This window comes from Oncorhynchus mykiss, chromosome 23, assembly GCF_057628025.1.
Source record: "Oncorhynchus mykiss isolate SJ-2025 chromosome 23, ASM5762802v1, whole genome shotgun sequence".
Lineage (NCBI taxonomy): Eukaryota > Metazoa > Chordata > Actinopteri > Salmoniformes > Salmonidae > Oncorhynchus > Oncorhynchus mykiss.
In genome coordinates, this window is record NC_143044.1 from 50,518,098 (window position 1) to 50,806,455 (window position 288,358).

General features: G+C 45.8%; 1 protein-coding gene across 7 annotated transcripts; it reads left to right on the forward strand.

Annotated features, from left to right (window-relative positions):
* Positions 1–83,620: 83,620 nt before the first annotated feature.
* Positions 83,621–238,252, forward strand: LOC110503016 (thrombospondin-2). 7 transcript variants are annotated; one of them, XM_090217581.1, is made up of 23 exons: positions 83,621–83,644; positions 86,371–86,439; positions 87,497–88,056; positions 88,285–88,369; positions 213,029–213,237; positions 215,553–215,693; positions 215,945–216,038; positions 216,899–217,069; positions 218,188–218,364; positions 218,931–219,104; positions 219,880–220,007; positions 220,698–220,850; positions 224,984–225,202; positions 225,503–225,610; positions 227,967–228,126; positions 228,964–229,082; positions 230,684–230,918; positions 232,535–232,762; positions 234,629–234,900; positions 235,103–235,200; positions 235,512–235,651; positions 235,807–235,840; positions 236,368–238,252. In XM_090217581.1, exons 2-23 carry the CDS (start codon positions 86,376–86,378, stop codon positions 236,369–236,371), a joined length of 3,573 nt encoding a protein of 1,190 aa, XP_090073707.1. In that variant the 5' UTR covers positions 83,621–83,644; positions 86,371–86,375; the 3' UTR covers positions 236,372–238,252. The 7 variants fall into 7 exon arrangements, with proteins under 7 accessions (XP_090073707.1, XP_036816794.2, XP_090073708.1 ...); XM_036960899.2 differs by lacking the exon at positions 83,621–83,644 and adding an exon at positions 85,329–85,470; XM_036960898.2 differs by lacking the exon at positions 83,621–83,644 and adding an exon at positions 85,338–85,821.
* The last annotated feature ends 50,106 nt before the right edge of the window (positions 238,253–288,358 follow it).

A 288,358-nucleotide genomic window follows, 5' to 3' on the forward strand; every position in this document is an offset into this window, starting at 1 on the left:
GACAGACAGACAGACAGACAGACAGACAGACAGACAGACAGACAGACAGACAGACAGACAGACAGACAGACAGACAGACAGACAGACAGACAGACAGACAGAGCCACAGTTATGGCGGTGAGTTGTATCTCCAGTGGTGCTTTAACATGTTGTATTTGTCTTAAACATGAGTTGGTTGAAAAGAGCTGGTTAAAAAAGGAGGGGGACTTGGGTCACCAGTCACTGGTACATTACTGCCTGTGTGTGTAAGTACAGTTCCTTCAGAAGGTATTATAACCCTTGACTTATCCAACATTTTGTTGTGGGGGATGAAGCTGTTAAAGAGCCTTTGGGTTCTAGACTTGGTGCTCCGGTATCGCTTGCCGTGTGGTAGCAGAGACAACAGTCTATCACTTGGGTGACTGGAGTCTTTGACAACTTTTTTTTTGATGTTACCTGTTGAATCCACTTCAGTCAGTGTAGATGGAGGGGAGGAGACGGGTTAAAGAAGGATTTTGAAGCCTTGAAACAATTGAGACATGGATTGTGTATGTGTGCCATTCACAGGGTTAATGGGCAAGACAAAAGATTTAAGTGACATTGAAACTGAAATCCGTGGAACGCTTTCAACACCTTGTCCCGACGAATTGATGCTGATCTGAGGACATAAGGGGGTGCAGGTGTTCATTTGTAAGTTCAACTTATAGAAAGGAGATTTATCCAACTTTAGGCCCAAGATATAGGCCATTTCCTGCACTTGAACCTAATGGGAAGAAGTCAAGCAGGTACCCTGCTGTGTATCAGTCCATGTCAATTACAGATGTTTTGTGATGTTAGCATCAAGAGGAATCACAAGGCATCCATGTCAGTGACCAGATGGTATGTTCTCCATGTGATGGGCTTGAACATTTACAAGCTTTCAGCATCCAATGAAACCTAGAACACAGCTGTGAATAAGCAGAAACCCACCTGTCCCTTTTCTTTGATTGAGTGTCAACTGAAAATAAGGATCATAGAAGTTTGCAGATCATAGTTAAATTCATGGAGGGGAAGAAACAAATGAAATGCTCTGTGTGAATGACTCATGGGTCTCTCATGTAGAGTCTGACTTCCATATCCTGAAAGTCTGTGTATCCTGAAAATGTATATGTATCCTTTTCAAACAACCCCACCATGACGCACCATCATTGAGATCCTATAGGTCGTAATCAATAAAACGTCACAATAAGGTGCAGAGCATTTGATTTCCCTGCTGTGGGGCAAGGAGACCCTCAGCCCCGCTAAAACCGTGTGCCGTTTTCAAGGGATTGTTAAATACATTTGAACGATTCGGTTGTAATATCATCACCTCTTGAAGAGCATTTTCAAAACTACAAACATCTACACACATTTAGCTCCATCATCAGAGTTATACAGCAAGGAACTGCATGCTTTTCATGTAAACATCAATGTAAACATCAATGCCTTCATTACTCACACCTGCTCCCCATCGTTATGCACACCTGGACTTCATCAGTACCTTGATTGCTTCCCCTTTATTTAGCCCTCAGTAGCCTCAGTCTTCAGGCAGTATTGGTTTTGTTTTTCATGCCAAGTACTCTTCTCTTGTTTAATATACCTGCATGTTTTTCATTATTAATCTCACCAACTGCACTTGCTTCCTGACTCCCTGCGTCTACGTTACAGAATAGTGCCTCAACAAATAGAAGCAGCAGAAAATCCAGACATCTCCCGGAGGGTTGGCTAACAGGGACACCTAATCCCCCAACACCATGTGCAATTGGGTACGGCTATGGATGAGGTCCTCCGTGTTCTCCAACATCATCCGAGAGGCATCACCTCTAACTATCGGAGGACCCTCTACCACGAGTCGTCCCTGCCAGCCAGTCACCCAGCCCATCCAGCAGTCAGCGATGCCCGATTGTCCCTCCCGTACAAAGATAACGGGACTCCATCTAAATGCCATGGTTTCCTACTCCAGTGCTCCCTCTATTTCGCCCATCAGACGAGAGCCCCTACCACTGAGAGGTTCAAGGTTGCCACAGTAATTTCCCTGCTATCAGACGGGCGTTGGAGTGGGCCACGGCCGTCTGGGAGAGAGGAAAGGAGGAGCTAGGTTCCCATGAGAGGTTCATGGCTCAGTTCAGGGTGGTCTTCAATCATCCACCAATGGCAGAACGGGAGGTGAGCGCTGTAGTATCTGTGATCTACATCTGTTTATATTAGTTACTATGTTGTTACTAAGCAGTAATGTATTACGGCAGTGTTATGTTACTACACCTAATAGGAAATGCACATGCGCACTATGGTGCCGGGGGCTGTAGAGGACGAGGGGTTTTGACTAAACGAAAACTAACTGTTCTCCCGTCTCCTGCCTGGTCATTTCTCCACAACACAAATATCACAGTGGCGACGAGGTGATTAAGAATCTTAAGCGGACATTGCTTGAAGGGAAGAATATTGCGTGAGTAATGAAACTCTAAATAATTATGTAAATCATCAGTTATTTATTTATTTATTTATTTTTGCAAGTAGAAAAAGCTAAGCACTGCTAGTAGTTACAGTGTTCAGGAGCTGCCAAGCAGCAAGCCTATTGGAGTCCAGAATAGCGACATTGCCCTCTGGTGGTTAAATAAAAATACTCATTGAACCCATTGAAATTAGGTGATCTCAGTGGAGAAATATTGTTAAAAAAAAATTTAAAAACACAAAACGTAACACAGTGAGTACATTAGTACAAATGAGTGCAGTGAATGAAGTAATTGCAGAAACTTCTGAAATTAAGAAAGTGAAAAATTTGATGAAAATTCTGAAAATTAAGGAATACAAGGAATAAGGAAACAATTAACTGTGAAAATGGCAACCATTGGCAACCATTGTTGTGGAGCAACGAACCGCCCTTGCTGTCTCTGCCTGGCCGGTTCCCCTCTCTCCACTGGGATTCTTTGCCTCTAACCCTATTACAGGGGCTGAGTCACTGGCTTAATGGTGCTCTTCCATGGCGTCCCTAGGAGGGGTGCGTCACTTGAGTGGGTTGAGTCACTTACGTGATCTTCCTGTCTGGGTTGGCGACCCCCTTGGGTTGTGCCCTGGCGGAGATCTTTGTGGGCTATATTCGGCCTTGTCTTAGGATGGTAAGTTGGTGGTTGAAGATATTTGTCTAGTGGTGTGGGGCTGTGCTTTGGCAAAGTGGGTGGGGTTATATCCTGCCTGTTTGGCCCTGCACAGGGGGTATTATCGGATGGGGCCACAGTGTCTCCTGAACCCTCCTGTCTCAGCCTCCAGTATTTATGCTGCAGTAGTTTGTGTCGGGGAGCTAAGGTCAGTCTGTTATATTTGGGTTACTTCTCCTGTCTTATCCAGTGTCCTGTGTGAATTTAAGTATGCTCTCTCTCATTCTCTCTCTCTCTTTCTTTCTCTCTCTCTAGGACCTGAGCCCTAGGACCATGCCTCAGGAATACCTGGTATGATGACTCCTTGCTGTCCCCAGTACACCTGGCTGTGCTGCTGCTCCAGTTTCAACTGTTCTGCCTGCGGCTATAGAACCCTGACCTGTTCACCGGACGTGCTACCTGTCCCAGACCTGCTGTTTTCAACTCTCTAGAGACAGCAGGAGCGGTAGAGATACTCTTAATGATCGGCTATGAAAAGCCAACTGACATTTACTCCTGAGGTGCTGACTTGTTGCACCCTCTACTGTGATTATTATTATTTGACCATGCTTGTCATTTATGAACATTTGAACATCTTGGCCATGTTCTGTTATAATCTCCACCCGGCACAGCCAGAAGAGGACTGACCACCCCTCATAGCCTGGTTCCTCTCTAGGTTTTTCCCAGCCACCGTGCTTCTACACCTGCATTGCTTGCTGTTTGGGGTTTTAGGCTGGGTTTCTGTACAGCACTCTGCGATATCAGCGGATGTAAGAAGGGCTATATAAATACATTTGATTTGATTCAGTGCTGCACATGGTGAAAAAGGCTCACAGAAGTCACACTTTTCTGAGTCCCGTCCTTAAGGTTATACAAGAATAAAGCAGCCCACATCACAAAGATCTAAGCCAAGTTGCTACAGATGTGGGGGAGATAATCATCAGCACAGTGAATGTCGATTCCAAAATGAAAAGTGCCACAATTGTGGAAAGGTTGAACATTTACAGAGAGTGTGTAAAGCTCCAAAACGCACGGCAAGAGTGCACAAAGTGTCAGACACAGCACAAGAAGAGGAAGGTACAACTGAAACAGTATTGGAACTGTTCACAGTGTACACAGCTCAACAACAAAAGATGGAATCTATCTTAGCATGGAGTTAGCGGAATACCAGTGAAAATGCAGCTGGACACCGGAGCGTCTGTATCTCCTGTTCCAGAAAGACTACAAAGAAAAACTGAAAGAGTGCCCTCTTCAGCCCGCGTCCATCCGCCTTTCTTCATACACTGGTGACACTATTCCTGTGTTAGGGCAGATCCAGGTACCAGTCCGGTATGAGGGAAAGGAGTGGACGCTACCGCTTGTCATTGTTAAAGGAGAAGAATCAGCCTTTGCTAGGCAGAAACTGGCTACAAGAGATCAAGTTGAACTGGGGAGAAATCTTCAGTCTGAGAAATGACAAACCAGTGAGTCAGGCTACACTCGCTAACATGCTGGAGAAGCACAAATAACTTTTCAAAGATGGCTACTGCGAAATACAAGACTTCACATTAAAAGTCAGAGTGCAAGAAGGAACCAAGTCTATCTTTCACAAACCACGTCCTACAGAAGAATAACATCATCACGAAAGTAGCGAGGAGCGACTGGGCCACTCCAATCGTTGTAGTCCCAAAGAAAGACAAGACCGTCAGAATGTGCGGAGACTACAAGGTCACAGTAAATTGCTGCATACTACCAGAGGAATATCCACTACCAAACGCTGAAGATCTGTTTGCCACTCTAGCTGGGGGGAAGGTTTTCAGTAAGCTGGATCTGTCATTCACTTATCAGCAACTGAAGCTGGATCCAGAGTCAGAACAGTATCTGACCATAAATACACACAAGGGGCTATTCAGATTCAATCGCTTGGCCTATGGAATCTCGACAGCCCCAGCGATATTCCAACACACAATGGATCAGATATTTGACAGTTTAGACAATGTTGTGTGCTTCATGGACCCCATTATCGTGATAGCACCAACCATTGGAGAGCACCTTGTAGTGCTGGATGCACAAGGCCTGCACCCAACCAACAGCAAGGTGGAAGCAATCGCAAATGCACCAGAACCCACAAATATCCCACAAATATCTTTGTATCATTATATCTTTGTGGGTGCTGGTGCATTTGCGATTGCTCCTGAACTATTACGGAAAGTTTGTGGCAAACTTGTCCACATTGTTGCATCCGCTTCACCAACTACTGCAGGCCGATACAAAGTGGAATTGGTCCCCACAATGCGAAGAAGCATTCAAGTCTTGCAAACAGCGTCTGCTAAAGAGCAAGTGGCTTGCCCACTACGACACAGAGACGAAGCTGAGACTCGCGTGTGATGCATCTCTATACGGAGTAGGAGCCGTCATCTCACATGTTCTACCGTCAGGTGAAGAACACCCTTTTGCATTTGCATCACGGACTCTGTCACCAAGTGGAAGCCCTGAGCATAATATTCGGAGTGAAGAAGTTTCACCAATAACTCTACAGAAGGAAGTTCCAACTGCTGACTGGCCACAAGCCTCTGTTGGCCGTCCTTGGACCAAAATCAGACATATCAACTGTTGCTGCACTTCGAATGCAACGTTGGGCTCTGATATTGCTAGCCTACGACTACGAGATTGAGTACAGACGTTCCAGTGATCATGCAGATGTACTATCAAGACTGCCATGCAATAGTGACTCCGACTGTGAAGATGATAGAGCAGTCTTCCAGATCTCTCTCATTGACGAACTTCCCATATCTGCTTCAGACATAGCTGAGGAAACGAGGAAAGACCCAGTTCTTTCCAAAGTTTTGGACTAAACATTAGGCGGTTGGCCAACCTTTGTAAATGACGATGACCTTTGTCCATTCATTGACAAGAAAGATCAATTGTCTACTGATCAAAGATGTGTTCTGCTGGGATCAAGTGTGGTGGTACCTCACAAATTCAGAGGAGACTGCTATCTGATCTGCATGAGGGACATCCATGGATCACTCGAATGAAAGCACTCGCCCGCAGTTATCTGTGGTGGCCTGGACTGGATCAGGACATTCAATAGCATGTAGGCCACTGCTCACCTTGTGAAGCTGTTTGCATCAAGCCTGCTGCTGCACCTCTTCATGTGTATATTATTCATGTGTATATTAACGACCTCCTGATCTACTCATCCACCTTGGAGGAGCACATCGCCCACATCCGGGTAGTCCTGGGACGAACCCTGGAGAACCACCTGTACGTCAAAGTGGAGAAGGGCCAGTTCCATCAGTCTCCTTCCTAATCACGCCAGTTTGGCTCATTAACAAGCTAACTTTAAGGAGGTAAACAAGATGGCCAACGTAATATCCAAATATTGTTTGATTTGCTTCTCATCTGTAGTGGTTGTGATAGTAACATTAGTCCAACTGACAACTTTACCAGGACAAGGACTTGTCAAAGTCAAACTCTTTCCAAAAGCCCAATCTCTGATGAAGCAAGCTAAATTACAGATGTTGTTTGATTAGCTAGCTAGCTAACTGATCATGAAAAGCATGCGGTTACTTGCTGTATAACTCTGATAGAGCTAAATGTGGAATAATTGGAAATGCATTACTTGCTTTTACTTATGCAGGAAAATAAAAGTAAGGCAATGTGATGTATCAGAAATGGTGTAATGGAATTATAGTCAAACAAAAATATTGTCACATATATTTAAAAATAGAGTTTATATAGGTTTTATACCAATTTTCTGTATAAATAGCCTCGAAAAACATATGTAACCATAAATGTCTGCGATTTTGTTTTATTGTAAAGCTGTGAGTGCTATTATATGATGCATTATCAGTACTTGTTGTATTTACAGCTTGTCTAAGTCCTATCATCTGATTTCAGCCAGTGTATGGCTGTGAATTGACTTCATTGTGTGAATGGAATGTTGGAATTTTGGCAAAATCTATTTAGAAAAATGTATGGAATCATTCCTCTAAAACTGTCTAGCTAGCTAGCTAAAACATAAAATGCAGATAAATTCTTCACATTCATTGTTTTACACAACATCCTATTACAGCACTGGCAAACCATGGTTGACCAACTCCCTGACCAACATGGCTGACAATTGGACCATCATAAGAAGCTTAATGTCCATTCTAGTATTCTAATTCCTTATTCTATGCACACCACCACCACAACACAATATTGACTCCCAGATGCACACAGTCTGTTTTGTCCATAGAATTAGAATACTAGCATGTGCATTAACCTTCTATGATGGTCCAGTTTATGATGGGATTAAGGTCAGCCATTCTCACGTAGGTGTTCCTCTTGTCCAGGTGGGAGAGGGAGGTGCGGGGTGCAACAGAGATGACATTATCTGTGGATCTGTTTGGGTGGAATGCGAATTGGAGTTGGTCCAGGGTGTTTAGGGTGATGGTGTTGATGTGAGCCATGAGCAGCCTTTCAAAGAATTTCATGACTACAGGTGTGAGTGCTACAGGGTGATAATAATTTAGACAGGTTACCTAGGTGTTCTTGGGCAAAGGAACTATGGTGGTCTGCTTGAAACATGTAGTTATTACAAACTGGGTCAGGGAGAGGTTGAAAATGAGGTTGAAAAAGACACTTGACAACTGGTCAATGCAATGCCCTGGTAATCCCCCTGCGGCCTTGTTTATGTAAACATGTTTAAAGGTCTTACTCACATCGGCTACGGTGAGTGAGATCACACTGTCGTCTGGAACAGCTGTTGCTCTCATGCATTGTTCAGAGTTGCTTGCCTCAACGTGAGCATAGAATGTATTTAGTTCATCTGGTCGGCTTGCATCACTGGGCAGCTCACAGCTGGGTTTCCCTTTATAATCTGTGATCGTTTGCAAGCCCTGAAACATCCGACGAGCGTCAGAGCCGGTGTAGTAGGATTCAATCTTAGTCCTGTATTGTAGGTTTGGGAATATGCTGTGTATACAGTATTACTGGGGTATTTTGAAAAACTGACTTTTTAAAATTCATTTTGGGGGGGGGGGGTTGGAGGCACCCCTGCCTCGTGGGGGCTGTGGGAGCTCATGCTACACCACTGCTTATAACTAAGTTAAATATAAATATACAAATTCTAAGATGTGTCAAATAAATTATATCCAGCTCAGGGCTCCAGCTATGCATTTGGTTTGTTAACTTGCTAGCTAAGTGGCTAAATGTCAAGATCAATCTCCTTGGTTACAGCCGATACATTCAATCTCGACCTGGATCACAATCCATGTTGCCTAAATTGTTTTGTGTGTCCCCTGTGACTGTTTGATGGCTCGTCAGAGGTCATAGAGGGATTTCTTATGTGTCCCGCTCCTTGAAAGCAGCTGCTCTAGCCTTTAGGTCATTGCGGATGTTGCCTGTTATCAATGGCTTCTGGTTGGGATATGTACGTACGGTCACTGTGGGTACAACATGGAGGAAGTGATGAGGATATTTGAGAAAGGAGACACAGAAAGGGAGGGAGAGAGAGGTAGATGGGATATCCAGAGACCGCTGTCAGTGTTAGTGGGAGAGTGTGACTGCTCTCTGACACCAGCTGTCTCTGCTGTGGAGGGGGAAACTATCTCTAACTCTCTACCTGACTGACATCCAGATAGGGCAAAAGGAATGGGGAATGAATCACCCAAATGGCTCTGTAGGTTTACCTCAGTGTCCATGTGTTACTCTTTGTGTGTGTGCCTCTCTATTTATGTGTGTGTGTGTGTGTGTATGTGTGTGTGTGTGTGTGTGTATGTGTGTGTGTGTGTGTGTGTGTGTGTGTGTGTGTGTGTGTGTGTGTGTGTGTGTGTGTGTGTGTGTGTGTGTGTGTGTGTGTGTGTGTGTGTGTGTGTGTGTGTGTGTGTGTGTAAGACTACACCTTGTGGAACAGCGCGGACTGTGAAGAGAGAGACACAGCTTTTGCAAACACATGCTGACACATGCACTCTACACACACACACACGCACACGCACACACACACACACACAGACACACACACACACACACACACACACACACACACACGCTACATTACCAAAAGTATGTGGACACCTGCTTGTCGAATGTCTCATTCAAAAATCATGGTCATTAATATGGAGTTGATTCCCCCTTTGCTGCTGTAACAGCCTCCACTCTTCTGGGAAGGCTTTCCACTAGATGTTGGAGCATTGTTGCGGGGACTTGCTTCCATTCAGACACAAAAGCATTAGTGAGGTCGGGCACTGATGTTGGGCTCGCAGTCGGTGTTCCAATTCATCCCAAAGATGTTGTTGAGGTCAGGGCTCTGTGCAGGACAGTTAAGTTATTCCACACCGATCAACAAACTATTTTAATGTGGACCACACTTTGTGCATGGGGGCATTGTCATGCTGAAACAGGAAAGGGCCTTCCCAAAACTATTGCCACAAAGTTGGAAGCACTGAATCATCTAGAATTTAATTGTATGCTGTAGCGTTAAGATTTCCCTTCACTGGAATCAAGGGACCTAACCCAACCCATGAAAACAGCCCCAGACCATTATTCCTCCTCCACCAAATGTTATAGTTGGCACTATGCATTGGGGCAGGTAGCCTTCTCCTGGCATCCGCCAAACCCATATTCGTCCCTGGGACTGCCAGATTGTGAGGCGTGATTCATCACTCCAGAGAACACGTTTCCACTGCTCCAATGGTGGCGAGCTTTACACCACTCCAGCCGACGCTTGGCATTGTACATGGTGATCTTAGGCTTGTGTGCAGCTGGAAACCCATTTCATGCAGCTCCCGAAAGAACAGTTATTGTGCTGACCTTGCTTCCAGAGGCAGTTTGGAACTCGGTAGAGGGTGTTGCAACCAAGGGCAGACTATTTTTACTCGCTACTCGCTTCAGCACTCGGCGGCCCCGTTCTGTGAGCTTGTGTGGCCTATCACTTCGCGGCTGAGCCGTTGTTGCTCCTAGACATTTCCACTTCACAATAACAGCACTTACCGAGGCAGCTCTTGCAGGGCAAACATTTGACGACCTGACTTCTTGGTTGGAAAGGCGGCATCCTATGACAGTGCCACTTTGAAAGTCACTGAGCTCTTCAGTAAGACTATTCTACTGCTGTCACGCCTGCTCCACTCTCCGTTCTGGTGATCGATGGCGCCAGGCTACCCTTCATTACGCACACCTGTCACCATCATTATGCGCATCATTGCTCACTGGACTCACCTGGTCTCCTTCATTTTGTTGATTGCCTTCCCTATTTCTGTCAGTTTCTCCATTGGTTCCCTGTGTCAGCATTATTGATCTCCACCCGGCACAGCCAGAAGAGGACTGGCCATCCCACATATGCTCTCTCTTTCTTTCTCTCTCTCGGAGGACCTGAGCCCTAGGACCATGCCCCAGGAATACCTGACATGATGACTCCTTGCTGTCCCCAGTCCACCTGACTGTGCTGCTGCTCCAGTTTCAACTATTCTGCCTTATTATTATTCGACCATGCTGGTCATTTATGAACATTTGAACATCTTGACCATGTTTTGTTATAATCTCCACCCGGCACAGCCAGAAGAGGACTGGCCACCCCACATAGCCTGGTTCCTCTCTAGGTTTCTTCCTAGGTTTTGGCCTTTCTAGGGAGTTTTTCCTAGCCACCGTGCTTCTTCACCTGCATTGCTTGCTGTTTGGGGTTTTAGGCTGGGTTTCTGTACAGCACTTTCAGATATCAGCTGATGTACGAAGGGCTATATAAAATAAATTTGATTGATTGATTGATTGATGTTATTTTTTTCCCCTGTCCAGACGCTGTTCCTGTTCTGTTCCATGTCCATCGTTCATTAAATGTTCTCTCTGTAACTGCTTCTTGTCTACCACCGTCGATCCTTACAACTGCCAGTGTTTGTCTATGGAGATCGCATGGCTGTTTGCTCGATTTTGTGATTGGACCCCAGGAAGAGTAAAACATTTGAATAAATACAAGTGTAGTGTAGTGTGTGTGTGTGTGTGTGTGTGTGTGTGTGTGTGTGTGTGTGTGTGTGTGTGTGTACTAAAATATCCATCAAACCTCTATAATGTTCTATGTCCGGCAGATTTGAGAAGAAAGATGATGAGTTCAACGGGTTAAGTAGCCAGTAGATATTTCCCACATTTTTTCTCACATTTGTTTTCTCTGGCCTCCATTGATTTAGTCACCCTAAATCTGGCCATCCTACAAGGGTAAAAACTCCAATAGCTTTTGAATGAGTTATGATGACATGAGGTTTGGAGCATTGGTTAATTTAGAGGAATACCTACACATTTAATATCAAGAGTATTTTACCTATTGGTCCAAATATGCATTAAAAAATATATATATTATTGGACACCATGTTCTTTCTCAACTCTCTCTCTCTCTCTCTCTCTCTCTCTACCTCTCTCTCTCTCTCTCTCTCTCTCTCTCTCTCTCTCTCTCTCTCTCTCTCTCTCTCTCTACCTCTCTCTACCCCTACCTCTACCTCCCCTCAGACAGTAAACACAGTTCAGGGTTCCTCTGGCTGTTCCAGAATTTCACAGCAGAGTGTCATAATGGCTGATCTGAGAGAGGCTTCTCTAAAGACTCAAACATATACAAAAAACTGTCTTCATCATGACTGCTTACAGCATATTAAAGAAGATATGAGAGAGGGATTTAGTTGGCCGAACTACATCGTCAATTCAGTTGTTCTTTAAAAGGAATGTATTTGACTGACAGAATACCAATGCAAAGAACTGACGATGTGTAATTTGGGCAATGTTTAAGGTCAAGCTGGATTCCATATGTCTGTCTGTCTGAGGTGGGTAAGCAGAAAAGTGGCTTACTTGTCAAAATATCACTCTGTCCCTTTAACATTCCCACAAAGTACAACAACCAGAACCACAGACGGATCAACATTCCTCTTCAACACCGATGGTCTATCTTACCGCAGGACAGGACCCTGTCTGAGAGAGATCCAAATACACACGCTGACACTGACAGACAGAGATACGTAGCATACTGATGGCTGGCTGGTCTTATAATCGGGGTTAACTACTGATGGTTGGCTGGTCTTATAATAAGGGTTAACTACTGATGGTTGGCTGGTCTTATAATAGGGGTTAACTACTGATGGTTGGCTGGTCTTATAATAGGGGTTAACTACTGATGGTTGGCTGGTCTTATAATAGGGGTTAACTACTGATGGTTGGCTGGTCTTATAATAGGGGTTAACTACTGATGGTTGGCTGGTCTTATAATAGGGGTTAACTACTGATGGTTGGCTGGTCTTATAATAGGGGTTAACTACTGATGGTTGGCTGGTCTTATAATAAGGGTTAACTACTGATGGTTGGCTGGTCTTATAATAGGGGTTAACTACTGATGGCTGGCTGGTCTTATAATAGGGGTTAACTACTGATGGTTGGCTGGTCTTATAATAGGGGTTAACTACTGATGGTTGGCTGGTCTTATAATAGGGGTTAACTACTGATGGTTGGCTGGTCTTATAATAGGGGTTAACTACTGATGGTTGGCTGGTCTTATAATAAGGGTTAACTACTGATGGTTGGCTGGTCTTATAATAGGGGTTAACTACTGATGGCTGGCTGGTCTTATAATAGGGGTTAACTACTGATGGTTGGCTGGTCTTATAATAGGGGTTAACTACTGATGGTTGGCTGGTCTTATAATAGGGGTTAACTACTGATGGTTGGCTGGTCTTATAATAGGGGTTAACTACTGATGGTTGGCTGGTCTTATAATAAGGGTTAACTACTGATGGTTGGCTGGTCTTATAATAAGGGTTAACTACTGATGGTTGGCTGGTCTTATAATAGGGGTTAACTACTGATGGTTGGCTGGTCTTATAATAGGGGTTAACTACTGATGGTTGGCTGGTCTTATAATAGGGGTTAACTACTGATGGTTGGCTGGTCTTGTAATAAGGGTCCTTCCAGACTCCTTCTGCCTACCCAAGGACGCCAGAGGACAAAAATCAGTTAACCACCTAACTGAGGAACTCAACTTAACCTTGCGCAATACCCTAGATGCAGTTGCACCCCTAAAAACTAAAAACATTTCTCATAAGAAACTAGCTCCCTGGTACACAGAAAATACCCGAGCTCTGAAGCAAGCTTCCAGAAAATTGGAACGGAAATGGCGCCACACCAAACTGGAAGTCTTCCGACTAGCTTGGAAAGACAGTACTGTGCAGTACCGAAGAGCCCTTACTGCTGCTCGATCATCCTATTTTTCTAACTTAATTGAGGAAAATAAGAACAATCCGAAATTCCTTTTTGATACTGTCGCAAAGCTAACTAAAAAGCAGCATTCCCCAAGAGAGGATGACTTTCACTTTAGCAGTGATAAATTCATGAACTTCTTTGAGGAAAAGATTATGATTATTAGAAAGCAAATTACGGACTCTTCCTTAAATCTGCATATTCCTTCAAAGCTCAGTTGTCCTGAGTCTGCACAACTCTGCCAGGACCTAGGATCAAGAGAGACACTCAAGTGTTTTAGTACTATATCTCTTGACACAATGATGAAAATAATCATGGCCTCTAAACCTTCAAGCTGCATACTGGACCCTATTCCAACTAAACTACTGAAAGAGCTGCTTCCTGTGCTTGGCCCTACTATGTTGAACATAATAAACGGCTCTCTATCCACCGGATGTGTACCAAACTCATTAAAAGTGGCAGTAATAAAGCCTCTCTTGAAAAAGCCAAACCTTGACCCAGAAAATATAAAAAACTATCGGCCTATATCGAATCTTCCATTCCTCTCAAAAATTTTAGAAAAGGCTGTTGCGCAACAACTCACTGCCTTCCTGAAGACAAACAATGTATACGAAATGCTTCAGTCTGGTTTTATACCCCATCATAGCACTGAGACGGCACTTGTGAAGGTGGTAAATGACATTTTAATAGCATCGGACCGAGGCTCTGCATCTGTCCTCGTGCTCCTAGACCTTAGTGCTGCTTTTGATACCATCGATCACCACATTCTTTTGGAGAGATTGGAAACCCAAATTGGTCTACACGGACAAGTTCTGGCCTGGTTTAGATCTTATCTGTCGGAAAGATATCAGTTTGTCTCTGTGAATGGTCTGTCCTCTGACAAATCAACTGTAAATTTCGGTGTTCCTCAAGGTTCCGTTTTAGGACCACTTTTGTTTTCACTATATATTTTACCTCTTGGGGATGTTATTCGAAAACATAATGTTAACTTTCACTGCTATGCAGATGACACACAGCTGTACATTTCAATTAAACATGGTGAAGCCCCAAAATTGCCCTTGCTAGAAGAATGTGTTTCAGACATAAGGAAGTGGATGGCTGCAAACTTTCTACTTTTAAACTCGGACAAAACAGAGATGCTTGTTCTAGGTCCCAAGAAACAAAGAGATCTTCTGTTGAATCTGACAATTAATCTTAATGGTTGTACAGTCGTCTCAAATAAAACTGTGAAGGACCTCGGCGTTACTCTGGACCCTGATCTCTCTTTTGAAGAACATATCAAGACCATTTCAAGGACAGCTTTTTTCCATCTACGAAACATTGCAAAAATCAGGAACTTTCTGTCCAAAAATGATGCAGAAAAATTAATCCATGCTTTTGTCACTTCCAGGTTAGACTACTGCAATGCTCTACTTTCCGGCTACCCGGATAAAGCACTAAATAAACTTCAGTTAGTGCTAAATACGGCTGCTAGAATCCTGACTAGAACCAAAAAATTTGATCATATTACTCCAGTGCTAGCCTCTCTACACTGGCTTCCTGTCAAAGCAAGGGCTGATTTCAAGGTTTTACTGCTAACCTACAAAGCATTACATGGGCTTGCTCCTATCTATCTCTCTGATTTGGTCCTGCCGTACATACCTACACGTACGCTACGGTCACAAGACGCAGGCCTCCTAATTGTCCCTAGAATTTTTAAGCAAACAGCTGGAGGCAGGGCTTTCTCCTATAGAGCTCCATTTTTATGGAACGGTCTGCCTACCCATGTCAGAGACGCAAACTCGGTCTCAACCTTTAAGTCTCTACTGAAGACTCATCTCTTCAGTGGGTCATATGATTGAGTGTAGTCTGGCCCAGGAGTGGGAGGGTGAACGGAAAGGCTCTGGAGCAACGAACCACCCTTGCTGTCTCTGCCTGGCCGGTTCCCCTCTTTCCACTGGGATTCTCTGCCTCTAACCCTATTACAGGGGCTGAGTCACTGGCTTTACTGGGGCTCTCTCATGCCGTCCCTGGAGGAGGTGCGTCACCTGAGTGGGTTGAGTCACTGATGTGGTCATCCTGTCTGGGTTGGCGCCCCCCCCCCCCCCCTTAAGTTGTGCCGTGGCGGAGGTCTTTGTGGGCTATACTCAGCCTTGTCTCAGGATGGTAAGTTGGTGGTTGAAGATATCCCTCTAGTGGTGTGGGGGCTGTGCTTTGGCAAAGTGGGTGGGGTTATATCCTTCCTGTTTGGCCCTGTCTGGGGGTGTCCTCGGAGTGGGCCACAGTGTCTCCTGACCCCTCCTGTCTCAGCCTCCAGTATTTATGCTGCAGTAGTTTATGTGTCGGGGGGCTAGGGTCAGTTTGTTATATCTGGAGTACTTCTCCTGTCCTATTCGGTGTCCTGTGTGAATCTAAGTGTGCGTTCTCTAATTCTCTCCTTCTCTCTTTCTCTCTCTCGGAGGACCTGAGCCCTAGGACCATGCCCCAGGACTACCTGACATGATGACTCCTTGCTGTCCCCAGTCCACCTGGCTGTGCTGCTGCTCCAGTTTCAACTGTTCTGCCTTATTATTATTCGACCATGCTGATCATTTATGAACATTTGAACATCTTGGCCATGTTCTGTTATAATCTCCACCCGGCACAGCCAGAAGAGGACTGGCCATCCCACATATGCTCTCTCTAATTCTCTCTTTCTTTCTCTCTCTCGGAGGACCTGAGCCCTAGGACCATGCCCCAGGAATACCTGACATGATGACTCCTTGCTGTCCCCAGTCCACCTGACTGTGCTGCTGCTCCAGTTTCAACTATTCTGCCTTATTATTATTCGACCATGCTGGTCATTTATGAACATCTGAACATCTTGACCATGTTTTGTTATAATCTCCACCCGGCACAGCCAGAAGAGGACTGGCCACCCCACATAGCCTGGTTCCTCTCTAGGTTTCTTCCTAGGTTTTGGCCTTTCTAGGGAGTTTTTCCTAGCCACCGTGCTTCTTCACCTGCATTGCTTGCTGTTTGGGGTTTTAGGCTGGGTTTCTGTACAGCACTTTGAGATATCAGCTGATGTACGAAGGGCTATATAAAATAAATTTGATTTGATTTGATTTGAACTACTGATGGTTGGCTGGTCTTATAATAGGGGTTAACTACTGATGGTCTTATAATAGGGGTTAACTACTGATGGCTGTGGCTATTAGCAGAACAGAATATAACTTATTACAATATCAAATTGACAATTGAGTTGTCTCGTTGAGTAGTAATGACAATACTCTTTATATTGATTCCTGAAAATATCTGACGTGAGACAATGGAAATACAGTACTTATGTATTTTGACAGGAATTAATAGGTTTTGACCTCTAGGATATCCAGTACTATTTCCTCTGTATCCTTACATCATTCACAGCATTATGACTCCATAAAGATCCTCCAGGATCACAAAAGCTTTTCAAGTCAAACTTTTTGCACCCCCCCTCTCCTCTGTTCCCCCTCTCCAGTCTTCCCCTCGCCAGTCATCCCCTCGTCAGTCTTCCCCTCTCCTCTGTTCCCCCTCTCCAGTCTTCCCCTCTCCTCTGTTCCCCCTCTCCAGTCTTCCCCTCTCCTCTGTTCCCCCTCTCCAGTCTTCCCCTCTCCTCTGTTCCCCCTCTCCAGTCTTCCCCTCTCCAGTCTTCACCTCTCCTCTGTTCCCCCTCTCCAGTCTTCCCCTCTCCAGTCTTCACCTCTCCTCTGTTCCCCCTCTCCAGTCTTCCCCTCTCCAGTCTTCACCTCTCCTCTGTTCCCCCTCTCCAGTCTTCCCCTCTTCAATCTTCACCTCTCCTCTGTTCCCCCTCTCCAGTCTTCCCCTCTCCAGTCTTCACCTCTCCTCTGTTCCCCCTCTCCAGTCTTCACCTCTCCTCTGTTCCCCCTCTCCAGTCTTCCCCTCTCCAGTCTTCACCTCTCCTCTGTTCCCCCTCTCCAGTCTTCCCCTCTCCAGTCTTCACCTCTCCTCTGTTCCCCCTCTCCAGTCTTCACCTCTCCTCTGTTCCCCCTCTCCAGTCTTCCCCTCTCCTCTGTTCCCCCTCTCCAGTCTTCCCCTCTCCAGTCTTCCCCTCTCCTCTGTTCCCCCTCTCCAGTCTTCCCCTCTCCTCTGTTCCCCCTCTCCAGTCTTCCCTCTCTCCTCTGTTCCCCCCTCTCTTCCCACTCCCATCTCATCTCCACCATTCCATACATATTACAGTATGGGACATCCCACAGTGATGTATATGTAAAAGCCTTGGGTTCATACATGTTAACATCAGAAGCCTCCTCCCTAAGTTTCCTTTATTCACTGCTTTAGCACACTCTGATGTCCTAGCCGTGTATGAATCCTGGCTTAGGAAGGCCACCAAAAATGCAGAAATTTCCATCCCCAATGACAACATTTTCCATTAAGACAGAACTGCTAAAGGGGGAGAAATTGCAATCTACTGTAGAAATAGCCTGCAGAGTTCTGTCATACTATTCAGGTCTATGCCCAAACAGTTAAAGCTTCTACTTTTAAAAATCCGTCTCTCCAGAAATAAGTCCCTCACTGTTGTCGCTTGTTATAGACCCCCCTCAGCTCCCAGCTATGCCCTGGACACCATATATGAACTGATTGCCCCCCCATCTATCATCAGAGTTCGTACTGCTAGGTGACCTAAATTGGGTCAACACCCCGGCCATCCTACAATCTAAGCTAGATGCCCTCAATCTCACACAAATTATCAAAGAACCTACCAGGTACAACCCCAAATCTGTAAACATGGGCACCCCCATAGATATCATCCTGACCAACTTGCCCTCTAAATACACCTCTGCTGTTTTCAACCAGGATCTCAGCGTTCACTGCTTCATTGCCTGCATCTGTTATGGGTCCGCAGTCAAACGACCACCCCTCATCACTGTCAAACGCTCCCTAAAACACTTCTGCGAGCAGGCCTTTCTAATCGACCTGGCACGGGTATCCTGGAAGGATAATGACCTCATCCCATCAGTAGAGGATGCCTGGTTATTCTTTAAAAGTGCTTTCCTCACCATCTTAAATAAGCATGCCCCTTTCAAAAAATGTAGAACTAAGGAAAGATATAGCCCTTGGTTCACTCCAGACTTGACTGCCCTTGACCAGCACAAAAACACCCTGTAGTGTACTGCACTAGCACATAATAGTCCCCACGAAATGCTACTTTTTAGGGAAATCAGGGACCAATATACACAGTCAGTTAGGAAAGCGAAGGCTAGATTTTCCAAACAGAAATTTGCATCCTGCAGCACTAATTCCAAAAAGTTTTGGGACACTGTAAAGTCCATGGAGAATAAGAGCACGTCCTCCCAGCTGACCACTGCAATGAGGCTAGAAAACACTGTCAACACCGATAAATCCACAATAATCGAGAATTTCAATAAGCATTTCTCTATGGCTGGCCATGCTTTCCACCTGGCTACCCCAACCCCGGCCAACAGCTCTGCACCCCCAGCAGCCACTGGCCCAAGCAACCCACCCGATTCTCCTTCACCCAAATCCAGATAGCTGATGTTCTGAAAGAGTTGCAAAATCTGGATCCCTACAAAACAGCTGGGCTAGACAATCTGGACCCTTTCTTCCTAAAACTATCCGCCGCCATTGTTGAAACCCCTACTACTAGTCTGTTCAACCTCTTTCGTATCGTCTGAGATTCCTAAAGATTGGAAAGCGGTCGAGGTCATCCCCCTCTTCAAAGAGGGAGACATTCTAGACCCAAACTATTACAGACCTATATCTATCCTACCCTGCCTTTCTAAAGTCTTTGAAAGCCAAGTGAACAAACAAATCACCGGTCATTTCGAATCCCACCATATCTTCTCCGCTATGCAATCTGGTTTCCAAGCTGGTCACGGGTGCACCTCAACCATGCTCAAGGTCCTAAACGATATCATAACCGCCATCGATAAAAGATAGTACCGTGCAGCCGTCTTCATCGAGCTGGCCAAGGCTTTCGACTCTGTCAATCACCGTATTCTTATCGGCAGACTCAACAGCCTTGGTTTCTCTAATGACTGCCTCGCCTGGTTTACTATTTCTCAGATAGAGTTCAGTGTGTCAAATCGGAGGGCCTGTTGTCTGGACCTCTGGCAGTCTCTAGGGGGTGCCACAGGGTTTAATTCTCGGGCCGACTCTTTTCTCTGTACATATCGATGATGTCGCTCTTGCTGCAGGTGATTATTTGATCCACCTCTACGCAAACGACACCATTCTGTACACATCCGGCCCTTCTTTGGACACTGCGTTAACAAACCTCCTAACGAGCTTTAACGCCATACAACACTCCTTCCTTGGCCTCCAACTGCTCTTAAATGCTAGTAAAATGAAATGCATGCTCTTCAACCGATCGCTGCCTGCACCTGCCCGCCCTCTAGCATCACTACTCTGGACGGTTTTGACTTAGAATATTTGGACAACTATAAATACCTAGGTGTCTGGCTAGACTGTAAACTCTTCTTCCAGACTCACATCTCCAATCCAAAATTCAATCTAGAATCGGCTTCCTATTTTGCAACAAATCCCACTTCACTCATGCTGCAAATCTTACTCTCGTAAACTGACTATCCTACCGATCCTTGACTTCGGCGATGTAATTTACAAATAAGCCTCCAACACTCTACTCAGCAAATTGGATGCAGTCTATCACAGTGCCATATACTACCCACCACTGCAACCTGTATGCTCTCGTTGGCTGGTTCTTGCTACATATTCGTCGCCAAACCCACTGGCTCCAGGTAATCTACAAGTCTTTGCTAGGTATAGCTCCGCCTTTTCTCTGCTCACTGGTCACCATAGCAAGACCCACCTGTAGCACACCCTCCAACAGATATATTTCACTGGTCACCCCCAAAGCCAACACCTACTTTGGCCGCCTTTCCTTCCAGTTCTCTGCTTCCAATGACAGACTGGAACGAATTGCAAAAATCACTGAAGTTGGAGACATATCTCACTCACTAACTTTAAGCGTCAGCTGTCAGAGCAGCTTACCGATTGCTGCAGCTGTACACAGCCCATCTGAAAATAGCCCATCCAACCAACTACCTACCTACCTCATCCTCATATTTGTTTTGTTTTTCTGCTCTTTTGCACACCAGTATTTCTACTTGCACATCCTCATCTGCACATATATCACTCCAGTGTAAATTGCTAAATTGTATTTACTTTGCCACTATTGACCTATTTATTGCCTTACCTCCTTACTTCATTTGCACACACTGTATACAGATTTTTCTATTGTGTTATTGACTGTACGTTTGTTTATTCCATGTGTAACTCTGTGTCGTTGTTTTCGTCGCACTACTTTGCTTTATCTTTGCCAGGTTGCAGTTGTAAATGAGAACTTGTTCTCAACTGGCCTACCTGGTTAAATAAAGTTTAAGTAAATAAATGAAATGCCGTCTGGAATCCTAGATCTAAGGGAGGGAAGCGTCTGCTCTGTAAGTCTGATAAATGTTGTCATTAGGGAAGTTAAGATTCTTGTCTGGCTTGGTTATTATTGTAAAAGAGAATGGACAAATCTCAATCTACCTGATGAAAAGGTTAAAAAAATATATCAAATTGGTGGAAGTCTTTTAGTTACCCTTCTTGTAGATATTTTCTCTCATCCATAACACTGATTAACACTGATTATCCATAACACTGATTAACACTGATTATCCATAACACTGATTATTCATCCCAGTCATCTAACACTGATTATTCATCCCAGTCCTCTAACACCGAGTTGCACTCGTATTGTATCATAATCACTTACTTATAGAAGCGTGTATCGATTGACATGTTCTTTCAGTAACAACATTAGTTATTCAGGTATGCTTGTGTTATTGATTGATTGGTTTTTCCATAGGCAGTGAAAATGTAACCCTACATAGCTAACTGAATCATGTCTCCCTCATTCTTGCTTTGAACTGTGGATTTGTACCTCTTTCTTCCATCGCATTGAGCCAGTTAGCTAAACCTAGCAATAACTCACATCTCACACACACACACACACACACACACACACACACACTCATACAATAACTCACATTATGTAACTGAAGTTAAGAATAGCATAGTTTTTCAGATTCACTGTTCAGAAGCTTTACAAAGTATTTGTTGGGTTGAGCCACAAGATCCACCTACCAGATCCAGTTAGTTTAAAGATGGTGAAGAATGATGAAGAAGAGACATCTAAACACATGGGAGGCCCTACTGTACATGAAATACTTCCATGTTGGTTCACATCATTTGTCTGAAGAAGCAGAAAAAAATGGATCATGCTGTTAAAAGCAAAACAATACTTAATGTCCTACGATCAGTAGATGACGTTGATAGCACATAATGTTTAATTATATTGAATATTTGAAGGATAGCATTGCAACATCAAAGCCATAAACGAAATAACCAAAGCTTGAAGCAGTTATATGAAAGTTTTATGCGTCCTTGGCCTGCAGTGAGTAGTCAACACATTACTCCAGCTTCTCTTTCTCAGAACTCCTCTGATGTAAGGAGGGGAACTGTACAACCTAAGAGTAGGGGGGAAAGAACTGGTATGCCGACTTGAAAGGTCTGTGTGTGTGTGTGTGTGTGTGTGTGTGTGTGTGTGTGTGTGTGTGTGTATGCCAACTCTGAACTTAGCATGCCTGGTGTCTGTAGTGTGTTGTCTCTCACAACCTTGGACCCTGAAGGTCATCCATACATAATAACCAATTATTACCGGCCGAGGTTCTGTCCTGATTCTCCAGTATGATGCGATTTTGAGTGTAATTTTCCTTTAATGTTTGCTGGGTGCTATTAGGATCTGAGGAAGTACAGATGTAGGATTTTAATTTGAGCCAGTTTGCTACAGCAGGAAAATAATCTTGCAGCAACAGGAAATGTGAATTTATGAATTTTTCGTAAGAGAAAATCATGTCTGAAATTTCAAAGTGGAAATTACAAACTTCAGATGCCTTTTAAACCCCGCATTAACCTTTTAAACCCCGCATGCGGGAGCGTAATCATCGACTGACACTAATTAGCGTAACGCAACGGACATTAATATTCCTAGAAAATATTCCTATTCATGAAAATCACAAATGAAATATATTGAGACACAGCTTAGCCTTTTGTTAATCACCCTGTCATCTCAGATTTTCAAAATATGCTTTACAGCCAAAGCTAGACAAGCATTTGTGTAAGTTTATCGATAGCCTAGCATAGCATTTTGTCCAGCTAGCAGCAGGTAACTTGGTCACTGAAATAAAAAAAGCAATCAAATTAAATCGTTTACCTTTGATGAGCTTCGGATGTATTCACTCACGAGACTCCCAGTTAGATAGAAAATGTTCCTTTTTTCCAAAAATATTATTTTTGTAGGTGAAATAGCTCCGTTTGTTCTTCAAGTTTGGCTGAGAAATCGCCCGGAAATTGCAGTCACGAAAACGCCTAAAAATATTCCAAATTAGCTCCATAATATCGACAGAAACATGGCAAACGTTGTTTATAATTAATCCTCAAGGTGTTTTTCAAATATCTATTCGATAATATATCCACCGGGACAATTCGTTTTTCAGTAGGACCGATTGGAATAATGGCTACCTTTGTATTTTACACGAGAGTCACTCTGGGAGCCATCAGGTGACCACTTGTGCAATGTAGCCGCTTACGGGTATTCAAATCAAATCAAATCAAATCAAATTTTATTTGTCACATACACATGGTTAGCAGATGTTAATGCGAGTGTAGCGAAATGCTTGTGCTTCTAGTTCCGACAATGCAGTAATAACAAGTAATCTAACTAACAATTCCAAAACTACTGTCTTGTACACAGTGTAAGGGGATAAAGAATATGTACATAAGGATATATGAATGAGTGATGGTACAGAGCAGCATAGGCAAGATACAGTAGATGGTATCGAGTACAGTATATACATAAGAGATGAGTATGTAAACAAAGTGGCATAGTTAAAGTGGCTAGTGATACATGTATTACATAAGGATACAGTCGATGATATAGAGTACAGTGTATATACGTATGCATATGAGATGAATAATGTAGGGTAAGTAACATCATATAAGGTAGCATTGTTTAAAGTGGCTAGTGATATATTTACATCATTTCCCATCAATTCCCATTATTAAAGTGGCTGGAGTTGAGTCAGTGTCAGTGTGTTGGCAGCAGCCACTCAGTGTTAGTGGTGGCTGTTTAACAGACTGATGGCCTTGAGATAGAAGCTGTTTTTCAGTCTCTCGGTCCCAGCTTTGATGCACCTGTACTGACCTCGCCTTCTGGATGATAGCGGGGTGAACAGGCAGTGGCTCGGGTGGTTGATGTCCTTGATGATCTTTTTGGCCTTCCTGTGACATCGGGTGGTGTAGGTGTCCTGGAGGGCAGGTAGTTTGCCCCCGGTGATGCGTTGTGCAGACCTCACTACCCTCTGGAGAGCCTTACGGTTGAGGGCGGAGCAGTTGCCGTACCAGGCGGTGATACAGCCCGCCAGGATGCTCTCAATTGTGCATCTGTAGAAGTTTGTGAGTGCTTTTGGTGACAAGCCAAATTTCTTCAGCCTCCTGAGGTTGAAGAGGCGCTGCTGCGCCTTCTTCACGATGCTGTCTGTGTGAGTGGACCAATTCAGTTTGTCTGTGATGTGTATGCCGAGGAACTTAAAACTTACTACCCTCTCCACTACTGTTCCATCGATGTGGATAGGGGGGTGTTCCCTCTGCTGTTTCCTGTTTCTTCAACATAAATGCGTAAAACTACGTCACAATGCTGTAGACACCTTCGGGAATACGGAGAAAGAGTAATTGATAGCCCATTCACTACTCAAAAGGGACGCATTGGAACGCAGTGCTTTCAAAACATGAGGCACTTCCCGATTGGATGTTTCTCAGGCTTTCACCTGCAACATCAGTTCTGTTATACTCACAGACAATATTTTTACAGTTTTGGAAACTTTAGAGTGTTTTCTATCCTAAGCTGTCAATTATATGCATATTCTAGCATCTTGTCCTGACAAAATATCCCGTTTACTACGGGAACGTTATTTTTCCAAAAATGACATTACTGCCCCCTAGTCACAAAAGGTTTTAAAACCTCAAATACACTACAAGTTTCTCCTGCAACATGATCAAATTAAGATGCCACACCTGTAGAGGTTATCCATTTTTCACTTTCACACATAAAAATGGACTGCAGACTGCAGGTGGGGTGACTGACCTCCTGCAGAGCTTGAGTGTATGAGAGAGAGAGAGACAGCAAGGTAGCGTGTGTGTGTGTCAGTGAACTGTCATGTCCTAGCGTTCCTCACACAGCTGGGTATTGTCCCTGGTTCTCCAGTCAGGAGGGTCTGCTACAGCATCAACATCCAAACCAGGATAGATTAAATAAATGTGTGTGCATGCCCACATGTGTGGGTGTGTGAGCGATTTAAATAAATAAACCCTGATATATATATATATATAAGACTAGCCAGCCCTACTAGTGTTTGACTCATTTTCAAATCCAAACACTTCTGACTCATTCGCATCGGGGCATATTCACTCATCAATCCTCAGAAAGGTCAGCTGAAGCCCTGGTCACTTTTTATAAATAAGTCCTGATACAGAGTTAGGGCTAGGCAGCAAACTAGTGTTTGACTCATCTTCAGGCCAAACACTTCTGACTCTTTCCCATCATTTCAGGATGTTTACTGGTATACTATCAAATCAAATCAAATGTATTCATATAGCCCTTCGTACATCAGCTGATATCTCAAAGTGCTGTACAGAAACCTAGCCTAAAACCCCAAACAGCAAGCAATGCAGATGTAGAAGCACGGTGGCTAGGAAAAACTCCCTAGAAAGGCCAAAACCTAGGAATAAACCTATAGAGAGGAACCAGGCTATGTGGGGTGGCCAGTCCTCTTCTGGCTGTGCCGGGTGGAGATTATAACAGAACATGGCCAAGATGTTCAAATGTTCATAAATGACCAGCATGGTCCAATAATAATAAGGCAGAACAGTTGAAACTGGAGCAGCAGCACGGCCAGGTGGACTGGGGACAGCAAGGAGTCATCATGTCAGGTAGTCCTGAGGCATGGTCCTAGGGCTCAGGTCCTCCGAGAGAGAGAAAGAAAGAGAGAATTAGAGAGAGCACACTTAAATTCACACAGGACACCGAATAGGACAGGAGAAGTACTCCAGATGTAACAAACTGACCCTAGCCCCCCGACACATAAACTACTGCAGCATAAATACTGGAGGCTGAGACAGGAGGGGTCAGGAGACACTGTGGCCCCATCCGAGGACACCCCCGGACAGGGCCAAACAGGAAGGATATACTATAGGCCTTATTCACATATCAGGATGTTTACTGGTGTACTATAGGCCTATTATTCACATATCAGGATGTTTACTGGTATACTATAGGCCTATTATTCACATATCAGGATCTTTACTGGTGTACTATAGGCCTTATTCACATATCAGGATGTTTACTGGTATACTATAGGCCTATTATTCACATATCAGGATGTTTACTGGTATACTATAGGCCTTATTCACATATCAGGATGTTTACTGGTATACTATAGGCCTTTTATTCACATTATATTACGATGTCTACTTGCACAAATTAACATTCAATTATCTGGCAACAGCTCTGGTGGACATTCCTGCAGTCAGCATGCCAATTGTGCGCTCCCACAAAACTTGACACATCTCTGGCATTGTGTTGTATGACAAAACTGCACATTTTACAGTGGCCTTTAATTGCCCCCAACACAAGGTGCCGTTTAATCAGTTTCTTGAGAAACGCTCACTAACAGGAACATTTCGGGGATCTTTTATTTCAGCTCATGAAACACACCAACAGAACACTTTACATGTTGCATTTCTATTTTTGTTCAGTGTAGGGGGGTGTTCCCTCTGCTGCTTGCCCCTGATCATAGATCTAGGGTTGTACCCAATCCTAATGCTAACTCTATCTTCCTCTCTCTCTTTGTCTCTCTCTCCCCCACACCGCTCACACACAGGCACACAATTAAGTTTTTACATTAGTGTTGTCATGAGGCTCTTATTTGGTTACTTTTTTCAGTTCTGTTCTTAAATTCTTGGTAATGTTGTTACCACTTTGAATACATTTATTTTTATGTACAAATATATTGTTTTTCTTACATTTATATTTCAGGGAGAATTTCCTGCCACAATAGTTGCCAGGTTTATGCTGTAATTTTGCTTTATAGCAGAGATTATGCAATAGTATTTTACTTACTGTTAAACATTACATTATCTCTGTACATGTATAGCAGAAATGCTGTAATATATTTGAGTCCTATTTTCCTTACTGTAAATACATATTACAGCATCTCTGCTGTAATGCAAAATTACAGTATTAAACTGGCAACTTTGGTGCCAATATAATTCTGTAAATGGACAGGGAAAAGTTTTACAGCATAGCTAAGATTGCCAGCCAGCTATGTTTGCAAGCCAGCTATGTTAGCTAGCCAGCTATGTTAGCTAGTTGAGTCTATTTTGCTGAGCTCCCCAACAACTCCATTCAGATTGACCTAACGGTCGTTGCTCATTACAGCCTACTACTTCTCATTTTGCTAACTTAATTCTGTGTTTGTAATTTCATTATGCACTGATTAGAGATCTCCCACTTCACGTTGCTACACATGGAGCCTCTGACTGTAGTGCGCACCACTTTTGTTGGCCGACAATAACAATAAACTACATGCATGAAACTGTAACGATCGTCTGTGGTGGAAGAAGGTGAGGACCAAAGCGCAGCGTGGTAAGTGTTCATGTTATTTAATAAAGTAATGAACACTGAACAAAACAATAAACGACAAACAAACAGTCCTGTAAGGTGAATGGAAAAAACACTAAACAGGAAATAATCACCCACAAATCACAGGTGGGAAAAGGCTACCTAAGTAACGAACGACACCTGCCTCTGATAGAGAACCATACCAGGCCAAACACAAAACCACAACATAGAGAAAAGAACATAGACTACCCACCCCAACTCACACCCTGACCAAACTAAACAAAGACATAAAAAAGGAACTAAGGTCAGAACGAGTCAGTACCCCCCCCCCCCCCCCCCCAAAGGTGCGGGCTCCGGCAACAAAACCTGAACCTATAGGGGAGGGTCTGGGTGGGCGTCTGTCCGCGGTGGCGGCTCTGGCGCAGGACGTGGACCCCACTTCACCATAGTCTTTGTCCGCCTCTTAACCCGCCTCCGTGACCTCTTTAGAGCTGCGACCCTTGTCGTCAACCTCAGACTGGGGACCCTAGCAGCAGCCCCGAATGGACAGGAGATTCCGGCAGCAACGGACTGAAGGGAGACTCCGGCAGCGCCGGAGTGGAGGGCGATTCTGGCAGCACCGGAGTGAAGGGCGGCTCTCTCACTCTAGCCCTGGCCGATTTGAGGCGCTGCGATGTAGCGTACCGGGCTATGCCTGCGCAGTGGGGACACTGTGCGCCTCATGGCTTAACACGGTGCCCGGTCCACCTCTCTCCACGGTAAGCACGGGGAGTTGGCTCAGGTCTCCTACCTGACTTAGCCACACTTAGCCACACTACCTGTTATGTTTGACAAAAAAAATCTTGTGAAAGCCTAATTACACATGACGAACTATGGTTGTCAATTGATTCCTTTTAGATGGGGAAAACGACAGGTCTCGATGGCATTCTAATAGAGATACCATATATCATACTTATTATGAACTACTTCAAAATCCATTACTATCATGTTTTAATTGCTCATATATAAATGGCAAACTATCGGACACACATAAAGAGGGCCTGATCGCTCTCCTACTGGAGCAGAATCCAGGGGGTACTACAGAGACCCAGGCTCTTGAAAAGCGACTCAAAAATATTTGAAAAATGTATTGATAATAGAATAAAAAAAGGTACAAGCCTGTACATAAACAAATATTCCAAAACATGTATCCTGTTTGCAATGAGGCACTAAAGTAATATTGCAAAGAATGTGGCAAAGAAATTCCCTTTTTGTCCTAACTACAAAGCATTATCCAACAAAACACAGCACTGAGTACCACTCTTCATATTTTCATGCTTGGTGGTAGATGCATCATGTTATCTGTATGCTTGTTATCGGCAAGTGTTTTTTAGCGTAAAAAGAAAAGGATTAGAGCTAAGCACAGGCAAAGTCCTAGAGGAAAACCTGCTTCAGTTTGCTTTCCAACAGACACCGGGAGACAAATCCACTTTTCAGCAGGACAATAACTTAAAACGCAAGGCCAAATATACTTACCAAGACGACAGTGAATGTTCCTGAGTGGCAAGTTACAGTTTTGACTTAAATCGGCTTGAAAATCTATGACAAAAATTGAAACTGGCTGTATAGCAATGATCAACAACCAACTGAAGAGAACTGAAACATGTCACATGCCACATCGATCGGGAGCGTTGGAAAATAAATGTACACATACATGTTATTCAATTGTTTAATCGAAACTGATTGCGCGAGCCAACGAGCGTCTGTGTAGCCAGTCGCTAAAGTAGACCTTGGTTCTATTTTTCACGCTTGACGTGCTGCAAGTCCCACCTCTCCCATCTTTTCATTGGTTTTTAGAAGCATATTTCCACGTGGGTGATTGAAATATTAACTGAGGTCCACACTCTTGTACAGTTGGTGGTGGTAATGCACCTTGAAGTTGGTTGCCAACCACCATATAAAGTCCAAAGAAGAAGAAGAAGAAGAAGAAGACTGAACTAGGGGAGATTATTAGAAACGAACTCGGTTTACCGTTTTATCTGTGGATTCATTGTCAGAGTAGAGGACCTTGTGCATTTCAGGTAAAATAACAAACCAATGTTTATATCCCAGGACAAATGAGCTAGCCACAACAAGCTAGCTAGTTAAATTGCCATGAATGTTCCATGCGTTTCAACCTGTCCCCAAATGATATAGATTTAAATTTGATATTTCAACCTGCGTGTCCTGATCGTGTCTAGTCAGCATGTAAGGCAGTGGTATCAAACTAATCACTCTAAAGGCTGGTTTAAAGTTGTCGCAGTGACATCATGTACATTCTATTGTCATCCGACATCTAACTTGTCGTTGTTGTTATGAAAAAGTATAATGACAAAACGACAGCCTCTGCATGACATCAGCAGCCCGGTGCTCCAAATAGCATACTGCCTCTATTTGAACACCAATAAACTCATCTAAAATGAATTGAATAGATGACAACCTAGCAAGCCAGGCAACTAAAAACACGTTTAAAAAAAAAAATGCTTTGGTTCGCTAGCTAGCCAGTAATGACCATAGTACAGCTGACAATGTCTTAACTTTAGCTAGTTTTTATTCATTACTACAGGAAAATAAACCGCCCCAGAACAACACCATTATTCTAAGGTAAAATGTCTTACGGTTGTGAGAGTGAGGAAATTAAAGCAGGTCATTCTATCAGAGAATTGTAGAACTCCTGCACCGTCTTGTCACAGATGGATTTGGTCTTGTTGCTGTAGCAGCCCAGCAAGTGTTCTTGGCCGCTGAGAGGGAACCAAGATGGCGTCTCAGTTTCTCTCCAGACTTGAGCTTGCCCATTGCAATAGAAAAGTCCCAAAAGTGCAAACCCTGCCCACCTGGCACTGTAGGTAAGCTAACATTTGTTGAGACATTTGAAAGATTTCAAATTGTATTTGAACCCAGGTCTGCTCTGTTTCTAATCAAGAAGGAGAGCACACAAACTCTTGGCATGAGGCAGAGTTAGAGTCAGAGCTGACTCTTTAAATGACTCTTTAAATCTTCTGTTTACTCTTGAAACCGCTTTGTATTCAGTTTATGGTAAGACAATAACGTACCAGTGTCCATCTTCTGAGCTGGGTAGACTTTATAGACATCTGTAGTTCATAGTGAAGATGTTGTAATGAGATTACAAGTGATCATATCCATTCTTTTACTCAGATCAGATCTGTTCTTGATGCCCCATGCAAAGACATTCCAGGGTACAATAGTGCTTTGTTCATCTTAAATATCTTTAGAAGAATACTGTGATGATACTGCAGGGTCTGATCATCTTAAATATATATAGAAGAATACTGTGAAGATACTGCAGGGTCTCTGTTTTCTTTGTTCATCTTTATAAATGTGTTTTATAAGTATAGTATATAAGTAAGTACTGTAAGGTCAACAAGCATCCTGAAGTTGTTATATGGACTCTTTCTTGGGTAAATATTTTTTACAACATTTACTGGGAATTTACTGGGAAAGGTACATGGAAATGGAATGTTGTGGATATTGTTTTTTGTAAATAGCTTATGCCGTTGGAAATATATTTAAAAGTAAACAGTCTTAATCATTTTGCTTTCACTTTCAAACATGGAAAATAGCCAGTAAACATTATACTGTATGTAGCTGATGTTTTATTTATTCTGCCTTTTGGGGAGAGAATGTTCGTGGTAAATGTAAACAGTTTCTGCTTCAGCTAGAATGCAGTAACACATTTTATAATAGTGCTCTGAAATGAACAAGAGTACACAAAACAACATCCCTTTGGAGAGTATTTTGAGATAAATGACAGTTCTTACAGTTTATTTTTCTCTCAAATAAGGCACCCTATTTCTTAAATAGTACAATACTTTTGACGAGGGCCCATAGAGGCTTCAGGTTTCTGATTTTAGCAGGAGAAGAAAGCATTGACCCCTCATCTATCCCTCTTCCATCTTCTGCGTGCAGTGGTGTCAAATACTTAAGCAAAAATACTTTAAAGTACTACTTAAGTAGTTTTTGGGGGTATCTGTATATTACTTTATCATTTATATTTTTGACAACTTTTACTTCACTACATTCCTAAAGAAAATAATGTACTTTTTACTCCATACATTTTCCCTGACACCCTAAAGTACTCGTTACATTTTGAATGCTTACAGGACAGGAAAAAGGACAAATTCACGCACATCCCTGGTTATCCTCTGATCTGGTGGACTCATTAAACACAAATGCTCTATTTGTAAAGATGTCTGTGCCCCTGGCTTTCCGTAATTTATTGGTTTGCTTAAGCAATTTGAAATGATTTATACTTTAACTTTTGATACTTAAGTATATTTGAGCAATTACATTTACTTTTGATACTTTGGTATACAGATTTCAAACCAAATACTTTTAGACTTTCAAGTAATATTTTACTTGGTGACATTCACTTTTTCTATTAAGGTAGAAACAGTAGTAGAACAACAAATAGTATGACAATTGGGTACTTTTTCCACCTGTGTGTGTGTGTGTGTGTGTGTGTGTGTGGGGGTGGGTGGGTGGGTGGGTGGGTGGGTGGTAGTTGCACCATAGACCATAGAGATTACCTTGTCCAAGCGAGGATACTTCTGTGTTACCCTTGTGAGCGTTGGAAGTTCTGGAACACGTCATCAATTTCCTGTGTGTCAAGTTCATTGATCTAGTCATCTTTCTTCTCAATTTCCTGTGTGTCAAGTTCATTTATCTTGTCATCTTTCTTCTCAATTTCCTGTGTGTCAAGTTCATTTATCTAGTCATCTTTCTTCTCAATTTCCTGTGTGTCAAGTTCATTTATCTAGTCATCTTTCTTCTCAATTTCCTGTGTGTCAAGTTCATTTATCTAGTCATCTTTCTTCTCAATTTCCTGTGTGTCAAGTTCATTTATCTAGTCATCTTTCTTCTCAATTTCCTGTGTGTCAAGTTCATTTATCTAGTCATCTTTCTTCTCAATTTCCTGTGTGTCAAGTTCATTTATCTAGTCATCTTTCTCCTCAATTTCCTGTGTGTCAAGTTCATTTATCTAGTCATCTTTCTTCTCAATTTCCTGTGTGTCAAGTTCATTTATCTAGTCATCTTTCTTCTCAATTTCCTGTGTGTCAAGTTCATTTATCTAGTCATCTTTCTTCTCAATTTCCTGTGTGTCAAGTTAATTTATCTAGTCATCTTTCTCCTCAATTTCCTATGATGGAACACTTGATGGTCAAGTCTTTTAAGTGGACTAAATTGTATCAACTTTATTTATTAACTGATTCCATTATGTGTGATCACTGGTAGGCTTGGATAAAGTCAAATCTGTCAACCAACCAGTAAAGAGAACATATGTCTTGCATTCCAGGATTATCAAAACAACATCATGTCAGGGTTGTTTTTGAAAGAAAAACGTCTTGTTCATTCATGTCCAAATGTTTTTGTTTGTAGTTTTGTATATGTAGGATACAAATAAACCTTTTATGAATAAACTGGTCTTTGGATCTAAACACTGCTTAGAAAACCCCCAGAAGAGTAGATTATAGTACAATACTCTAGAAAGGCATTGGAATTATGGAATTGAATCATTGCTGTCTTTCTCACATGCACTCCCCCAACAAATCCATCCTCCAAGTGCAGTTGGAGCATCACGGACAACACAGAACCACGTCCACATCTCTGTAAAGAAAGAAGAAAAATGGGTTTCAGTTGCTACGTGTAACATTTATGGGGTCACTTAGCACTTTCCAAACTGTTCTCATCAAAGAGGAATGAGGTGAACACACACACACACACACATGAAACCATTTCAGGGTCGACCACCACACCCTCTCACCACAGGCTGCTGTAGAGCACGATTTAATCATTGTTGCGCTCTTTACTACTTGAGCACTTCTGGTGAACCTTCCTCCTGTAGAGACATCTGATCTGTGCCCAGGTTCATTCGCAGCTAGCACATTTGGTTCACTGGAAGTTGTGGGAACATATGTTTTTGGTTTCCCAAACAAATGCAAACGCATTTCTTTTCTATTGCGTCACGGCATCAGTGAGATTTGAAACTACTATCTTCTATTCTCTGTCCATGGAATTAGTCCACTGCTCCACCAGGATGGAACAAGTATGCCAATGTTTTTTTTTTTACTAATACAAAGCTGTTAATTTTAGTCTATTCAAACAGACCTAATTTCAAAGGAAACAAGCACTCATTAAGATTAGGCATGGCCAATTACTGGCGCAGCCAACACACCTGAACACACTTAGATAGTGTTGTTGTTTCTGCTAGGGGAAAAGAGAGGCCAATTCCATTTCCCTACTCTGACAGATTCTGTCACCTGTGTGTCACAACACTGAGACCTCTCAACCAAACCCATCTGATTTACAGTATGGCGGTACTGTCTGAAGTGCCTAGTGAACATTTTTGCGAGGTTCTTGTGTATTTTACACAATACCTGCTCGTTTTATCTACGATTCCATACATTGATTTGCAACAGATGGGCAGATTTTTACGTGGCAATGTAGGGAGGGAAGTTTAAAGGCCTTTCATAGCCTGAGACATAATACTGTTCATAAAAGATAGATACCCACACACTTTTCAATGCTCCTGCAGTTTTTACAGAGGACCTTTTGTACCCTGCACCTGACAGTAACTGGATGTTCTACACTATCTCTAAACTAACACAGTCTATCCCCCAGTCTCAGAGTCAACCTGACAGTAACTGGATGTTCTACACTATCTCTAAACTAACACAGTCTATCCCCCAGTCTCAGAGTCAACCTGACAGTAACTGGATGTTCTACACTATCTCTAAACTAACACAGTCTATCCCCCAGTCTCAGAGTCAACCTGACAGTAACTGAATGTGCTACACTATCTCTAAACTAACACAGTCTATCCCCCAGTCTCAGAGTCAACCTGACAGTAACTGAATGTGCTACACTATCTCTAAACTAACACAGTCTATCCCCCAGTCTCAGAGTCAACCTGACAGTAACTGGATGTTCTACACTATCTCTAAACTAACACAGTCTATCCCCCAGTCTCAGAGTCAACCTGACAGTTACTGGATGTTCTACACTACCTCTAAACTAACACAGTCTATCCCCTTTCCAGAATCAACCTGACAGTCCAGTCCACGTATACAGTTTAAGTTTTGAAGTGTTTCCCAAGAACCCTGTCCAGGCTCAGAGTCAACATGGCTGTGGTCTGACTGTATGTGGTCCACAGCCTCTACCAGACCTCTGTCCAGTGCAGGGACTCTCTCCAAGGCTTTCCCAGCAGCACTCCACCCTTCTGTTCTGATAGAAATCCCCAGGTGGAGAACCCTGGAGGGGGGCCAGGACAATGGACGGAACACCATTCGCTTCGTTAACATGCAAGGCAGCCAAAGGTGGCACGTGTGTGTGTGTGTGTGTGTGTGTGTGTGTGTGTGTGTGTGTGTGTGTGTGTGTGTGTGTGTGTGTGTGTGTGTGTGTGTGTGTGTGTGTGTGTGTGTGTGTGTGTGTGTGTGTGTGTGTGTGTGTGTGTGTGTGTGTGTGTGTGTGTGTGTGTGTGTGTGTGTGTGTGTGTGTATGTGTAACCGGTGTGGAACTGTCGATGTGTGCAAAGGGTCCCTGGTTCGAGCCCAGGTAGGGGCGAGGATAGGGACGGAAGCAATATTGTTACATATGGTTGTGTGTGTGTGCATGCGCGTGTGTACTAAACAATCCAAAGGAAGCAACACAAAACTGACAGACAGAAAGAAGATCTTGGACACCAGCATCTCTCTGTTATCTCATCCAATCGTGGCTAGCCAGAAAGGATCCTGTCTTTTTTCCTAACCACTGGGCACAGACATCAGTTCAACGTTTTGATTTACATTTGGTTGAGTGGTCAATTAACGTGAATTCAACGTGAAATAGACAAAAAATTGGATTTAGGTTGAAAGTTGGGTGGAAAAAAAGACTAAATGCCATTATGTTGATGACTTTTTTCAAATCCAATCAGGCACATAAAAGTACACATGTTCCAGAAGGCATTTCTGTAAATAAAATGTAAATAAAAACATCACTGTGACCCAGGAACTAGCATCATCCTCCCCCACTAGGTTGGCGTGTCACATTTTACCCAGAAAACACTCTGCATGTGAATGATTTATTTTAACTCTTTCCTTTAACATTTTTTATGTTTTATTATTCATATATTTTAGGGGAATGTTAGGTCAATGGGCCAGTGGTCTCTTCCATAAAATACAGCTGCTAAAAAGACAACTCTTCTGGGTTTGTTCAGGCTTGTGACCTTTTGACTAAAAGTGCATTTGCTGCTGCGTATATTATGCCATTGTATTGTCACCTTTTAAATGTTGTGTATAAAAATCTATCAAATGTCCTTTCAAAGGCTAGGTAATTTCTATCTGACAAGTTGTCTGTAAATTACCACATATTTAATATACCAAAGGACTGAAGGGCAGCCCAACATATTGAAACCATTTGGAATTATTAATGAATGAATGTACAGCATTACAAACACAGAGAAAGGTTTGTCTCCGTGGAAAAAGTTACGAGAAGGGAAAATACTACTTATAACTGGCACCACATCAATTATAAAACACTGTATAAAACACAATCTTTAATGATGAATGAAAATCCTAATTGTTTAGGCATGCTTCATACCTTCCTCTTGAAAGGGCACTGCATGTAGCCTGTCTCTATTGTTCATGTACTGTGATGGCATACCAGCTCTTCTTCAATACAAGCGAGACAGGTCAGGAATTACTTTGTTCAAGGTGCGAGGAATCGCCATGGGATATCCACACATCCAAGAGTGGAAGTTAAGCTGATGTTTTCATTGTTGTACTTAGGGCACCGTTGTAGAAATTATTTTTGTCTAAATGGAATTCCATTGAGTTACCAGTTTTAGTCCAAGGGTAGGGCTTAATCCATGTCAGTGAAAACAGCCTGTGGAGGAGAGACAGTATCCAGAAGGAGTCACCGCCAACACTTCTCACGCTAGGGACAGCAGAGCCAGACAATGATATCAAAGCCACAGTGTTTAGATCTGATCATTGGTCCTGCTTTCTGCTCTCAGCTGAGGGAGATGATGAATAAAACCCAGTAGACTGGTTTTAAACCATGTATAGGACCAGTTTCCTGGACCCCGATTGAGGGGACAGCCAGCCAGATAGACAGACAGTGATATTAAAGCCACAGTATGTAGTCCCACTGCCTGAGCTGCCCATCTGGGCCCGTATTCACAGTCTCAGAGCTGGAGCGCTGATATAGGATCAGCTGAGCCTTTAAGATCATAATTAAGCCGCATTGGTCCTCACCTGGAGGGTAACACTGAACTGTGGGTAACACTGACCTGGAGGGTAACACTGACCTGAAGGGTAACACTGACCTGAAGGGTAACACTGACCTGGAGGCTAACACTGACCTGGAGGGTAACACTGACCTGGAGGGTAACACTGACCTGGTGGATAACACTGACCTGGTGGGTAACACTGACCTGAAGGGTAACACTGACCTGGAGGGTAACACTGACCTGAAAGGTAACACTGACCTGGAGGCTAACACTGACCTAAAGGGTAACATTGACCTGGAGGGTAACACTGACCTGAAGGGTAACACTGACCTGGAGGGTAACACTGACCTGAAGGGTAACACTGACCTGGAGGGTAACACTGACCTGGAGGGTAACACTGACTTGGAGGCTAACACTGACCTGAAGGGTAACACTGAACTGTGGGTAACACTGAACTGAAGGGTAACACTGACCTGAAGGGTAACACTGAACTGAAGGGTAACACTGACCTGGAGGGTAACACTGAACTGTGGGTAACACTGACCTGAAGGGTAACACTGAACTGAAGGGTAACACTGACCTGGAGGGTAACACTGACTTGGAGGGTAACACTGAACTGTGGGTAACACTGACCTGAAGGGTAACACTGAACTGAAGGGTAACACTGACCTGGAGGGTAACACTGACCTGGAGGGTAACACTGACTTGAAGGGTAACACTGACTTGGAGGGTAACACTGACCTGAAGGGTAACACTGACCTGGTGGGTAACACTGACTTGGAGGGTAACACTGACCTGAAGGGTAACACTGACCTGGAGGGTAACACTGACCTGGAGGGTAACACTGACCTGAAGGGTAACACTGAACTGAAGGGTAACATTGACCTGAAGGGTAACACTGAACTGAAGGGTAACACTGACCTGAAGGGTAACACTGACCTGGAGGGTAACACTGAACTGTGGGTAACACTGACCTGAAGGGTAACACTGACCTGAAGGGTAACACTGACCTGGAGGGTAACATAGATCTGGTGGGTAACATAGACCTGAAGGGTAACACTGACCTGAAGGGTAACACTGACCTGAAGGGTAACACTGACCTGGAGGGTAACACTGACCTGGAGGGTAACATAGATCTGGTGGGTAACATAGACCTGAAGGGTAACACTGACCTGAAGGGTAACACTGACCTGAAGGGTAACACTGACCTGAAGGGTAACACTGACCTGGAGGGTAACACTGACCTGAAGGGTAACACTGACCTGAAGGGTAACACTGACCTGGAGGGTAACACTGAACTGGAGGGTAACATAGATCTGGTGGGTAACATAGACCTGAAGGGTAACACTGACCTGAAGGGTAACACTGACCTGAAGGGTAACACTGACCTGAAGGGTAACACTGACCCGAAGGGTAACATAGACCTGAAGGGTAACACTGACCTGGTGGGTAACACTGACCTGAAGGGTAACACTGACCTGGAGGCTAACACTGACCTGGAGGGTAACACTGAACTGAAGGGTAACACTGACCTGGAGGGTAACACTGACTTGGAGGGTAACACTGAACTGTGGGTAACACTGACCTGAAGGGTAACACTGAACTGAAGGGTAACACTGACCTGGTGGGTAACACTGACCTGGAGGGTAACACTGACCTGAAGGGTAACACTGACCTGGAGGGTAACACTGACTTGGAGGGTAACACTGAACTGTGGGTAACACTGACCTGAAGGGTAACACTGAACTGAAGGGTAACACTGAACTGGAGGGTAACACTGACCTGGAGGGTAACACTGACTTGAAGGGTAACACTGACTTGGAGGGTAACACTGACCTGAAGGGTAACACTGACCTGGTGGGTAACACTGACTTGGAGGGTAACACTGACCTGAAGGGTAACACTGACCTGGAGGGTAACACTGACCTGGAGGGTAACACTGACCTGAAGGGTAACACTGAACTGAAGGGTAACATTGACCTGAAGGGTAACACTGAACTGAAGGGTAACACTGACCTGAAGGGTAACACTGAACTGTGGGTAACACTGACCTGAAGGGTAACACTGACCTGAAGGGTAACACTGACCTGAAGGGTAACACTGACCTGGAGGGTAACATAGATCTGGTGGGTAACATAGACCTGAAGGGTAACACTGACCTGAAGGGTAACACTGACCTGAAGGGTAACACTGACCTGGAGGGTAACACTGACCTGGAGGGTAACATAGATCTGGTGGGTAACATAAACCTGAAGGGTAACACTGACCTGAAGGGTAACACTGACCTGAAGGGTAACACTGACCTGAAGGGTAACACTGACCTGGAGGGTAACACTGACCTGAAGGGTAACACTGACCTGAAGGGTAACACTGACCTGAAGGGTAACACTGACCTGGAGGGTAACATAGATCTGGTGGGTAACATAGACCTGAAGGGTAACACTGACCTGAAGGGTAACACTGACCTGAAGGGTAACACTGACCTGAAGGGTAACACTGACCCGAAGGGTAACATAGACCTGAAGGGTAACACTGACCTGGTCGGTAACACTGACCTGAAGGGTAACACTGACCTGGAGGCTAACACTGACCTGGAGGGTAACACTGACCTGGAGGGTAACACTGACCTGGTGGATAACACTGACCTGGTGGGTAACACTGACCTGAAGGGTAACACTGACCTGGAGGGTAACACTGACCTGAAGGGTAACACTGACCTGGAGGCTAACACTGACCTGAAGGGTAACACTGACCTGGAGGGTAACACTGACCTGAAGGGTAACACTGACCTGGAGGGTAACACTGACCTGAAGGGTAACACTGACCTGGAGGGTAACACTGACCTGAAAGGTAACACTGACCTGGAGGCTAACACTGACCTTAAGGGTAACATTGACCTGGAGGGTAACACTGACCTGAAGGGTAACACTGACCTGAAGGGTAACACTGACCTGGAGGGTAACACTGACCTGAAGGGTAACACTGACCTGGAGGGTAACACTGACCTGGAGGGTAACACTGACTTGGAGGCTAACACTGACCCGAAGGGTAACATAGACCTGAAGGGTAACACTGACCTGGTGGGTAACACTGACCTGGTGGGTAACACTGACCTGAAGGGTAACACTGACCTGGAGGGTAACACTGACCTGAAGGGTAACACTGACCTGGAGGCTAACACTGACCTGAAGGGTAACACTGACCTGGAGGCTAACACTGACCTGAAGGGTAACACTGACCTGGAGGGTAACACTGACCTGAAGGGTAACACTGACCTGGAGGGTAACACTGACCTGAAGGGTAACACTGACCTGGAGGGTAACACTGACCTGGAGGGTAACACTGACTTGGAGGCTAACACTGACCTGAAGGGTAACACTGACACTCAGATTAGGCTCAGACAGCCCATCTCAGTATGGAATGCAGTTCACGCATGATAAATCAACGCTCGGGATAGGCACAGACAGCCCATCTCAGTATGGAGAGCAGTTCACCATGCATGATGAATCTACCCTCAGGGTAGGCCCAGACAGCCCATCTCAGAATGGAGTGCAGTTCACCATGCATGATGAATCTACCCTCAGGGTAGGCCCAGACAGCCCATCTCAGTATGGAGAGCAGTTCACCATGCATGATAAATCGACACTCAGATTAGGCTCAGACAGCCCATCTCAGTATGGAGAGCAGTTCACCATGCATGATAAATCGACACTCAGATTAGGCTCAGACAGCCCATCTCAGTATGGAGTGCAGTTCACCATGCATGATAAATCAACGCTCGGGATACGCACAGACAGCCCATCTCAGTATGGAGAGCAGTTCACCATGCATGATGAATCTACCCTCAGGATAGGCTCAGACAGCCCATCTCAGTATGGAGAGCAGTTCACCATGTATGTAGACCTACATATCATCTCATCATGGGAACTTTTTTTCTTGTGACAGGTAGGCCTACATTTGCTGTGGCACAGCCTATAAAGACCGAATGCCCGTCTAATTTACCCATTTCCATCAGACTTTCGGGGGTCACCTTGTTTTTTAATTGTAAAGAGTATAAGTTCTTTAATTCCAGCGTAATGGTTTCTTAAACTGCACTGTAGAGCACTCTCTCACAGTCTCTCTCTCTCCATCAACTCCATTCAAATTGCATCCAAAATAGATCATCCTGTTCTAGATTGATATATAGCCCTGTACAGTGCATTCAGAAAGTATCCAGACCCCTTTATTTTTTTTCAAATTTTACAGCCTTATTCTAAAATTGATTAAATGGTTTTTTTTTCCCCCTCATCAATTATCACCCCATAATGACAAAGCAAAAACTGGTTTTAGACATTTTTACAAATGTACTAAAAATAAAAAACGGAAATGCTACATTTACATAAGTATTCAGACCCTTCATAAGTATTCAGACCCTTCAGACCCTCAGTATGTTGTTGAAGCACCTTTGGCAGCGACTACAGCCTTGAGTCTTCTTGCATATGACGCGACAAGCTTGGCACACCTGTATTTGGGGAGTTTCTCCCATTCTTCTCTGCAGATCCTCTCAAACTCTGTCAGATTGGATGGGGTGCGTCGCTGCACAGCTATTTTCAGGTCTCTCCAGAGAGGTTCGATTGGGTTCAGGTCCGGACTCTGGCTGGACCATTCAAGGACATTCAGAGACTTGTCCCGAAGTCACTCCTGCATTGTCTTGGCTGTGTGCTTAGGGCCGTTGTCCTGTTGGAAGGTGAACCTTTGCCCCAGTCTGAATCGCTGAGCTTTCTGGTGCAGGTTTCTATCAAGGATCTCTCTCTACTTCCTCATTAATCTTTCCCTTGATCCTGACTAGACTCCCAGTCCCTGCCGCTGAAAAATATCTCTAGGAGACGTGTCTCCTTCCTGAGCGCTATGATGGCTGCGTGGTCCCATAGTGTTTATACTTGCATACTATTGTTTGTGCAGATGAGCGTGGTACATTCAGGCATTTGGAAACTGCTCCCAAGGATGATCCAGACTTGTGGAGGTCTACAATTTTTTTTCTGAGGTCTTGGCTGATTTCTTCTGATTTTCCCATAATGTCAAGCAAAGAGGCACTGAGTTTGAAGGTAGGCCTTGAAATACATCCACAGGTACACCTCCAATTGACTCAAATTATGTCAATTAGCCTATCAGAAGCTTCTAAAGCCATGACATCATTTTCTGGAATTTTCCAAGCTGTCAACATAGTGTATGTTAACTTCTGAACCACTGGATATGTGATACACTGAATTATAAGTGAAATATTCGGTCTGTAAACAATTGTTGGAAATATTACTTGTGTCATGCGCAAAGTAGATGTCCTAACTTAGAAGGGACAGGAATAGGAATGGTGTGGTGTAGCACTGTACATTCAGAATCATATACTGTACCTTTTAAGAGGAGGGATGACCTTAATGTGTGTCAAATAGAGGCACTATGGGCTCAAGTACATCTGCCTCACCAGGCACCCATATTGGCAGGATGTGTGTATAAACCTCCTAGCTCTAAGGTGTCCTATCTGGATAACTTATGCACAAGGTTTTACCAGGCCACAGATAGTAACAGAGATGTAATTATCTTGGGTGATTTGAATATAAATTGGAAGGATCATAATAATTCATATATACAGTAACTAAGATATGCTGAGAGCTGTGGTTTGAAACAAATGGTTAATTATACTACTAGATCATCAACTAAGTTAGGTCACCGTTCGGACACATTGATCTGATCTTCTGTAATATACCATTGCAATGCTTTAAAGACAGATCAATGCCAGTGGCCAGGACAGACCATAACCACGAACACCAAGGTTTCAAAGAAACCCCCAAGGATTGTGGTCAAGAGAAATGTTAAAACATTTAATCATGAGCAATTTCAAAATGATTTGGCTGCTGTACCCTGGAAGCTGATTTATCTAGAGGATGATTTAAATCACGCTACAGAATGTTTTATTAATTCAATAAAACATTCTGTAGCGAGATTTAAATCATCCTGAGGTAATGGACAATCATGCCCATCTAGTGTGGAGGTTGATGGAGAACAATAAAAAAAAAACTGCTGATATTGACAATCATGTTGCTGATTTTTTTTACAAAGAAAATGTATTTACTGAGCGATAATGTAAACACCCAAATATTGAATTGGTCACTGGAAAAGGGGATGTTTGCAAATGTATGGAAGCATGCTATGCTGTGTCCAATTCCGAAAGACAGCAAAGAACACATTACTCCTGCTAATAGTCAACCAATTAGTCTACTCCCTTCACGCAGTAAGATATTGGAGGGTATTGTGAGTAGACAAATATGGGAGTACATGGAAAAGAAAGATCTAATCACAGCCAATCAGCATGCTTATTACAAAAACCATTCCACTATCTCTGCATTGGTTGACATGACTGACCAGTGGCTCAATGCTATGGATAATGGCAGGTTTGTGGGTGTACTATTTTTAGATTTTAGTGCAGCATTTGATTTAGTGGATCTTTTGACAAAATGATTGCATTATGTTTTTAAGGAGGTAGCATTGAATTGGGTACAGTCATATCTAACTGACAGGAAACAGTCCACCTACATCAATGGTTCGTTTTCTTCCCCTCATGCTTTAAGCCAGGGGTGGGGAAAGTTTCTGCCATTTGGATATTTATAAATTAATTTGGGGGCCATATTATAAATATTTGCTATTTTATGCTTTATTCGTGTTTTAATGTGACTTTAATCACTGACATTGGTTTTAAAGTTTAAATATGACTTATGATGTTTCTTGTGTCCTTGAGTATTTAGAAAAGTGCTATTCCTATTTAAATAAATATTAGTATTGTAAATAATGTTGTTGTTATTATGATTACTTGTTCAAACTCACCTCTAATGCGATGGCTGAAACTGCTTATCTTTGACGAGGCGTTTGATGTCAGCTGGCAGTGAAGATGACGCTACTCGCAGCTGGTTTTCCAGGTTTGTGTCAGTCAGTCTTGAGCGGAAACGACTCTTTGCAAGAGTCCGTTTGGAAAAGAACTGCTCACAGCAGTAGGTCGTCCTGAACACAGTGCATGTCTCCTCAGAACAGGGAAATGCTCAGCACTAACGTACATTTTGTAAAACTCAAGGAGAGGGAGGTTATTGTTCCTTGGCTTTGAGCTCGTCATTGTTTGCAGCTAAATGACGTCGTGTTGTAGGCCATCCGGCACATTTAAAAAAACATGCATTTTATTTATTTTATTTCACCTTTATTTAACCAGGTGGGCTAGTTCTCTAACAAGTTCTCATTTACAACTGCGACCTTTGCCAAGATAAAGCAAAGCAGTTCGACACATACAACAACACAGAGTTACACATGGAATAAACAAATATACAGTCAATAATACAGTATAAAAAGTCTATATACAGTTTCTGCAAATGAGGGAGGATAAGTTAATAGGCCATAGTGGCGAAGTAATTACAATATACCAATTAAACACTGGAGTGATTGATGTGTAGAAGATACATGTGCAAGTAGAGATACTGGGGTGCAAAGGAGCAAGATAAAAAAATAAATGCAGCAAGGGGATGAGGTAGTTGGAAGGGCTATTTACAGATGGGCCGGTGCTTAAAGCTAGTGAGGGAGATATGAGTCTCCAGCTTCAGTGATTTTTGCAGTTCATTCCTGTCATTGGCAACAGAGAACTGGAAGGAAAGGTGACCAAATGAGGAATTGGATTTGGGGGTGACCAGTGAGATATACCTGCTGGAGCGCTTGCTACGGGTGGGTGCTGCTATGGTGACCAGTGAGCTGTGGGAAGGCGGGGATTTACCTAGCAAAAACTTGTAGATGACCTGGAGCCAGTTGGTTTGGCAACGAGTATTTATTTTTATTTATTTTATTTTACCTTTATTTAACCAGGTAGGCAAGTTGAGAACAAGTTCTCATTTACAATTGCGACCTGGCCAAGATAAAGCAAAGCAGTTCGACAGATACAACAACACAGAGTTACACATGGAGTAAAAAAAAAATTAAGTCAAAAATAAAGTATAAACAAGTCTATATACAATGTGAGCAAATGAGGTGAGAAGGGAGGTAAAGGCAAAAAAGGCCTTGGTGGCAAGGTAAATACAATATAGCAAGTAAAACACTGGAATGGTAGTTTTGCAATGGAAGAATGTGCAAAGTAGAAATAAAAATAATGGGGTGCAAAGGAGCAAAATAAATAAATAAATTAAATACAGTTGGGAAAGAGGTAGTTGATAGGGCTAAATTATAGGTGGGCTATGTACAGGTGCAGTAATCTGTGAGCTGCTCTGACAGTTGGTGCTTAAAGCTAGTATGAAGTATGAAGCGAGGGCCAGCCAACGAGAGAGTACAGGTTGCAGTGGTGGGTAGTATATGGGGCTTTGGTGACAAAACAGATGGTACTGTGATAGACTGCATCCAATTGGTTGAGTAGAGTGTTGGAGGCTATTTTGTAAATGACATCGCCGAAGTCGAGGATCGGTAGGATGCTCAGTTTTACGAGGGTATGTTTGGCAGCATGAGTGAAGGAGGCTTTGTTGGGAAATAGGAAGCCGATTCTAGATTTAATTTTTGGATTGGAGATGCTTAATGTGAGTCTGGAAGGAGAGTTTACAGTCTAACCAGACACCTAGGTATTTGTAGTTGTCCACATATTCTAAGTCAGATGTAACGGCTTTCTTCGGTAGAAGGAGAGTCGGACCAAAATGCGGCGTGTAGATTGCGATTCATGTTTAATAAAACAACGTAAACACGAATCAATACAAAAACAATAAACGTAATGTGAAAACCAAAACAGCCTAAACTGGTGCAAACTAACACAGAGGACACTAAGGACAATCACCCACGAAACACCCAAAGAATATGGCTGCCTAAATATGGTTCCCAATCAGAGACAACGATTAACACCTGCCTCTGATTGAGAACCACTTCAGACAGCCATAGACTTCACTAGAACACCCCACTAAGCTACAAACCCAACACACCACATACAAAAACCCATGCCACACCCTGGCCTGACCAAATAAATGAAAATAAACACAAAATACTTCGACCAGGGCGTGACAGAACCCCCCCCCCCCAAGGTGCGGACTCCCGGACACACACCAAAAACCATAGGGGAGGGTCCGGGTGGGCGTCTGTCCATGGTGGCGGCTCCGGCGCGGGACGTGGACCCCACTCTATCGAAGTCTTAGTCCCTCCTCCTCGCGTCCCTGGATAGTCCACCCTCGCCGCCGACCATGGCCTAGTAGTCCTCACCCAGAACCCCACTGGACTGAGGGGCAGCTCGGGACTGAGGGACAGCTCGGGACTGAGGGGCAGCTCGGGACTGAGGGGCAGCTCGGGACTGAGGGGCAGCTCGGGACTGAAGGGCAGCTCGGGACTGAGGGGCAGCTCGGGACTGAGGGGCAGCTCGGGACTGAGGGGTAGCTCGGGACTGAGAGATGAAGCTCAGCACTGAGAGGAAGCTCAGCACTGAGAGGAAGCTCAGCACTGAGAGGAAGCTCAGCACTGAGAGGAAGCTCAGCACTGAGAGGAAGCTCAGGCAGGTAGTTGGATCCGGCAGATCCTGGCTGGCTGGTGGTTCTGGCAGATCCTGGCTGACTGGCGGATCTGGAAGAGTCTGGCTGACTGGCAGATCTGGAAGAGTCTGGCTGACTGGCAGATCTGGAAGAGTCTGGCTGACTGGCAGATCTGGAAGAGTCTGGCTGACTGGCAGATCTGGAAGAGTCTGGCTGACTGGCAGATCTGGAAGAGTCTGGCTGACTGGCACTTATGGCTGCTCCATGCTGACTGGCTGCTCTGGCTGCTCCATGCTGACTGGCTGCTCCATGCTGACTGGCAGCTCTGGCTGCTCCATGCTGACTGGCTGCTCTGACTGCTCCATGCTGACTGGCCGCTCCATGCTGACTGGCGACTCTGGCTGCTCCATGCTGACTGGCGGCTCTGGCTGCTCCATGCTGACTGGCGGCTCCGGCTGCTCCATGCTGACTGGCGGCTCTGGTGGCTCCCTGCAGACTGGCAGCTCTGGCGGCATCCTGCAGACCGGCGGCTCTGGTGGCTCCCTGCAGACTGGCAGCTCTGGCGGCATCCTGCAGACCGGCAGCTCTGGCGGCTCCTTGCAGACTGGCAGCTCCATGCAGACTGGTAGCTCTATGCAGACTGGCAGCTCCTTGCAGACTGGCAGCTCCTTGCAGACTGGCAGCTCCCTGCAGACTGGCAGCTCCTTGCAGGCTGGCAGCTCTATGCAGACTGGCAGCTGTATGCAGACTGGCAGCTCCTTGCAGACTGGCAGTTCTGAACAGGCGGGAGACTCCGGCAGCGCTGGAGAGGCGGAAGGCTCTGGCAGCGCTAAACAGGCGGGAGACTCCGGCAGCGCTGAAGAGGAGGAAGGTTCTGGCAGTGCTGGACAGGCGAGGCGCACTGTAGGCCTGATGCGTGGTGCTGGCACTGGTGGTACTGGGCCGAGGACACGCACAGGAAGCCTGGTGCGGGGAGCTGCTACCGGAGGGCTGGGGTGTGGAGGTGGTACTGGGTAGACCGGACCTTGCAGGCGCACTGGAGCTCTTGAGCACCGAGCCTGCCCATCCTTACCTGGTTGAATGCTCTTAGTCGCCCTGCCAGTGCAGCGAGGTGGAATAGCCCGCACTGGGCTATGCAGGCGAACCGGAGACACCGAGCGCAAGGCTGGTGCCATGTAAGCCGGCCCAAGGAGACGCACTGGGGACCAGATGCGTAGAGCCGGCTTCATGGCACTTGGCTCGATGCTCACTCTAGCCCGGCCGATACGCGGAGCTGGAATGTACCGCACCGGGCTATGCATCCGCACTGGAGACACCGTGCGCACCACATAACACGGTGCCTGCCCAATCTCTCTAGCCCCCCGGTAAGCACAGTGAGTTTGCGCAGGTCTCCTACCTGGCGCAGCCATACTCCCTGTTAGCCCCCCCCCCCAAGAAATTTTTGGGGCTGACTCTCGGGCTTCCATCCGCTCTGCCGTGCTAGCGCCTAATAATGCCGCCTCTCCGCTTTCGCCGCCTCCAGCTCCTCTTTGGGGCGGCAATATTCTCCTGGCTGAACCCAGGGTCCTCTTCCGTCTAATTCGTCCTCCCAAGTCAATTTCTCCAAGTAGTGCAGCCTCTCCCACTGCTGCTGCTGCTCCTGCTGCTGCTGCCTCTGTTCCTTCTCCTGCTGCTGCTTTTGCCGTTGCCCATTACCACGCCGCTTGGTCCTGTTGTGGTGGGTGATTCTGTAACGGCTTTCTTCGGTAGAAGGAGAGTCGGACCAAAATGTGGCGTGTAGATTGCGATTCATGTTTAATAAAACAACGTAAACACGAATCAATACAAAAACAATAAACGTAATGTGAAAACCAAAACAGCCTAAACTGGTGCAAACTAACACAAAGGACACTAAGGACAATCACCCACGAAACACCCAAAGAATATGGCTGCCTAAATATGGTTCCCAATCAGAGACAACGATAAACACCTGCCTCTGATTGAGAACCACTTCAGACAGCCATAGACTTCACTAGAACACCCCACTAAGCTACAAACCCAACACACCACATACAAAAACCCATGCCACACCCTGGCCTGACCAAATAAATGAAAATAAACACAAAATACTTTGACCAGGGCGTGACATCAGAACCATCCAGAGTAGTGATGCTGGATGGGCGGGCAGGTGCGTGCAGCGATCGCTTGAAGAGCATGCATTTAGTTTTACTTGCATTTAAGAGCAGTTGGAGGCCACGGAAGGAGAGTTGTATAACATTGAAGCTCGTCTGGAGGTTAGTTAACACAGTGTCCAAAGAAGGGCCAGAAGTATACAGAATGGTGTCGTCTGCGTAGAGGTGGATCAGAGAATCACCAGCAGCAAGAGCGACATCATTGATTCATACAGAGAAGAGAGTCGACCTGAGAATTGAACTCTGTGGCACCCCCAAATAGACTGCCAGAGGTCCGGACAACAGGCCCTCCAATTTGACACACTGAACTCTATCAGAGAAGTAGTTGGTGAAACAGGCGAGGCAGTCATTTCAGAAGACTGTTGAGTCTGCCGATAAGAATGTGGTGATGACCGAGTCGAAAGCCTCGGAATACGGCTGCACAGTAATGTCTCTTATCGATGGCGGTTATGATATAGTTTAGGACCTTGAGCGTGGCTGAGGTACACCCATGACCAGCTCGGAAACCAGATTGCATAGCGGAGAAGGTACGTTGGGATTCGAAATGCAGTGTAGGATAGATATAGGTCTGTAGCAGTTTGGGTTTAGAGTGTCTACCACTTAGAAGAGGGGGATGATCGCGGAAGATTTCCAATCTTTGGGGATCTCAGACGATACGAAAGAGAGTTTGAACAGGCTAGTAATAGGGGTTGCAACAATTTATGGTTCGCTGGTTCGCCAACATCCACTGGTTCGACGTTAAATGGAGTTGCAAATATGTTCAACTCCAGTTGTTTACTTCTCACATCCTTAAACCGCTCACAAAATGCCTTTGCGCGCTTTCCAGACTCACGTCTAGCGCTTTTTTTTATTTAAAAAATATATATTTATGAATTGGCTTAGGGGCCTGATCAAACGGTCTTGTAGGCCGTATATAGCCCGGAGGCCGGACGTCCCCCACCCCTGCTTTAAACTGTGGAATACGGCAGGGCAGCTGCCTTGGGCCACTTCTTTAATTAACATATACCAATTACTTCCTTATGCCTTATCTTATTTGCAGATGATACTCCAATTTATACAGCAAGACAATCGGTTCAAAAGGTACTGCAAGCTCTACAAGTAGATCTGGGAAATATCAGGGAGTGGGTTTGCCGGAACAAACTTATTTTGAACACCAAGAAGAACCAAGGTTATGTTGGTCTGTTCCACCAGAAAAAAGGCCAACACAGCATGGGATACAATTAAGTATGCGGCGGAGTACAAATTGAGGAAGTTGCAGAAACCATACTACTAGGGGTGCAGCTAGACAACTACTTACAGGTATCATAGTCGTCTCAAATAAAAAATCGTAATATTGCATGCATGATTAGAATGATAGAAAATATTTTCCAAGAAAGATTCTTTAGCAAACAACCCAAGCATTAATTGAGAGTCAGGTGAACTACTCTGTGGTCTGGGGAAATGAAATAGCACGTGAAATTAGGAGGCTGCAGATTGTACAGAACAAAGCAGCTGTAACGGCGTTCTTCGTTTGTAGAGAGAGAGGACCGAAATGCAGCGTGTGGTTTACGATCCATGTTTTAATGAACAAACGTAAAACACGAATCAATGCAAACACTACAAAAATAAAGAACGTGATGAACGTAACGAAAACCTAAAACAGCCTATCTGGTGAAAAACACATAGACAGGAACAATCACCCACCAACACACAGTGAACCCCAGGCTACCTAAATATGGTTCCCAATCAGAGACAATGACGAACACCTGCCTCTGACTGAGAACCATATCAGGCTGAACATAGAAATAGACAAACAAGACATGAAACATAGAATGCCCACTCAGATCACACCCTGACCAATCAAAACATAGAAAATACAAAGTAAACTATGGTCAGGGCGTGACAGTACCCCCCCCCCCAAGGTGCGGACTCCGGCCGCAAAACCTGAACCTATAGGGGAGGGTCTGGGTGGGCATCTGTCCGCGGTGGCGGCTCTGGCGCTGGACGTGGACCCCACTCCATGACAGTTTTAATCCCCCTCCTAAACGTCCCTAAATAGGTTACCCACCACAATGATAACATGGGACAGAGGGACAGCTTGGGACAGAGGTAACTCGGGACAGATGGGTAGCTCAGCCCTGAGAGGAAGCTCAGCACTGAGAAGAAGCTCAGCACTGAGAAGAAGCTCAGGCAGGTGGTTAGATCCGGCAGATCCTGGCTGGCTGGCGGTTCTGGAAGATCCTGGCTGACTGGCGGATCTGGGAGAATCTGGACGACTGGCAGATCTGGGAGAATCTGGCCGACTGGCAGATCTGGAAGAGTCTGGTCGACTGGCAGATCTGGAAGAGTCTGGTCGACTGGCAGATCTGGAAGAGTCTGGTCGACTGGCAGATCTGGAAGAGTCTGGTCGACTGGCAGATCTGGAAGAGTCTGGACGACTGGCAGATCTGGAAGAGTCTGGACGACTGGCAGATCTGGAAGAGTCTGGACGACGGGCAGATCTGGAAGAGTCTGGTCGACTGGCAGATCTGGAAGAGTCTGGACGACTGGCAGATCTGGAAGAGTCTGGACGACTGGCAGATCTGGAAGAGACTGGTCGACACAGACTGGCTGCTCTGGCTGCTCCATGCTGACTGACAGCTCTGGCTGCTCCATGCTGGCAGACTGCTCTGGCTGCTCCATGATGACTGGTAGCTCTGGCTGCTCCATGCTGACTGGCTGCTCCATGCTGACTGGCAGCTCTGGCTGCTCCATGCTGACTGGCTGCTCTGGCTGCTCCATGCTGACTGGCTGCTCCATGCTGACTGGCTGCTCCATGCTGACTGGCGGCCCTGGCTGCTCCATGCTGACTGGCGGCCCTGGCTGCTCCATGCTGACTGGCGGCCCTCGCTGCTCCATGCTAACTGGCAGCTCTTGCGGCTCCTTGCAGACTGGCAGCTCTGGCGGCTCCTTGCAGACTGGCAGCTTTGGCGGCATCCTGCAGACTGGCAGCTCTGGCGGCTCCTTGCAGACTGGCAGCTCCATGCAGACTGGCAGCTCTATGCAGACTGGCAGCTCCTTGCAGACTGGCAGCTCCTTGCTAACTGGCAGCTCTAAGCTAACTGGCAGCTCTATGCTAACTGGCAGCTCTATGCTAACTGGCAGCTCTATGCTAACTGGCAGCTCTATGCTAACTGGCAGCTCTATGCTAACTGGCAGTTCTGAACAGGCGGGAGACTCCGGCAGCGCTGTAGAGAAGGCAGGCTCTAACAGCGCTAAACAGGCAGGAGACTCCGACAGCGCTGAAGAGAAGGGAGGCTCTGGCAGCGCTGGACAGGCGAGGCGCACTGTAGGCCTGATGCGTGGTGCTGGCACTGGTGGTACTGGGCCGAGGACACGCACAGGAAGCCTGGTGCGGGGAGCTGCTACCGGAGGGCTGGGGTGTGGAGGTGGTACTGGAAAAACCGGACCGTGCAGGCGCACTGGAGCTCTTGAGCACCGAGCCTGCCCAACCTTACCTAGTTGAATGCTCACGGTCGCCCTGCCAGTGCGGCGAGGTGGAATAGCCCGCACTGGACTATGCAGGCGAACCGGAGAAACCGAGCGCAAGGCTGGTGCCATGTAAACCGGCCCAAGGAGACGCACTGGGGACCAGCTGCGTAGAGCCGGCTTCATGGCATTAGGCTCGACGCTCAATCTAGCCCGGCCGACACGCGGAGCTGGAATATACCGCACCGGGCTATGCACCCGCACTGGAGACACCGTGCGCACCACTGCATAACACGGTGCCTGTCCGGTCTCTCTAGCCCCCCGGTAAGCACAGGGAGTCTGCCCAGGTCTCCTACCTGGCGTAGCCATACTCCCTGTTAGCCCCCCCCCAAGAAATTTTTGGGGCTGCCTCTCGGGCTTCCTTGCCAGCCGTGTTCCCTCATATCGCCGGCTCCTCTCTCCGGCTGCCTCTGCTCTCCTAAGTGCCTCCACCTGTTCCCATGGGAGGCGATCTCTTCCAGCCAGTATCTCCTCCCAAGTGTAACAGCCCTTGCCATCCAAAACGTCCTCCCATGTCCATTCCTCTTTACGCTGCTGCTGCTGCCTGTTGACACGCTGCTTGGTCCGTTGGTGGTGGGTGATTCTGTAACGGCGTTCTTCGTTTGTAGAGAGAGAGGACCGAAATGCAGCGTGTGGTTTACGATCCATGTTTTAATGAACAAACGTAAAACACGAATCAATGCAAACACTACAAAAATAAAGAACGTGATGAACGTAACGAAAACCTAAAACAGCCTATCTGGTGAAAAACACATAGACAGGAACAATCACCCACCAACACACAGTGAACCCCAGGCTACCTAAATATGGTTCCCAATCAGAGACAATGACGAACACCTGCCTCTGACTGAGAACCATATCAGGCTGAACATAGAAATAGACAAACAAGACATGAAACATAGAATGCCCACTCAGATCACACCCTGACCAATCAAAACATAGAAAATACAAAGTAAACTATGGTCAGGGCGTGACAGCAGCAAGGATTGTTTTAAGGTTGAAATATGGTTCTTCTGTTGTAGTCATGCGCAATGCTTTTTGTTGGTCATCAATCAACAACATAATTGAAAAATACATGCTTATTTTATTTCACAATGTACACCGTTTAAAACGGCCAAACTGTGTTCACAACAGTATTCAGTTGGTTAGAGACAGACATTCAGTAAATACTAGGAATAGATTGTCCATGTTACGGTGAGTGAATGAGGACCCAAAAGCGAACTAACTTAAACAGAGCTTCTTTAATAACCAAACATAGGTAGGCTCAGATAGACCGGCAGATTCCGACAGGACAGGACAAGGTTACAGCAAACATGACGATAGTCTGGCTCAGGCATGAAACACAACAAACAAGAATCCGACAAGGACAGGAACAAAAACAGAGAGAGATATAGGGGACTAATCAGAGGGAAAAGGGGAACAGGTGGGAGAAGGGGTGACGAGGTAGTCAAGAGGAGACAAGGAACAGCTGGGGGAAAGCGGGGGAGAAAAGGTAACCTAATACGACCAGCAGAGGGAGACAGGGTGAAAGGAAAGGACAGAAAGACACAACATGACAATACATGACAGTACCCCCCCACTCACCGAGCGCCTCCTGGCGCACTCGAGGAGGAAACCTGGCGGCAACGGAGGAAATCCTCGATCAGCGCACGGTCCAGCACGTCCCGAGAGGGAACCCAACTCCTCTCCTCAGGACCGTACCCCTCCCAATCAACGAGGTACTGGTGACCACGGCCCCGAGGACACATGTCCAAAATCCTGCGGACCCTGTAGATGGGTGCGCCCTCGACAAGGATGGGGGGGGGGGGGGGGAAGACGAGCGGGGGCGCGAAGAACGGGCTTAATACAGGAGACATGGAAGACCGGGTGGACGCGACGAAGGTATCGCGGAAGAAGAAGTCGAACTGCGACAGGATTAATGACCCGAGAAATACGGAACGGACCAATGAACCGCGGGGTCAACTTGCGAGAAGCCGCCTTAAGGGGAAGGTTCTGAGTGGAGAGCCAAACTCTCTGACCGCGACAATATCTAGGACTCTTAGTTCTACGCTTATTAGCAGCCCTCACAGTCTGCGTCCTATAACGGCAAAGTGCAGACCTGACCCTCTTCCAGGTGCGCTCGCAACGTTGGACAAAAGCCTGAGCGGAGGGGACGCTGGACTCGGCGAACTGAGATGAGAACAGCGGAGGCTGGTACCCGAGGCTACTCTGAAAAGGAGATAGCCCGGTCGCAGACGAAGGAAGCGAGTTGTGGGCGTATTCTGCCCAGGGGAGCTGTTCTGACCAAGACGCACGAAAAGAAAGACTGCGTAAGATGCGACCAATAGTCTGATTGGCCCGTTCTGCTTGACCGTTAGACTGGGGGTGAAAGCCGGAAGAGAGACTGACGGAAGCCCCAATCAAACGGCAAAACTCCCTCCAAAATTGAGACGTGAATTGCGGACCTCTGTCCGAAACGACGTCTGACGGAAGGCCATGAATTCTGAAAACATTCTCGATGATGATTTGTGCCGTCTCTTTAGCAGAAGGAAGCTTAGCAAGGGGAATGAAATGAGCCGCCTTAGAGAACCTATCGACAACCGTAAGAATAACAGTCTTCCCCGCTGACGAAGGCAGTCCGGTGACAAAATCTAAGGCGATGTGAGACCACGGTCGAGAGGGAATGGGAAGCGGCCTGAGACGGCCGGCAGGAGGGGAGTTACCGGACTTAGTCTGCGCGCAGACCGAACAAGCAGCCACGAAACGACGCGTGTCATGCTCCCGGGTGGGCCACCAAAAACGCTGGCGAATGGAAGCAAGCGTACCCCGAACGCCAGGGTGGCCGGCTAACTTGGCAGAGTGAGCCCACTGAAGAATGGCCAGACGAGTAGGAACGGGAACGAAAAGAAGGTTCCTAGGACAAGCGCGCGGCGACGGAGTGTGAGTGAGCGCTTGCTTTACCTGCCTCTCAATTCCCCAGACAGTCAACCCGACAACACGCCCCTCAGGGAGAATCCCCTCGGGGTCAGTGGAGGCTACTGAAGAACTGAAGAGACGAGATAAAGCATCAGGCTTGGTGTTCTTAGAGCCCGGACGATAAGAAATCACGAACTCGAAACGTGCGAAAAACAGCGCCCAACGCGCCTGACGCGCATTAAGTCGTTTGGCAGAACGGATGTACTCAAGGTTCCTATGGTCAGTCCAAACGACAAAAGGAACGGTCGCCCCCTCCAACCACTGTCGCCATTCACCTAGGGCTAACCGGATGGCGAGCAGTTCGCGGTTTCCCACATCATAGTTACGTTCCGACGGCGACAGGCGATGAGAAAAATACGCGCATGGGTGGACCTTGTCGTCAGAGAGGGAGCGCTGAGAAAGAATGGCTCCCACGCCCACCTCTGACGCGTCAACCTCGACAACGAACTGTCTAGAGACGTCAGGTGTAACAAGGATAGGAGCGGATGTAAAACGATTCTTGAGGAGATCAAAAGCTCCCTGGGCGGAAACGGACCACTTAAAGCACGTCTTGACAGAAGTAAGGGCTGTGAGAGGAGCTGCCACCTGACCGAAATTACGGATGAAACGACGATAGAAGTTCGCGAAGCCGAGAAAGCGCTGCAGCTCGACGCGTGACTTAGGGGCGGGCCAATCAATGACAGCTTGGACCTTAGCGGGATCCATCTTAATGCCTTCAGCGGAAATAACAGAACCGAGAAATGTGACGGAGGAGGCATGAAAAGTGCACTTCTCAGCCTTCACAAAAAGACAATTCTCTAAAAGGCGCTGGAGGACACGTCGAACGTGCTGAAGATGAATCTGGAGTGACGGTGAAAAAATCAGGATATCGTCAAGGTAAACGAAAACAAAGATGTTCAGCATGTCTCTCAGGACATCATTGACTAATGCCTGAAAGACAGCTGGAGCGTTAGCGAGGCCGAAAGGAAGAACCCGGTATTCAAAGTGCCCTAACGGAGTGTTAAACGCCGTCTTCCACTCGTCCCCCTCCCTGATGCGCACGAGATGGTAAGCGTTACGAAGGTCCAACTTAGTGAAAAACCTGGCTCCCTGCAGGATCTCGAAGGCTGAAGACATAAGAGGAAGCGGATAACGATTCTTAACTGTTATGTCATTCAGCCCTCGATAATCTATGCAGGGGCGCAGAGACCCGTCCTTCTTCTTGACAAAAAAAAACCCCGCTCCGGCGGGAGAGGAGGAGGGGACTATGGTACCGGCGTCAAGAGCTACAGACAAATAATCCTCGAGAGCCTTACGTTCGGGAGCCGACAGAGAGTATAGTCTACCCCGGGGGGGAGTGGTTCCCGGAAGGAGATCAATACTACAATCATACGACCGGTGTGGAGGAAGAGAGGTGGCCCTGGACCGACTGAACACCGTGCGCAGATCGTGATATTCCTCCGGCACCCCTGTCAAATCACCAGGCTCCTCCTGTGAAGAAGAGACAGAGGAAACAGGAGGGATAGCAGACATTAAACATTTCACATGACAAGAGACGTTCCAGGAGAGGATAGAATTACTAGACCAATTAATGGAAGGATTATGACAAACTAGCCAGGGATGGCCCAAAACAACAGGTGTAAAAGGTGAACGAAAAATCAAAAAAGAAATGGTTTCGCTATGATTACCAGAAACAGTGAGGGTTAAAGGTAGCGTCTCACGCTGAATCCTGGGGAGAGGACTACCATCCAGGGCGAACAAGGCCGTGGACTCCCTTAACTGTCTGAGAGGAATGTCATGTTCCCGAGCCCAGGTCTCGTCCATAAAACAGCTCTCCGCCCCAGAGTCTATTAAGGCACTGCAGGAAGCTGACGAACCGGTCCAGCGTAGATGGACCGACAAGGTAGTGCAGGATCTTGAAGGAGAGACAGGAGTAGTAGCGCTCACCAGTAGCCCTCCCCTTACTGATGAGCTCTGGCTTTTACTGGACATGAAGTGACAAAATGACCAGCAGAACCGCAATAGAGACAGAGGCGGTTGGTGATTCTCCATTCCCTCTCCTTAGTCGAGATGCGGATACCTCCCAGCTGCATAGGCTCAGCTCCCGAGCCGGCAGAGGAAGATGGTAGTGATGCGGAGAGGGGGGCAACGGAGAACGCGAGCTCCTTTCCACGAGCTCGGTGACGAAGATCAACCCGTCGCTCAATGCGAATAGCGAGTTCAATCAGGGAATCCACGCTGGAAGGGACCTCCCGGGAGAGAATCTCATCCTTTACCTCTGCGCGGAGACCCTCCAGAAAACGAGCGAGCAAAGCCGGCTCGTTCCAGCCACTGGAGGCAGCAAGAGTGCGAAACTCAATAGAGTAGTCTGTTATGGATCGATTACCTTGACATAGGGAAGACAGGGCCCTGGAAGCCTCCTCCCCAAAAACAGATCGATCAAAAACCCGTATCATCTCCTCCTTAAAGTCCTGATACTGGTTAGTACACTCAGCCCTTGCCTCCCAGATTGCCGTGCCCCACTCACGAGCCCGTCCAATAAGGAGAGATATGACGTAGGCGACACGAGCAGTGCTCCTGGAGTAAGTGTTGGGCTGGAGAGAAAACACAATATCACACTGGGTGAGGAACGAGCGGCATTCAGTGGGCTCCCCAGAGTAACACGGCGGGTTATTGATTCTGGGCTCCGGAGATTCGAAAGCCCTGGAAGTGGCCGGTGGATCGAGGCGGAGATGGTGAACCTGTTCTGTGAGGTTGGAGACTTGGGTGGCCAGGGTCTCAACGGCATGTCGAGCAGCAGACAATTCCTGCTCGTGTCTGCCTAGCATCGCTCCCTGGATCTCGACGGCTGAGTGGAGAGGATCCGAAGTCGCTGGGTCCATTCTTGGTCGGATTCTTCTGTTACGGTGAGTGAATGAGGACCCAAAAGCGAACTAACTTAAACAGAGCTTCTTTAATAACCAAACATAGGTAGGCTCAGATAGACCGGCAGATTCCGACAGGACAGGACAAGGTTACAGCAAACATGACGATAGTCTGGCTCAGGCATGAAACACAACAAACAAGAATCCGACAAGGACAGGAACAAAAACAGAGAGAGATATAGGGGACTAATCAGAGGGAAAAGGGGAACAGGTGGGAGAAGGGGTGACGAGGTAGTCAAGAGGAGACAAGGAACAGCTGGGGGAAAGCGGGGGAGAAAAGGTAACCTAATACGACCAGCAGAGGGAGACAGGGTGAAAGGAAAGGACAGAAAGACACAACATGACAATACATGACAGTCCATGTGTTATCCAGGCAGAAAAGAGAAATAGGCAAAATAATATTTCAATTTAGAGCAATAAAGAAATTGAATAGTTTATCTGAGCAAACCAGAAACCTTTCAATATTTAAATTAAAACAATACTTTAGAACCATTTAAATACAATAAATTGGAAGGTTGTGTGGAACTCCGGTAGATGAAGGAATCAATACATCTTTGCAGACTGTTAAGAGTATTTATCTGGTCAATGTGTCAGTGTATTATGTCTGTTTGTAAAAGTGTGTAATATGTGAAAGTGTTATCGTATTATACATTTTATTTGAATGTTTAAGCACTCTTGGAGGATTAGTCCAAACGAGAACTATAAGATCCTAATAAAATAAATTATTAAATGTCTTTAATGTAGGGCTCATAAAATGTATTTAATATAAGGCTCATCAAGCTCAGGTAGCATCAGGTTTGAATTTTCATTCTGATCAAATATCTAATCAAATCCAGACATGTGTATATACTTTATAATGCTTTTGTATGACACTTCTGGTTTTGGCGGGAAATACCGGGTTACCCGACTAAAAAGTGGTTTATTCTCGGGATGGAACATTTGTAAAATCCTGGGAAAATATTAAACTCTACAACAAACCTGGCGGGTAACACGGTGCAAAGCTGAAACTGAAGTTGTGTCTGAAATAGTCCTCTATTCCAGACCTGGGACAACTATACTTTTAACTATACTTCTCTATTCCAGAACTGGGACAACTATACTTTTAACTGTACTTCTCTATTCCAGACCTGGGACAACTATATTTCTCTATTCCAGAACTGGGACAACTATACTTTTAACTATACTTCTCTATTCCAGAACTGGGACAACTATATTTCTCTATTCCAGACCTGGGACAACTATACTTTTAACTGTACTTCTCTATTCCAGACCTGGGACAACTATATTTCTCTATTCCAGAACTGGGACAACTATACTTTTAACTATACTTCTCTATTCCAGAACTGGGACAACTATACTTTTAACCATGCTTCTCTATTCCAGAACTGGGACAACTATACTTTTAACTATACTTCTCTATTCCAGAACTGGGACAACTATACTTTTAACTATACTTCTCTATTCCAGACCTGGGACAACTATACTTTTAACTATACTTCTCTATTCCAGACCTGGGACAACTATACTTTTAACTATACTTCTCTATTCCAGAACTGGGACAACTATACTTTTAACTATACTTCTCTATTCCAGAACTGGGACAACTATACTTTTAACTATACTTCTCTATTCCAGAACTGGGACAACTATACTTTTAACTATACTTCTCTATTCCAGAACTGGGACAACTATACTTTTAACTATACTTCTCTATTCCAGACCTGGGATAACTATACTTTTAACTATACTTCTCTATTCAAGACCTGCGATAACTATAGTTTTAACTATACTTCTCTATTCTTGACCTGGGACAACTATACTTCTCTATTCAAGACCTGTGACCAGACCCACGACAACTACTTCTCTATTCCAGACCAGCGACAACTATAGTACAGTATATGTCACTATTCCAGACCTGGGACAACTGTACTTTTAAATATACTTCTCTATTCCAGACCTGGGACAACTAGAGTTTTAATTATACTTCTCTTTTCCAGACCTGGGACAACTATACTTTCAACTATACTTCTCTATTCCAGACCAGCGACAACTATAGTACAGTATATGTCACTATTCCAGACCTGGGACAACTATACTTTTAACTATACTTCTCTATTCCAGAACTGGGACAACTATAGTTTTAACTATACTTCTCTATTCCAGACCTGGGACAACTATACTTGTAACTATACTTCTCTATTCCAGACCTGGGACAACAATATTTCTCTATTCCAGACCTGGGCCAACTATATTTTTAACTATACTTCTCTATCCTAGACCTGGGACAACTATATTTCTCTATTCCAGACCTGGGACAACTATACTTTTAACTAAACTTCTCTATTCCAGACCTGGGACAACAATATTTCTCTATTCCAGACCTGGGACAACTATACTTTTAACTGTACTTCTCTATCCTAGACCTGGGACAACTATATTTTTAACTATACTTCTCTATCCTAGACCTGGGACAACTATATTTTTAACTATACTTCTCTATCCTAGACCTGGGACAACTATATTTCTCTATTCCAGACCTGGGACAACTATACTTTTAACTATACTTCTCTATCCTAGACCTGGGACAACTATATTTCTCTATTCCAGACCTGGGACAACTATACTTTTAACTATACTTCTCTATTCCAGAACTAGGACAACTATAGTTTTAAATATACTTCTCTCTTCCAGAACTGGGACAAGTATAGTTTTAACTATCCTTCATGAAAAATTCAAAAGGCACTCGCACATCTGAGCAATCTAATTTGCAGGTGCATGGCAACAATTGAACAAGATGAAGGAAAAAGGAAACCGCACACTGCTCTTGATAGTATCACTGATATTTAATAAGCTTACATATCGGCCTCACGGCCTTCGTCAGAGCTTTTAACTATACTTCATGGAAATTAGTTATTTGGAGGTGACAACAACTATTTGAACACAGATCATAAATTACAACTTTTTAACTATTTGAATAAAGATCTCAGAAAGTAACTACTTTTTAAAAATTATTTTAATACAGATCTGAAGAAGGCAACTCATTTTCAAAAACTATTTCTATACAGATCTCAGGAAGTGACTACTTTCCCAAAACTATTGGATTGGCTGCCTTCAATTAATAGCAGGGCTGAATCTGGAACTGCATGTTGAAGATAGAAAAATAGAATGAATAGAGGACAGACAATCTCCTATACTATTCCAATCTATCTGACAGTCATATTTAATCTACACAATGCATTTCTATCTTAACGTTCGGTAAATATCCATTCTGCTGAATGTCCATTGCCCCAGCTGTACGTAATCAACACAAACCAGTAAAGCAATCATAAACTAATGTATGACTCACTGGTGCCGAGCTCTCTGCCATCCAGGAGCTCTATACCAGGCGGTGTCAGAGAAAGGCCCAAAAAAGTGTCACCTTCAAAAAGACTCAACCCCTGCACATTGACTGTTATTTTTTACTCATCATTGTTATTCATTATTCACTGTGTATTTATTCCTTGTGTCACTATTTCTGTTTTATTTCATTTTAAAAAAAATCTTAAAAATCTTTAACGGCATTGTTGGAAAATGACCCGTAAGTAAGCATTTCACATTGAAAACCTGTTGACCAATCACACTAATGTATTCAATGAGCGATGGATGCCTGAGACACCGAGGTATCTCTCCCCCTTATAATTTGGGATCAAATATGCTCTGAAAGCAAACATGTTGACATGAGTACCCTGATATCGGGGAATTTGTGCCATTCTGAAAAAATTGTAATTGTAAACCTGTTGTTTACGAAGTATGTAACAAATACATTTATATTTGATGTAGTTGATTCAAGGGGGCAGTTTTTGTATATTTAGATTCCTTGCTACATTTAATAGCAATATGTTGTTAATGTTAGCATTCTCAGCAACTCTTAACATTCAAATGTTCTTGTACTCTAACTGTAATTACTTTTGGAGCAACATTTTATTAGTGTGTTGTTACATAATACGTTGCTTGTTGAATTTTAATTGCATAATGAGCTGAGTTTTTGTAAGTACTGTACACAAGAGGAATAGTACGTTTTTGTAAGTACTGTACACAAAAGGAATAGTATGTTTTTGTAAGTATTGTACACAAGAGGAATAGTGAGTTTTGTAAGTACTGTACACAAGAGGAATAGTGAGTTTTTGTAAGTACTGTACACAAGAGGAATAGTGAGTTTTGTAAGTACTGTACACAAGAGGAATAGTGAGTTTTGTAAGTACTGTACACAAGAGGAATAGTGAGTTTTTGTAAGTACTGTACACAAGAGGAATAGTGAGTTTTTGTAAGTACTGTACACAAGAGGAATAGTGAGTTTTTGTAAGTACTGTACACGAGGAATAGTGAGTTTTTGTAAGTACTGTACACAAGAGGAATAGTGAGTTTTTGTAAGTACTGTACACAAGAGGAATAGTGAGTTTTTGTAAGTACTGTACACAAGAGGAATAGTGAGTTTTTGTAAGTACTGTACACAAGAGGAATAGTGAGTTTTTGTAAGTACTGTACACGAGGAATAGTGAGTTTTTGTAAGTACTCTACACAAGAGGAATAGTGAGTTTTTGTAAGTACTGTACACAAGAGGAATAGTGAGTTTTTGTAAGTACTGTACACAAGAGGAATAGTGACTGTTCCTTGTTCCACTTATGTAACAACTCCATTATTATGTCATTATAAAGACATTTCCAAAGTCCTATGTAACAATGTTGCTATTGTAATAATCACAAAGTTACTACACATGTTCAAGAACATGTTCAAGGGTTAATATATTACCTTATGTATCACTCATTATGAAAATATATTTGTTAGTCCTTTTGAACCTGAAAAAGTGGTCTACTCTAATGTTAAGGTGACTCCATGTAATTAAGATTGACATCTGAGAGCCCTCCAAACAATGTGCTAATGATCATATTTTTAGACTAATTCGACTAACTTGTCATTTTTGTTTTTCCATCAAATATTTGGCAGCCTTCAAAGAAATTGTATTTTTCAAATAACAAGTTACTTTAAATAGGATTTGGTTTTCTGAGAGTTATTCAAAAATCTTTCAAATATGATTTGGTTTTCTGTGTTTGATTATCACAGAAAATAGTTGCCTTTTAGTTTAAACTCTATAAAACTATATTTGACTTCCTCTAGTATTTGGACTATTTTCAACTTTTGGCTGAAGACACCAACCTAAATCTCCACCTCACATCACCCACAGATGTAGACAGACAGAATGACAGCATCAATCTCAAACCATCAACATATTCCAAAATGTTTGTTTGAGATTTTTATGTTCTTTTTTGTTTCTATGTTTTTCTGTGGTGATGTTATTCGTAAACCAGCTGTTTTTCTGTGGTGATGTTATTCGTAAACCAGCTGTTTTTCTGTGGTGATGTTATTCGTAAACCAGCTAGCTGTTTTTCTGTGGTGATGTTATTCGTAAACCAGCTGTTTTTCTGTGGTGATGTTATTCGCAAACCAGCTGTTTTTCTGTGGTGATGTTATCAGTAATCCAGCTGTTTTCTGTGGTGATGTTATCAGTAATCCAGGTGTTTTCTGTGGTGATGTTATCAGTAATCCAGGTGTTTTCTGTGGTGATGTTATCAGTATTCCAGCTGTTTTTCTGTGGTGATGGTATCAGTTATCCAGCTGTTTTTCTGTGGTGATGTTATCAGTTATCCAGCTGTTTTTCTGTGGTGATGGTATCAGTTATCCAGCTGTTTTTCTGTGGTGATGTAATCAGTTATCCAGCTGTTTTTCTGTGGTGATATCAGTTATCCAGCTGTTTTTCTGTGGTGATGTAATCAGTTATCCAGCTGTTTTTCTGTGGTGATGTAATCAGTTATCCAGCTGTTTTTCTGTGGTGATGTAATCAGTAATCTAGCTGGGTCATTAAAAGTATTAAAGTATTATTCCATCTGGGCGGGTAAGGATCTAAGCTAAGTGAGATTGATGGGCTCAAGGGTTGTGAGTATGTGAGAATAAGACTAAATGATAGAGTGGAGGGAGATAGTGAGAGTATCTCTTTGTCGAGGTGTGCTGGGTTATAAATATAATTACGTTAATATGGACTCTGATGATACCCATCATGGTCATTCAAATACAAACCACATCTTAATAACATGGCAGTTGGAAATATGACATAAACTTGCTTTGCTTTAGTCCAACCAGATACACCAGTGGTTTCATTTAGTAGCATAACAAAACACTGGCCTTGGGCAACTCAGTTTCTTGAGGATTTGTGGCTGTTGTTGTTATTGTTTTTTTATTGTTGTTTCCTTGTTTTGACTAAACACTTGAGGAAGGCAACTGTTTCATATTTAGTTTGAGGTGAAACTTATGTAACTTTTATTTAACTAGGCAAGTCAGTTATTTACAATGACAGCCTACCCCGGCCAAACCCTAACCCGGACGACGCTGGGCCAATTGTGCGCCACCCTACGAGATTCTCAATCACAGCCGGATGTGATACAGCCTGGATATACAAATCAAATCTTCCGGGAAGAATTCATTCAAAATGACGATGATGATGAGTTGGTTTTGCTGGTACTGTATGTCTTTAGTTTCGCCGTGCATATGGTAATATAATAATAATATAATAATGTGGTAATATAATTATAATAATATAATTGTACTGGTACTGATGGATTCGGTAATGAGTACCCTTTCAAAAATATTTGGTGCATGATCGCTCTATTTGAGACACTCAAATGCTTCAAACATGGCACAGCACAGCAAGAGACTATGACAAACGACAGCATATTCCCACAGCATTTCTACAACCAATTCTACACTAATTTGCCAACATGGCATCGTAGATCAGACCTTTACCCTGAATGGCCGCTACAGCTGGAGCATATCTCAGATTTACATCGTCAGGCAGTGTACAGACAGACTTGATGTGCCAACCTTGAAACCTGGACCCAATAATGAGCAGAAAATTCTATTCTGGGATCTTAGGAATCCAAGAATCTGCAACCCCTGTGGCGTTCCAAATGGCACCCCATTCCCTACATAATTCACTACTTTTGACCAGAGCCAGGTAGGGAATAGGGTGCCATTTGGGAATCTTCATCCACTCCCGCTAAATCATAGTACAGACCGGAGCGCCAAGCGAGCGAGCGACCGACCAAACCTCAACCTGTCTTCAATGAATAGCTTCTTTTGTGTGTGTGGGAGTCGTGTGTGTATCTCAAATGGCTACCTATTCCCTATATAGTGTACTACTTTCTAACTAAAGGGGTACACTGTATAGGAAATAGGGTGCTATTTGACTCTGGTCGAAGCAGTGCACTACATAGAGATTAGGCCTATGGATGCATCCCAAATGCCACCTTATTGCCTATATAGCGCACTACTTTTGACCAGGGCTCATATAGTAGGGCTCTTGTCAGAAGTAGTGCTTTTATTTGGAGATATGATGCTCTCTGTCCACTACCTGTCAGAACCAAGTGATTTTCCAGAATAAATCAGCTAGTAAAGATCTATATGTGCTCAGCTCTTCCCCAGTTGGTTGGTTTATTATCATTTATCTTTCATTTAACTTGAAGAAAGTTTTGGTGAGGATTCTTCATAGATGGAGCACTACCCCTTCCAACCCTGTCAGCCTAGATTGCGAACGACCATGGCCATGGCTAAGATAAGACACGCACGGATCTTCACTTTATTGGACTGAAACTATGTTGTGTTTCCAGTCACAGTCGGTCTATTGGCCTCCCAGACAGAGAGATTAGCTGATGTTCTGGTGTGTCCAAGTGAATGAGCTCAGTCTGTCTCACTAATCCCAAAAAGCACACAAACGCACAAAAATACCCAAAAGGAAGACGGAATGAAAGAAAGTCACGTGTTCATCAAACTGATCTGACAGGAGGAGTAGGCCAGCCAGCCAATGACTGATTGTTTCACTGGAGAACAGTTTCACAATGTACTGAGTGGGTATTTCACAGCACCTAAAAACAATGAAAATAATATCAATAAGAAAAAATGACTTATTTGGAGCTTCTCACTAAATCACTAATCTTACTAAATGTAATTGTAGACACACTACAGAAATAAAGAACATCTTATGTTCCTAACACTTGTTTTTCCTTTAGAGTACTAATTATATAGCTTTACAGTACTGATAATATAGCTTTATAGTACTGATAATATAGCTTTATAGTACTGATAATATAGCTTTATAGTACTGATTATATAGCTTTAGAGTACTGATAATATAGCTTTATAGTACTGGTAATATAGCTTTATAGTGCTGATAATATAGCTTTATAGTGCTGATAATATAGCTTTAGAGTACTGATTATATAGCTTTAGAGTACTGATAATATAGCTTTATAGTACTGATTATATAGCTTTAGAGTACTGATAATATAGCTTTATAGTACTGATTATATAGCTTTAGAGTACTGATAATATAGCTTTATAGTACTGATTATATAGCTTTATAGTACTGATAATATAGCTTTATAGTACTGATAATATAGCTTTAGAGTACTGATAATATAGCTTTATAGTACTGATTATATAGCTTTATAGTACTGATAATATAGCTTTATAGTACTGATAATATAGCTTTAGAGTACTGAAAATATAGCTTTACAGTACTGATAATATAGCTTTATAGTACTGATAATATAGCTTTAGGGTACTGATAATATAGCTTTACAGTACTGATAATATAGCTTTATAGTACTGATAATATAGCTTTAGAGTACTGAAAATATAGCTTTACAGTACTGATAATATAGCTTTATAGTACGGATAATATAGCTTTAGAGTACTGATAATATAGCTTTAGAGTACTGATAATATAGCTTTAGAGTACTGATAATATAGCTTTACAGTACTGATAATATAGCTTTAGAGTACTGATAATATAGCTTTGCAGTACTGATAATATAGCTTTATAGTACTGATAATATAGGTTTTACTTACACTTAGTTGAACTGAATGATTGTACCTTGCTCGAGATAAGCATCTGCTAAAAGACTCAAATGAAGTCACAGCAGAGCGTTGCAGCAGTAGTTGAAGCCTGGGTTGTAGATATCCTGTAAGCTTTATAGTAGAGCAGTATTGGAGTTTTAAAGCTGTGATACAGCAGCAGTAGTTAAAGGGTTAAGTCTAGCCTGCGGGTGGTTTGAGAAAAAATATGTATTTGGGGGGAGGGGGACTAACTCAATATACTTTAAAATGAATAAAACCAAATGGAAACTGTAGAGATTGTCTACATTCATACAGATTCTTGACTGTGTCCAGCTCACTAATAATCACCCAAATGAAAGCTAGACAATCAGGGAGCATAGATTTTTTATTTTTACGATGGATAGAGGACTTTTTTATTTTTTATTTCAAGCTAGGAAATATAACACATTTTCAGTGCGGTCCCAAGGACCTCGTTGAAGACCGAATGCACCCCTGGGGCAAAATTTGTTTGATACCGTTGCTGTAGAGTTTAAACTGAATTGTAGAGCAGCAGGGAATTAAAGCAATGTTGTAGCAGCAGCAGAGTTTAAGCCTGGGTTAAGTATAGGGTGTAGATATCCTTTAGAGTTGAAACTGTGTTGTAGAGCAGTAGTAGAGCTTTAAAGCAGCGTTGCAGCAGCAGCAACACTGCACCTTCTGTGCCCAGGGACCCAAGGCCAGAGCTCCTCCCCCTACTCCTCATCTTCTTCTTAGCTGCACTGGACAGCTCTGAGAATGTAACGCTCTATTCATTCACTCGCTCTTTGTGTTTCTTTCCTTTTCCTTCTTTCCTTCTCTTTTTTCTGTTTCTCTGTCTCTTCCTCTCTCTCCTTCGCTCAGTCTGTTCATCTCTCCCGTTTTGTCTCGCTCGTTCGCTCTCTCTCAATTAAATTAAATTCAAAGGGCTTTATTGGCTTGGGAAACATATGCCAAATCAAGTGAAATAGATAATAAACAAAAGTGAAATAAAAAAATTAACAGTAAACATTACACTCACAACATGTGCGCAAGACAAAGGACTTGATCGTGGACTACAAGAAAAGGCGGGCCGAACAGGCCTCCATTAACATCGACGGGGCTGTAGTGGAGCGGGTCGAGAGTTTCAAGTTCCTTGGTGTCCACATCACCAACGAACTATCATGGTCCAAACATACCAAAACAGTCGTGAAGAGGGCACGACAAAACCTTTTCCCCCTCAGGAGACTGAAAAGATTTGGCATGGGTCCCCAGATCCTCAAAAGGTTCTACAGCTGCACCATTGAGAGTATCCTGACCGGTTGCATCACCGCCTGGTATGGAAACTGCTCGGCATCTGACCGTAGGGTGCTACAGAGGGTAGTGCGAACGTCCCAGTAAATCACTGGGGCCAAGCTTCCTGCCATCCAGGACCTATTTAATGCAAACGCTGTGTCAGATTTTTTTTTAAACGTTACGGAAAAAGCAAGCCATGCAATAATCTGAGTACGGTGCTCAGACAACAAATCAAGCCATACAGATATCCGCCATGTTGGAGTCAACAGAAGTCAGAAATAGCGTTATAAATATTCACTTACCTTTGATGATCTTCATCAGAATGCACTCCCAGGAATCCCAGTTCCACAATAAATGTTTGATTTGTTCGATAAAGTCCATCATTTATGTCCAAATACCTCCTTTTTGTTTGCGCGTTTAGCCCAGTAATCCAAATTCACGACGCGCAAGAAGACGAAAAGTCAAAAAGTTCCGTTACAGTCCGTAGAAACATGTCAAACGAAGTATAGAATAAATCTTTAGGATGATTTTATCATAAATCTTCAATAATGTTCCAACCGGAGAATTCCTTTATCTTCAGAAATGCAATGGAACTCAAGCTAACTCTCACGTGAACACACGTGGTCAAACGTTCCTGTCCTTCTGAATCCTTCTTTCCCATTGAACTTTGTGGGTGTGTGTGTGTGTGTGTGTGTGTGTGTGTGTGTTCTTCCCTCATCATAGTGGAACAATCAACTTACTCAAACTGTCCAAGCGTTTGAACTCAATGCATCATTTTGACAAGCAGCCTGGCCTGGTTGTGTAATCCAGTCATACCCATCGTCAAACATCTTACATCAGGCATGCAGAAGCTTAGACTGTGTGTGTGTGTGTGTGTGTGTGTGTGTGTGTGTGTGTGTGTGTGTGTGTGTGTGTGTGTGTGTGTGTGTGTGTGTGTGTGTGTGTGTGTGTGTTCCCGGGCATGTGGTGGGGCCCCACATACTCAAATAACACATCTAGATCTCACATCTATAGTCCCAAAGCTGTGAAGGGAACATGCAACTCAAATGTTTCTTTACATCAATAGTTTTTCTGTAACATGTTCTTTTCCACCTCTAATTCCAGAGTTGTTGAGTGAGTGAAGATGAAAAACATAAGATTGGATTGATCAGAAATCTATGTGGTATTTCCTGTGGTATTCACCTCGCATTCTCTCATCTCTTTCTCCATCATTCATTTCTGTCTGTCTGTCCTCCATCAATGGTCAAGATAAGCACTAAGCTGGCTTATGCTTTCTAGGGAGGGAGAAAGATGGACCTCAGTGTTCAGTACACAGAGTACAGACATACAGTACACAGGGTACACACAATACACACAGTGAACACAGTACATACAGTAAACACATACAGTACATACAGTACACACACACAGTACATGCAGTACACACACAGTACATGCAGTACACATGGTACATACAGTATATACACAAAGTATTATTATTTGTATTTTATTTAACCATTATTTTTACTAGGCAAGTCAGTTTACAATGACGGCCTACCCCTGCCAGACCCTAACCAGGACAATGCTGGGCCTATGGGACTCCCGATCACGGCCACACAGTACATAAGGTACACACAGTACACACAATACACACAGTACACTCAGTACATACAAGTAGTACACACAGTACATACACACAGTACACACAGTACATACCTTACATACAGTACCTAAACACAGTACATTCAGTACACACAGTACAAACAGCACAAAGAGTACACACAGTACATACAGTACACACAGTACATACACACAGTACATAGAAGGGTTAGGTTGAATGTGGAAGACACATTTCAGTTGAATGCATTCCGTTGTACAAATGATTAGGTATCCCCTTTCCCTTTTACACTACATACAGTACATACACACAGTACATACAGTACCTACAGAATATACATTACCTAAACACAGTACATACAGTACACACAGTACATACAGTACCTACAGAATATACATTACCTAAACACAGTACATACAGTACACACAGCACATGCACACTGTACAAACACTGCACACAGTACACACAGTACATACAGTAGCTTGTGAAAGTATTCCCCCCTTGGCATTTTTCCTATTTTGTTGCCTTACAACCTGGAATTAAAATAGATTTTTGGGGGGGGGTTGAATCATTTGATTTAAAACAACATGCCTACCTACCACTTTGAAGATGGAAAATATTTTTTAGCGTGAAACAAACAAGAGATAAGACAAAGATACAAAGGTTGATAACTATTCACCCCCACAAAGTCAATACTTTGTAGCGCCACCTTTTCCAGCAATTACAGCTGCAAGTCTCTTGGGGTATGTCTCTATAAGCTTGGCACATCTAGACTCTGGGATTTTAGCCCATTATTCAAGGAAAAACTGCTCCATCTCCTTCAAGTTGGATGGGTTCCGCTGGTGTACAGCAATCTTTAAGTCATACCACAGATTCTCAATTGGATTGAGGTCTGGGGTTTGACTAGGCCATTCCAAGACATTTAAATGTTTCCCCTTAAACCACTCAAGTATTGCTTTAGGGTATGCTTAGGGTCATTGTTCTGCTGGAAGGTGAACCTCCGTCCCAGTCTCAAATCTCTGGAAGACTGAAACCTTGTATTTATTTCCCTGTATTTAGCGCCCTCTATCATTCCATCAATTCTGACCAGTTTCCCAGTCCCTGCCGATGAAAACACATCCCCACAGCATGATGCTGCCTCCACCATGCTTCCCTGTGGGGATGGTGTTCTCGGGGTGATGTGAGGTGTTGGGTTTGCACTAGACATAGCATTTTCCTTGATGGCAAAAAGCTCAATTTTAGTCTCATCTGACCAGAGTACCTTCTTCTATATGTTTGGGGTGTCCCCCAGACGCCTTTTGGCGAACACCAAATGTGTTTGCTTATTTTTTTCTTACAGCAATGGCTTTTTCTGGCCATTCTTCCATAAAGCCCAGTTTTGTGGAGTGTACGGCTTAAAGTGTTCCTATGGACAGATACTCCAATTACCACTGTGGAGCTTTGCAGTTCCTTCAGTTTTGTCTTTGGTCTCTTTGTTTTCTCTGATTAACGCCCTCCTTGCCTGGTCTGTGAGTTTTGGTGGGCGGCCCTCTCTTGGCAGGTTTGTTGTGGTGCCATATTCTTTCCATTTTTTAATAATGAATTTAATGGCGCTCTGTTCAAAGTTTTAGAATTTTTTTTATAACCCAACACTGATCTGTACTTCTCCACAACTTTGTCCCTGACCTGTTTGGAGAGCTCTTTGGTCTTCATAGTGCCGCTTGCTTGGTGGTGCCCCTTACTTAGTGGTGTTGCAGACTCTTTGGCCTTTCAGAACAGGTGTATATATACTGAGATCAAGTGACAGAGTATGTGATACTTAGATTGCACACAGCTGGACTTTCTTTAACTAGTTATGGGACTTCTGAAGGTAATTGGTTGCCCCAGATCTTATTTAGGGGCTTCATAGCAAAGGGGGAGAGGTGAATAGATACTGTATGCACACACCACTTATCTGTTTTAAATTTTTTAGAATTGTTTGAAATTTAAAAATTTCACTTCACCAATTTGGACTATTTGGTGTATGTCCATTACATGAAATCCATTTAAATTACAGGTTGTAATGCAACAAAATAGGAAAATAATTTTGCAAGGCACTGTACACACAGTACACACAGTACATACAGTACATACACACAGTACACACACTACATACATTATATACAGTACCAGTCAAAAGTTTGGACACACCTACTAATTCAAGGGTTTTTCTTTATTTGTACTATTTTTATTTTGTACATTGTAGAATAATAGTGAAGAATACCAAAACTATGAAATAACACATATGGAATCATGTGGTAACCAACAAAGTGTTAAACAAATCAAAATATATTTTATATTTGAGATTCTTCAAAGTAGCCACCCTTTACCTTGATGACAGCTTTGCACATTCAGCTTTGTACGTACAGTACACACAGTACCATGATATATGGTCTGATATACCACGGCTTTCAGCCAATCAGCATTCAGGTCTCGAACCACCCGGTTTATAATAGCCATTATAAACTGGGTGGTTTATGCCCTGAATGCTGATTGGCTGACAGCCATGGTATATCAGAACGTATACCATGGGTATGACAAAACATTTATTTTTCCTGCTCTAAATACATTGGTAACCAGTTTATAATAGCAATAAGGCACTTCTGGGGTTTGTGCTATATGGCCAATATACCATGGATAAGGGCTGTGTCCAGGCACTCTGCATTGCGTTGTGCATAAGAACAGCCCTTAGCCGTGGTATATTGGCCATATACCACACCTCATGGCTTGGCACTGCTAACACTTGGCAACTGTTATCCATCACCAAAAGCTTTCCTGGGTACTTCAGACAGCTCAAGACTGCATTCATTTCGATGCTGCTGAGTGTCTTTACTGAACATTACCCAAAATGGTTAACTTTGCTAAATGTTTGTACAGTGTGTCCACATTTGTAGTTTATTAGTAAACCTACAACTATAGAAGGCTGCATCAACCACTTTCTGTGTAAATATGTCTTACACCTTTATCCTACTCATTGTACACCTTTATCCTACTCATTGTACACCAAAGTCCGTCTACATCTGTTTTTTTGCATGGGCACAATCCACCGCATCCATAGATATCGTCCTTCCACTTCTGCTGTGAAAGGTGGCAGAGCTAAAGCAGTGTTTGTCAGACCATAAGACATCTGTGGTGAAAGATGGCAGAGTTAGAGAGGTGTTTGTCAGACCATGAGACATCTGTGGTGAAAGGTGGCAGAGCCAGAGGGGTGTTTGTCAGACCATGAGACATCTGTGGTGAAAGGTGGCAGAGTTAGAGAGGTGTTTGTCAGACCATGAGACATCTGTGGTGAAAGGTGGCAGAGTTAGAGAGGTGTTTGTCAGACCATGAGACATCTGTGGTGAAAGGTGGCAGAGTTAGAGAGGTGTTTGTCAGACCATGAGACATCTGTGGTGAAAGGTGGCAGAGCCAGAGCGGTGTTCGTCAGACCATGAGACATTTCGAAAAACTATTTCAAAAAATATTTTTGCCGTCCAAACGATTTACTATTATGACCACTCGATTGAAAGCCTCACAAGACTTGTCTGAAGGTCCCCAGTACCAGTTAGAAAAATGGATGGAAGTATATATGGAGATAGTTTAGGCACTACAATAAGGCTATAAATACATGTCCAAAACAATATACAATGCTTTCAGAAAATATTCAGACCCCTTGACTTTTTCCACATGTTGTTACGTTACAGCCTTATTCTAAAATGGATTAAATAAAAACAGTTCCTCAGCAATCTACACACAATACCCCACAATGACAAAGCAAAAACTAGTTTTTATACATTTGTCCAATGTATTAAAAAAACGAACAGAAATACCTTATTTACTTAAGTATTCAGACTCATTGCTGTGAGACTCGAAATTGAGCTCAGGTGCATCCTGTTTCCATTGATCATCCTTGAGAATTTTCTACAACTTGATTGAAGTCCACACGGGAGATTCAATTGATTGGACATTATTTGGAAAGGTACACACCTGTCTATATAAGGTCCCACAGTTGACAGTGCATGTCAGTGCAAAAACCAAGCCATGAGGTTGAAGGAATTGTCCATAGAGCTCAGAGACAGCTCACGACTGTGTCAAGGCACAGATCTGGGGAAGGGTTTGCAGCATTGAAGGTCCCCAAGAACACAGTGGTCTCCATCATTTTTCAATGGAAGACGTTTGGAACCACCAAGACTCTTCCTTGACCTGGCCGCCCGGCCAAACTGAGTAATCGGGGGGAAAGGCCTTGGTCAGAGAGGTGACCAAGGACCTGATGGTCTCTCTGACAGAGCTCTAGATTTCATCTATGGAGATGGGAGAACCTTCCAGAAGGACAACCATCTCTGGTAGAGTGGACAGACAGAAGCTACTCCTCAGTTAAAGGCACAGCCCGCTTGGAGCTTGCCTAAAGGCACCTAAAGACTCCCAGACCATGAGAAACAAGATTCTCTTTGGCCTGAATGCCAAGTGTCACGTATGGAGGAAACCTGGCACCATCCCTACAGTGAAGCATGGTGGTGGCAGCATCATGCTGTGGGGATGTTTTTCAGTGACAGACACATTTTCTGATTATTTATTTTTTTATTATTTGTTGTTCCATGTAGTGAATCTGTTATTCAATGCGTTTCTATTGGCTAATAGCAGTAATGCCAAATTCAATGTTTCATCCAATAATTATATTATATATTTTTTTCAGACCTTAAGGGGTCTTAAAATTCTAAATCAAATAGCTAAAACAATTCCATATGTTATCTTAGAACCGCCCTCCCCCGGCTTCGACAGGGCTGAGACTCTAGAGGGTTAACAACTGTGTTGTTATGAAATGTAACCCACCAATAACATGTCTCTAAAATACAATCAAACATATAATTCCTCCTAGAAATATTCAGTTGTATATCAACAAATTCATGTCTAATCGAGCCAACTGTCTTACTGTACATAAAAACAACATTTCTGCAATATTGAACGACAAAGAACTCGGGATGACATTATCCACTGAAAAAAAGTCACTATTTTAACATGAAGGGAAAGAAACAACTCCTTGTATCGTAAGCTGGCTCCCATGGTGATGTCATTTTAATGGCATGCTCAGGTCACATTTTGTGGTTTGGGTAGAGTTCTGATCCCGACTCACTTACTCCCTCTTACAACACCCTGTCGACAACACACGGGACACTGCTCTCCAAGTTAATAAAGAGGGCTGTCCGGTGACCTACAGCTTGTGGTAAGTGACTGCCTACTAAAAAACTCTACATCACCCCAGAGGTGGGAAGGGGATAGGTCTCATCACCACAGAGAGGTGGGAAGGGGATAGGCCTCATCACCCCAGAGAGATGGGAAGGGGATAGGTCTCATCACCCCAGAGAGGTGGGAAGGGGATAGGCCTCATCACCCCAGAGAGGTGGGAATGGGATAGGCCTCATCACCCCAGAGAGGTGGGAAGGGGATAGGCCTCATCACCCCAGAGAGGTGGGAGAGGGATAGGCCTCATCACCCCAGAGTGGTGGCAAGGGGATAGGCCTCATCACCCCAGAGTGGTGGGAAGGGGATAGGCCTCATCGTCCCAGAGAGCTGGGAGAGGGAGACGCCTCATCACCCTAGAGAGATGGGAAGGGGATAGGCCTCATCACCCCAGAGAGGTGGGAATGGGATAGGCCTCATCACCCCAGAGAGATGGGAAGGGGATAGGCCTCGTCACCCCAGAGAGGTGGGAAGGGGATAGGCCTCATCACCCCAGAGAGATGGGAGAGGGATAGACCTCATCACCCAGAGAGATGGGAGAGGGATAGGCCTCATCACCCCAGAGAGATGGGAGAGGGAGAGAACTCATCACCCCAGAGAGATGGGAGAGGGATAGACCTCATCACCCCAGAGAGATGGGAGAGAGATAGACCTCCAGAGAGGTGGGAGAGGGATAGGCCTCCAGAGAGGTGGGAAGGGGATAGGCCTACGCCTCTCTGTTACAGCGATATCAGACCATGGTTACGTCCCAAATGGGTCAGGATGCTCTTGATGGTGTAGCTGTATAACTTTTTGAAGATGTATAACTTTGGAGAATGTAGAACTTTTTGAGGTTCTGGGGACCCATGCCAAAAGGTTTCAGTCTCCTGATGGGGAAAAGGTGTTGTCGTACCCTCTTCATGACTGTCTTGTTGTGTTTGGACCATGAGTTTGTTGGTGATGTGGACACCAAGGAACTTGAAACCCTCGATCCGATCCACTACAGCCCCGTTGATGTGAATTGGGGGGCGTGTTCGGCCCTCCTTTTGCTGAAGTCCACGATCATCTCTTTTGTCTTGCTCATGTTGAGGGAGACATTGTTGTCCTGGCACCACACTGCCAGGTCTCTGACCTCCTCCCTCCAGGCTGTCTCATCATTGTCGGTGATCAGGCCTACCACTGTTGTGTCGTCAGCACGTACCCCTAAGGGGCCCCCATGTTCTGGATCAGTGTGGCAGATGTGTTGTTGCCTGGCCTCACCACCTGTGGGAGGCAATGCACATACCCCTGAGGGGCCCCCATGTTCTGGATCAGCGTGGCAGATGTGTTGTTGCATGCCCTAACTACCTGGGGGGTGGCCCTGTCAGGAAGTCCAGGATGTGTTAAGTCCCACGGTCCTTAGCTTAGTGATGAACTTTATGGGCACTATGGTGTTGAATGCTGAGCTGTAGTCAATGAACAGCATTCTCAAATAGGTGTTCATTTTTTCCTGGTGGGAAAGGGCAGTGTGGAGTGCGAATGAGATTGCGTCACTTGTGGATCTGTTGGGGCGGTATGCGAATTGGAGGGAGTCTAGGGTTTCCGGGATGATGGTGTTTAATGTGTGCCATGACCAGCTTTCAAAGCACTTCATGGCTACCAATGTGAGTGCTATGGGGCGGTAGTCATTTAAGGAGGTTACCTTCGCTTCCTTGGGCCTACTAAAAAACTCTACATCACCCCAGAGGTGGGAAGGGGATAGGTCTCATCACCACAGAGAGGTGGGAAGGGGATAGGCCTCATCACCCCAGAGAGATGGGAAGGGGATAGGTCTCATCACCCCAGAGAGGTGGGAAGGGGATAGGCCTCATCACCCCAGAGAGGTGGGAATGGGATAGGCCTCATCACCCCAGAGAGGTGGGAAGGGGATAGGCCTCATCACCCCAGAGAGGTGGGAGAGGGATAGGCCTCATCACCCCAGAGTGGTGGCAAGGGGATAGGCCTCATCACCCCAGAGTGGTGGGAAGGGGATAGGCCTCATCGTCCCAGAGAGCTGGGAGAGGGAGACGCCTCATCACCCTAGAGAGATGGGAAGGGGATAGGCCTCATCACCCCAGAGAGGTGGGAATGGGATAGGCCTCATCACCCCAGAGAGATGGGAAGGGGATAGGCCTCGTCACCCCAGAGAGGTGGGAAGGGGATAGGCCTCATCACCCCAGAGAGATGGGAGAGGGATAGACCTCATCACCCAGAGAGATGGGAGAGGGATAGGCCTCATCACCCCAGAGATATGGGAGAGGAATAGACCTCATCACCCCAGAGAGATGGGAGAGGGATAGACCTCATCACCACAGAGAGATGGGAGAGGGATAGACCTCATCACCCCAGAGAGATGGGAGAGGGATAGACCTTGTCACCCAGAGAGATGGGAGAGGGATAAACCTCATCACCCCAGAGAGATGGGAGAGGGATAGACCTCATCACCCCAGAGAGGCGGGAAGGGGATAGGCCTCATCACCCCAGAGAGATGGGAAGGGGATAGGCCTCATCACCCCAGAGAGGTGGGAAGGGGATAGGTCTCATCACCCCAGAGAGGTGGGAAGGGGATAGGCCTCATCACCCCAGAGAGGTGGGAATGGGATAGGTCTCATCACCCCAGAGAGGTGGGAAGGGTAGGTCTCATCACCCCAGAGAGGTGGGAAGGGGATAGGCCTCATCACCCCAGAGAGGTGGGAAGGGGACAGGCCTCATCACCCCAGAGAGGTGGGAATGGGACTGGCCTCATCACCCCAGAGAGGTGGGAAGGGGATAGGCCTCATCACCCCAGAGTGGTGGCAAGGGGCTAGGCCTCATCACCCCAGAGTGGTGGGAAGGGGATAGGCCTCATCGCCCCAGAGAGGTGGGAGAGGGAGACGCCTCATCACCTTAGAGAGATGGGAAGGGGATAGGCCTCATCACCCCAGAGAGGTGGGAAGGGGATAGGCCTCATCACCCCAGAGAGATGGGAAGGGGATAGGCCTCATCACCCCAGAGAGGTGGGAAGGGGATAGGCCTCATCACCCCAGAGAGATGGGAAGGGGATAGGCCTCATCACCCCAGAGAGATGGGAGAGGAATAGACCTCATCACCCCAGAGAGATGGGAGTGGGATAGATCTCATCACCCCAGAGAGATGGGAGAGAGATAGACCTCATCACCCCAGAGAGATGGATAGGGATAGACCTTGTCACCCAGAGAGATGGGAGAGGGATAGACCTCATCACCCCAGAGAGATGGGAGAGGAATAGACCTCATCACCCAGAGAGATGGGAGAGGGATAGGCCTCATCACCCCACAGAGGTGGGAGAGGGATAGGCCTCATCACCCCAGAGAGATGGGAGAGGGATAGGCCTCATCACCCCAGAGAGATGGGAAGGGGATAGGCCTCATCACCCCAGAGAGATGGGAGAGGAATAGACCTCATCACCCCAGAGAGATGGGAGAGGGATAGACCTCATCCCCCCAGAGAGATGGGAGAGAGATAGACCTCATCACCCCAGAAAGATGGGAGAGGGATAGACCTTGTCACCCACAGAGATGGGAGAGGGATAGACCTCATCACCCCAGAGAGATGGGAGAGGAATAGACCTCATCACCCAGAGAGATGGGAGAGGGATAGACCTCATCACCCCAGAGATATGGGAGAGGGATAGACCTCATCACCCAGAGAGATGGGAGAGGGATAGACCTCATCACACCAGAGAAATAGGAGAGGGATAGACCTCATCACCCAGAGATATGGGAGAGGGATAGACCTCATCACCCCAGAGAGATGGGAGAGGGAGAGAACTCATCACCCCAGAGAGATGGGAGAGGGATAGACCTCATCACCCCAGAGAGATGGGAGAGGGATAGACCTCCAGAGAGGTGGGAGAGGGATAGGCCTCCAGAGAGGTGGGAAGGGGATAGGCCTACGCCTCTCTGTTACAGCGATATCAGACCATGGTTACGTCCCAAATGGGTCAGGATGCTCTTGATGGTGTAGCTGTATAACTTTTTGAAGATGTATAACTTTGGAGAATGTAGAACTTTTTGAGGTTCTGGGGACCCATGCCAAAAGGTTTCAGTCTCCTGATGGGGAAAAGGTGTTGTCGTACCCTCTTCATGACTGTCTTGTTGTGTTTGGACCATGAGTTTGTTGGTGATGTGGACACCAAGGAACTTGAAACCCTCGATCCGATCCACTACAGCCCCGTTGATGTGAATTGGGGGGCGTGTTCGGCCCTCCTTTTGCTGAAGTCCACGATCATCTCTTTTGTCTTGCTCATGTTGAGGGAGACATTGTTGTCCTGGCACCACACTGCCAGGTCTCTGACCTCCTCCCTCCAGGCTGTCTCATCATTGTCGGTGATCAGGCCTACCACTGTTGTGTCGTCAGCACGTACCCCTAAGGGGCCCCCATGTTCTGGATCAGTGTGGCAGATGTGTTGTTGCCTGGCCTCACCACCTGTGGGAGGCAATGCACATACCCCTGAGGGGCCCCCATGTTCTGGATCAGCGTGGCAGATGTGTTGTTGCATGCCCTAACTACCTGGGGGGTGGCCCTGTCAGGAAGTCCAGGATGTGTTAAGTCCCACGGTCCTTAGCTTAGTGATGAACTTTATGGGCACTATGGTGTTGAATGCTGAGCTGTAGTCAATGAACAGCATTCTCAAATAGGTGTTCATTTTTTCCTGGTGGGAAAGGGCAGTGTGGAGTGCGAATGAGATTGCGTCACTTGTGGATCTGTTGGGGCGGTATGCGAATTGGAGGGAGTCTAGGGTTTCCGGGATGATGGTGTTTAATGTGTGCCATGACCAGCTTTCAAAGCACTTCATGGCTACCAATGTGAGTGCTATGGGGCGGTAGTCATTTAAGGAGGTTACCTTCGCTTCCTTGGGCACAGGGACTATGGTGGTCTGCTTAAACATGTAGGTATTACAGACTCGACAGGGAGAGGATGAAAATGTAATTGAAGACACTTGCCAGTTGGTCCGCACATGCTCTGAGTACACGTCTTGGTAATCCGTCTGGCCCTGGGGTGTTGTGAATGTTGACCTGTTTAAAGGTCTTGCTCACATCGGCTATGGAGAGCATGATCACACAGAACATGATCACACGTCCAGAACAGCTGGTGTTCTCATGCACGCTTCAGTGTTTCTTGCCTCAAAGCAAGCATAAAAGGAATTTAGCTCGTCTGGTAGGCTCGTGTCACTGGACAGCTTGCGGCTGGGTTTCCCCTTGTAGTCTGTTTGTAAGCCCTGCCACATCTGATTAGCATCAGAGCCGGAGTAGTAGGATTCAATCTTAGTTGTGTATTCACGCTTTGCCTGTTTGATAGTTCATCTGAGGACATATCGGGATTTCTTACAATTGTCCAGATTAGTGTCCTGCTCCTTGAAAGCTCTAGCCTTTAGCTCAGTGCGGATGTTGCCTGTAATCCTTGGCTTCTGGTTGGGATATATATGGTCACTGTGGGGACATGACGTTGTCGATGCACTTATTGATGAAGCCGGTGACTGAAGTGGTATACTCGTCAATGCCATTGGATGAATCCTGGAACATATTCCAATCTTTGCTAGCAAAACAATCATGTAGCGTAGCATCCACGTCATCTGACCACTTCCATATTGAGCGAGTCACTGTTACTTCCTGCTTTAGTTTTTGCTTGTAAGCAGGAATCAGGGGGATAGAATTATGGTCATATTTGCGTGTGGAATAAAGGTGGTCTAGTTTTTTTCCTCAGGTTGCACATGTGACATGCTGGTAGAAATTAGGTAAAACGGATTTAAGTTTATCTGCATCAAAATCCCCTGCCACTAGGAGCGCCACTTCTTGGGGAGCATTTTTGTTGTTTGCTTATGGCCTTATACACCTCCTTGAGTGCGGTCTTAGTGCCAGCGTTGGTTTGTGGTGGTAAATAGACGGCTATGAAAATTATAGATGTTTCTATCTAGATAGTGTGGTCTACAGCTTCTTGGTAGATAGTGTGATCTACAGCTTATCATGAGATACTCTACCTCATGCGAGCAATACCTCGAGACGACCTTAATATTAGACACTGCGCACCAGCTGTTATTGACAAATAGACACACTGTCCTGCCGATGCACGGAAAACCCAGCCAACTGTATATTATCAGTGTTCAGCCACCACTCATTGTAACATAAGATATTACAGATTTGAATATCCCATTGGTAGGATAGTCTCACACGGCGCTCATCCAGTTTATTCTCCAGTGATTGCACGTTGGCCAATAGAACGGATGGTAGAGGCGGGTTACCCACTCACCAACAAATTCTCACAAGGCAACCTGATCTGCGCCCCCGGAATCTCCTTCTTTTCTTCATGCAAATGACGGGGATTTGGACCTTGTCCGGGAGCAACATTATATCCTTTGTGTAAGACTCCTTAAAGAAATCTTCATCCAGTTTCAGGTAAGTAATCGCTGTTCTGATATCAAGAAGCTATTTTCAGTCATAAGACAAAAATGAAGATATTTTGCAAAGCACAGCAGATCTTGCAAACTAAGCAATCGTGTACATCATTGCGACTCTTTGCCTCAGAATAATGATAAAACATTTTTGGGTTATAAAAGTGACATAAATGCCATCTTTCCAGCAGGGACTGTAAAATGGTTGAATGGTATGTTTTACAGCACTAGCCATCCTCGCCAAATGTAATTTACTGGTGTGACTGAATGGCTGGTGTAGTCTGGATTAAGGAGCAATTAATCAAATTTTATTGTATGGTTGTAGTCGTGCTTTTTGGGTTACTTCATATTTGATGACTATGAGTTGACCTAAAAAATTCCATGTCCATGTCTTCAGATGTCACTCATCCTCTCTAATAGCCTGGTTCAACCAAACTGAATGCTGCGCTCAATGTGGATTAAATGGTGAACTCAATTTTCTGTCTCATTTAACCAGACTACCTCTCCAATGATCTGAAGTGCAAAACCTCTACAGTAGGCAGTTTCTGTGAAAAACACACATGGTGTTACTGTTTGGAAGAAGACAACAAAGTGACAGCCATCATCGAAGCCTTGCCATGATGAGGGAGAGAGAGAGGGGGAGAGAGAGAATGGGGAGAAAGAGAGAGAAAGAGAGCAAGACAGACAAAGATAGAAAGAGGGAGAGAGAGAAAAACTGCTGATGTGATGTTTGCTCAGATCACAGTTTCTCCATGTTTCCCAACTTTAAAATGTGTATCTCTGCGGTGCACTAAAAAGACATGTGACTAGTGGACTCCAGCTGTTAACTGGCTGTACCAAAGCTAGTTGTTTCTAAAAAAGTAACTAGGGGAAAGATGAAAACCAAAGCCCAGCATGTCTATATGATCTGGGTCAGACAGACAATATCACCACCAGAAAACTGTTAAGATTCCAGACTCTCTCTCTCTTTCTCTTAAATTTAGTTATTCTCTTCATGACACCAGTATAATAGTAAACTCAGCAAAAAAAGAAACGTCCCTTTTTCAGGACCCTGTCTTTCAAAGATAATTCGTAAAAATCCAAATAACTTCACAGATCTTCATAGTACAGGGTTTAAACACTGTTTACCATGCTTGTTCAATGAACCATAAGCAATTAATGAACATGTACCTGTGGAACAGTCGTTAAGACATTAACAGCTTACAGATGGTAGCCAATTAAGGTCACAGTTATGAAAACTTAGGACACTAAGGAGGCCTTTCTACTGACTCTGAAAAACACCAAAATAAAGATGCCCAGGGACCCTGCTCATCTGTGTGAACATGCCTTAGGCATGCTGCAAGGAGGCATGAGGACTGCAGATGTGGCCAGGACAATAAATTGCAATGGCTGTACTGTGAGACGCCTAAGACAGCGCTACAGTGAGACAGGACGGACAGCTGATCGTCCTCGCAGTGGCAGATCACGTGTAACAACACCTGCGCAGGATCGGTACATCCGAACATCACACCTGCGGGACAGGTACAGGATGGCAACAACAACTGCCCAAGTTACACCAGGAACGCACAATCCCTCCATCAGTGCTCAGACTTTCCGCAATAGGCCGAGAGAGGCTGGACTGAGGGCTTGTAGGCCTGTTGTAAGGCAGATCCTCACCAGACATCACTGGCAACAATGTCACCTATGGGCACAAACCCACCGTCGCTGGACCAGACAGGACTGGCAAAAAAGTGCTCTTTGCTGACGAGTCGGGGTTTTATCTCACCAGGGGCGATGGTCAGATTTGCGTTTATCATCGAAGGAATGAGCGTTACACCGAGGCCTGTACTCTGGAGCGGGATCGATTTGGAGGTGGAGGGTCCGTCATGGTCTGGGGCGGTGTGTCACAGCATCATCGGACTGAGCTTGTTGTCATTGAAGGTAATCTCAATGCTGTGCATAACAGGGAAGACATCCTCCTCCCTCATGTGGTACCCTTCCTACAGGCTCATCCTGACATGACCCTCCAGCATGACAATGCCACCAGCAGTACTGCTCGTTCTGTGCATGATTTCCTGCAAGACAGGAATGTCAGTGTTCTGCCATGGCCAGCGAAGAGCCCGGATCTCAATCGCATTGAGCACGTCTGGGACCTGTTGGATCGGAGGGTGAGGGCTAGGGCCATTCCCCCCAGAAATGTCCGGGAACTTGCAGGTGCCTTGGTGGAAGAGTGGGGTAACATCTCATAGCAAGAACTGGCAAATCTGGTGCAGTCCATGGCAAAATGTGTAGAATTGCAGGAAATTAAAACGTACATTTTTTCTCTGCTGTCAAGAGGGGGCCACTAATAAGATTTGACCTGCTTGTTGGGGTCACCCCAACCAAGGGCCCCCCAAAGGGCTATGGGTAAGACTAAGGCTATGAGTAAGCTGCAACCTTTCTAGAGAGCACCTGGCAACTTAAGGGGCATCAATCAATTTGTATTTACTGGCATTCTTTGTGGAAACGGTGGCCAAAGACTGGCTGGATTCATATTTCCTTTGATTGGAATAATATGCTTATAACTGACTAGCGTACTAAAATGCTAGAAACATGCTAGAAACCAACTCCTCAAAAACATGACTAAGACTGACATACTTGGATACTCTTTCCTTATTAGAACATTCCTCAGTTATTTCTGCCCTATTGGCTATGTTGGTAAGCTACTGTCCGTTCTATTCCCTGCGTATTGTTCCTGTCAAAATAAGACAAGGAGGTCTCCAAATGACGCGCACTTCATCTATCTCCATTTATTGTTTGTTTCATGACCCCTCTCCATGAGCCGGGAACGAAGGAATGTCAGTGGAATATACGAGTCATTCCTATCTGACAACATAGAGGGGAGCAGAAGTAGAAGGTAACTACTTATTTCCAGACCAGATACAGTACTACTTGCCAGCAACGCGGGAGCATCCAAATTCCTAAAAACACACAACAGCCAGTGAGTCGGTCCGGTCGGTCGTTTTAACAGTCAGTGTTCTAAATTACACATCGCTAGAGGATCAGTATTCCCCCATCAGTAAGCAGCGCGTTCTGTCCCTTCCATGTACGGATCATAGTGGATCAGTGTGAATTGCTGACTTTATTTTGGTGCCTAAATGTGATATTTAACGAATGACAAATTATTAGGCTATAGGTTATAGATATTATCTAAATTTGACAAACTAATGTTACAGAAGCCACATTAATTCACTGTACACTTGAACAGGCATCGGTGAACTATAGCCTAATATAATGAATGCTGGTTTAGATCTGGTCTGATTAAAAAGTAGAACAAATCCTATACTGTAGTTTGAATAGGTAGGCTGCAGTTGATGTGCTTGCCTTAAGAATTGTTAAAATTCCGAGCTGTTAAATAAACTAACAGAAAAACGTGTGCGTAAAAGTTTTGGGAACGTTTTGAAAAATACTGCACTCCAAAGACTATATGTTATAGAGCGGATATATTTTTAATTTACAGCCATGACCAAGCTTTGCGCTCCCAGACAGAGGAGTGTCCATAACATGTTGAATGGGGTTCCGCTTTAAACAGATATAAGCAAATGACGCTATCCGAACGGAATTATGTAATTCTGCCTTAAAAATTGGATCCAAACATTGTTGCATGGGGTGGGAAAGGTGGGGCACAGACCAAGTTTAGGGGTGGCCAGAACATGTTTTACCTTAATCGATGCATGGTGGGTTTAAAAAATATATAATTATGATGGGTCAACGCATTAAATACTTCAGCTTAGGTTTGGTTAAAATAATTCATAAATCATTTCCCAAACGTCTTGTTACAGTGTTTGTATTAAAGGTCAGAATTTTAAACAAGGGTATTAGCATACAACAGTCAATTAAATTGAAAGTGCCATACAGAGTGTGAATTATACCGTGAATTGTATGTGTGTACGCACTTGCGCGTGCACAAATAGTTGTTATGGCTTTATAGTAGAGATATGACATTTAACACAAAATGTATTAACTTTTAATGTGTCATGAACACAACCAGTCATGATGTTTTCATCTGATCGTCAAACAAAGTCACTTCAAAATGTAGGTTAGTTAACTAGGTTACTTGGCATGTTCTTCTACTCTAAAATATATCCAGCATCCAAACAGTTCACTCGGCACCCGCCATTTGAATGGAAGGATACATCTATTACTAACAACATAAGTGTAATGACATTCAGCCTACAACGTTTCGTGTATTCATGGATGCCAAAAATGTTTAACCCCAAATATAAATAAACAAACGTATAAAATTATTTGTGATTTTCCTGAGTTACAGTTCATATAAGGATATCAGTCAAATTAAGTAAATTCATTAGGCCAAACAGCATAAGATACATGGGCTACACATTTGAAAACAGAGGACCGCTGTTTCGCTCACTCATATGCTTTCTCTGGTGAGATTGATTGAGATCGAGTCTTGCTGTCTGTACAATAAACTCGGGGGGGGGGGGGGGGGGGGGGGGGCACTGGGGTGGCCAATCAGAATTCAGGGGGGCCACCACCTGGGCACACCACTGCTCCCAGACCTAAAAGGCTACGCAAGCCTCACATCCGATCTCGCTATCGCGTTTTCTCCATCAAAAACTCCTCCTCGAAACCTGATTCCGTTGGAACTTCGGTAATGAAGTGGGCTTGATAGAGAGGTTGGATTGGGAAACGAGAGAGCGCGAGGGAGGGTCCCCGGGACCGGTAAATACCGCTTTAAACAGATATAAGCAAAATTACGCTATCAGAACGGAATTACGTAATTGTGCCTTAGAAATTGGTTCCAAACATTTCATACTTAAACTTGACTGACAGGGTCGTAGTGAGGAGTATATAGGAGGGAGGGAGACTGGTGCCCAAGCCACTTTCGCTCGAGTCCTCCCTACATTATGTAGATCTAGTGAAGTAAACCAAGCGGACATTACACTTTACGCAGTTATTCCGTTTTCATTACACTATTCATATTTATTTTAAAAATATATTTGTTATTACCTTCTTTTTTTATTATTGGATATCTAACGGATTTTTTTAAAAGGGAATTTGCACTTTCACCCGGTAAATTGTTGCATTCCAATGTGCATGGGGAATTTTTTAGCAATGTTGCCATAAGTTTCAAATTTACTGCTAGTCAGAATACTTTAGTTAAAGAATGTAGCACACTTATATTTTGTTATGTGATTGATTTGCAGAAGTGTTGTTTTAGAAGTAGTGTATCATTGTTTCCCAATAGCCCATAACAGACCACATATAGTATGTGCACGTTGTAAGGTGTAATGTATGTATTGTATCTTCCACCTGTGTTAGTTTTGGAGACAGTTGGGCTCCTTCATAGCGTTGCTACTGTTGAAGCAGATCTGTGGATTTGACATTAGGTGATGCACTTGTAACGGCATGGCATGACCGAGAACTTCACTATTCACAGTTGCAATGAACTTGGTGTCGCTTTGTGACAGCTGAGCAGAGGGCGAATAAAAAATAGATAGCCTACAAAGAATTTATAATTTTACTTATGAGATAGTCATTACAATCGTGATGAAGTTAACAACTTTAAGTTTGCGGTTTCCCTGGATGATAATCAGCGTTTGTGTCTCTTGTGTTTTGAAGGAGATATGATACTCAGAAGTCTCAACTTGCTGCCGATTTTATTACTTTGCTCCTCAGCGCTACCTCAAGGTAAATCTACTTATGCATAAAGTTTATACGACTTTTCATCATCATTATCATAACATCAATGCCATTTCATTTTTATTGTTAAATAATGATGTGATGTATGTTATATACTAATTTGATTTTTAAAAATGAATCATGAGTGAATATGATACTGTCATTTTTTCTTGTGACTGAAAGCATACCGAGTTAAGTTATAGCCAGGGCTCTCCAACCATGTTCCTGGAGATTTTAATACCAACACTGTTCCTGGAGATTTTAATACCAACCCTGTTCATGGAGAGCTACCTTTCTGTAGGTTTTAACTCCAACCCTGTCCTGGAGAGCTACCATCCTGTAGATTTTTTAGCTCCAAACCTAATCTAGCACACCTGATTCTAATAATTAGATGATTGATAAACCGAATCAAGTTAGTTACAACTGGGGTTGGAAGAAAAACCTACAGAAGAGTCGCTCTCCAGGACAGCCAGGTCACCCATGATACAAGTCAGTATTCAACGTGGTCCATCTATGTCTGAGGACGTTGGGAGACGATGTGGAAACTACCCACTAGGGGGCGTTGTTACCTTCAAATAGATTTCAGTTTTCCTAGGGTGTTGTGGAAGGGGATGGCAGATGGGTATAAGCATCTGTCGCTGATTCTAAAGGTTGCAAGTTTGAATCCAGCAATAGAAAGTTGCTTCTCATGTTTTTGTTTTAAGCCTATCCCAACCTTAACCCTTACCTTAACCATTTGGATTTTGGAGTTAATGCCCTAACCATAAACATTCCTAAACTTAATCCTAACCTTAAACATTCAGAGTTAATGCCTAATCATAGATTTTTGAAAATTTGACGTTTGCAACAACTTCGAAATTTGACTATTGAGAAACATGGATGAACGTGTAATTCTGATGTGAGACTTTGAGAGCTGGTTGCATCAGGAACAGGGTTGGAGAGCCCTGCTATAGACTTAGTTATAATCACTTGGTCAGATTTTCATAGAATGCTTTGCTGTTTCATAAAGCTAATTGGCTGTACACGTTCTCCTCTCCCTATCAATCACTTGTATGACTGATTGAAGATGGCGAGGTCACATCGGATGACGACACAACGTTTGACCTGTTTGATATTAGCGGTATCACACGCAAGACTCTGGGCGCCAAGCAATTCCGCGGCCAAGACACGGACAACCCTGCTTACCGCTTCATCCGCTTCGACCATTTGCCCTCAGTGAGCGCGCCCGTGCTCAAACAGATGCTTCAGCAAATCCAGAACAATGAGGGCTTCGTGTTCGTGGCCAGCATGCGCCAGGACCGCGGATCGCGGGGAACCCTCATCGCCATGGAAGGCGCCAACGGCCAGCGGCAGTTTGAAATAGTCTCCAACGGCCGCGCCAACACGCTGGACCTTGTCTACTGGGTGGACGGCTCCCAAAATGTTGTCTCCTTCGAGGATGTTGACCTGTCCGACTCGCAGTGGAAGAATATCACACTTCATGTTCATGGCGAAAACGCAAATCTGTTTGTGGGCTGCAGTCTCATCGACAGCTTCATCTTGGATGAGCCGTTCTACGAGTACCTGCAGGCGGAGGGGAGCCGAATGTTCGTCGCTAAGGGATCCATCCGTGAAAACCACTTCAGGGTAAGAATAACTTTTGTCCAGAAAAGTAGTGCACCAGATGTTGGGAATAGGACACCATTTCAGATCTTGCCCCTTAAGTAATTCTGCATCTAATGTTAGCCAATAAGAATAACTCATTCTGTATTTTTTTTACTTGACATACAAGCTCAAGGTAAGTTAATAGTAAAGAAGTTGTTCCTAGCTGCTAGTCCAATGTGACACATAACAGCCTATTTTCTTGTCACACAGGGGTTACTGCAGAACGTTCGCTTCATGTTCGACACATCCGTGGATGACGTTCTTAGGAACAAGGGCTGTGAAGTCACTAAGCCAGGTAAGAGACAGTTGGATTTTGGCTAACATTACTGTACTGGTTGTGTTCATTAGGCACCAAATGGAGAAAAAAAACAGTTTGAAACAAGGAAGGACTACCTGGACTTATCCATTGAGAGACACTTGTTTCTGTTAAAAAGGAACGGACTACCTGGACTTGTCCAATGAGAAAGGATCATTTTAGTTTTCCATTGCAAATTTTGTTTTGAATGTTTTCTGTTAACATGCCAAATAATATGCCCCTGTAGCTTAGATAGACTGAGACCTACCAATAGGGGGCAAAATGATATGTAGGCCTAAAGATATTTCAAGGACATAATCTCAAATCTCATGCTGTATTATGTTACAGCAACTGTCCTTTATGAACCTTTTCTCAAACCGTTGTGTGCTGTTAGCCAACTGTTATGGTCCTTGTCATCCCAAGTTTGGCAAAATAGAATGATCATAGAAATGGCCAAGACAGCACAAACAGATCTGGGACCAAGCTGGTCCTTTTTGGGGATCTGTGCTATTGTTTTCATGCTCTGAACATTCTGATGACGTGACCTCAATTCGTCATTCCCGACCTGCTTCAAACTCCCTTTTAAGCCCCATCCAACGCAGATGAACTGAACAATCCATCCTGCTGCCTTACTAGTGCATCCCAAATGGCACCCTATTTCCTATTTAGTGCACTTCTTTGGTCACAAGTAGTGCACTACATAGGGAATTAGCGGGAATAGGGTGTTGTTTGTGACGCAGTCACAGTCACATGCAACCTCTTACAGCTCTGTGGTTCTGCATTTCATTTAGATAAAACCATATCATATTTCCCCAACATACCAAACCTCTTACAGCTCTGTGGTTCTGCATTTCATTTAAATAAAACCATATGACATTTCCCCAACAGACCCAACCAATTAAAAATAGGGAGTTCTTCCTTATATCCATTGTGTCTGATTCTATCACTTTTTTCAGTCTTTCATTTTAGTGGGTCATAGAAATACTGCAGATGTGGAGATATCTGACAATATTATATCATGTTAACAGAAATCACTGTGTCATTGTGGTGGCGTGCGGTCAACCTGTGTGCGTGCGTGTGCTGCGGTTGACAAACAAAAGGAGATACAGACGCTAACATTTGTTTCCATTGAGAGTGGACTGGCTGGGTAATGATGGGTGAGAAAAACAGAAGGCTAATGTTTGGGGAGGAAAATAAAAGAGTAATGATGGGGGAGGATAACAGATTGGTAATGATGGGGGAGGATAACAGATTGGTAATGATGGGGGAGGATAACAGATTGGTAATGATGGGGGAGGATAACAGAAGGGTAATGATGGGGGAGGAAAATAAAAGAGTAATGATGGGGGAGGATAACAGATTGGTAATGATGGGGGAGGATAACAGAAGGGTAATGATGGGGGAGGATAACAGAAGGGTAATGATGGGGGAGGAAAATAAAAGAGTAATGATGGGGGAGGATAACAGATTGGTAATGATGGGGGAGGATAACAGAAGGCTAATGTTTGGGGAGGAAAATAAAAGAGTAATGATGGGGGAGGATAACAGATTGGTAATGATGGGGGAGGATAACAGATTGGTAATGATGGGGGAGGATAACAGATTGGTAATGATGGGGGAGGATAACAGAAGGGTAATGATGGGGGAGGAAAATAAAAGAGTAATGATGGGGGAGGATAACAGATTGGTAATGATGGGGGAGGATAACAGAAGGGTAATGATGGGGAGGATAACAGAAGGGTAATGATGGGGGAGGATAACAGAAGGGTAATGATGGGGGAGGAAAATAAAAGAGTAATGATGGGGGAGGATAACAGATTGGTAATGATGGGGGAGGATAACAGAAGGCTAATGTTTGGGGAGGAAAATAAAAGAGTAATGATGGGGGAGGATAACAGATTGGTAATGATGGGGGAGGATAACAGAAGGGTAATGATGGGGGAGGATAACAGAAGGGTAATGATGGGGGAGGAAAATAAAAGAGTAATGATGGGGGAGGATAACAGATTGGTAATGATGGGGGAGGATAACAGAAGGCTAATGTTTGGGGAGGAAAATAAAAGAGTAATGATGGGGGAGGATAACAGATTGGTAATGATGGGGGAGGATAACAGATTGGTAATGATGGGGGAGGATAACAGAAGGGTAATGATGGGGGAGGAAAATAAAAGAGTAATGATGGGGGAGGATAACAGATTGGTAATGATGGGGGAGGATAACAGAAGGGTAATGATGGGGGAGGATAACAGAAGGGTAATGATGGGGGAGGAAAATAAAAGAGTAATGATGGGGGAGGATAACAGATTGGTAATGATGGGGGAGGATAACAGAAGGCTAATGTTTGGGGAGGAAAATAAAAGAGTAATGATGGGGGAGGATAACAGATTGGTAATGATGGGGGAGGATAACAGATTGGTAATGATGGGGGAGGATAACAGATTGGTAATGATGGGGGAGGATAACAGAAGGGTAATGATGGGGGAGGAAAATAAAAGAGTAATGATGGGGGAGGATAACATATTGGTAATGATGGGGGAGGATAACAGAAGGGTAATGATGGGGGAGGATAACAGAAGGGTAATGATGGGGGAGGATAACAGAAGGGTAATGATGGGGGAGGAAAATAAAAGAGTAATGATGGGGGAGGATAACAGATTGGTAATGATGGGGGAGGATAACAGAAGGCTAATGTTTGGGGAGGAAAATAAAAGAGTAATGATGGGGGAGGATAACAGATTGGTAATGATGGGGGAGGATAACAGAAGGGTAATGATGGGGGAGGATAACAGAAGGGTAATGATGGGGGAGGAAAATAAAAGAGTAATGATGGGGGAGGATAACAGATTGGTAATGATGGGGGAGGATAACAGAAGGCTAATGTTTGGGGAGGAAAATAAAAGAGTAATGATGGGGGAGGATAACAGATTGGTAATGATGGGGGAGGATAACAGATTGGTAATGATGGGGGAGGATAACAGAAGGGTAATGATGGGGGAGGAAAATAAAAGAGTAATGATGGGGGAGGATAACAGATTGGTAATGATGGGGGAGGATAACAGAAGGGTAATGATGGGGAGGATAACAGAAGGGTAATGATGGGGGAGGAAAATAAAAGAGTAATGATGGGGGAGGATAACAGATTGGTAATGATGGGGGAGGATAACAGAAGGCTAATGTTTGGGGAGGAAAATAAAAGAGTAATGATGGGGGAGGATAACAGATTGGTAATGATGGGGGAGGATAACAGATTGGTAATGATGGGGGAGGATAACAGATTGGTAATGATGGGGGAGGATAACAGAAGGGTAATGATGGGGGAGGAAAATAAAAGAGTAATGATGGGGGAGGATAACAGATTGGTAATGATGGGGGAGGATAACAGAAGGGTAATGATGGGGGAGGATAACAGAAGGGTAATGATGGGGGAGGAAAATAAAAGAGTAATGATGGGGGAGGATAACAGATTGGTAATGATGGGGGAGGATAACAGAAGGCTAATGTTTGGGGAGGAAAATAAAAGAGTAATGATGGGGGAGGATAACAGATTGGTAATGATGGGGGAGGATAACAGAAGGGTAATGATTGGGGAGGATAACAGAAGGGTAATGATGGGGGAGGAAAATAAAAGAGTAATGATGGGGGAGGATAACAGATTGGTAATGATGGGGGAGGATAACAGAAGGCTAATGTTTGGGGAGGAAAATAAAAGAGTAATGATGGGGGAGGATAACAGATTGGTAATGATGGGGGAGGATAACAGATTGGTAATGATGGGGGAGGATAACAGAAGGGTAATGATGGGGGAGGAAAATAAAAGAGTAATGATGGGGGAGGATAACAGATTGGTAATGATGGGGGAGGATAACAGAAGGGTAATGATCGAGGAGGATAACAGAAGAGTAATGATGGGGGAGAATAACAGATTGGTAATGATGGGGTAGTATAACAGATTGGTAATGATGGGGGAGGAGAACAGATTGGTAATGATGGGGGAGGATAACAGATTGGTAATGATGGGGGAGGAAAATAAAAGAGTAATGATGGGGGAGGATAACAGATTGGTAATGATGGGGGAGGAAAACAGATGGGTAATGATGGGGGAGGATAACAGAAGGGTAATGATGGGGGAGGAAAATAAAAGAGTAATGATGGGGGAGGATAACAGATTGGTAATGATGGGGGAGGAGAACAGATTGGTAATGATGGGGGAGGATAACAGATTGGTAATGATGGGGGAGGAAAATAAAAGAGTAATGATGGGGGAGGATAACAGATTGGTAATGATGGGGGAGGAAAACAGATGGGTAATGATGATGGGTGAGGAAAATAAAAGATTAATGATGGGGGAGGAAAATAAAAGAGTAATGATGGGGAGTTAACGATAAGCATTTGAAATATCTTATGTTTCTTCCCCCCTATATTCAATCAAAAGAAAAGAGGAAATAGGAGAGGAAAGAGGAGAGGAAAGAGGAGAGGAAAGAGGAGAGGAAAGAAGAGAGGAAAGAGGAGAGGAAAGAGGGGAAAAGGAGAAGAAAGGAGTCATGAATCAAGGCATACACACACACACACATAGCAACAGCTGGAAACATATTTGGAAGAGTTGCATGAGTCCACCAGACTTTAGGGGGGGAAAGGAAGTAAAACATATTTGTCCAATTTGGCCACAGTGGGACATCTTGTGGTTAAACAGGGCCAGCTTGACTTGGACCTAGCCTGATTTACAGCCCCTAACCACCAATTAATCTCTGACCATTTACATGGCTGACCATGAGACAACAACTGCACATGTCTATGGGCACACACTGCACATGTGTAATGGCACACACACACATGCGGACACACACACACACACACACACACACACACACACACACACACACACACACATAGGAGTTGGCAAGACAGCACAGACAGACATGACCATAGGAGTTGGCATGACAGCACAGACAGATCTGGGACCAGGCTAGGTTTCTCCCCTTCACGTGTTGGGTGTTTTCCATCCCATTCTGACCTGGCCTGTGGTGGGTCTACTACCAACTGTACTAGAGGAGAAAAGGTGGCATTGAACCCAGCTCAGTGTCAGTGTGTTGGACATGACCAGGCTCAGTGTCAGTGTGCTGGACATGATGACCAGGATCAGTTTCAGTGTGTTGGACATGATGACCAGGATCAGTGTCACTGTGTTGGACATGATGACCAGGGTCAGTGTCAATGTGTTGGACATGATGACCAGGCTCTGTGTCAGTGTGTTGGACATGACCAGGCTCAGTGTCAGTTGGTTGGACATGACCAGGCTCAGTGTCAATATGCTGGACATGACCAGGCTCAGTGTCAGTGTGTTGGACATGATGACCAGGCTCAGTGTCAGTGTGTTGGACTTGATGACCTGGATCAGTGTTAGTGTGTTGGACATGACCAGGCTCAGTGTCAGTGTGTTGGAAATGACGGACATTCTCAGCGTCAGTGTGTTGGACATGATGACCATGCTCAGTGTCAGTGTATTGGACATGACCAGGCTATGTGTCAGTGTGTTGGACATGATGACCAGGCTCAGTGTCAGTGTGTTGGACATGACCAGGCTCAGTGTCAGTGTGTTGGACATGATGACCAGGCTCAGTGTCAGTGTGCAAGACATGATGACCAGGATCCGTGTCAGTGTGTTGGACATGAAAACCAGTATGTTGGACATGACCAGGCTCAGTGTCAGTGTGTTGGACATGATGACCAGGCTCAGTGTCAGTATGTTGGACATGACCAGGCTCAGTGTCAGTATGTTGGACATGACCAGGCTCAGTGTTAGTGTGTTGGACATGATGACCAGGCTCAGTGTCAGTGTGCAAGACATGATGACCAGGATCCGTGTCAGTGTGTTGGACATGAAAACCAGGATCAGTATCAGTGTGTTGGACATGATGACCAGTATCAGAATCAGTATGTAGGGCATGATGACCAGAATCAGTGTCGGTGTGTTGGAAATGACGGACAGCCTCGGTGTCTGTGTGTTGGACATGATGACCAGGCTCAGTGTCAGTGTGTTGGACATGACCAGGCTCTGTGTCAGTGTGTTGTACATGGCCAGACTCAGTGCCAGTGTGTTGGACATGATGACCAGGCTCAGTGTCAGTATGTTGGACATGACCAGGCTCAGTGTCAGTGTGTTGGACATGATGACCAGGCTCAGTGTCAGTATGTTGGACATGACCAGGCTCAGTGTCAGTATGTTGGACATGACCAGGCTCAGTGTTAGTGTGTTGGACATGACTAGGCTCAGTGTCAGTGTGCAAGACATGATGACCAGGATCCGTGTCAGTGTGTTGGACATGAAAACCAGGATCAGTATCAGTGTGTTGGACAGTATGATCAGTATCAGAATCAGTATGTAGGGCATGATGACCAGACTCAGTGCCAGTGTGTTGGACATGATGACCAGGCTCAGTGTCAGTATGTTGGACATGATGACCAGGATAAGTGTCAGTGTGTTGGACATGATGACCAGGCTCAGTGTCAGTGTGTTGGACATGATGATCAGGCCCAGTGTCAGTATGTTGGACATCATGACCAGGCTCAGTGTCAGTGTGTTGGACATGATGACCAGGCTCAGTGTCAGTGTGCAGGACATGATGACCAGGATCCGTGTCAGTGTGTTGGACATGATGACAAGGTTCAGTGTCAGTGTGTTGGACATAAAAACCAGGATCAGTATCAGTGTGTTGGAGATGATGATCAGTATCATTATCAGTATCAGTATGTAGGGCATTATGACCAGGCTCAGTGTCAGTATGTTGGACATGACCATGCTCTCTGTCAGTGTGATGGACATGACCAGGCTCTGTGTCAATGTGTTGTACATGGCCAGACTCAGTGTCAGTGTGTTGGACATGATGACCAAGCACAGTGTCAGTGTGTTGGACATGATTACCAGGATCAGTGTTAGTGTGTTGGACATGACCAGCCTCAGTGACAATGTGTTTGACATTATGACCAGGATCAGTGTCAGTGTGTTGGATATGATGACCAGGCTCAGTGTCAGTGTTTTGGACATGATGACCAGGCTCTGTGTCAGTGTGTTGGACATGATGACCAGGCTCTGTGTCAGTGTGTTGGACATGATGACCAGGATCAGTGTCAGTGTGTTGGACATGACCAGGCGCAGTGTCAGTGTGATGGACATGATGACCAGGATCAGTGTCAGTGTGTTGGACATGATAACCAGGCTCAGTGTCAGTGTATTGGACATGATGACCAGGCTCAGTGTCAGTATGTTGGATATGACCAGGCTCAGTGTCAGTGTGATGGACATGATGACCAGGATCAGGGTCAGTGTGTTGGACATGATGACCAGGCTCAGTGACGGTGTGTTGGACATGATGACCAGGCACAGTGTCAGTGTGTTGAACATGACCAGGCTCAGTGTCAGTATGTTGGACATGACCAGGCTCAGTGTCAGTGTGTTGGACATGATGACCAGGCTCAGTGTTTGTGTGTTGTACATGACCAGGTTCAGTGTCAGTGTCTAAGACATGATGACCAGGATCCGTGTCAGTGTGTTGGACATGATGACAAGGTTCAGTGTCAGTGTGTTGGACATGAAAACCAGGATCAGTATCAGTGTGTTGGACATGATGATCAGTATCAGTATCAGTATGTAGGGCATGATGAGCATGCTCAGTGTCAGTATGTTGGACATGACCAGGCTCTGTGTCAGTGTGTGGCCAGACTCAGTGTCAGTGTGTTGGACATGATGACCAGGCTCAGTGTCAGTATGTTGGACATGATGACCAGGATCAGTGTTAGTGTGTTGCACATGACCAGGCTCAGTGACAATGTGTTTGACATGATGACCAGGATCAGTGTCAGTGTGTTGGACATGATGACCAGGCTCAGTGTCAGTGTGTTGGACATGATGACCAGGCTCAGTGTCAGTGTGTTGGACATGATGACCAGGCTCAGTGTCAGTGTGTTGGACATGATGATATGGCCCAGTGTTAGTATGTTGGACATGATGACCAGGCTCAGTGTCAGTGTGTTGGACATGATGACCAGGCTCTGTGTCAGTATGTTGCAGATAACCAGGCTCAGTGTCTGCATGGTAGACTTGATGACCAGGCTCAGTGTCAGTGTGTTGGTCATGTCCAGATGCAGTGTCAGTGTGTTGGACATTACCAGGACTATTGTCAGTGTGTTGGACACAATGACCAGGCTCTGTGTCAGTGTGTTGGACATGACCAGGCTCAGTGTCAGTGTGTTGGACATGATGACCAGGCTCAGTGTCAGTGTGTTGGACATGATGACCAGGCTCAGTGTCAGTATGTTGGAGATGACCAGGCTCAGTGTCAGTATTTTGGTCGTGTCCAGACGAAGTGTCAGTGTGTTGTACATGACCAGGATTATTGTCAGTATGTTGGACATGACCAGGCTCAGTGTCAGTGTGTTGGACATGATGACCAGGCTCAGTGTCAGTGTGTTGGACATGATGACCAGGCTCAGTGTCAGTATGTTGGACATGACCAGGCTCAGTGTCAGTGTGATGGACATGATGACCAGGCTCAGTGTCAGTGTGTTGGACATGATGATCAGGCCCAGTGTCAGTATGTTGGACATGATGACCAGGCTCAGTGTCAGTGTGTTGGACATGACCAGGCTATGTGTCAGTGTGTTGGACATGATGACCAGGCTCAGTGTCAGTGTGTTGGACATGACCAGGCTCAGTGTCAGTGTGTTGGACATGATGACCAGGCTCAGTGTCAGTGTGCAAGACATGATCACCAGGATCCGTGTCAGTGTGTTGGACATGAAAACCAGTATGTTGGACATGACCAGGCTCAGTGTCAGTGTGTTGGACATGATGACCAGTATCAGAATCAGTATGTAGGACATGATGACCAGAATCAGTGTCGGTGTGTTGGACATGACCAGGCTCAGTGTCAGTGTGTTGGAAAAGACGGACAGCCTCGGTGTCTGTGTGTTGGACATGATGACCAGGCTCAGTGTCAGTGTGTTGGACATGACCAGGCTCTGTGTCAGTGTGTTGTACATGGCCAGACTCAATGCCAGTGTGTTGGACATGATGACCAGGCTCAGTGTCAGTGTGCAAGACATGATCACCAGGATCCGTGTCAGTGTGTTGGACATGAAAACCAGTATGTTGGACATGACCAGGCTCAGTGTCAGTGTGTTGGACATGATGACCAGGCTCAGTGTCAGTATGTTGGACATGACCAGGCTCAGTGTCAGTATGTTGGACATGACCAGGCTCAGTGTTAGTGTGTTGGACATGATGACCAGGCTCAGTGTCAGTGTGCAAGACATGATGACCAGGATCCGTGTCAGTGTGTTGGACATGACCAGGCTATGTGTCAGTGTGTTGGACATGATGACCAGTATCAGAATCAGTATGTAGGACATGATGACCAGAATCAGTGTCGGTGTGTTGGACATGACCAGGCTCAGTGTCAGTGTGTTGGAAAAGACGGACAGCCTCGGTGTCTGTGTGTTGGACATGATGACCAGGCTCAGTGTCAGTGTGTTGGACATGACCAGGCTCTGTGTCAGTGTGTTGTACATGGCCAGACTCAATGCCAGTGTGTTGGACATGATGACCAGGCTCAGTGTCAGTATGTTGGACATGATGACCAGGATTAGTGTTAGTGTGTTGGACATGACCAGGCTCAGTGTCAGTGTGTTGTACATGGCCAGACTCAGTGCCAGTGTGTTGGACATGATGACCAGGCTCAGTGTCAGTATGTTGGACATGATGACCAGGATTAGTGTTAGTGTGTTGGACATGACCAGGCTCAGTGACAATGTGTTTGACATTATGACCAGGATAAGTGTCAGTGTGTTGGACATGATGACCAGGCTCAGTGTCAGTGTGTTGGACATGATGATCAGGCCCAGTGTCAGTATGTTGGACATGATGACCAGGCTCAGTGTCAGTGTGTTGGACATGATGACAAGGGTCAGTGTCAGTATGTTGCAGATGACCAGGCTCAGTGTCAGCATGGTAGACTTGATGACCAGGCTCAGTGTCAGTGTGTTGGTCATGTCCAGATGCAGTGTCAGTGTGTTGGACATGACCAGGATTATTGTCAGTGTGTTGGACATGACAAGGCTCAGTGTCAGTATGTTGGACATGACCAGGCTCAGTGTCAGTGTGCAGGACATGATGACCAGGATCCGTGTCAGTGTGTTGGACATGATGACAAGGTTCAGTGTCAGTGTGTTGGACATAAAAACCAGGATCAGTATCAGTGTGTTGGAGATGATGATCAGTATCAGTATTAGTATCAGTATGTAGGGCATTATGACCAGGCTCAGTGTCAGTATGTTGGACATGACCAGGCTCTCTGTCAGTGTGATGGACATGACCAGGCTCTGTGTCAATGTGTTGTACATGGCCAGACTCAGTGTCAGTGTGTTGGACATGATGACCAAGCTCAGTGTCAGTGTGTTGGACATGATTACCAGGATCAGTGTTAGTGTGTTGGACATGACCAGCCTGAGTGACAATGTGTTTGACATTATGACCAGGATCAGTGTCAGTGTGTTGGATATGATGACCAGGCTCTGTGTCAGTGTGTTGGACATGATGACCAGGCTCTGTGTCAGTGTGTTGGACATGATGACCAGGATCAGTGTCAGTGTGTTGGACATGACCAGGCGCAGTGTCAGTGTGATGGACATTATGACCAGGATCAGTGTCAGTGTGTTGGACATGATAACCAGGCTCAGTGTCAGTGTATTGGACATGATGACCAGGCTCAGAGTCAGTATGTTGGACATGACCAGGCTCAGTGTCAGTGTGATGGACATGATGACCAGGATCAGTGTCAGTGTGTTGGACATGATGACCAGGCTCAGTGACGGTGTGTTGGACATGATGACCAGGCACAGTATCAGTGTGTTGAACATGACCAGGCTCAGTGTCAGTATGTTGGACATGACCAGGCTCAGTGTCAGTGAATTGGACATGATGACCAGGCTCAGTGTCAGTATGTTGGACATGACCAGGCTCAGTGTCAGTGTGATGGACATGATGACCAGGCTCAGTGTCAGTATGTTGGACATGATGACCAGGATTAGTGTTAGTGTGTTGGACATGACCAGGCTCAGTGTCAGTGTGTTGTACATGGCCAGACTCAGTGCCAGTGTGTTGGACATGATGACCAGGCTCAGTGTCAGTATGTTGGACATGATGACCAGGATTAGTGTTAGTGTGTTGGACATGACCAGGCTCAGTGACAATGTGTTTGACATTATGACCAGGATAAGTGTCAGTGTGTTGGACATGATGACCAGGCTCAGTGTCAGTGTGTTGGACATGATGATCAGGCCCAGTGTCAGTATGTTGGACCTGATGACCAGGCTCAGTGTCAGTGTGTTGGACATGATGACAAGGGTCAGTGTCAGTATGTTGCAGATGACCAGGCTCAGTGTCAGCATGGTAGACTTGATGACCAGGCTCAGTGTCAGTGTGTTGGTCATGTCCAGATGCAGTGTCAGTGTGTTGGACATGACCAGGATTATTGTCAGTGTGTTGGACATGACAAGGCTCAGTGTCAGTATGTTGGACATGACCAGGCTCAGTGTCAGTGTGCAGGACATGATGACCAGGATCCGTGTCAGTGTGTTGGACATGATGACAAGGTTCAGTGTCAGTGTGTTGGACATAAAAACCAGGATCAGTATCAGTGTGTTGGAGATGATGATCAGTATCAGTATCAGTATCAGTATGTAGGGCATTATGACCAGGCTCAGTGTCAGTATGTTGGACATGACCAGGCTCTCTGTCAGTGTGATGGACATGACCAGGCTCTGTGTCAATGTGTTGTACATGGCCAGACTCAGTGTCAGTGTGTTGGACATGATGACCAAGCTCAGTGTCAGTGTGTTGGACATGATTACCAGGATCAGTGTTAGTGTGTTGGACATGACCAGCCTGAGTGACAATGTGTTTGACATTATGACCAGGATCAGTGTCAGTGTGTTGGATATGATGACCAGGCTCTGTGTCAGTGTGTTGGACATGATGACCAGGCTCTGTGTCAGTGTGTTGGACATGATGACCAGGATCAGTGTCAGTGTGTTGGACATGACCAGGCGCAGTGTCAGTGTATTGGACATGATGACCAGGCTCAGAGTCAGTATGTTGGACATGACCAGGCTCAGTGTCAGTGTGATGGACATGATGACCAGGATCAGTGTCAGTGTGTTGGACATGATGACCAGGCTCAGTGACGGTGTGTTGGACATGATGACCAGGCACAGTATCAGTGTGTTGAACATGACCAGGCTCAGTGTCAGTATGTTGGACATGACCAGGCTCAGTGTCAGTGAATTGGACATGATGACCAGGCTCAGTGTCAGTATGTTGGACATGACCAGGCTCAGTGTCAGTGTGATGGACATGATGACCAGGCTCAGTGTTTGTGTGTTGTACATGACCAGGTTCAGTGTCAGTGTCTAAGACATGATGACCAGGATCCGTGTCAGTGTGTTGTACATGATGACAAGGTTCAGTGTCAGTGTGTTGGACATGAAAACCAGGATCAGTATCAGTGTGTTGGACATGATGATCAGTATCAGTATCAGTATGTAGGGCATGATGAGCATGCTCAGTGTCAGTATGTTGGACATGACCAGGCTCTGTGTCAGTGTGTTGGACATTATGACCAGGCTCAGTGTCAGTGTGTTGGACATGATGACCAGGCTCAGTGTCAGTGTGTTGGACATGATGACCAGGCTCAGTGTCAGTGTGTTGGACATGATGACCAGGCTCAGTGTCAGTATGTTGGAGATGACCAGGCTCAGTGTCTGCATGGTAGACTTGATGACCAGGCTCAGTGTCAGTATGTTGGTCGTGTCCAGACGAAGTGTCAGTGTGTTGTACATGATGACCAGGATCATTGTCAGTGTGTTGGATATGATGACCAGAATCAGTGTCAGTGTGTTGGACTTGATGACCGGGATCAGTGTCAGTGTGTTGGACATGACCAGGCTCAGTGTTAGTGTGTTGTACATGATGACCAGGCTCAGTGTCAGTATGTTGGACATGATCTGAATCAGTGTCAGTGTGTTGGACATGACCAGGCTCAGTGTTAGTATGTTGGACATGACCAGGCTCTGTGTCAGTGTGTTGGACATGATGACCAGGATCAGTGTCAGTGTGTTGGACATGATGACCAGGCTCTGTGTCAGTGTGTTGGACATGATGACCAGGCTCAGTGTCAATATGTTGGACATGATCTGAATCAGTGTCAGTGTGTTGGAAATGACCAGGCTCATTGTTAGTATGTTGGACATGACCAGGCTCTGTGTCAGTGTGTTGGACATGATGACCAGGATCAGTGTCAGTGTGTTGGACATGATGACCAGGCTCTGTGTCAGTGTGTTGGACATGATGACCAGGCTTAGTGTCAGTGTGTTTGACATGATGACCAGGCTCAGTGCCAGTGTGATGGACATGACCAGGCTCAGTTTCAGTGTGTTGGACATGATGACCAGGATCAGTGTCAGTGTGTTGGACATGATGATCAGGCTCAGTGTCAGTGTGTTTGACATGACCAGGATCAGTGTCCGTGTGTTGGACACTATGACCAGGATCAGTGTCAGTGTGTTGGACATGATGACCAGGCTCTGTGTCAGTGTGTTGGACATGATGACCAGGCTTAGTGTCAGTGTGTTTGACATGATGACCAGGCTCAGTGCCAGTGTGATGGACATGACCAGGCTCAGTTTCAGTGTGTTGGACATGATGACCAGGATCAGTGTCAGTGTGTTGGACATGATGATCAGGCTCAGTGTCAGTGTGTTTGACATGACCAGGATCAGTGTCCGTGTGTTGGACACTATGACCAGGATCAGTGTCAGTGTGTTGGACATGTCCAGAGTCAGTGTATCGGGCATGATGACCACGCTCAGTGTGAGTGTGTTGGATATGATGACCAGGCTCTGTGTCAGTATGTTGCAGATGACCATGCTCAGTGTCTGCATGGTAGACTTGATGACCAGGCTCAGTGTCAGTGTGTTGGTCATGTCCAGATGCAGTGTCAGTGTGTTGGACATGACCAGGATTATTGTCAGTGTGTAGGACACAATGACCAGGCTCTGTGTCGGTGTGTTGGACATGACCAGGCTCAGCGTCATTGTGTTGGACATGATGACCATGCTCAGTGGCAGTGTGTTGGACATGATGACCAGGCTCAGTGTCAGTGTGTTGTACATGGCCAGACTCAGTGTCAGTGTGTTGGACATGATGACCAGGCTCTGTGTCAGTGTGTTGGACATGATGACCAGGCTCAGTGTCAGTGTGTTGGACATGATGACCAGGCTCAGTGTCAGTGTGTTGGACATGATGACCAGGCTCAGTGTCACTGTGTTGGACATGATGACCAGGCTCAGTGTCAGTATGTTGGAGATGACCAGGCTCAGTGTCTGCATGGTAGACTTGATGACCAGGCTCAGTGTCAGTATGTTGGTCGTGTCCAGACGAAGTGTCAGTGTGTTGTACATGATGACCAGGATCATTGTCAGTGTGTTGGATATGATGACCAGAATCAGTGTCGGTGTGTTGGACATGACCAGGCTCAGTGTTAGTGTGTTGTACATGATGACCAGGCTCAGTGTCCGTATGTTGGACATGATCTGAATCAGTGTCAGTGTGTTGGACATGACCAGGCTCAGTGTTAGTATGTTGGACATGACCAGGCTCTGTGTCAGTGTGTTGGACATGATGACCAGGATCAGTGTCAGTGTGTTGGACATGATGACCAGGCTCTGTGTCAGTGTGTTGGACATGATGACCAGGCTCAGTGTCAATATGTTGGACATGATCTGAATCAGTGTCAGTGTGTTGGAAATGACCAGGCTCATTGTTAGTATGTTGGACATGACCAGGCTCTGTGTCAGTGTGTTGGACATGATGACCAGGATCAGTGTCAGTGTGTTGGACATGATGACCAGGCTCTGTGTCAGTGTGTTGGACATGATGACCAGGCTTAGTGTCAGTGTGTTTGACATGATGACCAGGCTCAGTGCCAGTGTGATGGACATGACCAGGCTCAGTTTCAGTGTGTTGGACATGATGACCAGGATCAGTGTCAGTGTGTTGGACATGATGATCAGGCTCAGTGTCAGTGTGTTTGACATGACCAGGATCAGTGTCAGTGTGTTGGACATGTCCTGAGTCAGTGTATCGGGCATGATGACCACGCTCAGTGTGAGTGTGTTGGATATGATGACCAGGACCAGTGTCAGTGTGTTAGACATTATGACAAAGATTAGTGTCAGTGTGTTGGACATGATGACCAGGATCATTATCAGTGTGTTGGATATGATGACCAGAATCAGTGTCAGTGTGTTGGACATGACCAGGCTCAGTGTTAGTGTGTTGTACATGATGACCAGGCTCAGTGTAAGTATGTTGGACATGATCTGAATCATTGTCAGTGTGTTGGACATTACTATGCTCAGTGTCAGTTTGTTGGACATGATGACCAGTCTCAGTGTCAGTGTGTTGGACATGATGACCAGAATCAGTGTCAGTGTGTTGGACATGACCAGAATCATTTGGTAGTGTTTTGGACATGATGACCAAAATCAGTGTCAGTGTGTTGGACATTATGACCATGATCAGTGTCAGTGTGTTGGACATGATGACCAGGATCAGTGTCAGTGTGTTGGACTTGATGACCAGGATCAGTGTCAGTGTGTTGGACATGATGACCAGGATCAGTGTCAGTGTGTTGGACTTGATGACCAGGATCAGTGTCAGTGTGTTGGACATGACCGTAATCATTTGGTAGTGTTTTGGACATGATGACCAAAATCAGTGTCAGTGTGTTGGACATTATGACCATGATCAGTGTCAGTGTGTTGGACATGATGACCAGGATCAGTGTCAGTGTGTTGGACTTGATGACCAGGATCAGTGTCGGTGTGTTGGACATGACCAGGATTATTGTCAGTGTGTTGGATATGATGACCAGAATCAGTGTCAGTGTGTTGGACTTGATGACCGGGATCAGTGTCAGTGTGTTGGACATGACCAGGCTCAGTGTTAGTGTTTTGTACATGATGACCAGGCTCAGTGTTAGTATGTTGGACATGACCAGGCTCTGTGTCAGTGTGTTGGACATGATGACCAGGATCAGTGTCAGTGTGTTGGACATGATGACCAGGCTCTGTGTCAGTGTGTTGGACATGATGACCAGGCTTAGTGTAAGTATGTTGGACATGATCTGAATCATTGTCAGTGTGTTGGACATTACTATGCTCAGTGTCAGTTTGTTGGACATGATGACCAGTCTCAGTGTCAGTGTGTATGACATTATGACCAGGCTCAGTGTCAGTGTGTTGGACATGATGACCAGAATCAGTGTCAGTGTGTTGGACATGAACATAATCATTTGGTAGTGTTTTGGACATGATGACCAAAATCAGTGTCAGTGTGTTGGACATTGTGACCATGATCAGTGTCAGTATGTTGGACATGACCAGGCTCTGTGTCAGTGTGTTGTACATGGCCAGACTCAGTGTCAGTGTGTTGGACATGATGACCAGGCTCTGTGTCAGTGTGTTGGACATGATGACCAGGCTCAGTGTCAGTGTGTTGGACATGATGACCAGGCTCAGTGTCAGTGTGTTGGACATGATGACCAGGCTCAGTGTCAGTATGTTGGAGATGACCGGGCTCAGTGTCTGCATGGTAGACTTGATGACCAGGCTCAGTGTCAGTATGTTGGTCGTGTCCAGACGAAGTGTCAGTGTGTTGTACATGATGACCAGGATCATTGTCAGTGTGTTGGATATGATGACCAGAATCAGTGTCAGTGTGTTGGACTTGATGACCGGGATCAGTGTCAGTGTGTTGGACATGACCAGGCTCAGTGTTAGTGTGTTGTACATGATGACCAGGCTCAGTGTCAGTATGTTGGACATGATCTGAATCAGTGTCAGTGTGTTGGACATGACCAGGCTCATTGTTAGTATGTTGGACATGACCAGGCTCTGTGTCAGTGTGTTGGACATGATGACCAGGATCAGTGTCAGTGTGTTGGACATGATGACCAGGCTCTGTGTCAGTGTGTTGGACATGATGACCAGGCTCAGTGTCAATATGTTGGACATGATCTGAATCAGTGTCAGTGTGTTGGAAATGACCAGGCTCATTGTTAGTATGTTGGACATGACCAGGCTCTGTGTCAGTGTGTTGGACATGATGACCAGGATCAGTGTCAGTGTGTTGGACATGATGACCAGGCTCTGTGTCAGTGTGTTGGACATGATGACCAGGCTTAGTGTCAGTGTGTTTGACATGATGACCAGGCTCAGTGCCAGTGTGATGGACATGACCAGGCTCAGTTTCAGTGTGTTGGACATGATGACCAGGATCAGTGTCAGTGTGTTGGACATGATGATCAGGCTCAGTGTCAGTGTGTTTGACATGACCAGGATCAGTGTCCGTGTGTTGGACACTATGACCAGGATCAGTGTCAGTGTGTTGGACATGTCCAGAGTCAGTGTATCGGGCATGATGACCACGCTCAGTGTGAGTGTGTTGGATATGATGACCAGGCTCTGTGTCAGTATGTTGCAGATGACCATGCTCAGTGTCTGCATGGTAGACTTGATGACCAGGCTCAGTGTCAGTGTGTTGGTCATGTCCAGATGCAGTGTCAGTGTGTTGGACATGACCAGGATTATTGTCAGTGTGTAGGACACAATGACCAGGCTCTGTGTCGGTGTGTTGGACATGACCAGGCTCAGTGTCAGTGTGTTGGACATGATGACCAGGCTCAGTGGCAGTGTGTTGGACATGATGACCAGGCTCTGTGTCAGTGTGTTGGACATGATGACCAGGCTTAGTGTCAGTGTGTTTGACATGATGACCAGGCTCAGTGCCAGTGTGATGGACATGACCAGGCTCAGTTTCAGTGTGTTGGACATGATGACCAGGCTCTGTGTCAGTGTGTTGGACATGATGACCAGGCTCTGTGTCAGTGTGTTGGACATGATGACCAGGCTCTGTGTCAGTGTGTTGGACATGATGACCAGGCTCAGTGTCAATATGTTGGACATGATCTGAATCAGTGTCAGTGCTTTGGAAATGACCAGGCTCATTGTTAGTATGTTGGACATGACCAGGCTCTGTGTCAGTGTGTTGGACTTGATGACCAGGCTCAGTGTCAGTGTGTTGGTCATGTCCAGATGCAGTGTCAGTGTGTTGGACATGACCAGGATTATTGTCAGTGTGTAGGACACAATGACCAGGCTCTGTGTCGGTGTGTTGGACATGACCAGGCTCAGCGTCAGTGTGTTGGACATGATGACCAGGCTCAGTGGCAGTGTGTTGGACATGATGACCAGGCTCAGTGTCAGTGTGTTGTACATGGCCAGACTCAGTGTCAGTGTGTTGGACATGATGACCAGGCTCTGTGTCAGTGTGTTGGACATGATGACCAGGCTCTGTGTCAGTGTGTTGGACATGATGACCAGGCTCAGTGTCAATATGTTGGACATGATCTGAATCAGTGTCAGTGTGTTGGAAATGACCAGGCTTATTGTTAGTATGTTGGACATGACCAGGCTCTGTGTCAGTGTGTTGGACATGATGACCAGGATCAGTGTCAGTGTGTTGGACATGATGACCAGGCTCTGTGTCAGTGTGTTGGACATGATGACCAGGCTTAGTGTCAGTGTGTTTGACATGATGACCAGGCTCAGTGCCAGTGTGATGGACATGACCAGGCTCAGTTTCAGTGTGTTGGACATGATGACCAGGATCAGTGTCAGTGTGTTGGACATGATGATCAGGCTCAGTGTCAGTGTGTTTGACATGACCAGGATCAGTGTCCGTGTGTTGGACACTATGACCAGGATCAGTGTCAGTGTGTTGGACATGTCCAGAGTCAGTGTATCGGGCATGATGACCACGCTCAGTGTGAGTGTGTTGGATATGATGACCAGGCTCTGTGTCAGTATGTTGCAGATGACCATGCTCAGTGTCTGCATGGTAGACTTGATGACCAGGCTCAGTGTCAGTGTGTTGGTCATGTCCAGATGCAGTGTCAGTGTGTTGGACATGACCAGGATTATTGTCAGTGTGTAGGACACAATGACCAGGCTCTGTGTCGGTGTGTTGGACATGACCAGGCTCAGTGTCAGTGTGTTGGACATGATGACCAGGCTCAGTGGCAGTGTTTTGGACATGATGACCAGGCTCTGTGTCAGTGTGTTGGACATGATGACCAGGCTTAGTGTCAGTGTGTTTGACATGATGACCAGGCTCAGTGCCAGTGTGATGGACATGACCAGGCTCAGTTTCAGTGTGTTGGACATGATGACCAGGCTCTGTGTCAGTGTGTTGGACATGATGACCAGGCTCTGTGTCAGTGTGTTGGACATGATGACCAGGCTCTGTGTCAGTGTGTTGGACATGATGACCAGGCTCAGTGTCAATATGTTGGACATGATCTGAATCAGTGTCAGTGTTTTGGAAATGACCAGGCTCATTGTTAGTATGTTGGACATGACCAGGCTCTGTGTCAGTGTGTTGGACTTGATGACCAGGCTCAGTGTCAGTGTGTTGGTCATGTCCAGATGCAGTGTCAGTGTGTTGGACATGACCAGGATTATTGTCAGTGTGTAGGACACAATGACCAGGCTCTGTGTCGGTGTGTTGGACATGACCAGGCTCAGCGTCAGTGTGTTGGACATGATGACCAGGCTCAGTGGCAGTGTGTTGGACATGATGACCAGGCTCAGTGTCAGTGTGTTGTACATGGCCAGACTCAGTGTCAGTGTGTTGGACATGATGACCAGGCTCTGTGTCAGTGTGTTGGACATGATGACCAGGCTCTGTGTCAGTGTGTTGGACATGATGACCAGGCTCAGTGTCAATATGTTGGACATGATCTGAATCAGTGTCAGTGTGTTGGAAATGACCAGGCTCATTGTTAGTATGTTGGACATGACCAGGCTCTGTGTCAGTGTGTTGGACATGATGACCAGGATCAGTGTCAGTGTGTTGGACATGATGACCAGGCTCTGTGTCAGTGTGTTGGACATGATGACCAGGCTTAGTGTCAGTGTGTTTGACATGATGACCAGGCTCAGTGCCAGTGTGATGGACATGACCAGGCTCAGTTTCAGTGTGTTGGACATGATGACCAGGATCAGTGTCAGTGTGTTGGACATGATGATCAGGCTCAGTGTCAGTGTGTTTGACATGACCAGGATCAGTGTCCGTGTGTTGGACACTATGACCAGGATCAGTGTCAGTGTGTTGGACATGTCCAGAGTCAGTGTATCGGGCATGATGACCACGCTCAGTGTGAGTGTGTTGGATATGATGACCAGGCTCTGTGTCAGTATGTTGCAGATGACCATGCTCAGTGTCTGCATGGTAGACTTGATGACCAGGCTCAGTGTCAGTGTGTTGGTCATGTCCAGATGCAGTGTCAGTGTGTTGGACATGACCAGGATTATTGTCAGTGTGTAGGACACAATGACCAGGCTCTGTGTCGGTGTGTTGGACATGACCAGGCTCAGCGTCAGTGTGTTGGACATGATGACCAGGCTCAGTGGCAGTGTGTTGGACATGATGACCAGGCTCAGTGTCAGTGTGTTGTACATGGCCAGACTCAGTGTCAGTGTGTTGGACATGATGACCAGGCTCTGTGTCAGTGTGTTGGACATGATGACCAGGCTCAGTGTCAGTGTGTTGGACATGATGACCGGGCTCAGTATCAGTGTGTTGGACATGATGACCAGGCTCAGTGTCAGTATGTTGGAGATGACCAGGCTCAGTGTCTGCATGGTAGACTTGATGACCAGGCTCAGTGTCAGTATGTTGGTCGTGTCCAGACGAAGTGTCAGTGTGTTGTACATGATGACCAGGATCATTGTCAGTGTGTTGGATATGATGACCAGAATCAGTGTTAGTGTGTTGGACTTGATGACCGGGATCAGTGTCAGTGTGTTGGACATGACCAGGCTCAGTGTTAGTGTGTTGTACATGATGACCAGGCTCAGTGTCAGTAAGTTGGACATGATCTGAATCAGTGTCAGTGTGTTGGACATGACCAGGCTCAGTGTTAGTATGTTGGACATGACCAGGCTCTGTGTCAGTGTGTTGGACATGATGACCAGGATCAGTGTCAGTGTGTTGGACATGATGACCAGGCTCTGTGTCAGTGTGTTGGACATGATGACCAGGCTCAGTGTCAATATGTTGGACATGATCTGAATCAGTGTCAGTGTGTTGGAAATGACCAGGCTCATTGTTAGTATGTTGGACATGACCAGGCTCTGTGTCAGTGTGTTGGACATGATGACCAGGATCAGTGTCAGTGTGTTGGACATGATGACCAGGCTTAGTGTCAGTGTGTTTGACATGATGACCAGGCTCAGTGCCAGTGTGATGGACATGACCAGGCTCAGTTTCAGTGTGTTGGACATGATGACCAGGATCAGTGTCAGTGTGTTGGACATGATGATCAGGCTCAGTGTCAGTGTGTTTGACATGACCAGGATCAGTGTCCGTGTGTTGGACACTATGACCAGGATCAGTGTCAGTGTGTTGGACATGTCCTGAGTCAGTGTATCGGGCATGATGACCACGCTCAGTGTGAGTGTGTTGGATATGATGACCAGGACCAGTGTCAGTGTGTTAGACATTATGACAAAGATTAGTGTCAGTGTGTTGGACATGATGACCAGGATCATTGTCAGTGTGTTGGATATGATGACCAGAATCAGTGTCAGTGTGTTGGACATGACCAGGCTCAGTGTTAGTGTGTTGTACATGATGACCAGGCTCAGTGTAAGTATGTTGGACATGATCTGAATCATTGTCAGTGTGTTGGACATTACTATGCTCCGTGTCAGTTTGTTGGACATGATGACCAGTCTCAGTGTCAGTGTGTATGACATTATGACCAGGCTCAGTGTCAGTGTGTTGGACATGATGACCAGAATCAGTGTCAGTGTGTTGGACATGAACATAATCCGTGTCATTGTGTTGGACATGATGACCAGGATCAGTGTCAGTGTGTTGGACATGACCAGAATCATTTGGTAGTGTTTTGGACATGATGACCAAAATCAGTGTCAGTGTGTTGGACATTATGACCATGATCAGTGTCATTGTGTTGGACATGATGACCAGGATCAGTGTCAGTGTGTTGGACTTGATGACCAGGATCAGTGTCGGTGTGTTGGACATGACAAGGATCATTGTCAATGTGTTGGACATGATGACCAGGCTCAGTGTCAGTGTGTTAGAAATTATGACCAAGATTAGTGTCAGTGTGTTGGACATGATGACCAGGATCATTCTCAGTGTGTTGCATATGATGACCAGAATCAGTGTCAGTGTGTTGGACTTGATGACCGGGATCAGTGTCAGTGTGTTGGACATGACCAGGCTCAGTTTCAGTGTGTTGGACATGATGACCAGGATCAGTGTCAGTGTGTTGGACATGATGATCAGGCTCAGTGTCAGTGTGTTTGACATGACCAGGATCAGTGTCCGTGTGTTGGACACTATGACCAGGATCAGTGTCAGTGTGTTGGACATGTCCTGAGTCAGTGTATCGGGCATGATGACCACGCTCAGTGTGAGTGTGTTGGATATGATGACCAGGACCAGTGTCAGTGTGTTAGACATTATGACAAAGATTAGTGTCAGTGTGTTGGACATGATGACCAGGATCATTGTCAGTGTGTTGGATATGATGACCAGAATCAGTGTCAGTGTGTTGGACATGACCAGGCTCAGTGTTAGTGTGTTGTACATGATGACCAGGCTCAGTGTAAGTATGTTGGACATGATCTGAATCATTGTCAGTGTGTTGGACATTACTATGCTCCGTGTCAGTTTGTTGGACATGATGACCAGTCTCAGTGTCAGTGTGTATGACATTATGACCAGGCTCAGTGTCAGTGTGTTGGACATGATGACCAGAATCAGTGTCAGTGTGTTGGACATGAACATAATCCGTGTCATTGTGTTGGACATGATGACCAGGATCAGTGTCAGTGTGTTGGACATGACCAGAATCATTTGGTAGTGTTTTGGACATGATGACCAAAATCAGTGTCAGTGTGTTGGACATTATGACCATGATCAGTGTCATTGTGTTGGACATGATGACCAGGATCAGTGTCAGTGTGTTGGACTTGATGACCAGGATCAGTGTCGGTGTGTTGGACATGACAAGGATCATTGTCAATGTGTTGGACATGATGACCAGGCTCAGTGTCAGTGTGTTAGAAATTATGACCAAGATTAGTGTCAGTGTGTTGGACATGATGACCAGGATCATTCTCAGTGTGTTGCATATGATGACCAGAATCAGTGTCAGTGTGTTGGACTTGATGACCGGGATCAGTGTCAGTGTGTTGGACATGACCAGGCTCAGTGTTAGTGTTTTGTACATGATGACCAGGCTCAGTGTCAGTATGTTGGACATGATCTGAATCAGTGTCAGTGTGCTGGACATGACCAGGCTCAGTGTTAGTATGTTGGACATGACCAGGCTCTGTGTCAGTGTGTTGGACATGATGACCAGGATCAGTGTCAGTGTGTTGGACATGATGACCAGGCTCTGTGTCAGTGTGTTGGACATGATGACCAGGCTCAGTGTAAGTATGTTGGACATGATCTGAATCATTGTCAGTGTGTTGGACATTACTATGCTCAGTGTCAGTTTGTTGGACATGATGACCAGTCTCAGTGTCAGTGTGTATGACATTATGACCAGGCTCAGTGTCAGTGTGTTGGACATGATGACCAGAATCTGTGTCAGTGTGTTGGACATGAACATAATCATTTGGTAGTGTTTTGGACATGATGACCAAAATCAGTGTCAGTGTGTTGGACATTATGACCATGATCAGTGTCAGTATGTTGGACATGACCAGGCTCTGTGTCAGTGTGTTGTACATGGCCAGACTCAGTGTCAGTGTGTTGGACATGATGACCAGGCTCTGTGTCAGTGTGTTGGACATGATGACCAGGCTCAGTGTCAGTGTGTTGGACATGATGACCAGGCTCAGTGTCAGTGTGTTGGACATGATGACCAGGCTCAGTGTCAGTATGTTGGAGATGACCGGGCTCAGTGTCTGCATGGTAGACTTGATGACCAGGCTCAGTGTCAGTATGTTGGTCGTGTCCAGACGAAGTGTCAGTGTGTTGTACATGATGACCAGGATCATTGTCAGTGTGTTGGATATGATGACCAGAATCAGTGTCAGTGTGTTGGACTTGATGACCGGGATCAGTGTCAGTGTGTTGGACATGACCAGGCTCAGTGTTAGTGTGTTGTACATGATGACCAGGCTCAGTGTCAGTATGTTGGACTTGATCTGAATCAGTGTCAGTGTGTTGGACATGACCAGGCTCAGTGTTAGTATGTTGGACATGACCAGGCTCTGTGTCAGTGTGTTGGACATGATGACCAGGATCAGTGTCAGTGTGTTGGACATGATGACCAGGCTCTGTGTCAGTGTGTTGGACATGATGAACAGGCTTAGTGTCAGTGTGTTTGACATGATGACCAGGCTCAGTGCCAGTGTGATGGACATGACCAGAATCAATTTCAGTGTGTTGGACATGATGACCAGGATCAGTGTCCGTGTGTTGGACACTATGACCAGGATCAGTGTCAGTGTGTTGGACATGTCCAGAGTCAGTGTGTCGGGCATGATGACCACGCTCAGTGTGAGTGTGTTGGATAGGATGACCAGGACCAGTGTCAGTGTGTTAGAAATTATGACCAAGATTAGTGTCAGTGTGTTGGATATGATGACCAGGATCATTGTCAGTGTGTTGGATATGATGACCAGAATCAGTGTCAGTCTGTTGGACTTGATGACCGGGATCAGTGTCAGTGTGTTGGACATGACCAGGCTCAGTGTTAGTGTGTTGTACATGATGACCAGGCTCAGTGTCAATATGTTGGACATGATCTGAATCAGTGTCAGTGTGTTGGAAATGACCAGGCTCATTGTTAGTATGTTGGACATGACCAGGCTCTGTGTCAGTGTGTTGGACATGATGACCAGGATCAGTGTCAGTGTGTTGGACATGATGACCAGGCTCTGTGTCAGTGTGTTGGACATGATGACCAGGCTTAGTGTCAGTGTGTTTGACATGATGACCAGGCTCAGTGCCAGTGTGATGGACATGACCAGGCTCAGTTTCAGTGTGTTGTACATGATGACCAGGCTCAGTGTCAGTATGTTGGACATGATCTGAATCAGTGTCAGTGTGTTGGACATGACCAGGCTCATTGTTAGTATGTTGGACATGACCAGGCTCTGTGTCAGTGTGTTGGACATGATGACCAGGATCAGTGTCAGTGTGTTGGACATGATGACCAGGCTCTGTGTCAGTGTGTTGGACATGATGACCAGGCTCAGTGTCAATATGTTGGACATGATCTGAATCAGTGTCAGTGTGTTGGAAATGACCAGGCTCATTGTTAGTATGTTGGACATGACCAGGCTCTGTGTCAGTGTGTTGGACATGATGACCAGGATCAGTGTCAGTGTGTTGGACATGATGACCAGGCTCTGTGTCAGTGTGTTGGACATGATGACCAGGCTTAGTGTCAGTGTGTTTGACATGATGACCAGGCTCAGTGCCAGTGTGATGGACATGACCAGGCTCAGTTTCAGTGTGTTGGACATGATGACCAGGATCAGTGTCAATGTGTTGGACATGATGACCAGGCTCAGTGTCAGTATGTTGGAGATGACCGGGCTCAGTGTCTGCATGGTAGACTTGATGACCAGGCTCAGTGTCAGTATGTTGGTCGTGTCCAGACGAAGTGTCAGTGTGTTGTACATGATGACCAGGATCATTGTCAGAGTGTTGGATATGATGACCAGAATCAGTGTCAGTGTGTTGGACTTGATGACCGGGATCAGTGTCAGTGTGTTGGACATGACCAGGCTCAGTGTTAGTGTGTTGTACATGATGACCAGGCTCAGTGTCAGTATGTTGGACATGATCTGAATCAGTGTCAGTGTGTTGGACATGACCAGGCTCATTGTTAGTATGTTGGACATGACCAGGCTCTGTGTCAGTGTGTTGGACATGATGACCAGGATCAGTGTCAGTGTGTTGGACATGATGACCAGGCTCTGTGTCAGTGTGTTGGACATGATGACCAGGCTCAGTGTCAATATGTTGGACATGATCTGAATCAGTGTCAGTGTGTTGGAAATTACCAGGCTCATTGTTAGTATGTTGGACATGACCAGGCTCTGTGTCAGTGTGTTGGACATGATGACCAGGATCAGTGTCAGTGTGTTGGACATGATGACCAGGCTCTGTGTCAGTGTGTTGGACATGATGACCAGGCTTAGTGTCAGTGTGTTTGACATGATGACCAGGCTCAGTGCCAGTGTGATGGACATGACCAGGCTCAGTTTCAGTGTGTTGGACATGATGACCAGGCTCTGTGTCAGTGTGTTGGACATGATGACCAGGCTCTGTGTCAGTGTGTTGGACATGATGACCAGGCTCTGTGTCAGTGTGTTGGACATGATGACCAGGCTCAGTGTCAATATGTTGGACATGATCTGAATCAGTGTCAGTGTGTTGGAAATGACCAGGCTCATTGTTAGTATGTTGGACATGACCAGGCTCTGTGTCAGTGTGTTGGACTTGATGACCAGGCTCAGTGTCAGTGTGTTGGTCATGTCCAGATGCAGTGTCAGTGTGTTGGACATGACCAGGATTATTGTCAGTGTGTAGGACACAATGACCAGGCTCTGTGTCGGTGTGTTGGACATGACCAGGCTCAGCGTCAGTGTGTTGGACATGATGACCAGGCTCAGTGGCAGTGTGTTGGACATGATGACCAGGCTCAGTGTCAGTGTGTTGTACATGGCCAGACTCAGTGTCAGTGTGTTGGACATGATGACCAGGCTCTGTGTCAGTGTGTTGGACATGATGACCAGGCTCTGTGTCAGTGTGTTGGACATGATGACCAGGCTCAGTGTCAATATGTTGGACATGATCTGAATCAGTGTCAGTGTGTTGGAAATGACCAGGCTCATTGTTAGTATGTTGGACATGACCAGGCTCTGTGTCAGTGTGTTGGACATGATGACCAGGATCAGTGTCAGTGTGTTGGACATGATGACCAGGCTCTGTGTCAGTGTGTTGGACATGATGACCAGGCTTAGTGTCAGTGTGTTTGACATGATGACCAGGCTCAGTGCCAGTGTGATGGACATGACCAGGCTCAGTTTCAGTGTGTTGGACATGATGACCAGGATCAGTGTCAGTGTGTTGGACATGATGATCAGGCTCAGTGTCAGTGTGTTTGACATGACCAGGATCAGTGTCCGTGTGTTGGACACTATGACCAGGATCAGTGTCAGTGTGTTGGACATGTCCAGAGTCAGTGTATCGGGCATGATGACCACGCTCAGTGTGAGTGTGTTGGATATGATGACCAGGCTCTGTGTCAGTATGTTGCAGATGACCATGCTCAGTGTCTGCATGGTAGACTTGATGACCAGGCTCAGTGTCAGTGTGTTGGTCATGTCCAGATGCAGTGTCAGTGTGTTGGACATGACCAGGATTATTGTCAGTGTGTAGGACACAATGACCAGGCTCTGTGTCGGTGTGTTGGACATGACCAGGCTCAGCGTCAGTGTGTTGGACATGATGACCAGGCTCAGTGGCAGTGTGTTGGACATGATGACCAGGCTCAGTGTCAGTGTGTTGTACATGGCCAGACTCAGTGTCAGTGTGTTGGACATGATGACCAGGCTCTGTGTCAGTGTGTTGGACATGATGACCAGGCTCAGTGTCAGTGTGTTGGACATGATGACCAGGCTCAGTATCAGTGTGTTGGACATGATGACCAGGCTCAGTGTCAGTATGTTGGAGATGACCAGGCTCAGTGTCTGCATGGTAGACTTGATGACCAGGCTCAGTGTCAGTATGTTGGTCGTGTCCAGACGAAGTGTCAGTGTGTTGTACATGATGACCAGGATCATTGTCAGTGTGTTGGATATGATGACCAGAATCAGTGTTAGTGTGTTGGACTTGATGACCGGGATCAGTGTCAGTGTGTTGGACATGACCAGGCTCAGTGTTAGTGTGTTGTACATGATGACCAGGCTCAGTGTCAGTAAGTTGGACATGATCTGAATCAGTGTCAGTGTGTTGGACATGACCAGGCTCAGTGTTAGTATGTTGGACATGACCAGGCTCTGTGTCAGTGTGTTGGACATGATGACCAGGATCAGTGTCAGTGTGTTGGACATGATGACCAGGCTCTGTGTCAGTGTGTTGGACATGATGACCAGGCTCAGTGTCAATATGTTGGACATGATCTGAATCAGTGTCAGTGTGTTGGAAATGACCAGGCTCATTGTTAGTATGTTGGACATGACCAGGCTCTGTGTCAGTGTGTTGGACATGATGACCAGGATCAGTGTCAGTGTGTTGGACATGATGACCAGGCTCTGTGTCAGTGTGTTGGACATGATGACCAGGCTTAGTGTCAGTGTGTTTGACATGATGACCAGGCTCAGTGCCAGTGTGATGGACATGACCAGGCTCAGTTTCAGTGTGTTGGACATGATGACCAGGATCAGTGTCAGTGTGTTGGACATGATGATCAGGCTCAGTGTCAGTGTGTTTGACATGACCAGGATCAGTGTCCGTGTGTTGGACACTATGACCAGGATCAGTGTCAGTGTGTTGGACATGTCCTGAGTCAGTGTATCGGGCATGATGACCACGCTCAGTGTGAGTGTGTTGGATATGATGACCAGGACCAGTGTCAGTGTGTTAGACATTATGACAAAGATTAGTGTCAGTGTGTTGGACATGATGACCAGGATCATTGTCAGTGTGTTGGATATGATGACCAGAATCAGTGTCAGTGTGTTGGACATGACCAGGCTCAGTGTTAGTGTGTTGTACATGATGACCAGGCTCAGTGTAAGTATGTTGGACATGATCTGAATCATTGTCAGTGTGTTGGACATTACTATGCTCCGTGTCAGTTTGTTGGACATGATGACCAGTCTCAGTGTCAGTGTGTATGACATTATGACCAGGCTCAGTGTCAGTGTGTTGGACATGATGACCAGAATCAGTGTCAGTGTGTTGGACATGAACATAATCCGTGTCATTGTGTTGGACATGATGACCAGGATCAGTGTCAGTGTGTTGGACATGACCAGAATCATTTGGTAGTGTTTTGGACATGATGACCAAAATCAGTGTCAGTGTGTTGGACATTATGACCATGATCAGTGTCATTGTGTTGGACATGATGACCAGGATCAGTGTCAGTGTGTTGGACTTGATGACCAGGATCAGTGTCGGTGTGTTGGACATGACAAGGATCATTGTCAATGTGTTGGACATGATGACCAGAATCAGTGTCAGTGTGTTAGAAATTATGACCAAGATTAGTGTCAGTGTGTTGGACATGATGACCAGGATCATTCTCAGTGTGTTGCATATGATGACCAGAATCAGTGTCAGTGTGTTGGACTTGATGACCGGGATCAGTGTCAGTGTGTTGGACATGACCAGGCTCAGTTTCAGTGTGTTGGACATGATGACCAGGATCAGTGTCAGTGTGTTGGACATGATGATCAGGCTCAGTGTCAGTGTGTTTGACATGACCAGGATCAGTGTCCGTGTGTTGGACACTATGACCAGGATCAGTGTCAGTGTGTTGGACATGTCCTGAGTCAGTGTATCGGGCATGATGACCACGCTCAGTGTGAGTGTGTTGGATATGATGACCAGGACCAGTGTCAGTGTGTTAGACATTATGACAAAGATTAGTGTCAGTGTGTTGGACATGATGACCAGGATCATTGTCAGTGTGTTGGATATGATGACCAGAATCAGTGTCAGTGTGTTGGACATGACCAGGCTCAGTGTTAGTGTGTTGTACATGATGACCAGGCTCAGTGTAAGTATGTTGGACATGATCTGAATCATTGTCAGTGTGTTGGACATTACTATGCTCCGTGTCAGTTTGTTGGACATGATGACCAGTCTCAGTGTCAGTGTGTATGACATTATGACCAGGCTCAGTGTCAGTGTGTTGGACATGATGACCAGAATCAGTGTCAGTGTGTTGGACATGAACATAATCCGTGTCATTGTGTTGGACATGATGACCAGGATCAGTGTCAGTGTGTTGGACATGACCAGAATCATTTGGTAGTGTTTTGGACATGATGACCAAAATCAGTGTCAGTGTGTTGGACATTATGACCATGATCAGTGTCATTGTGTTGGACATGATGACCAGGATCAGTGTCAGTGTGTTGGACTTGATGACCAGGATCAGTGTCGGTGTGTTGGACATGACAAGGATCATTGTCAATGTGTTGGACATGATGACCAGGCTCAGTGTCAGTGTGTTAGAAATTATGACCAAGATTAGTGTCAGTGTGTTGGACATGATGACCAGGATCATTCTCAGTGTGTTGCATATGATGACCAGAATCAGTGTCAGTGTGTTGGACTTGATGACCGGGATCAGTGTCAGTGTGTTGGACATGACCAGGCTCAGTGTTAGTGTTTTGTACATGATGACCAGGCTCAGTGTCAGTATGTTGGACATGATCTGAATCAGTGTCAGTGTGCTGGACATGACCAGGCTCAGTGTTAGTATGTTGGACATGACCAGGCTCTGTGTCAGTGTGTTGGACATGATGACCAGGATCAGTGTCAGTGTGTTGGACATGATGACCAGGCTCTGTGTCAGTGTGTTGGACATGATGACCAGGCTCAGTGTAAGTATGTTGGACATGATCTGAATCATTGTCAGTGTGTTGGACATTACTATGCTCAGTGTCAGTTTGTTGGACATGATGACCAGTCTCAGTGTCAGTGTGTATGACATTATGACCAGGCTCAGTGTCAGTGTGTTGGACATGATGACCAGAATCTGTGTCAGTGTGTTGGACATGAACATAATCATTTGGTAGTGTTTTGGACATGATGACCAAAATCAGTGTCAGTGTGTTGGACATTATGACCATGATCAGTGTCAGTATGTTGGACATGACCAGGCTCTGTGTCAGTGTGTTGTACATGGCCAGACTCAGTGTCAGTGTGTTGGACATGATGACCAGGCTCTGTGTCAGTGTGTTGGACATGATGACCAGGCTCAGTGTCAGTGTGTTGGACATGATGACCAGGCTCAGTGTCAGTGTGTTGGACATGATGACCAGGCTCAGTGTCAGTATGTTGGAGATGACCGGGCTCAGTGTCTGCATGGTAGACTTGATGACCAGGCTCAGTGTCAGTATGTTGGTCGTGTCCAGACGAAGTGTCAGTGTGTTGTACATGATGACCAGGATCATTGTCAGTGTGTTGGATATGATGACCAGAATCAGTGTCAGTGTGTTGGACTTGATGACCGGGATCAGTGTCAGTGTGTTGGACATGACCAGGCTCAGTGTTAGTGTGTTGTACATGATGACCAGGCTCAGTGTCAGTATGTTGGACTTGATCTGAATCAGTGTCAGTGTGTTGGAAATGACCAGGCTCATTGTTAGTATGTTGGACATGACCAGGCTCAGTGTCAGTGTGTTGGACTTGATGACCGGGATCAGTGTCAGTGTGTTGGACATGACCAGGCTCTGTGTCAGTGTGTTGGACATGATGACCAGGCTTAGTGTCAGTGTGTTTGACATGATGACCAGGCTCAGTGCCAGTGTGATGGACATGACCAGAATCAATTTCAGTGTGTTGGACATGATGACCAGGATCAGTGTCCGTGTGTTGGACACTATGACCAGGATCAGTGTCAGTGTGTTGGACATGTCCAGAGTCAGTGTGTCGGGCATGATGACCACGCTCAGTGTGAGTGTGTTGGATATGATGACCAGGACCAGTGTCAGTGTGTTAGAAATTATGACCAAGATTAGTGTCAGTGTGTTGGATATGATGACCAGGATCATTGTCAGTGTGTTGGATATGATGACCAGAATCAGTGTCAGTCTGTTGGACTTGATGACCGGGATCAGTGTCAGTGTGTTGGACATGACCAGGCTCAGTGTTAGTGTGTTGTACATGATGACCAGGCTCAGTGTCAATATGTTGGACATGATCTGAATCAGTGTCAGTGTGTTGGAAATGACCAGGCTCATTGTTAGTATGTTGGACATGACCAGGCTCTGTGTCAGTGTGTTGGACATGATGACCAGGATCAGTGTCAGTGTGTTGGACATGATGACCAGGCTCTGTGTCAGTGTGTTGGACATGATCTGAATCAGTGTCAGTGTGTTGGACATGACCAGGCTCAGTGTTAGTATGTTGGACATGACCAGGCTCTGTGTCAGTGTGTTGGACATGATGACCAGGATCAGTGTCAGTGTGTTGGACATGATGACCAGGCTCTGTGTCAGTGTGTTGGACATGATGACCAGGCTCAGTGTCAATATGTTGGACATGATCTGAATCAGTGTCAGTGTGTTGGAAATGACCAGGCTCATTGTTAGTATGTTGGACATGACCAGGCTCTGTGTCAGTGTGTTGGACATGATGACCAGGATCAGTGTCAGTGTGTTGGACATGATGACCAGGCTCTGTGTCAGTGTGTTGGACATGATGACCAGGCTTAGTGTCAGTGTGTTTGACATGATGACCAGGCTCAGTGCCAGTGTGATGGACATGACCAGGCTCAGTTTCAGTGTGTTGGACATGATGACCAGGATCAGTGTCAGTGTGTTGGACATGATGATCAGGCTCAGTGTCAGTGTGTTTGACATGACCAGGATCAGTGTCCGTGTGTTGGACACTATGACCAGGATCAGTGTCAGTGTGTTGGACATGTCCTGAGTCAGTGTATCGGGCATGATGACCACGCTCAGTGTGAGTGTGTTGGATATGATGACCAGGACCAGTGTCAGTGTGTTAGACATTATGACAAAGATTAGTGTCAGTGTGTTGGACATGATGACCAGGATCATTGTCAGTGTGTTGGATATGATGACCAGAATCAGTGTCAGTGTGTTGGACATGACCAGGCTCAGTGTTAGTGTGTTGTACATGATGACCAGGCTCAGTGTAAGTATGTTGGACATGATCTGAATCATTGTCAGTGTGTTGGACATTACTATGCTCCGTGTCAGTTTGTTGGACATGATGACCAGTCTCAGTGTCAGTGTGTATGACATTATGACCAGGCTCAGTGTCAGTGTGTTGGACATGATGACCAGAATCAGTGTCAGTGTGTTGGACATGAACATAATCCGTGTCATTGTGTTGGACATGATGACCAGGATCAGTGTCAGTGTGTTGGACATGACCAGAATCATTTGGTAGTGTTTTGGACATGATGACCAAAATCAGTGTCAGTGTGTTGGACATTATGACCATGATCAGTGTCATTGTGTTGGACATGATGACCAGGATCAGTGTCAGTGTGTTGGACTTGATGACCAGGATCAGTGTCGGTGTGTTGGACATGACAAGGATCATTGTCAATGTGTTGGACATGATGACCAGAATCAGTGTCAGTGTGTTAGAAATTATGACCAAGATTAGTGTCAGTGTGTTGGACATGATGACCAGGATCATTCTCAGTGTGTTGCATATGATGACCAGAATCAGTGTCAGTGTGTTGGACTTGATGACCGGGATCAGTGTCAGTGTGTTGGACATGACCAGGCTCAGTTTCAGTGTGTTGGACATGATGACCAGGATCAGTGTCAGTGTGTTGGACATGATGATCAGGCTCAGTGTCAGTGTGTTTGACATGACCAGGATCAGTGTCCGTGTGTTGGACACTATGACCAGGATCAGTGTCAGTGTGTTGGACATGTCCTGAGTCAGTGTATCGGGCATGATGACCACGCTCAGTGTGAGTGTGTTGGATATGATGACCAGGACCAGTGTCAGTGTGTTAGACATTATGACAAAGATTAGTGTCAGTGTGTTGGACATGATGACCAGGATCATTGTCAGTGTGTTGGATATGATGACCAGAATCAGTGTCAGTGTGTTGGACATGACCAGGCTCAGTGTTAGTGTGTTGTACATGATGACCAGGCTCAGTGTAAGTATGTTGGACATGATCTGAATCATTGTCAGTGTGTTGGACATTACTATGCTCCGTGTCAGTTTGTTGGACATGATGACCAGTCTCAGTGTCAGTGTGTATGACATTATGACCAGGCTCAGTGTCAGTGTGTTGGACATGATGACCAGAATCAGTGTCAGTGTGTTGGACATGAACATAATCCGTGTCATTGTGTTGGACATGATGACCAGGATCAGTGTCAGTGTGTTGGACATGACCAGAATCATTTGGTAGTGTTTTGGACATGATGACCAAAATCAGTGTCAGTGTGTTGGACATTATGACCATGATCAGTGTCATTGTGTTGGACATGATGACCAGGATCAGTGTCAGTGTGTTGGACTTGATGACCAGGATCAGTGTCGGTGTGTTGGACATGACAAGGATCATTGTCAATGTGTTGGACATGATGACCAGGCTCAGTGTCAGTGTGTTAGAAATTATGACCAAGATTAGTGTCAGTGTGTTGGACATGATGACCAGGATCATTCTCAGTGTGTTGCATATGATGACCAGAATCAGTGTCAGTGTGTTGGACTTGATGACCGGGATCAGTGTCAGTGTGTTGGACATGACCAGGCTCAGTGTTAGTGTTTTGTACATGATGACCAGGCTCAGTGTCAGTATGTTGGACATGATCTGAATCAGTGTCAGTGTGCTGGACATGACCAGGCTCAGTGTTAGTATGTTGGACATGACCAGGCTCTGTGTCAGTGTGTTGGACATGATGACCAGGATCAGTGTCAGTGTGTTGGACATGATGACCAGGCTCTGTGTCAGTGTGTTGGACATGATGACCAGGCTCAGTGTAAGTATGTTGGACATGATCTGAATCATTGTCAGTGTGTTGGACATTACTATGCTCAGTGTCAGTTTGTTGGACATGATGACCAGTCTCAGTGTCAGTGTGTATGACATTATGACCAGGCTCAGTGTCAGTGTGTTGGACATGATGACCAGAATCTGTGTCAGTGTGTTGGACATGAACATAATCATTTGGTAGTGTTTTGGACATGATGACCAAAATCAGTGTCAGTGTGTTGGACATTATGACCATGATCAGTGTCAGTATGTTGGACATGACCAGGCTCTGTGTCAGTGTGTTGTACATGGCCAGACTCAGTGTCAGTGTGTTGGACATGATGACCAGGCTCTGTGTCAGTGTGTTGGACATGATGACCAGGCTCAGTGTCAGTGTGTTGGACATGATGACCAGGCTCAGTGTCAGTGTGTTGGACATGATGACCAGGCTCAGTGTCAGTATGTTGGAGATGACCGGGCTCAGTGTCTGCATGGTAGACTTGATGACCAGGCTCAGTGTCAGTATGTTGGTCGTGTCCAGACGAAGTGTCAGTGTGTTGTACATGATGACCAGGATCATTGTCAGTGTGTTGGATATGATGACCAGAATCAGTGTCAGTGTGTTGGACTTGATGACCGGGATCAGTGTCAGTGTGTTGGACATGACCAGGCTCAGTGTTAGTGTGTTGTACATGATGACCAGGCTCAGTGTCAGTATGTTGGACTTGATCTGAATCAGTGTCAGTGTGTTGGACATGACCAGGCTCAGTGTTAGTATGTTGGACATGACCAGGCTCTGTGTCAGTGTGTTGGACATGATGACCAGGATCAGTGTCAGTGTGTTGGACATGATGACCAGGCTCTGTGTCAGTGTGTTGGACATGATGACCAGGCTTAGTGTCAGTGTGTTTGACATGATGACCAGGCTCAGTGCCAGTGTGATGGACATGACCAGAATCAATTTCAGTGTGTTGGACATGATGACCAGGATCAGTGTCCGTGTGTTGGACACTATGACCAGGATCAGTGTCAGTGTGTTGGACATGTCCAGAGTCAGTGTGTCGGGCATGATGACCACGCTCAGTGTGAGTGTGTTGGATATGATGACCAGGACCAGTGTCAGTGTGTTAGAAATTATGACCAAGATTAGTGTCAGTGTGTTGGATATGATGACCAGGATCATTGTCAGTGTGTTGGATATGATGACCAGAATCAGTGTCAGTCTGTTGGACTTGATGACCGGGATCAGTGTCAGTGTGTTGGACATGACCAGGCTCAGTGTTAGTGTGTTGTACATGATGACCAGGCTCAGTGTCAATATGTTGGACATGATCTGAATCAGTGTCAGTGTGTTGGAAATGACCAGGCTCATTGTTAGTATGTTGGACATGACCAGGCTCTGTGTCAGTGTGTTGGACATGATGACCAGGATCAGTGTCAGTGTGTTGGACATGATGACCAGGCTCTGTGTCAGTGTGTTGGACATGATGACCAGGCTTAGTGTCAGTGTGTTTGACATGATGACCAGGCTCAGTGCCAGTGTGATGGACATGACCAGGCTCAGTTTCAGTGTGTTGTACATGATGACCAGGCTCAGTGTCAGTATGTTGGACATGATCTGAATCAGTGTCAGTGTGTTGGACATGACCAGGCTCATTGTTAGTATGTTGGACATGACCAGGCTCTGTGTCAGTGTGTTGGACATGATGACCAGGATCAGTGTCAGTGTGTTGGACATGATGACCAGGCTCTGTGTCAGTGTGTTGGACATGATGACCAGGCTCAGTGTCAATATGTTGGACATGATCTGAATCAGTGTCAGTGTGTTGGAAATGACCAGGCTCATTGTTAGTATGTTGGACATGACCAGGCTCTGTGTCAGTGTGTTGGACATGATGACCAGGATCAGTGTCAGTGTGTTGGACATGATGACCAGGCTCTGTGTCAGTGTGTTGGACATGATGACCAGGCTTAGTGTCAGTGTGTTTGACATGATGACCAGGCTCAGTGCCAGTGTGATGGACATGACCAGGCTCAGTTTCAGTGTGTTGGACATGATGACCAGGATCAGTGTCAGTGTGTTGGACATAATGATCAGGCTCAGTGTCAGTGTGTTTGACATGACCAGGATCAGTGTCCGTGTGTTGGACACTATGACCAGGATCAGTGTCAGTGTGTTGGACATGTCCAGAGTCAGTGTATCGGGCATGATGACCACGCTCAGTGTGAGTGTGTTGGATATGATGACCAGGCTCTGTGTCAGTATGTTGCAGATGACCATGCTCAGTGTCTGCATGGTAGACTTGATGACCAGGCTCAGTGTCAGTGTGTTGGTCATGTCCAGATGCAGTGTCAGTGTGTTGGACATGACCAGGATTATTGTCAGTGTGTAGGACACAATGACCAGGCTCTGTGTCGGTGTGTTGGACATGACCAGGCTCAGCGTCAGTGTGTTGGACATGATGACCAGGCTCAGTGGCAGTGTGTTGGACATGATGACCAGGCTCAGTGTCAGTGTGTTGTACATGGCCAGACTCAGTGTCAGTGTGTTGGACATGATGACCAGGCTCTGTGTCAGTGTGTTGGACATGATGACCAGGCTCAGTGTCAGTGTGTTGGACATGATGACCAGGCTCAGTATCAGTGTGTTGGACATGATTACCAGGCTCAGTGTCAGTATGTTGGAGATGACCAGGCTCAGTGTCTGCATGGTAGACTTGATGACCAGGCTCAGTGTCAGTATGTTGGTCGTGTCCAGACGAAGTGTCAGTGTGTTGTACATGATGACCAGGATCATTGTCAGTGTGTTGGATATGATGACCAGAATCAGTGTTAGTGTGTTGGACTTGATGACCGGGATCAGTGTCAGTGTGTTGGACATGACCAGGCTCAGTGTTAGTGTGTTGTACATGATGACCAGGCTCAGTGTCAGTAAGTTGGACATGATCTGAATCAGTGTCAGTGTGTTGGACATGACCAGGCTCAGTGTTAGTATGTTGGACATGACCAGGCTCTGTGTCAGTGTGTTGGACATGATGACCAGGATCAGTGTCAGTGTGTTGGACATGATGACCAGGCTCTGTGTCAGTGTGTTGGACATGATGACCAGGCTCAGTGTCAATATGTTGAACATGATCTGAATCAGTGTCAGTGTGTTGGAAATGACCAGGCTCATTGTTAGTATGTTGGACATGACCAGGCTCTGTGTCAGTGTGTTGGACATGATGACCAGGATCAGTGTCAGTGTGTTGGACATGATGACCAGGCTCTGTGTCAGTGTGTTGGACATGATGACCAGGCTTAGTGTCAGTGTGTTTGACATGATGACCAGGCTCAGTGCCAGTGTGATGGACATGACCAGGCTCAGTTTCAGTGTGTTGGACATGATGACCAGGATCAGTGTCAGTGTGTTGGACATGATGATCAGGCTCAGTGTCAGTGTGTTTGACATGACCAGGATCAGTGTCCGTGTGTTGGACACTATGACCAGGATCAGTGTCAGTGTGTTGGACATGTCCTGAGTCAGTGTATCGGGCATGATGACCACGGTCAGTGTGAGTGTGTTGGATATGATGACCAGGACCAGTGTCAGTGTGTTAGACATTATGACAAAGATTAGTGTCAGTGTGTTGGACATGATGACCAGGATCATTGTCAGTGTGTTGGATATGATGACCAGAATCAGTGTCAGTGTGTTGGACATGACCAGGCTCAGTGTTAGTGTGTTGTACATGATGACCAGGCTCAGTGTAAGTATGTTGGACATGATCTGAATCATTGTCAGTGTGTTGGACATTACTATGCTCCGTGTCAGTTTGTTGGACATGATGACCAGTCTCAGTGTCAGTGTGTATGACATTATGACCATGCTCAGTGTCAGTGTGTTGGACATGATGACCAGAATCAGTGTCAGTGTGTTGGACATGAACATAATCCGTGTCATTGTGTTGGACATGATGACCAGGATCAGTGTCAGTGTGTTGGACATGACCAGAATCATTTGGTAGTGTTTTGGACATGATGACCAAAATCAGTGTCAGTGTGTTGGACATTATGACCATGATCAGTGTCATTGTGTTGGACATGATGACCAGGATCAGTGTCAGTGTGTTGGACTTGATGACCAGGATCAGTGTCGGTGTGTTGGACATGACAAGGATCATTGTCAATGTGTTGGACATGATGACCAGGCTCAGTGTCAGTGTGTTAGAAATTATGACCAAGATTAGTGTCAGTGTGTTGGACATGATGACCAGGATCATTCTCAGTGTGTTGCATATGATGACCAGAATCAGTGTCAGTGTGTTGGACTTGATGACCGGGATCAGTGTCAGTGTGTTGGACATGACCAGGCTCAGTGTTAGTGTTTTGTACATGATGACCAGGCTCAGTGTCAGTATGTTGGACATGATCTGAATCAGTGTCAGTGTGCTGGACATGACCAGGCTCAGTGTTAGTATGTTGGACATGACCAGGCTCTGTGTCAGTGTGTTGGACATGATGACCAGGATCAGTGTCAGTGTGTTGGACATGATGACCAGGCTCTGTGTCAGTGTGTTGGACATGATGACCAGGCTCAGTGTAAGTATGTTGGACATGATCTGAATCATTGTCAGTGTGTTGGACATTACTATGCTCAGTGTCAGTTTGTTGGACATGATGACCAGTCTCAGTGTCAGTGTGTATGACATTATGACCAGGCTCAGTGTCAGTGTGTTGGACATGATGACCAGAATCTGTGTCAGTGTGTTGGGACATGAACATAATCATTTGGTAGTGTTTTGGACATGATGACCAAAATCAGTGTCAGTGTGTTGGACATTATGACCATGATCAGTGTCAGTATGTTGGACATGACCAGGCTCTGTGTCAGTGTTGTACATGGCCAGACTCAGTGTCAGTGTGTTGGACATGATGACCAGGCTCTGTGTCAGTGTGTTGGACATGATGACCAGGCTCAGTGTCAGTGTGTTGGACATGATGACCAGGCTCAGTGTCAGTGTGTTGGACATGATGACCAGGCTCAGTGTCAGTATGTTGCAGATGACCATGCTCAGTGTCTGCATGGTAGACTTGATGACCAGGCTCAGTGTCAGTGTGTTGGTCATGTCCAGATGCAGTGTCAGTGTGTTGGACATGACCAGGATTATTGTCAGTGTGTAGGACACAATGACCAGGCTCTGTGTCGGTGTGTTGGACATGACCAGGCTCAGCGTCAGTGTGTTGGACATGATGACCAGGCTCAGTGGCAGTGTGTTGGACATGATGACCAGGCTCAGTGTCAGTGTGTTGTACATGGCCAGACTCAGTGTCAGTGTGTTGGACATGATGACCAGGCTCTGTGTCAGTGTGTTGGACATGATGACCAGGCTCAGTGTCAGTGTGTTGGACATGATGACCAGGCTCAGTATCAGTGTGTTGGACATGATTACCAGGCTCAGTGTCAGTATGTTGGAGATGACCAGGCTCAGTGTCTGCATGGTAGACTTGATGACCAGGCTCAGTGTCAGTATGTTGGTCGTGTCCAGACGAAGTGTCAGTGTGTTGTACATGATGACCAGGATCATTGTCAGTGTGTTGGATATGATGACCAGAATCAGTGTTAGTGTGTTGGACTTGATGACCGGGATCAGTGTCAGTGTGTTGGACATGACCAGGCTCAGTGTTAGTGTGTTGTACATGATGACCAGGCTCAGTGTCAGTAAGTTGGACATGATCTGAATCAGTGTCAGTGTGTTGGACATGACCAGGCTCAGTGTTAGTATGTTGGACATGACCAGGCTCTGTGTCAGTGTGTTGGACATGATGACCAGGATCAGTGTCAGTGTGTTGGACATGATGACCAGGCTCTGTGTCAGTGTGTTGGACATGATGACCAGGCTCAGTGTCAATATGTTGGACATGATCTGAATCAGTGTCAGTGTGTTGGAAATGACCAGGCTCATTGTTAGTATGTTGGACATGACCAGGCTCTGTGTCAGTGTGTTGGACATGATGACCAGGATCAGTGTCAGTGTGTTGGACATGATGACCAGGCTCTGTGTCAGTGTGTTGGACATGATGACCAGGCTTAGTGTCAGTGTGTTTGACATGATGACCAGGCTCAGTGCCAGTGTGATGGACATGACCAGGCTCAGTTTCAGTGTGTTGGACATGATGACCAGGATCAGTGTCAGTGTGTTGGACATGATGATCAGGCTCAGTGTCAGTGTGTTTGACATGACCAGGATCAGTGTCCGTGTGTTGGACACTATGACCAGGATCAGTGTCAGTGTGTTGGACATGTCCTGAGTCAGTGTATCGGGCATGATGACCACGGTCAGTGTGAGTGTGTTGGATATGATGACCAGGACCAGTGTCAGTGTGTTAGACATTATGACAAAGATTAGTGTCAGTGTGTTGGACATGATGACCAGGATCATTGTCAGTGTGTTGGATATGATGACCAGAATCAGTGTCAGTGTGTTGGACATGACCAGGCTCAGTGTTAGTGTGTTGTACATGATGACCAGGCTCAGTGTAAGTATGTTGGACATGATCTGAATCATTGTCAGTGTGTTGGACATTACTATGCTCCGTGTCAGTTTGTTGGACATGATGACCAGTCTCAGTGTCAGTGTGTATGACATTATGACCATGCTCAGTGTCAGTGTGTTGGACATGATGACCAGAATCAGTGTCAGTGTGTTGGACATGAACATAATCCGTGTCATTGTGTTGGACATGATGACCAGGATCAGTGTCAGTGTGTTGGACATGACCAGAATCATTTGGTAGTGTTTTGGACATGATGACCAAAATCAGTGTCAGTGTGTTGGACATTATGACCATGATCAGTGTCATTGTGTTGGACATGATGACCAGGATCAGTGTCAGTGTGTTGGACTTGATGACCAGGATCAGTGTCGGTGTGTTGGACATGACAAGGATCATTGTCAATGTGTTGGACATGATGACCAGGCTCAGTGTCAGTGTGTTAGAAATTATGACCAAGATTAGTGTCAGTGTGTTGGACATGATGACCAGGATCATTCTCAGTGTGTTGCATATGATGACCAGAATCAGTGTCAGTGTGTTGGACTTGATGACCGGGATCAGTGTCAGTGTGTTGGACATGACCAGGCTCAGTGTTAGTGTTTTGTACATGATGACCAGGCTCAGTGTCAGTATGTTGGACATGATCTGAATCAGTGTCAGTGTGCTGGACATGACCAGGCTCAGTGTTAGTATGTTGGACATGACCAGGCTCTGTGTCAGTGTGTTGGACATGATGACCAGGATCAGTGTCAGTGTGTTGGACATGATGACCAGGCTCTGTGTCAGTGTGTTGGACATGATGACCAGGCTCAGTGTAAGTATGTTGGACATGATCTGAATCATTGTCAGTGTGTTGGACATTACTATGCTCAGTGTCAGTTTGTTGGACATGATGACCAGTCTCAGTGTCAGTGTGTATGACATTATGACCAGGCTCAGTGTCAGTGTGTTGGACATGATGACCAGAATCTGTGTCAGTGTGTTGGACATGAACATAATCATTTGGTAGTGTTTTGGACATGATGACCAAAATCAGTGTCAGTGTGTTGGACATTATGACCATGATCAGTGTCAGTATGTTGGACATGACCAGGCTCTGTGTCAGTGTTGTACATGGCCAGACTCAGTGTCAGTGTGTTGGACATGATGACCAGGCTCTGTGTCAGTGTGTTGGACATGATGACCAGGCTCAGTGTCAGTGTGTTGGACATGATGACCAGGCTCAGTGTCAGTGTGTTGGACATGATGACCAGGCTCAGTGTCAGTATGTTGGAGATGACCGGGCTCAGTGTCTGCATGGTAGACTTGATGACCAGGCTCAGTGTCAGTATGTTGGTCGTGTCCAGACGAAGTGTCAGTGTGTTGTACATGATGACCAGGATCATTGTCAGTGTGTTGGATATGATGACCAGAATCAGTGTCAGTGTGTTGGACTTGATGACCGGGATCAGTGTCAGTGTGTTGGACATGACCAGGCTCAGTGTTAGTGTGTTGTACATGATGACCAGGCTCAGTGTCAGTATGTTGGACTTGATCTGAATCAGTGTCAGTGTGTTGGACATGACTAGGCTCAGTGTTAGTATGTTGGACATGACCAGGCTCTGTGTCAGTGTGTTGGACATGATGACCAGGATCAGTGTCAGTGTGTTGGACATGATGACCAGGCTCTGTGTCAGTGTGTTGGACATGATGACCAGGCTTAGTGTCAGTGTGTTTGACATGATGACCAGGCTCAGTGCCAGTGTGATGGACATGACCAGAATCAATTTCAGTATGTTGGACATGATCTGAATCATTGTCAGTGTGTTGGACATTACTATGCTCCGTGTCAGTTTGTTGGACATGATGACCAGTCTCAGTGTCAGTGTGTTAGAAATTATGACCAAGATTAGTGTCAGTGTGTTGGACATGATGACCAGGATCATTGTCAGTGTGTTGGATATGATGACCAGAATCAGTGTCAGTGTGTTGGACATGACCAGGCTCAGTGTTAGTGTGTTGTACATGATGACCAGGCTCAGTGTAAGTATGTTGGACATGATCTGAATCATTGTCAGTGTGTTGGACATTACTATGCTCCGTGTCAGTTTGTTGGACATGATGACCAGTCTCAGTGTCAGTGTGTATGACATTATGACCATGCTCAGTGTCAGTGTGTTGGACATGATGACCAGAATCAGTGTCAGTGTGTTGGACATGAACATAATCCGTGTCATTGTGTTGGACATGATGACCAGGATCAGTGTCAGTGTGTTGGACATGACCAGAATCATTTGGTAGTGTTTTGGACATGATGACCAAAATCAGTGTCAGTGTGTTGGACATTATGACCATGATCAGTGTCATTGTGTTGGACATGATGACCAGGATCAGTGTCAGTGTGTTGGACTTGATGACCAGGATCAGTGTCGGTGTGTTGGACATGACAAGGATCATTGTCAATGTGTTGGACATGATGACCAGGCTCAGTGTCAGTGTGTTAGAAATTATGACCAAGATTAGTGTCAGTGTGTTGGACATGATGACCAGGATCATTCTCAGTGTGTTGCATATGATGACCAGAATCAGTGTCAGTGTGTTGGACTTGATGACCGGGATCAGTGTCAGTGTGTTGGACATGACCAGGCTCAGTGTTAGTGTTTTGTACATGATGACCAGGCTCAGTGTCAGTATGTTGGACATGATCTGAATCAGTGTCAGTGTGCTGGACATGACCAGGCTCAGTGTTAGTATGTTGGACATGACCAGGCTCTGTGTCAGTGTGTTGGACATGATGACCAGGATCAGTGTCAGTGTGTTGGACATGATGACCAGGCTCTGTGTCAGTGTGTTGGACATGATGACCAGGCTCAGTGTAAGTATGTTGGACATGATCTGAATCATTGTCAGTGTGTTGGACATTACTATGCTCAGTGTCAGTTTGTTGGACATGATGACCAGTCTCAGTGTCAGTGTGTATGACATTATGACCAGGCTCAGTGTCAGTGTGTTGGACATGATGACCAGAATCTGTGTCAGTGTGTTGGACATGAACATAATCATTTGGTAGTGTTTTGGACATGATGACCAAAATCAGTGTCAGTGTGTTGGACATTATGACCATGATCAGTGTCAGTATGTTGGACATGACCAGGCTCTGTGTCAGTGTTGTACATGGCCAGACTCAGTGTCAGTGTGTTGGACATGATGACCAGGCTCTGTGTCAGTGTGTTGGACATGATGACCAGGCTCAGTGTCAGTGTGTTGGACATGATGACCAGGCTCAGTGTCAGTGTGTTGGACATGATGACCAGGCTCAGTGTCAGTATGTTGGAGATGACCGGGCTCAGTGTCTGCATGGTAGACTTGATGACCAGGCTCAGTGTCAGTATGTTGGTCGTGTCCAGACGAAGTGTCAGTGTGTTGTACATGATGACCAGGATCATTGTCAGTGTGTTGGATATGATGACCAGAATCAGTGTCAGTGTGTTGGACTTGATGACCGGGATCAGTGTCAGTGTGTTGGACATGACCAGGCTCAGTGTTAGTGTGTTGTACATGATGACCAGGCTCAGTGTCAGTATGTTGGACTTGATCTGAATCAGTGTCAGTGTGTTGGACATGACCAGGCTCAGTGTTAGTATGTTGGACATGACCAGGCTCTGTGTCAGTGTGTTGGACATGATGACCAGGATCAGTGTCAGTGTGTTGGACATGATGACCAGGCTCTGTGTCAGTGTGTTGGACATGATGACCAGGCTTAGTGTCAGTGTGTTTGACATGATGACCAGGCTCAGTGCCAGTGTGATGGACATGACCAGAATCAATTTCAGTATGTTGGACATGATCTGAATCATTGTCAGTGTGTTGGACATTACTATGCTCCGTGTCAGTTTGTTGGACATGATGACCAGTCTCAGTGTCAGTGTGTATGACATTATGACCAGGCTCAGTGTCAGTGTGTTGGACATGATGACCAGAATCAGTGTCAGTGTGTTGGACATGAACATAATCCGTGTCATTGTGTTGGACATGATGACCAGGATCAGTGTCAGTGTGTTGGACATGACCAGAATCATTTGGTAGTGTTTTGGACATGATGACCAAAATCAGTGTCAGTGTGTTGGACATTATGACCATGATCAGTGTCATTGTGTTGGACATGATGACCAGGATCAGTGTCAGTGTGTTGGACTTGATGACCAGGATCAGTGTCGGTGTGTTGGACATGACAAGGATCATTGTCAATGTGTTGGACATGATGACCAGGCTCAGTGTCAGTGTGTTAGAAATTATGACCAAGATTAGTGTCAGTGTGTTGGACATGATGACCAGGATCATTCTCAGTGTGTTGCATAAGATGACCAGAATCAGTGTCAGTGTGTTGGACTTGATGACCGGGATCAGTGTCAGTGTGTTGGACATGACCAGGCTCAGTGTTAGTGTTTTGTACATGATGACCAGGCTCAGTGTCAGTATGTTGGACATGATCTGAATCAGTGTCAGTGTGCTGGACATGACCAGGCTCAGTGTTAGTATGTTGGACATGACCAGGCTCTGTGTCAGTGTGTTGGACATGATGACCAGGATCAGTGTCAGTGTGTTGGACATGATGACCAGGCTCTGTGTCAGTGTGTTGGACATGATGACCAGGCTCAGTGTAAGTATGTTGGACATGATCTGAATCATTGTCAGTGTGTTGGACATTACTATGCTCAGTGTCAGTTTGTTGGACATGATGACCAGTCTCAGTGTCAGTGTGTATGACATTATGACCAGGCTCAGTGTCAGTGTGTTGGACATGATGACCAGAATCTGTGTCAGTGTGTTGGACATGAACATAATCATTTGGTAGTGTTTTGGACATGATGACCAAAATCAGTGTCAGTGTGTTGGACATTATGACCATGATCAGTGTCAGTATGTTGGACATGACCAGGCTCTGTGTCAGTGTGTTGTACATGGCCAGACTCAGTGTCAGTGTGTTGGACATGATGACCAGGCTCTGTGTCAGTGTGTTGGACATGATGACCAGGCTCAGTGTCAGTGTGTTGGACATGATGACCAGGCTCAGTGTCAGTGTGTTGGACATGATGACCAGGCTCAGTGTCAGTATGTTGGAGATGACCGGGCTCAGTGTCTGCATGGTAGACTTGATGACCAGGCTCAGTGTCAGTATGTTGGTCGTGTCCAGACGAAGTGTCAGTGTGTTGTACATGATGACCAGGATCATTGTCAGTGTGTTGGATATGATGACCAGAATCAGTGTCAGTGTGTTGGACTTGATGACCGGGATCAGTGTCAGTGTGTTGGACATGACCAGGCTCAGTGTTAGTGTGTTGTACATGATGACCAGGCTCAGTGTCAGTATGTTGGACTTGATCTGAATCAGTGTCAGTGTGTTGGACATGACCAGGCTCAGTGTTAGTATGTTGGACATGACCAGGCTCTGTGTCAGTGTGTTGGACATGATGACCAGGATCAGTGTCAGTGTGTTGGACATGATGACCAGGCTCTGTGTCAGTGTGTTGGACATGATGACCAGGCTTAGTGTCAGTGTGTTTGACATGATGACCAGGCTCAGTGCCAGTGTGATGGACATGACCAGAATCAATTTCAGTGTGTTGGACATGATGACCAGGATCAGTGTCCGTGTGTTGGACACTTTGACCAGGATCAGTGTCAGTGTGTTGGACATGTCCAGAGTCAGTGTGTCGGGCATGATGACCACGCTCAGTGTGAGTGTGTTGGATATGATGACCAGGACCAGTGTCAGTGTGTTAGAAATTATGACCAAGATTAGTGTCAGTGTGTTGGATATGATGACCAGGATCATTGTCAGTGTGTTGGATATGATGACCAGAATCAGTGTCAGTCTGTTGGACTTGATGACCGGGATCAGTGTCAGTGTGTTGGACATGACCAGGCTCAGTGTTAGTGTGTTGTACATGATGACCAGGCTCAGTGTCAATATGTTGGACATGATCTGAATCAGTGTCAGTGTGTTGGAAATGACCAGGCTCATTGTTAGTATGTTGGACATGACCAGGCTCTGTGTCAGTGTGTTGGACATGATGACCAGGATCAGTGTCAGTGTGTTGGACATGATGACCAGGCTCTGTGTCAGTGTGTTGGACATGATGACCAGGCTTAGTGTCAGTGTGTTTGACATGATGACCAGGCTCAGTGCCAGTGTGATGGACATGACCAGGCTCAGTTTCAGTGTGTTGGACATGATGACCAGGATCAGTGTCAGTGTGTTGGACATGATGATCAGGCTCAGTGTCAGTGTGTTTGACATGACCAGGATCAGTGTCCGTGTGTTGGACACTATGACCAGGATCAGTGTCAGTGTGTTGGACATGTCCAGAGTCAGTGTATCGGGCATGATGACCACGCTCAGTGTGAGTGTGTTGGATATGATGACCAGGACCAGTGTCAGTGTGTTAGACATTATGACAAAGATTAGTGTCAGTGTGTTGGACATGATGACCAGGCTCTGTGTCAGTGTGTTGGACATGATGACCAGGCTCAGTGTAAGTATGTTGGACATGATCTAAATCATTGTCAGTGTGTTGGACATTACTATGCTCAGTGTCAGTTTGTTGGACATGATGACCAGGATCAGTGTCAGTGTGTTGGACATGATGACCAGGCTCTGTGTCAGTGTGTTGGACATGATGACCAGGCTCAGTGTAAGTATGTTGGACATGATCTGAATCATTGTCAGTGTGTTGGACATTACTATGCTCAGTGTCAGTTTGTTGGACATGATGACCAGTCTCAGTGTCAGTGTGTATGACATTATGACCAGGCTCAGTGTCAGTGTGTTGGACATGATGACCAGAATCAGTGTCACTGTGTTGGACATGAACATAATCATTTGGTAGTGTTTTGGACATGATGACCAAAATCAGTGTCAGTGTGTTGGACATTGTGACCATGATCAGTGTCAGTATGTTGGACATGACCAGGCTCTGTGTCAGTGTGTTGTACATGGCCAGACTCAGTGTCAGTGTGTTGGACATGATGACCAGGCTCTGTGTCAGTGTGTTGGACATGATGACCAGGCTCAGTGTCAGTGTGTTGGACATGATGACCAGGCTCAGTGTCAGTGTTTTGGACATGATGACCAGGCTCAGTGTCAGTATGTTGGAGATGACCGGGCTCAGTGTCTGCATGGTAGACTTGATGACCAGGCTCAGTGTCAGTATGTTGGTCGTGTCCAGACGAAGTGTCATTGTGTTGTACATGATGACCAGGATCATTGTCAGTGTGTTGGATATGATGACCAGAATCAGTGTCAGTGTGTTGGACTTGATGACCGGGATCAGTGTCAGTGTGTTGGACATGACCAGGCTCAGTGTTAGTGTGTTGTACATGATGACCAGGCTCAGTGTCAGTATGTTGGACATGATCTGAATCAGTGTCAGTGTGTTGGACATGACCAGGCTCATTGTTAGTATGTTGGACATGACCAGGCTCTGTGTCAGTGTGTTGGACATGATGACCAGGATCAGTGTCAGTGTGTTGGACATGATGACCAGGCTCTGTGTCAGTGTGTTGGACATGATGACCAGGCTCAGTGTCAATATGTTGGACATGATCTGAATCAGTGTCAGTGTGTTGGAAATGACCAGGCTCATTGTTAGTATGTTGGACATGACCAGGCTCTGTGTCAGTGTGTTGGACATGATGACCAGGATCAGTGTCAGTGTGTTGGACATGATGACCAGGCTCTGTGTCAGTGTGTTGGACATGATGACCAGGCTTAGTGTCAGTGTGTTTGACATGATGACCAGGCTCAGTGCCAGTGTGATGGACATGACCAGGCTCAGTTTCAGTGTGTTGGACATGATGACCAGGATCAGTGTCAGTGTGTTGGACATGATGATCAGGCTCAGTGTCAGTTTGTTTGACATGACCAGGATCAGTGTCCGTGTGTTGGACACTATGACCAGGATCAGTGTCAGTGTGTTGGACATGATGACCAGGCTCTGTGTCAGTGTGTTGGACATGATGACCAGGCTCAGTGTAAGTATGTTGGACATGATCTGAATCATTGTCAGTGTGTTGGACATTACTATGCTCAGTGTCAGTTTGTTGGACATGATGACCAGTCTCAGTGTCAGTGTGTATGACATTATGACCAGGCTCAGTGTCAGTGTGTTGGACATGATGACCAGAATCAGTGTCAGTGTGTTGGACATGAACATAATCATTTGGTAGTGTTTTGGACATGATGACCAAAATCAGTGTCATGGTGTTGGACATTATGACCATGATCAGTGTCAGTGTGTTGGACATGATGACCAGGATCAGTGTCCGTGTGTTGGACACTATGACCAGGATCAGTGTCAGTGTGTTGGACATGTCCAGAGTCAGTGTATCGGGCATGATGACCACGCTCAGTGTGAGTGTGTTGGATATGATGACCAGGACCAGTGTCAGTGTGTTAGACATTATGACAAAGATTAGTGTCAGTGTGTTGGACATGATGACCAGGCTCTGTGTCAGTGTGTTGGACATGATGACCAGGCTCAGTGTAAGTATGTTGGACATGATCTAAATCATTGTCAGTGTGTTGGACATTACTATGCTCAGTGTCAGTTTGTTGGACATGATGACCAGGATCAGTGTCAGTGTGTTGGACATGATGACCAGGCTCTGTGTCAGTGTGTTGGACATGATGACCAGGCTCAGTGTAAGTATGTTGGACATGATCTGAATCATTGTCAGTGTGTTGGACATTACTATGCTCAGTGTCAGTTTGTTGGACATGATGACCAGTCTCAGTGTCAGTGTGTATGACATTATGACCAGGCTCAGTGTCAGTGTGTTGGACATGATGACCAGAATCAGTGTCACTGTGTTGGACATGAACATAATCATTTGGTAGTGTTTTGGACATGATGACCAAAATCAGTGTCAGTGTGTTGGACATTGTGACCATGATCAGTGTCAGTATGTTGGACATGACCAGGCTCTGTGTCAGTGTGTTGTACATGGCCAGACTCAGTGTCAGTGTGTTGGACATGATGACCAGGCTCTGTGTCAGTGTGTTGGACATGATGACCAGGCTCAGTGTCAGTGTGTTGGACATGATGACCAGGCTCAGTGTCAGTGTTTTGGACATGATGACCAGGCTCAGTGTCAGTATGTTGGAGATGACCGGGCTCAGTGTCTGCATGGTAGACTTGATGACCAGGCTCAGTGTCAGTATGTTGGTCGTGTCCAGACGAAGTGTCATTGTGTTGTACATGATGACCAGGATCATTGTCAGTGTGTTGGATATGATGACCAGAATCAGTGTCAGTGTGTTGGACTTGATGACCGGGATCAGTGTCAGTGTGTTGGACATGACCAGGCTCAGTGTTAGTGTGTTGTACATGATGACCAGGCTCAGTGTCAGTATGTTGGACATGATCTGAATCAGTGTCAGTGTGTTGGACATGACCAGGCTCATTGTTAGTATGTTGGACATGACCAGGCTCTGTGTCAGTGTGTTGGACATGATGACCAGGATCAGTGTCAGTGTGTTGGACATGATGACCAGGCTCTGTGTCAGTGTGTTGGACATGATGACCAGGCTCAGTGTCAATATGTTGGACATGATCTGAATCAGTGTCAGTGTGTTGGAAATGACCAGGCTCATTGTTAGTATGTTGGACATGACCAGGCTCTGTGTCAGTGTGTTGGACATGATGACCAGGATCAGTGTCAGTGTGTTGGACATGATGACCAGGCTCTGTGTCAGTGTGTTGGACATGATGACCAGGCTTAGTGTCAGTGTGTTTGACATGATGACCAGGCTCAGTGCCAGTGTGATGGACATGACCAGGCTCAGTTTCAGTGTGTTGGACATGATGACCAGGATCAGTGTCAGTGTGTTGGACATGATGATCAGGCTCAGTGTCAGTTTGTTTGACATGACCAGGATCAGTGTCCGTGTGTTGGACACTATGACCAGGATCAGTGTCAGTGTGTTGGACATGATGACCAGGCTCTGTGTCAGTGTGTTGGACATGATGACCAGGCTCAGTGTAAGTATGTTGGACATGATCTGAATCATTGTCAGTGTGTTGGACATTACTATGCTCAGTGTCAGTTTGTTGGACATGATGACCAGTCTCAGTGTCAGTGTGTATGACATTATGACCAGGCTCAGTGTCAGTGTGTTGGACATGATGACCAGAATCAGTGTCAGTGTGTTGGACATGAACATAATCATTTGGTAGTGTTTTGGACATGATGACCAAAATCAGTGTCAGTGTGTTGGACATTATGACCATGATCAGTGTCAGTGTGTTGGACATGATGACCAGGATCAGTGTCAGTGTGTTGGACTTGATGACCAGGATCAGTGTCGGTGTGTTGGACATGACAAGGATCATTGTCAATGTGTTGGACATGATGACCAGGCTCAGTGTCAGTGTGTTGGAAATTATGACCAAGATTAGTGTCAGTGTGTTGGACATGATGACCATGATCAGTGTCAGTGTGTTGGACATGATGACCAGGCTCTGTGTCAGTGTGTTGGACATGATGACCAGGATCATTGTCAGTGTGTTGGATATGATGACCAGAATCAGTGTCAGTGTGTTGGACTTGATGACCGGGATCAGTGTCAGTGTGTTGGACATGACCAGGCTCAGTGTTAGTGTGTTGGACATGATGACCAGGCTCAGTGTCAGTATGTTGGACATGATCTGAATCAGTGTCAGTGTGTTGGACATGACCAGGCTCAGTGTTAGTATGTTGGACATGACTAGGCTCTGTGTCAGTGTGTTGGACATGATGACCAGGATCAGTGTCAGTGTGTTGGACATGATGACCAGGCTCTGTGTCAGTGTGTTGGACATGATGACCAGGCTCAGTGTAAGTATGTTGGACATGATGACCAGTCTCAGTGTCAGTGTGTATGACATTATGACCAGGCTCAGTGTCAGTGTGTTGGACATGATGACCAGAATCAGTGTCAGTGTGTTGGACATGAACATAATCCGTGTCATTGTGTTGGACATGATGACCAGGATCAGTGTCAGTGTGTTGGACATGACCAGAATCATTTGGTAGTGTTTTGGACATGATGACCAAAATCAGTGTCAGTGTGTTGGACATTATGACCATGATCAGTGTCAGTGTGTTGGACATGATGACCAGGATCAGTGTCAGTGTGTTGGACTTGATGACCAGGATCAGTGTCGGTGTGTTGGACATGACAAGGATCATTGTCAATGTGTTGGACATGATGACCAGGCTCAGTGTCAGTGTGTTAGAAATTATGACCAAGATTAGTGTCAGTGTGTTGGACATGATGACCAGGATCAGTGTCAGTTTGTTGGACATGATGACCAGGCTCTGTGTCAGTGTGTTGGACATGATGACCAGGATCATTGTCAGTGTGTTGGATATGATGACCAGAATCAGTGTCAGTGTGTTGGACTTGATGACCGGGATCAGTGTCAGTGTGTTGGACATGACCAGGCTCAGTGTTAGTGTGTTGTACATGATGACCAGGCTCAGTGTCAGTATGTTGGACATGATCTGAATCAGTGTCAGTGTGTTGGACATGACCAGGCTCAGTGTTAGTATGTTGGACATGACCAGGCTCTGTGTCAGTGTGTTGGACATGATGACCAGGATCAGTGTCAGTGTGTTGGACATGATGACCAGGCTCTGTGTCAGTGTGTTGGACATGATGACCAGGCTCAGTGTAAGTATGTTGGACATGATCTGAATCAGTGTCAGTGTGTTGGACATTACTATGCTCAGTGTCAGTTTGTTGGACATGATGACAAGTCTCAGTGTCAGTGTGTATGACATTATGACCAGGCTCAGTGTCAGTGTGTTGGACATGATGACCAGAATCAGTGTCAGTGTGTTGGACATGAACATAATCCGTGTCATTGTGTTGGACATGATGACCAGGATCAGTGTCAGTGTGTTGGACATGACCAGAATCATTTGGTAGTGTTTTGGACATGATGACCAAAATCAGTGTCAGTGTGTTGGACATTATGACCATGATCAGTGTCAGTGTGTTGGACATGATGACCAGGATCAGTGTCAGTGTGTTGGACTTGATGACCAGGATCAGTGTCGGTGTGTTGGACATGACAAGGATCATTGTCAATGTGTTGGACATGATGACCAGGCTCAGTGTCAGTGTGTTAGAAATTATGACCAAGATTAGTGTCAGTGTGTTGGACATGATGACCAGGATCATTGTCAGTGTGTTGGATATGATGCCCAGTATCAGTGTCAGTGTGTTGGACTTGATGACCGGGATCAGTGTCAGTGTGTTGGACATGACCAGGCTCAGTGTTAGTGTGTTGTACATGATGACCAGGCTCAGTGTCAGTATGTTGGACATGATCTGAATCAGTGTCAGTGTGTTGGACATGACCAGGCTCAGTGTTAGTATGTTGGACATGACCAGGCTCTGTGTCAGTGTGTTGGACATGATGACCAGGATCAGTGTCAGTGTGTTGGACATGATGACCAGGCTCTGTGTCAGTGTGTTGGACATGATGACCAGGCTCAGTGTAAGTATGTTGGACATGATCTGAATCAGTGTCAGTGTGTTGGACATTACTATGCTCAGTGTCAGTTTGTTGGACATGATGACAAGTCTCAGTGTCAGTGTGTATGACATTATGACCAGGCTCAGTGTCAGTGTGTTGGACATGATGACCAGAATCAGTGTCAGTGTGTTGGACATGAACATAATCCGTGTCATTGTGTTGGACATGATGACCAGGATCAGTGTCAGTGTGTTGGACATGACCAGAATCATTTGGTAGTGTTTTGGACATGATGACCAAAATCAGTGTCAGTGTGTTGGACATTATGACCATGATCAGTGTCAGTGTGTTGGACATGATGACCAGGATCAGTGTCAGTGTGTTGGACTTGATGACCAGGATCAGTGTCGGTGTGTTGGACATGACAAGGATCATTGTCAATGTGTTGGACATGATGACCAGGCTCAGTGTCAGTGTGTTAGAAATTATGACCAAGATTAGTGTCAGTGTGTTGGACATGATGACCAGGATCATTGTCAGTGTGTTGGATATGATGCCCAGTATCAGTGTCAGTGTGTTGGACTTGATGACCGGGATCAGTGTCAGTGTGTTGGACATGACCAGAATCAGTGTCAGTGTGTTGGACATGAACATAATCCGTGTCATTGTGTTGGACATGATGACCAGGATCAGTGTCAGTGTGTTGGACATGACCAGAATCATTTGGTAGTGTTTTGGACATGATGACCAAAATCAGTGTCAGTGTGTTGGACATTATGACCATGATCAGTGTCAGTGTGTTGGACATGATGACCAGGATCAGTGTCAGTGTGTTGGACTTGATGACCAGGATCAGTGTCGGTGTGTTGGACATGACAAGGATCATTGTCAATGTGTTGGACATGATGACCAGGCTCAGTGTCAGTGTGTTGGAAATTATGACCAAGATTAGTGTCAGTGTGTTGGACATGATGACCATGATCAGTGTCAGTGTGTTGGACATGATGACCAGGCTCTGTGTCAGTGTGTTGGACATGATGACCAGGATCATTGTCAGTGTGTTGGATATGATGACCAGAATCAGTGTCAGTGTGTTGGACTTGATGACCGGGATCAGTGTCAGTGTGTTGGACATGACCAGGCTCAGTGTTAGTGTGTTGGACATGATGACCAGGCTCAGTGTCAGTATGTTGGACATGATCTGAATCAGTGTCAGTGTGTTGGACATGACCAGGCTCAGTGTTAGTATGTTGGACATGACTAGGCTCTGTGTCAGTGTGTTGGACATGATGACCAGGATCAGTGTCAGTGTGTTGGACATGATGACCAGGCTCTGTGTCAGTGTGTTGGACATGATGACCAGGCTCAGTGTAAGTATGTTGGACATGATGACCAGTCTCAGTGTCAGTGTGTATGACATTATGACCAGGCTCAGTGTCAGTGTGTTGGACATGATGACCAGAATCAGTGTCAGTGTGTTGGACATGAACATAATCCGTGTCATTGTGTTGGACATGATGACCAGGATCAGTGTCAGTGTGTTGGACATGACCAGAATCATTTGGTAGTGTTTTGGACATGATGACCAAAATCAGTGTCAGTGTGTTGGACATTATGACCATGATCAGTGTCAGTGTGTTGGACATGATGACCAGGATCAGTGTCAGTGTGTTGGACTTGATGACCAGGATCAGTGTCGGTGTGTTGGACATGACAAGGATCATTGTCAATGTGTTGGACATGATGACCAGGCTCAGTGTCAGTGTGTTAGAAATTATGACCAAGATTAGTGTCAGTGTGTTGGACATGATGACCAGGATCAGTGTCAGTTTGTTGGACATGATGACCAGGCTCTGTGTCAGTGTGTTGGACATGATGACCAGGATCATTGTCAGTGTGTTGGATATGATGACCAGAATCAGTGTCAGTGTGTTGGACTTGATGACCGGGATCAGTGTCAGTGTGTTGGACATGACCAGGCTCAGTGTTAGTGTGTTGTACATGATGACCAGGCTCAGTGTCAGTATGTTGGACATGATCTGAATCAGTGTCAGTGTGTTGGACATGACCAGGCTCAGTGTTAGTATGTTGGACATGACCAGGCTCTGTGTCAGTGTGTTGGACATGATGACCAGGATCAGTGTCAGTGTGTTGGACATGATGACCAGGCTCTGTGTCAGTGTGTTGGACATGATGACCAGGCTCAGTGTAAGTATGTTGGACATGATCTGAATCAGTGTCAGTGTGTTGGACATTACTATGCTCAGTGTCAGTTTGTTGGACATGATGACAAGTCTCAGTGTCAGTGTGTATGACATTATGACCAGGCTCAGTGTCAGTGTGTTGGACATGATGACCAGAATCAGTGTCAGTGTGTTGGACATGAACATAATCCGTGTCATTGTGTTGGACATGATGACCAGGATCAGTGTCAGTGTGTTGGACATGACCAGAATCATTTGGTAGTGTTTTGGACATGATGACCAAAATCAGTGTCAGTGTGTTGGACATTATGACCATGATCAGTGTCAGTGTGTTGGACATGATGACCAGGATCAGTGTCAGTGTGTTGGACTTGATGACCAGGATCAGTGTCGGTGTGTTGGACATGACAAGGATCATTGTCAATGTGTTGGACATGATGACCAGGCTCAGTGTCAGTGTGTTAGAAATTATGACCAAGATTAGTGTCAGTGTGTTGGACATGATGACCAGGATCATTGTCAGTGTGTTGGATATGATGCCCAGTATCAGTGTCAGTGTGTTGGACTTGATGACCGGGATCAGTGTCAGTGTGTTGGACATGACCAGGCTCAGTGTTAGTGTGTTGTACATGATGACCAGGCTCAGTGTCAGTATGTTGGACATGATCTGAATCAGTGTCAGTGTGTTGGACATGACCAGGCTCAGTGTTAGTATGTTGGACATGACCAGGCTCTGTGTCAGTGTGTTGGACATGATGACCAGGATCAGTGTCAGTGTGTTGGACATGATGACCAGGCTCTGTGTCAGTGTGTTGGACATGATGACCAGGCTCAGTGTAAGTATGTTGGACATGATCTGAATCAGTGTCAGTGTGTTGGACATTACTATGCTCAGTGTCAGTTTGTTGGACATGATGACAAGTCTCAGTGTCAGTGTGTATGACATTATGACCAGGCTCAGTGTCAGTGTGTTGGACATGATGACCAGAATCAGTGTCAGTGTGTTGGACATGAACATAATCCGTGTCATTGTGTTGGACATGATGACCAGGATCAGTGTCAGTGTGTTGGACATGACCAGAATCATTTGGTAGTGTTTTGGACATGATGACCAAAATCAGTGTCAGTGTGTTGGACATTATGACCATGATCAGTGTCAGTGTGTTGGACATGATGACCAGGATCAGTGTCAGTGTGTTGGACTTGATGACCAGGATCAGTGTCGGTGTGTTGGACATGACAAGGATCATTGTCAATGTGTTGGACATGATGACCAGGCTCAGTGTCAGTGTGTTAGAAATTATGACCAAGATTAGTGTCAGTGTGTTGGACATGATGACCAGGATCATTGTCAGTGTGTTGGATATGATGCCCAGTATCAGTGTCAGTGTGTTGGACTTGATGACCGGGATCAGTGTCAGTGTGTTGGACATGACCAGGCTCAGTGTTAGTGTGTTGTACATGATGACCAGGCTCAGTGTCAGTATGTTGGACATGATCTGAATCAGTGTCAGTGTGTTGAACATGACCAGGCTCAGTGTTAGTATGTTGGACATGACCAGGCTCTGTGTCAGTGTGTTGGACATGATGACCAGGATCAGTGTCAGTGTGATGGACATGATGACCAGGCTCAGTGTTAGTATGTTGGACATGACCAGGCTCTGTGTCAGTGTGTTGGACATGATGACCAGGATCAGTGTCAGTGTGTATGACATTATGACCAGGCTCAGTGTCAGTGTGTTGGACATGATGTCCAGAATCAGTGTCAGTGTGTTGGACATGAACATATTCCGTGTCATTGTGTTGGACATGATGACCAGGATCAGTGTCAGTGTGTTGGACATGACCAGAATCATTTGGTAGTGTTTTGGACATCATGACCAAAATCAGTGTCAGTGTGTTGGACATTATGACCATGATCAGTGTCAGTGTGTTGGACATGATGACCAGGATCAGTGTCACTGTGTTGGACTTGATGACCAGGATCAGTGTCGGTGTGTTGGACATGACAAGGATCATTGTCAATGTGTTGGACATGATGACCAGGCTCAGTGTCAGTGTGTTAGAAATTATGACCAAGATTAGTGTCAGTGTGTTGGACATGATGACCAGGATCATTGTCAGTGTGTTGGATATGATGACCAGAATCAGTGTCAGTGTTTTAGAAATTATGACCAAGACTAGTGTCAGTGTGTTGGACATGATGACCAGGATCATTGTCAGTGTGTTGGATATGATCTGAATCAGTGTCAGTGTGTTGGATATGATGCCCAGTATCAGTGTCAGTGTGTTGGACTTGATGACCGGGATCAGTGTCAGTGTGTTGGACATGACCAGGCTCAGTGTTAGTGTGTTGTACATGATGACCAGGCTCAGTGTCAGTATGTTGGACATGATCTGAATCAGTGTCAGTGTGTTGGACATGACCAGGCTCAGTGTTAGTATGTTGGACATGACCAGGCTCTGTGTCAGTGTGTTGGACATGATGACCAGGATCAGTGTCAGTGTGTTGGACATGATGACCAGGCTCTGTGTCAGTGTGTTGGACATGATGACCAGGCTCAGTGTAAGTATGTTGGACATGATCTGAATCAGTGTCAGTGTGTTGGACATTACTATGCTCAGTGTCAGTTTGTTGGACATGATGACAAGTCTCAGTGTCAGTGTGTATGACATTATGACCAGGCTCAGTGTCAGTGTGTTGGACATGATGACCAGAATCAGTGTCAGTGTGTTGGACATGAACATAATCCGTGTCATTGTGTTGGACATGATGACCAGGATCAGTGTCAGTGTGTTGGACATGACCAGAATCATTTGGTAGTGTTTTGGACATGATGACCAAAATCAGTGTCAGTGTGTTGGACATTATGACCATGATCAGTGTCAGTGTGTTGGACATGATGACCAGGATCAGTGTCAGTGTGTTGGACTTGATGACCAGGATCAGTGTCGGTGTGTTGGACATGACAAGGATCATTGTCAATGTGTTGGACATGATGACCAGGCTCAGTGTCAGTGTGTTAGAAATTATGACCAAGATTAGTGTCAGTGTGTTGGACATGATGACCAGGATCATTGTCAGTGTGTTGGATATGATGCCCAGTATCAGTGTCAGTGTGTTGGACTTGATGACCGGGATCAGTGTCAGTGTGTTGGACATGACCAGGCTCAGTGTTAGTGTGTTGTACATGATGACCAGGCTCAGTGTCAGTATGTTGGACATGATCTGAATCAGTGTCAGTGTGTTGGACATGACCAGGCTCAGTGTTAGTATGTTGGACATGACCAGGCTCTGTGTCAGTGTGTTGGACATGATGACCAGGATCAGTGTCAGTGTGTTGGACATGATGACCAGGCTCAGTGTTAGTATGTTGGACATGACCAGGCTCTGTGTCAGTGTGTTGGACATGATGACCAGGATCAGTGTCAGTGTGTATGACATTATGACCAGGCTCAGTGTCAGTGTGTTGGACATGATGTCCAGAATCAGTGTCAGTGTGTTGGACATGAACATATTCTGTGTCATTGTGTTGGACATGATGACCAGGATCAGTGTCAGTGTGTTGGACATGACCAGAATCATTTGGTAGTGTTTTGGACATCATGACCAAAATCAGTGTCAGTGTGTTGGACATTATGACCATGATCAGTGTCAGTGTGTTGGACATGATGACCAGGATCAGTGTCACTGTGTTGGACTTGATGACCAGGATCAGTGTCGGTGTGTTGGACATGACAAGGATCATTGTCAATGTGTTGGACATGATGACCAGGCTCAGTGTCAGTGTGTTAGAAATTATGACCAAGATTAGTGTCAGTGTGTTGGACATGATGACCAGGATCATTGTCAGTGTGTTGGATATGATGACCAGAATCAGTGTCAGTGTTTTAGAAATTATGACCAAGTCTAGTGTCAGTGTGTTGGACATGATGACCAGGATCATTGTCAGTGTGTTGGATATGATCTGAATCAGTGTCAGTGTGTTGGACATGACCAGGCTCAGTGTTAGTATGTTGGACATGACCAGGCTCTGTTTCAGTGTGTTGGACATGATGACCAGGATCAGTGTCAGTGTGTTGGACATGATGACCAGGCTTAGTGTCAGTGTGTTTGACATGATGACCAGGCTCAGTGCCAGTGTGATGGACATGACCAGGCTCAGTTTCAGTGTTTTGGACATGATGACCAGGATCAGTGTCAGTGTGTTGGACATGATGATCAGGCTCAGTGTCAGTGTGTTTGACATGACCAGGATCAGTGTCCGTGTGTTTGACACTATGACCAGGATCAGTGTCAGTGTGTTGGACATGTCCAGAGTCAGTGTATCGGGCATGATGACCACGCTCAGTGTGAGTGTGTTGGATATGATGACCAGGACCAGTGTCAGTGTGTTAGACATTATGACCAAGATTAGTGTCAGTGTGTTGGACATGATGACCAGGATCATTGTCAGTGTGTTGGATATGATGACCAGGATCATTGTCAGTGTGTTGGATATGATGACCAGAATCAGTGTCAGTGTGTTAGACATTATGACCAAAATTAGTGTCAGTGTGTTGGACATGATGACCAGGATCATTGTCAGTGTGTTGGACATGATGACCAGTCTCAGTGTCAGTGTGTATGACATTATGACCAGGCTCAGTGTCAGTGTGTTGGACATGATGACCAGAATCAGTGTCAGTGTGTTGGACATGAACATAATCCGTTTCATTGTGTTGGACATGATGACCAGGATCAGTGTCAGTGTGTTGGACATGACCAGAATCATTTGGTAGTGTTTTGGAGATGATGACCAAAATCAGTGTCAGTGTGTTGGACATTATGACCATGATCAGTGTCAGTGTGTTGGACATGATGACCAGGATCAGTGTCAGTGTGTTGGACTTGATGACCAGGATCAGTGTCGGTGTGTTGGACATGACAAGGATCATTGTCAATGTGTTGGACATGATGACCAGGCTCAGTGTCAGTGTGTTGGACATGATGACCAGGATCAGTGTCAGTGTGTTGGACATGATGACCATAATCAGTGTCAGTGTGTTGAACATGAACAGAATCAGTGTCAGTGTTGGACATGACCAGGCTCTGTGTCAGTGTGTTGGACATGATGACCAGGATCAGTGTCAGTGTGTTGGACACTATGACCAGGATCAGTTTCAGTGTGTTGGATATGATGACCATGATAAGTGTCACTGTGTTGGACATGATGACCAGAATCAGTGTCAGTGTGTTGGACATGATGAACAGGATCATTGTCAGTGTGTTGGACATGATGACCGGGATCAGTGTCAGTGTGTTGGACATGACCAGGCTCAGTGTCAGTGTGTTGGACATGATGACCAGGCTCAGTGTCAGTATGTTGGACATGATCTAAATCAGTGTCAGTGTGTTGAACATTACCAGGCTCATTGTCAGTGTGTTGGACATGATGACCAAGCTAAGTGTTAGTGTGTTGGACATGAACATAATCTGTGTCAGTGTGTTGGACATGATGACCAGGTTCAGTGTCAGTATGTTGTACATGACCAGGCTCTGTGTCAGTGTTTTGGACATTACAACCGGTATCAGTGTCATTGTGTTTTACATGACCAGGCTCAGTGTCAGTATGTTGGACATGACCAGGCTCAGTGTCAGTGTGTTGGACATGACCAGGCTCAGTGTCAGTGTGTTGGACATGACCAGGCTCAGTGTCAGTATGTTGGAGATGACCAGGCTCAGTGTCAGTATGTTGGACATGACCAGGCTCAGTGTCAGTGTGTTGGACATGACCAGGAATATTGTCAGTATGATGGACATGATGACCAAACTCTATATCAGTGTGTTGGACATGATCAGAATCAGTTTCAGTGTGTTGGACATGTCCAGGCTTAGTGTCAGTGTGTTTGACATGATGACCAGGCTCTGTGTCAGTGTGTTGGACATGATGACCAGGCTTAGTGTCAGTGTGTTTGACATGATGACCAGGCTCAGTGCCAGTGTGATGGACATGACCAGGCTCAGTTTCAGTGTGTTGGACATGATGACCAGGATCAGTGTCAGTGTGTTGGACATGATGATCAGACTCAGTGTCAGTGTGTTTGACATGACCAGGATCAGTGTCAGTGTGTTGGACATGTCCAGAGTCAGTCTATCGGGCATGATGACCACGCTCAGTGTGAGTGTGTTGGATATGATGACCAGGACCAGTGTCAGTGTGTTAGACATTATGACAAAGATTAGTGTCAGTGTGTTGGACATGATGACCAGGATCATTGTCAGTGTGTTGGATATGATGACCAGAATCAGTGTCAGTGTGTTGGACTTGATGACCGGGATCAGTGTCAGTGTGTTGGACATGACCAGGCTCAGTGTTAGTGTGTTGTACATGATGACCAGGCTCAGTGTCAGTATGTTGGACATGATCTGAATCAGTGTCAGTGTGTTGGACATTACTAGGCTCAGTGTCAGTTTGTTGGACATGATGACCTGTCTCAGTGTCAGTGTGTATGACATTATGACCAGGCTCAGTGTCAGTGTGTTGGACATGATGACCAGAATCAGTGTCAGTGTGTTGGACATGAACATAATCCGTGTCATTGTGTTGGACATGATGACCAGGATCAGTGTCAGTGTGTTGGACATGACCAGAATAATTTGGTAGTGTGTTGGACATGATGACCATAATCAGTGTCAGTGTGTTGGACATGAACATAATCAGTGTCAGTGTGTTGGACATGATGACCAGGTTTAGTGTCAGTGTGTTTGACATGATGACCAGGCTCAGTGCCAGTGTGATGGACATAACCAGGCTCAGTTTCAGTGTTTTGGACATTATGACCAGGCTCAGTGTCAGTGTTTTGGACATGATGACCATGATCAGTGTCAGTGTGTTGGACATGATGACCAGGATCAGTGTCAGTGTGTTGGACTTGATGACCAGGATCAGTGTCGGTGTGTTGGACATGACAAGGATCATTGTCAATGTGTTGGACATGATGACCAGGCTCAGTGTCAGTGTGTTAGAAATTATGAACCAAGATTAGTGTCAGTGTGTTGGACATGATGACCAGGATCATTGTCAGTGTGTTGGATATGATGACCAGAATCAGTGTCAGTGTGTTGGACTTGATGACCGGGATCAGTGTCAGTGTGTTGGACATGACCAGGCTCAGTGTTAGTGTGTTGTACATGATGACCAGGCTCAGTGTCAGTATGTTGGACATGATCTGAATCAGTGTCAGTGTGTTGGACATGACCAGGCTCAGTGTTAGTATGTTGGACATGACCAGGCTCTGTGTCAGTGTGTTGGACATGATGACCAGGATCAGTGTCAGTGTGTTGGACATGATGACCAGGCTCTGTGTCAGTGTGTTGGACATGATGACCAGGCTTAGTGTCAGTGTGTTTGACATGATGACCAGGCTCAGTGCCAGTGTGATGGACATGACCAGGCTCAATTTCAGTGTGTTGGACATGATGACCAGGATCAGTGTCCGTGTGTTGGACACTATGACCAGGATCAGTGTCAATGTGTTGGACATGTCCAGAGTCAGTGTGTCGGGCATGATGACCACGCTCAGTGTGAGTGTGTTGGATATGATGACCAGGACCAGTGTCAGTGTGCTAGAAATTATGACCAAGATTAGTGTCAGTGTGTTGGACATGATGACCAGGATCATTGTCAGTGTGTTGGATATGATGACCAGAATCAGTGTCAGTGTGTTGGACTTGATGACCGGGCTCTGTGTCAGTGTGTTGGACATGACCAGGCTCAGTGTTAGTGTGTTGTACATGATGACCAGGCTCAGTGTCAGTATGTTGGACATGATCTGAATCAGTGTCAGTGTGTTGGACATGACCAGGCTCAGTGTTAGTATGTTGGACATGACCAGGCTCTGTGTCAGTGTGTTGGACATGATGACCAGGATCAGTGTCAGTGTGTTGGACATGATGACCAGGCTTAGTGTCAGTGTGTTTGACATGATGACCAGGCTCAGTGCCAGTGTGATGGACATGACCAGGCTCAGTTTCAGTGTGTTGGACATGATGACCAGGATCAGTGTCAGTGTGTTGGACATGATGATCAGGCTCAGTGTCAGTGTGTTTGACATGACCAGGATCAGTGTCCGTGTGTTTGACACTATGACCAGGATCAGTGTCAGTGTGTTGGACATGTCCAGAGTCAGTGTATCGGGCATGATGATCACGCTCAGTGTGAGTGTGTTGGATATGATGACCAGGACCAGTGGCAGTGTGTTAGACATTATGACCAAGATTAGTGTCAGTGTGTTGGACATGATGACCAGGATCATTGTCAGTGTGTTGGATATGATGACCAGGATCATTGTCAGTGTGTTGGATATGATTACCAGAATCAGTGTCAGTGTGTTAGACATTATGACCAAGATTAGTGTCAGTGTGTTGGACATGATGACCAGGATCATTGTCAGTGTGTTGGATATGATGACCAGAATCAGTGTCAGTGTGTTTGACATGATGACCAGTCTCAGTGTCAGTGTGTATGACATTATGACCAGGCTCAGTGTCAGTGTGTTGGACATGATGACCAGAATCAGTGTCAGTGTGTTGGACATGAACATAATCCGTTTTATTGTGTTGGACATGATGACCAGGATCAGTGTCAGTGTGTTGGACATGACCAGAATCATTTGGTAGTGTTTTGGACATGATGACCAAAATCAGTGTCAGTGTGTTGGACATTATGACCATGATCAGTGTCAGTGTGTTGGACATGATGACCAGGATCAGTGTCAGTGTGTTGGACTTGATGACCAGGATCAGTGTCGGTGTGTTGGACATGACAAGGATCATTGTCAATGTGTTGGACATGATGACCAGGCTCAGTGTCAGTGTGTTGGACATGACCAGGCTCTGTGTTAGTATGTTGGACATGACCAGGCTCTGTGTCAGTGTGTTGGACATGATGACCAGGATCAGTGTCAGTGTGTTGGACATGATGACCATAATCAGTGTCAGTGTGTTGAACATGAACAGAATCAGTGTCAGTGTTGGACATGACCAGGCTCTGTGTCATTGTGTTGGACATGATGACCAGGATCAGTGTCAGTGTGTTGGACATGATGACCATAATCAGTGTCAGTGTGTTGGACATAACCAGGCTCAGTTTCAGTGTTTTGGACATGATGACCACGCTCAGTGTGAGTGTGTTGGAAATGATGACCAGGACCAGTGTCAGTGTGTTGGACACTATGACCAGGATCAGTTTCAGTGTGTTGGATATGATGACCATGATAAGTGTCACTGTGTTGGACATGTTGACCAGAATCAGTGTCAGTGTGTTGGACATGATGAACAGGATCATTGTCAGTGTGTTGGACATGATGACCGGGATCAGTGTCAGTGTGTTGGACATGACCAGGCTCAGTGTCAGTGTGTTTGACATGATGACCAGGCTCAGTGCCAGTGAGATGGACACTATGACCAGGATCAGTGTCAGTGTGTTGGACATGATGATCAGGCTCAGTGTCAGTGTGTTTGACATGACCAGGATCAGTGTCCGTGTGTTGGACACTATGACCAGGATCAGTGTCAGTGTGTTGGACATGTCCAGAGTCAGTGTATCGGGCATGATGACCACGCTCAGTGTGAGTGTGTTGGATATGATGACCAGGACAAGTGTCAGTGTGTTAGACATTATGACCAAGATTAGTGTCAGTGTGTTGGACATGATGACCAGGATCATTGTCAGTGTGTTGGATATGATGACCAGGATCATTGTCAGTGTGTTAGACATTATTACCAAGATTAGTGTCAGTGTGTTGGACATGATGACCAGGATCATTGTCAGTGTGTTGGATATGATGACCAGAATCAGTGTCAGTGTGTTGGACATGATGACCAGTCTCAGTGTCAGTGTGTATGACATGATGACCAGAATCAGTGTCAGTGTGTTGGACATGAACATAATCCGTTTCATTGTGTTGGACATGATGAACAGGATCAGTGTCAGTGTGTTGGACATGACCAGAATCATTTGGTAGTGTTTTGCACATGATGACCAAAATCAGTGTCAGTGTGTTGGACATTATGACCATGATCAGTGTCAGTGTGTTGGACATGATCTGAATCGGTGTCAGTGTGTTGGACGTGACCAGGCTCAGTGTTAGTATGTTGGACATGACCAGGCTCTATGTCAGTGTGTTAGAAATTATGACCGAGATTAGTGTCAGTGTGTTGGACATGATGACCAGGATCATTGTCAGTGTGTTGGATATGATGACCAGAATCAGTGTCAGTGTGTTGGACTTAATGACCAGGATCAGTGTCAGTGTGTTGGACATGACCAGGCTCAGTGTTAGTGTGTTGTACATGATGACCAGGCTCAGTGTCAGTATGTTGGACATGATCTGAATCGGTGTCAGTGTGTTGGACGTGACCAGGCTCAGTGTTAGTATGTTGGACATGACCAGGCTCTGTGTCAGTGTGTTGGACATGATGACCAGGATCAGTGTCAGTGTGTTGGACATGATGACCAGGCTCTGTGTCAGTGTGTTGGACATGATGACCAGGCTTAGTGTCAGTGTGTTTGACATGATGACCAGGATCATTGTCAGTGTGTTGGATATGATGACCAGGCTCAGTGCCAGTGTGATGGACATGACCAGGCTCAATTTCAGTGTGTTGGACATGATGACCAGGATCAGTGTCCGTGTGTTGGACACTATGACCAGGATCAGCGTCAATGTGTTTGACATTTCCAGAGTCAGTGTGTCGGGCATGATGACCACGCTCACTGTGAGTGTGTTGGATATGATGACCAGGACCAGTGTCAGTGTGTTAGAAATTATGACCAAGATTAGTGTCAGTGTGTTGGACATGATGACCAGGATCATTGTCAGTGTGTTGGATATGATGACCAGAATCAGTGTCAGTGTGTTGGATATGATGACCAGGATCAGTGTCAGTGTGTTGGACATGACCAGGCTCAGTGTTAGTGTGTTGTACATGATGACCAGTCTCAGTGTCAGTATGTTGGACATGATCTGAATCAGTGTCAGTGTGTTGGACATGACCAGGCTCAGTGTTAGTATGTTGGACATGACCAGGCTCTGTGTCAGTGTGTTGGACATGATGACCAGGCTCCTTGTCACTGTGTTGGACATGACAACCAGGATCAGTGTCATTGTGTTTTACATGATGACCAGAATCATGGTCAGTGTGTTGGACATGACCAGGCTCAGTGTCAGTGTGTTGGACATGACGAGGCCCAGTGTCAGTATGTTGGACATGACCAGGCTCAGCGTCACTATTTTGGACATGATCAGAATCAGTTTCGGTGAGTTGGAAATGACCAGGCTTACTGTCAGTATGCTGGACATGATGACCAGGCTCAGTGTTAGTGTGTTGGGCATGATGATCTGGATCAGTGTCAGTGTGTTGGACATGACCAGGATCATTGTCAGTGTGTTAGACATTATGACCAAAATCAGTGTCAGTAAGTTGGACATGATGACCAGGATCAGTGTCACTGTGTTGGACTTGATGACCAGGCTCAGTGTTAGTATGTTGGACATGACCAGGCTCTGTGTCAGTGTGTTGGACATGATGACCAGGATCAGTGTCAGTGTGTTGGACATGATGACCAGGCTCTGTGTCAGTGTGTTGTACATGATGACCAGGCTCAGTGTCAGTATGTTGGACATGATCTGAATCGGTGTCAGTGTGTTGGACGTGACCAGGCTCAGTGTTAGTATGTTGGACATGACCAGGCTCTGTGTCAGTGTGTTGGACATGATGACCAGGATCAGTGTCAGTGTGTTGGACATGATGACCAGGCTCTGTGTCAGTGTGTTGGACATGATGACCAGGCTTAGTGTCAGTGTGTTTGACATGATGACCAGGATCATTGTCAGTGTGTTGGATATGATGACCAGGCTCAGTGCCAGTGTGATGGACATGACCAGGCTCAATTTCAGTGTGTTGGACATGATGACCAGGATCAGTGTCCGTGTGTTGGACACTATGACCAGGATCAGCGTCAATGTGTTTGACATTTCCAGAGTCAGTGTGTCGGGCATGATGACCACGCTCACTGTGAGTGTGTTGGATATGATGACCAGGACCAGTGTCAGTGTGTTAGAAATTATGACCAAGATTAGTGTCAGTGTGTTGGACATGATGACCAGGATCATTGTCAGTGTGTTGGATATGATGACCAGAATCAGTGTCAGTGTGTTGGATATGATGACCAGGATCAGTGTCAGTGTGTTGGACATGACCAGGCTCAGTGTTAGTGTGTTGTACATGATGACCAGTCTCAGTGTCAGTATGTTGGACATGATCTGAATCAGTGTCAGTGTGTTGGACATGACCAGGCTCAGTGTTAGTATGTTGGACATGACCAGGCTCTGTGTCAGTGTGTTGGACATGATGACCAGGCTCAGTGTCACTGTGTTGGACATGACAACCAGGATCAGTGTCATTGTGTTTTACATGATGACCAGAATCATGGTCAGTGTGTTGGACATGACCAGGCTCAGTGTCAGTGTGTTGGACATGACGAGGCCCAGTTTCAGTATGTTGGACATGACCAGGCTCAGCGTCACTATTTTGGACATGATCAGAATCAGTTTCGGTGAGTTGGAAATGACCAGGCTTACTGTCAGTATGCTGGACATGATGACCAGGCTCAGTGTTAGTGTGTTGGGCATGATGATCTGGATCAGTGTCAGTGTGTTGGACATGACCAGGATCATTGTCAGTGTGTTAGACATTATGACCAAAATCAGTGTCAGTAAGTTGGACATGATGACCAGGATCAGTGTCACTGTGTTGGACTTGATGACCAGGCTCAGTGTTAGTATGTTGGACATGACCAGGCTCTGTGTCAGTGTGTTGGACATGATGACCAGAATCAGTGTCAGTGTGTTGGATATGATGACCAGGATCAGTGTCAGTGTGTTGGACATGACCAGGCTCAGTGTTAGTGTGTTGTACATGATGACCAGTCTCAGTGTCAGTATGTTGGACATGATCTGAATCAGTGTCAGTGTGTTGGACATGACCAGGCTCAGTGTTAGTATGTTGGACATGACCAGGCTCTGTGTCAGTGTGTTGGACATGATGACCAGGCTCAGTGTCACTGTGTTGGACATGACAACCAGGATCAGTGTCATTGTGTTTTACATGATGACCAGAATCATGGTCAGTGTGTTGGACATGACCAGGCTCAGTGTCAGTGTGTTGGACATGACGAGGCCCAGTTTCAGTATGTTGGACATGACCAGGCTCAGCGTCACTATTTTGGACATGATCAGAATCAGTTTCGGTGAGTTGGAAATGACCAGGCTTACTGTCAGTATGCTGGACATGATGACCAGGCTCAGTGTTAGTGTGTTGGGCATGATGATCTGGATCAGTGTCAGTGTGTTGGACATGACCAGGATCATTGTCAGTGTGTTAGACATTATGACCAAAATCAGTGTCAGTAAGTTGGACATGATGACCAGGATCAGTGTCACTGTGTTGGACTTGATGACCAGGCTCAGTGTTAGTATGTTGGACATGACCAGGCTCTGTGTCAGTGTGTTGGACATGATGACCAGAATCAGTGTCAGTGTGTTGGACATGATGACCAGGCTCTGTGTCAGTGTGTTGGACAAGATGACCAGGCTTAGTGTCAGTGTGTTTGACATGATGACCAGGCTCAGTGCCAGTGTGATGGACATGACCAGGCTCAGTTTCAATGTGTTGGACATGACCAGGATCAGTGTCCGTGTGTTGGACACTATGACCAGGATCAGTGTCAGTGTGTTGGACATGTCCAGAGTCAGTGTGTCGGGCATGATTACCACGCTCAGTGTGAGTGTGTTGGATATGATGACCAGGACCAGTGTCAGTGTGTTAGACATTATGACCAAGATTAATGTCAGTGTGTTGGACATGATGACCAGGATCATTGTCAGTGTGTTGGATATGATGACCAGGTTTAGTGTCAGTGTGTTTGACATGATAGCCAGGCTCAATGCCAGTGGGATGGACATAACCAGGCTCAGTTTCAGTGTTTTGGACATGATGACCAGGATCAGTGTCAGTGTGCTGGACATGATGATCAGGCTCAGTGTGAGTGTGTTGGACACTATAACCAGGATCAGTTTCAGTGTGTCGGGCATGATGACCACGCTCAGTGTGAGTGTGTTGGATACGATGACCAGGACCAGTGTCAGTGTGTTAGACATTATGACCAAGATCAGTGTCTGTGTGTTGGACATGACCAGGCTCAGTGTCAGTGTGTTGGACATGATGACCAGGCTCAGTGTCAGTATGTTCGACATGATCTAAATCAGTGTCAGTGTGTTGAACATTACCAGGCTCAGTGTCAGTTTGTTGTACATGATGACCAGGCCCAGTGTCAGTGTGTTGGACATGATGACCAAGCTAAGTGTTAGTGTGTTGGACATGAACATAATCCGTGTCAGTGTGTTGGACATGATGACCGGGAACATTGTCAGTATGATGGACATGAAAACCAGAATCATTGTCAGTTTGTTGGACATGAACTGAATCAGTGTCAGTGTGTTGGACATGATGACCGGGCTCAGTGTCAGTGTGTTGGATATGATGACCAGGATCAGTGTTAGTGTGTTGGACATGATGACCAGGATTAGTGTCAGTGTGTTGGACATGATGACCAGGCTCAATGTCAGTATGTTGTACATGATGACCAGAATCATGGTCAGTGTGTTGGACATGACCAGGCTCAGTGTCAGTGTGTTGGACATGACGAGGCCCAGTGTCAGTATGTTGGACATGACCAGGCTCAGCGTCACTATTTTGGACATGATCAGAATCAGTTTTGGTGGGTTGGACATGACCAGGCTTACTGTCAGTATGCTAAACATGATGACCAGGCTCAGTGTTAGTGTGTTGGGCATAATGATCTGGATCAGTGTCAGTGTGTTGGACATGACCAGGATCATTGTCAGTGTGTTAGACATGATGACCAGGATCAGTGTCACTGTGTTGGACTTGATGACCAGGATCAGTGTCAGTGTTTTGGACATGACAAGGATCATTGTCAGTGTGTTGGACATGACCAGGCTCAGTGTCAGTGTGTTGGACATGACCAGGATCATTGTCAGTAGGATGGACATGATGAATAGACTCTATGTCAGTGTGTTGGACATGAACTTAATCAGTGTCAGTGTGTTGGACAAGATGACCAGGATCAGTGTTAGTGTGTTGGACATGATGACCAGGATTAGCGTCAGTGTGTTGGACATGATGACCAGGCTCATTGTCAGTATGTTGGACATGATGACCAGGCTCATTGTCAGTGTGTTGGACATGATGACCAGGCTCAGTGTCAATGTGTTGGACATGACCAATCTCAGTGTCAATGTGTTGGACATGACCAGGCTCAGTGTCAGTGTGCTGGACATGACCAGGATCATTGTCAGTATGATGGACATGAAGACCAGAATCATTGTCAGTTTGTTGGACATGAACTGAATCAGTGTCAGTGTGTTGGACATGATGACCGGGCTCAGTGTCAGTGTGTTGGATATGATGACCAGGATCAGTGTTAGTGTGTTGGACATGATGACCAAGATTAGTGTCAGTGTGTTGGACATGATGACCAGGCTCAATGTCAGTATGTTGTACATGACCAGGCTCTGTGTCAGTGTGTTGGACATGATGACCAGGCTCAGTGTCAGTGTGTTGGACATGATGACCAGGATTAGTGTCAGTGTGTTGGAAATGATGACCAGGCTCAGTGTCAGTATGTGGTACATGACAAGGCTCTGTGTCAGTGTGTTGGACATGATGACCAGGCTCAGTGTCAGTATGTTGTACATGACCAGGCTCTGTGTCAGTGTATTGGACATGATGACCAGGCTCAGTGTCAATGTGTTGGACATGACCAGGCTCAGTGTCATTGTGCTGGACATGACCAGGATCAGTGTTAGTGTGTTGGATAGGATGACCAGGATCAGTGTTAGTATGTTGAACATGACCAGGCTCTGTGTCAGTGTGTTGGTCATGATGACCAGGAACCGTGTCATTGTGTTTAACATGATGACCAGAATCACTGTCAGTGTGTTGGACATGACCAGGCTCAATGTCAGTATGTTGGACATGACCAGGCTCAGTGTCAGTGTGAAGGACAATGATGACCAGGCTCATTGTCAGTATGTTGGACATGATGACCAGGCTCATTGTCAGTGTGTTGGACATGATGACCAGGCTCAGTGTCAGTGTGCTGGACATGACCAGGATCATTGTCAGTATGATGGACATGAAGACCAGAATCATTGTCAGTTTGTTGGACATGAACTGAATCAGTGTCAGTGTGTTGGACAATAATGACCAAGCTCATTGTCAGTATGTTGGACATGATGACCAGGCTCATTGTCAGTGTGTTGGACATGACCAGGCTCAGTGTCAGTGTGCTGGACATGACCAGGATCATTGTCAGTATGATGGACATGAAGACCAGAATCATTGTCAGTTTGTTGGACATGAACTGAATCAGTGTCAGTGTGTTGGACATGATGACCGGGCTCAGTGTCAGTGTGTTGGATATGATGACCAGGATCAGTGTTAGTGTGTTGGACATGATGACCAGGATTAGTGTCAGTGTGTTGGACATGATGACCAGGCTCAATGTCAGTATGTTGTACATGACCAGGCTCTGTGTCAGTGTGTTGGACATGATGACCAGGCTCAGTGTCAGTGTGATGGACATGACAACCAGGATCAGTGTCATTGTGTTTTACATGATGACCAGAATCATGGTCAGTGTGTTGGACATGACCAGGCTCAGTGTCAGTATGTTGGACATGACGAGGCCCAGTGTCAGTATGTTGGACATGACCAGGCTCAGCGTCACTATTTTGGACATGATCAGAATCAGTTTCGGTGGGTTGGACATGACCAGGCTTACTGTCAGTATGCTGGACATGATGACCAGGCTCAGTGTTAGTGTGTTGGGCATGATGATCTGGATCAGTGTCAGTGTGTTGGACATGACCAGGATCATTGTCAGTGTGTTAGACATGATGACCAGGATCAGTGTCACTGTGTTGGACTTGATGACCAGGATCAGTGTCAGTGTTTTGGACATGACAAGGATCATTGTCAGTGTGTTGGACATGATGACCAGGCTCAGTGTCAGTGTGTTGGACATGACCAGGCTCAGTGTTAGTATGTTGGACATGACCAGGCTCTGTGTCAGTATGTTGGACATGATGACCAGGATCAGTGTTAGTGTGTTGGACATGATGACATGGCTCTGTGTCAGTGTGTTGGACATGATGACCAGGCTTACTGTCAGTGTGTTTGACATGATGACCAGGCTCAGTGCCAGTGTGATGGACATGACCAGGCTCAGTTTCAGTGTGTTGGACACTATGACCAGGATCAGTGTCAGTGTGTTGGACATGTCCAGAGTCAGTGTGTCGGGCATGATGACCACGCTCAGTGTGAGTGTGTTGGATATGATGACCAGGACCAGTGTCAGTGTGTTAGACATTATGACCAAGATTAGTGTCAGTGTGTTGGACATGATGACCAGGATCATTGTCAGTGTGTTGGATATGATGACCAGAATCAGTGTCAGTGTGTTGGACTTGATGACCGGGATCAGTGTCAGTATGTTGGACATGACCAGGCTAAGTGTTAGTATGTTTGAAATGACCAGGCTCAGTGTTAGTGTGTTGTACATGATGACCAGGCTCAGTGTCAGTATGTTGGACATGATCTGAATCAGTTTCAGTGTGTTGGACATGACCAGGCTCAGTGTTAGTATGTTTGACATGACCAGGCTCAGTGTTAGTGTGTTGTACATGATGACCAGGCTCAGTGTCAGTATGTTGGACATGATCTGAATCAGTTTCAGTGTGTTGGACATGACCAGGCTCAGTGTTAGTATGTTGGACATGACCAGGCTCTGTGTCAGTGTGTTGGACATGATGACCAGGATCAGTGTCAGTGTGTTGGACATGATGACCTGGCTCTGTGTCAGTGTGTTGGACATGATGACCAGGCTTAGTGTCATTGTGTTTGACATGATGACCAGGCTCAGTGCCAGTGTGATGGACATGACCAGGCTCAGTTTCAGTGTGTTGGACATGATGACCAGGATCAGTGTCCGTGTGTTGGACACTATGACCAGGATCAGTGTCAGTGTGTTGGACATGTCCAGAGTCAGTGTGTCGGGCATGATGACCAGGGTCAGTTTCAGTGTGTTGGACATGATGACCAGGATCAGTGTCAGTGTGTTGGACATGATGATCAGGCTCAGTGTCAGCGTGTTTGACATGACCATGATTAGTGTCCGTGTGTTGGACACTATGACCAGGATCAGTGTCAGTGTTTTGGACATGTCCAGAGTCAGTGTGTCGGGCATGATGACCACGCTCAGTGTGAGTGTGTTGGATATGATGACCAGGACCAGTGTCAGTGTGTTAGACATTATGACCAAGATTAGTGTCAGTGTGCTGGACATGATGACCAGGATCATTGTCAGTGTGTTGGATATGATGACCAGAATCAGTGTCAGTGTGTTGGACTTGATGACCGGGATCAGTGTCAGTGTCTTGGACATAACCATGCTCTGTGTTAGTATGTTGGACATGACCAGGCTCAGTGTCAGTGTGTTGGACATGATGACCAGGATCAGTGTCAGTGTGTTGGACATGATGACCATAATCAGTGTCAGTGTGTTGGACATGAACAGAATCAGTGTCAGTGTTGGACATGACCAGGCTCTGTGTCAGTGTGTTGGACATGATGACCAGGATCAGTGTCAGTGTGTTGGACATGATGACCATAATCAGTGTCAGTGTGTTGGACATGAACAGAATCAGTGTCAGTGTGTTGGACATGATGACCAGGTTTAGTGTCAGTGTGTTTGACATGATGACCAGGCTCAGTGCCAGTGTGATGGACATAACCAGGCTCAGTTTCAGTGTGTTGAACACTATGACCAGGATCAGTTTCAGTGTGTCGGGCATGATGACCACGCTCAGTGTGAGTGTGTTGGATATGATGACCAGGACCAGTGTCAGTGTGTTAGACATTATGACCAAGATTTGTGTCAGTGTGTTGGATATGATCACCATGATAAGTGTCACTGTGTTGGACATTATGAACAGAATCAGTGTCAGTGTGTTGGACATGATGAACAGGATCATTGTCAGTGTGTTGGACATGATGACCGGGATCAGTGTCAGTGTGTTGGACATGACCAGGCTCAGTGTCAGTTTGTTGGACATGATGACCAGGCCCAGTGTCAGTATGTTGGACATGACCAGGCTCAGTGTCAGTGTGAAGGACATGATGACCAGAATCACTGTCAGTGTGTTGGACATGACCAGGCTCAGTGTCAGTATGTTGGACATGACCAGGCTCAGTGTCAGTGTGAAGGACATGATGACCAAGCTCATTGTCAGTATGTTGGACATGATGACCAGGCTCATTGTCAGTGTGTTGGACATGATTACCAGGCTCAGTGTAAATGTGTTGGACATGACCAGGCTCAGTGTCAGTGTGCTGGACATGACCAGGATCATTGTCAGTATGATGGACATGAAGACCAGAATCATAGTCAGTTTGTTGGACATGAACTGAATCAGTGTCAGTGTGTTGGACATGATGACCGGGCTCAGTGTCAGTGTGTTGGATATGATGACCAGGATTAGTGTTAGTGTGTTGGACATGATGACCAGGCTCTGTGTCAGTGTGTTGGACATGATGACCAGGCTCAGTGTCACTGTGTTGGACATGACAACCAGGATCAGTGTCATTGTGTTTTACATGATGACCAGAATCATGGTCAGTGTGTTGGACATGACCAGGCTCAGTGTCAGTGTGTTGGACATGACGAGGCCCAGTATCAGTATGTTGGACATGACCAGGCTCAGCGTCACTATTTTGTACATGATCAGAATCAGTTTCGGTGGGTTGGACATGACCAGGCTTACTGTCAGTATGCTGGACATGATGACGAGGCTCAGTGTTAGTGTGTTGGGCATGATTATCTGGATCAGTGTCAGTGTGTTGGACATGACCAGGATCATTGTCAGTGTGTTAGACATGATGACCAAAATCAGTGTCAGTAAGTTGGACATGATGACCAGGATCAGTGTCACTGTGTTGGACTTGATGACCAGGATCAGTGTCAGTGTGTTGGACATGATGACCAGGCTCAGTGTCAGTGTGTTGGACATGACCAGGCTCAGTGTTAGTATGTTGGACATGACCAGGACCAGTGTCAGTGTGTTAGACATTATGACAAAGATTAGTGTCAGTGTGTTGGACATGATGACCAGGATCATTGTCAGTGTGTTGGATATGATGACCAGAATCAGTGTCAGTGTGTTGGACTTGATGACCGGGATCAGTGTCAGTGTGTTGGACATGACCAGGCTCAGTGTTAGTGTGTTGTACATGATGACCAGGCTCAGTGTCAGTATGTTGGACATGATCTGAATCAGTGTCAGTGTGTTGGACATGACCAGGCTCTGTGTCAGTGTGTTGGACATGATGACCAGGATCTGTGTCAGTGTGTTGGACATGATGACCAGGATCAGTGTCAGTGTGTTGGACATGATGACCATAATCAGTGTCACTGTGTTGGACATGAACAGAATCAGTGTCAGTGTTGGACATGACCAGGCTCTGTGTCAGTGTGTTGGACATGATGACCAGGATCAGTGTCAGTGTGTTGGACATGATGACCATAATCAGTGTCAGTGTGTTGGACATGAACAGAATCAGTGTCAGTGTGTTGGACATGATGACCAGGTTTAGTGTCAGTGTGTTTGACATGATGACCAGGCTCAGTGCCAGTGTGATGGACATAACCAGGCTCAGTTTCAGTGTGTTGGACATGATGACCAGGATCAGTGTCAGTGTGCTGGACATGATGATCAGGCTCAGTGTCAGTGTGTTGGACACTATGACCAGGATCAGTTTCAGTGTGTCGGGCATGATGACCAGGCTCAGTGTGAGTGTGTTGGATATGATGACCAGGACCAGTGTGAGTGTGTTAGACATTATGACAAAGATTAGTGTCAGTGTGTTGGACATGATGACCAGGATCATTGTCAGTGTGTTGGATATGATGACCAGAATCAGTGTCAGTGTGTTGGACTTGATGACCGGGATCAGTGTCAGTGTGTTGGACATGACCAGGCTCAGTGTTAGTGTGTTGTACATGATGACCAGGCTCAGTGTCAGTATGTTGGACATGATCTGAATCAGTGTCAGTGTGTTGGACATTACTAGGCTCAGTGTCAGTGTGTTGGACATGATGACCAGAATCAGTGGCAGTGTGTTGGACATGAACATAATCCGTGTCATTGTGTTGGACTTGATGACCAGGATCAGTGTCAGTGTGTTGGACATGACCAGAATCATTTGGTAGTGTTTTGGACATGATGACCAAAATCAGTGTCAGTGTGTTGGACATTATGACCATGATCAGTGTCAGTGTGTTGGACATGATGACCAGGATCAGTGTCAGTGTGTTGGACTTGATGACCAGGATCAGTGTCGGTGTGTTGGACATGACAAGGGTCATTGTCAATGTGTTGGACATGATGACCAGGCTCAGTGTCAGTGTGTTAGAAATTATGACCAAGATTAGTGTCAGTGTGTTGGACATGATGACCAGGATCATTGTCAGTGTGTTGGACATGATGACCAGAATCAGTGTCAGTGTGTTGGACTTGATGACCGGGATCAGTGTCAGTGTGTTGGACATGACCAGGCTCAGTGTTAGTGTGTTGTACATGATGACCAGGCTCAGTGTCAGTATGTTGGACATGATCTTAATCGGTGTCAGTGTGTTGGACGTGACCAGGCTCAGTGTTAGTATGTTGGACATGACCAGGCTCTGTGTCAGTGTGTTGGACATGATGACCAGGCTCAGTGTCAGTGTGTTGGACATGATGACCAGGCTCTGTGTCAGTGTGTTGGACATGATGATCAGGCTTAGTGTCAGTGTGTTTGACATGATGACCAGGATCATTGTCAGTGTGTTGGATATGATGACCAGGCTCAGTGCCAGTGTGATGGACATGACCAGGCTCAATTTCAGTGTGTTGGACATGATGACCAGGATCAGTGTCCGTGTGTTGGACACTGTGACCAGGATCAGCGTCAATGTGTTTGACATGTCCAGAGTCAGTGTGTCGGGCATGATGACCACGCTCAGTGTGAGTTTGTTGGATATGATGACCAGGACCAGTGTCAGTGTGTTAGAAATTATGACCAAGATTACTGTCAGTGTGTTGGACATGATGACCAGGATCATTGTCAGTGTGTTGGATATGATGACCAGAATCAGTGTCAGTGTGTTGGATATGATGACCAGGATCAGTGTCAGTGTGTTGGACATGACCAGGCTCAGTGTTAGTGTGTTGTACATGATGACGAGTCTCAGTGTCAGTATGTTGGACATGATCTGAATCAGTGTCAGTGTGTTGGACATGACCAGGCTCAATGTCAGTATGTTGTACATGACCAGGCTCTGTGTCAGTGTGTTGGACATGATGACCAGACTCAGTGTCAGTGTGTTGGACATGATGACCAGGATCATTGTCATTATGTTTTACATGATGACCAGAATCATGGTCAGTGTGTTGGACATGACCAGGCTCAGTGTCAGTGTGTTGGACATGACGAGGCCCAGTGTCAGTATGTTGGACATGACCAGGCTCAGCGTCACTATTTTGGACATGATCAGAATCAGTTTCGGTGGGTTGGACATGACCAGGCTTACTGTCAGTATGCTGGACATGATGACCAGGCTCAGTGTTAGTGTGTTGGGCATAATGATCTGGATCAGTGTCAGTGTGTTGGACATGACCAGGATCATTGTCAGTGTGTTAGACATGATGACCAGGATCAGTGTCACTGTGTTGGACTTGATGACCAGGATCAGTGTCAGTGTTTTGGACATGACAAGGATCATTGTCAGTGTGTTGGACATGACCAGGCTCAGTGTCAGTGTGTTGGACATGACCAGGATCATTGTCAGTAGGATGGACATGATGAATAGACTCTATGTCAGTGTGTTGGACATGAACTTAATCAGTGTCAGTGTGTTGGACAAGATGACCAGGATCAGTGTTAGTGTGTTGGACATGATGACCAGGATTAGTGTCAGTGTGTTGGACATGATGACCAGGCTCATTGTCAGTATGTTGGACATGATGACCAGGCTCATTGTCAATGTGTTGGACATGATGACCAGGCTCAGTGTCAATGTGTTGGACATGACCAGGCTCAGTGTCAGTGTGCTGGACATGACCAGGATCATTGTCAGTATGAACGACATGAAGACTTGAATCATTGTCAGTTTGTTGGACATGAACTGAATCAGTGTCAGTGTGTTGGACATGATGACCGGGCTCAGTGTCAGTGTGTTGGATATGATGACCAGGATCAGTGTTAGTGTGTTGGACATGATGACCAAGATTAGTGTCAGTGTGTTGGACATGATGACCAGGCTCAGTGTCAGTATGTTGTACATGACCAGGCTCAGTGTCAGTGTGTTGGACATGATGACCAGGCTCAGTGTCAGTGTGTTGGACATGATGACCAGGATTAGTGTCAGTGTGTTGGAAATGATGACCAGGCTCAGTGTCAGTATGTTGTACATGACAAGGCTCTGTGTCAGTGTGTTGGACATGATGACCAGGCTCAGTGTCAGTATGTTGTACATGACCAGGCTCTGTGTCAGTGTATTGGACATGATGACCAGGCTCAGTGTCAATGTGTTGGACATGACCAGGCTCAGTGTCATTGTGCTGGACATGACCAGGATCAGTGTTAGTGTGTTGGATAGGATGACCAGGATCAGTGTTAGTATGTTGAACATGACCAGGCTCTGTGTCAGTGTGTTGGACATGATGACCAGGAACCGTGTCATTGTGTTTAACATGATGACCAGAATCACTGTCAGTGTGTTGGACATGACCAGGCTCAATGTCAGTATGTTGGACATGACCAGGCTCAGTGTCAGTGTGAAGGACAATGATGACCAGGCTCATTGTCAGTATGTTGGACATGATGACCAGGCTCATTGTCAGTGTGTTGGACATGATGACCAGGCTCAGTGTCAATGTGTTGGACATGACCAGGCTCAGTGTCAGTGTGCAGGACATGACCAGGATCATTGTCAGTATGATGGACATGAAGACCAGAATCATTGTCAGTTTGTTGGACATGAACTGAATCAGTGTAAGTGTGTTGGACATGATGACCGGGCTCAGTGTCAGTGTGTTGGATATGATGACCAGGATCAGTGCTAGTGTGTTGGACATGATGACCAGGATTAGTGTCAGTGTGTTGGACATGATGACCAGGCTCAATGTCAGTATGTTGTACATGACCAGGCTCTGTGTCAGTGTGTTGGACATGATGACCAGGCTCAGTGTCAGTGTGAAGGACATGACAACCAGGATCAGTGTCATTGTGTTTTACATGATGACCAGAATCATGGTCAGTGTGTTGGACATGACCAGGCTCATTGTCAGTGTGTTGGACATGACGAGGCCCAGTGTCAGTATGTTGGACATGACCAGGCTCAGCGTCACTATTTTGGACATGATCAGAATCAGTTTCGGTGGGTTGGACATGACCAGGATTACTGTCAGTATGCTGGACATGGATGACCAGGATCAGTGTTAGTGTGTTGGACATGATGACCAAGATTAGTGTCAGTGTGTTGGACATGATGACCAGGCTCAATGTCAGTATGTTGTACATGACCAGGCTCAGTGTCAGTGTGTTGGACATGATGACCAGGCTCAGTGTCAGTGTGTTGGACATGATGACCAGGATTAGTGTCAGTGTGTTGGAAATGATGACCAGGCTCAGTGTCAGTATGTTGTACATGACAAGGCTCTGTGTCAGTGTGTTGGACATGATGACCAGGCTCAGTGTCAGTATGTTGTACATGACCAGGCTCTGTGTCAGTGTATTGGACATGATGACCAGGCTCAGTGTCAATGTGTTGGACATGATGACCAGGCTCATTGTCAGTATGTTGGACATGATGACCAGGCTCATTGTCAGTGTGTTGGACATGATGACCAGGCTCAGTGTCAATGTGTTGGACATGACCAGGCTCAGTGTCAGTGTGCTGGACATGACCAGGATCATTGTCAGTATGAACGACATGAAGACCGGAATCATTGTCAGTTTGTTGGACATGAACTGAATCAGTGTCAGTGTGTTGGACATGATGACCCGGCTCAGTGTCAGTGTGTTGGATATGATGACCAGGATCAGTGTTAGTGTGTTGGACATGATGACCAAGATTAGTGTCAGTGTGTTGGACATGATGACCAGGCTCAGTGTCAGTATGTTGTACATGACCAGGCTCAGTGTCAGTGTGTTGGACATGATGACCAGGCTCAGTGTCAGTGTGTTGGACATGATGACCAGGATTAGTGTCAGTGTGTTGGAAATGATGACCAGGCTCAGTGTCAGTATGTTGTACATGACAAGGCTCTGTGTCAGTGTGTTGGACATGATGACCAGGCTCAGTGTCAGTATGTTGTACATGACCAGGCTCTGTGTCAGTGTATTGGACATGATGACCAGGCTCAGTGTCAATGTGTTGGACATGACCAGGCTCAGTGTCATTGTGCTGGACATGACCAGGATCAGTGTTAGTGTGTTGGATAGGATGACCAGGATCAGTGTTAGTATGTTGAACATGACCAGGCTCTGTGTCAGTGTGTTGGACATGATGACCAGGAACCGTGTCATTGTGTTTAACATGATGACCAGAATCACTGTCAGTGTGTTGGACATGACCAGGCTCAATGTCAGTATGTTGGACATGACCAGGCTCAGTGTCAGTGTGAAGGACAATGATGACCAGGCTCATTGTCAGTATGTTGGACATGATGACCAGGCTCATTGTCAGTGTGTTGGACATGATGACCAGGCTCAGTGTCAATGTGTTGGACATGACCAGGCTCAGTGTCAGTGTGCAGGACATGACCAGGATCATTGTCAGTATGATGGACATGAAGACCAGAATCATTGTCAGTTTGTTGGACATGAACTGAATCAGTGTCAGTGTGTTGGACATGATGACCGGGCTCAGTGTCAGTGTGTTGGATATGATGACCAGGATCAGTGTTAGTGTGTTGGACATGATGACCAGGATTAGTGTCAGTGTGTTGGACATGATGACCAGGCTCAATGTCAGTATGTTGTACATGACCAGGCTCTGTGTCAGTGTGTTGGACATGATGACCAGGCTCAGTGTCAGTGTGAAGGACATGACAACCAGGATCAGTGTCATTGTGTTTTACATGATGACCAGAATCATGGTCAGTGTGTTGGACATGACCAGGCTCATTGTCAGTGTGTTGGACATGACGAGGCCCAGTGTCAGTATGTTGGACATGACCAGGATCAGCGTCACTATTTTGGACATGATCAGAATCAGTTTCGGTGGGTTGGACATGACCAGGATTACTGTCAGTATGCTGGACATGGATGACCAGGATCAGTGTTAGTGTGTTGGACATGATGACCAAGATTAGTGTCAGTGTGTTGGACATGATGACCAGGCTCAATGTCAGTATGTTGTACATGACCAGGCTCAGTGTCAGTGTGTTGGACATGATGACCAGGCTCAGTGTCAGTGTGTTGGACATGATGACCAGGATTAGTGTCAGTGTGTTGGAAATGATGACCAGGCTCAGTGTCAGTATGTTGTACATGACAAGGCTCTGTGTCAGTGTGTTGGACATGATGACCAGGCTCAGTGTCAGTATGTTGTACATGACCAGGCTCTGTGTCAGTGTATTGGACATGATGACCAGGCTCAGTGTCAATGTGTTGGACATGACCAGGCTCAGTGTCATTGTGCTGGACATGACCAGGATCAGTGTTAGTGTGTTGGATAGGATGACCAGGATCAGTGTTAGTATGTTGAACATGACCAGGCTCTGTGTCAGTGTGTTGGACATGATGACCAGGAACCGTGTCATTGTGTTTAACATGATGACCAGAATCACTGTCAGTGTGTTGGACATGACCAGGCTCAATGTCAGTATGTTGGACATGACCAGGCTCAGTGTCAGTGTGAAGGACAATGATGACCAGGCTCATTGTCAGTATGTTGGACATGATGACCAGGCTCATTGTCAGTGTGTTGGACATGATGACCAGGCTCAGTGTCAATGTGTTGGACATGACCAGGCTCAGTGTCAGTGTGTTGGAAATGACCAGGATCATTGTCAGTATGATGGACATGAAGACCAGAATCATTGTCAGTTTGTTGGACATGAACTGAATCAGTGTCAGTATGTTGGACATGACCAGGCTCAGTGTTAGTATGTTTGACATGACCAGGATCAGTGTTAGTGTGTTGTACATGATGACCAGGCTCAGTGTCAGTATGTTGGACATGATCTGAATCAGTTTCAGTGTGTTGGACATGACCAGGCTCAGTGTTAGTATGTTGGACATGACCAGGCTCTGTGTCAGTGTGTTGGACATGATGACCAGAATCAGTGTCAGTGTTTTGGACATGACCAGGCTCAATGTCAGTATGTTGGACATGACCAGGCTCAGTGTCAGTGTGAAGGACAATGATGACCAGGCTCAGTGTCAATGTGTTGGACATGACCAGGCTCAGTGTCAGTGTGCTGGACATGACCAGGATCATTGTCAGTATGATGGACATGAAGACCAGAATCATTGTCAGTTTGTTGGACATGAACTGAATCAGTGTCAGTGTGTTGGACATGATGACCGGGCTCAGTGTCAGTGTGTTGGATATGATGACCAGGATCAGTGTTAGTGTGTTGGACATGATGACCAGGATTAGTGTCAGTGTGTTGGACATGATGACCAGGCTCAATGTCAGTATGTTGTACATGACCAGGCTCTGTGTCAGTGTGTTGGACATGATGACCAGGCTCAGTGTCAGTGTGATGGACATGACAACCAGGATCAGTGTCATTGTGTTTTACATGATGACCAGAATCATGGTCAGTGTGTTGGACATGACCAGGCTCAGTGTCAGTGTGTTGGACATGACGAGGCCCAGTGTCAGTATGTTGGACATGACCAGGCTCAGCGTCACTATTTTGGACATGATCAGAATCAGTTTCGGTGGGTTGGACATGACCAGGCTTACTGTCAGTATGCTGGACATGATGACCAGGCTCAGTGTTAGTGTGTTGGGCATGATGATCTGGATCAGTGTCAGTGTGTTGGACATGACCAGGATCATTGTCAGTGTGTTAGACATGATGACCAGGATCAGTGTCACTGTGTTGGACTTGATGACCAGGATCAGTGTCAGTGTTTTGGACATGACAAGGATCATTGTCAGTGTCTTGGACATGATGACCAGGCTCAGTGTCAGTGTGTTGGACATGACCAGGCTCAGTGTTAGTATGTTGGACATGACCAGGCTCTGTGTCAGTGTGTTGGACATGATGACCAGGATCAGTGTCAGTGTGTTGGACATGATGACCAGGCTCTGTGTCAGTGTGTTGGACATGATGACCAGGCTTAGTGTCAGTGTGTTTGACATGATGACCAGGCTCAGTGCCAGTGTGATGGACATGACCAGGCTCAGTTTCAGTGTGTTGGACACTATGACCAGGATCAGTGTCAGTGTGTTGGACATGTCCAGAGTCAGTGTGTCGGGCATAATGACCACGCTCAGTGTGAGTGTGTTGGATATGATGACCAGGACCAGTGTCAGTGTGTTAGACATTATGACCAAGATTAGTGTCAGTGTGTTGGACATGATGACCAGGATCATTGTCAGTGTGTTGGACTGGATGACCGGGATCAGTGTCAGTATGTTGGACATGACCAGGCTCAGTGTTAGTATGTTTGACATGATGACCAGGCTCAGTGTTAGTGTGTTGTACATGATGACCAGGCTCAGTGTCAGTATGTTGGACATGATCTGAATCAGTTTCAGTGTGTTGGACATGACCAGGCTCAGTGTTAGTATGTTGGACATGACCAGGCTCTGTGTCAGTGTGTTGGACATGATGACCAGGCTCAGTGTCAGTGTGAAGGACAATGATGACCAGGCTCATTGTCAGTATGTTGGACATGATGACCAGGCTCATTGTCAGTGTGTTGGACATGATGACCAGGCTCAGTGTCAGTGTGTTGGACATGACCAGGCTCAGTGTCAGTGTGTTGGAAATGACCAGGATCATTGTCAGTATGATGGACATGAAGACCAGAATCATTGTCAGTTTGTTGGACATGAACTGAATCAGTGTCAGTGTGTTGGACATGATGACCGGGCTCAGTGTCAGTGTGTTGGATATGATGACCAGGATCAGTGTTAGTGTGTTGGACATGATGACCAGGATTAGTGTCAGTGTGTTGGACATGATGACCAGGCTCAATGTCAGTATGTTGTACATGACCAGGCTCTGTGTCAGTGTGTTGGACATGATGACCAGGCTCAGTGTCAGTGTGAAGGACATGACAACCAGGATCAGTGTCATTGTGTTTTACATGATGACCAGAATCATGGTCAGTGTGTTGGACATGACCAGGCTCATTGTCAGTGTGTTGGACATGACGAGGCCCAGTGTCAGTATGTTGGACATGACCAGGCTCAGCATCACTATTTTGGACATGATCAGAATCAGTTTCGGTGGGTTGGACATGACCAGGCTTACTGTCAGTATGCTGGACATGATGACCAGGCTCAGTGTTAGTGTGTTGGGCATGATGACCAGGATCAGTGTCAGTGTTTTGGACATGACAAGGATCATTGTCAGTGTGTTGGACATGATGACCAGGCTCAGTGTCAGTGTGTTGGACATGACCAGGCTCAGTGTTAGTATGTTGGACATGACCAGGCTCTGTGTCAGTGTGTTGGACATGATGACCAGGATCAGTGTCAGTGTGTTGGACATGATGACCAGGCTCTGTGTCAGTGTGTTGGACATGATGACCAGGCTTAGTGTCAATATGTTTGACATGATGACCAGGCTCAGTGCCAGTGTGATGGACATGACCAGGCTCAGTTTCAGTGTGTTGGACACTATGACCAGGATCAGTGTCAGTGTGTTGGACATGTCCAGAGTCAGTGTGTCGGGCATGATGACCACGCTCAGTGTGAGTGTGTTGGATATGATGACCAGGACCAGTGTCAGTGTGTTAGACATTATGACCAAGATTAGTGTCAGTGTGTTGGACATGATGACCAGGATCATTGTCAGTGTGTTGGATATGATGACCAGAATCAGTGTCAGTGTGTTGGACTTGATGACCGGAATCAGTGTCAGTATGTTGGACATGACCAGGCTCAGTGTTAGTATGTTTGACATGACCAGGCTCAGTGTTAGTGTGTTGTACATGATGACCAGGCTCAGTGTCAGTATGTTGGACATGATCTGAATCAGTTTCAGTGTGTTGGACATGACCAGGCTCAGTGTTAGTATGTTGGACATGACCAGGCTCTGTGTCAGTGTGTTGGACATGATGACCAGAATCAGTGTCAGTGTTTTGGACATGACCAGGCTCAATGTCAGTATGTTGGACATGACCAGGCTCAGTGTCAGTGTGAAGGACAATGATGACCAGGCTCAGTGTCAATGTGTTGGACATGACCAGGCTCAGTGTCAGTGTGCTGGACATGACCAGGATCATTGTCAGTATGATGGACATGAAGACCAGAATCATTGTCAGTTTGTTGGACATGAACTGAATAAGTGTCAGTGTGTTGGACATGATGACCGGGCTCAGTGTCAGTGTGTTGGATATGATGACCAGGATCAGTGTTAGTGTGTTGGACATGATGACCAGGATTAGTGTCAGTGTGTTGGACATGATGACCAGGCTCAATGTCAGTATGTTGTACATGACCAGGCTCTGTGTCAGTGTGTTGGACATGATGACCAGGCTCAGTGTCAGTGTGATGGACATGACAACCAGGATCAGTGTCATTGTGTTTTACATGATGACCAGAATCATGGTCAGTGTGTTGGACATGACCAGGCTCAGTGTCAGTGTGTTGGACATGACGAGGCTCAGCGTCACTATTTTGGACATGATCAGAATCAGTTTCGGTGGGTTGGACATGACCAGGCTTACTGTCAGTATGCTGGACATGATGACCAGGCTCAGTGTTAGTGTGTTGGGCATGATGATCTGGATCAGTGTCAGTGTGTTGGACATGACCAGGATCATTGTCAGTGTGTTAGACATGATGACCAGGATCAGTGTCACTGTGTTGGACTTGATGACCAGGATCAGTGTCAGTGTTTTGGACATGACAAGGATCATTGTCAGTGTGTTGGACATGATGACCAGGCTCAGTGTCAGTGTGTTGGACATGACCAGGCTCAGTGTTAGTATGTTGGACATGACCAGGCTCTGTGTCAGTGTGTTGGACATGATGACCAGGATCAGTGTCAGTGTGTTGGACATGATGACCAGGCTCTGTGTCAGTGTGTTGGACATGATGACCAGGCTTAGTGTCAGTGTGTTTGACATGATGACCAGGCTCAGTGCCAGTGTGATGGACATGACCAGGCTCAGTTTCAGTGTGTTGGACACTATGACCAGGATCAGTGTCAGTGTGTTGGACATGTCCAGAGTCAGTGTGTCGGGCATAATGACCACGCTCAGTGTGAGTGTGTTGGATATGATGACCAGGACCAGTGTCAGTGTGTTAGACATTATGACCAAGATTAGTATCAGTGTGTTGGACATGATGACCAGGATCATTGTCAGTGTGTAGGATATGATGACCAGAATCAGTGTCAGTGTGTTGGACTTGATGACCGGGATCAGTGTCAGTATGTTGGACATGACCAGGCTCAGTGTTAGTATGTTTGACATGACCAGGCTCAGTGTTAGTGTGTTGTACATGATGACCAGGCTCAGTGTCAGTATGTTGGACATGATCTGAATCAGTTTCAGTGTGTTGGACATGACCAGGCTCAGTGTTAGTATGTTGGACATGACCAGGCTCTGTGTCAGTGTGTTGGACATGATGACCAGGATCAGTGTCAGTGTGTTGGACATGATGACCATAATCAGTGTCAGTGTGTTGGACATGAACAGAATCAGTGTCAGTGTGTTGGACATGATGACCAGGTTTAGTGTCAGTGTGTTTGACATGATGACCAGGCTCAGTGCCAGTGTGATGGACATAACCAGGCTCAGTTTCAGTGTGTTGGACATGATGACCAGGATCAGTTTCAGTGTGCTGGACATGATGATCAGGCTCAGTGTCAGTGTGTTGGACACTATGACCAGGATCAGTTTCAGTGTGTCGGGCATGATGACCACGCTCAGTGTGAGTGTGTTGGATATGATGACCAGGACCAGTGTCAGTGTGTTAGACATTATGACCAAGATTAGTGTCAGTGTGTTGTATATGATGACCATGATAAGTGTCACTGTGTTGGACATGATGACCAGAATCAGTGTCAGTGTGTTGGACATGATGACCGGGATCAGTGTCAGTGTGTTGGACATGACCAGGCTCAGTGTCAGTGTGCTGGACATGACCAGGATCATTGTCAGTATGATGGACATGAAGACCAGAATCATTGTCAGTTTGTTGGACATGAACTGAATCAGTGTCATTGTGTTGGACATGATGACCCGGCTCAGTGTCAGTGTGAAGGACATGATGACCAGGCTCATTGTCAGTATGTTGGACATGATGACCAGGCTCATTGTCAGTGTGTTGGACATGACAACCAGGATCAGTGTCATTGTGTTTTACATGATGACCAGAATCATGGTCAGTGTGTTGGACATGACCAGGCTCAGTGTCAATGTGTTGGACATGACGAGGCCCAGTGTCAGTATGTTGGACATGACCAGGCTCAGCATCACTATTTTGGACATGATCAGAATCAGTTTCGGTGGGTTGGACATGACCAGGCTTACTGTCAGTATGCTGGACATGATGACCAGGCTCAGTGTTAGTGTGTCTGGCATGATGATCTGGATCAGTGTCAGTGTGTTGGACATGACCAGGATCATTGTCAGTGGGGTTAGACATGATGACCAAAATCAGTGTCAGTAAGTTGGACATGATGACCAGGATCAGTGTCACTGTGTTGGACTTGATGACCAGGATCAGTGTCAGTGTGTTGGACATGACAAGGATTATTGTCAGTGTGTTGGACATGATGACCAGGCTCAGTGACCAGGCTCTGTGTCAGTGTGATGGACATAACCAGGCTCAGTTTCAGTGTTTTGGACATGATGACCACGCTCAGTGTGAGTGTGTTGGAAATGATGACCAGGACCAGTGTCAGTGTGTTGGACACTATGACCAGGATCAGTTTCAGTGTGTTGGACATGATGACCAGAATCAGTGTCAGTGTGTTGGACATGATGAACAGGATCATTGTCAGTGTGTTGGACATGATGACCGGGATCAGTGTCAGTGTGTTGGACATGACCGGGCTCAGTGTCAGTGTGTTGGACATGATGACCAGGCTCAGTGCCAGTGTGATGGACACTATGACCAGGATCAGTGTCAGTGTGTTGGACATGATGATCAGGATCATTGTCAGTGTGTTGGATATGATGACCAGAATCAGTGTCAGTGTGTTGGACTTGATGACCGGGATCAGTGTCAGTGTGTTGGACATGACCAGGCTCAGTGTTAGTGTGTTGTACATAATGACCAGGCTCAGTGTCAGTATGTTGGACATGATCTGAATCGGTGTCAGTGTGTTGGACGTGAACAGGCTCAGTGTTAGTATGTTGGACATGACCAGGCTCTGTGTCAGTGTGTTGGACATGATGACCAGGCTCAGTGTCAGTGTGTTGGACATGATGACCAGGCTCTGTGTCAGTGTGTTGGACATGATGACCAGGCTTAGTGTCAGTGTGTTTGACATGATGACCAGGATCATTGTCAGTGTGTTGGATATGATGACCAGGCTCAGTGCCAGTGTGATGGACATGACCAGGCTCAATTTCAGTGTGTTGGACATGATGACCAGGATCAGTGTCCGTGTGTTGGACACTATGACCAGGATCAGCGTCAATGTGTTTGACATGTCCAGAGTCAGTGTGTCGGGCATGATGACCACGCTCAGTGTGAGTGTGTTGGATATGATGACCAGGACCAGTGTCAGTGTGTTAGAAATTATGACCAAGATTACTGTCAGTGTGTTGGACATGATGACCAGGATCATTGTCAGTGTGTTGGATATGATGACCAGAATCAGTGTCAGTGTGTTGGATATGATGACCAGGATCAGTGTCAGTGTGTTGGACATGACCAGGCTCAGTGTTAGTGTGTTGTACATGATGACCAGTCTCAGTGTCAGTATGTTGGACATGATCTGAATCAGTTTCAGTGTGTTGGACATGACCAGGCTCAGTGTTAGTATGTTGGACATGACCAGGCTCTGTGTCAGTGTGTTGGACATGATGACCAGGCTCAGTGTCACTGTGTTGGACATGACAACCAGGATCAGTGTCATTGTGTTTTACATGATGACCAGAATCATGGTCAGTGTGTTGGACATGACCAGGCTCAGTGTCAGTGATTTGGACATGACGAGGCCCAGTGTCAGTATGTTGGACATGACCAGGCTCAGCGTCACTATTTTGGACATGATCAGAATCAGTTTCGGTGGGTTGGACATGACCAGGCTTACTGTCAGTATGCTGGACATGATGACCAGGCTCAGTGTTAGTGTGTTGGGCATGATGATCTGGATCAGTGTCAGTGTGTTGGACATGACCAGGATCATTGTCAGTGTGTTAGACATGATGACCAAAATCAGTGTCAGTAAGTTGGACATGATGACCAGGATCAGTGTCACTGTGTTGGACTTGATGACCAGGCTCAGTGTTAGTATGTTGGACATGACCAGGCTCTGTGTCAGTGTGTTGGACATGATGACCAGGCTTAGTGTCAGTGTGTTTGAAATGATGACCAGGCTCAGTGCCAGTGTGATGGACATGACCAGGCTCAGTTTCAATGTGTTGGACATGACCAGGATCAGTGTCCGTGTGTTGGACACTATGACCAGGATCAGTGTCAGTGTGTTGGACATGTCCAGAGTCAGTGTGTCGGGCATGATTACCACGCTCAGTGTGAGTGTGTTGGATATGATGACCAGGACCAGTGTCAGTGTGTTAGACATTATGACCAAGATTAGTGTCAGTGTGTTGGACATGATGACCAGGATCATTGTCAGTGTGTTGGATATGATGACCAGGTTTAGTGTCAGTGTGTTTAACATGACAGCCAGGCTCAGTGCCAGTGTGATGGACATAACCAGGCTCAGTTTCTTTGTTTTGGACATGATGACCAGGATCAGTGTCAGTGTGCTGGACATGATGATCAGGCTCAGTGTCAGTTTGTTGGACACTATAACCAGGATCAGTTTCAGTGTGTCGGGCATCATGACCACGCTCAGTGTGAGTGTGTTGGATACGATGACCAGGACCAGTGTCAGTGTGTTAGACATTATGACCAAGATTAGTGTCAGTGTGTTGGATATGATGACCATGATAAGTGTCACTGTGTTGGACATGATGACCATAATCAGTGTCAGTGTGTTGGACATGATGAACAGGATCATTGTCAGTGTGTTGGACATGATGACCGGGATCAGTGTCAGTGTGTTGGACATGACCAGGCTCAGTGTCAGTGTGTTGGACATGATGACCAGGCTCAGTGTCATTATGTTGGACATGATCTAAATCAGTGTCAGTGTGTTGAACATTACCAGGCTCAGTGTCAGTTTGTTTGACATGATGACCAGGCCCAGTGTCAGTATGTTGGACATGACCAGGCTCAGTGTCAGTGTGAAGGACATGATGACCAGAATCACTGTCAGTGTGTTGGACATGACCAGGCTCAGTGTCAGTATGTTGGACATGACCAGGCTCAGTGTCAGTGTGAAGGACATGATGACCAGGCTCATTGTCAGTATGTTGGACATGATGACCAGGCTCATTGTCAGTGTGTTGGACATGATTACCAGGCTCAGTGTAAATGTGTTGGACATGACCAGGCTCAGTGTCAGTGTGCTGGACATGACCAGGATCATTGTCAGTATGATGGACATGAAGACCAGAATCATTGTCAGTTTGTTGGACATGAACTGAATCAGTGTCAGTGTGTTGGACATGGTGACCAGGCTCAGTGTCAGTGTGAAGGACATGATGACCAGGCTCATTGTCAGTGTGTTGGACATGACGAGGCCCAGTATCAGTATGTTGGACATGACCAGGCTCAGCGTCACTATTTTGGACATGATCAGAATCAGTTTCAGTGGGTTGGACATGACCAGGCTTACTGTCAGTATGCTGGACATGATGACCAGGCTCAGTGTTAGTGTGTTGGGCATGATGATCTGGATCAGTGTCAGTGTGTTGGACATGACCAGGATCATTGTCAGTGTGTTAGACATGATGACCAAAATCAGTGTCAGTAAGTTGGACATGATGACCAGGATCAGTGTCACTGTGTTGGACATGATGACCAGGATCAGTGTCAGTGTGGTGGACATGACAAGGATCATTTTCAGGGTGTTGGACATGATGACCAGGCTCAGTGTCAGTGTGTTGGACATGACCAGGCTCAGTGTTAGTATGTTGGACATGACCAGGCTCTGTGTCAGTGTGTTGGACATGATGACCAGGATCTGTGTCAGTGTGTTGGACATGATGACCAGGATCAGTGTCAGTGTGTTGGACATGATGACCATAATCAGTGTCAGTGTGTTGGACATGAACAGAATCAGTGTCAGTGTTGGACATGACCAGGCTCTGTGTCAGTGTGTTGGACATGATGACCAGGATCAGTGTCAGTGTGTTGGACATGATGACCATAATCAGTGTCAGTGTGTTGGACATGAACAGAATCAGTGTCAGTGTGTTGGACATGATGACCAGGTTTAGTGTCAGTGTGTTTGACATGATGACCAGGCTCAGTGCCAGTGTGATGGACATAACCAGGCTCAGTTTCAGTGTGTTGGACATGATGACCAGGATCAGTGTCAGTGCGCTGGACATGATGATCAGGCTCAGTGTCAGTGTGTTGGACACTATGACCAGGATCAGTTTCAGTGTGTCGGGCATGATGACCACGCTCAGTGTGAGTGTGTTGGATATGATGACCAGGACCAGTGTCAGTGTGTTAGACATTATGACCAAGATTAGTGTCAGTGTGTTGTATATGATGACCATGATAAGTGTCACTGTGTTGGACATGATGACCAGAATCAGTGTCAGTGTGTTGGACATGATGACCGGGATCAGTGTCAGTGTGTTGGACATGACCAGGCTCAGTGTCAGTGTGCTGGACATGACCAGGATCATTGTCAGTATGATGGACATGAAGACCAGAATCATTGTCAGTTTGTTGGACATGAACTGAATCAGTGTCATTGTGTTGGACATGATGACCCGGCTCAGTGTCAGTGTGAAGGACATGATGACCAGGCTCATTGTCAGTATGTTGGACATGATGACCAGGCTCATTGTCAGTGTGTTGGACATGATTACCAGGCTCAGTGTAAATGTGTTGGACATGATTACCAGGCTCAGTGTAAATGTGTTGGACATGACCAGGCTCAGTGTCAGTGTGCTGGACATGACCAGGATCATTGTCAGTATGATGGACATGAAAACCAGAATCATTGTCAGTTTGTTGGACATGAACTGAATCAGCGTCAGTGTGTTGGACAATGATGACCAGGATTAGTGTTAGTGTGTTGGATATGATGACCAGGATTAGTGTTAGTGTGTTGGACATGATGACCAGGCTCTGTGTCAGTGTGTTGGACATGATGACCAGGCTCAGTGTCAGTGTGTTGGACATGACAACCAGGATCAGTGTCATTGTGTTTTACATGATGACCAGAATCATGGTCAGTGTGTTGGACATGACCAGGCTCAGTGTCAGTGTGTTGGACATGACGAGGCCCAGTATCAGTATGTTGGACATGACCAGGCTCAGCGTCACTATTTTGGACATGATCAGAATCAGTTTCGGTGGGTTGGACATGACCAGGCTTACTGTCAGTATGCTGGACATGATGACCAGGCTCAGTGTTAGTGTATTGGGCTTGATGATCTGGATCAGTGTCAGTGTGTTGGACATAACCAGGATCATTGTCAGTGTGTTAGACATGATGACCAAAATCAGTGTCAGTAAGTTGGACATGATGACCAGGCTCAGTGTCAGTGTGAAGGACATGATGACCAGGATCAGTGTCACTGTGTTGGACTTGATGACCAGGATCATTGTCAGTGTGTTGGACATGACCAGGCTCAGTGTTAGTATGTTGGACATGACCAGGCTCTGTGTCAGTGTGTTGGACATGATGACCAGGATCTGTGTCAGTGTGTTGGACATGATGACCAGGATCAGTTTCAGTGTGTTGGACATGATGACCATAATCAGTGTCAGTGTGTTGGACATGAACAGAATCAGTGTCAGTGTTGGACATGACCAGGCTCTGTGTCAGTGTGTTGGACATGATGACCAGGATCAGTGTCAGTGTGTTGGACATGACGAGGCCCAGTGTCAGTATGTTGGACATGACCAGGCTCAGCGTCACTATTTTGGACATGATCAGAATCAGTTTCGGTGGGTTGGACATGACCAGGCTTACTGTCAGTATGCTGGACATGATGACCAGGCTCAGTGTTAGTGTATTGGGCTTGATGATCTGGATCAGTGTCAGTGTGTTGGACATAACCAGGATCATTGTCAGTGTGTTAGACATGATGACCAAAATCAGTGTCAGTAAGTTGGACATGATGACCAGGATCAGTGTCACTGTGTTGGACTTGATGACCAGGATCAGTGTCAGTGTGTTGGACATGACAAGGATCATTGTCAGTGTGTTGGACATGATGACCAGGCTCAGTGTCAGTGTGTTGGACATGACCAGGCTCAGTGTTAGTATGTTGGACATGACCAGGCTCTGTGTCAGTGTGTTGGACATGATGACCAGGATCTGTGTCAGTGTGTTGGACATGATGACCAGGATCAGTGTCAGTGTGTTGGACATGATGACCATAATCAGTGTCAGTGTGTTGGACATGAACAGAATCAGTGTCAGTGTTGGACATGACCAGGCTCTGTGTTAGTGTGTTGGACATGATGACCAGGATCAGTGTCAGTGTGTTGAACATGATGACCATAATCAGTGTCAGTGTGTTGGACATGAACAGAATCAGTGTCAGTGTGTTGGACATGATGACCAGGTTTAGTGTCAGTGTGTTTGACATGACCAGGCTCAGTGTTAGTATGTTGGACATGACCAGGCTCTGTGTCAGTGTGTTGGACATGATGACCAGGATCTGTGTCAGTGTGTTGGACATGACCAGGCTCAGTGTTAGTATGTTGGACATGACCAGGCTCTGTGTCAGTGTGTTGGACATGATGACCAGGATCTGTGTCAGTGTGTTGGACATGATGACCAGGATCAGTGTCAGTGTGTTGGACATGATGACCATAATCAGTGTCAGTGTGTTGGACATGAACAGAATCAGTGTCAGTGTTGGACATCACCAGGCTCTGTGTCAGTGTGTTGGACATGATGACCAGGATCAGTGTCAGTGTGTTGGACATGATGACCATAATCAGTGTCAGTGTGTTGGACATGAACAGAATCAGTGTCAGTGTGTTGGACATGATGACCATAATCAGTGTCAGTGTGTTGGACATGAACAGAATCAGTGTCAGTGTGTTGGACATGATGACCAGGTTTCGTGTCAGTGTGTTTGACATGATGACCAGGCTCAGTGCCAGTGTGATGGACATAACCAGGCTCAGTTTCAGTGTGTTGGACATGATGACCAGGATCAGTGTCAGTGTGCTGGACATGATGATCAGGACCAATGTCAGTGTGTTAGACATTATGACCAAGATTAGTGTCAGTGTGTTGTATATGATGACCATGATAAGTGTCACTGTGTTGGACATGATGACCAGAATCAGTGTCAGTGTGTTGGACATGATGACCGGGATCAGTGTTAGTGTATTGGGCTTGATGATCTGGATCAGTGTCAGTGTGTTGGACATAACCAGGATCATTGTCAGTGTGTTAGACATGATGACCAAAATCAGTGTCAGTAAGTTGGACATGATGACCAGGCTCAGTGTCAGTGTGAAGGACATGATGACCAGGATCAGTGTCACTGTGTTGGACTTGATGACCAGGATCATTGTCAGTGTGTTGGACATGACCAGGCTCAGTGTTAGTATGTTGGACATGACCAGGCTCTGTGTCAGTGTGTTGGACATGATGACCAGGATCTGTGTCAGTGTGTTGGACATGATGACCAGGATCAGTGTCAGTGTGTTGGACATGATGACCATAATCAGTGTCAGTGTGTTGGACATGAACAGAATCAGTGTCAGTGTTGGACATGACCAGGCTCTGTGTCAGTGTGTTGGACATGATGACCAGGATCAGTGTCAGTGTGTTGGACATGACGAGGCCCAGTGTCAGTATGTTGGACATGACCAGGCTCAGCGTCACTATTTTGGACATGATCAGAATCAGTTTCGGTGGGTTGGACATGACCAGGCTTACTGTCAGTATGCTGGACATGATGACCAGGCTCAGTGTTAGTGTATTGGGCTTGATGATCTGGATCAGTGTCAGTGTGTTGGACATAACCAGGATCATTGTCAGTGTGTTAGACATGATGACCAAAATCAGTGTCAGTAAGTTGGACATGATGACCAGGATCAGTGTCACTGTGTTGGACTTGATGACCAGGATCAGTGTCAGTGTGTTGGACATGACAAGGATCATTGTCAGTGTGTTGGACATGATGACCAGGCTCAGTGTCAGTGTGTTGGACATGACCAGGCTCAGTGTTAGTATGTTGGACATGACCAGGCTCTGTGTCAGTGTGTTGGACATGATGACCAGGATCTGTGTCAGTGTGTTGGACATGATGACCAGGATCAGTGTCAGTGTGTTGGACATGATGACCATAATCAGTGTCAGTGTGTTGGACATGAACAGAATCAGTGTCAGTGTTGGACATGACCAGGCTCTGTGTTAGTGTGTTGGACATGATGACCAGGATCAGTGTCAGTGTGTTGAACATGATGACCATAATCAGTGTCAGTGTGTTGGACATGAACAGAATCAGTGTCAGTGTGTTGGACATGATGACCAGGTTTAGTGTCAGTGTGTTTGACATGACCAGGCTCAGTGTTAGTATGTTGGACATGACCAGGCTCTGTGTCAGTGTGTTGGACATGATGACCAGGATCTGTGTCAGTGTGTTGGACATGACCAGGCTCAGTGTTAGTATGTTGGACATGACCAGGCTCTGTGTCAGTGTGTTGGACATGATGACCAGGATCTGTGTCAGTGTGTTGGACATGATGACCAGGATCAGTGTCAGTGTGTTGGACATGATGACCATAATCAGTGTCAGTGTGTTGGACATGAACAGAATCAGTGTCAGTGTTGGACATCACCAGGCTCTGTGTCAGTGTGTTGGACATGATGACCAGGATCAGTGTCAGTGTGTTGGACATGATGACCATAATCAGTGTCAGTGTGTTGGACATGAACAGAATCAGTGTCAGTGTGTTGGACATGATGACCATAATCAGTTTTTGTGTGTTGGACATGAACAGAATCAGTGTCAGTGTGTTGGACATGATGACCAGGTTTCGTGTCAGTGTGTTTGACATGATGACCAGGCTCAGTGCCAGTGTGATGGACATAACCAGGCTCAGTTTCAGTGTGTTGGACATGATGACCAGGATCAGTGTCAGTGTGCTGGACATGATGATCAGGACCAATGTCAGTGTGTTAGACATTATGACCAAGATTAGTGTCAGTGTGTTGTATATGATGACCATGATAAGTGTCACTGTGTTGGACATGATGACCAGAATCAGTGTCAGTGTGTTGGACATGATGACCGGGATCAGTGTCAGTGTGTTGGACATGACCAGGCTCAGTGTCAGTGTGTTGGACATGATGACCAGGCTCAGTGTCAGTATGTTGGACATGATCTAAATCAGTGTCAGTGTGTTGAACATTACCAGGCTCAGTGTCAGTTTGTTGGACATGATGACCAGGCCCAGTGTCAGTATGTTGGACATGACCAGGCTCAGTGTCAGTGTGAAGGACATGATGACCAGGCTCATTGTCAGTATGTTGGACATGATGACCAGGCTCATTGTCAGTGTGTTGGACATGATGACCAGGCTCAGTGTCAGTGTGAAGGACATGATGACCAGGCTCATTGTCAGTATGATGGACATGAAGACCAGAATCATTGTCAGTTTGTTGGACATGAACTGAATCAGTGTCATTGTGTTGGACATGATGACCCGGCTCAGTGTCAGTGTGTTGGATATGATGACCAGGATCAGTGTTAGTGTGTTGGACATGATGACCAGGATTAGTGTCAGTGTGTTGGACATGATGACCAGGCTCAATGTCAGTATGTTGTACATGACCAGGCTCTGTGTCAGTGTGTTGGACATGATGACCAGGCTCAGTGTCAGTGTGTTGGACATGACAACCAGGATCAGTGTCATTGTGTTTTACATGATGACCAGAATCATGGTCAGTGTGTTGGACATGACCAGGCTCAGTGTCAGTGTGTTGGACATGACGAGGCCCAGTGTCAGTATGTTGGACATGACCAGGCTCAGCGTCACTATTTTGGACATGATCAGAATCAGTTTCGGTGGGTTGGACATGACCAGGCTTACTGTCAGTATGCTGGACATGATGACCAGGCTCAGTGTTAGTGTGTCTGGCATGATGATCTGGATCAGTGTCAGTGTGTTGGACATGACCAGGATCATTGTCAGTGGGGTTAGACATGATGACCAGGATCAGTGTCAGTAAGTTGGACATGATGACCAGGATCAGTGTCACTGTGTTGGACTTGATGACCAGGATCAGTGTCAGTGTGTTGGACATGACAAGGATCATTGTCAGTGTGTTGGACATGATGACCAGGCTCAGTGTCAGTGTGTTGGACATGACAACCAGGATCAGTGTCATTGTGTTTTACATGATGACCAGAATCATGGTCAGTGTGTTGGACATGACCAGGCTCAGTGTCAGTTATTTGGACATGACGAGGCCCAGTATCAGTATGTTGGACATGACCAGGCTCAGCGTCACTATTTTGGACATGATCAGAATCAGTTTCGGTGGGTTGGACATGACCAGGCTTACTGTCAGTATGCTGGACATGATGACCAGGCTCAGTGTTAGTGTGTTGGGCATGATGATCTGGATCAGTGTCAGTGTGTTGGACATGACCAGGATCATTGTCAGTGTGTTAGACATGATGACCAAAATCAGTGTCAGTAAGTTGGACATGACAACCAGGATCAGTGTCATTGTGTTTTACATGATGACCAGAATCATGGTCAGTGTGTTGGACATGACCAGGCTCAGTGTCAGTGTGTTGGACATGACGAAGCCCAGTGTCAGTATGTTGGACATGACCAGGCTCAGCGTCACTATTTTGGACATGATCAGAATCAGTTTCGGTGGGTTGGACATGACCAGGCTTACTGTCAGTATGCTGGACATGATGACCAGGCTCAGTGTTAGTGTGTCTGGCATGATGATCTGGATCAGTGTCAGTGTGTTGGACATGACCAGGATCATTGTCAGTGGGGTTAGACATGATGACCAAAATCAGTGTCAGTAAGTTGGACATGATGACCAGGATCAGTGTCACTGTGTTGGACTTGATGACCAGGATCAGTGTCAGTGTGTTGGACATGACAAGGATCATTGTCAGTGTGTTGGACATGATGACCAGGCTCTGTGTCAGTGTGTTGGACATGATGACCAGGATCAGTGTCAGTGTGTTGGACATGATGACCATAATAAGTGTCAGTGTGTTGGACATGAACAGAATCAGTGTCAGTGTTGGACATGACCAGGCTCTGTGTCAGTGTGTTGGACATGATGACCAGGAACAGTGTCAGTGTGTTGGACATGATGACCATAATCAGTGTCACTGTGTTGGACTTGAACAGAATCAGTGTCAGTGTGTTGGACATGATGACCAGGTTTAGTGTCAGTGTGTTTGACATGATGAACAGGCTCAGTGTCAGTATGTTGGACATGATCTAAATCAGTGTCAGTGTGTTGAACATTACCAGGCTCAGTGTCAGTGTGTTGGACATGATGAACAGGATCATTGTCAGTGTGTTGGACATGATGACCGGGATCAGTGTCAGTGTGTTGGACATGACCAGGCTCAGTGTCAGTGTGTTGGACATGATGACCAGGCTCAGTGTCAGTATGTTGGACATGATCTAAATCAGTGTCAGTGTGTTGAACATTACCAGGCTCAGTGTCAGTTTGTTGGACATGATGACCAGGCTCAGTGTCAGTATGTTGGACATGACCAGGCTCAGTGTCAGTATGTTAGACATGATGACCAGTCTCATTGTCAGTGTGTTGGACATGATGACCAGGCTCAGTGTCAATGTGTTGGACATGACCAGGCTCAGTGTCAGTGTGCTGGGCATGACCAGGATCATTGTCAGTATGATGGACATGAAGACCAGAATCATTGTCAGTTTGTTGGACATTAACTGAATCAGTGTCAGTGTGTTGGACATGATGACCCGGCTCAGTGTCAGTGTGTTGGATATGATGACCAGGATCAGTGTTAGTGTGTTGGACATGATGACCAGGATTAGTGTCAGTGTGTTGGACATGATGACCAGGATCAGTGTCAGTGTGTTGGACATGACAACCAGGATCAGTGTCATTGTGTTTTACATGATGACCAGAATCATGGTCAGTGTGTTGGACATGACCAGGCTCAGTGTCAGTGTGTTGGACATGACGAGGCCCAGTGTCAGTATGTTGGACATGACCAGGCTCAGCGTCACTATTTTGGACATGATCAGAATCAGTTTCGGTGGGTTGGACATGACCAGGCTTACTGTCAGTATGCTGGACATGATGACCAGGCTCAGTGTTAGTGTGTCTGGCATGATGATCTGGATCAGTGTCAGTGTGTTGGACATGACCAGGATCATTGTCAGTGGGGTTAGACATGATGACCAGGATCAGTGTCAGTAAGTTGGACATGATGACCAGGATCAGTGTCACTGTGTTGGACTTGATGACCAGGATCAGTGTCAGTGTGTTGGACATGACAAGGATCATTGTCAGTGTGTTGGACATGATGACCAGGCTCAGTGTCAGTGTGTTGGACATGACAACCAGGATCAGTGTCATTGTGTTTTACATGATGACCAGAATCATGGTCAGTGTGTTGGACATGACCAGGCTCAGTGTCAGTTATTTGGACATGACGAGGCCCAGTATCAGTATGTTGGACATGACCAGGCTCAGCGTCACTATTTTGGACATGATCAGAATCAGTTTCGGTGGGTTGGACATGACCAGGCTTACTGTCAGTATGCTGGACATGATGACCAGGCTCAGTGTTAGTGTGTTGGGCATGATGATCTGGATCAGTGTCAGTGTGTTGGACATGACCAGGATCATTGTCAGTGTGTTAGACATGATGACCAAAATCAGTGTCAGTAAGTTGGACATGACAACCAGGATCAGTGTCATTGTGTTTTACATGATGACCAGAATCATGGTCAGTGTGTTGGACATGACCAGGCTCAGTGTCAGTGTGTTGGACATGACGAGGCCCAGTGTCAGTATGTTGGACATGACCAGGCTCAGCGTCACTATTTTGGACATGATCAGAATCAGTTTCGGTGGGTTGGACATGACCAGGCTTTCTGTCAGTATGCTGGACATGATGACCAGGCTCAGTGTTAGTGTGTCTGGCATGATGATCTGGATCAGTGTCAGTGTGTTGGACATGACCAGGATCATTGTCAGTGGGGTTAGACATGATGACCAAAATCAGTGTCAGTAAGTTGGACATGATGACCAGGATCAGTGTCACTGTGTTGGACTTGATGACCAGGATCAGTGTCAGTGTGTTGGACATGACAAGGATCATTGTCAGTGTGTTGGACATGATGACCAGGCTCTGTGTCAGTGCGTTGGACATGATGACCAGGATCAGTGTCAGTGTGTTGGACATGATGACCATAATCAGTGTCAGTGTGTTGGACATGAACAGAATCAGTGTCAGTGTTGGACATGACCAGGCTCTGTGTCAGTGTGTTGGACATGATGACCAGGAACAGTGTCAGTGTGTTGGACATGATGACCATAATCAGTGTCAGTGTGTTGGACTTGATCAGAATCAGTGTCAGTGTGTTGGACATGACCAGGCTCAGCGTCACTATTTTGGACATGATCAGAATCAGTTTCGGTGGGTTGGACATGACCAGGCTTTCTGTCAGTATGCTGGACATGATGACCAGGCTCAGTGTTAGTGTGTCTGGCATGATGATCTGGATCAGTGTCAGTGTGTTGGACATGACCAGGATCATTGTCAGTGGGGTTAGACATGATGACCAAAATCAGTGTCAGTAAGTTGGACATGATGACCAGGATCAGTGTCACTGTGTTGGACTTGATGACCAGGATCAGTGTCAGTGTGTTGGACATGACAAGGATCATTGTCAGTGTGTTGGACATGATGACCAGGCTCTGTGTCAGTGCGTTGGACATGATGACCAGGATCAGTGTCAGTGTGTTGGACATGATGACCATAATCAGTGTCAGTGTGTTGGACATGAACAGAATCAGTGTCAGTGTTGGACATGACCAGGCTCTGTGTCAGTGTGTTGGACATGATGACCAGGAACAGTGTCAGTGTGTTGGACATGATGACCATAATCAGTGTCAGTGTGTTGGACTTGAACAGAATCAGTGTCAGTGTGTTGGACATGATGACCAGGTTTAGTGGCAGTGTGTTTGACATGATGAACAGGCTCAGTGTCAGTATGTTGGACATGATCTAAATCAGTGTCAGTGTGTTGAACATTACCAGGCTCAGTGTCAGTGTGTTGGACATGATGAACAGGATCATTGTCAGTGTGTTGGACATGATGACCGGGATCAGTGTCAGTGTGTTGGACATGACCAGGCTCAGTGTCAGTGTGTTGGACATGATGACCAGGCTCAGTGTCAGTATGTTGGACATGATCTAAATCAGTGTCAGTGTGTTGAACATTACCAGGCTCAGTGTCAGTTTGTTGGACATGATGACCAGGCTCAGTGTCAGTATGTTGGACATGACCAGGCTCAGTGTCAGTATGTTAGACATGATGACCAGTCTCATTGTCAGTGTGTTGGACATGATGACCAGGCTCAGTGTCAATGTGTTGGACATGACCAGGCTCAGTGTCAGTGTGCTGGGCATGACCAGGATCATTGTCAGTATGATGGACATGAAGACCAGAATCATTGTCAGTTTGTTGGACATTAACTGAATCAGTGTCAGTGTGTTGGACATGATGACCTTGCTCAGTGTCAATGTGTTGGATATGATGACCAGGATCAGTGTTAGTGTGTTGGACATGATGACCAGGCTCAATGTCAGTATGTTGTACATGACCAGGCTCTGTGTCAGTGTGTTGGACATGATGACCAGGCTCAGTGTCAGTGTGTTGGACATGACAACCAGGATCAGTGTCATTGTGTTTTACATGATGACCAGAATCATGGTCAGTGTGTTGGACATGACCAGGCTCAGTGTCAGTATGTTGGACATGACGAGGCCCAGTGTCAGTATGTTGGACATGACCAGGCTCAGCGTCACTATTTTGGACATGATCAGAATCAGTTTCGGTGGGTTGGACATGACCAGGCTTACTGTCAGTATGCTGGACATGATGACCAGGCTCAGTGTTAGTGTGTTGGGCATGATGATCTGGATCAGTGTCAGTGTGTTGGACATGACCAGGATCATTGTCAGTGTGTTAGACATGATGACCAAAATCAGTGTCAGTAAGTTGGACATGATGACCAGGATCAGTGTCACTGTGTTGGACTTGATGACCAGGATCAGTGTCAGTGTGTTGGACATGACAAGGATCATTGTCAGTGTGTTGGACATGATGACCAGGCTCAGTGTCAGTGTGTTGGAAATGACCAGGCTCAGTGTTAGTATGTTGGACATGACCAGGCTCTGTGTCAATGTGTTGGACATGATGACCATGATCAGTGTCAGTGTGTTGGACATGATGACCAGGATCATTGTCATTGTGTTGGATATGATGACCAGAATCAGTGTCAGTGTGTTGGACTTGATGACCGGGATCAGTGTCAGTGTGTTGGACATGACCAGGCTCAGTGTTAGTGTGTTGTACATGATGACCAGGCTCAGTGTCAGTATGTTGGACATGATCTGAATCAGTTTCAGTGTGTTGGACATGACCAGGCTCAGTGTTATTATGTTAGACATGACCAGGCTCTGTGTCAGTGTGTTGGACATGATGACCAGGATCAGTGTCAGTGTGTTGGACATGATGACCAGGCTCTGTGTCAGTGTGTTGGACATGATGACCAGGCTTAGTGTCAGTGTGTTGGACACTATGACCAGGATCAGTGTCAGTGTGTTGGACATGTCCAGAGTCAGTGTGTCGGGCATGATGACCACGCTCAGTGTGAGTGTGTTGGATATGATGACCAGGCCCAGTGCCAGTGTGATGGACATGACCAGGCTCAGTTTCAGTGTGTTGGACATGATGACCAGGATCAGTGTCCGTGTGTTGGACACTATGACCAGGATCAGTGTCAGTGTGTTGGACATGTCCAGAGTCAGTGTGTCGGGCATGAAGACCACGCTCAGTGTGAGAGTGTTGGATATGATGACCAGAATCAGTGTCAGTGTGTTGGACTTGATGACCGGGATCAGTGTCAGTGTGTTGGACATGACCAGGCTCAGTGTTAGTGTGTTGTACATGATGACCAGGCTCAGTGTCAGTATGTTGGACATGATCTGAATCGGTGTCAGTGTGTTGGACATGACCAGCCTCAGTGTTAATATGTTGGACATGACCAGGCTCTGTGTCAGTGTGTTGGACATGATGATCAGGATCAGTGTCAGTGTGTTGGACATGATGACCAGGCTCTGTGTCAGTGTGTTGGACATGATGACCAGGCTTAGTGTCAGTGTGTTTGACATGATGACCAGGCTCAGTGCCAGTGTGATGGACATGACCAGGCTCAGTTTCAGTGTGTTGGACATGATGACCAGGATCAGTGTCAGTGTGTTGGACATGATGATCAGGCTCAGTGTCAGTGTGTTTGACATGACCAGGATCAGTGTCCGTGTGTTGGACACTATGACCAGGATCAGTGTCAGTGTGTTGGACATGTCCAGAGTCAGTGTGTCGGGCATGATGACCACGCTCAGTGTGAGTGTGTTGGATATGATGACCAGGACCAGTGTCAGTGTGTTAGACATTATGACCAAGATTAGTGTCAGTGTCCTGGACATGATGACCAGGATCATTGTCAGTGTGTTGGATATGATGACCAGAATCAGTGTCAGTGTGTTGGACTTGATGACCGGGATCAGTGTCAGTGTGTTGGACATGACCAGGCTCAGTGTTAGTATGTTGGACATGACCAGGCTCTGTGTCAGTGTGTTGGACATGATGACCAGGATCTGTGTCAGTGTGTTGGACATGATGACCAGGATCAGTGTCAGTGTGTTGGACATGATGACCATAATCAGTGTCACTGTGTTGGACATGAACAGAATCAGTGTCAGTGTTGGACATGACCAGGCTCTGTGTCAGTGTGTTGGACATGATGACCAGGATCAGTGTCAGTGTGTTGGACATGACGAGGCCCAGTGTCAGTATGTTGGACATGACCAGGCTCAGCGTCACTATTTTGGACATGATCAGAATCAGTTTCGGTGGGTTGGACATGACCAGGCTTACTGTCAGTATGCTGGACATGATGACCAGGCTCAGTGATAGTGTATTGGGCATGATGATGTGGATCAGTGTCAGTGTGTTGGACATGACCAGGATCATTGTCAGTGTGTTAGACATGATGACCAAAATCAGTGTCAGTAAGTTGGACATGATGACCAGGATCAGTGTCACTGTGTTGGACTTGATGACCAGGATCAGTGTCAGTGTGTTGGACATGACAAGGATCATTGTCAGTGTGTTGGACATGACGACCAGGCTCAGTGTCAGTGTGTTGGACATGACCAGGCACAGTGTTAGTATGTTGGACATGACGAGGCTCTGTGTCAGTGTGTTGGACATGATGACCAGGATCTGTGTCAGTGTGTTGGACATGATGACCAGGATCAGTGTCAGTGTGTTGGACATGATGACCATAATCAGTGTCAGTGTGTTGGACATGAACAGAATCAGTGTCAGTGTTGGACATGACCAGGCTCTGTGTCAGTGTGTTGGACATGACGACCAGGATCAGTGTCAGTGTGTTGGACATGATGACCATAATCAGTGTCAGTGTGTTGGACATGAACAGAATCAGTGTCAGTGTGTTGGACATGATGACCAGGTTTAGTGTCAGTGTGTTTGACATGATGACCAGGCTCAGTGCCAGTGTGATGGACATAACCAGGCTCAGTTTCAGTGTGTTGGACATGATGACCAGGATCAGTGTCAGTGTGCTGGACATGATGATCAGGCTCAGTGTCAGTGTGTTGGACACTATGACCAGGATCAGTTTCAGTGTGTCGGGCATGATGACCACGCTCAGTGTGAGTGTGTTGGATATGATGACCAGGACCAGTGTCAGTGTGTTAGACATTATGACCAAGATTAGTGTCAGTGTGTTGTATATGATGACCATGATAAGTGTCACTGTGTTGGACATGATGACCAGAATCAGTGTCAGTGTGTTGGACATGATGACCGGGATCAGTGTCAGTGTGTTGGACATGACCAGGCTCAGTGTCAGTGTGTTGGACATGATGACCAGGCTCAGTGTCAGTATGTTGGACATGATCTAAATCAGTGTCAGTGTGTTGAACATTACCAGGCTCAGTGTCAGTTTGTTGGACATGATGACCAGGCCCAGTGTCAGTATGTTGGACATGACCAGGCTCAGTGTCAGTGTGAAGGACATGATGACCAGAATCACTGTCAGTGTGTTGGACATGACCAGGCTCAGTGTCAGTGTGTTGGACATGACGAGGCCCAGTGTCAGTATGTTGGACATGACCAGGCTCAGCGTCACTATTTTGGACATGATCAGAATCAGTTTCGGTGGGTTGGACATGACCAGGCTTACTGTCAGTATGCTGGACATGATAACCAGGCTTAGTGTTAGTGTGTCTGGCATGATGATCTGGATCAGTGTCAGTGTGTTGGACATGACCAGGATCATTGTCAGTGGGGTTAGACATGATGACCAAAATCAGTGTCAGTAAGTTGGACATGATGACCAGGATCAGTGTCACTGTGTTGGACTTGATGACCAGGATCAGTGTCAGTGTGTTGGACATGACAAGGATCATTGTCAGTGTGTTGGACATGATGACCAGGCTCAGTGTCAGTGTGTTGGACATGACAACCAGGATCAGTGTCATTGTGTTTTACATGATGACCAGAATCATGGTCAGTGTGTTGGACATGACCAGGCTCAGTGTCAGTGTGTTGGACATGACGAGGCCCAGTGTCAGTATGTTGGACATGACCAGGCTCAGCGTCACTATTTTGGACATGATCAGAATCAGTTTCGGTGGGTTGGACATGACCAGGCTTACTGTCAGTATGCTGGACATGATGACCAGGCTCAGTGTTAGTGTGTCTGGCATGATGATCTGGATCAGTGTCAGTGTGTTGGACATGACCAGGATCATTGTCAGTGGGGTTAGACATGATGACCAAAATCAGTGTCAGTAAGTTGGACATGATGACCAGGATCAGTGTCACTGTGTTGGACTTGATGACCAGGATCAGTGTCAGTGTGTTGGACATGACAAGGATCATTGTCAGTGTGTTGGACATGATGACCACGCTCAGTGTGAGAGTGTTGGATATGATGACCAGAATCAGTGTCAGTGTGTTGGACTTGATGACCGGGATCAGTGTCAGTGTGTTGGACATGACCAGGCTCAGTGTTAGTGTGTTGTACATGATGACCAGGCTCAGTGTCAGTATGTTGGACATGATCTGAATCGGTGTCAGTGTGTTGGACATGACCAGCCTCAGTGTTAATATGTTGGACATGACCAGGCTCTGTGTCAGTGTGTTGGACATGATGATCAGGATCAGTGTCAGTGTGTTGGACATGATGACCAGGCTCTGTGTCAGTGTGTTGGACATGATGACCAGGCTTAGTGTCGGTGTGTTTGACATGATGACCAGGCTCAGTGCCAGTGTGATGGACATGACCGGGCTCAGTTTCAGTGTGTTGGACATGATGATCAGGCTCAGTGTCAGTGTGTTTGACATGACCAGGATCAGTGTCCGTGTGTTGGACACTATGACCAGGATCAGTGTCAGTGTGTTGGACATGTCCAGAGTCAGTGTGTCGGGCATGATGACCACGCTCAGTGTGAGTGTGTTGGATATGATGACCAGGACCAGTGTCAGTGTGTTAGACATTATGACCAAGATTAGTGTCAGTGTGTTGGACATGATGACCAGGATCAGTGTCAGTGTGTTGGACATGATGACCATAATCAGTGTCACTGTGTTGGACATGAACAGAATCAGTGTCAGTGTTGGACATGACCAGGCTCTGTGTCAGTGTGTTGGACATGATGACCAGGATCAGTGTCAGTGTGTTGGACATGACGAGGCCCAGTGTCAGTATGATGGACATGACTAGGCTCAGCGTCACTATTTTGGACATGATCAGAATCAGTTTCGGTGGGTTGGACATGACCAGGCTTACTGTCAGTATGCTGGACATGATGACCAGGCTCAGTGTTAGTGTATTGGGCATGATGATGTGGATCAGTGTCAGTGTGTTGGACATGACCAGGATCATTGTCAGTGTGTTAGACATGATGACCAAAATCAGTGTCAGTAAGTTGGACATGATGACCAGGATCAGTGTCACTGTGTTGGACTTGATGACCAGGATCAGTGTCAGTGTGTTGGACATGACAAGGATCATTGTCAGTGTGTTGGACATGATGACCAGGCTCAGTGTCAGTGTGTTGGACATGACCAGGCTCTGTGTCAGTGTGTTGGACATGATGACCAGGATCTGTGTCAGTGTGTTGGACATGATGACCAGGATCAGTGTCAGTGTGTTGGACATGATGACCATAATCAGTGTCAGTGTGTTGGACATGAACAGAATCAGTGTCAGTGTTGGACATGACCAGGCTCTGTGTTAGTGTGTTGGACATGATGACCAGGATCAGTGTCAGTGTGTTGAACATGATGACCATAATCAGTGTCAGTGTGTTGGACATGAACAGAATCAGTGTCAGTGTGTTGGACATGATGACCAGGTTTAGTGTCAGTGTGTTTGACATGATGACCAGGCTCAGTGCCAGTGTGATGGACATAACCAGGCTCAGTTTCAGTGTGTTGGACATGATGACCAGGATCAGTGTCAGTGTGCTGGACATGATGATCAGGCTCAGTGTCAGTGTGTTGGACACTATGACCAGGATCAGTTTCAGTGTGTCGGGCATGATGACCACGCTCAGTGTGAGTGTGTTGGATATGATGACCAGGACCAGTGTCAGTGTGTTAGACATTATGACCAAGATTAGTGTCAGTGTGTTGTATATGATGACCATGATAAGTGTCACTGTGTTGGACATGATGACCAGAATCAGTGTCAGTGTGTTGGACATGATGACCGGGATCAGTTTCAGTGTGTTGGACATGACCAGGCTCAGTGTCAGTGTGTTGGACATGATGACCAGGCTCAGTGTCAGTATGTTGGACATGATCTAAATCAGTGTCAGTGTGTTGAACATTACCAGGCTCAGTGTCAGTTTGTTGGACATGATGACCAGGCCCAGTGTCAGTATGTTGGACATGACCAGGCTCAGTGTCAGTGTGAAGGACATGATGACCAGAATCACTGTCAGTGTGTTGGACATGACCAGGCTCAGTGTCAGTATGTTGGACATGACCAGGCTCAGTGTCAGTGTGAAGGACATGATGACCAGGCTCATTGTCAGTATGTTGGACATGATGACCAGGCTCGTTGTCAGTGTGTTGGACATGATGACCAGGCTCAGTGTCAATGTGTTGGACATGACCAGGCTCAGTGTCAGTGTGCTGGACATGACCAGGATCATTGTCAGTATGATGGACATGAAGACCAGAATCATTGTCAGTTTGTTGGACATGAACTGAATCAGTGTCATTGTGTTGGACATGATGACCCGGCTCAGTGTCAGTGTGTTGGATATGATGACCAGGATCAGTGTTAGTGTGTTGGACATGATGACCAGGATTAGTGTCAGTGTGTTGGACATGATGACCAGGCTCAATGTCAGTATGTTGTACATGACCAGGCTCTGTGTCAGTGTGTTGGACATGATGACCAGGCTCAGTGTCAGTGTGTTGGACATGACAACCAGGATCAGTGTCATTGTGTTTTACATGATGACCAGAATCATGGTCAGTGTGTTGGACATGACCAGGCTCAGTGTCAGTGTGTTGGACATGACGAGGCCCAGTGTCAGTATGTTGGACATGACCAGGCTCAGCGTCACTATTTTGGACATGATCAGAATCAGTTTCGGTGGGTTGGACATGACCAGGCTTACTGTCAGTATGCTGGACATGATGACCAGGCTCAGTGTTAGTGTGTCTGGCATGATGATCTGGATCAGTGTCAGTGTGTTGGACATGACCAGGATCATTGTCAGTGGGGTTAGACATGATGACCAAAATCAGTGTCAGTAAGTTGGACATGATGACCAGGATCAGTGTCACTGTGTTGGACTTGATGACCAGGATCAGTGTCAGTGTGTTGGACATGACAAGGATCATTGTCAGTGTGTTGGACATGATGACCAGGCTCAGTGTCAGTGTGTTGGACATGACAACCAGGATCAGTGTCATTGTGTTTTACATGATGACCAGAATCATGGTCAGTGTGTTGGACATGACCAGGCTCAGTGTCAGTGTGTTGGACATGACGAGGCCCAGTGTCAGTATGTTGGACATGACCAGGCTCAGCGTCACTATTTTGGACATGATCAGAATCAGTTTCGGTGGGTTGGACATGACCAGGCTTACTGTCAGTATGCTGGACATGATGACCAGGCTCAGTGTTAGTGTGTCTGGCATGATGATCTGGATCAGTGTCAGTGTGTTGGACATGACCAGGATCATTGTCAGTGGGGTTAGACATGATGACCAAAATCAGTGTCAGTAAGTTGGACATGATGACCAGGATCAGTGTCACTGTGTTGGACTTGATGACCAGGATCAGTGTCAGTGTGTTGGACATGACAAGGATCATTGTCAGTGTGTTGGACATGATGACCAGGCTCAGTGACCAGGATCTGTGTCAGTGTGTTGGACATGATGACCAGGATCTGTGTCAGTGTGTTGGACATGATGACCAGGATCAGTGTCAGTGTGTTGGACATGATGACCATAATCAGTGTCAGTGTGTTGGACATGAACAGAATCAGTGTCAGTGTTGGACATGACCAGGCTTTGTGTCAGTGTGTTGGACATGATGACCACGAACAGTGTCAGTGTGTTGGACATGATGACCATAATCAGTGTCAGTGTGTTGGACTTGAACAGAATCAGTGTCAGTGTGTTGGACATGATGACCAGGTTTAGTGTCAGTGTGTTTGACATGATGAACAGGCTCAGTGTCAGTGTGTTGGACATGATGAACAGGATCATTGTCAGTGTGTTGGACATGATGACCGGGATCAGTGTCAGTGTGTTGGAGATGACCAGTCTCAGTGTCAGTGTGTTGGACATGATGACCAGGCTCAGTGTCAGTATGTTGGACATGATATAAATCAGTGTTAGTGTGATGAACATTACCAGGCTCAGTGTCAGTTTGTTGGACATGATGACCAGGCTCAGTGTCAGTATGTTGGACATGACCAGGCTCAGTGTCAGTGTGTTGGACATGATGACCAGGCTCATTGTCAGTATGTTAGACATGATGACCAGTCTCATTGTCAGTGTGTTGGACATGATGACCAGGCTCAGTGTCAATGTGTTGGACTTGATGACCAGGATCAGTGTCAGTGTGTTGGACATGACAAGGATCATTGTCAGTGTGTTGGACATGATGACCAGGCTCAGTGTCAGTGTGTTGGACATGACCAGGCTCAGTGTTAGTATGTTGGACATGACCAGGCTCTGTGTCAATGTGTTGGACATGATGACCATGATCAGTGTCAGTGTGTTGGACATGATGACCAGGCTCTGTGTCAGTGTGTTGGACATGATGACCAGGATTAGTGTCAGTGTGTTTGACATGATGACCAGGCTCAGTGCCAGTGTGATGGACATGACCAGGCTCAGTTTCAGTGTGTTGGACATGACCAGAATCAGTGTCCGTGTGTTGGACACTATGACCAGGATCAGTGTCAGTGTGTTGGACATGTCCAGAGTCAGTGTGTCGGGCATGATGACCACGCTCAGTGTGAGTGTGTTGGATATGATGACCAGGACCAGTGTCAGTGTGTTAGACATTATGACCAAGATTAGTGTCAGTGTGTTGGACATGATGACCAGGATCATTGTCATTGTGTTAGATATGATGACCAGAATCAGTGTCAGTGTGTTGGACTTGATGACCGGGATCAGTGTCAGTGTGTTGGACATGACCAGGCTCAGTGTTAGTGTGTTGTACATGATGACCAGGCTCAGTGTCAGTATGTTGGACATGATCTGAATCAGTTTCAGTGTGTTGGACATGACCAGGCTCAGTGTTATTATGTTAGACATGACCAGGCTCTGTGTCAGTGTGTTGGACATGATGACCAGGATCAGTGTCAGTGTGTTGGACATGATGTCCAGGCTCTGTGTCAGTGTGTTGGACATGATGACCAGGCTTAGTGTCAGTGTGTTGGACACTATGACCAGGATCAGTGTCAGTGTGTTGAACATGTCCAGAGTCAGTGTGTCGGGCATGATGACCACGCTCAGTGTGAGTGTGTTGGATATGATGACCAGGCCCAGTGCCAGTGTGATGGACATGACCAGGCTCAGTTTCAGTGTGTTGGACATGATGACCAGGATCAGTGTCCGTGTGTTGGACACTATGACCAGGATCAGTGTCAGTGTGTTGGACATGTCCAGAGTCAGTGTGTCGGGCATGATGACCACGCTCAGTGTGAGAGTGTTGGATATGATGACCAGAATCAGTGTCAGTGTGTTGGACTTGATGACCGGGATCAGTGTCAGTGTGTTGGACATGACCAGGCTCAGTGTTAGTGTGTTGTACATGATGACCAGGCTCAGTGTCAGTATGTTGGACATGATCTGAATCGGTGTCAGTGTGTTGGACATGACCAGGCTCAGTTTCAGTGTGTTGGACATGACCAGAATCAGTGTCCGTGTGTTGGACACTATGACCAGGATCAGTGTCAGTGTGTTGGACATGTCCAGAGTCAGTGTGTCGGGCATGATGACCACGCTCAGTGTGAGTGTGTTGGATATGATGACCAGGACCAGTGTCAGTGTGTTAGACATTATGACCAAGATTAGTGTCAGTGTGTTGGACATGATGACCAGGATCATTGTCATTGTGTTAGATATGATGACCAGAATCAGTGTCAGTGTGTTGGACTTGATGACCGGGATCAGTGTCAGTGTGTTGGACATGACCAGGCTCAGTGTTAGTGTGTTGTACATGATGACCAGGCTCAGTGTCAGTATGTTGGACATGATCTGAATCAGTTTCAGTGTGTTGGACATGACCAGGCTCAGTGTTATTATGTTAGACATGACCAGGCTCTGTGTCAGTGTGTTGGACATGATGACCAGGATCAGTGTCAGTGTGTTGGACATGATGACCAGGCTCTGTGTCAGTGTGTTGGACATGATGACCAGGCTTAGTGTCAGTGTGTTGGACACTATGACCAGGATCAGTGTCAGTGTGTTGAACATGTCCAGAGTCAGTGTGTCGGGCATGATGACCACGCTCAGTGTGAGTGTGTTGGATATGATGACCAGGCCCAGTGCCAGTGTGATGGACATGACCAGGCTCAGTTTCAGTGTGTTGGACATGATGACCAGGATCAGTGTCCGTGTGTTGGACACTATGACCAGGATCAGTGTCAGTGTGTTGGACATGTCCAGAGTCAGTGTGTCGGGCATGATAACCACGCTCAGTGTGAGAGTGTTGGATATGATGACCAGAATCAGTGTCAGTGTGTTGGACTTGATGACCGGGATCAGTGTCAGTGTGTTGGACATGACCAGGCTCAGTGTTAGTGTGTTGTACATGATGACCAGGCTCAGTGTCAGTATGTTGGACATGATCTGAATCGGTGTCAGTGTGTTGGACATGACCAGCCTCAGTGTTAATATGTTGGACATGACCAGGCTCTGTGTCAGTGTGTTGGACATGATGACCAGGATCAGTGTCAGTGTGTTGGACGTGATGACCAGGCTCTGTGTCAGTGTGTTGGACATGATGACCAGGCTTAGTGTCAGTGTGTTTGACATGATGACCAGGCTCAGTGCCAGTGTGATGGACATGACCAGGCTCAGTTTCAGTGTGTTGGACATGATGACCAGGATCAGTGTCAGTGTGTTGGACATGATGATCAGGCTCAGTGTCAGTGTGTTTGACATGACCAGGATCAGTGTCCGTGTGTTGGACACTATGACCAGGATCAGTGTCAGTGTGTTGGACATGTCCAGAGTCAGTGTGTCGGGCATGATGACCACGCTCAGTGTGAGTGTGTTGGATATGATGACCAGGACCAGTGTCAGTGTGTTAGACATTATGACCAAGATTAGTGTCAATGTGCTGGACATGATGACCAGGATCATTGTCAGTGTGTTGGATATGATGACCAGAATCAGTGTCAGTGTGTTGGACTTGATGACCGGGATCAGTGTCAGTGTGTTGGACATGACCAGGCTCTGTGTTAGTATGTTGGACATGACCAGGTTCTGTGTCAGTGTGTTGGACATGAACAGAATCAGTGTCAGTGTTGGACATGACCAGGCTCTGTGTCAGTGTGTTGGACATGTCCAGAGTCAGTGTGTCGGGCATGATGACCACGCTCAGTGTGAGTGTGTTGGATATGATGACCAGGACCAGTGTCAGTGTGTTAGACATTATGACCAAGATTAGTGTCAGTGTGTTGGACATGATGACCAGGCTCATTGTCAGTATGTTAGACATGATGACCAGTCTCATTGTCAGTGTGTTGGACATGATGACCAGGCTCAGTGTCAATGTGTTGGACTTGATGACCAGGATCAGTGTCAGTGTGTTGGACATGACAAGGATCATTGTCAGTGTGTTGGACATGATGACCAGGCTCAGTGTCAGTGTGTTGGACATGACCAGGCTCAGTGTTAGTATGTTGGACATGACCAGGCTCTGTGTCAATGTGTTGGACATGATGACCATGATCAGTGTCAGTGTGTTGGACATGATGACCAGGCTCTGTGTCAGTGTGTTGGACATGATGACCAGGATTAGTGTCAGTGTGTTTGACATGATGACCAGGCTCAGTGCCAGTGTGATGGACATGACCAGGCTCAGTTTCAGTGTGTTGGACATGACCAGAATCAGTGTCCGTGTGTTGGACACTATGACCAGGATCAGTGTCAGTGTGTTGGACATGTCCAGAGTCAGTGTGTCGGGCATGATGACCACGCTCAGTGTGAGTGTGTTGGATATGATGACCAGGACCAGTGTCAGTGTGTTAGACATTATGACCAAGATTAGTGTCAGTGTGTTGGACATGATGACCAGGATCATTGTCATTGTGTTAGATATGATGACCAGAATCAGTGTCAGTGTGTTGGACTTGATGACCGGGATCAGTGTCAGTGTGTTGGACATGACCAGGCTCAGTGTTAGTGTGTTGTACATGATGACCAGGCTCAGTGTCAGTATGTTGGACATGATCTGAATCAGTTTCAGTGTGTTGGACATGACCAGGCTCAGTGTTATTATGTTAGACATGACCAGGCTCTGTGTCAGTGTGTTGGACATGATGACCAGGATCAGTGTCAGTGTGTTGGACATGATGTCCAGGCTCTGTGTCAGTGTGTTGGACATGATGACCAGGCTTAGTGTCAGTGTGTTGGACACTATGACCAGGATCAGTGTCAGTGTGTTGAACATGTCCAGAGTCAGTGTGTCGGGCATGATGACCACGCTCAGTGTGAGTGTGTTGGATATGATGACCAGGCCCAGTGCCAGTGTGATGGACATGACCAGGCTCAGTTTCAGTGTGTTGGACATGATGACCAGGATCAGTGTCCGTGTGTTGGACACTATGACCAGGATCAGTGTCAGTGTGTTGGACATGTCCAGAGTCAGTGTGTCGGGCATGATGACCACGCTCAGTGTGAGAGTGTTGGATATGATGACCAGAATCAGTGTCAGTGTGTTGGACTTGATGACCGGGATCAGTGTCAGTGTGTTGGACATGACCAGGCTCAGTGTTAGTGTGTTGTACATGATGACCAGGCTCAGTGTCAGTATGTTGGACATGATCTGAATCGGTGTCAGTGTGTTGGACATGACCAGGCTCAGTTTCAGTGTGTTGGACATGACCAGAATCAGTGTCCGTGTGTTGGACACTATGACCAGGATCAGTGTCAGTGTGTTGGACATGTCCAGAGTCAGTGTGTCGGGCATGATGACCACGCTCAGTGTGAGTGTGTTGGATATGATGACCAGGACCAGTGTCAGTGTGTTAGACATTATGACCAAGATTAGTGTCAGTGTGTTGGACATGATGACCAGGATCATTGTCATTGTGTTAGATATGATGACCAGAATCAGTGTCAGTGTGTTGGACTTGATGACCGGGATCAGTGTCAGTGTGTTGGACATGACCAGGCTCAGTGTTAGTGTGTTGTACATGATGACCAGGCTCAGTGTCAGTATGTTGGACATGATCTGAATCAGTTTCAGTGTGTTGGACATGACCAGGCTCAGTGTTATTATGTTAGACATGACCAGGCTCTGTGTCAGTGTGTTGGACATGATGACCAGGATCAGTGTCAGTGTGTTGGACATGATGACCAGGCTCTGTGTCAGTGTGTTGGACATGATGACCAGGCTTAGTGTCAGTGTGTTGGACACTATGACCAGGATCAGTGTCAGTGTGTTGAACATGTCCAGAGTCAGTGTGTCGGGCATGATGACCACGCTCAGTGTGAGTGTGTTGGATATGATGACCAGGCCCAGTGCCAGTGTGATGGACATGACCAGGCTCAGTTTCAGTGTGTTGGACATGATGACCAGGATCAGTGTCCGTGTGTTGGACACTATGACCAGGATCAGTGTCAGTGTGTTGGACATGTCCAGAGTCAGTGTGTCGGGCATGATAACCACGCTCAGTGTGAGAGTGTTGGATATGATGACCAGAATCAGTGTCAGTGTGTTGGACTTGATGACCGGGATCAGTGTCAGTGTGTTGGACATGACCAGGCTCAGTGTTAGTGTGTTGTACATGATGACCAGGCTCAGTGTCAGTATGTTGGACATGATCTGAATCGGTGTCAGTGTGTTGGACATGACCAGCCTCAGTGTTAATATGTTGGACATGACCAGGCTCTGTGTCAGTGTGTTGGACATGATGACCAGGATCAGTGTCAGTGTGTTGGACGTGATGACCAGGCTCTGTGTCAGTGTGTTGGACATGATGACCAGGCTTAGTGTCAGTGTGTTTGACATGATGACCAGGCTCAGTGCCAGTGTGATGGACATGACCAGGCTCAGTTTCAGTGTGTTGGACATGATGACCAGGATCAGTGTCAGTGTGTTGGACATGATGATCAGGCTCAGTGTCAGTGTGTTTGACATGACCAGGATCAGTGTCCGTGTGTTGGACACTATGACCAGGATCAGTGTCAGTGTGTTGGACATGTCCAGAGTCAGTGTGTCGGGCATGATGACCACGCTCAGTGTGAGTGTGTTGGATATGATGACCAGGACCAGTGTCAGTGTGTTAGACATTATGACCAAGATTAGTGTCAATGTGCTGGACATGATGACCAGGATCATTGTCAGTGTGTTGGATATGATGACCAGAATCAGTGTCAGTGTGTTGGACTTGATGACCGGGATCAGTGTCAGTGTGTTGGACATGACCAGGCTCTGTGTTAGTATGTTGGACATGACCAGGTTCTGTGTCAGTGTGTTGGACATGAACAGAATCAGTGTCAGTGTTGGACATGACCAGGCTCTGTGTCAGTGTGTTGGACATGTCCAGAGTCAGTGTGTCGGGCATGATGACCACGCTCAGTGTGAGTGTGTTGGATATGATGACCAGGACCAGTGTCAGTGTGTTAGACATTATGACCAAGATTAGTGTCAGTGTGTTGGACATGATGACCAGGATCATTGTCAGTGTGTTGGATATGATGACCAGAATCAGTGTCAGTGTGTTGGACTTGATGACCGGGATCAGTGTCAGTATGTTGGACATGACCAGGCTAAGTGTTAGTATGTTTGAAATGACCAGGCTCAGTGTTAGTGTGTTGTACATGATGACCAGGCTCAGTGTCAGTATGTTGGACATGATCTGAATCAGTTTCAGTGTGTTGGACATGACCAGGCTCAGTGTTAGTATGTTTGACATGACCAGGCTCAGTGTTAGTGTGTTGTACATGATGACCAGGCTCAGTGTCAGTATGTTGGACATGACCAGAATCAGTGTCAGTGTGTTGGACTTGATGACCGGGATCAGTGTCAGTGTGTTGGACATGACCAGGCTCTGTGTTAGTATGTTGGACATGACCAGGTTCTGTGTCAGTGTGTTGGACATGAACAGAATCAGTGTCAGTGTTGGACATGACCAGGCTCTGTGTCAGTGTGTTGGACATGATGACCAGGATCAGTGTCAGTGTGTTGGACATGATGACCATAATCAGTGTCAGTGTGTTGGACATGATGACCAGGTTTAGTGTCAGTGTGTTTGACATGATGACCAGGCTCAGTGTCAGTGTGATGGACATAACCAGGCTCAGTTTCAGTGTGTTGGACATGATGACCAGGCTTAGTGTCAGTGTGTTTGACATGATGACCAGGCTCAGTGCCAGTGTGATGGACATGACCAGGCTCAGTTTCAGTGTGTTGGACATGATGACCAGGATCAGTGTCAGTGTGTTGGACATGATGATCAGGCTCAGTGTCAGTGTGTTTGACATGACCAGGATCAGTGTCCGTGTGTTGGACACTATGACCAGGATCAGTGTCAGTGTGTTGGCCATGTCCAGAGTCAGTGTGTCGGGCATGATGACCACGCTCAGTGTGAGTGTGTTGGATATGATGACCAGGACCAGTGTCAGTGTGTTAGACATTATGACCAAGATTAGTGTCAGTGTGCTGGACATGATGACCAGGATCATTGTCAGTGTGTTGGATATGATGACCAGAATCAGTGTCAGTGTGTTGGACTTGATGACCGGGATCAGTGTCAGTGTGTTGGACATGACCAGGCTCTGTGTTAGTATGTTGGACATGACCAGGTTCTGTGTCAGTGTGTTGGACATGAACAGAATCAGTGTCAGTGTTGGACATGACCAGGCTCTGTGTCAGTGTGTTGGACATGATGACCAGGATCAGTGTCAGTGTGTTGGACATGATGACCATAATCAGTGTCAGTGTGTTGGACATGATGACCAGGTTTAGTGTCAGTGTGTTTGACATGATGACCAGGCTCAGTGTCAGTGTGATGGACATAACCAGGCTCAGTTTCAGTGTGTTGGACATGATGACCAGGCTTAGTGTCAGTGTGTTTGACATGATGACCAGGCTCAGTGCCAGTGTGATGGACATGACCAGGCTCAGTTTCAGTGTGTTGGACATGATGACCAGGATCAGTGTCAGTGTGTTGGACATGATGATCAGGCTCAGTGTCAGTGTGTTTGACATGACCAGGATCAGTGTCCGTGTGTTGGACACTATGACCAGGATCAGTGTCAGTGTGTTGGCCATGTCCAGAGTCAGTGTGTCGGGCATGATGACCACGCTCAGTGTGAGTGTGTTGGATATGATGACCAGGACCAGTGTCAGTGTGTTAGACATTATGACCAAGATTAGTGTCAGTGTGCTGGACATGATGACCAGGATCATTGTCAGTGTGTTGGATATGATGACCAGAATCAGTGTCAGTGTGTTGGACTTGATGACCGGGATCAGTGTCAGTGTGTTGGACATGACCAGGCTCTGTGTTAGTATGTTGGACATGACCAGGTTCTGTGTCAGTGTGTTGGACATGAACAGAATCAGTGTCAGTGTTGGACATGACCAGGCTCTGTGTCAGTGTGTTGGACATGTCCAGAGTCAGTGTGTCGGGCATGATGACCACGCTCAGTGTGAGTGTGTTGGATATGATGACCAGGACCAGTGTCAGTGTGTTAGACATTATGACCAAGATTAGTGTCAGTGTGCTGGACATGATGACCAGGATCATTGTCAGTGTGTTTGATATGATGACCAGAATCAGTGTCAGTGTGTTGGACTTGATGACCGGGATCAGTGTCAGTGTGTTGGACATGACCAGGCTCTGTGTTAGTATGTTGGACATGACCAGGTTCTGTGTCAGTGTGTTGGACATGAACAGAATCAGTGTCAGTGTTGGACATGACCAGGCTCTGTGTCAGTGTGTTGGACATGATGACCAGGATCAGTGTCAGTGTGTTGGACATGATGACCATAATCAGTGTCAGTGTGTTGGACATGATGACCAGGTTTAGTGTCAGTGTGTTTGACATGATGACCAGGCTCAGTGTCAGTGTGATGGACATAACCAGGCTCAGTTTCAGTGTGTTGGACATGATGACCAGGCTTAGTGTCAGTGTGTTTGACATGATGACCAGGCTCAGTGCCAGTGTGATGGACATGACCAGGCTCAGTTTCAGTGTGTTGGACATGATGACCAGGAACAGTGTCAGTGTGTTGGACATGATGATCAGGCTCAGTGTCAGTGTGTTTGACATGACCAGGATCAGTGTCCGTGTGTTGGACACTATGACCAGGATCAGTGTCAGTGTGTTGGACATGTCCAGAGTCAGTGTGTCGGGCATGATGACCACGCTCAGTGTGAGTGTGTTGGATATGATGACCAGGACCAGTGTCAGTGTGTTAGACATTATGACCAAGATTAGTGTCAGTGTGCTGGACATGATGACCAGGATCATTGTCAGTGTGTTGGATATGATGACCAGAATCAGTGTCAGTGTGTTGGACTTGATGACCGGGATCAGTGTCAGTGTGTTGGACATGACCAGGCTCTGTGTTAGTATGTTGGACATGACCAGGTTCTGTGTCAGTGTGTTGGACATGAACAGAATCAGTGTCAGTGTTGGACATGACCAGGCTCTGTGTCAGTGTGTTGGACATGATGACCAGGATCAGTGTCAGTGTGTTGGACATGATGACCATAATCAGTGTCAGTGTGTTGGACATGATGACCAGGTTTAGTGTCAGTGTGTTTGACATGATGACCAGGCTCAGTGTCAGTGTGATGGACATAACCAGGCTCAGTTTCAGTGTGTTGGACATGATGACCAGGCTCAGTGTCAGTGTGTTGGACACTATGACCAGGATCAGTTTCAGTGTGTCGGGAATGATGACCACGCTCAGTGTGAGTGTGTTGGATATGATGACCAGGACCAGAGTCAGTGTGTTAGACATTATGACCAAGATTAGTGTCAGTGTGTTGGATATGATGACCATGATAAGTGTCACTGTGTTGGACATGATGACCAGATCAGTGTCAGTGTGTTGGACATGATGACCAGGCTCAGTGTCAGTATGTTGGACATGATCTAAATCAGTGTGACCACATGATGACCAAGCTAAGTGTTTGTGTGATGGACATGATGACCAGGCTTTGTGTCAGTGTGTTGGACATGAACATAATCCGTGTCAGTGTGTTGGACATGATGACCAGGTTCAGTGTCAGTATGTTGTACATGACCAGGCTCTGTGTCAGTGTGTTGGACATGACAACCGGTATCAGTGTCATTGTGTTTTACATGATGACCAGAATCATTGTCAGTGTGTTTGACATGACCAGGCTCAGTGTCAGTGTGTTGGACATGACCAGGCTCAGTGTCAGTATGTTGGACATGACCAGGCTCAGTGTCAGTGTGTTGGACATGACCAGGAATATTGTCAGTATGATGGACATGATGACCAGACTCTATATCAGTGTGTTGGACATGATCAGAATCCGTTTCAGTGTGTTGGACATGTCCAGGCTTAGTGTCAGTATGTTGGACATGATGACTAGAATCAGAATCAGTGTGTTGAACATGATTACATGGATCAGTGTCAGTATGTTGGATATGACCAGGATCATTTTCAGTGTGTTGGACATGATGAACAGGATGAGTGTCAGTGTGTTGGACATGATGACCGGGATCAGTGTGAGTTTGTTGGACATGACCAGGCTCCGTGTCAGTGTGTTGGACATGATGACCTGGCTCAGTGTCAGTGTGTTGGACATGACCAGTATCATTGTCAGTGTGTTGGACATGATGACTAGGCTCAGTGTCAGTGTGTTGGACATGATGATCAGGCTCAGTGTCAGTATTTTTGACATGATCAGATTCAGTGTCAATGTGTTGGACATGACCAGGCTCAGTGTCTGTATGTTGGACATGACCAGGCTCAGTGGCAGTGTGTTGGACATGATGACCAAGCTCAGTGTCAGTTTGTTAGACTTGATTACCAGACTCAGTGTCAGTGTGTTATACATGTGCAGGATCATTGTCAGTATGATGGACATTTTGACCAGGCTCTGTGTCAGTGTGTTGGACATGACCAGGATCAGTATCAGTGTGTTGGACATGATGACCAGGCTCAGTGTCAGTGAGTTGGGCATGATGACCAGGCCCAGTGTCAGTGTGTTGGACATGATGACCAAGCTAAGTGTCAGTGTGTTGGACATGACCAGGCTCAGTGTCAGTGTGTTGGACATGACCAGGATCATTGTCAGTATGATGGACATGTTGACCAGACTCTATGTCAGTGTGTTGGACATGAACTTAATCAGTGTCAGTGTGTTGGACATGATGACCAGGCTCAGTGTCAGTGTGTTGGATATGATGACCAGGATCAGTGTTAGTGTGTTGGACATGATGACCAGGATTAGTGTCAGTGTGTTGGAAATGATGACCAGGCTCAGTGTCAGTATGTTGTTCATGACCAGGCTCTGTGTCAGTGTGTTGGACATGATGACCAGGCTCAGTGTCAGTGTGATGGACATGACCAGGATCATTGTCAGTATGATGGACGTGATGACCAGACTCTATGTCAGTGTGTTGGACATTAACTTAATCAGTGTCAGTGTGTTGGACATGATGACCAGGCTCAGTGTCAGTGTGTTGGATATGATGACCAGGATCAGTGTTAGTGTGTTGGACATGATGATCAGGCTCAGTGTGAGTGTGTTAGACATTATGACCAAGATTAGTGTCAGTGTGCTGGACATGATGACCAGAATCAGTGTCAGTGTGTTGGACTTGATGACCGGGATCAGTGTCAGTGTGTTGGACATGACCAGGCTCAGTGTTAGTGTGATGTACATGATGACCAGGCTCAGTGTCAGAATGTTGGACATGATCTGAATCAGTGTCAGTGTGCTGGACATTACTAGGCTCAGCGTCAGTTTGTTGGACATGATGACCAGTCTCAGTGTCTGTGTGTATGACATTATGACCAGGCTCAGTGTCAGTGTGTTGGACATGATGACCAGAATCAATGTCAGTGTGTTGGACATGAACATAATCCGTGTCATTGTGTTGGACATGATGACCAGGATCAGTGTCAGTGTGTTGGACATGACCAGAATCAGTGTCAGTGTGTTGGACATGATTACCAGAATCAGTTTCAGTGTGTTGGACATGACCAGGCTTCCTGCTGTAGATCAGCACTCCGTCCGTGAACAGAGATCACATAAACAGAAGATGGAGAACTCTGGAAGCGCGTCCAATAAGGCATCCTATTCCCTAATTTGTGCACCCTACGGGCCCTGGTACCGAATCTCCAAAGGGGATTCTGTGCCAGTTAGGACTTACTCCGTTGTTAGACAGGTTGAGGCCCCATGTTAAAAATAAAAAGGAAGTGGATGATGAAACTGAACAATGTGCTTCACATTGAGGACTCTACTGAGTGCCCTCCCATAATCTCTGGGGTCGTGTTAAATGATGATTTAAGAGGCATCACGTTGTGAGCAGACAGCTCTATTAGGAGTTCTCTTCTACACCTCCGATTCTGTGTGCTCTATGATGATATAGTTCACATAGATGGAAGACTTCATTTCCTAAAGTGAAACATATGCAATCCCTCAATCTCCATGCTGTTTCTGCTCAATGACATCTGCTTTAAGGACTCATTAAGACGATCTTAACAGATAGGAAAGACTGAAAATAATTGAATTATTTGATGAAGTTCTTCGTGCTTTCCTCTTCATTGTGCTCTTGCATCAGCAGGGTTCATTACATGTAATGATCATCCATTCTCCCTCTCCCCCCCCCCCCCTCCTGTCAGACGAGGCCAACACGGTGGTGAGTGAGAGCACAGACATGGTGGATGTGAGTTCCTCCACTGCCATCACCACTAACTTCATTGGCCAGAAAACAGAGAATCTAGGAGCAGATATGTGTGAACGATCCTGTGAGGAACTCAGCATCATGTTTCAGGAGCTCAAAGGACTGCGGGTTGTAGTGGGGAACCTCATTGACGGCCTACAGAAAGTGGTATGTAATAGATGTCCTCTGATCATTGGGGGGGGGTGCTCCATACTTTGTCTTGTCTACTATCAGTTTGTCTGGTCTACTATCAGTTTGTCTTGTCAACTATCAGTTTGTCTTGTCAACTATCAGTTTGTCTTGTCTACTATCAGTTTGTCTTGTCTACTATCAGTTTGTCTTGTCAACTATCAGTTTGTCTTGTCTACTATCAGTTTGTCTTGTCTACTATCAGTTTGGCTTGTCTACTATCAGTTTGGCTTGTCTACTAACAGTTTGTCTTGTCAAATATCAGTTTGGCTTGTCTACTATCAGTTTGGCTTGTCAACTATCAGTTTGGCTTGTCAACTATCAGTCTGTCTTGTCAACTATCAGTCTGTCTTGTCAACTATCGGTTTGTCTTGTCAACTATCAGTTTGTCTTTTCTACTATCAGTTTGGCTTGTCAACTATCAGTTTGGCTTGTCAACTATCAGTTTGGCTTGTCAACTATCAGTCTGTCTTGTCAACTATCAGTCTGTCTTGTCAACTATCAGTTTGTCTTGTCTACTATTAGTTTGTCTACTATCAGTTTGTCTTGTCTACTATCAGTTTGTCTTGTCTACTATCAGTTTGTCTTGTCTACTATCAGTGTGTCTTGTCTACTATCAGTTTGTCTTGTTTACTATCAGTTGGTCTTGTCTACAACCAGTTTTCTATGGAACTGTGTTTGTGAAAAAATTTGTACACTCCATGAACTAATGTTACCAGTTACCTTGATTATTTAAAATAATGTTTATGGAATGATAGACTGTTGTTAGGTGTAACCAAGAAGATTAGGGAACATTTGGGAGTTGGTATAAATAGTTTGAAGTCTTCTTTGGGGGTTAACATGAGAGACTTTCTAGAGAGCTGCTGGTAAAGCAAACCAAAGACCCTGTTGAAGTCATGAAGCAAGGCGTGGTAGAACTACTAAAGCAGTGGAGCTAACTATGTGGTCAGAGTCAGAGTGTGAATCAATGATGTTGGTTTTATGGCACGTAACATGTGGATATAGGAAGTGTTCCCAACTTCCCTTGGCTGTGATTGGCTTCAGCTAGCGGCTCCTCTCAAGCCTGATATCTGGCTGTGTTTAAACAGCCCATGTGCTTCATTCTCCTTCCTGTGTGTGTGTGTGTGTGTGTGTGTGTGTGTGTGTGTGTGTGTGTGTGTGTGTGTGTGTGACTGCTCACTGTGAACAGCTATGGTCCCCAAGGCTCTTCCAGACCAAGTGGTGTCTCATAACACTGAAGTGGGGCTACACTACCCTCTGTGGTATCACACACACAATCTCACACACAAACACATAATCACTCACACACAACTTAATAAAGTGACCTCCCGTGTTGCCCTCCTTGAAGCAGTAAGATTGTCAGGAGCAACATGTACTGTAGCTCCCTACAGCTCCCTCCTAGATGGAGGGAGGTATGAAGTTATTCTATGTGTCTGTCTGTTGGAGTCTCCTCAGACAAAGAAAACAGGCTAGCTCCATGCATCTTCCTTTCATATGGATGGAGTTATGTGTCCTATGTGCTTTTATTGTCATTTTTTTTGCTTTATGAAAGCTTTTTGACTCTAGGCTATGTCTTTCTGGCTGTCGTATCTTCAGACAGGCTTCTACTGTAGAGCAGGGGTGCCCCGGGGCCGCATTTGGTCTTCAATGAGGTCCAAAGGGTTTTACTGAAAATGTGTTGTATATTCTCATTGTCAAAATTTTTACTCAAACCAACCCTGCTGTAGAGTCTAGACTATGCGTGTCTGTCTGTGTCTGTATCCTTCTCCTCAGGCTGAGTAAAAACCAGTGATGTGTCTGCGTGTGTATTTGTCTGTCTGTCTGTCTGTCTGTGTGTCTGTCTATGTCTGTTGGTCTGTGTGTCTGTCTGTGTGTCTGTCTGTATGTGTGTCTGTCCATGTCTGTGTGTCTATGTGTCTGTCTGTGTGTCTGTCTATGTCTGTGTGGATGTCTGTCTATGTCTGTGTGGATGTCTGTGTGTCTGTCTGTCTGTCTGTGTCTGTTTCGATGTCTGTCTGTCTGTATGTCTGTCTGTCTGTGTGTGTCTGACTATATCTGTTTGTCTGTCTATGTCTGTGTGTCTGTCTGTGTGTCTGTCTATGTCTGTGGGTCTGTCTATGTCTGTGTGTCTGTCTGTGTGTCTGTCTGTCTGTCTGTGTCTGTCTGTGTCTGTCTGTCTGTCTGTCTGTCTGTCTGTCTGTCTGTCTGTCTGTCTGTCTGTCTGTCTGTCTGTCTGTCTGTCTGTCTGTCTGTCTGTATCTGACTATGTATGTGTGTCTGTCTCCTCTCTCCAGACCGAGGAGAACACAGTGATGAAGGACACTCTGGGAAAGATAAAGAACTCCAAGGAGAAACACATGTGCTGGCAGGATGGACGGATGTTTGAAGATAAGGAGGACTGGGTGGTGGACAGCTGCACCACGTGTACCTGCCAGGTAGGAGACATACAAACCTCCTTAAATGGAGAGACATGACAGACACAGAATGTCATAGGTTGGATGTGGTTTTGATTGATTGATAGATTTGTTTGGTTAATTGCTTGGTTGGTTGATTAATTGATCCCAAATTAATCAGTCATAAACCTTTGACAAGTGCCCAGATCCTGAGGTCTTACAAGACACTAATTCATACATAGGTCACCTATAGCAACTAATGTCCCCCAAAAATATTTTTTGGCACATGACAGGACTCAAAGATTGTGTGTCACCAAATCACCTGTCCTCCTGTGGCCTGTGTTGGCCCCTCCTTCATCGACGGAGAGTGTTGCCCTGTGTGTCTGCGTAAGTAGCCACTCATTCTATACACCATTCTATCATTAAAGCCTTGCAACAGCCTAATCCTGACCCATGACCATTGAACAGAAGGAAAAATAGCAGAATGTGGCTTTAATAACTGTTTCCAGAAGCTTTACAGGAGTAATCGCAATTAGGAAAAGTACTGAAGTGAAAACGAGAATCCTGAGCCCTGTAAAAACAATGGCATCACATTGACCAATAAACAATTGCTTACCTCGCATAATTTCACATCTATCTGAAGATGAAAAATTACTATAACATGTATTCTCTCGCAAACACACTTCGCTTCATTTCACATCTGGCTGAAGTCCTTTCTCGAGCCAAGGCCTCCGATGCCAAATCTGAGTACCAGAGAAACAACGTTTCCATGCATATTAAGTTTGACTAATAGAGCCGTGTTATTGTTGTACAGCTGGTTGGTCTGTAAAGGGACGACCACGATGTATTGTTTATGGCACTACAGGCTGCCATACTCTGAAGTGCTGAAGTGGTCTCTGTGAACCGTGACGTCATATAAAACCTAAGCATCAAAACAGACTATTCTCCAGAGCTTTGTTTCTCTGCATCTTTTGAAGCGTTCCTAGTTCCAACAATGACACAGAGCAACTGTAGACGAGATGGTGTGGGGGGGGAAACATGCAACAATGCAATGAGTTGACTTCATCGTAGTTTATTTTGTTTAAGTTTTGGTACATTTAGTTTTGGTACATTTAGTAGAAATAATACATTTTTATGAGAGCTTATGTTGTAAAAAAATATATACATTAATCTAGATAGCAGGGTTTTCACTTTTCAGAGGCAGAACATGATGATTTGTCATTAATAACCCCTTGAGTTTCCTCCAGCCAAGGACAGTGAGGACGGCTGGTCCCCCTGGTCAGAGTGGACAGAGTGTACTGTCACCTGTGGGACAGGTACTCAACAGAGAGGACGCTCATGTGATGCCACCAGTAACCCCTGCTCTGGACCATCCATCCAGACCAGGAAATGCAGCCTGGGAAAATGTGACAGCCGAGGTGAGTCAACATCTCTGCTACAGTCTCCTTTGTGTCTACCTACCTTGAACTCTATTGGTTAGACTGTTTTAACTCTAAAGGTTGTTGCGATTTTAAATACACTTTATATAAAGTTTGATTTAATATGATTTAATTAGACCAACTAAGGACCTTTGGGTGAACATGATGGTACCTCTCTCCCATCTCATACCATTACCACTGAGAAAGTAGTTTTAGCCAACACAGCCTTGTGATGTGTTTACAGACAAAAGACAACCCCATCATAAATGTAGTATTTTCCTGCAACTGCCAAGTGAGAATGTGTGTGTTTCTGTGTGTGTGTGTGTGTGTTTCTGTCTGTGTGTGTGTGTGTGTTTCTGTCTGTGTGTGTGTGTGTGTTTCTGTGTGTGTGTGTGTGTGTGTTTCTGTGCTTCTGTCTGTGTGTGTGTTTCTGTCTGTGTGTGTGTGTGTGTTTCTGTGTGTGTGTGTGTGTGTGTTTCTGTGCTTCTGTCTGTGTGTGTGTTTCTGTGTGTGTATATATTTGTGAAAGGATCAAGTGAGAGGATGATGTCGTTAGAAGCAGCTGTGTAATGATGGAACAGGGGACAAAGTGACTGAATAGACATACTGCTCTGCTAGGCTGGAGATGGCTGGACAGGGACCTCATCCTACTCTGACTCAAAATACTTCTCTCTCTCTCTCTCTCTCTCTCTCTCTCTCTCTCTCTCTCTCTCTCTCTCTCTCTCTCTCTCTGCTGTGGGAAATAGGTCACGTGCATGGCTGTAGAGAGTGTGTCCATCCTGTTAGCCCTAAAGGACTCACTAGTACCCACCAAACAATGTCACCCATAGTGATCTACATATTAGTGGTTTATTATACTGCAACCAAATTACCCAGAAATGAATAATAAAGACCTTTTAAATCTGAAAAAATCAGATATGCCATTTAGCAGAAGTTTTTATCCAACGCCACGTGCAGTCCTACATGCATACTGTACATTTTTATGTCTGGGTGATCCCCGGGATCAAACCCACTATTCTGGAGTTACAAGCGACATGTTCTACTGCACTAAAAAGGACCACCATATTACATGTATGTATTTTCCTATAAACTGCCTTGACTGACCTGTGTGTATTCAGTTCGTCAGGATGGTAGGTGGAGCCTGTGGTCTCCATGGTCATCATGTTCCGTGACGTGTGGCGAGGGTCAGATCACCAGGATACGCCACTGCAACGCCCCCACACCACAACTGGGGGGCAAAGACTGTGAGGGCCAGGGGAGAGAGACACAGCGCTGTGAGGCCAAGCCCTGTCCCAGTGAGTATGATGGCCCAAGAGGAACAACACAGACAGACAGGCACATTGTCCATACCAGACCTGGGTTCAACATTTTAGCTGTGCACTGATTGAGCTTGCCTCTTGCTTTAGAAAGAGAACTACTTTGAACCCGGGAGTTTGATCTGATTAATAACCACTAACATGTATTTAAAAACAGGCAGAATGAAAGGTTTTATAGCTCATTCCACTCATATAGGATGGGGCACCATTCACATGCTAAACATTCTGTCTGTCTTTTATAAAACGTCAAGCTCAAATCAACTCGGCATGTGCCCAACTGCGGTTCTAGCTTCCAGACCACAACAGGGCTGAGAATCGAATGACCCCTAGGAGATGTGTAGAGTGGTTTGTGTGTGACTGTAGGCCTTCGACTACTACTGTAATTTACTTTCTTACGGTCAAAGAGACTAAGAGATAAGGCAGTAATGTAAAGTAGTAAAACCTCCCCATGGACTCTTGAAGACTAGCGCCCAACGTGATCTAAAAGAGATCCTAACAAACAGTAGTGATGGCCCACTAACTGTTTATTTGTTGTCCATCTGCAGTTGACGGTGGTTGGGGACCGTGGTCGCCATGGGCGATCTGCTCGGCAACCTGTGGGGGTGGAGTTAAGGGTCGGACCCGTGTCTGTAACAGCCCCGAACCCCAGTACAAAGGCAAGAAGTGCCCTGGGGAGACCAATGACAGTAACGCCTGCAACAAACAGGACTGCCCTATCGGTGAGTGTGTGTGTATGTGTGTGTGTGTGTACGTGTATGTGTGGACTGTGTGTGTTTGTGTGCGTCTGTATGTGTCGCACCTCCACCCTCATCCCTTTCCCTCTGTAACTTTGAGTTATTTCAGTTCATTCTAACATTCCTGTTTAGTTATTATACCTCAGAATGGCTTCCAGACTAATTTATTCACATATTTGTGCTGATAACAAAGTCTGGGAGGATGTGTTTGGCCTATTATGAGAAGGAAGACATTAGCTAATGCTAACATTGCTCTGAAAGCACTGAAACCTGCTAACTTGGAGAGACATGAAGGGAGCAACCTGAAGGGAGCAACCTGGAGAAGCTAAATGTCAATATCGAAATATCAATACACAAATGTCCAAACGTAGCTGCATTAGACATGCCCTGGTTCTCTTCACTGTCATAACCGGTCCCCATGTTTCTTTCACATGGCTGTTTTAGTTATAGCTCTTTTATGTATCTGCTAACCATGCTAATCCCTGTCAGACAGCTGTGTGCTAACCATGCTAATCGCTGTCAGATGGCTGTCTGCCAACCATGCTAACACCTGTCAGATGGCTGTCTGCCAACCATGCTAACACCTGTCAGATGGCTGTCTGTCTAACCCATGCTAATCCCTGTCAGACGGCTGTCTAACCCATGTTAATCCCTGTCAAACGGCTGTCTGTCTAACCCATGCTAATCCCTGTCAAACGGCTGTCTGTCTAACCATGTTTTATGGCTGTCTGTCTAACCATGTTTTATTGTTCCCTGTCAGACGGCTGTCTGTCTAACCCATGCTTTGGGGGAGTGCACTGTAACAGCGGCTCTGACGGATCCTGGGAGTGTGGACCCTGCCCCCTTGGTTTCCGTGGCAACGGCACCCACTGTGAAGATGTCAACGAGGTAATTTAGGGTTAAAGAAGGTTACACAAGTTAGATACTTTAACTAATGGTTAACGCTAACCTTAGCTCTAATCATAGCCCTAAATAATGTAGGTCACCAGGCTATGCCTAACTCTAACCATTAGTTCATCCTGAACTCATTCATAGTCTTGACCTGTTACCCTTTTATAATCTGACCCTACTTCTGATCCTCTTCCTCCTCAGTGTGACATGGGCTCTGATAGATCAATATGATTGATTGATTGATCTGACCCTCTTCCTCCTCAGTGTGACATGGGCTCTAATAGATCAATATGAATGATTGATTGATTGATCTGACCCTCTTCCTCCTCAGTGTGACATGGGCTCTGATAGATCAATATGATTGATTGATTGATCTGACCCTCTTCCTCCTCAGTGGGACATGGGCTCTAATAGATCAATATGAATGATTGATTGATTGATCTGACCCTCTTCCTCCTCAGTGTGACATGGGCTCTAATAGATCAATATGAATGATTGATTGATTGATCTGACCCTCTTCCTCCTCAGTGTGACATGGGCTCTAATAGATCAATATGAATGATTGATTGATTGATCTGACCCTCTTCCTCCTCAGTGGGACATGGGCTCTGATAGATCATGGGCTCTGCTTTCTGACTGATGAACTGATTAATTCATTGATTTGATATGTTTTTTTCCCCTTCTCAGTGTGACATTGTGTCAGATGTCTGCTTTAAAGCTGGTGGAGCATTGCGTTGCGTCAACACAGACCCAGGGTTCCACTGTCTGGCCTGCCCACCCCGCTACAAGGGAACACAGCCCTTCGGTGTGGGGGTGGAGGCTGCCAGCAAGAACAAACAGGTACGCCTGTGCCACTCTATATCGGTTTTAGACCTAGTGTATTCTTTAGGCAGCGTATTAGTAGAGGTGTTATGAGGCTTGGTTTACAGTATTAGTAGAGGTGGTATGATGCTTGGTTTACAGTATTAGTAGAGGTGGTATGAGGCTTGGTTTACAGTATTAGTAGAGGTGGTATGAGGCTTGGTTTACAGTATTAGTTGAGGGGGTATGATGCTTGGTTTACAGTATTAGTAGAGGTAGTATGAGGCTTGGTTTACAGTATTAGTAGAGATGGTAGGTGGTATGAGGCTGTGTTTACAGTATTAATAGCGGTGGTAGGTGGTAGGAGGCTTGGTTTACAGTATTAGTAGAGTTGGTTTGAGGCTTGCTTTACAGTATTAGAAGAGTTGGTATGTGGCTTGGTTTACAGTATTAGTAGAGGTAGTATGAGGCTTGGTTTACAGTATTAGTAGAGATGGTAGGTGGTATGAGGCTGTGTTTACAGTATTAGTAGCGGTGGTAGGTGGTAGGAGGCTTGGTTTACAGTATTAGTAGAGGTGGTATGAGGCTTGGTTTACAGTATTAGTAGAGGTGGTATGAGGCTTGGTTTACAGTGTTAGTAGAGGTGGTATGAGGCTTGGTTTACAGTATTTGTAGAGATGGTAGGTGGTGTGAGGCTGTGTTTACAGTATTAGTAGACGTAGTAGGTGGTAGGAAGCTTGGTTTACAGTATTAGTAGAGGTGGTATGAGGCTTGGTTTACAGTATTAGTAGAGGTGGTATGAGGCTTGGTTTACAGTATTTGTAGAGATGGTAGGTGGTGTGAGGCTGTGTTTATAGTATTAGTAGACGTAGTAGGTGGTAGGAAGCTTGGTTTACAGTATTAGTAGAGGTGGTATGAGGCTTGGTTTACAGTATTAGTAGAGATGGTAGGTGATATGAGGCTGTGTTTACAGTATTAGTAGCGGTGGTAGGAGGCTTGGTTTACAGTATTAGAAGAGTTGGTATGAGGCTTTGTTTACAGTATTAGTAGAGGTGGTATGAGGCTTAGTTTACAGTATTAGTAGAGGTGGTAGGTGGTAGGAGGCTTGGTTTACAGTATTAGTAGAGGTGGTAGGATGCTGGTTTACAGTATTAGTAGAGGTGGTATGAGGCTTGGTTTACAGTATTTGTAGAGAAGGTAGGTGGTGTGAGGCTGTGTTTACAGTATTAGTAGACGTAGTAGGTGGTAGGAGGCTTGGTTTACAGTATTAGTAGAGTTGGTTTGAGGCTTGGTTTACAGTATTAGTAGAGTTGGTAGGAGGCTTGGTTTACAGTATTAATATAGGTGGTAGGAGGCTTGGTTTACAGTATTAGTAGCAGTGGTAGGTGGTATTAGGCTTGGTTTACAGTATTAGTAGAGGTGGTAGGAGGCTTGGTTTACAGTATTTGTAGCAGTGGTAGGTGGTGTGAGGCTGTGTTTACAGTATTAGTAGACGTAGTAGGTGGTAGGAGGCTCGGTTTACAGTATTAGTAGAGGTGGTTTGAGGCTTGGTTTACAGTATTAGTAGAGGTGGTAGGAGGCTTGGTTTACAGTATTAGTAGAGGTGGTGGGAGGCTTGGTTTACAGTATTAGTAGCAGTGGTAGGTGGTATTAGGCTTGGTTTACAGTATTAGCAGAGATGAGAGTTGGAATGAGGCTTGGTTTACAGTATTAGTAGAGTTGGTATGAGGCTTAGTTTACAGTATTAGTAGAGGTGGTAGGAGGCTTGGTTTACAGTATTTGTAGCAGTGGTAGGTGGTAGGAGGCTTGATTTACAGTATTAGTAGAGTTTTATGAGGCTTGGTTTACAGTATTAGTAGAGATGAGAGTTGGAATGAGGCTTGGTTTACAGTATTAGTAGAGGTGGTATGAGACTTAGTTTACAGTATTAGTAGAGGTGGTAGGAGGCTTGGTTTACAGTATTTGTAGCAGTGGTAGGTGGTATTAGGCTTGGTTTACAGTATTAGTAGAGTTTTATGAGGCTTGGTTTACAGTATTTGTAGAGATGGTAGGTGGTGTGAGGCTGTGTTTACAGTATTAGTAGACGTAGTAGGTGGTAGGAGGCTTGGTTTACAGTATTAGTAGAGGTGGTTTGAGGCTTGGTTTACAGTATTAGTAGAGGTGGTAGGAGGCTTGGTTTACAGTATTAGTAGAGGTGGTGGGAGGCTTGGTTTACAGTATTAGTAGCAGTGGTAGGTGGTATTAGGCTTGGTTTACAGTATTAGCAGAGATGAGAGTTGGAATGAGGCTTGGTTTACAGTATTAGTAGAGTTGGTATGAGGCTTGGTTTACAGTATTAGTAGAGGGGGTAGGAGGCTTGGTTTACAGTATTTGTAGCAGTGGTAGGTGGTATTAGGCTTGGTTAACAGTATTAGTAGAGTTGGTATGAGGCTTGGTTTACAGTGTTAGTAGAGGTGGTATGAGGCTTGGTTTACAGTATTTGTAGAGATGGTATGAGGCTTGGTTTACAGTGTTAGTAGAGTTGGTATGATGCTTGGTTTACAGTATTAGTAGAGGGGGTAGGAGGCTTGGTTTACAGTATTTGTAGCAGTGGTAGGTGGTATTAGGCTTGGTTTACAGTATTATTAGAGTTGGTATGAGGCTTGGTTTACAGTATTAGTAGAGGGGGTATGAGGCTTGGTTTACAGTGTTAGTAGAGGTGGTATGAGGCTTGGTTTACAGTATTTGTAGCAGTGGTAGGTGGCATGATGCTTGGTTTACAGTATTAGTAGAGGTGGTATGAGGCTTGGTTTACAGTATTAGTAGAAGTGGTATGAGGTTTGGTTTACAGTATTATTAGAGGTGGTTTGAGGCTTGATTTACAGTATTAGTAGCGGTGGTATGATGCTTGGTTTACAGTATTAGTAGAGGTGGTATGAGGCTTGGTTTACAGTATTAGTAGAGGTGGTATGAGGCTTGGTTTACAGTGTTAGTAGAGGTGGTATGAGGCTTGGTTTACAGTATTAGTAGAGTGGGTAGTTGCTATGAGAGCTATAAAGTGTGTGAAACTTTACAAAGTAATGTGTATGTGTATCTGATGGTGTATATGTTAGCACTCAGTTTCCACTCTAACCACAAACATCTGATGTTTTAATTATGCTTTGTTAGGTCATTAACACTGGCACCACGTCTGTTGTGGTATACATACATTGTTTCTCCTTTAGAACTGTGAATCCTGTTGGGAAGTTGAATCATTTCGCTACATAGCTCTGCTTTCCAATAGACCTGGGTTCAAATAATATTTGAAATGATTTAAAATACTATCAGGGCTTGATTGAGCTTACCTGGCACAATGGAACCAATAGAGTCGTCACAAAACTACAAACCCTGCCCTTCTGGCACTCCAGACAGGCAAAAACAAACACTCAAAAGTATTTGAATGATCTCAAATAATATTTGAACCCAGATCTGCTCTGCCCTAATGTTGCATAACATACCTAGTAAATCACTACCTTGTCACTGGCCTTTAAAAACTGGGCCTGCTCTGATCCGAGGCTAACATCCGAGGCTAACATCCGAGGCTAACATCCTACGAATTGATTTGAGGGAAGGGGAAAGGGAATTGTCTCATAGCTGGCATTGAGCGCCTCTGTATCCCAGAGCTGATTAAAGGAATTAATGTTTTCTTATTGGTTATCACGCTGTTGTAACGTTATGGTATGAGCTCATGGACTATAGATGGACAGCTGTAGCCATAGAGATATAACAGCTGTAGCCATAACAGTGTTCTCTTGCTGTAGCTACACAATACACTGTAGCAGAATCCACAGGGCACAGGGGTCAGGGCAGAGCAGGGGGCATATAGGTTCAGAAGTACAGCCCTCACATATGGCATAACATCACATAACATGGCATAACATCACATAACATGGCATAACATCACATAACATGGCATAACATCACATAATGTTACATAACATGACATCTGAGAACACACTTCACGATGAGATTGATACGCTGATTTTCTGCACTTTTACCATGTTCTTCCTTGGGAAATGAAAATATGCAAAATTAGACAAAACTAAATGGTTTATTTAAGCAATAAGGTCATATTTGGCCAATATACCCCGGCTGAGGGGTCTTCTTAGACTGTTCTCTTTCTCTCTATTGCATCTCTATCTCTATCTCTCTAGGTTTGCGAGCCAGAGAACCCCTGCAAAGACAAGACCCACAACTGTCACCGTTCAGCTGAGTGTATCTACCTTAGCCACTTCAGTGACCCCATGTATAAGTGTGATTGTAGGATAGGCTATGCCGGGGATGGCTTCATCTGTGGAGAGGACTCTGACCTAGACGGATGGCCCAATCAGAACCTGGTGTGTGGCGCCAACGCCACCTATCACTGCAGGAAGGTAACAGACCCTAACATTATGTTTCCTGGGCCACATTAAGCCCAGTCCATAGTCCTTGATTAAACCTAGACCTTCCTGGACTAGTCCTGGAATAAACATTTGTTTCAATTGAGATTTTCAATTGAGCATGCACTTTAGTCTAGGACTAGGTTTAATCTAGGTCCAGGAAACTTTTATCCTCAATACCAGACCTGCAGATATTCCAAATGTTTTAATTTTTCCATTCTTATGTCACTCGTTGATAGTTCTTCCTATGGCTATATCTAAAACTGTTTCCATTTCTTTATCAATCTTTAACAGGATAACTGCCCCAACCTGCCTAACTCTGGACAAGAGGACTTTGACAAAGACGGCCAGGGAGATGCTTGCGACAAGGATGATGACAATGATGCAATCGTGGATGAGAGAGTAGGAGACCTTTTTTAACGGCCCTGTGAAGTCCAAAACATTATTGTCCTTTGTTTTAATATACACTTCTCAACAAAAATAAAGGGACCACTAAAATAACACATCCTAGATCTGAATAAATGAAATATTCTTATGAAATACTTTTTTCTTTACATAGTTGAATGTGCTGACAACAAAATCACACAAAAATGATCAATGGAAATGAAATTTATCAACCCATGGAGGTCTGAATTTGGAGTCACACTCAAATTTAAAGTGGAAAACCACACTACAGGCTGATCCAACTTTGATGTAATGTCCTTAAAACAAGTCAAAATGAGGCTCAGTAGTGTGTGTGGCCTCCACGTGCCTGTATGACCTCCCTACAACGCCTGGGCATGCTCCTGATGAGGTGGCGGATGGTCTCCTGAGGGATCTCCTCCCAGGCCTGGACTAAAGCATCCGCCAACTCCTGGACATGATGTCCCAAATGTGCTCAATTGGATTCAGGTCTGGGGAACGGGCGGGCCAGTCCAATGCCTTCCTCTTGCAGGAACTGCTGACACACTCCAGCCACATGAGGTGTTGTCTTGCATTAGGAGGAACCCCGGGCCAACCGCACCAGCATATGGTCTCACAAGGGGTCTGAGGATCTCATCTCGGTACCTAATGGCAGTCAGGCTACCTCTGGCGAGCACATGGAGAGCTGTGCGGCCCCCCAAAGAAATGCCACCCCACACCATGACTGACCCACTGCCAAACCGGTCATGCTGGAGGATGTTGCAGGCAGCAGAACGTTCTGCATGGCGTCTCCAGACTCTGTCACGTCTGTCACATGTGCTCAGTGTGAACCTGCTTTCATCTGTGAAGAGCACAGGGTGCTAGTGGCGAATTTGCCAATCTTGGTGTTCTCTGGCAAATGCCAAAAGTCCTGCACGGTGTTGGGCTGTAAGCACAACCCCCACCTGTGGACGTCGGGCCCTCATACCACCCTCATGGAGTCTGTTTCTGACCGTTTGAGCAGACACATGCACATTTGTGGCCTGCTGGAAGTCATTTTGCAGGGCTCTGGCAGTGATCCTCCTGCTCTTCCTTGCACAAAGGCAGAGGTAGCGGTCCTGCTGCTGGGTTGTTGCCCTCCTACGGCCTCCTACACGTCTCCTGATGTACTGGCCTGTCTCCTGGTAGGGCCTCCATGCTCTGGACACTACGCTGACAGACACCGCAAACCTTCTTGCCACAGCTCGCATTGATGTCCCATCCTGGATGAGCTGCACTACCTGAGCCACTTGTGTGGGTTGTAGACTCCGTCTCATGCTACCACTAGAGTGAAAGCACCGCCAGCATTCAAAAGTGACCAAAACATCAGCCAGGAAGCATAGGAACTGAGAAGTGGTCTGTGGTCACCACCTGCAGAACCACACCTTTATTGGGGGTGTCTTGCTAATTGCCTATAATTTCCACCTGTTGTCTATTCCATTTGCACAACAGCATGTGAAATTTATAGTCAATCAGTGTTGCTAACTAAGTGGACAGTTTGATTTCACAGAAGTGTGATTGACTTGGAGTTACATTGTGTTGTTTAAGTGTTCCCTTTATTTTTTGAGCAGTGTATATATTTCCACACTATGAGGTTGGAATAATACTGTGAAATTCTGAAAATGATGATTATGCCCTTTTAGTGTAAGAGCTGTTTGAAAAGACCTCCTGAAATTTCAACTTGTTTTGCATGGGTGGAGTTTTGACCTGCCTGGCGATATAAACTAATAGACCAATAACAAAGATAGTTTCAAACCTAGCTACTTATGCCTCCCATTAGGCTTCTCCAATTAGGCCTCTCACTAGGCTTCTCCAATTAGGCCTCTCACTCAGACCACTCCCAGACACTCCTAGCAAAATTATTGTTTGAGAAATTGCTCTTTGCTAAGAAACTATTTTCAACCATTTTAATTGAAAACAATAACAGTTAGGTACTTGATTGTTACCCATAAATTATTTAATATTGAGATAAAAATGCCTGCGTTGACAGGCATTTCATGGATTATTGCGGGATAGTAAATCATGCAAAGGAATGACTAGCTGGCAGATTTGCGATTCATCTTTTCATTGTTACCCAGAAATGATTTAATATTGAGATAAAAATGCCTGTGTTGTACCTTTAAGGCAAATGTATTAAATAGGTGAAAAGATATTCAGTAACTCTTGGTAGGACAATAGAAGTTTGCTTCAAGGGTCAATGTTTTATTGTTAAAACCAACGCATTTCGGCAAATGCCTTCATCGGGGTATTTAGATGAATTAAATAGGAAATCAAATGCCCTCTTCAAGCAACGGACGCTTTAATAATTCTCATTTTGATTCTCTCTCTCTCTCCTCAGGACAACTGTCCTCTCCTGTATAACCCCAGACAGTTTGACTTTGATAAAGATGATGTGGGTGACCGTTGTGATAACTGCCCCTATGAACACAACCCTGCCCAGATTGACACTGACCACAACGGCGAAGGAGATGCCTGTGCTGTCGACATTGATGGAGATGGTACCAGTTATTTCTGACCAAATTACTAAAGAATATGCTTCACTGTTACATTATAGTTAGGGGAAAGGCTCCTTCAACTCTTAACTTTTATATGCCTCTAATGTATTATTTAAAGGGATCATTTATCTCCTTCCCCCGAGTCAGCGGATCTCGCCGACACCATTTTTATGTCTTTGCATGCGGTTTGAAGGAAGTTGCTAACTCGCGCTAGCTCAATTGCTAGCTAGTGTTAACGCAATGGCTGGACGTCTATGGGTATCTGCTAACATTCTAGTCATTGTGCTAACGCTAGTTAGCATTGGCTATTGAAACTTCCTCTAACTTCCTTCAAACTGGAAACAAAGACATATAAATGCTATCCACAAGTTCATCTGATTCTGGGAGGTAGATAATGTGCCTCATTGCCAAAATCCCCAAGTATCCCTTTAACAGTACTTTAAAAATTGGTAATGGTTACTAAGAAGATATTTCATGGATTATTGCGGGATAGTTTATCATGCAAAGGAATGACTAGCTGGCAGATTTGCGATTCATCTTTTCACCCTCAACTGATTGATTAGCATTAGCTCGGGGCGGCAGGGTAGCCTAGTGGTTAGGCCTAGTGGTTAGAGCGTTGGACTAGTAACCAGAAGGTTGCAAGTTCAAATCCCTGAGCTGACAAGGTACAAATCTGTTGTTCTGCCCCTGAACAGGCAGTTAACCCACTGCTATCATTGAAAATAATAATTTGTTCTTAACTGACATGCAAGCAAATATCTAAGATTATGACTCAAGATAAGTCCTGAACACACAATATTACAATTTTCCTTTTCATTGTCCTTTTCCCCTTTCCTTTAGAAATCCCAAATGAGCAAGACAACTGTCCGTACGTGTACAACAATGACCAAAAGGACACTGACATGGATAGAGTGGGTGACCAGTGTGACAACTGTCCTCTATTACACAACCCTGACCAGGTAGGAAAAAGAAACAGTCACTATTACACTACTTGTGTAATTACAAAAGCTACCCCATTGCTATTAGGGTTGATAAATTCCAGAAACATTATAAAAATTCCCAGAAATCCCAGTTGTAGTTGGAGGATTCACTCCCTCCTTATTCCTCATTCCAGGAATCTTCCAACCGGGAATTCTGGAAAACATTTAGTAAAGTTCTGGAAAATCAGGCTGACACAGACAATGACCTGTAACTCTCCTCTCTAACAGGCTGACACAGACAATGACCTGTAACTCTCCTCTCTGACAGGCTGACACAGACAACAACCTGTAACTCTCATCTCTAACAGGCTGACACAGACAATGACCTGTAACTCTCCTCTCTCCTCTCTAACAGGCTGACACAGACAATGACCTGTAACCCTCCTCTCTCCTCTCTAACAGGCTGACACAGACAATGACCTGTAACCCTCCTCTCTCCTCTCTAACAGGCTGACACAGACAATGATCTGTAACCCTCCTCTCTCCTCTCTAACAGGCTGACACAGACAATGACCTGTAACTATCCTCTCTAAAAGGCTGACACAGACAATGACTTGTAACTCTCCTCTCTGACAGGCTGACACAGACAACAACCTGTAACTCTCCTCTCTAACAGGCTGACACAGACAATGACCTGTAACCCTCCTCTCTCCTCTCTAACAGGCTGACACAGACAATGACCTGTAACCCTCCTCTCTCCTCTCTAACAGGCTGACACAGACAATGACCTGTAACCCTCCTCTCTCCTCTCTAACAGGCTGACACAGACAATGACCTGTAACCCTCCTCTCTCCTCTCTAACAGGCTGACACAGACAATGACCTGTAACCCTCCTCTCTCCTCTCTAACAGGCTGACACAGACAATGACCTGTAACCCTCCTCTCTCCTCTCTAACAGGCTGACACAGACAATGACCTGTAACCCTCCTCTCTCCTCTCTAACAGGCTGACACAGACAACAACCTGTAACTCTCCTCTCTAACAGGCTGACACAGACATTGACCTGTAACTCTCCTCTCTGACAGGCTGACACAGACAATGACCTGTAACTCTCCTCTCTAACAGGCTGACACAGACAACAACCTGTAACTATCCTCTCTGACAGGCTGACACAGACATTGACCTGTAACTCTCCTCTCTGACAGGCTGACACAGACATTGACCTGTAACTCTCCTCTCTGACAGGCTGACACAGACAATGCCCTGTAACTCTCCTCTCTCCTCTCCAACAGGCTGACACAGACAATGATCTGTAACCCTCCTCTCTCCTCTCTAACAGGCTGACACAGACAATGACCTGTATCTCTCCTCTCTAACAGGCTGACACAGACAATGATCTGTAACCCTCCTCTCTCCTCTCTAACAGGCTGACACAGACAATGACCTGTAACCCTCCTCTCTCCTCTCTAACAGGCTGACACAGACAATGACCTGTAACTATCCTCTCTAAAAGGCTGACACAGACAACAACCTGTAACTCTCCTCTCTAACAGGCTGACACAGACAATGACCTGTAACTCTCCTCTCTAACAGGCTGACACAGACAATTACCTGTAACACTCCTCTCTCCTCTTTTACAGGCTGACACAGACAATGACCTTGTAGGAGACCAGTGTGACAACAACCAGGACATTGATGAAGACGGTCACCAGAACAACCTGGACAACTGTCCTTATGTGGCCAACTCAAACCAGGCAGACCACGATAAGGACGGTAAAGGGGACGCCTGTGACTTCGATGATGACAATGACGGTATCCCTGACGATAGAGACAACTGTAGATTGACGCCCAACAAAGATCAACTGGACTCTGATGGTAAGGAGGAAAACACGTGTGCATGGACGTATGCATACCCGCGCGCACACACACACACACACACACACACACACACACACACACACACACACACACACACACACGTGCATCAGCATGTTGAATACCCTCACACCTGTGAACAGTGCTGTGACTGTAGCTGTCTGAATTAGTAGCCATTAGGTAGACTCTGTAAGAGCCCTATATAGTATACTGTAGATACTATCTATAATCACACAGACTGCTGCTTGTGGTACAGGAATCTCCCTTTGAGGCTTCCCTGCACCTGTCCACCATAAAACACAAAGCAGAACCTATTGCCCTCCCTTTTACATTCATGCACTTGGGAACCCTAACCCTGCACCTGGGTAACCTAACCCTGTACCGCAGAACCCTAACCCTGCACCTGGGAACCCAATAGCTGCACCAGGGAACTGGGAACCCTGCACTGGGGAACCCTAACCCTGCACCTGGGAACCCTAACCCTGTATCGAGGAACCCTAACAATGCACCTGGGAACCCTAAACCTGCACCAGGGAACTGGAAACCCTGTACCTGGGAACCCAAACCCTGCACCTGGGAACCCTAACCCTAACCCTGCACCGGGGAACCCTAACCATGCACCTGGGAACCCTAAACCTGCACCAGGGAACTGAGAACCCTGTACCTGGGAACCCTGCACCGGGGAACCCAAACCCTGCACCTGGGAACCCTAAACCTGCACCTGGGAACTGGGAACCCTGCACCGGGGAACCCTAACCCTGCACTGGAAAACCCTAACCCTACACCTGGGAACCCTAATCCTGCACCTGGAAACTGGGAACCCTGTACCTGCGAACCCTAACCCTGCACTGGGGAACCTTAAACCTAAAACTGGGAACTGAGAACCCTGCACCTGAGATCCCTAACCCTGCACCTGGGAACCCTAAACATGCACCAGGGAACTGGGAACCCTGCACCGGAGAACCCAAACCCTGCACCTGGGAACCCTGCACCTGGGAACCCTAACCCTACACCTGGGAACCCTAACCCTGCACCTGGGAACTGGCTTTAAATTGAAACAGTCTGTGTGGATTGGGGGGATAGGGAGGCAGGGAGGGAGAGAGATATGGGAAAGATGGAGGGAGATTATTTTCTGTTCCGCTTTTTTGATGAAAATTTAGCAGACTAAGTGAAACGTCTGCCTTCCCTGGGGGGCAGAACCCTAACCTAACCCTGCACCGCGGAACCCTAACCCTGCACCTGGGGGGGCAGAACCCTAACCTAACCCTGCACCGCGGAACCCTAACCCTGCACCTGGGGGGGGGCAATCTTAGTCGCCAGAAATGATGGACATTTGAAGTAAAGTTACAGGTTAGCATGGATCGTTTTTACTCATCGTGCACCCCAGGAGGAGTAACTGCTGCTTCTCAAAAACGAATGGGGATCCTAATAATAAATCAATAAAAGCTTCCATTGAAAGGGAATAGGAGAGCAACAACCAAAGATGGAACATTGTATTATGAATTCATGGTGCTCTGTTATTCATTTAAAAAGCAGACCTCGTTACGACCACAGTCAAAGTTGTCACACTAGGACTTTGTATTTTAACCCAGCGTCTTCTGTTCTTCTATCAACAGGCGACGGTAGAGGAGACGCCTGCAAAGACGACTTTGACAACGACAACATCCCGGACATCCTTGACGTGTGTCCTGAGAACAACGCCGTCACCGTCACAAACTTCCGGAAGTTTCAGATGGTGCACCTGGACCCCAAGGGAACCACGCAGATCGACCCCAACTGGGTGGTTAGGCATCAGGGCAAGGAGCTGGTGCAGACCGTCAACTCTGACCCAGGCATCGCTGTTGGTGAGTAGGACATTAACCTCAATATGTAGTCCCTATACTGACGTAAAATATAGAATTATTAGAGATACGTTTGAGATATTTAATTCACTACAGTTTAGAGATGTGCAGACTGTCAATTTTGACCTTGCATCACAGTGGGCGAGTAGAGCAGGACAACCTTACCTCAGATACTTTTGTATATATAGTGTACATGAAAGTATGTGGACACCCCTTCAAATTATTGGAATCTGCTATTTCAGCCATATCTGTTGCTGACAGGTGTATAAAATCAAGCACACAGCCGTGCAATCTCCATAGACAAACATTGGCATTAGAATAGCCTTACTGAAGAGCTCAGTTAATTTCAATGTGGCACCGTTATAGGATGCCACCTTTCTAACAAGTCAGTTAGTCAAAGTTCTGCCCTGCCGCCCCTGCTAGAGCCGTGCACTTAGAGCCGTCAACTGTAAGTGCTGTTATTGTGAAGTGGAAACGTCTAGGAGCAACAAAAGCTCAGCCGCGAAGTGGCTGGTCACATAAGCTCACAGAACGAGAACGCAGAGTGCTGAAGCGCGAAGCAAGTGAAAACTGTCTGTCCTTGGTTTTACAGTTCCAGTTCAATATGCCAGTTCAATATGCCACTACCAAGTTCCAAACTGCCTATGGAAGCAACATCAGCACAATAACTGTTTGCCTGCACTTAACCCTGACCTCAACCCCATCCAACACCTTTGGGATTAATTAGAACGCCGACTGAGATTCAGGCCTAATCACCAAACACCAGGGCAAGTCCCTGCGGCAATGTTCTAACATCTAGCAGAAAGCCTTCCCAGAAGAGTGGAGGCTATTATAGCAGCAAAAGTGGGGACCAACGTCATATTAATGCCCATGATTTTAGAATGAGATGTTCAACGAGCATGTGTCCACATTATTTTGGCCATGTAGTGTACAGTATATGCATTTTAATTCTGAATCCCTGATGAATTTTTAATAACCAACCATCCTTAGTATTCACATGTTCTGTCCCACCATCCATCCTTAGTATTCATATGTTCTGTCCCACCATCCATCCTTAGTATTCACATGTTCTGTCCCACCATTCATCCTTAGTATTCACATGTTCTGTCCCACCATTCATCCTTAGTATTCACATGTTCTGTCCCACCATTCATCCTTAGTATTCACATGTTCTGTCCCACCATTCATCCTTAGTATTCACATGTTCTGTCCCACCATCCATCCTTAGTATTCACATGTTCTGTCCCACCATTCATCCTTAGTATTCACATGTTCTGTCCCACCATCCATCCTTAGTATTCACATGTTCTGTCCCACCATTCATCCTTAGTATTCACATGTTCTGTCCCACCATTCATCCTTAGTATTCACATGTTCTGTCCCACCATTCATCCTTAGTATTCACATGTTCTGTCCCACCATCCATCCTTAGTATTCACATGTTCTGTCCCACCATCCATCCTTAGTATTCATATGTTCTGTCCCACCATTCATCCTTAGTATTCACATGTTCTGTCCCACCATCCATCCTTAGTATTCACATGTTCTGTCCCACCATTCATCCTTAGTATTCATATGTTCTGTCCCACCGTTCATCCTTAGTATTCATATGTTCTGTCCCACCATTCATCCTTAGTATTCACATGTTCTGTCCCACCATTCATCCTTAGTATTCACATGTTCTGTCCCACCATTCATCCTTAGTATTCACATGTTCTGTCCCACCATCCATCCTTAGTATTCACATGTTCTGTCCCACCATTCATCCTTAGTATTCACATGTTCTGTCCCACCATCCATCCTTAGTATTCATATGTTCTGTCCCACCATTCATCCTTAGTATTCACATGTTCTGTCCCACCATTCCAGGCTTTGATGAGTTCAACGCGGTGGACTTCAGTGGTACGTTCTATGTGAATACGGACCGGGATGACGACTACGCTGGTTTCGTGTTCGGCTACCAGTCGAGCGGCCGCTTCTACGTGGTGATGTGGAAGCAGGTCACTCAGACCTACTGGGAAGACAAACCCTCCAAGGCCTTCGGTATCTCTGGTGTCTCCCTGAAGGTGGTCAATTCAACCACAGGCACAGGGGAGAACCTGAGAAACGCCCTGTGGCACACAGGAAACACTAAAGATCAGGTATGCTAAGATCCAAGATTCCATCCAAAGTGGCCACTCACCCTGACACAGCTAAGTCATATAAGCCAACATATCATACTGTGTCTCTGGTGTAGTCATACCCTCTATTGAGCAATCTTTCAGTCAATCAATCAAATATATAAAGTAACCAGAGATCATAGCTCTTTAGTAAATCATTTTTCTCCTTCTCTGTTGTCTACAGGTGCGCACTCTTTGGCACGATCCCAAAAACATTGGCTGGAAGGATTACACAGCCTACAGGTGGCACCTCATCCACAGACCCAAGACTGGTTTCATCAGGTGAGCAAGTCTAGCCTAATACCTAGAATTTAGCTCAGTGGGCTAAAACAGTCTGGTGGCATGTAGGAGACCTGGGATCGAATCCAGTTGATCACACCCATCACTCTTTCCTCAGTAACGGTCTGAAAATTCTTTGTATAATAGAAGCACAAATGATATACAATAGGCTAAGCTATTATCCAGGGTGTTTTGTCCATAGTGTGTTTTATCTAAGTGTCTGGTGGCATGTAGGAGACCTGGGATCGAATCCAGTTGATCACACCAAGCGATCATTTTCAATCATTCATGTATTGTCTTGTTGCATTTTGCAGGGTTGTGGTGTATGAAGGGAAACAGATCTTGGCAGACTCAGGACCAGTGTACGACAAGACGTTTGCCGGAGGACGGTTAGGCCTGTTTGTGTTCTCCCAGGAACTGGTCTTCTTCTCCGATCTCAAATACGAGTGCAGAGGTGAGTTCTATAGCTAGTAGCACCATTCTAGCTCTGTCCCAGATCTGTTGTGTTGAATGGTTGTTTGGTGAGAGATCTCTCCTTTATGGAGACAAAATGCAGCTGAAGGGGGGGAAAGTGTTGTTAAAACCTTCTAAATCTTTTCCAATACTCAGATGAGCTGGAGTTTCCAACTGTGTTGTCCATCAGGTAACGATCATAAAGAGGTCTCTGCTTTGTGTCGGCTGTAAAACAAACAATAATAAAAAATTAAACAAATCACGCTTTGTTAAAAAGAGAACAGCAGTCATGCTTTTCTTTCTGCTTGTCACCTTGCCTGGTTCCAATGACTCAGACTAGTGTGTGTGTGTGTGTGTGTGTGTGTGTGTGTGTGTGTGTGTGTGTGTGTGTGTGTGTGTGTGTGTGACACTGCGGGAGGTCTGGTGTGTGGTCTAAAATGTTTCAGGTGCTACTTTGATCACAAATATGAGAATACTGCTTGTTCACTGTCACAGTGAAATAGTTGTTGTCTTGCTTTATGGAATGATACACCCAATGCTCCACCTTTTGCTGTATACAGTGTTGTACATTCCCAGAACCATACTGCCAAACTGTATAGGTATACAGCTGTATACTGTATATAGACTTAATCTACATACTGTATGACTCTGGATATGCTGTTATTCCTCAGCTTTGTGTTTAGAAATAATCATACTTTTTCTTCTTTTTTTATCTAGATAACTGAACAGCGTTGGATGTGAAAACTTCAAATGGCTAAAGACACTAAACCTCATAACCTGATCACCAGCCTATCGCTGAGTCGCTTGTCATTTCAACCAAAGAAATGTAGCTTCAACTTCGCCCCTCCAAAGTCTTTTTGCCTCTAACTTTCCATTGAAGGGGCAGCCATGGCCCTTTGCAGTTTTTCTGAGTGCCTTGTGTGAAAAGACATTTCCTGGAGAAGTGAAAACAGATGTGGACAAATGAAAAAGGCCATGGCGATGGGAAAAATCTAAGTAACTGATGTTGACAACATATTATAGGGATTCTTTCAACAACCACTTTTGTGCTTTTCTAACTTTCTACAGCTTTACATTAACAAAAGTAAATATAAAATGATTGTTACTCGATAAATATTGATATTCTTGCTGGAATAGAGAGCAACTTGGTACAGTAAAGGTGTCTAGGTCGCCCAGCAACTAAAGGTCTCTGTATTGAGCTCAGCAGTTTCAGCCATACAGTGAAAAATACGATCAAATGTAATATTAACTGCCAAACTCTTTTTTTATACCAAAGCACACTGACGTATGTTGCTGACTTAATGAAACAAAGTTATATTTTGTATTGTTTCTTATACCATCCTGAACTGGTCTTCAGTTACCCATTTAAAATGTTTGTCAAACTCTAAGAAGGTTGACCTTGAGACCGTTTTATAGCATTTTAAAGTACTTTGGGATGTTTATACTAAGTTTGTACTATAATTTCTTCTGTAAATTATTATTGTGAGTTTATGTCTTGTTTGTTTTGTTTGTTAGAGATGGTAAATCATTTATTTATTTGTTTACACTGACGAAATTTCACAATTGAAGTACAACAGAAAAATCGTTGGATATCAACATCAAAATGTCTCAAACATCAAGATAAAATAGACTATCACAAACTTTGTGCACTATGCAGTGTTATGTCATGTATTACTTGATTCATATGTTCACTAATTCCCCAAGAGAGGCCCTATCGTCACTCAAAACAATGCAGTGGTTTCAAGTGGAGCAGTTGTAGTAGTTTGGGTTTGTTGTAGCGTTCTATTCAAATACCCCTCCAGCATCCCACTTCGATGGAATCAAGCAATATATTGTGCATGCATTCTAGTAGTATGCTAGTATGGAATCAAGCAATATATTGTGCATGCATTCTAGTAGTATGCTAGTATGGACATTGGAACATAGACTTAAGTGTTGATGTAAGAGTGCTACATTGATGTAAGGGCAAATGTCATGTTTGGGGTTAGTTGTAGTAGTAGTATGTGTGAGAGAACAACAAGGATTATTATTATTATTATCACAGCATCCTTGACCACGACAGCTGACGGTCTGAGGTTTGAGTGTGTTTGCCTGGTGTGACAGGGGGACATTTCAGATGGGACACAATGAAAACACTTGACTTTATGTCAATGTAAATGTGTCGTTCACGTGTTAACGTAGAAACAGGTGGTCATGAGAAGAGAACTTTCTGTTTTGAATGAGTGAAACATTTAACCAGATGAATCTATTCAAACATTTAACCATTCTAGAATCTATTCAAAAATCAAGTAAAAATGTTTCTTGTAACTTTTGGTTGAATTTTATATATCAAGGATATTTGCAATGTATAGCTTTTAAGTTGTCATCAGTCTGCATAGCATGAATTGTTGTCAAATGTAGTTTTCTTTGTTAATAACTAGCTTTGTTATAGTTTGTGAGGGATATTGCAATGCACAAATGTAAAAAAAAAAGTTAAAAAAAACGGTATTTGTTTGTTGTTAAATTTACCATTATTAGTTGTGATAGTTGTGGAGGAGTCGTCATGTATGTGTTCCACTTAAAAGAGATCATCTTATTTCCTAAATAAATTGTTTGTACACCATGTCTTCTTCATTGTGATAATGGAAATGAAGGATTGTTATAAATATGTCATAAAATGAAATTGATTTATATTTACCATTAAACTGATTGATTAATTAATACATCAGATCCTTTAAATATTGTCAAGTGGAGATAAAATATATAGTCCCTCTATTTGAATCTATCATATGCAAAGAGAAATATTGTAAGGGGTGCGTATCTGGTGGCAGGGAAGTCAGACGCAGGAGAGCAGAACTTGATAATAGCCGGAGCAGTTTAATAGTAAAACCAACGGCATAAGAAATATAAAGTATGGGCACAATAACCTGACGAGCACCAGTCAAACAAAATGTGCACAAGCACTTACAACAAACAATACCACACAAAGACATGGGGGAACAGAGGGTTAAATACACAACACATAATGAGGGAAAGGAGAACCAGGTGTGTGGGAAAACGAGACAAAACAAATGGAAAATGGAAACTGGATTGGCGATGGCTAGAAGACCGGCGACGTCGACCACAGCCCGAACAAGGAGAGGCATCGACTTCGGCAGGCCGATCCGGTCGGAGACGGTGGAACTCTCGCAGTATGGAAGGATCCAACACGTCTTCCACCGGAACCCAGCATCTCTCCTTCGGACCATACCCCTCCCAGTCCACGAGGTACTGAAGGCCCCTCACCCGACGTCTCAAATCTAGGATGGAACGAACGGAGTACGCCGGGGCCCCCTCGATGTCCAGAGAAGGCGGAGGAACCTCCCGCACCTCAGACTCCTGGAGTGGACCAGCCACCACCGGCCTGAGGAGAGACACATGGAACGAGGGGTTAATGCGGTAATCGGGGGGAAGCTGTAACCTGTAACTCACCTTGTTCAGTCTCCTCAGGACTTTAAATGGCCCCACAAACCGCGGACCCAGCTTCCGACAAGGCAGGCGGAGGGGCAGGTTTTGGGTCGAGAGCCAGACCCGGTCCCCCGGTGCGAACACTGCGGTGACGGTCTGCGTCAACTTTCTGGCGCAGCACGGCGCGCTGAAGGTGAACATGGGTGGCGTCCCATGTTTCCTCCACGCACCAGAACCAGTCGGCCACCGCAGGAGCTTTAGTCTGCCTCTGATGCCAAGGAGCCAGAACGGCTGATAACCCAATACACACTGGAAGGGGGAGAGTTTAGTGGAAGAGTGGCGGAGCGAGTTCTGGGCCATCTCTGCCCAGGGCACAAACGCTGCCCACTCCCCCGGCCGGTCCTGGCAATAGGACCTTAGAAACTTACCCACATCCTGGTTAACTCTCTCTACCTGCCCGTTACTCTCGGGGTGAAAACCTGAGGTAAGTCTGACCGAGACCCCCAGACGTTCCATGAACGCCTTCCAGACCCTCGAAGTGAACTGGGGACCCGGATCAGACACTATATCCTCAGGCACCCCGTAGTGCCGGAAGACGTGTGTAAACAAGGCCTCCGCAGTCTGTAGGGCTGTAGGGAGACCAGACAGAGGAAGGAGACGGCAGGACTTAGAGAAACGATCCACAACAACCAGGATCACAGTGTTTCCCTGTGATGGGAAAGATCAGTCAGGAAATCGATCGTCGGATGCGACCATGGCCGTTGTGGAACGGGTAAGGGGTGTAGCTTACCTCTGGGCAGGTGCCTAAGAGCCTTACACTGGGCGCACACCGAGCAGGAGGAAACATAAACCCTCACATCCTTAGCCAAAGTGGGCCACCAGTACTTCCCAGTCAGACAGGACACTGTCCGACCAATGCCTAGATGACCAGAGGAGGGTGACGTGTCTCCTGACCCCAGCCTCCAGTATATATGTTGCAGTAGTTTGTGTTGGGGGGCAAGGGTCAGTTTGTTATATCTGGAGTACTTCTCCTGTCTTATCCGGTGTCCTGCATGAATTTAAGTATGCTCTCTCTAATTCTCTCTTTCTCTCTTTCTTTCTCTCTCTCGGAGGACCTGAGCCCTAGGGCCATGCCTCAGGACTACCTGGCATGATGACTCCTTGCTGTCCCCAGTCGACCTGGCCGTGCTGCTGCTCCGGTTTCAACTGTTCTGCCTGCTGCTATGGAACCCTGACCTGTTCCCTGAATGTGCTACCTGTCCCAGACCTGCTGTTTTCAACTCTTTAGAGACAGCAGGAGCGGTAGAAATACTCTTAATGATCGGCTATGAAAAGCCAACTGACATTTACTCCTGAGGTGCTGACTTGCTGCACCCTCGACAACTACTGTGATTATTATTATTTGACCATGCTGGTCATTTATGAACATTTGAACATCTTGGCCATGTTCAGTGGGTGCCCAGAGGAGCAGTGGTCTCCCTAATCAACCCTGACCCTAATGGTCAACTAACTAAGGCATGAACTGTGAAGGGCATTTCCACAGGAACGATGGGGATCCCGAAACTAAAGGCTAATGATCTGTCTATAAAATTCCCAGCCACGCCTGAATCGACGAGCGCCTTATGCTGGGAATGCGGGGGAAATTCAGGAAACATAATGAACAAAAACATTTGTGCAACAGAAGGCTCTGGGTGAGAATGGTGCCTTCTCACCTGAGGTGACGCCAGAGTGCCCTGCCTGCTGCCTCGACTCCCAGAGGAACCAACCCGGCACCAACCGGCAGTGTGACCTCTGCGGCCACAGATGGTGCATGAGACGGAACCTCTTCCGGTCTCCCTGAGTGCAGCACCTCCCAGCTCCATGGGCATCAGAGTGGTGGTGGTGGTGCTGGGTGATGGAACCGACAGACAGATATGGATACAATCATTTCAAAGCTATTTTTTTTATTTAACCTTTATTTAACTAGGCAAGTCAGTTAATTAAGAACAAATTCTTATTTTCAATGACGGCCTAGGAACAGTGGGTTAACTGCCTTGTTCAGGGGCAGAATGACAGATTTTAACCTTGTCAGCTCGGGATTCAATCTTGCAATCTTTCGGTTACTAGCCCAACATTCCAACCACTCGGCTACCTGCCACTAGGCTACCTGCATTAGCAACTATTATGTAAAGCATTTCCCAAAGTAGCAGTCGGTGTAGATAGAAAGGCGTTTACCCTGGCTAGATGGTAAATAACATGTTGCTAATGTAACATACTTTCACATTCCATAAAAGTGCATTGATGATAAACAATATATCTGAGGGACGGGTTTCTTCTCTGACGTTGCTGTGTGAATCCGAAGATATGTTTGAGAGGTTTTAGCTCTAAGATCACTCACTCACACACACACACACACACACACACACACACACACACACACACACACACACACACACACACACACACACACATACATACATACATTCATACATACATACATACATACATACATACATACATACATACTCACTCACACACTCTCTCACACACACACTCTCACACACACACACACACACACACCCATACCCTCACACACACACACACGTAAATCATTGTCAAATTCAACGCTAATGAAAGCCATTTACAAGATAATTTACAAGATAATTCTACAGTTACAAAATGAAACGTACATCCATTTGCACTAGCAATTATGTTTCATGGAATGCACTGCAGCAAATAGGATTCAGATGTCTTTCCTTGTCACGTTGCTGCTCAGGCCTTCGCTAAAAATCGGCAGTATAAAAACAGAATGACTGACTCATGCACTCAGTGGCATGGTAGCATCACACAAAACACTAAAGGATGGGGCGGAGGAGTCTGGGCTCTTTAACTGCTGAAGATTCTGCACTCTGTACCACCTGTCCATAAGGTATGTAGATAGCAAGGACACTGAAGGGTTTTAACCACAGTAATAAAGGGGGAGGAGACAAAGGGAAGGACAGGATTGATATGAAGGAGTTTGGGACAATAAAGGCCTACTCTTTGATACTTACACGTTTTCGATGAGAGTAGTTACATTTCTCCATCCCCATCCTGTGGTTGTGGTTGGGTGGCTGGGTCCTTAGGGCTGAAGCCCACTGAATAAGCTCACGTGGCATTCACCTCAGCCTGAGTAGGGACCCAGAGAGCGTTCCTGGTGGTTCACGAGGCAACTCTAGAAGATGGAGCCATGTGGCACAGGTAGGATACAACTGCTTTTCTGCTAGATCTAATGTGGGTCATTCAGTATAACCACTCTCTGAGACGTTCAGTAGAATTGGAATTAGTCATTCTAATTCTACGAGGTTTGGAGTATGCACAATTTGAAGTCACCCAAATCAGTATTTACTTAAGCATTCAGTTTGAAATATGTTCTCATATCTGGTTGTAATTTAGAGCCCTTTAAGCAAATGACTCATGCAAAGTCCATTTGCGTACTGTAACCCTAACCCTAGCTTTGTGTGTGTGTGTGTGTGTGTGTGTGTGTGTGTGTGTGTGTGTGTGTGTGTGTGTGTGTGTGTGTGTGTGTGTGTGTGTGTGTGTGTGTGTGTGTGTGTGTGTGTGTGTGTGTGTGTGTGTGTGTGTGTGTGTGTGTGTGTGTGTCCTGTCTGACTGGGTTGGCACAATTAGCTGGCTATGGACCTTGGCACCACAACATCAGTCTAAATAAGCCCAGGGCTTTCTGCCCTGGGCTGTTTCCCAAATATAACCCTACTACCTACACAGAGGACTACTTTTGACCAGAGTGGATGGGTCCTCGTCAAAAATACACTGCATAAGGAATAGGGTGCCATTCTGGACTCTTATCCAAACAGGTTTAAAGGGAAAACCGCCCTGTGTGCCGCTTATCCCCAGGCTCTCTCTCTCTCGGTACCTCCCTCTCTTTCCACCTCTCCCTCTCCACCTCCCTCTCTCCCCACCTCTCCCTCTCCACCTCCCTCTCTCCACCTCCCTCTCTTTCCACCTCTCTCTCTCCATCTCTCTCTCCATGTCCCTCTCTTTCCACCTCTCTACATCTCCCTCTCTCTCCACCATTCTCTCTCCACCTCCCTCTCTCTCCACCTCTCTACATCTCCCTCTCTCTCTACCTCCCTCTTTCTCCACTATTCTCTCTCCACCTCCCTCTCTCTCTCTTTCGTCCTCTCTCTCTCCACCATTCTCTCTCCACCTCCCTCTACACCTCCCTCTTTCCACCTCCCTCTCTCTCCACCTCCCTCTCCACATATCTCTTTTTCTCATCATCTTTCTCTTATCTTCCATCACTTCTCTCTCTCTTCACCACTCTCCACACATGGCTGCTCCCTCCATGCGGTCCCTCTTCCTCTTCTTCCCTTATCTCCCTGCTGTTTCTTATCTGATTCAGTCAAAATATAAAACCTCTTCTCCCATTCTCTTCCTGCTTCTTCTCTTATCTGATCCAGCCAAGATATAAAACATTTAGGTGGTGGGTGGTTGATGCTTGACAGCATAACAGGGATGAAAAAAGAGGATTCCAAATAGAGGAAAAATGTAATGATCTCAACAGGATATGACTCCTCCTACCCAACCATCTGTGTATGACTCCTCCTCCCCAACCATCTGTGCATGAGTCCTCCACCATAACCATCTGTGCATGACGACTCCTCCACAACCATCTGTGCATGACTCCTCCTCCCAAACCATCTGTGCATGACTCCTCCTCCCCAACCATCTGTGCATGACTCCTCCTCCACAACCATCTGTGCATGACTCCTCCTCCACAACCATCTGTGCATGACTCCTCCTCCACAACCATCTGTGCATGACTCCTCCTCCACAACCATCTGTGCATGACTCCTCCTCCCCAACCATCTATGCATGACTCCTCCTCCACAACCATCTGTGCATGATGACTCCTCCACAACCATCTGTGCATGATGACTCCTCCACAACCATCTGTGCATGATGACTCCTCCACAACCATCTGTGCATGATGACTCCTCCACAACCATCTGTGCATGATGACTCCTCCACAACCATCTGTGCATGATGACTCCTCCACCATAACCATCTGTGCATGATGACTCCTCCACAACCATCTGTGCATGATGACTCCTCCACAACCATCTATGCATGACTCCTCCACAACCATCTGTGCATGACTCCTCCTCCACAACCATCTGTGCATGACTCCTCCTCCACAACCATCTGTGCATGACTCCTCCTCCACAACCATCTGTGCATGACTCCTCCTCCCCAACCATCTGTACATGAAGACTCCTCCACAACCATCTGTGCATGATGACTCCTCCACAACCATCTGTGCATGACGACTCCTCCTCCCCAACCATCTGTGCATGACGACTCCTCCCCAACCATCTGTGCATGATGACTCCTCCACAACCATCTGTGCATGACAACTCCTCCACAACCATCTATGCATGACGACTCCTCCACAACCATCTGTGCTTGACTCCTCCTCCACAACCATCTGTGCATGATGACTCCTCCACCATAACCATCTGTGCATGATGACTCCTCCACAACCATCTGTGCATGATGACTCCTCCACAACCATCTGTGCATGACGACTCCTCCACAACCATCTGTGCATGATGACTCCTCCACAACCATCTGTGCATGATGACTCCTCCACAACCATCTGTGCATGATGACTCCTCCACAACCATCTGTGCATGACTCCTCCTCCACAACCATCTGTGCATGATGACTCCTCCACCATAACCATCTGTGCATGATGACTCCTCCACAACCATCTGTGCATGATGACTCCTCCACAACCATCTGTGCATGATGACTCCTCCACAACCATCTGTGCATGACTCCTCCTCCACAACCATCTGTGCATGACTCCTCCTCCACAACCATCTGTGCATGACTCCTCCTCCACAACCATCTGTGCATGACTCCTCCTCCCCAACCATCTGTACATGAAGACTCCTCCACAACCATCTGTGCATGATGACTCCTCCACAACCATCTGTGCATGACGACTCCTCCTCCCCAACCATCTGTGCATGACGACTCCTCCCCAACCATCTGTGCATGATGACTCCTCCACAACCATCTGTGCATGACAACTCCTCCACAACCATCTATGCATGACGACTCCTCCACAACCATCTGTGCTTGACTCCTCCTCCACAACCATCTGTGCATGATGACTCCTCCACCATAACCATCTGTGCATGATGACTCCTCCACAACCATCTGTGCATGATGACTCCTCCACAACCATCTGTGCATGATGACTCCTCCACAACCATCTGTGCATGACGACTCCTCCACAACCATCTGTGCATGATGACTCCTCCACAACCATCTGTGCATGATGACTCCTCCACAACCATCTGTGCATGATGACTCCTCCACAACCATCTGTGCATGACTCCTCCTCCACAACCATCTGTGCATGATGACTCCTCCACCATAACCATCTGTGCATGATGACTCCTCCACAACCATCTGTGCATGATGACTCCTCCACAACCATCTGTGCATGATGACTCCTCCACAACCATCTGTGCATGACTCCTCCTCCACAACCATCTGTGCATGACGACTCCTCCACAACCATCTGTGCATGACGACTCCTCCTCCACAACCATCTGTGCATGATGACTCCTACACAACCATCTGTGCATGACTCCTCCTCCACAACCATCTGTGCATGATGACTCCTCCACAACCATCTGTGCATGATGACTCCTCCACAACCATCTGTGCATGACTCCTCCTCCACAACCATCTGTGCATGACTACTCCTCCACAACCATCTGTGCATGACTACTCCTCCACAACCATCTGTGCATGACGACTCCTCCACAACCATCTGTGCATGACTCCTCCTCCACAACCATCTGTGCATGACGACTCCTCCACAACCATCTGTGCATGACTCCTCCTCCACAACCATCTGTGCATGATGACTCCTCCACAACCATCTGTGCATGACTCCTCCACAACCATCTGTGCATGATGACTCCTCCCCAACCATCTGTGCATGACTCCTCCTCCACAACCATCTGTGCATGACGACTCCTCCACAACCATCTGTGCATGACGACTCCTCCACAACCATCTGTGCATGACTCCTCCTCCACAACCATCTGTGCATGACTCCTCCTCCCCAACCATCTGTACATGAAGACTCCTCCACAACCATCTGTGCATGATGACTCCTCCACAACCATCTGTGCATGACGACTCCTCCTCCCCAACCATCTGTGCATGACGACTCCTCCACAACCATCTATGCATGACGACTCCTCCACAACCATCTGTGCATGATGACTCCTCCACAACCATCTGTGCATGACAACTCCTCCACAACCATCTGTGCATGACGACTCCTCCACAACTATCTGTGCATGACTCCTCCTCCACAACCATCTGTGCATGATGACTCCTCCACCATAACCATCTGTGCATGACGACTCCTCCACAACCATCTGTGCATGACGACTCCTCCACAACCATCTGTGCATGATGACAACTCCTCCACAACCATCTGTGCATGACGACTCCTCCACAACCATCTGTGCATGACTCCTCCTCCACAACCATCTGTGCATGATGACTCCTCCTCCACAACCATCTGTGCATGACGACTCCTCCACAACCATCTGTGCATGACGACTCCTCCACAACCATCTGTGCATGATGACTCCTCCACAACCATCTGTGCATGACTCCTCCACAACCATCTGTGCATGATGACTCCTCCCCAACCATCTGTGCATGACTCCTCCTCCACAACCATCTGTGCATGACGACTCCTCCACAACCATCTGTGCATGACGACTCCTCCACAACCATCTGTGCATGACTCCTCCTCCACAACCATCTGTGCATGACGACTCCTCCTCCCCAACCATCTGTGCATGACTACTCCTCCCCAACCATCTGTGCATGACTCCTCCTCCACAACCATCTGTGCATTGGGGATCCCGAGTGGCGCAGCGTTCTAAGGCACTACATCTCAATACGAGCAGGTGTCACTACAGACCCTGGTTCGATTCCACGTTGAATCACAACTGGCCGTGATTGGGAGTCCCATAGCGCGGCGCACAATTGGTCCTAAGATGCCGGGGTAGGCCATCATTGTAAATAAGAATTTGTTCTTAACTAACTTGCCTAGTTAAAAATATATAACTCATCCACACAACCAACTGTGCTGACGAGCCACTACCTTTTTGGGGGTCTTTTTCATTTACTTTATGTAAAAAGTCCCTGTTAACATAATACTTACAGAAAATAAAAGTGGGTGAATGGAATATGGATGACAGTCATCCAATGTGCTGTAATAGAAATAAGGGCATGCTCATAAAAAAAAAATGTCTTTAAGCGGTACCGACCTCCACTGACTCTGCTATACCATGCTAAATCTGTTACACCATGCTAACTCTGCTACACCATGCTACATCTGTTACACCATGCTAACTCTGCTATACCATGCTAAATCTGTTACACCATGCTAACTCTGCTATACCATGCTAAATCTGTTACACCATGCTAACTCTGCTATACCTTGCTAACTCTGTTACACCATGCTAACTCTGCTATACCATGCTAAATCTGTTACACCATGCTAACTCTGCTACACCATGCTAAATCTGTTACACCATGCTAACTCTGCTACACCATGCTAAATCTGTTACACCATGCTAACTCTGCTATACCATGCTAAATCTGTTACACCATGCTAACTCTGCTATACCATGCTAAATCTGTTACACCATGCTAACTCTGCTACACCATGCTAAATCTGTTACACCATGCTGACTCTGCTATACCATGCTAAATCTGTTACACCATGCTAACTCTGCTACACCATGCTAAATCTGTTACACCATGCTAACTCTGCTATACCATGCTAACTCTGCTATACCATGCTAACTCTGTTACACCATGCTAACTCTACTATACCATGCTAAATCTGTTACACCATGCTAACTCTGCTATACCATGCTAAATCTGTTACACCATGCTAACTCTGCTACACCATGCTAAATCTGTTACACCATGCTAAATCTGTTACACCATGCTAACTCTGCTATACCATGCTAAATCTGTTACACCATGCTAACTCTGCTATACCATGCTAACTCTGCTACACCATGCTAAATCTGTTACACCATGCTAAATCTGTTACACCATGCTAACTCTGCTACACCATGCTAACTATGCTATACCATGCTAAATATGATACATCATGCTAACTCTGTTACACCATGCTGACTCTGCTACACCATGCTAACTCTGTTACACCATGCTAACTCTGCTACACCATGCTAAATCTGTTACACCATGCAAAATATGTTATACCATGCTAAATATGATACATCATGCTAACTCTGTTACACCATGCTGACTCTGCTACACCATGCTAACTCTGTTACACCATGCTAACTCTGCTACACCATGCTAACTAATTAACACCATGCTAACTCTGCTACACCATGCTAAATCTGTTACACCATGCTAAATCTGTTACACCATGCTAACTCTGCTATACCATGCTAAATCTGTTACACCATGCTAACTCTGCTATACCATGCTAACTCTGCTACACCATGCTAAATCTGTTACACCATGCTAAATCTGTTACACCATGCTAACTCTGCTACACCATGCTAACTATGCTATACCATGCTAAATATGATACATCATGCTAACTCTGTTACACCATGCTGACTCTGCTACACCATGCTAACTCTGTTACACCATGCTAACTCTGCTACACCATGCTAAATCTGTTACACCATGCAAAATATGTTATACCATGCTAAATATGATACATCATGCTAACTCTGTTACACCATGCTGACTCTGCTACACCATGCTAACTCTGTTACACCATGCTAACTCTGCTACACCATGTTAACTCTATTACACAATGCTAACTCTGTTACACCATGCTAACTCTGCTACACCATGTTAACTCTGCTACAACATGCTAACTCTGCTACACCATGCCAATGAACAAAAGCTAACTCAGTTACACCATGCTATTACTAACTCTGCTACAACATACTAACTCTGCTACACCATGCTATCTATTACACCAAGCTAATGAACAGAACCTAACTCTGCTACGCAATGCTAACTCTGTTACACCATGCTAATGAACATAACCTAACTCCACTATGCCATGCTAACTCTGTTACACCATGCTAACTCTGCTACACCATGTTAACTCTGCTACAACATGCTAACTCTGCTCCACCATGCTAATGAACAAAAACTAACTCTGCTGCACCATGCTATTACTAACTCTGCTACACCATGCTAATGAACAAAAACTAACTCTGCCACACGATGCTATCTATTACACCATGATAATGAACAGAACCCAACTCTGCTAAGCCATGCTAATTCTGTTACACAATGCTAATGAACAGAAGCTAACTCTGCTACTCCATGCTAACTCTGTTACACCATGCTAATGAACAGAACCTAACTCTGCGACACCATGCTAATGAACAGAACCTAACTCTGCAACGCCATGCTAATGAACAACCCCTAACATTAACTGCGGACCCATTGCTTGCAGAGAAGGAAGGTGAGAGTGAGCTTGAGGGAGAGACTGACAGAGAGTAAGAGAGAGCGGGGAGAGAGGGGCAGAGAGCAAGAGAGAGCTTGCTAAACCAGCAATATTAGATCTGTAAGTGTGCTACACTACAGCTACATAACCTTTTCTCTGTGATGTTGGGTTTGATGTTGGGTCTGGCTGCTAGTAGCAGTGCTGGCACAATCCAGGTTAGTGCTAACTTGTCATGGAGTAGAACTGAGGAGCATGGTAGTAAACAAGCATGCTATTGGACTTCAAAATCCGGGTCTTCTGCACACCATCAAGACTGTGTAAGCCCACTGAGCTAAAGCTGCTGTCCTATAAATCAAGTGACTCACTGTCTTGCTGATAGGTTTGTGCTAATTCTGATGCCATTTTTCATACATAGCTTACGTACAATCTTTTATATAACACAGCATAATATGTACAAACCACAAAAACAGATATTACAGTCTTGTCTCCTCTGAGGGTCCCTGGGTTTGACAGCTTTGGTGTGAAACTGGGAACAGATGCACAAAGTCAGGCTTCACAGCCCCAGTCTCTGTAAATCAGTCCTGGAGGGTTGTCCTTACCACAACCTTGCACAAAGTCAAACCAGACATCACAGGTATAGCTAGCGATGTGTTCTATAAAAATGTGATTTAGATTTATCTCTCCCACAACAAAGAATGTAGGCCAAATATCGAACATGGATTGGCAAGCCAAGTCAAGGCTATTATCAAAATCACTTCTCTTCCTCTGTTTTCGTTTATAGTCTTTTTATGCTTTTAATCTGTGTGGTATTAGCGAAATATTTTGCACTCTGAAAATATGTATTGGCTGCAGGCTGCCTCAGATGTGGGAGGGGGTGGAAACCTGACAATGGTAGGAGTGTGTCTGTGGTGGCGAAGCAGAGGGTGTTTGTGTGTGTGTGTGTGTGTGTGTGTGTGTGTGTGTGTGTGTGTGTGTGTGTGTGTGTGTGTGTGTGTGTGTGTGTGTGTGTGTGTGTGTGTGTCTGTTCGCGCGCGGTGGGGAAATCAGAGTCACAAAGCAGAAGCAGGAATCCTCTGTGCAACAGTGACATGAGCACAGTATTCCATTTATTTGCTCATATCCTGCTTAAGGTCTTATTCTGGATAAGCTGTTTACAATAACTTTTGATATCCCGCTCACAAGTATCCCTGTATCCATGAATACACATTATTCCTCATTTAAGTTCATGTGGGATAAATGGAATAGTAATCGATATCTGGACACCTCTCTATATCACTCTATAGCCTCTCTATAATCTCTTTCTATAACCTCTCTTTATTACATCTCTCTATAACCTCTATATATCACTCTATAAACCCCCCTATTACCTTTCTATAACCCCTCTCTATAAACTCCCTATAATCTCTCTCTATTACCTCTCTGTAATCTCTCAAATGTAGCATCATATAATATTAACTCCTGCAGAATTATGTATTTATTGCAGTACAATACACCAAATGTAAATTGGAGAAATATTATTTATTTAACTAAGCAAGTCAGTTAAGAACAAATTCTTATTTACAATAACAGCCTACCGGGGAACAGTGGGTTAACTACCTTATTCTGAATGACAGATTTTTACCTTGTCAGCTCGGGGATTCGACATAGCAACCTTTCGGTTACTGGCCCAACACTCTAACCACTAGGCTACCTGCCACCCTGCTCTTAATGTGTTATCTTTGACACTGTTATGTATGCAGACAGTATTTCAGCTAATATAAATTATATAACCAAGACGAACTGAAGTCTTATCAGAAACGTGTTTTATCATTTTCACAGCTTTTAATTTCCTTAAAACAGGTCAAACTGCTGTGTTTAGACATTTTGCACGGGAGCAATCTTTCCACTGTTTTGGAGTTATTGCGATTTGTCCCAGGCCCGGTCCCTAAACCTCCTTGCTAAGGGAGGTTAGGACCTAGCCGAAGTGAAACAGACAACTTTACCGGTGTTGACTATACTGAACAAAAATATAAACCCAACATATAAAGTTTTGGCTCATTGTTTCTTGAGCTGAAATAAAAGATCCCAGAAATGTTCCATAAGCACAAAAATCGTATTTCTCTAAAATGTTGTGCACTAATTTATTTACATCCCTGTTAGTGAGCATTTCTCCTTTGCCAAGATAATCCATCCACCTGACAGGTGTGGCATATCAAGAAGTTGATTAAACAGCATGATCATTACACAGGTGCACCTTGTGCTGAGGACAATTAAAGGCCACTCTAAAATGTGCAGTTTTGTCTCATGTTTTGAGGGAGCGTGCAATTGGCATGCTGACGGCAGGAATGTCCACCAGAGCTGTTGCCAGAGAATTGAAAGTTAATTTCTCCACCTAAAGCCGCCTCCAACATCGTATTAAAGAATTTGGCAGTACGTCCAACCAGACTCAAAACCGCAGACCACGTGTAACCACGCCAACCCAGGACCTCCACATCCGGCATCTTCTGATGATTATACAAGATTATACAAGCCATTTATCTCTTATGGAACTCTGCAGCAATCTGTTAGCAGCTCAAGTAAAACCCAGTTAACATATAGAGCTGTAAAACATAGGACAGACTAGACACATTGACCACTCATTTGGCTACCTCTATCCTGTTTCCTAAATGTTTTCCTTTCCTCTTCAACCATGTTAGTCTGTCAGATGGTCATTTCAGATGCCAGAGATAACAGGTGTTTCAGCCTTGGAAACAATGGCACCAAGGAAGCAAGGAAGTGTGCTCAGATGTGGGAGGGGGTGGAAACCTGACAATGGTAGGAGTGTGTCTGTGGTGGCGAAGCAGAGGGTGTTTGTGTGTGTGTGTGTGTGTGTGTGTGTGTATGTGTGTGTGTGTGTGTGTGTGTGTGTGTGTGTGCGTGTGTGTGTGTGTGTGTGTGTGTGTGTGTGTGTGTGTGTGTGTGTGTGTGTGTGTGTGTGTGTGTGTGTGTGATGGATGAATCAATGTTGTTAAACGCAACTCTCCCTTGAGCAATCCGACACGGATGGATGAGGGACTTTGAGAGATTTAGACGTTTGTTCCATTCAGACACACACAGATACACACACACGAACACACACACACACTCACACACACAAACAAACAGCTGGAGAACAGACAACAGTATAATTGCATTGTTAAGTTTCAGATGAAGAAACAGGACTCATGTGTTATCTCCATGTATTTGAATTCTCGTAGCTCATATCAGAGAAAATATCATTGAGGCGATGACATGAAAAAGACTTGAATCAAAATGTGAATCATGGAGGATTTACAAACTCAGTTTATATGCAAGAATAATTTTTAGAACTTCGTGATGAATATAGTCAATATAATCTAAGTTACCGTAACTTGTATTAGTCAAGTGATTTCCTGCTCAGTAACTGGACTGGCTCCATTTTAACATTGTGAATATTGAAATTTACAATCACGAGTTCTAAAAGGCATTGTAAGTAGATTGTTTCAGACATTCATGCAAGTGTTGAGTTGAGAGAGAGAGTCATGTCTTCTTCATATCTTAGAAAGTAAGTAAGCAGCCTTGTACCAGCCAGAACAGCTCACATTTGCAGGAGCCTATAACCTGTTTCTGTAGTGTGAGGCAGCTTGATATACAAGTACAATCCTGGCCAGGATGTTAGTCTATTGCAGGACCTGAGAAAGTACACTCCAAATCACCATAAAAGTCCACAATGAGACAAGAGACTCTTTTTAGTTCACATGAAACCTCCTTTAGACTCTTTTTAGTTCACATGAAACCTCCTTTTGACGTGCACAGTGAAGGAGCAAGGAAAACCACAAACAGTGCATGCACCAGGCGTGTGTATGTGAGTGTAGTGTCCTAATTGGATTCAGCTGTGGCTCTGAAAATACTCCCACCAATATGGTGTGTGAGTCCAGACACTTGGAACCCAGGCCTGGAAAAATAAAAACCTTGACACGGAAGTCAGCAGGAGGACTAATTTATGCATGCTGAAGTAACACTAGACTATTCCTCCCCACTGATAAAATAGTTTCTAGTCCACTTCTGATTTATTCATATATTATACAGTATATTCTACTGGACCTCCACTGATTTATTCATATAGTATACAGTATATTCTACTGGACCTCCACTGGTAGTGAACCTGATATTGGCTAATAGCTATATGTGAGGCCAAGGTGGAAGACTCCAATAGGAGAGGACCACATTTCCAGAATCCAGGACCACACTTCCAGAACCCAGGATCACACTTTCTTCTAGAACCCAGGACCACACTTTCTTCCAGAACCCAGGACCACACTTCCAGAACCCAGGACCACACTTCTAGAAACCAAGACCACACTTCCAGAACCCAGGATCACACTTCCTTCCAGACCACAGGACTTTCTAAAAACCCAGGACAACACATCCAAAACCCAGGACCATACTTCCAGAATCCAGGACCACACTTCCTTCCAGACCACAGGACTTTCTAAAACCCAGGACCACACTTCCAGAATCCAGGACCACATTTCTATCCCTCTTCTCCCCCCTCCATTGCACTGGCATGGTCTTACAAGCTTCCCTCTGCCTGTGACAGTTGCTGGTATATAGAAACCTATCCTCTCCTTCCCTCTGTCTGTGACAGTTGCTGGTATATAGAAACCTATCCTCTACTTCCCTCTGCCTGTGACAGTTGCTGGTATATAGAAACCTATCCTCTCCTTCAGACTGCCTGTGACAGTTGCTGGTATATAGAAACCTATCCTCTCCTTCCCTCTGCCTGTGACAGTTGCTGGTATATAGAAACCTATCCTCTCCTTCCCTCTGCCTGTGACAGTTGCTGGTATATAGAAACCTATCCTCTCCTTCCCTCTGCCTGTGACAGTTGCTGGTATATAGAAACCTATCCTCTCCTTCAGACTGCCTGTGACAGTTGCTGGTATATAGAAACCTATCCTCTCCTTCCCTCTGCCTGTGACAGTTGCTGGTATATAGAAACCTATCCTCTCCTTCCCTCTGCCTGTGACAGTTGCTGGTATATAGAAACCTATCCTCTCCTTCCCTCTGCCTGTGACAGTTGCTGGTATATAAAAACCTATCCTCTCCTTCCTTCTGCCTGTGACAGTTGCTGGTATATAGAAACCTATCCTCTCCTTCCCTCTGCCTGTGACAGTTGCTGGTATATAGAAACCTATCCTCTACTTCCCTCTGCCTGTGACAGTTGCTGGTATATAGAAACCTATCCTCTCCTTCCATCTGCCTGTGACAGTTGCTGGTATATAAAAATCTATCCTCTCCTTTCCTCTGCCTGTGACAGTTGCTGGTATATAGAAACCTATCCTCTCCTTCCCTCTGCCTGTGACAGTTGCTGGTATATAGAAACCTATCCTCTCCTTCCGTCTGCCTGTGACAGTTACTGGTATATAGAAACCTATCCTCTCCTTCCCTCTGCCTGTGACAGTTGCTGGTATATAAAAACCTATCCTCTCCTTCCCTCTGCCTGTGACAGTTGCTGGTATATAGAAACCTATCCTCTCCTTCAGACTGACTGTGACAGTTGCTGGTATAGAGAAACCTATCCTCTCCTTCCCTCTGCCTGTGACAGTTGCTGGTATATAGAAACCTATCCTCTCCTTCCCTCTGTCTGTGACAGTTGCTGGTATATAGAAACCTATCCTCTCCTTCCCTCTGCCTGTGACAGTTGCTGGTATATAGAAACCTATCCTCTCCTTCCCTCTGCCTGTGACAGTTGCTGGTATATAGAAACCTATCCTCTCCTTCCTTCTGCCTGTGACAGTTGCTGGTATATAGAAACCTATCCTCTCCTTCAGACTGTCTGTGACAGTTGCTGGTATATAGAAACCTATCCTTTCCTTCCGTCTGCCTGTGACAGTTGCTGGTATATAGAAACCTATCCTCTCCTTCCCTCTGCCTGTGACAGTTGCTGGTATATAGAAACCTATCCTCTCCTTCCCTCTGCCTGTGACAGTTGCTGGTATATAGAAACCTATCCTGTCCTTCCCTCTGCCTGTGACAGTTGCTGGTATATAGAAACCTATCCTGTCCTTCCCTCTGCCTGTGACAGTTGCTGGTATATAGAAACCTATCCTCTCCTTCTGTCTGCCTGTGACAGTTGCTGGTATATAGAAACCTATCCTCTCCTTCCCTCTGCCTGTGACAGTTGCTGGTATATAGAAACCTATCCTCTCCTTCCCTCTGCCTGTGACAGTTGCTGGTATATAGAAACCTATCCTCTCCTTCAGACTGCCTGTGACAGTTGCTGGTATATAGAAACCTATCCTCTCCTTCCCTCTGCCTGTGACAGTTGCTGGTATATAGAAACCTATCCTCTCCTTTCCTCTGCCTGTGACAGTTGCTGGTATATAGAAACCTATCCTCTCCTTCAGACTGCCTGTGACAGTTGCTGGTATATAGAAACCTATCCTCTACTTCCCTCTGCCTGTGACAGTTGCTGGTATATAGAAACCTATCCTCTCCTTCCCTCTGTCTGTGACAGTTGCTGGTATATAGAAACCTATCCTCTCCTTCCCTCTGCCTGTGACAGTTGCTGGTATATAGAAACCTATCCTCTCCTTCAGACTGCCTGTGACAGTTGCTGGTATATAGAAACCTATCCTCTCCTTCCCTCTGCCTGTGACAGTTGCTGGTATATAGAAACCTATCCTCTCCTTCCCTCTGCCTGTGACAGTTGCTGGTATATAGAAACCTATCCTCTACTTCCCTCTGCCTGTGACAGTTGCTGGTATATAGAAACCTATCCTCTCCTTTCCTCTGCCTGTGACAGTTGCTGGTATATAGAAACCTATCCTCTCCTTTCCTCTGCCTGTGACAGTTGCTGGTATATAGAAACCTATCCTCTCCTTCAGACTGCCTGTGACAGTTGCTGGTATATAGAAACCTATCCTCTCCTTCCCTCTGTCTGTGACAGTTGCTGGTATATAGAAACCTATCCTCTCCTTCCTGCTGCCTGTGACAGTTGCTGGTATATAGAAACCTATCCTCTCCTTCCCTCTGTCTGTGACAGTTGCTGGTATATAGAAACCTATCCTCTACTTCCCTCTGCCTGTGACAGTTGCTGGTATATAGAAACCTATCCTCTCCTTCCTTCTGCCTGTGACAGTTGCTGGTATATAGAAACCTATCCTCTCCTTTCCTCTGCCTGTGACAGTTGCTGGTATATAGAAACCTATCCTCTACTTCCCTCTGCCTGTGACAGTTGCTGGTATATAGAAACCTATCCTCTCCTTCCTTCTGCCTGTGACAGTTGCTGGTATATAGAAACCTATCCTCTCCTTCTCTCTGCCTGTGACAGTTGCTGGTATATAGAAACCTATCCTCTCCTTCCCTCTGCCTGTGACAGTTGCTGGTATATAGAAACCTATCCTCTCCTTCCGTCTGCCTGTGACAGTTGCTGGTATATAGAAACCTATCCTCTCCTTCCCTCTGCCTGTGACAGTTGCTGGTATATAGAAACCTATCCTCTCCTTCAGACTGCCTGTGACAGTTGCTGGTATATAGAAACCTATCCTCTCCTTCCCTCTGCCTGTGACAGTTGCTGGTATATAGAAACCTATCCTCTCCTTTCCTCTGCCTGTGACAGTTGCTGGTATATAGAAACCTATCCTCTCCTTCAGACTGCCTGTGACAGTTGCTGGTATATAGAAACCTATCCTCTACTTCCCTCTGCCTGTGACAGTTGCTGGTATATAGAAACCTATCCTCTCCTTCCCTCTGTCTGTGACAGTTGCTGGTATATAGAAACCTATCCTCTCCTTCCCTCTGTCTGTGACAGTTGCTGGTATATAGAAACCTATCCTCTCCTTCCTGCTGCCTGTGACAGTTGCTGGTATATAGAAACCTATCCTCTCCTTCCCTCTGTCTGTGACAGTTGCTGGTATATAGAAACCTATCCTCTACTTCCCTCTGCCTGTGACAGTTGCTGGTATATAGAAACCTATCCTCTCCTTCCTTCTGCCTGTGACAGTTGCTGGTATATAGAAACCTATCCTCTCGTTTTCCTCTGCCTGTGACAGTTGCTGGTATATAGAAACCTATCCTCTACTTCCCTCTGCCTGTGACAGTTGCTGGTATATAGAAACCTATCCTCTCCTTCCTTCTGCCTGTGACAGTTGCTGGTATATAGAAACCTATCCTCTCCTTCTCTCTGCCTGTGACAGTTGCTGGTATATAGAAACCTATCCTCTCCTTCCCTCTGCCTGTGACAGTTGCTGGTATATAGAAACCTATCCTCTCCTTCCGTCTGCCTGTGACAGTTGCTGGTATATAGAAACCTATCCTCTCCTTCCCTCTGCCTGTGACAGTTGCTGGTATATAGAAACCTATCCTCTCCTTCAGACTGCCTGTGACAGTTGCTGGTATATAGAAACCTATCCTCTCCTTCCCTCTGCCTGTGACAGTTGCTGGTATATAGAAACCTATCCTCTCCTTTCCTCTGCCTGTGACAGTTGCTGGTATATAGAAACCTATCCTCTCCTTCAGACTGCCTTTGACAGTTGCTGGTATATAGAAACCTATCCTCTACTTCCCTCTGCCTGTGACAGTTGCTGGTATATAGAAACCTATCCTCTCCTTCCCTCTGTCTGTGACAGTTGCTGGTATATAGAAACCTATCCTCTCCTTCCTTCTGCCTGTGACAGTTGCTGGTATATAGAAACCTATCCTCTCCTTTCCTCTGCCTGTGACAGTTGCTGGTATATAGAAACCTATCCTCTACTTCCCTCTGCCTGTGACAGTTGCTGGTATATAGAAACCTATCCTCTCCTTCAGACTGCCTGTGACAGTTGCTGGTATATAGAAACCTATCCTCTCCTTGGCTCTGCCTGTGACAGTTGCTGGTATATAGAAACCTATCCTCTCCTTCCCTCTGCCTGTGACAGTTGCTGGTATATAGAAACCTATCCTCTCCTTTCCTCTGCCTGTGACAGTTGCTGGTATATAGAAACCTATCCTCTCCTTTCCTCTGCCTGTGACAGTTGCTGGTATATAGAAACCTATCCTCTCCTTCAGACTGCCTGTGACAGTTGCTGGTATATAGAAACCTATCCTCTCCTTCCCTCTGTCTGTGACAGTTGCTGGTATATAGAAACCTATCCTCTCCTTCCTGCTGCCTGTGACAGTTGCTGGTATATAGAAACCTATCCTCTCCTTCCCTCTGTCTGTGACAGTTGCTGGTATATAGAAACCTATCCTCTACTTCCCTCTGCCTGTGACAGTTGCTGGTATATAGAAACCTATCCTCTCCTTCCTTCTGCCTGTGACAGTTGCTGGTATATAGAAACCTATCCTCTCCTTTCCTCTGCCTGTGACAGTTGCTGGTATATAGAAACCTATCCTCTACTTCCCTCTGCCTGTGACAGTTGCTGGTATATAGAAACCTATCCTCTCCTTCCTTCTGCCTGTGACAGTTGCTGGTATATAGAAACCTATCCTCTCCTTCTCTCTGCCTGTGACAGTTGCTGGTATATAGAAACCTATCCTCTCCTTCCCTCTGCCTGTGACAGTTGCTGGTATATAGAAACCTATCCTCTCCTTCCCTCTGCCTGTGACAGTTGCTGGTATATAGAAACCTATCCTCTCCTTTCCTCTGTCTGTGACAGTTGCTGGTATATAGAAACCTATCCTCTCCTTCCCTCTGCCTGTGACAGTTGCTGGTATATAGAAACCTATCCTCTCCTTCCGTCTGCCTGTGACAGTTGCTGGTATATAGAAACCTATCCTCTCCTTCCCTCTGCCTGTGACAGTTGCTGGTATATAGAAACCTATCCTCTCCTTCCCTCTGCCTGTGACAGTTGCTGGTATATAGAAACCTATCCTCTCCTTCAGACTGCCTGTGACAGTTACTGGTATATAGAAACCTATCCTCTCCTTCCCTCTGCCTGTGACAGTTGCTGGTATATAGAAACCTATCCTCTCCTTCCCTCTGCCTGTGACAGTTGCTGGTATATAGAAACCTATCCTCTCCTTCAGACTGCCTGTGACAGTTGCTGGTATATAGAAACCTATCCTCTCCTTCCCTCTGTCTGTGACAGTTGCTGGTATATAGAAACCTATCCTCTCCTTCCCTCTGCCTGTGACAGTTGCTGGTATATAGAAACCTATCATCTCCTTTCCTCTGTCTGTGACAGTTGCTGGTATATAGAAACCTATCCTCTCCTTCCCTCTGTCTGTGACAGTTGCTGGTATATAGAAACCTATCCTCTCCTTCCATCTGTCTGTGACAGTTGCTGGTATATAGAAACCTATCCTCTCCTTCCCTCTGCCTGTGACAGTTGCTGGTATATAGAAACCTATCCTCTCCTTTCCTCTGCCTGTGACAGTTGCTGGTATATAGAAACCTATCATCTCCTTTCCTCTGCCTGTGACAGTTGCTGGTATATAGAAACCTATCCTCTCCTTCCCTCTGCCTGTGACAGTTGCTGGTATATAGAAACCTATCCTCTCCTTTCCTCTGTCTGTGACAGTTGCTGGTATATAGAAACCTATCATCTCCTTTCCTCTGCCTGTGACAGTTGCTGGTATATAGAAACCTATCCTCTCCTTCCCTCTGTCTGTGACAGTTGCTGGTATATAGAAACCTATCCTCTCCTTTCCTCTGCCTGTGACAGTTGCTGGTATATAGAAACCTATCCTCTCCTTCAGACTGCCTGTGACAGTTGCTGGTATATAGAAACCTATCCTCTCCTTTCCTCTGCCTGTGACAGTTGCTGGTATATAGAAACCTATCCTCTCATTCCCTCTGCCTGTGACAGTTGCTGGTATATAGAAACCTATCCTCTCCTTCCCTCTGCCTGTGACAGTTGCTGGTATATAGAAACCTATCCTCTCCTTCAGACTGCCTGTGACAGTTGCTGGTATATAGAAACCTATCCTCTCCTTCCCTCTGTCTGTGACAGTTGCTGGTATATAGAAACCTATCCTCTCCTTCCCTCTGCCTGTGACAGTTGCTGGTATATAGAAACCTATCATCTCCTTTCCTCTGTCTGTGACAGTTGCTGGTATATAGAAACCTATCCTCTCCTTCCCTCTGTCTGTGACAGTTGCTGGTATATAGAAACCTATCCTCTCCTTCCCTCTGTCTGTGACAGTTGCTGGTATATAGAAACCTATCCTCTCCTTCCCTCTGTCTGTGACAGTTGCTGGTATATAGAAACCTATCCTCTCCTTCCCTCTGCCTGTGACAGTTGCTGGTATATAGAAACCTATCCTCTCCTTTCCTCTGCCTGTGACAGTTGCTGGTATATAGAAACCTATCCTCTCCTTCAGACTGCCTGTGACAGTTGCTGGTATATAGAAACCTATCCTCTCCTTTCCTCTGCCTGTGACAGTTGCTGGTATATAGAAACCTATCCTCTCCTTCAGACTGCCTGTGACAGTTGCTGGTATATAGAAACCTATCCTCTCCTTCCCTCTGCCTGTGACAGTTGCTGGTATATAGAAACCTATCCTCTCCTTCAGACTGCCTGTGACAGTTGCTGGTATATAGAAACCTATCCTCTCCTTCAGACTGCCTGTGACAGTTGCTGGTATATAGAAACCTATCCTCTCCTTCCCTCTGCCTGTGACAGTTGCTGGTATATAGAAACCTATCCTCTCCTTCCCTCTGTCTGTGACAGTTGCTGGTATATAGAAACCTATCCTCTCCTTCCCTCTGCCTGTGACAGTTGCTGGTATATAGAAACCTATCCTCTCCTTTCCTCTGCCTGTGACAGTTGCTGGTATATAGAAACCTATCCTCTCCTTCCGTCTGCCTGTGACAGTTGCTGGTATATAGAAACCTATCCTCTCCTTCCCTCTGCCTGTGACAGTTGCTGGTATATAGAAACCTATCCTCTCCTTCCCTCTGCCTGTGACAGTTGCTGGTATATAGAAACCTATCCTCTCCTTTCCTCTGCCTGTGACAGTTGCTGGTATATAGAAACCTATCCTCTCCTTCCCTCTGCCTGTGACAGTTGCTGGTATATAGAAACCTATCCTCTCCTTCCCTCTGCCTGTGACAGTTGCTGGTATATAGAAACCTATCCTCTCCTTCCTTCTGCCTGTGACAGTTACTGGTATATAGAAACCTATCCTCTCCTTCAGACTGCCTGTGACAGTTACTGGTATATAGAAACCTATCCTCTCCTTCAGACTGCCTGTGACAGTTGCTGGTATATAGAAACCTATCCTCTCCTTCCTTCTGCCTGTGACAGTTGCTGGTATGTAGAAACCTATCCTCTCCTTCCCTCTGCCTGTGACAGTTACTGGTATATAGAAACCTATCCTCTCCTTCCATCTGCCTGTGACAGTTGCTGGTATATAGAAACCTATCCTCTCCTTCCCTCTGCCTGTGACAGTTACTGGTATATAGAAACCTATCCTCTCCTTCCCTCTGCCTGTGACAGTTGCTGGTATATAGAAACCTATCCTCTCCTTCCCTCTGCCTGTGACAGTTGCTGGTATATAGAAACCTATCCTCTCCTTCCCTCTGCCTGTGACAGTTACTGGTATATAGAAACCTATCCTCTCCTTCCGTCTGCCTGTGACAGTTGCTGGTATATAGAAACCTATCCTCTCCTTCCCTCTGCCTGTGACAGTTGCTGGTATATAGAAACCTATCCTCTCCTTCAGACTGTCTGTGACAGTTGCTGGTATATAGAAACCTATCCTCTCCTTCCCTCTGCCTGTGACAGTTGCTGGTATATAGAAACCTATCCTCTCCTTCCTGCTGCCTGTGACAGTTTCTGGTATATAGAAACCTATCCTCTCCTTCCCTCTTTCTGTGACAGTTGCTGGTATATTATTAAAACCTATCCTCTCCTTCCCTCTGCCTGTGACAGTTGCTGGTATATAGAAACCTATCCTCTCCTTCCCTCTGTCTGTGACAGTTGCTGGTATATAGAAACCTATCCTCTCCTTCCCTCTGTCTGTGACAGTTGCTGGTATATAGAAACCTATCCTCTCCTTCCCTCTGCCTGTGACAGTTGCTGGTATATAGAAACCTATCCTCTCCTTCCTGCTGCCTGTGACAGTTTCTGGTATATAGAAACCTATCCTCTCCTTCCCTCTGCCTGTGACAGTTGCTGGTATATAGAAACCTATCCTCTCCTTCCCTCTGCCTGTGACAGTTGCTGGTATATAGAAACCTATCCTCTCCTTCAGACTGCCTGTGACAGTTGCTGGTATATAGAAACCTATCCTCTCCTTCCCTCTGCCTGTGACAGTTGCTGGTATATAGAAACCTATCCTCTCCTTCCTGCTGCCTGTGACAGTTTCTGGTATATAGAAACCTATCCTCTCCTTCCCTCTGTCTGTGACAGTTGCTGGTATATTATTAAAACCTATCCTCTCCTTCCCTCTGCCTGTGACAGTTGCTGGTATATAGAAACCTATCCTCTCCTTCCCTCTGTCTGTGACAGTTGCTGGTATATAGAAACCTATCCTCTCCTTCCCTCTGTCTGTGACAGTTGCTGGTATATAGAAACCTATCCTCTCCTTCCCTCTGCCTGTGACAGTTGCTGGTATATAGAAACCTATCCTCTCCTTCCTGCTGCCTGTGACAGTTTCTGGTATATAGAAACCTATCCTCTCCTTCCCTCTGCCTGTGACAGTTGCTGGTATATAGAAACCTATCCTCTCCTTCCCTCTGCCTGTGACAGTTGCTGGTATATAGAAACCTATCCTCTCCTTCAGACTGCCTGTGACAGTTGCTGGTATATAGAAACCTATCCTCTCCTTCCCTCTGTCTGTGACAGTTGCTGGTATATAGAAACCTATCCTCTCCTTCCCTCTGCCTGTGACAGTTGCTGGTATATAAAAACCTATCCTCTCCTTCCGTCTGCCTGTGACAGTTGCTGGTATATAGAAACCTATCCTCTCCTTCAGACTGCCTGTGACAGTTGCTGGTATATAGAAACCTATCCTCTCCTTCAGACTGTCTGTGACAGTTGCTGGTATATAGAAACCTATCCTCTCCTTTCCTCTGCCTGTGACAGTTGCTGGTATATAGAAACCTATCCTCTCCTTCCCTCTGCCTGTGACAGTTGCTGGTATATAGAAACCTATCCTCTCCTTCAGACTGCCTGTGACAGTTGCTGGTATATAGAAACCTATCCTCTCCTTCAGACTGCCTGTGACAGTTGCTGGTATATTATTAAAACCTATCCTCTCCTTCCCTCTGCCTGTGACAGTTGCTGGTATATAGAAACCTATCCTCTCCTTCAGACTGCCTGTGACAGTTGCTGGTATATAGAAACCTATCCTCTCCTTCCCTCTGTCTGTGACAGTTGCTGGTATATAGAAAGCTATCCTCTCCTTCCCTCTGCCTGTGACAGTTGCTGGTATATAAAAACCTATCCTCTCCTTCCTTCTGCCTGTGACAGTTGCTGGTATATAGAAACCTATCCTCTCCTTCAGACTGCCTGTGACAGTTGCTGGTATATAGAAACCTATCCTCTCCTTCCGTCTGCCTGTGACAGTTGCTGGTATATAGAAACCTATCCTCTCCTTTCCTCTGCCTGTGACAGTTGCTGGTATATAGAAACCTATCCTCTCCTTCAGACTGCCTGTGACAGTTGCTGGTATATAGAAACCTATCCTGTCCTTCCCTCTGCCTGTGACAGTTGCTGGTATATAGAAACCTATCCTCTCCTTCCCTCTGCCTGTGACAGTTGCTGGTATATAGAAACCTATCCTCTCCTTCCCTCTGCCTGTGACAGTTGCTGGTATATAGAAACCTATCCTCTCCTTCCCTCTGCCTGTGACAGTTGCTGGTATATAGAAACCTATCCTCTCCTTCCGTCTGCCTGTGACAGTTGCTGGTATATAGAAACCTATCCTCTCCTTCAGACTGCCTGTGACAGTTGCTGGTATATAGAAACCTATCCTCTCCTTCAGACTGCCTGTGACAGTTGCTGGTATATAGAAACCTATCCTGTCCTTCCCTCTGCCTGTGACAGTTGCTGGTATATAGAAACCTATCCTCTCCTTCCCTCTGCCTGTGACAGTTGCTGGTATATAGAAACCTATCCTCTCCTTCCCTCTGCCTGTGACAGTTGCTGGTATATAGAAACCTATCCTCTCCTTCCCTCTGCCTGTGACAGTTGCTGGTATATAGAAACCTATCCTCTCCTTCCCTCTGCCTGTGACAGTTGCTGGTATATAGAAACCTATCCTCTCCTTCCCTCTGCCTGTGACAGTTGCTGGTATATAGAAACCTATCCTCTCCTTCCCTCTGCCTGTGACAGTTGCTGGTATATAGAAACCTATCCTCTCCTTCCCTCTGCCTGTGACAGTTGCTGGTATATAGAAACCTGTCCTCTCCTTCCCTCTGCCTGTGACAGTTGCTGGTATATAAAAACCTATCCTCTCCTTCCTTCTGCCTGTGACAGTTGCTGGTATATAGAAACCTATCCTCTCCTTCAGACTGCCTGTGACAGTTGCTGGTATATAGAAACCTGTCCTCTCCTTCCCTCTGCCTGTGACAGTTGCTGGTATATAAAAACCTATCCTCTCCTTCCTTCTGCCTGTGACAGTTGCTGGTATATAGAAACCTATCCTCTCCTTCAGACTGCCTGTGACAGTTGCTGGTATATAGAAACCTATCCTCTCCTTCCCTCTGCCTGTGACAGTTGCTGGTATATAAAAACCTATCCTCTCCTTCCTTCTGCCTGTGACAGTTGCTGGTATATAGAAACCTATCCTCTCCTTCAGACTGCCTGTGACAGTTGCTGGTATATAGAAACCTATCCTCTCCTTCAGACTGTCTGTGACAGTTGCTGGTATATAGAAACCTATCCTCTCCTTTCCTCTGCCTGTGACAGTTGCTGGTATATAGAAACCTATCATCTCCTTTCCTCTGCCTGTGACAGTTGCTGGTATATAGAAACCTATCCTCTCCTTCCGTCTGCCTGTGACAGTTGCTGGTATATAGAAACCTATCCTCTCCTTCAGACTGCCTGTGACAGTTGCTGGTATATAGAAACCTATCCTCTCCTTCCTGCTGCCTGTGACAGTTGCTGGTATATAGAAACCTATCCTCTCCTTCCGTCTGCCTGTGACAGTTGCTGGTATATAGAAACCTATCCTCTCCTTTCCTCTGCCTGTGACAGTTGCTGGTATATAGAAACCTATCCTCTCCTTCAGACTGCCTGTGACAGTTGCTGGTATATAGAAACCTATCCTGTCCGTCCCTCTGCCTGTGACAGTTGCTGGTATATAGAAACCTATCCTCTCCTTCCCTCTGCCTGTGACAGTTGCTGGTATATAGAAACCTATCCTCTCCTTCCCTCTGCCTGTGACAGTTGCTGGTATATAGAAACCTATCCTCTCCTTTCCTCTGCCTATGACAGTTGCTGGTATATAGAAACCTATCCTCTCCTTCCCTCTGTCTGTGACAGTTGCTGGTATATAGAAACCTATCCTCTCCTTCCCTCTGCCTGTGACAGTTGCTGGTATATAGAAACCTATCCTCTCCTTCCCTCTGCCTGTGACAGTTGCTGGTATATAGAAACCTATCCTCTCCTTCCCTCTGCCTGTGACAGTTGCTGGTATATAGAAACCTATCCTCTCCTTCCCTCTGCCTGTGACAGTTGCTGGTATATAAAAACCTATCCTCTACTTCCCTCTGCCTGTGACAGTTGCTGGTATATAGAAACCTATCCTCTACTTCCCTCTGCCTGTGACAGTTGCTGGTATATAGAAACCTATCCTCTCCTTCCGTCTGCCTGTGACAGTTGCTGGTATATAGAAACCTATCCTCTCCTTCCCTCTGCCTGTGACAGTTGCTGGTATATAGAAACCTATCCTCTCCTTCCCTCTGTCTGTGACAGTTGCTGGTATATAGAAACCTATCCTCTCCTTCCCTCTGCCTGTGACAGTTGCTGGTATATAAAAACCTATCCTCTCCTTCCTTCTGCCTGTGACAGTTGCTGGTATATAGAAACCTATCCTCTCCTTCAGACTGCCTGTGACAGTTGCTGGTATATAGAAACCTATCCTCTCCTTCCCTCTGCCTGTGACAGTTGCTGGTATATAGAAACCTATCCTCTCCTTCCCTCTGCCTGTGACAGTTGCTGGTATATAGAAACCTATCCTCTCCTTCCCTCTGCCTGTGACAGTTGCTGGTATATAGAAACCTATCCTCTCCTTTCCTCTGCCTGTGACAGTTGCTGGTATATAGAAACCTATCCTCTCCTTCCCTCTGCCTGTGACAGTTGCTGGTATATAGAAACCTATCCTCTCCTTCCCTCTGCCTGTGACAGTTGCTGGTATATAGAAACCTATCCTCTCCTTCCTTCTGCCTGTGACAGTTACTGGTATATAGAAACCTATCCTCTCCTTCAGACTGCCTGTGACAGTTACTGGTATATAGAAACCTATCCTCTCCTTCAGACTGCCTGTGACAGTTGCTGGTATATAGAAACCTATCCTCTCCTTCCTTCTGCCTGTGACAGTTGCTGGTATGTAGAAACCTATCCTCTCCTTCCCTCTGCCTGTGACAGTTACTGGTATATAGAAACCTATCCTCTCCTTCCATCTGCCTGTGACAGTTACTGGTATATAGAAACCTATCCTCTCCTTCCCTCTGCCTGTGACAGTTGCTGGTATATAGAAACCTATCCTCTCCTTCCCTCTGCCTGTGACAGTTACTGGTATATAGAAACCTATCCTCTCCTTCCCTCTGCCTGTGACAGTTGCTGGTATATAGAAACCTATCCTCTCCTTCCCTCTGCCTGTGACAGTTGCTGGTATATAGAAACCTATCCTCTCCTTCCCTCTGCCTGTGACAGTTGCTGGTATATAGAAACCTATCCTCTCCTTCCCTCTGCCTGTGACAGTTACTGGTATATAGAAACCTATCCTCTCCTTCCCTCTGCCTGTGACAGTTGCTGGTATATAGAAACCTATCCTCTCCTTCCCTCTGCCTGTGACAGTTGCTGGTATATAGAAACCTATCCCCTCCTTCCCTCTGCCTGTGACAGTTACTGGTATATAGAAACCTATCCTCTCTTTCCCTCTGCCTGTGACAGTTACTGGTATATAGAAACCTATCCTCTCCTTCCCTCTGTCTGTGACAGTTGCTGGTATATAGAAACCTATCCTCTCCTTCCCTCTGCCTGTGACAGTTGCTGGTATATAGAAACCTATCCTCTCCTTCCTGCTGCCTGTGACAGTTGCTGGTATATAGAAACCTATCCTCTCCTTCCCTCTGTCTGTGACAGTTGCTGGTATATAGAAACCTATCCTTTACTTCCCTCTGCCTGTGACAGTTGCTGGTATATAGAAACCTATCCTCTCCTTCCTTCTGCCTGTGACAGTTGCTGGTATATAGAAACCTATCCTCTCCTTTCCTCTGCCTGTGACAGTTGCTGGTATATAGAAACCTATCCTCTACTTCCCTCTGCCTGTGACAGTTGCTGGTATATAGAAACCTATCCTCTCCTTCCTTCTGCCTGTGACAGTTGCAGGTATATAGAAACCTATCCTCTCCTTCTCTCTGCCTGTGACAGTTGCTGGTATATAGAAACCTATCCTCTCCTTCCCTCTGCCTGTGACAGTTGCTGGTATATAGAAACCTATCCTCTCCTTCCCTCTGCCTGTGACAGTTGCTGGTATATAGAAACCTATCCTCTCCTTTCCTCTGTCTGTGACAGTTGCTGGTATATAGAAACCTATCCTCTCCTTCCCTCTGCCTGTGACAGTTGCTGGTATATAGAAACCTATCCTCTCCTTCCCTCTGTCTGTGACAGTTGCTGGTATATAGAAACCTATCCTCTCCTTCCCTCTGCCTGTGACAGTTGCTGGTATATAGAAACCTATCCTCTCCTTCCCTCTGCCTGTGACAGTTGCTGGTATATAGAAACCTATCCTCTCCTTCCGTCTGCCTCTGACAGTTGCTGGTATATAGAAACCTATCCTCTCCTTCCCTCTGTCTGTGACAGTTGCTGGTATATAGAAACCTATCCTCTCCTTCCCTCTGCCTGTGACAGTTGCTGGTATATAGAAACCTATCCTCTCCTTCCGTCTGCCTGTGACAGTTGCTGGTATATAGAAACCTATCCTCTCCTTCCCTCTGCCTGTGACAGTTGCTGGTATATAGAAACCTATCCTCTCCTTCCCTCTGCCTGTGACAGTTGCTGGTATATAGAAACCTATCCTCTCCTTCAGACTGCCTGTGACAGTTGCTGGTATATTATTAAAACCCATCCTCTCCTTCCCTCTGCCTGTGACAGTTGCTGGTATATAGAAACCTATCCTCTCCTTCAGACTGCCTGTGACAGTTGCTGGTATATAGAAACCTATCCTCTCCTTCCCTCTGTCTGTGACAGTTGCTGGTATATAGAAAGCTATCCTCTCCTTCCCTCTGCCTGTGACAGTTGCTGGTATATAAAAACCTATCCTCTCCTTCCTTCTGCCTGTGACAGTTGCTGGTATATAGAAACCTATCCTCTCCTTCAGACTGCCTGTGACAGTTGCTGGTATATAGAAACCTATCCTCTCCTTCCGTCTGCCTGTGACAGTTGCTGGTATATAGAAACCTATCCTCTCCTTTCCTCTGCCTGTGACAGTTGCTGGTATATAGAAACCTATCCTCTCCTTCCCTCTGCCTGTGACAGTTGCTGGTATATAGAAACCTATCCTCTCCTTCCCTCTGCCTGTGACAGTTGCTGGTATATAGAAACCTATCCTCTCCTTCCCTCTGCCTGTGACAGTTGCTGGTATATAGAAACCTATCCTCTCCTTCCCTCTGCCTGTGACAGTTGCTGGTATATAGAAACCTATCCTCTCCTTCCCTCTGCCTGTGACAGTTGCTGGTATATAGAAACCTATCCTCTCCTTCCCTCTGCCTGTGACAGTTGCTGGTATATAGAAACCTATCCTCTCCTTCCCTCTGCCTGTGACAGTTGCTGGTATATAGAAACCTATCCTCTCCTTCCCTCTGCCTGTGACAGTTGCTGGTATATAGAAACCTATCCTCTCCTTTCCTCTGCCTGTGACAGTTGCTGGTATATAGAAACCTATCCTCTCCTTCCCTCTGCCTGTGACAGTTGCTGGTATATAGAAACCTATCCTCTCCTTCCCTCTGCCTGTGACAGTTGCTGGTATATAGAAACCTATCCTCTCCTTCCTTCTGCCTGTGACAGTTACTGGTATATAGAAACCTATCCTCTCCTTCAGACTGCCTGTGACAGTTACTGGTATATAGAAACCTATCCTCTCCTTCAGACTGCCTGTGACAGTTGCTGGTATATAGAAACCTATCCTCTCCTTCCTTCTGCCTGTGACAGTTGCTGGTATGTAGAAACCTATCCTCTCCTTCCCTCTGCCTGTGACAGTTACTGGTATATAGAAACCTATCCTCTCCTTCCATCTGCCTGTGACAGTTACTGGTATATAGAAACCTATCCTCTCCTTCCCTCTGCCTGTGACAGTTGCTGGTATATAGAAACCTATCCTCTCCTTCCCTCTGCCTGTGACAGTTACTGGTATATAGAAACCTATCCTCTCCTTCCCTCTGCCTTTGACAGTTGCTGGTATATAGAAACCTATCCTCTCCTTCCCTCTGCCTGTGACAGTTGCTGGTATATAGAAACCTATCCTCTCCTTCCCTCTGCCTGTGACAGTTACTGGTATATAGAAACCTATCCTCTCCTTCCCTCTGCCTGTGACAGTTACTGGTATATAGAAACCTATCCTCTCCTTCCCTCTGTCTGTGACAGTTGCTGGTATATAGAAACATATCCTCTCCTTCCCTCTGCCTGTGACAGTTACTGGTATATAGAAACCTATCCTCTCCCGTCTGCCTGTGACAGTTACTGGTATATAGAAACCTATCCTCTCCTTCCCTCTGCCTGTGACAGTTACTGGTATATAGAAACCTATCCTCTCCTTCCGTCTGCCTGTGACAGTTGCTGGTATATAGAAACCTATCCTCTCCTTCCCTCTGCCTGTTACAGTTGCTGGTATATAGAAACCTATCCTCTCCTTCCCTCTGCCTGTGACACTACTGGTATATAGAAACCTATCCTCTCCTTCCCTCTGCCTGTGACAGTTGCTGGTATATAGAAACCTATCCTCTCCTTCCGTCTGCCTGTGACAGTTGCTGGTATATAGAAACCTATCCCCTACTTCCCTCTGCCTGTGACAGTTGCTGGTATATAGAAACCTATCCTCTCCTTCCGTCTGCCTGTGACAGTTGCTGGTATATAGACACCTATCCTCTCCTTCCCTCTGCCTGTGACAGTTGCTGGTATATAGAAACCTATCCTCTCCTTCCCTCTGTCTGTGACAGTTGCTGGTATATAGAAACCTATCCTCTCCTTCCCTCTGCCTGTGACAGTTGCTGGTATATAGAAACCTATCCTCTCCTTCAGACTGCCTGTGACAGTTGCTGATATATAGAAACCTATCCTCTCCTTCCCTCTGTCTGTGACAGTTGCTGGTATATAGAAACCTATCCTCTCCTTCCCTCTGCCTGTGACAGTTGCTGGTATGTAGAAACCTATCCTCTCCTTCCCTCTGCCTGTGACAGTTGCTGGTATATAGAAACCTATCCTCTCCTTCCTTCTGCCTGTGACAGTTGCTGGTATATAGAAACCTATCCTCTCCTTCCCTCTGTCTGTGACAGTTGCTGGTATATAGAAACCTATCCTCTCCTTCCCTCTGCCTGTGACAGTTGCTGGTATGTAGAAACCTATCCTCTCCTTCCCTCTGCCTGTGACAGTTGCTGGTATATAGAAACCTATCCTCTCCTTCCCTCTGTCTGTGACAGTTGCTGGTATATAGAAACCTATCCTCTCCTTCCCTCTGCCTGTGACAGTTGCTGGTATGTAGAAAACTATCCTCTCCTTTCCTCTGCCTGTGACAGTTGCTGGTATATAGAAACCTATCCTCTCCTTCCCTCTGCCTGTGACAGTTGCTGGTATATAGAAACCTATCCTCTCCTTCCCTCTGTCTGTGACAGTTGCTGGTATATAGAAACCTATCCTCTCCTTCCCTCTGCCTGTGACAGTTGCTGGTATATAGAAACCTATCCTCTCCTTCCCTCTGCCTGTGACAGTTGCTGGTATATAGAAACCTATCCTCTCCTTTCCTCTGCCTGTGACAGTTGCTGGTATATAGAAACCTATCCTCTCCTTCAGACTGCCTGTGACAGTTGCTGGTATATAGAAACCTATCCTCTCCTTCCTTCTGCCTGTGACAGTTGCTGGTATGTAGAAACCTATCCTCTCCTTCCCTCTGCCTTTGACAGTTACTGGTATATAGAAACCTATCCTCTCCTTCCCTCTGCCTGTGACAGTTGCTGGTATATAGAAACCTATCCTCTCCTTCCCTCTGCCTGTGACAGTTGCTGGTATATAGAAACCTATCCTCTCCTTTCCTCTGCCTGTGACAGTTGCTGGTATATAGAAACCTATCCTCTCCTTCCCTCTGCCTGTGACAGTTGCTGGTATATAGAAACCTATCCTCTCCTTCCCTCTGCCTGTGACAGTTGCTGGTATATAGAAACCTATCCTCTCCTTCCTTCTGCCTGTGACAGTTACTGGTATATAGAAACCTATCCTCTCCTTCAGACTGCCTGTGACAGTTACTGGTATATAGAAACCTATCCTCTCCTTCAGACTGCCTGTGACAGTTGCTGGTATATAGAAACCTATCCTCTCCTTCCTTCTGCCTGTGACAGTTGCTGGTATGTAGAAACCTATCCTCTCCTTCCCTCTGCCTGTGACAGTTACTGGTATATAGAAACCTATCCTCTCCTTCCATCTGCCTGTGACAGTTACTGGTATATAGAAACCTATCCTCTCCTTCCCTCTGCCTGTGACAGTTGCTGGTATATAGAAACCTATCCTCTCCTTCCCTCTGCCTGTGACAGTTACTGGTATATAGAAACCTATCCTCTCCTTCCCTCTGCCTTTGACAGTTGCTGGTATATAGAAACCTATCCTCTCCTTCCCTCTGCCTGTGACAGTTGCTGGTATATAGAAACCTATCCTCTCCTTCCCTCTGCCTGTGACAGTTGCTGGTATATAGAAACCTATCCTCTCCTTCCCTATACCTGTGACAGTTGCTGGTATATAGAAACCTATCCTCTCCTTCCCTCTGCCTGTGACAGTTGCTGGTATATAGAAACCTATCCTCTCCTTCCCTCTGCCTGTGACAGTTGCTGGTATATAGAAACCTATCCTCTCCTTCCCTCTGCCTGTGACAGTTGCTGGTATATAGAAACCTATCCTCTCCTTCCCTCTGCCTGTGACAGTTGCTGGTATATAGAAACCTATCCTCTCCTTCCCTCTGCCTGTGACAGTTGCTGGTATATAGAAACCTATCCTCTCCTTCCCTCTGCCTGTGACAGTTGCTGGTATATAGAAACCTATCCTCTCCTTTCCTCTGCCTGTGACAGTTGCTGGTATATAGAAACCTATCCTCTCCTTCCCTCTGCCTGTGACAGTTGCTGGTATATAGAAACCTATCCTCTCCTTCCCTCTGCCTGTGACAGTTGCTGGTATATAGAAACCTATCCTCTCCTTCCTTCTGCATGTGACAGTTACTGGTATATAGAAACCTATCCTCTCCTTCAGACTGCCTGTGACAGTTACTGGTATATAGAAACCTATCCTCTCCTTCAGACTGCCTGTGACAGTTGCTGGTATATAGAAACCTATCCTCTCCTTCCTTCTGCCTGTGACAGTTGCTGGTATATAGAAACCTATCCTCTCCTTCCCTCTGCCTGTGACAGTTACTGGTATATAGAAACCTATCCTCTCCTTCCATCTGCCTGTGACAGTTACTGGTATATAGAAACCTATCCTCTCCTTCCCTCTGCCTGTGACAGTTGCTGGTATATAGAAACCTATCCTCTCCTTCCCTCTGCCTGTGACAGTTACTGGTATATAGAAACCTATCCTCTCCTTCCCTCTGCCTTTGACAGTTGCTGGTATATAGAAACCTATCCTCTCCTTCCCTCTGCCTGTGACAGTTGCTGGTATATAGAAACCTATCCTCTCCTTCCCTCTGCCTGTGACAGTTACTGGTATATAGAAACCTATCCTCTCCTTCCCTCTGCCTGTGACAGTTACTGGTATATAGAAACCTATCCTCTCCTTCCCTCTGTCTGTGACAGTTGCTGGTATATAGAAACATATCCTCTCCTTCCCTCTGCCTGTGACAGTTACTGGTATATAGAAACCTATCCTCTCCCGTCTGCCTGTGACAGTTACTGGTATATAGAAACCTATCCTCTCCTTCCCTCTGCCTGTGACAGTTACTGGTATATAGAAACCTATCCTCTCCTTCCGTCTGCCTGTGACAGTTGCTGGTATATAGAAACCTATCCTCTCCTTCCCTCTGCCTGTTACAGTTGCTGGTATATAGAAACCTATCCTCTCCTTCCCTCTGCCTGTGACACTACTGGTATATAGAAACCTATCCTCTCCTTCCCTCTGCCTGTGACAGTTGCTGGTATATAGAAACCTATCCTCTCCTTCCGTCTGCCTGTGACAGTTGCTGGTATATAGAAACCTATCCCCTACTTCCCTCTGCCTGTGACAGTTGCTGGTATATAGAAACCTATCCTCTCCTTCCGTCTGCCTGTGACAGTTGCTGGTATATAGAAACCTATCCTCTCCTTCCCTCTGCCTGTGACAGTTGCTGGTATATAGAAACCTGTCCTCTCCTTCCCTCTGTCTGTGACAGTTGCTGGTATATAGAAACCTATCCTCTCCTTCCCTCTGCCTGTGACAGTTGCTGGTATATAGAAACCTATCCTCTCCTTCAGACTGCCTGTGACAGTTGCTGGTATATAGAAACCTATCCTCTCCTTCCCTCTGTCTGTGACAGTTGCTGGTATATAGAAACCTATCCTCTCCTTCCCTCTGCCTGTGACAGTTGCTGGTATGTAGAAACCTATCCTCTCCTTCCCTCTGCCTGTGACAGTTGCTGGTATATAGAAACCTATCCTCTCCTTCCTTCTGCCTGTGACAGTTGCTGGTATATAGAAACCTATCCTCTCCTTCCCTCTGTCTGTGACAGTTGCTGGTATATAGAAACCTATCCTCTCCTTCCCTCTGCCTGTGACAGTTGCTGGTATGTAGAAACCTATCCTCTCCTTCCCTCTGCCTGTGACAGTTGCTGGTATATAGAAACCTATCCTCTCCTTCCCTCTGTCTGTGACAGTTGCTGGTATATAGAAACCTATCCTCTCCTTCCCTCTGCCTGTGACAGTTGCTGGTATGTAGAAACCTATCCTCTCCTTTCCTCTGCCTGTGACAGTTGCTGGTATATAGAAACCTATCCTCTCCTTCAGACTGCCTGTGACAGTTGCTGGTATATAGAAACCTATCCTCTCCTTCCCTCTGCCTGTGACAGTTGCTGGTATATAGAAACCTATCCTCTCCTTCCCTCTGTCTGTGACAGTTGCTGGTATATAGAAACCTATCCTCTCCTTCCCTCTGCCTGTGACAGTTGCTGGTATATAGAAACCTATCCTCTCCTTCCCTCTGCCTGTGACAGTTGCTGGTATATAGAAACCTATCCTCTCCTTTCCTCTGCCTGTGACAGTTGCTGGTATATAGAAACCTATCCTCTCCTTCCCTCTGCCTGTGACAGTTGCTGGTATATAGAAACCTATCCTCTCCTTCCCTCTGCCTGTGACAGTTGCTGGTATATAGAAACCTATCCTCTCCTTCCTTCTGCCTGTGACAGTTACTGGTATATAGAAACCTATCCTCTCCTTCAGACTGCCTGTGACAGTTACTGGTATATAGAAACCTATCCTCTCCTTCAGACTGCCTGTGACAGTTGCTGGTATATAGAAACCTATCCTCTCCTTCCTTCTGCCTGTGACAGTTGCTGGTATGTAGAAACCTATCCTCTCCTTCCCTCTGCCTTTGACAGTTACTGGTATATAGAAACCTATCCTCTCCTTCCCTCTGCCTGTGACAGTTACTGGTATATAGAAACCTATCCTCTCCTTCCCTCTGCCTGTGACAGTTGCTGGTATATAGAAACCTATCCTCTCCTTCCCTCTGCCTGTGACAGTTACTGGTATATAGAAACCTATCCTCTCCTTCCCTCTGCCTGTGACAGTTGCTGGTATATAGAAACCTATCCTCTCCTTCCCTCTGCCTGTGACAGTTGCTGGTATATAGAAACCTATCCTCTCCTTCCCTCTGCCTGTGACAGTTACTGGTATATAGAAACCTATCCTCTCCTTCCCTCTGCCTGTGACAGTTACTGGTATATAGAAACGTATCCTCTCCTTCCCTCTGTCTGTGACAGTTGCTGGTATATAGAAACCTATCCTCTCCTTTCCTCTGCCTGTGACAGTTGCTGGTATATAGAAACCTATCCTCTCCTTCCGTCTGCCTGTGACAGTTACTGGTATATAGAAACCTATCCTCTCCTTCCGTCTGCCTGTGACAGTTACTGGTATATAGAAACCTATCCTCTCCTTCCCTCTGTCTGTGACAGTTACTGGTATATAGAAACCTATCCTCTCCTTCCCTCTGCCTGTGACAGTTGCTGGTATATAGAAACCTATCCTCTCCTTCCCTCTGCCTGTGACAGTTGCTGGTATATAGAAACCTATCCTCTCCTTCCCTCTGCCTGTGACAGTTACTGGTATATAGAAACCTATCCTCTCCTTCCCTCTGCTTGTGACAGTTACTGGTATATAGAAACCTATCCTCTCCTTCCCTCTGTCTGTGACAGTTGCTGGTATATAGAAACCTATCCTCTCCTTCTCTCTGCCTGTGACAGTTACTGGTATATAGAAACCTATCCTCTCCTTCCGTCTGCCTGTGACAGTTGCTGGTATATAGAAACCTATCCTCTCCTTCCCTCTGCCTGTGACAGTTGCTGGTATATAGAAACCTATCCTCTCCTTCCCTCTGCCTGTGACACTACTGGTATATAGAAACCTATCCTCTCCTTCCCTCTGCCTGTGACAGTTGCTGGTATATAGAAACCTATCCTCTCCTTCCCTCTGCCTGTGACAGTTACTGGTATATAGAAACCTATCCTCTCCTTTCCTCTGCCTGTGACAGTTGCTGGTATATAGAAACCTATCCTCTCCTTCCCTTTGCCTGTGACAGTTGCTGGTATATAGAAACCTATCCTCTCCTTCCTGCTGCCTGTGACAGTTGCTGGTATATAGAAACCTATCCTCTCCTTCCCTCTGCCTGTGACAGTTGCTGGTATCTAGAAACCTATCCTCTCCTTTCCTCTGCCTGTGACAGTTGCTGGTATATAGAAATCTATCCTCTCCTTCCCTCTGCCTGTGACAGTTGCTGGTATATAGAAACCTATCCTCTCCTTCCCTCTGCCTGTGACAGTTGCTGGTATATAGAAACCTATCCTCTCCTTCCCTCTGCCTGTGACAGTTGCTGGTATATAGAAACCTATCCTCTCCTTCAGACTGCCTGTGACAGTTACTGGTATATAGAAACCTATCCTCTCCTTCCCTCTGCCTGTGACAGTTGCTGGTATATAGAAACCTATCCTCTCCTTCCCTCTGCCTGTGACAGTTGCTGGTATATAGAAACCTATCCTCTCCTTCCCTCTGCCTGTGACAGTTGCTGGTATATAGAAACCTATCCTCTCCTTCCCTCTGCCTGTGACAGTTGCTGGTATATAGAAACCTATCCTCTCCTTCCCTCTGCCTGTGACAGTTGCTGGTATATAGAAACCTATCCTCTCCTTCCCTCTGCCTGTGACAGTTGCTGGTATATAGAAACCTATCCTCTCCTTCCTGCTGCCTATGACAGTTGCTGGTATATAGAAACCTATCCTCTCCTTCCCTCTGCCTGTGACAGTTGCTGGTATATAGAAACCTATCCTCTCCTTCCCTCTGCCTGTGACAGTTGCTGGTATATAGAAACCTATCCTCTCCTTCCCTCTGCCTGTGACAGTTGCTGGTATATAGAAACCTATCCTCTCCTTCCTGCTGCCTATGACAGTTGCTGGTATATAGAAACCTATCCTCTCCTTCCCTCTGCCTGTGACAGTTGCTGGTATATAGAAACCTATCCCCTACTTCCCTCTGCCTGTGACAGTTGCTGGTATATAGAAACCTATCCTCTCCTTCCTGCTGCCTGTGACAGTTGCTGGTATATAGAAACCTATCCTCTCCTTCCTGCTGCCTGTGACAGTTGCTGGTATATAGAAACCTATCCTCTCCTTCCTTCTGCCTGTGACAGTTGCTGGTATATAGAAACCTATCCTCTCCTTTCCTCTGCCTGTGACAGTTGCTGGTATATAGAAACCTATCCTCTCCTTCCTGCTGCCTGTGACAGTTGCTGGTATATAGAAACCTATCCTCTCCTTCCCTCTGCCTGTGACAGTTGCTGGTATATAGAAACCTATCCTCTCCTTCCCTCTGCCTGTGACAGTTGCTGGTATATAGAAACCTATCCTCTCCTTTCCTCTGTCTGTGACAGTTGCTGGTATATAGAAACCTATCCTCTCCTTTCCTCTGCCTGTGACAGTTGCTGGTATATAGAAACATATCCTCTCCTTCCCTCTGCCTGTGACAGTTGCTGGTATATAGAAACCTATCCTCTCCTTCCCTCTGCCTGTGACAGTTGCTGGTATATAGAAACCTATCCTCTCCTTACTGCTGTCTGTGACAGTTGCTGGTATATAGAAACCTATCCTCTCCTTCCCTCTGCCTGTGACAGTTGCTGGTATATAGAAACCTATCCTCTCCTTCCGTCTGCCTGTGACAGTTGCTGGTATATAGAAACCTATCCTCTCCTTCCCTCTGCCTGTGACAGTTGCTGGTATATAGAAACCTATCCTCTCCTTCCTGCTGCCTGTGACAGTTGCTGGTATATAGAAACCTATCCTCTCCTTCCCTCTGCCTGTGACAGTTGCTGGTATATAGAAACCTATCATCTCCTTTCCTCTGTCTGTGACAGTTGCTGGTATATAGAAACCTATCCTCTCCTTCCCTCTGTCTGTGACAGTTGCTGGTATATAGAAACCTATCCTCTCCTTCCCTCTGTCTGTGACAGTTGCTGGTATATAGAAACCTATCCTCTCCTTCCCTCTGTCTGTGACAGTTGCTGGTATATAGAAACCTATCCTCTCCTTCCCTCTGCCTGTGACAGTTGCTGGTATATAGAAACCTATCCTCTCCTTTCCTCTGCCTGTGACAGTTGCTGGTATATAGAAACCTATCCTCTCCTTCAGACTGCCTGTGACAGTTGCTGGTATATAGAAACCTATCCTCTCCTTTCCTCTGCCTGTGACAGTTGCTGGTATATAGAAACCTATCCTCTCCTTCAGACTGCCTGTGACAGTTGCTGGTATATAGAAACCTATCCTCTCCTTCCCTCTGCCTGTGACAGTTGCTGGTATATAGAAACCTATCCTCTCCTTCAGACTGCCTGTGACAGTTGCTGGTATATAGAAACCTATCCTCTCCTTCAGACTGCCTGTGACAGTTGCTGGTATATAGAAACCTATCCTCTCCTTCCCTCTGCCTGTGACAGTTGCTGGTATATAGAAACCTATCCTCTCCTTCCCTCTGTCTGTGACAGTTGCTGGTATATAGAAACCTATCCTCTCCTTCCCTCTGCCTGTGACAGTTGCTGGTATATAGAAACCTATCCTCTCCTTTCCTCTGCCTGTGACAGTTGCTGGTATATAGAAACCTATCCTCTCCTTCCGTCTGCCTGTGACAGTTGCTGGTATATAGAAACCTATCCTCTCCTTCCCTCTGCCTGTGACAGTTGCTGGTATATAGAAACCTATCCTCTCCTTCCCTCTGCCTGTGACAGTTGCTGGTATATAGAAACCTATCCTCTCCTTTCCTCTGCCTGTGACAGTTGCTGGTATATAGAAACCTATCCTCTCCTTCCCTCTGCCTGTGACAGTTGCTGGTATATAGAAACCTATCCTCTCCTTCCCTCTGCCTGTGACAGTTGCTGGTATATAGAAACCTATCCTCTCCTTCCTTCTGCCTGTGACAGTTACTGGTATATAGAAACCTATCCTCTCCTTCAGACTGCCTGTGACAGTTACTGGTATATAGAAACCTATCCTCTCCTTCAGACTGCCTGTGACAGTTGCTGGTATATAGAAACCTATCCTCTCCTTCCTTCTGCCTGTGACAGTTGCTGGTATGTAGAAACCTATCCTCTCCTTCCCTCTGCCTGTGACAGTTACTGGTATATAGAAACCTATCCTCTCCTTCCATCTGCCTGTGACAGTTGCTGGTATATAGAAACCTATCCTCTCCTTCCCTCTGCCTGTGACAGTTACTGGTATATAGAAACCTATCCTCTCCTTCCCTCTGCCTGTGACAGTTGCTGGTATATAGAAACCTATCCTCTCCTTCCCTCTGCCTGTGACAGTTGCTGGTATATAGAAACCTATCCTCTCCTTCCCTCTGCCTGTGACAGTTACTGGTATATAGAAACCTATCCTCTCCTTCCGTCTGCCTGTGACAGTTGCTGGTATATAGAAACCTATCCTCTCCTTCCCTCTGCCTGTGACAGTTGCTGGTATATAGAAACCTATCCTCTCCTTCAGACTGTCTGTGACAGTTGCTGGTATATAGAAACCTATCCTCTCCTTCCCTCTGCCTGTGACAGTTGCTGGTATATAGAAACCTATCCTCTCCTTCCTGCTGCCTGTGACAGTTTCTGGTATATAGAAACCTATCCTCTCCTTCCCTCTTTCTGTGACAGTTGCTGGTATATTATTAAAACCTATCCTCTCCTTCCCTCTGCCTGTGACAGTTGCTGGTATATAGAAACCTATCCTCTCCTTCCCTCTGTCTGTGACAGTTGCTGGTATATAGAAACCTATCCTCTCCTTCCCTCTGTCTGTGACAGTTGCTGGTATATAGAAACCTATCCTCTCCTTCCCTCTGCCTGTGACAGTTGCTGGTATATAGAAACCTATCCTCTCCTTCCTGCTGCCTGTGACAGTTTCTGGTATATAGAAACCTATCCTCTCCTTCCCTCTGCCTGTGACAGTTGCTGGTATATAGAAACCTATCCTCTCCTTCCCTCTGCCTGTGACAGTTGCTGGTATATAGAAACCTATCCTCTCCTTCAGACTGCCTGTGACAGTTGCTGGTATATAGAAACCTATCCTCTCCTTCCCTCTGCCTGTGACAGTTGCTGGTATATAGAAACCTATCCTCTCCTTCCTGCTGCCTGTGACAGTTTCTGGTATATAGAAACCTATCCTCTCCTTCCCTCTGTCTGTGACAGTTGCTGGTATATTATTAAAACCTATCCTCTCCTTCCCTCTGCCTGTGACAGTTGCTGGTATATAGAAACCTATCCTCTCCTTCCCTCTGTCTGTGACAGTTGCTGGTATATAGAAACCTATCCTCTCCTTCCCTCTGTCTGTGACAGTTGCTGGTATATAGAAACCTATCCTCTCCTTCCCTCTGCCTGTGACAGTTGCTGGTATATAGAAACCTATCCTCTCCTTCCTGCTGCCTGTGACAGTTTCTGGTATATAGAAACCTATCCTCTCCTTCCCTCTGCCTGTGACAGTTGCTGGTATATAGAAACCTATCCTCTCCTTCCCTCTGCCTGTGACAGTTGCTGGTATATAGAAACCTATCCTCTCCTTCAGACTGCCTGTGACAGTTGCTGGTATATAGAAACCTATCCTCTCCTTCCCTCTGTCTGTGACAGTTGCTGGTATATAGAAACCTATCCTCTCCTTCCCTCTGCCTGTGACAGTTGCTGGTATATAAAAACCTATCCTCTCCTTCCGTCTGCCTGTGACAGTTGCTGGTATATAGAAACCTATCCTCTCCTTCAGACTGCCTGTGACAGTTGCTGGTATATAGAAACCTATCCTCTCCTTCAGACTGTCTGTGACAGTTGCTGGTATATAGAAACCTATCCTCTCCTTTCCTCTGCCTGTGACAGTTGCTGGTATATAGAAACCTATCCTCTCCTTCCCTCTGCCTGTGACAGTTGCTGGTATATAGAAACCTATCCTCTCCTTCAGACTGCCTGTGACAGTTGCTGGTATATAGAAACCTATCCTCTCCTTCAGACTGCCTGTGACAGTTGCTGGTATATTATTAAAACCTATCCTCTCCTTCCCTCTGCCTGTGACAGTTGCTGGTATATAGAAACCTATCCTCTCCTTCAGACTGCCTGTGACAGTTGCTGGTATATAGAAACCTATCCTCTCCTTCCCTCTGTCTGTGACAGTTGCTGGTATATAGAAAGCTATCCTCTCCTTCCCTCTGCCTGTGACAGTTGCTGGTATATAAAAACCTATCCTCTCCTTCCTTCTGCCTGTGACAGTTGCTGGTATATAGAAACCTATCCTCTCCTTCAGACTGCCTGTGACAGTTGCTGGTATATAGAAACCTATCCTCTCCTTCCGTCTGCCTGTGACAGTTGCTGGTATATAGAAACCTATCCTCTCCTTTCCTCTGCCTGTGACAGTTGCTGGTATATAGAAACCTATCCTCTCCTTCAGACTGCCTGTGACAGTTGCTGGTATATAGAAACCTATCCTGTCCTTCCCTCTGCCTGTGACAGTTGCTGGTATATAGAAACCTATCCTCTCCTTCCCTCTGCCTGTGACAGTTGCTGGTATATAGAAACCTATCCTCTCCTTCCCTCTGCCTGTGACAGTTGCTGGTATATAGAAACCTATCCTCTCCTTCCCTCTGCCTGTGACAGTTGCTGGTATATAGAAACCTATCCTCTCCTTCCGTCTGCCTGTGACAGTTGCTGGTATATAGAAACCTATCCTCTCCTTCAGACTGCCTGTGACAGTTGCTGGTATATAGAAACCTATCCTCTCCTTCAGACTGCCTGTGACAGTTGCTGGTATATAGAAACCTATCCTGTCCTTCCCTCTGCCTGTGACAGTTGCTGGTATATAGAAACCTATCCTCTCCTTCCCTCTGCCTGTGACAGTTGCTGGTATATAGAAACCTATCCTCTCCTTCCCTCTGCCTGTGACAGTTGCTGGTATATAGAAACCTATCCTCTCCTTCCCTCTGCCTGTGACAGTTGCTGGTATATAGAAACCTATCCTCTCCTTCCCTCTGCCTGTGACAGTTGCTGGTATATAGAAACCTATCCTCTCCTTCCCTCTGCCTGTGACAGTTGCTGGTATATAGAAACCTATCCTCTCCTTCCCTCTGCCTGTGACAGTTGCTGGTATATAGAAACCTATCCTCTCCTTCCCTCTGCCTGTGACAGTTGCTGGTATATAGAAACCTGTCCTCTCCTTCCCTCTGCCTGTGACAGTTGCTGGTATATAAAAACCTATCCTCTCCTTCCTTCTGCCTGTGACAGTTGCTGGTATATAGAAACCTATCCTCTCCTTCAGACTGCCTGTGACAGTTGCTGGTATATAGAAACCTGTCCTCTCCTTCCCTCTGCCTGTGACAGTTGCTGGTATATAAAAACCTATCCTCTCCTTCCTTCTGCCTGTGACAGTTGCTGGTATATAGAAACCTATCCTCTCCTTCAGACTGCCTGTGACAGTTGCTGGTATATAGAAACCTATCCTCTCCTTCCCTCTGCCTGTGACAGTTGCTGGTATATAAAAACCTATCCTCTCCTTCCTTCTGCCTGTGACAGTTGCTGGTATATAGAAACCTATCCTCTCCTTCAGACTGCCTGTGACAGTTGCTGGTATATAGAAACCTATCCTCTCCTTCAGACTGTCTGTGACAGTTGCTGGTATATAGAAACCTATCCTCTCCTTTCCTCTGCCTGTGACAGTTGCTGGTATATAGAAACCTATCATCTCCTTTCCTCTGCCTGTGACAGTTGCTGGTATATAGAAACCTATCCTCTCCTTCCGTCTGCCTGTGACAGTTGCTGGTATATAGAAACCTATCCTCTCCTTCAGACTGCCTGTGACAGTTGCTGGTATATAGAAACCTATCCTCTCCTTCCTGCTGCCTGTGACAGTTGCTGGTATATAGAAACCTATCCTCTCCTTCCGTCTGCCTGTGACAGTTGCTGGTATATAGAAACCTATCCTCTCCTTTCCTCTGCCTGTGACAGTTGCTGGTATATAGAAACCTATCCTCTCCTTCAGACTGCCTGTGACAGTTGCTGGTATATAGAAACCTATCCTGTCCGTCCCTCTGCCTGTGACAGTTGCTGGTATATAGAAACCTATCCTCTCCTTCCCTCTGCCTGTGACAGTTGCTGGTATATAGAAACCTATCCTCTCCTTCCCTCTGCCTGTGACAGTTGCTGGTATATAGAAACCTATCCTCTCCTTTCCTCTGCCTATGACAGTTGCTGGTATATAGAAACCTATCCTCTCCTTCCCTCTGTCTGTGACAGTTGCTGGTATATAGAAACCTATCCTCTCCTTCCCTCTGCCTGTGACAGTTGCTGGTATATAGAAACCTATCCTCTCCTTCCCTCTGCCTGTGACAGTTGCTGGTATATAGAAACCTATCCTCTCCTTCCCTCTGCCTGTGACAGTTGCTGGTATATAGAAACCTATCCTCTCCTTCCCTCTGCCTGTGACAGTTGCTGGTATATAAAAACCTATCCTCTACTTCCCTCTGCCTGTGACAGTTGCTGGTATATAGAAACCTATCCTCTACTTCCCTCTGCCTGTGACAGTTGCTGGTATATAGAAACCTATCCTCTCCTTCCGTCTGCCTGTGACAGTTGCTGGTATATAGAAACCTATCCTCTCCTTCCCTCTGCCTGTGACAGTTGCTGGTATATAGAAACCTATCCTCTCCTTCCCTCTGTCTGTGACAGTTGCTGGTATATAGAAACCTATCCTCTCCTTCCCTCTGCCTGTGACAGTTGCTGGTATATAAAAACCTATCCTCTCCTTCCTTCTGCCTGTGACAGTTGCTGGTATATAGAAACCTATCCTCTCCTTCAGACTGCCTGTGACAGTTGCTGGTATATAGAAACCTATCCTCTCCTTCCCTCTGCCTGTGACAGTTGCTGGTATATAGAAACCTATCCTCTCCTTCCCTCTGCCTGTGACAGTTGCTGGTATATAGAAACCTATCCTCTCCTTCCCTCTGCCTGTGACAGTTGCTGGTATATAGAAACCTATCCTCTCCTTTCCTCTGCCTGTGACAGTTGCTGGTATATAGAAACCTATCCTCTCCTTCCCTCTGCCTGTGACAGTTGCTGGTATATAGAAACCTATCCTCTCCTTCCCTCTGCCTGTGACAGTTGCTGGTATATAGAAACCTATCCTCTCCTTCCTTCTGCCTGTGACAGTTACTGGTATATAGAAACCTATCCTCTCCTTCAGACTGCCTGTGACAGTTACTGGTATATAGAAACCTATCCTCTCCTTCAGACTGCCTGTGACAGTTGCTGGTATATAGAAACCTATCCTCTCCTTCCTTCTGCCTGTGACAGTTGCTGGTATGTAGAAACCTATCCTCTCCTTCCCTCTGCCTGTGACAGTTACTGGTATATAGAAACCTATCCTCTCCTTCCATCTGCCTGTGACAGTTACTGGTATATAGAAACCTATCCTCTCCTTCCCTCTGCCTGTGACAGTTGCTGGTATATAGAAACCTATCCTCTCCTTCCCTCTGCCTGTGACAGTTACTGGTATATAGAAACCTATCCTCTCCTTCCCTCTGCCTGTGACAGTTGCTGGTATATAGAAACCTATCCTCTCCTTCCCTCTGCCTGTGACAGTTGCTGGTATATAGAAACCTATCCTCTCCTTCCCTCTGCCTGTGACAGTTGCTGGTATATAGAAACCTATCCTCTCCTTCCCTCTGCCTGTGACAGTTACTGGTATATAGAAACCTATCCTCTCCTTCCCTCTGCCTGTGACAGTTGCTGGTATATAGAAACCTATCCTCTCCTTCCCTCTGCCTGTGACAGTTGCTGGTATATAGAAACCTATCCCCTCCTTCCCTCTGCCTGTGACAGTTACTGGTATATAGAAACCTATCCTCTCTTTCCCTCTGCCTGTGACAGTTACTGGTATATAGAAACCTATCCTCTCCTTCCCTCTGTCTGTGACAGTTGCTGGTATATAGAAACCTATCCTCTCCTTCCCTCTGCCTGTGACAGTTGCTGGTATATAGAAACCTATCCTCTCCTTCCTGCTGCCTGTGACAGTTGCTGGTATATAGAAACCTATCCTCTCCTTCCCTCTGTCTGTGACAGTTGCTGGTATATAGAAACCTATCCTTTACTTCCCTCTGCCTGTGACAGTTGCTGGTATATAGAAACCTATCCTCTCCTTCCTTCTGCCTGTGACAGTTGCTGGTATATAGAAACCTATCCTCTCCTTTCCTCTGCCTGTGACAGTTGCTGGTATATAGAAACCTATCCTCTACTTCCCTCTGCCTGTGACAGTTGCTGGTATATAGAAACCTATCCTCTCCTTCCTTCTGCCTGTGACAGTTGCAGGTATATAGAAACCTATCCTCTCCTTCTCTCTGCCTGTGACAGTTGCTGGTATATAGAAACCTATCCTCTCCTTCCCTCTGCCTGTGACAGTTGCTGGTATATAGAAACCTATCCTCTCCTTCCCTCTGCCTGTGACAGTTGCTGGTATATAGAAACCTATCCTCTCCTTTCCTCTGTCTGTGACAGTTGCTGGTATATAGAAACCTATCCTCTCCTTCCCTCTGCCTGTGACAGTTGCTGGTATATAGAAACCTATCCTCTCCTTCCCTCTGTCTGTGACAGTTGCTGGTATATAGAAACCTATCCTCTCCTTCCCTCTGCCTGTGACAGTTGCTGGTATATAGAAACCTATCCTCTCCTTCCCTCTGCCTGTGACAGTTGCTGGTATATAGAAACCTATCCTCTCCTTCCGTCTGCCTCTGACAGTTGCTGGTATATAGAAACCTATCCTCTCCTTCCCTCTGTCTGTGACAGTTGCTGGTATATAGAAACCTATCCTCTCCTTCCCTCTGCCTGTGACAGTTGCTGGTATATAGAAACCTATCCTCTCCTTCCGTCTGCCTGTGACAGTTGCTGGTATATAGAAACCTATCCTCTCCTTCCCTCTGCCTGTGACAGTTGCTGGTATATAGAAACCTATCCTCTCCTTCCCTCTGCCTGTGACAGTTGCTGGTATATAGAAACCTATCCTCTCCTTCAGACTGCCTGTGACAGTTGCTGGTATATTATTAAAACCCATCCTCTCCTTCCCTCTGCCTGTGACAGTTGCTGGTATATAGAAACCTATCCTCTCCTTCAGACTGCCTGTGACAGTTGCTGGTATATAGAAACCTATCCTCTCCTTCCCTCTGTCTGTGACAGTTGCTGGTATATAGAAAGCTATCCTCTCCTTCCCTCTGCCTGTGACAGTTGCTGGTATATAAAAACCTATCCTCTCCTTCCTTCTGCCTGTGACAGTTGCTGGTATATAGAAACCTATCCTCTCCTTCAGACTGCCTGTGACAGTTGCTGGTATATAGAAACCTATCCTCTCCTTCCGTCTGCCTGTGACAGTTGCTGGTATATAGAAACCTATCCTCTCCTTTCCTCTGCCTGTGACAGTTGCTGGTATATAGAAACCTATCCTCTCCTTCCCTCTGCCTGTGACAGTTGCTGGTATATAGAAACCTATCCTCTCCTTCCCTCTGCCTGTGACAGTTGCTGGTATATAGAAACCTATCCTCTCCTTCCCTCTGCCTGTGACAGTTGCTGGTATATAGAAACCTATCCTCTCCTTCCCTCTGCCTGTGACAGTTGCTGGTATATAGAAACCTATCCTCTCCTTCCCTCTGCCTGTGACAGTTGCTGGTATATAGAAACCTATCCTCTCCTTCCCTCTGCCTGTGACAGTTGCTGGTATATAGAAACCTATCCTCTCCTTCCCTCTGCCTGTGACAGTTGCTGGTATATAGAAACCTATCCTCTCCTTCCCTCTGCCTGTGACAGTTGCTGGTATATAGAAACCTATCCTCTCCTTTCCTCTGCCTGTGACAGTTGCTGGTATATAGAAACCTATCCTCTCCTTCCCTCTGCCTGTGACAGTTGCTGGTATATAGAAACCTATCCTCTCCTTCCCTCTGCCTGTGACAGTTGCTGGTATATAGAAACCTATCCTCTCCTTCCTTCTGCCTGTGACAGTTACTGGTATATAGAAACCTATCCTCTCCTTCAGACTGCCTGTGACAGTTACTGGTATATAGAAACCTATCCTCTCCTTCAGACTGCCTGTGACAGTTGCTGGTATATAGAAACCTATCCTCTCCTTCCTTCTGCCTGTGACAGTTGCTGGTATGTAGAAACCTATCCTCTCCTTCCCTCTGCCTGTGACAGTTACTGGTATATAGAAACCTATCCTCTCCTTCCATCTGCCTGTGACAGTTACTGGTATATAGAAACCTATCCTCTCCTTCCCTCTGCCTGTGACAGTTGCTGGTATATAGAAACCTATCCTCTCCTTCCCTCTGCCTGTGACAGTTACTGGTATATAGAAACCTATCCTCTCCTTCCCTCTGCCTTTGACAGTTGCTGGTATATAGAAACCTATCCTCTCCTTCCCTCTGCCTGTGACAGTTGCTGGTATATAGAAACCTATCCTCTCCTTCCCTCTGCCTGTGACAGTTACTGGTATATAGAAACCTATCCTCTCCTTCCCTCTGCCTGTGACAGTTACTGGTATATAGAAACCTATCCTCTCCTTCCCTCTGTCTGTGACAGTTGCTGGTATATAGAAACATATCCTCTCCTTCCCTCTGCCTGTGACAGTTACTGGTATATAGAAACCTATCCTCTCCCGTCTGCCTGTGACAGTTACTGGTATATAGAAACCTAT

Coding starts and splice junctions, on each gene's coding strand:
- LOC110503016 (XM_090217581.1), top strand. CDS start 86,376: ATGATACTCAGAAGTCTCAACTTGCTGCCGATTTTATTACTTTGCTCC. Junction 225,611..227,966: donor ATGCAATCGTGGATGAGAGA/GTAGGAGACCTT, acceptor CTCTCTCCTCAG/GACAACTGTCCTCTCCTGTA. Junction 232,763..234,628: donor TGACCCAGGCATCGCTGTTG/GTGAGTAGGACA, acceptor CCACCATTCCAG/GCTTTGATGAGTTCAACGCG.